This window comes from Chelonoidis abingdonii, chromosome 10 (genome assembly GCF_003597395.2).
Source record: "Chelonoidis abingdonii isolate Lonesome George chromosome 10, CheloAbing_2.0, whole genome shotgun sequence".
Taxonomy (NCBI): Eukaryota; Metazoa; Chordata; order Testudines; family Testudinidae; genus Chelonoidis; species Chelonoidis abingdonii.
The window spans coordinates 17,200,174-17,488,531 of NC_133778.1; the positions used below are offsets into that span (position 1 = coordinate 17,200,174).

The 288,358-nt window shown below is 41.8% G+C and overlaps 6 protein-coding genes, 1 long non-coding RNA gene and 2 other non-coding genes across 23 annotated transcripts in view; 4 read left to right on the forward strand and 5 right to left on the reverse strand.

Annotated features, from left to right (window-relative positions):
- Positions 1-41,950, reverse strand: part of ADAM23 (ADAM metallopeptidase domain 23) — a 215,704-nt gene extending 173,754 nt beyond the window's left edge. For 6 of the 7 annotated variants that reach the window (XR_012656623.1, XM_075069983.1, XM_075069981.1 and 3 more), the window contains exons 1-3: positions 41,642-41,950; positions 40,282-40,508; positions 8,142-8,218 (exon numbers count right to left, since the gene is read on the reverse strand). Coding sequence is in view for 6 of the 7 variants with exons in the window: in XM_075069983.1 (XP_074926084.1) it covers positions 8,142-8,218; positions 40,282-40,508; positions 41,642-41,813 (476 nt within the window). In the remaining variant the exon portion in view is untranslated. The remainder of the gene's footprint in view (positions 1-8,141; positions 8,219-40,281; positions 40,509-41,641) is intronic. The other variant, XM_075069978.1, reaches the window with a different exon arrangement.
- A 32,735-nt stretch (positions 41,951-74,685) lies between these two features.
- On the reverse strand, positions 74,686-112,884 carry ZDBF2 (zinc finger DBF-type containing 2). 5 transcript variants are annotated; one of them, XM_032779230.2, is made up of 8 exons: positions 112,801-112,864; positions 106,605-106,688; positions 104,140-104,261; positions 102,402-102,453; positions 101,783-101,834; positions 97,586-97,691; positions 96,092-96,219; positions 74,686-87,336 (listed from the first exon to the last, which is right to left on the reverse strand). In XM_032779230.2, exons 4-8 carry the CDS (start codon positions 102,451-102,453, stop codon positions 84,573-84,575), a joined length of 3,102 nt encoding a protein of 1,033 aa, XP_032635121.1. In that variant the 5' UTR covers positions 104,140-104,261; positions 106,605-106,688; positions 112,801-112,864; the 3' UTR covers positions 74,686-84,572. The 5 variants fall into 5 exon arrangements, with proteins under 5 accessions (XP_032635121.1, XP_032635120.1, XP_074926076.1 ...); XM_032779229.2 differs by lacking the exon at positions 106,605-106,688 and having other exon boundaries at positions 112,801-112,884; XM_075069975.1 differs by lacking the exon at positions 106,605-106,688 and having other exon boundaries at positions 74,686-87,350; positions 112,801-112,884.
- Positions 112,885-113,102: 218 nt separating this feature from the next.
- On the forward strand, positions 113,103-153,807 carry CMKLR2 (chemerin chemokine-like receptor 2). Of its 3 annotated transcripts, XM_032779242.2 has the most exons (5): positions 113,103-113,322; positions 117,829-117,911; positions 128,079-128,217; positions 144,519-144,560; positions 150,360-153,807. In XM_032779242.2, exon 5 carries the CDS (start codon positions 150,376-150,378, stop codon positions 151,438-151,440), a length of 1,065 nt encoding a protein of 354 aa, XP_032635133.1. In that variant the 5' UTR covers positions 113,103-113,322; positions 117,829-117,911; positions 128,079-128,217; positions 144,519-144,560; positions 150,360-150,375; the 3' UTR covers positions 151,441-153,807. The 3 variants fall into 3 exon arrangements, with proteins under 3 accessions (XP_032635133.1, XP_032635130.1, XP_032635134.1); XM_032779239.2 differs by lacking the exon at positions 144,519-144,560 and having other exon boundaries at positions 113,104-113,322; XM_032779243.2 differs by lacking the exons at positions 117,829-117,911; positions 144,519-144,560 and having other exon boundaries at positions 113,104-113,322.
- Positions 153,808-156,754: 2,947 nt separating this feature from the next.
- Positions 156,755-163,192, reverse strand: EEF1B2 (eukaryotic translation elongation factor 1 beta 2). The gene is made up of 6 exons (XM_032779244.2): positions 163,057-163,192; positions 162,186-162,308; positions 159,862-159,985; positions 158,799-158,865; positions 157,724-157,849; positions 156,755-156,946 (listed from the first exon to the last, which is right to left on the reverse strand). The coding sequence occupies exons 1-6, from the start codon at positions 163,134-163,136 to the stop codon at positions 156,792-156,794; spliced, it is 675 nt and encodes a 224-aa protein (XP_032635135.1). The 5' UTR covers positions 163,137-163,192; the 3' UTR covers positions 156,755-156,791.
- Positions 158,236-158,369, reverse strand: LOC116824150 (small nucleolar RNA SNORA41). Its single transcript, XR_004373572.1, has one exon. It is a non-coding gene; the product is annotated as a small nucleolar RNA SNORA41 (small nucleolar RNA).
- Positions 158,937-159,017, reverse strand: LOC116824149 (small nucleolar RNA SNORD51). Its single transcript, XR_004373571.1, has one exon. It is a non-coding gene; the product is annotated as a small nucleolar RNA SNORD51 (small nucleolar RNA).
- Positions 163,193-163,618: 426 nt separating the features above from the next.
- NDUFS1 (NADH:ubiquinone oxidoreductase core subunit S1) lies at positions 163,619-193,998 on the forward strand. Its single transcript, XM_032779238.2, has 19 exons — positions 163,619-163,736; positions 171,543-171,610; positions 173,224-173,315; positions 176,084-176,191; positions 177,846-177,922; positions 178,510-178,591; positions 178,715-178,845; positions 179,764-179,949; positions 180,905-181,039; positions 181,546-181,660; positions 182,617-182,762; positions 183,469-183,597; positions 186,195-186,324; positions 188,580-188,740; positions 190,867-191,021; positions 191,761-191,936; positions 192,728-192,862; positions 193,041-193,113; positions 193,587-193,998. Exons 2-19 carry the CDS (start codon positions 171,547-171,549, stop codon positions 193,676-193,678), a joined length of 2,187 nt encoding a protein of 728 aa, XP_032635129.1. The 5' UTR covers positions 163,619-163,736; positions 171,543-171,546; the 3' UTR covers positions 193,679-193,998.
- Positions 188,753-190,723, forward strand: LOC116824148 (uncharacterized). Its single transcript, XR_004373570.1, has 2 exons — positions 188,753-189,154; positions 190,431-190,723. It is a non-coding gene; the product is annotated as an uncharacterized LOC116824148 (long non-coding RNA).
- Positions 193,999-209,365: 15,367 nt separating the features above from the next.
- On the forward strand, positions 209,366-269,179 carry INO80D (INO80 complex subunit D). 3 transcript variants are annotated; one of them, XM_075069976.1, is made up of 12 exons: positions 209,366-209,986; positions 219,870-220,060; positions 221,805-221,899; positions 222,001-222,247; positions 229,190-229,944; positions 233,567-233,675; positions 245,827-246,051; positions 247,952-248,061; positions 250,688-250,821; positions 252,256-252,473; positions 253,047-253,204; positions 255,006-269,179. In XM_075069976.1, the coding sequence occupies exons 4-12, from the start codon at positions 222,030-222,032 to the stop codon at positions 256,172-256,174; spliced, it is 3,096 nt and encodes a 1,031-aa protein (XP_074926077.1). In that variant the 5' UTR covers positions 209,366-209,986; positions 219,870-220,060; positions 221,805-221,899; positions 222,001-222,029; the 3' UTR covers positions 256,175-269,179. The 3 variants fall into 3 exon arrangements, with proteins under 3 accessions (XP_074926077.1, XP_074926078.1, XP_032635126.1); XM_075069977.1 differs by lacking the exon at positions 219,870-220,060 and having other exon boundaries at positions 255,006-256,118; positions 256,870-269,179; XM_032779235.2 differs by lacking the exon at positions 219,870-220,060.
- The last annotated feature ends 19,179 nt before the right edge of the window (positions 269,180-288,358 follow it).

Sequence of the window (288,358 nt, forward strand, 5' to 3'; positions counted from 1 at the left end):
GGGGAAGCTAACAAAATTAAGTGGGTTTTTTTGGGAAGGGGGGGTTAGTGGGTAAATAAGGATGGAAACAAAAGGGATCAATAGAAGTGTGAATATAAGCAATTTACAAAACAGACAGGGGCACTGCTGTTGCTCTGACTCAAGCCAAAGGTGATAGAGAAGGAACCGAGGTACTGTTGGCTGTGCATGCTAAGTAGCCGCCCGGAGCGGCGCGAAACAGCTGCCACACGTGCACGGCCAATCAGGGCATTGCTACTATAAATCTTCAATTACAAGCGCAGGGTGCCAAGACACCTGAAGTGGAGCACCCACAAGGACACTCCTTGAAGCACCAGCAAATGTTCCCTTCACAAGTAAAATACACATGGACAAAATATTCTCCAAGAAAAGGAAGACTTCTTGAAAAGTTTTTATATTTCATTATGAGCATAATATTGAACCCATTTTGCAAATGTATCATTCAAAAATGGACCTATTCCAAGAAACAGCCATTTCCAAGGGGGAAATTATGGATCCATTTTAAGAAAAAGTGAAATTTTCATGTTTTACGTTTTAAACTAGTCATTTTGTCTAATTTCACAAAAAAAGCAAATTTTGAGGGGCATAGGTTAAGCAAAATAAAGTCACCACCGTTTTCAGGTGAAATTTTGTGGGGGGAAAAGTTACCATTTTAGCACAATTTTAGCCTAAATCTTTCACCAATCCTATAATAATAAGGAACACTATCTCTTTTTCTTTATTTTCTTATCAACCTTCCACAAACATTTAGGACCCTCCTCTTAAATGCTGCATATGAAAACAAAGTCCGGTCCAACTTATGTGCCTTGTAAAGATGTGAAGACTAGATGATGCTGTGGAAAGCATATACATCAACAGGAGCTGCCCCACCACAGTGAACTGATTTTTAATTTCTTTAGAAAGGGGCTTGCCACTGTTCTTGTGCAATTCACAGAAGCAATTATGCTCTGGTCAAGTCTGTAACTTTAATTGTCTCTACACCTTGGATGGAAAAGATTACCAATTGTCTGATGTGCTTGGTTTCCTTCAAATTGATTTAACAGACCTTCCGTCATCCATCATCAGTCTCCTCATGCACTAGAGTGGGATGGAAAAATGACTCTCTCTTCTTGGACTCATGGAAAGCTGAGTTTACTGTAAGTGTGAATTCCAAGGATGTTCAGACTATGACTTGTTCATGTGGAATTTACATCACTTATAAAGCACAGTTCAATCTATAGACCCAATGATTAAGCTCCCTATTTTGATATGTTTTTGGACGATTTTGCTACTATGAAACAGATAATTTAAATAAAAGGGAAAGTAGGCATGTTCAAACAGTGGTACACTGAAGGCTTATAAACTAGAATGAGTTTCTGTACATGGAATATCTTTACAACTTTCAGGAACTTTCTGATAGGAAGATGAGATAAAGTCATCTGACAGACTCTAGTACACTTCTAATAATACTTCAGGTGCTCGGGCTTAGTTCTAAGGATATCCCCAGTGAGAAAAGACAAGATCTAACAGACTCCATCACAAGGCTTATTGCTATTAATTGAACCTTTATGGTTTATCCCCAAGAATATACCTATCTGAAGAAAATCTAATATTTCTGGAATTCCTTTCCTTGGTGGGATTAAAGTATTTCTCTCTGCCTTACTGTAAGAATTTTTCCATATCCTGGAATCAATTTTTTTCTTGATAATAAAAAGAATGAGGAGTACTTATGGCACCTTAGAGACTAACAAATTTATTTGAGCATAAGCTTTCGTGGGCTAAAACCCACTTCATCGGATGCATGCAGTGGAAAATACATGCATGCATCTAATGAAGTGGATTTTAGCCCACAAAAGCTTATGCTCAAATAAATTTGTTAGTCTCTAAAGTGCCAAAAGTACTCCTCGTTCTTTTTGCTAATAAAGACTAACACAGCTACCACTCTGAAACCTTTCTTGATAATAAAATAGTATCTACTACTTGCTGTGATTGTGGCAACAACTCTTGGATCTTAGGTCTGCCACACTCTCATCCATCAATATCCAGGTTGTCAGCTTGAAGAGAGATTAGTCCATATGGTTTACTAATCTTTGCATTAATATTAACACTTCTTACCACTATTCTCATTTGGTTTGTGATAGAGTTCTACGCACTTTAGAGAAGCAGCAGTTTCTTGGCCAACACTTTCCCTATATTAATTTTCACCCTAGTTAAGATTTATACAAACAACATTCAGTGTTCTTTTTACACGTGTTCTAAATTATTTATTAAATTATAATTAAATTGAGATTAAATTCTACTATATTACCCAGTGCTGATAGACACCTATTTTAACAAAGACTCTTTCCTCCCAACTGAGAATTTGCTTTTTCTATTCTCACTTAACAATACAAAAATGAATTCACTGTAAATCGTAACAAAAAAGCAATTACCTCCTCCTTAGCCTGCCCCTGTCAATTTAAAACAAACGTGCAGCATGCAGCAGTGTCTGTGTATAGTCAGATGCTTAGATATAATTGCTAATGTAGCAATACAGATAGCGTTATTTATATACCCATGATACTCCAGTTACCAGTTTATTTGGTTTTAGTTGCTAGTTAGTCTAAATTTTGTGGTTACCTAGTTTATTTTATCTCAGCTGCTAGTTACTTTCTATTAGAGTACAAAGCCTTAGCTGATATAAATCAATATTGCTCCAGTGTAGTTGGGACACCAATATATTACTAATTTCTAGTGCCCAGTCAAAAGAAAGGGAGCTTGCTACTAATATCGTTGATTTACACCAGCTGATGATCTAGTCCCAGAGCATTTACTTGTATTCTGGATATGGCAAAATGGTACATGGAGCTAATCTAAAACTGGAATTTCTGGCCTGCAGGGAATACGGATATTTTGACATTAGCTTTTGTCCTAATTCAGGACAAAAAGTCAAACTATCAAAACTTTTTGTTTTGACAGCCCTAAATCAAAACATTTTATTTTAGGTCAACATGAATCTCTCTAGTCACCTAAGCCACTGTGGTGCCTCATGTGAGTTGTAGTTCACTGTCCTTCCTCCAACTATCCTCCTGTATAAGCTCCTACTCCCCTGCCCAGACTCTCTACATTCCATAATGCACTGGGATCTCTTCCTGTGGCTGAAACACTGCAGTACTTAATTAGCTCCCATAAGGCTCTAGATGTCTCCAGGCTTTCTTTCCTCTCTTCTGGTCCTTCATCCTGCCTGCCCCTCACAGCCCTTGGCCCCACCTCCTGGCATCCTCATATGCTATTCAGCCACTGTTTCACATTTTAAAGGTGAAGGTGTAAAGGTTGAAAAATATGTTAACAAAATGTAATTCCATGTAATGCTTTAGTTGCGGGGAAAACACTTAACTCTTAATTCAGCTGTGGGCAGATAAAAAGCCTTCCAGTTCACCTTTGAAAACAAAACAGCTCATGCAGAAGACCTGAGTAGCAATAAGAAATAGATATGGGAATATAGTAACCTAGCAAATTTTAAAAAGCCACAGTTTGTTGCTCTGTAAACCCAATATTTGATACACTTGCATCTTTACCCCTCAAGAAACTGTCAATATTGCTGACAAAGTGACCAAAGTAAGACCTCAACTGGACATCAAGAAGAGAGCAATACTTTAATATTGAAAAATACTAATTGCTGCTGATTTATTTTTGTTTTAAAATGTGCTGAAATGCTCAAGGACAGCACAAGCTGCGTATGCATTTTTTATGCAGTGCTTACAGAACTTGGCATATCACAGATTTAATAGTTTTTTTTATATCACCATTCTTTTTCCTCAGATATCACCTTCTGTATCAGTACACACAGTGGCAAACACTGACACTATGGGAGTCTCACAGTGGCAAGTTTATGTCAACATATTGACACATTCGAGGAGGTATGTTAGAGGCAGTGCTAGTAGCGAACAGAATGAGACAAAAACTGTATCTCTAATGAAAGCTGCTTTACATCTCTAGTCTTACCTACCAATGAAATAAAACACCAATTGTAAATAGGCTCCTATATTGCCATTTTCACATATAACTCAAACAATATGATCCCTTGTACGCTAGGAAAGTGATCTGCTACTGCCATGGCCCCCAACCCAGCAGGGTTTAAAAGGCTTGGTTGCTAATACAGATGAGACAAGACTGTTTACAACACTATCACAGAAAGTCTAAATAAATAAATAAAAATAATACACATTTATACAGTACATTTCACCTAGATATTTAAAAAGAACAAAAAGCCACCTTCACAATGGTGGTGACTATTATTATCCCCATTTTATGATAGGAAAACTAAGGCACAGAGAGACCTGGACATATGGAGATTGGAGCTAAAATGCATCTAATATGCTGTCCCCTCTGGATACAAGAACAACTTGGGACCTACTTCTGGATGAAGAACTATATAAGCGTCTCAGTTTAATGCAAATATACAATCAGTCAATGGCAAAGCTAGGATAGAACCAGATCTTTCTACAATTACTCTAGCGCCTCTCTACATTGAACCACATATCCTCCCTTAAATGGACATGAGGTAGAACACTGTCTCTCTCTCTTTCTGTAACAGTATTTAAAACAATCTTCTGTTAACTAAAATAGCAGCTAATGCATTCAGCATGTGGAAGGCAAGCTGAAGACAACTATTGCTGATAACAGGTCATTGTCCTACTATACGTGGCACCCGTGTGGAATTTTTAAATCATATTTAAAGTGCAGTAAGCAGATTTAAAATTCCTGTTCCGAATCTAAGTTCACAAAATATCTCTACGATCTTTTGCCAAAATACAATACTTTTCTGATACAAATTTGGGGCCCAATGAAATAGCAAAGTACAGTGAAGAGACAGAAACAGTAGTAGTCATTCATACCATTTGATTGCATGTTCTCTATGGTGAGACAAATGAAAATTGCATTAAAATTGGTAGCACTTTAAAGAAACTGTCAATAATTGATACTTCATTAAACTTTAATTAGACAGATCATTTACTACATTTATTATACATTCATAATTTATTTAGTTACTATTCAATTAATGTGTACTAAAAATATTTAGGCCCTTTGGAAAGTCTACATATTTTTCAAATGTTCATATGAAAACAATTTGACATTTGTGTTATTAATGATACAAAAATTAGTAAATATTAGCTAATGTATACAAAACACCTTGAGAAAGTATGAACATTATTGTGAGAATTGCCCTGAGTTGTAGGGGAATGCAGAGAAATAGCAGCATTTGGGCTAGAATTACATTCCAATTCCATCCCCTTTTGATCACCCGAGCCTTGCAAAAAACAGATAATATCCAGCCACAGCTGGCCAACAGAGAATTCCCTCAGAAAAGGGGAATTCACAGTTGGAGTAAAGCCCACTATCCCCCCAGCCTCAGTATAGATATTTAGGGAAGGAACATGACTGAGCAGAGAACATACAGGAGAGCTCTGCTTCACTTTCTCCTCCATAGCAATACTCTTACCCTTACAGTACTTCTACACTGTAGATGGGAGCATGCCTCCCAGCCAGTGTAAACAGACACACACTGACTCTGCTCCTTCTAGCACATTAAAAATATCAGTGCAGAACACTGCAGTAGAGGGGACAGCATGGTCTAGCCACCAGCTTGGGACCCTGGGGGTTGGCAGGCTTGTACTCAGGCAGCTAGCCCGGGCCACAACATCCACAATGTTATTTGTTAATCGCACAAACTCCAGCATAGCTAGCATGCATCTGTCTAACTAGGCTGGCAGGCACACTCCCAGCTGCAGTGTAGACATATCCTTAGGGACCTTCAAGCAGCCTTATTGCACAGATAGGGACAAAGCAGCTTGAGAATCATGGAGTCAATTACAACTTCCCCCTCCTCATTTCTCTCCTGCACACAGTGTATCGGTGCATGAAATAAATCTGGTTCTTTTTATATATGTCATAATTTTTCAGCCACCTATGTACTAAGATGAAAGGCACCTTCATTAAGATTAAGAATAATCTTTAAACAACTTAATTCAGTAACTTACAAATATCCTGATAAACCATATAATTTAATATTAGTTAGTACTACTTATATTTTAAATCCTGTATCATCCCTTACTTTAAGTACATTTGTCTCAAATTGGCCCTTTATGAAGATATATGGAACACTATTAACCTGGTTAAGGCTCAGAATATACATTTCTTAATTGAAAACTGCAACGTTTATCAATTACTGCTATTTATATCTGGTCTATTCAGGATTCCAGACAGACCAGAAGGAAATGTCCCTTTTCACAATCTAAGCCAAACCTAACCTTTAGCTAGTGTTGTAGATGAACAGAGTTAAAGTACAGTGATATGAATCAGGCATCTGTGTAATAATCAGGAACTGCCATCTTAATGGTAATTCCTAAAGAAAATGTAGCCTGACAACATGCATCTAGGACAGGAAGATCAAAGTGGGAACCAAAGATACAGGAAATTTCTTCCACTACTGTTATGGAGCACATGGCTTGCCAGTTTTCTTCCTGATTGTCACCTTCCGCAAAACAGATGACTTTTTTTGAGTGGTGGACTGAATCTTGTACTATATAAAAAGCACTTAAGAATGAAAAGGATAACAACCATAATGTATATGTACTGAGACACTTTTCATAATTCATATCTAAGATGTTTTGGGGTCCTCAGCAAATATTATGTTTTGGTTCCTGAGCATAGATGCCAACTCTGTGGGTGCTGCAGCCCTGGAGTACCCATGAAATAAAATAGTGGCTGCTCAGCATCCACCGGCAGCCCCGTGGATCAGCATCTCCCCTTTCCCCCACCTCCCGACCATCAGTGGACCCACCAATTAGCTTCTCCTCCTCCCTCACAACCCTCCCACCTGCCACGGATCAGCTATTCAGCAGCATGCAGGAGGTGCTGGGGGAGGGGAAGAGGGCGAGAAGCCAGTAGCAGGAAGAGGTGGGGGAAGGAAGCGGGAAGAGGCAGGGCAGGGGCATAGCAGAGGTGAGAAGAGGCAGGGTGATGGTGGAAGCTTGGGAGAAGGAGTGGAGTGGGGGCAGGGCCTGGGGCACAGCGAGGGCAGGAAGAGGCAGGGTAAAGGTGGGGGCTTGGGCACAAGGGGTGGAGTGGGGGAAGGGCCTGGGGCAGGGCGGTGGCAGGAAGAGGCAGGGTTTGGATTTTGTGGAAGGGGTGGAGTGGGGGCGGATTCTGGGGCGGAGTAGGGGTCAAGCACCCAGGGCCAGCGCTTCCATTTAGGCGTCAGGATTTGGGAGGGCAGCAGACTGCTCCGGTGGACCTCCTGCAGGCATGCCTGCGGATGGTCCGCTGGTCTTGCGGCTCTGGTAGAGCATCAGCAGGCACGCCTGTGGTAGGTCCACCAGAGCTGCCAGGAGGTCCACCGGAGCCACGGAACCAGCGGACCATCTGCAGGAATGCCTGGGGGAGGTCCCTGCGCCTAGGGCGCCAAAATCCCTCATGACGCTCCTGCAAGCACCCCCAGGGAACAGAGGAAGTCAGCGCCTATGTTCCTGAGGAACCAAACTAAATTTATATTTATATTTTTTCTCTTTACATGCAAATATATTCCAGCACTGATGAATAGAAACATATTCTTTCTTTCTTAGAGAAAGCTATATTTATAATACCTAGCTTAGGCAAACTTTGCAACTTTCATGAATGTTTTAGTACAGGGGTTGGCAACCTATGGCATGGGTGCCAAAGGCGGCACGCGAGCTGATTTTCAGTGGCACTCACACTGCCCGGGTCCTAACCACCGGTCCAGTGGGGCTCTGCATTTTAATTTAATTTTAAATGAAGCTTCTTAAACATTTTAAAAACCTTATTTACTTTACATACAACAATAGTTTAGTTATATATTATAGACTTACAGAAAGAGACCTTCTAAAAACGTTAAAATGTATTACTGGCGCGTGAAACCTTAAATGAGAGTGAATAAATGAAGACTCGGCACATTACTTCTGAAAGATTGCCGACCCCTGTTTTAGTATATCAATGCATTTGGCTGGTGTGGTAGTTTCCCAAAGCTCACAGGATTCCACCTGCCCTACCCTACTGCCCTCTTCTTCAGAAAAATCGTTTTATTTGTTTCCAAAGAGACAGCCACAAAGAGCAGGAAACAAAGAAACCCACAATCGTACACTTACTTATTCAATGTGAGGTCAAGGATGAATTTGGACCCAAAGGCCTCAATCTGGAAACTTGCCTGGGCCAGATGCACAGCCTGTAGAGATGAAAAAAGAACTTTACTTTTCCTATATGTTTAAAACAAGTCAAATCAGTCATCAAGGTTTGTACTTTTTATTATAATAAATTGTACAGTACAAAACAACTTATTTAGAATTCCCATAGAAATATCTGCATATTTTTGTATGCCATTATTTGGATCAGTATAGTGAAGGCATAACAAGTACCTACTAAAGTATATACAGTGTTTTAATTGTAATCACCTCATAGCGCTCACTTATTCTAAAAAAGTATGAATAATTATAATTAAGGCCATTGTGAAGCAAACATGTACATAAAAATCATGGAAAAGCTCACATTATACAGTATGCAGGACTCCTTCAAAATAATTCCCTTTAAGATCCAAGGCTTTACATCTGTAGATGTATCCATGCTAGAGGTTACTAGATCAACAATTCTCAACACATTCATTCAATAGCTAGTCCCATATCTGGAGTTTTAAATTTCAGCTTTAACTTTAAATTAGATCTAGCTGCCAAAAACAGAATGGTCTCAATTCTCTAACCTGAATTATCAAGTCAATTCTCAATATTGTTCTAAGTGGGACTAACAATATCTGCAGCATATTCATACATTAGCTGGAAAAACAGGGTCACGACAGACTATCCAAAATTTTGTTTAATAAAAGATTATCAGAGATACTTGTCCAGGGTTCCCTCTAATTTTTTACGTCCATATGCGAAATTAATTCTGTTATGTGCACCAAATGGAGGTGATGTGTGACATATCACCTTCATATTGGTACACATAACAAAATTCATGTGGTGAGGGTAGGGCCAGGGCTAAGGGGTTTGGAGTGTGGGAGAGGGCTCAGGGCTGGGGCAGAGAGTTGAAATGTTGGGGGATGAGGGCTCTAGCTGAGTGTGCGGGCTCTGGGGTGGGGCTGGGGAAGTGGCTCCTCTGCCCCCGGCCAAGGCAGGTCCGCTCTATATACAGCTATTCACAGCTTCAGCACCAGAGAGATTTTATGGTCCTGTTAAAAGCAAAAATTCTAGCTCAATCATAACGATGGAGCCACCATAATGAACAACCATGGGATGAAATAAACATTACTTTTATGTGTTACTCTAATCTCATCATTCCCGTGTGTCTGCAATGAGTCAGCGAATAGGTCACCCTAATTAGTGAAGACTAAAATAGTATTTCACCCTGGCAACTGATTTATATTATTTACAACAAGTTAGCATAAAGTGTTTTATTACTTTGTGTTTCAGCCATTACGATTTTACGCAATGTGCTTCATTCATGGGAGGGGAAATATTTCTGAAGAATGTTACACACTATTAATAGTGTTCTCTTTTAAAGAAATGCATTAATCTCTATATTGTGGGACGCTGACATTCCAGTGATTTATAGTGCTAAAGTGTGATTCGAAATTAGTTTCCTCTTATACAAACAAGTCATGGACAGCATACGCTTTGTTTATATGCACACCCTTTAGATGTTTCCTTTTCTATGCATAAGAAAAATTACACACATTGCCTGTGCAGTCTGTATACATGCACACACTTGATACACATATGGGATATATGTGACTTCATGGGTACGTATGTATGTGAAACCTATATTCTTGTTGTTCCCATCTAGTTATATATAGTTTAAAAGATATAAAAGGAAACTGTTTGCTTGTTATGATGACAAAGGCTACTCTCTAGCTGAAAAACTACATTAAGCTATCCTGCCACATAGTGCTACCAATCAAATGCAGTGGAGCTAGCTCAAGAAGGGTCAGACTCTTTTTTCCATTTTTGCTGCCACCAAAATAAAATTATATGAAGAGAAGAGTCCTCCCTCCTTGCTCTGGTAAGACAGAATACTGTTAATCATCATGATAGAGATTCACTGCACCAGGAGTGGTTCTGGGAATAATGTTGCAGTCTCTTGTATGCAGCAGAATCTCCAAGTTTCTCTCTCCTCCCTCTACATGCCCTAAATTCACACACTAAAATAAGTAAATAAATTATTATAAATCTCGGATTTATTGAAGTCTAAGCCCGAGCCCCAGCTGTCCGGGGCTGAATCCGAAGCCCGAGCCCCCACCACCCTGGCTGAATTATTGGAATTTACAAAAAATCACAGAGGTCTTGTAAAAATCACAGATTTTTAGCCATAATTATTATATAAAAACAATATTATGGTTTCACAGAAATTCAGTTCACTCATTGAAAAAAAGCGCTATGAGTTTTTTCAGTGTTCTGAGAAAAAACAGTATGAGTTAAGGACACTCTGTGAGTGGAAACTCTTGATAACCCGACTTTTGCTGGGTTCTGCCACACCTCAGCAGTATACGTTCATTTACTTATTTTACCGTGCTCTCTCTCCATCATAGTATTTTAGGATTATTTAACTGTAATTCAGTTGTATGAATTTCACAGAACTGTTGTAATTTTAATTTTTAAAAAGCCAGTGAGTCCTCGCAATACTACATGGACAAACTGGATTTTTCAGTTGGTATGGGAAATAGTTCTTACATGCTGACAATTTGACTGCTCACTTTGAATTGGAGAATATTTTCCTGCCTATACTGGAGAAATATCTTACAGTGTGACTCTACAAAGAAAACTGACTAAAATTTGTCCCATAGATTTACTCCCTGAATGTATTCAGTTTCATTTCTGCTGACTTTAGTAACTAAGGTCCTAGATGCTTCAAAGACTTATGAACATGTTCAACTTTATGCACTGTGAGTAGCTGCTCTGACTTCAGTTTAACTCTCATTGATTTTAACTAAAGCCAGTGGAAATTTGTGTAACCAAGGAAATAATTCAGCTCTAAAATATGCTACTGTTCTCTTCTAGTGTTCACTTGCTGCAGTTTAAGCCCATTGTTTCTTGTCCTATCCTCTGACGTTAAGCAGAACAATTTTTTTCCCTCCTCCTTGTAACAACCTTTTATGTATTTAAAATGTTATGTCCCCTCTCAGTCTTCTCTTCTCCAGACCAAACAAACCCATTTTTTTCAATCTTCCCTCATAGGTCATGTTTTCTAGATCTTTAATCATTTTTGTTGCTCTTCTCTGGAATTTCTCCAATTTGTTCACATCATTCCTGAAATGTGGCATCCAGAACTGAAAAATACTCCATTTGAGGCCTAATCAGCATGGAGTAGAGTGGAAGAATTAGTTCTCATGTCTTGCTTACAACACTCCTGCTAATACACCCCACAATGATGTAATAGTGTTACACTGTTGACTCATATTTCGCCTGTGATCCACTATGAGTCTGTCATAAGTAGATAGGTAAGGTAAGGGTTAAGTTTCTTTTACCTGGAAAGGGTAACCAAACACCTGACCAGAGGACCAATCAGAGAACTGGATTGTTTAAGTCCCAGGGGCTGAATTTGTATACTCGGGGTCTTTTTGTTTTCATCGCTGTGAGTAACAACGTTCTCTAACACTCTTCTTATTTCACTATGTTATACCAAAAGTCATGTAGTACAAAGGAAACCCCAAGCAAGTCGGTATGAGAGCTTGTTGTACGAATAGATGTGGATGGCTGTGTCTTTTGTTTTTCTCGGCTGTGAGTTCACCGTTCCTCCTAACTGCATCTTATCTCCAAGGTCTCCTACACATTTGTGAGTACAAAGGAACCCCAAGCAATTCGGCTATGAGGGGCTTGTTGTATACATGTATGTGATTGGTTGACTGTTAATCAGCTATCTTTTAATCGACTGTTTCTTCATATTTTCTTATAAGCAGAGCCTGTATTGAGTTTCTTAAGCAAGTTATTGTTTTCTATTTTTTTTTTTATATAAACTTTCTTTTAAACGTTGTGCACGTTCTTTTCCTAGGGAGCAAAAGGAGAACAGCCAGGCTGTGGCTATTTCTATTGCTTTCAGGGAAGAGCAGGCTAGGGAAGAGAAAAAGAATCCCTCGTAGTCAGTATCTGTCTCCCTACGGAAGGCAGGCGGGGAAGGCAAGCCAAGCTGTTGTATTTGCATCTCAATTGTCCTGAGGAGTAGACGCTTATCTCTGTGAAGCAGAAAACCGGTTTCTTGGCAAGCCTGGAAGGAGGGGGAAGGGATTTTTTCCCTGCTTTAGCATCCAAGGGATTTGGATCTGGGTGTCCCCCAAGGAAGGTTGGGACACCCGAGAGAGGAAAGGGGATCGGCCCCATCAATTCCTGATCTGGTTGGCAGCGGAAATATCCAGCTGGTAGTTGAGCTGGGAGTTTCAAGGTAAGCCCCCAGATTTTGGACGCTAAAGTCCAGGTTTGGACAGGACCAGATTGTTGGACGCTAAGTTAGTCTGGGACGGAGGCTAATTACCACTGAGTGCAGCGTGGGATGTCAAAATCCAAAAACCAGTAGCTCCTATATTATTTTTTTCCTGCTAGCTTTAGCAGCAGAAGGAATGGTTTTAAGCAGACAGAGAAATTTTGGGGTTTTAAAGGCAGACAGAGGAAATTTTTTTTTTCCCCTGCCTGTTTCAGCAGTTCGCATTTTTAGTAGCTCATTCACACAGCCCTTAAGGCTAGTGGGGTAACAAAGCATTCCCTTTGAGAGTGCTTGCTGCATCACACACAGTAGCAGTGAGGAAAATTGGTTAAAGTCAGAAGAGATTTTTTTTCTGTGCTTGCTTTTAGGCAGCTTGAATTTTTTTTTTTGCTTGCTGCAGCTTGAATTTTTTCTGAGTATAGAAACCCCATTAACAGTCGTTGTGAACAATAGACTCCCCTTTGCGAGTCAACAATCCAGCCAGCAACACACCAGGTAGAACAGTTGACCTTGTTTAGGCAATGGACCAATCAAACAGAGCTACAGCAAGTCAAAGCAGTTTACTGGCAAATCTCAAGGCAGAAAGCCAGCACTTCAGAACCACAGCACCAGAGGACTCCACACACAGAAAACAGAAACCATATTCCAAAAAAGCAGAAAAAGGAAAGAAGCCCGCACAAGCCCTAGACGACGAAATGAACATAGAAGACAGGCTGGAACTAATTAAGGCTAAACAAGAGCCCAAGGCAGCACATAAAGAGAACAAGAAGCCAAAACGCAATCACAAGAACGACTTCGAGACCATGAGGCAGCCTTCCCGACAGCTGCAACTACAGAGAGACCACAAGCAGGCCTTAGAATAGGGCTGGCTAGGCAAAGGCTCTAACCACTCTAACGCCTCGACACCACTTGTGGTTCACCACACGGAATTTTCCAACTACAAGCAGTGCGACCAGCAACCTGTCTGTGCTACCGACACCCTGACTGAGGTGTGGACCCGATCCCATGTCAACGCTAAACCAGCCACACACTCCAGTGCTCCAGCCCGAACTGGACACAGCAATTCACACCAGCACAAGCAAGTGCGCCACCTCTTCAACCCAACGCCAGAAGGACCAACGAGCTAAAACTGCAGAGCACAAACACCCATACAAGCGCTCAGCAGAGCCTGAAATACACCAGTGCACCAAGCGGACAGCGGTACACCCGCTACAGAAACCCCAACGCCAGAGACCAACACCTAGACTGGCAACGCAACAAAACCATACCACAGAGGCTCAGCAGGCCTGAAACACCAGGTGCACCAGCAGAGCGGTCCACCCGACGGAAACCACCCCATCTCCACATCATTCCAGAGGACCAAGCCCAATCCCCAGTCTGATACCAAAGAGGCTCAGCAGAGCTGAAAATACCACCAGGTGCACCAGCAGAAAGCGGTGCACAGCGACAGAAACAACCCCATCATCTATATCACTTCCAGAGACCAAGCCAGTCCCAGTCTGAGGAAGAACTGGTTCCCCAGCTTCAAGGGAACAGTTCGAGCTGAGAGGAAGCAGATGACAGCCTTCAAAAGCTTGGGTGGCGCACGGAAGCAACCCACCGCCTCTCACTCGTCTGACCGATCCGTTTTATGACCAAAGACTTTTATACAGAAATTCTTTCTGGTGATGCCAGGAAGAGTGGCAGCCGTACACGGTTGGAAAAATCCCTCTACTGGGAGGGATGGCAAGAAAGTTGCCCAGTATGTCCAGTCTTGTGAGGTGGCCAAACAGTGGCAAAGCCTCAAATCTGTCGGCCCTCTCCAGCCATCCCACTTAATGAGGTCCCATTTCAGCAATACTGTGGAATTCTGGTCCTTTTCCGACAAAGACACCAGGAAAAGCAGTACGTACTGATTTTCGTGACTTGCTAACCGATGCAGAATGCAATGCTCTAGGTAACACCAAGCAAAGCAGTGTGCCAGGCCCTAACAAATTTTCGCCAGGGTCGGGTGGGCCCTCAGATACTGGTCAGTCAGTGAAAACAAATGCTATGCCATTGTGTACGCCTGGAAAAGCTACGTCCATATTTATGGGACGACGCTTCCACTACAAACTGACCATGCCTGCGCTAAGTGCTTTGCCTGAAGATGTGGAAGTCTTTACTTTGCATGTTTTATTCTATGTGCATGTGTTGTATCTCTGTTTAGTTTTAAGTTCTAGGTAGAAATCACCTCCAGTAACTTTCTACTGTCGGTGATTTGGGGCGGTCATACAGTAGATAGTACGTAAGGTTAATTTCTTTTACCTGGAAAGGGTAACCAAACACCACTACAGAGGACCATCAGAGACTGGATTGTTTAACGTCATAGGGGCGGGAATTTGTTATCGGGTCTTTTTGTTTTCTCGCGTGTGAGTAAACAAGGTTTCCTCCTAACTCCTTTCTTATTTCAACATATATCAAAAGTCTGTGATACAAAGAACCCCCAAGCAAGTCGCTATGAGAGCTTGGTTTACGAATAGATGTGGATGGCTGTCTGTCTTTGTGTTTTTCTCGGCTGAGTTAACAAGCTTTCCTCCTAACTGCATCTTATCTCAATTTCTCCATACCATTTGTGAGTTACAAAGAACCCCCAAGCAATGTCGCTATGTGGAGCTTGGTTGTCTTTACTGTATGTGGATTGTTGACTGTTTAATCGGGCTATCTTTTAAATCAGACTGTTTCTTCATATTCTCTTATAAGCAAGAGCCTGTATTGGTTTTCTTAATGCATATATTGTTTTATATTTTCTTTCTTTTTATATAACTTTTCTTTAAAAGTGTGCAATTTCTTTTCCTAGGGAGCAAAGGGAAGGACAGCCAGGCTGTGGCTATTTCCTATTGCTCTTCAGGGAAGAGCAGGCTACGGGAAAGAGAAAAAGAATCACCTCTTGTATCACGTATCTGTCTCCCTCCGGCAGGCAGGCACGGGAAGGCAGAAGGCCCAACTGTTGGTATTTGCACTCTCATTCATGAGGTAGAGAACGCTTATCCTTGGGGGAAGCAGAGAAACGTTTCTGTGCAAAGCCTGGAAGGAGGGGGGAGGATTGTTTCCCCTGCCTTTTAAGCATCCAGGATTGGAAGTCATGGCGTGTCCCCCCAAGAAGGTTCGGGACACCAGAGAGAGGAAAGGGGGGATCAGGCCCCATCAATTCCTGATCTGGTGGCAGCGAGAATATCCAAGCTGGTAGTGAGCTTGGGGGAGTTTCAGGTAAGCCCCCAGATTTTGGACGCTAAAGTCCAGGTTTGGGACAGGACCAGATTGTGGACGCTAAAGTTCAGGTCTGGGACTGGGAGGCTATTACCACAGAGTCCCTAGATAGTTATTTCCCATTTTGTATGTGTGCAACTGATTGTTCCTTCCTAAGTGGAGTACTTCACATTTGTCCTTATTGAATTTCATCCCATTTACTTCAAACGATTTCTCCAGTTTGTCCAGATCTTTTTCAATTTTAACCCTATCCTCCAAAGCACTTGCAACCCTTCCCAGCTTGGTATCATCTGCAAACTTTATAAGTGTACGCTCTATGTCATTATCTAAACCACTGATGAATATATTGAACAGAACTGGATCCAGAACTGATTCCTGTAGGACCCCACTTGACATGCCCTTCCAGCTTGACTGTGAACCACTCACCTACTCTCTGGGAACAGCTTTTCAACCAGTTATGCACCCATCTTCTAGTAGCTCCATCTAGATTGTATTTCCCTTGTTTGTTTATGTTGCCTTTAGTGGATTTGCACAGATGTAAACTGATTACAGCTTAGCAAACAGCTCTGATGTTGAAGAAGAAGAAACAGAATCTAACTCTTTTGCCCTCAGCTGTGTTGGCTTCACCAGGCTAACAGGAGTAAAAACTTATTTTTGACACTAGAGTCAATAGATAGGACTCTGAACACACCCTGATGGCAGACTGTATAAAAATCTGTGATTACAGCAACAGGTCAAACAGTAATCAAAATTTGGCTTGCAGAATCTTCAGGACAGTGGTGAAATACGTATCAGAAAGAACTCAGCCTTTTTCACAGATGCCAGGCTTGCAGACTCCACCTGGCATCGCAGTGAGATATAATAAATGGAACCCCATGATTACATGAAGAACAGCTGCTTGAAACTGAAGCCAAGGAAGAGCTGATGCTAGGGGGTAGTGGAAAGTATTTTCAATCATTTGCAGCCATGGTACAATCTCCTTGGTTGAAGGTAAGCATGCACAATTGATCAATGAAGTCCATAGTTTAGGAGAACTCTTGGATTCCTTGAGGACACTAAGCTCTCACATAGCAGCATCCACAAGTATCACATTCTATCATCTCCAGTTGGTGGACAATGACCTCGCCTCAGTTATTCACACCTGTGTCACCTCTTGGTCAGACTGCAACAATATGATGGAAATAGCTGGGCTTGAAGCTTTCAGTACTTAGGAAACTCCAACTAGCACAGAAAATTGCAGTACTTCTCCTCCGCAACACAGGCTACTGTGAGCACATTAAACCTGTCTTCTGCTCTCTACACTGCCTTCCCATAGGATTTTGAATCAAGGTCAATGTCTTGGTCTTTATCTTTAAAACATTCCATGGCGTGGATCCAAGATATCTAAAGGACTACCTAAAATTATGTGTTGAAGGTGCCAGACGAAGGACCATGGGGGCGGTCAAGCATCCGCCGAAATGCTGCTGAATTTCAGCCAGGACGTGGGCACATTTAGATGCCCCCGCAGGCACCATGGCGCCCACAGGCACCACGCTGGGGACCCCTGAGGGAGGCCAGTTATAGTGACATAACAAACAGCAGCATCTATACTGGAGCTTGTTGCCTTCACTTTGCCGCAAAAAGCTTTATGCCTCTTGTCACCGTGACTTCATTTTGTCAGCAAAACAGGACAGTTTTGCCAGCAAGAGTAGCTTTGTGGTGTGCACCCATCCACCGTTTTGTCAGCAAAAGCTGCCTTTTGCCAATAAAACTCTGTTACGTAGATAAGGCTACATAGTGTGGTAACTCAAGCAGAGCTAGCAAGTATCTATCTACACAAGCTGCGAAGCCACTTCCAGATGTGCTGTAAATCTCTGCTCATAGCTTATTTACTCAGGCTTTGCATGGAGATGAAGGCGGGAGTATGTGGTCTTCAGACAGTAGAATGTGTTATATATTCCTAATTCACAACTCTGCACAGAATCTTTTGCTCTTCTACTCATTAACAGGATGTGAAACTGCCATTAAAATATCAAAGGCGTAGTGGTACTAAAAAGCCCTTCACAAGAGTCACTAAACTAGGTGATATCAAACATGGTGTCCAGTTTGTCACAGGAAAAACTGAAAAATTTGGTTCAAACAAATATCACCTCAGTAAGAAACAAGAGTTCAAAAGTTGTAGATTTTAAACAATTTAGCAGTGCTCTCCAATTGTTCAAATCAATTTTGGCTAATTATTTCTACAATGTGCTTTATAATAATAAACAATGCATAGTATACTACAAAATAAAACTTAAAACTTAATTAAATTAAACTTCAACAAAATAAACTAATTTGTTGGACATCTTGCCAAAATGTGCTTTTATGAAGGACATATGGGAATTAAACCTTGTCCTTAGAAGTGTTATTTATCCAAAACAACTACAATAAGTATGTTTTCTAATCTGACAATATAGAAGCAAATGGCATTTCAGAAACAAATCCTCCATTACTTTAAAAGTATCTTGATTATAATCTGAAAATATCTGGACTATTAAACGGCAGTTAAAATAAGTTATAATTAACACACACATACTTGTTTATTGAGAAACAGTGTAAGTGGTAAAAGACCTCGGAGCAATGTTAGTGCACCAGTGAAATCTACTGAAACCTTCTAATTAAATTATCTATGGTCGAACTGGAATTTGTAGACCCTAGCAGGGGAATCATCTCAAATGAGTGGGATTAAGCCACCAGCACAAGCAGAATACACTTCTCAACTGAGTGCGAATGAATCAGCATCTCTCTACCAAGCAATCAGGCCAAGGTATCAATGCATTTCTCTGCTGATTCACACAACACTCAAAAGATTTATACTGTAACATATGAAGAGATCCTTCCTAGATACACATGTCCATAGAAAGTAGAGAAAAACCAAAAGAACACAGAGCAGATTTGTTTTATAAATTAGCACTAAAACCATATGCTAATAAAAGCATAAACCGCTAAGTACACCTCTACCCCAATATAATGCAGTCCTCGGGAGCCAAAAAATCTCACAGCATTATAGGTGAAAAGGTGTTACATTGTACTTGCTTTGATCCGCCAGAGCACGCAGCCCTCTCCCCCCCCACACACACACCCTGGAGCGCTGCTTTACCGCATTATATCTGAATTCATTTTATATCGGGTCATGTTATATCTGGGTAGAGATGTATTAACTTACATGAATAGCTGTTTTCTTGTTCTTGTAGCCATATTGATCTCAGGATATGAGAGACAAGGTGGGTAAGATAATATCTTTTATTGGACCAACTTCTGTCAACCAGGACTTGTTGGCCACTACCGAAGGAGTAAAGTTTTCTTAGTTTCCTTTATAGTGCTGGTGTACATTTTTATCAACTCCATGTGCTGCAGGAAATCTATGTCATTTGCTGCACCACTTCCACTCTTGTCTCTGACTTTGTATGTATGTTCATCAACTGTTATTCTAAATGTACTATATACTAATTGGTATCTCCAGATGGAGTTAATATTCGCAAGGGTCCTATAAGTATTGAGTTGACATATAATCTTTCCCCATTCTTAACAATTAATGCATTTCATAACTAAACAGTGTACACAATATTGCTGTCACAACTGGCTCAAGCATGCATGCTTACAACATACAGGCCGTTAATGAAGGAACAACCCCAATTATCTGCTTCAGTCACAAGTTGGAAAATCACTTATTAGCAGATCACATTGTCATGTTGATGAATGTTAGGTCCACAGAGCAAAGAAAGCAGACACTATTATCTTACACAGGCACATGTCCTGCTTACTCTTTATATTGCTCCACAGTACTTTAAAAGAAATGCAGACAACTAGACAAGAGTCATTATTTCCATGTACACCTCTACCCCACTATAATGCGACCCGATATAACACGAATTCAGATATAACACAGTAAAGCAGTGCCCCAGGGGGGCAGGGCTGCGCACTCCGGCGGATCAAAGTAAGTTCAATATAACGCAGTTTCACCTATAATGTGGTAAGATATTTTGGCTCCTGAGGACAGCGTTATATCGGGGTAGGAGGTGTAGTATAACTTGATTCAGGAGCATTTTCAAAACCCCAATTCACAGAGAAGGAAAGGGTACCTGATATACTATAGTGAAAACACCCCTTAGTTTTTTCAAGTAGATCACAGAAGTGGTTCAGAGTCTCAATAAGAAAGTAAAGACTGCAGTGATAACAGAGAAACATACAAAGCTTAAAAAAATAGTCCACTTGTGAGGCATGTAGGAAATTCTCACACAAATGTCAGTGTTTGTAGAATCAAAGCCTTTCATATAAAAAATATTAAATTTCTAGCTCTTATGTTTGAAAAAAAACCTTACAAGTGTGAATTAAGGACAGTTGCTTTCTTCCTTGTTCTACACACAGCTGCAATGCCTCTTCTGCTGCTGAGTCTTGTCAGTTTTCACTAAAAACATACAACACCCTGTGTGTGGGCAGTAGCGACAATGAAAAGAATCAGGCCCGTTTTACTCTGCTGTAGCACAGGAAGGCTCCAAGCAGCAGAAGCAGGCACTAAACTGTTCACTGGAGAGGAGGACCCAAGAATAAAAACTGGGAGGAGGAAATGAGGAACAGAAACACACCATCACCTCTGCTTCAGCCAGAACAATGAGATGTACATTGCACTAAGGGGCAGGAAAAATGTTTCTTCTCCCTTCCAGAAAAAAGAGAGGGGGTTAGGAAAAAAATCAAATATCTATTATCTACAAAAAATGGAGCCTTTTCAACTGGTCATTTCTCCTGAACTTTGTCTTATTTTAGTCTTCAATAAAATATAATTTAATATATATTTATATATATTAAAAAAAACAAAAGGTGCCCGTCTCGGGTTTTTAAGTGCAATCCACCACCCACGTCAATGAAAAAATAGACTGTGGAGTGAATACCATTGCTACAAAGGTTGTGCCCAACTGAAGATGCCACTGTGTCCTTCTGTACTGAATATGTTGATCAGTCTCAACCACATAGGAACTGAAGCTAAAGATGCATCCCATGACAACAGCTAATGTCCCATAGTTTTCCTCAGGACCGTTTTATCAAGACTGTGTCTCCTGGTTTAAGCTTGGGTAAACTTTAGGCTGCATTCAGCGTAGGTCTACACTGGCAGAGTTACAGTGCCAGTCAGAGAGCACTGAAGGGAAACTGCTGTTGTGTGTTCACACTGTTAGCTGCCTGCACAATAACATGTTCACACTTGCAGCACTTGCAGAGGTATTCGGAGCGGTGCACTCTGGGCAGCTATCCCACAGAGCACCTCTTCCTCTTCTGCCGCTAAGAGTTGAGGGAAGGCAGAGGGGGTCGTGGGGCAATCTGGATCCTGTCCCAATGCCCCATGATGCATTGCTTTGCACCCCAGCAATCCCTGTCCTCATTTGGTGCCATCTTTCAACTGTTTGTGTACTGCACACTCTGCCTCTTCGGGCTGTAGGAATGGATCCCGCACTGTTGACCAATATTCCACTCACTCTCACTAACACTTCACAAGTAGAAGTAGAGTTATTCCTTAAACTACAAAGGCAAGAGGAGTTTGACATTGATCTCACCACAGGTAGCTTGTGGCATTCACGGAGGTGCTGACGACAGTGGAACGCCACTTTTGACTCAGGAAACAAGTACTGAATGGTGGGATCACATCATCTATGCATGTCGAGGATGATGAGCAGTGGCTGTAGAACTTTCAGGTGAGGAAAGCCACATTCATGAGACTGTGTGATGAGCTTGCCCCAGCCCTGTGGCACAAGGAAATGAGAATGAGAGCTACTCTGCTGTTGGAAAAGCATGTGGCGACTGCACTGTGGAAGCTGGCTACTCCAGACTGCTACCGATCGGTTGCTAACCAGTTCGGAGTGGGAAAGTGGACTGTTGGACTCGTGTTGATGGAAGTGTGTAGGGCCATTAATCATATCCTGCTCTGAAAAACCATGACTCTAGACAATGTGTGTGACATTGTGGATGGCTTTGCACAAATGGGCTTCCCAAACTGGGCAAGGAGTGATAGATGGCATGCATAACCCAACTCTGGCACCAGACCACCTAGCCACTGAGTACATTAATCAGAAGAGGTATTTCTCTATGGTTCTCCAGGCACTTGTGGATCACCGTGGACATTTCACAGACATTAACGCAGGCTGGTCCAGAAAGGTGCATGATGCACGCACCTTTCAGAACACTGGCCTATTCAGGAAGCTGCAAGCATAGACTTTCTTCCCGGACCAGAAGATCACTGTAGGGTAAGTCAAAATGCCAACTGTGATCCTGGGAGACCTTGCCTACCCCTTAATGCCATGGCTTACGAAGCTTCACAGCAGCAAGGAGTGGTTCAACAACAGGCTGAAGAATTGTAGAATGACTGTTAAGTGTGCTTTTGGCCGTTTAAAGGCCCGCTGGCACTGCCTATATGAGAGGCTTGCCCTGGCCGATAACAATATTCCTATGCTTATAGCCACGTGCTGTACGTTCCATAACGTGTGTGAAGGGAAGGATGAAAGCTTCACTCAGGGCTAGACCACTGAGGCTCAGCGCCTGGAGGCTGAATTTGAACAGCCAGAGACCAGGGCTAATAGAGAGGTGCAGCGCGGGGCAATAAGGATCAGGGATGCAGTGAGGCAGCAATTTGAAGCTGAAAGCTACTAATATTTGGTGCTATGCTCAGGAGTGCAGTGCTTGTAATGCTAGGAGGTGATTGTGATTGGTGCAGACGAGGCACTGTGAAGGTTTAAGAAAACTGCCTGTTGCTTTGCAGGGCTCTGTTTGCTTTCAATTAATGGAATAAAGATTGTTTTAAAACCAAAACAAGTCTTTTATTAAAAAACAACAACTGGAGGAGAGAGACAAAAAAAAAAAAACCACCTCAGCACTGTGGGGGATGGAGGAAGGGAGGGTCCCAAGGCAGTTAAAGATTTGTGCATGTCCAGGTATCATATGCAACCTTGTCCTCTGGAGTACAGTGCAGTGGGTACTGTACTTCCGCATAGCTAAACTACAGAGGGATGGGTGTTGAGTGCAGTGAGTCCTGGGAGTCCGCAGAGCTGGACTGTGACGGGACAGGAGTGAAATGCAGTGGGTACAGACTGAAGCCAGGAGGTTGGTAAGAGCGTGCTGGCAGTGTCTGGGAGGTGCATGGGAAAGTGTTTTGCGACAGCAGGCGCAGAGCTGCTGGGTTTGCAGAGCTAGTGCTAGTGCTAGTGGTGCAGTGCTAGTAGAGCCTGGAGGGTGGCGCTCCATAACCTTTAAGAGCTGCTCTATGGCTTTGTTCCAGCGCGATGCAGTCTCCTTTCAGGTCCTCTTCTTGCTGTTCCACCACTCCTTCAATTCTTGTTTTTCGGCCAGGGGGTGCATCATGACATCACGCAGAAAGTCCTCTCTAGTTCTTTGTGGCCGCTTTCTAATTCTGCGCAGCTGTTCAACTGGTGATAAAGAGGGAGGGGGGCTCCCAAGGTCGTATCTGTGAAGCCAAAATGCAACATTTTACAGAAGCAGTGTTGGTTGGAACACACAAGCCACTGATTCAGTGATTTAGAACACAGCCACTATTCACATACCTGTTGTTAACTGGCTGACCCCAAGCAAGCACACATGAGCCACAAGACCCCCAAAATGATGAGTAACCTCAGGGGCAGGGGAAATCAGTGTTCCAGAACCATACTGTACACTGGGCACGTGGCCCTTCGGGGACAGCCAGCTCTGAGGGGGGGCCTTATAATCATTTCTGTCCCCATATTTTCCACATGCTGCGTTCATTATGGAAGATATCTCGCTGCTAAGGATGAGCAGGGAATCAAGGGAGGGTCTTTTCCAAGCTCTGGCCCTTATGCGGCTCGCCTGTGTGCAGCAATGGTCCTCCACCCCACCCCCCAGTGATGGCAGAGTGGCGCAGGAAAGTTACCCTTAATGGGGCAAGAAACAAAGCAGCTCTGCCAAAGAACTTGTAACAGCAGATTGCCTAGTATCTCCATGAGAATTTTGTAGAGATCTCTGAGGAAGATTCACATGAAGTGAGGGAGTCAATCAACACCCTGTTCTGCCACTTAGACTAGGCATGTGGTGGTATTTGAACCATACAGACATAAGCCTGCTTTCTGTAACCCTCCTGCCCCCAAAACTTGCTTCAGCGATTCCCAAAATCAAAGCCACTTACGAGGGGCCTCCTCTCCTGTTTGTGCTTCACCAAGCTCCTACTGGCAAGCCTCCTCCGGGTTAGAGAACAGTCCTGGCTGCATGCATCTCTGACCTCCAAGTTGTCCTCTGCCTCTGGGTCCCCCTCCACATCCTCGTGCAAGATTTCTTCCACCTGGCTCGGTCCACTCTCGACTGGCACATGAGCCACCGAAGTGTCCACAATGACCTTTGCAGTGGAGGTGGGGTCGCTACCGAGTAGCACATCCAGCTCTTTGTAGAGCCGGCAGCTCATGGGTGCAGCACCAGAGTGGCAGTTTTCCTCCCACGCCTTCTGGTAGGCATTCCGCAGCTCCTTCACTTTGACCCTACATTGACCGCCAATTCAGGAATCAATTCCTATGGCTGGAGCGCAGCTGGAACTGGACAGCCTCCTTTCCACAAATGTTGATGAGGTTCAACAGCTTGGCATTGCTCCAAGCCAGGGATCGCCTGGTGCGTGGAGCAGGCATAGTCACCTAGAAAGATGCAATGAGACCACTGCACGCATCACTGAGCAAACAGGAAGGAGACTTTCAAAATTCCCAAGGAATTTAACGGGTGGGGCTCATGGTTGGTCACCTGAGGGCAGGGCAATAGAGTTCAAACCGATGACCAAAAAGACGAGAACATGCATTTTGAGACACCTCCCAAAGGCCAATCGCAGCGCTGTAATCTATCAGGGTGTTTACACTGGCACTGGGGGCTGTAGCCCTGGCACAGAAAGCTGTACACCTCTCACCAGGGTGGTTTTCTTATAGCACCCTAACTGTGCGGTTTCTGTACACTAAGTGGCTTGGCAGTGCGTACACCTCAGGAGTTACTCCACAGAAAGCTGCTTTACTGTGCAGAAACTTGCCAGTGTAGACAAGGCCTCAGTTAGTTAAAAATGAAAGCCGGAGACCTCTTAGGTTGGATGTGTGTCAGCCTCACATCTTTTAAGCAGGGACACTTAGGACAAAAATATCACTCCAAAGCTGGCTGGGATGAGCTCTTCAATTAAACACAAGCAGCTGAGCAGACAATCGCTCAGAAGACCTAATATACAAGATTGTTTGCTGTAGAATTCTCTTAACAATCTGAACTACTCTATTAATCCATTCTCTTGCAGTTGCTAGGTGCTGAAGAATACTGTAGTCCAAAGTCATACTTTATCCCACCAGCTTGGAATTCATGGCAAACTGTTTCAATCAGCAACTATTTCTTCTGGAATTCAAGAATGAGAGCCTTTAAATTTCTCTATGAGCTACTGACTTATGGGTCTAATAATAAGAAGAAGGTTTATAAATCCAGAATAAAGTCAACGGCTATCCAATAGGTATGTCCCTTTTCTTCACATAAGTTTAGTGCTAATTCTTTTCCAAGGACTACCAATTAACACTGAGGGTACGTCTACACTACGGGATTATTCCGATTTTACATAAACCGGTTTTGTAAAACAGATTGTATAAAGTCGAGTGCACGCGGCCACACTAAGCACATTAATTCGGTCGATGGTCGATGGTGTGCGTCCATGGTCCAAGGCTAGCGTCGATTTCTGGAGCGTTGCTCTCTGGGTAGCTATCCCGTAGCATCCATAGCTCTGCAGTCTCCCCGCCCTTGGAATTCTGGGTTGAGAGCCCAGTGCCCGATGGGGCAAAAAATCCTTGTCGCGAGTGGTTCTGGGTACAGCCTCACCCTCCTTCGTGAGAGCAGCAGACAACCATTCGCGTCTTTTTTCCTGGGTGAACTGTGTGCAAATGCCATAGCACAGCAGACATGGACCCTGCTCAGATCATACGCAATCGTGGCGTTGAAACCTCGCGCATTCTCGGTGCTGTCTATGCTGAACCGGGACTGCAAAGCCAGGCAAGAGGAGGCGGTGGCTACGGCAGAGCCGGCGACAAGAGTGATGAGGACATAGGACACAGAATTCTCAAACCGCAGTCCTGCGCTTTGGAGATCCTGCTGGTAATGGGCGCAGTTCAGCAACATTGAACGCCGATTTTGGGCCAGGAACAGCACACTGGTGGACGCATAGTTTTGCAGTGTTGGGACTATTCCAGTGGCTGCGAAACTTTCACATGCGTAAGGGCACTTTCATGGAACTTTGTGACTTGCTTGCCCTGCCCGAAACGTCATAATCCAGATGAGAGCAGCCCTCACAGTGGAGAAGCGAGTGGCAATAGCCTTCTGGAAGCTTACAACGCCAGACAGCTATGGTCAGTCGGACATCATTTGAGTGGGAAATCTACTGTGGGGGCTGCTGTGATGCAATAGCCAAAGCAATCATTAAGGCTGCTGCACGAAAGTTGTGACTCGGGAAATGGCAGGTCATAGTGGATGCCTTTGCTGCAATGGGATTCCCTAACTGTGTGGGGGATAGATGGAACCATATCCTATCTTGGCCCCAGAGCACCAGGGCACCAATGACATAAACCGCAAGGGGTACTTTTCAATGGTGCTGCAAGCATAGTGGATCACAAGGGACGTTCACCAACATCCATGTGGGATGGCCAGAAGGTTCATGACGCTCGTGTCTTCAGAAGCACTGCTCTGTTTAACACGCGCACAAGGGAATAACTTTCCGAACCAGAAAACAGTTGGGATGTTGAAAGCCTAGTATTATCTCATGAAGCCATACACAGGCAGCCTGGTCAGGAGTTGTTCAATACAGCTGAGCAAGTGCAGGATGGTGGTTGATGTGCATTTGGCTATTAAAGGCCACTGGTGCACATTACTTATCACTCAGCTAACCAAACCAATGTCCCTTTGTTATTGCTGCTTGCTGTGTGCTTCACAACTCTGTGAAGAGTGAAGGGAGACCTTTATGGCGGGGTGGGAGGCTGAGGCAAATACCTGGCCGTTGATTACACGCAGCCAGACACCAGGGCGATTAGAAGCACACCAGGAAGTTGTGCGCATCAGAGAAGCTTTGAAAACGGATTTCATCACGGCAGGGTACGGTGTGACTGCTGTGTTTGTTTCCCCTTCATGAACCCTCCCCCCCGCCTTTATTGACTCCTTCCTGTAAGCACCCACCCTCCCCTTCGATTTACATGTTCTTAGGTAATAAAGTCACTATCGTTTAAAAATCATGTATTTCATTATAAGAAGTAATTATAAAAGAGCAAAGAAATGACAAGGTATCCCGGGTGTGGTTGAGAGGATAGGAAGGAAGCAAAGGCATTAAACACATTCATGTAATGACAGCCTTTTGTTGGACTGTCCACGCTCGGGGTGGAGTGGGCGGTGTGCACGAAGCTTCCTCCAAGCGTTTCTTACACGAAATGGTAGCAAAGATATGGAACATGGTGAGTGGTGAGGGTGGTTACACAGGGCTGCAGCGGCACTCTGTGACCCGCGTCTTTCCTGAAGATCACCAGACGTCGGAGGATATTCCAGTTTGATGCACGCGCAGCTCAGCGTTGCATCCCGCCACCGGCTGATCTTCCTGCCTACATCTCTGATCTTCTGCCGCCCTCTCTCATCTCAAGCGTCCCTCCTATCCTCCGTATGGTCCCTCCTATCCTCACCTTTGGTCCCTCCTACCCTCATGTTCACTGCATCTTTCCTGTACTTTGCTACACCACTCTCCACTCATCTCAGAGACTCTCATCTGGGGTTACTGTCATGGATTCCGAGGAAACATTTATCTCGCATCTTCTTTTTCCTTTGCCTTATCTGAATAGCCTTCGGGATGAGAAGGAGACTTGAAAAAGTGCAGCTGCAGGAGGGAGGGAAAAAGGGAGAGATATTTTAAAAAGATACTTTATCAGAACAATGTTGGAACTCTTTGCACAGGAACAACACTATTCACCTTACACAGCACATGTGATTTCACTACAAGGTCGCATTTTGCATCTTAATATTGAGTGCTGCGGCTCTGTGTTACAGATCTCACAGACGCAGGTCCGGGCATCAGAAATTCCAGCTTGTAGCGGCCCTGGTAAGCCTAGTCTTTGGCTTCTCCAGCCTTCACATACACAGTGCCCTCTGATGCCTTCCTTTAACATGCAGCAAGCAGAAGCAACCTCCCCTCAATCCAATTCTCAGGATGATTGCTTACCCCTCCCCCACCTGCATGGGCTGTAAACGCAAAAAGCCTCAGCACTATCCTTCCTCCCCTCCCGTGCTACATGCCCAGGAGATTTCTTTTAAAGCAACAGCCCAGTAGGTAAATGGCCATCTCTTTCCCCTTATTAAATCCCGCGGGGCTTTTCCTGTATACCTGGCCAGTGCATCCGAGTTCAGATTGCTGTCCAGAGCGGTCACAGTGGTGCACTGTGGGATACCACCCGGAGGCCAATACCATTGATTTGCGGTCACACTAACCCTAATCCGATATGGTAATACCGATTTTAGCGCTACTCCTCTCGTCAGGGAGGAGTACAGAAACCAATTTAAAGAGCCCTTTATATCGATATAAAGGGCCTCGTAGTGTGGACGGGTACAGCGTTAAATCGATTTAACGCTCTTTAAATCGATTTAAACGCGTAGTGTAGACCAGGCCTGAGTATTAGAGGCTCTTTGGATTGTGTTTTTCTGGCCACTCTAAGTCTAGGATAGTTAAGATCTGTCCTATGCTGGGACATCACAACTGATATTTTGACTTGCTCCTGGCATTTTGTGAGACTCTGATGTCTCATGTATTCTTCACCATGAATCATCTTTCAAGGACTACAGGATAACAAAATTGCCATAAGCTGTCAACTTTGGTGAATTCTTCTATCGTTGCATGGAAGGCTAGATGTGGGACCCTGATATTAAAAAAAAAAAAGTGTGAACTATATCTTACTATCCTGGATACAGTGGGTAGTTATGAATCAGCAGGACTGTCTATTTTAATCAGTTCTAATTTTTATTGGGAAGCTATCAGGACACTCAAAATGGTATCAATAAGTGATTCTATATAATCACAAGCTTCTGCAGAATCTGGGTAACCAACAAGACTCCCTAATAAGATTTAGCCACCACCACAAACTTTCCTGGAGCATATTTTACAATAGATGTAAAGGCACAAGCAATCTCTAGCATGTAAGAGGCCCCCTATCTGTGTCTTTACTATTTGTTACTGGAGACAGTGGACTGCGGTTGTCTGAAGCTTAAAAATATCCAGTCCCTGCAAATATTTTGTGAGCCTATAATCAAATGTTCTCTCCCTATTTTTGTATATTGGTTCAAGAGTCTAAAAGCCATCTAGAACAATATGCTAGACGTTTCTAATCATTTGCACATAAATGAACTATCAGCACATCCAGATCATAGCTGCCAACATCTTCCACAATGGCTCTAGATTTAGAAACAGCACAAAATGTACAGGGATATGGTCAATAAGTTATTTAGATCCTTAAAAGCATGTTCCTATGCTTTAAACCAGATTCACAGAGCAGTTCATAAGAAGTTTGGCCTTTTGATGGTAAAGCTAGATATGAATTTCCTCAATAGCTATAATATTCCAAGAAACTGCATAGGTTCTGAATTCTTTTAAGTGGTAGCATTTCAACTATACTTTGATAAAGGGGGATCGGAGGGCAGATCCAGATAAAATAAATCACATGCTCCAAGAACTGTAGCTGAATTTTCTGTTTAGTACATTTTCCTCTATTTAATTTTAATCCAGTAAGTAACCTCAATTGCCTTCAGAACTTATTCCAACCTTACAGTATGATTTTCCTCTAACTTAGACTAAACTAAAATGTCACCCACATACACTTCCACTCCCTTCAGCCCTTGCAGAATTTTTTTTATTTTCCTTTGGAAGATTTCTTGGGCACCTGTGACACCAAAAAGAAGCCACAAAAGCCTTATTTTGTGAATGATATCATCACGGTTGCAAGTTCAGCACAAAGAAGAACTTGTAAGAATTCACAAGCTGCACTTAGGTCCCAATTCAGTAATGTACTTACACACTTGCTTAACTTTAAACACATGCTTAAGTCCCACCGAAGTCAACATACACATAAAATAATGTTACAAATTGTGTTTAGATACAAAGTATATAGGAGATCTGTGACGGGTTAGACCCCCTTTGGGATGCCACCTGATGTACTGAGGTTTCACTGAGTCCCTCCTCCTGCTCCACCAGCCTGAATTCCCTCTCCCTGTGTCATAAACAGATAGTTAAGGGTTAATGTCTCTTTTACCTGTAAAGGGTTAAGAAGCTCAGTAAACCTGGCTGATACCTGACCAGAGGACCAATAGGGGGACAAGATACTTTCAAATCTTGGTGCAGGGAAGTCTTTGTTTGTGCTCTTTGTTTTGGGGGTTGTTCGCTGTTGGGACTAAGAGGGGGACCAGAGACTCAATCCAGGCTTCCAAAACTCTTCTATAACCAGTCTCTCATGTTTCAAAATTGTAAGTAACAGCCAGCAAAGCGGATTAGTTTATTTTTGTTTTTCTCAACTTGTAAATGTCCTTTTTGCTGAGAGATTTTACCTCTGTTGCTGTAACTTGAACGCTAAGCTAGAGGGGTTCCTCTGGCTATACGAATTTGATTACCCTGTAAAGTATTTCCATCCTGATTTTACAGAGGTGATTTTTACCTTTCTTCTTTAATTAAAAGCTTTCTTAAGAACCTGATTGATTTCCTGTTTTAAGATCCCAGGGATTGGATCTGGACTCACGAGGACGATGGGGGAAAAGAGGGGGGATGGTTAATTTCTCCTTGTTTTAAAATCCAAGGGGTTTGGATCTGTGTTCACCAGGGACTGGTGGGGGAAAAGAGGGGGGATGGTTAATTTCTCCTTGTTTTAAGATCCAAGGGGTTTGCATCTGTGTTGACCAGGGAGTTGGTGAAGTCCCTCAAGGCCATCCAGGGAGGGTAGAATTTTGGGGGGACAGGAAGTGCTCCAGACATTGACTTCTGGATGGTGGCAGAGTACCAGATCTAAGCTAGTAATTAAGCTTAGAAGTGTCCATGCAGGTTCCCACATTTGTACCTTAAAGTTCAGAGTGGAGAAGGAACCTTGACACCCTGTTTTGCTGAATTAGGCTCTCCAGCCCCTTGCAGCACGCACAGTGAGGTCAGGGGCCCACACCCAACTGCAGACACAGACTGAAGTCAGCTCTGTGTGAGAGGATTCACCCAGCACTCACATGCACACCCCTTTTGGGGAATAAACTCAAAATAATACTGTCTTGTGCTGTACAGAAAGATCTGCACAGCACAAACTCATAAAAATTTGCCCTCTCCTTCAATGTGAAGAGAGATATGCACAACTTCTCCTCCCCATCTCCCTTAGAAATTGCATAAACTGGGTTTAATAATAAACAAAACAAATTTATTAACTATAAAAGGCAGATTTCAAATGACTATAAGGGATAGAAAATAGAACAAAGCAGATTACTAAGCAAATAAAACAAAACACTCAAACTAAACTTGATTCACTAAAGAAACAGGTTACAAAATGTAATTTCTCATGCTAAATGTTGAATTAGGCAGAAAGCAGAGTTTCTGTAGCTCAGAGTTCCAGTTATTTCCTCTTACAGTCTGGACCCTTGTCTCAGTCTGGACTCACCCCTACCTTTCCCTTCAGGTTAGTTCCTTTTTTCCCCCTCAGGTATTTTCAGCAGTCCTTCTTCTTGGGTAGGCAATGTAGGAGAGTCTAGATCAGGGGTCAGCAACCTTTGCCACAAAGTCCATCAGGGTAATCTGCTGGCGGGCTGCGAGACATTTTGTTTACGTTGATCGTTTGCAGGCACGACCCCTCACACCTCCCAGTGGCTGTGGTTCGCTGTTCTCAGCCAATGGGAGCTGCGGGCAGCGGTGGGGGCTGCCAGGACTTGCTGGCCGCCGCTTCTTGCGGCTCCCGTTGACTGGGAACAGCAAACCACGGCCACTGGGAGGTGCGGGTGTTGTACCTGCAGATGGTCAAAGTAACAAATTGTCTCGCAGCCTGCTAGCGAATTACCCTGATGGGCCATGTGCCAAAAGTTGCCGACCCTTGGTATAGATTAAACCTCCCCTTTCTCCCCCCAGGCTTAAAAATTATTTTCCTAAGGTGGGAAACCTTTGTTTGATCCGCAACCATCTACAGAGGAAAAGTACAAGCAGTGTTCAAGGTGGTATTTTGTATCAGGTGATCTTATCATCTGACCTGGTAGTGTCACATCTACATCCCAGGATGCCTCTCAGGAAGGACAGAGATTAGTATCTTCAGTCTTACTGTTTCTTCCTAACAGCCCATCAAAGCTGTGATGACCAGTTGTCTGGTGGGTGTCTCGCAAATACACACACAGTTGTTGTTGTTGTTACATAGTCAATATTCCTAACTTTAGACACAGAAATGATACATGCATACAAACTGGATAATCACGTTCAGTAAATCATAACCTTTCCAATGATACCTTACATGAGCCATCTTGCACAAAATATATCTTGGTAATGCCATATGCATATCATAACTATATTTCTATGAAGAATATGGGGTGTAACATCACAGGATCATTAAGGTCCCAATCATGCAAAGCACTGAGAGTGCTCAGTACTTTGCAGGTGGTTCTCAGTATTTCTCATAATCAGCCTTACCACATGCCAGCCAATTCTCCAAGGGCTTTTCTACACTTAGTGCTGCAACAGTACAGCTGTGCTGCTGTAGCGCTTAGTGAAGGTGCTACCTATGCCAACAAGAGAGCTCTTCCCGTCAGCATTAAGTACTCCACCTTCCTGAGGGATGGTAGCTGTGTCGACAGGAGAAGCTCTCTCATCAATATAGCACAGTGTACACTAGGAGTTCGGCCAGTATAGCTGCATCACTCAGGGGTGCGGATTTTCCACAACCCTGAACAACATAGTTATAAGGACACAAGCTTTGTAATGTAAACCAAGCCAAGTGCCATACATGTAAAGATTACAAATTTACATATGCACAAACAAACTTTACATGATAGATCATGAAATTAATTAGAGCACTTATATTAAAAAAATAATCTAAAGTGCCTTCATTAGTGCAGTAATGTACGTATGAAACGAGTTATAAAACTCTGTTTTAAAACTCAGGATAGGTGCTGTGTTTGAGAAGGGCAATCTTAACTCTAATATTTGAGGATATTGGTTTGTTTGGGAAATATTTTTTTAAAAACATATACTTCATATTCTTGAAAGCCACTGCTTTGAATAGTGTTTATAATGTACGAGACCATTTTCAATCCAACGGCAAGTAAATTAGGGAAAGATTTAATTGATATATCAGGAGTGAAGAGCAGCAGGCCTGACTATATAAGTAGAAAACAGAGACATAGTATCATCTCACCATAAGATATTACACAGTCTCTTCTGAGGAGCACAGTCTTCCAAAGGATTTTTAAGGAGTTATTTCAACTGGAACTCATTTTATTTGCATGAAGACTTGCTTCCTTAGGGTTTCATCTGCTCCTGCTTACTTTTCACATAAAAGTGTATCTTCTGTACCCAGCATCTTCTTACTAACTGTAATTTTTAAATAGTGATGCCTGGGAAATTACAGTTCATCTGTATTGACAAAGTGCCCAAAGACTTAATTAGAGTTAGGGCCCCAGGATGCCACATTCTATACAAACATAGAATCCCTGCCCAATGATTTATAAATTTAAGACCCAGATGGTAAATGCCTCCTTATACAGAAGTAGTCCTACTGACTTCAACTGAACTACTCATGTGAGTGACTTCTCACTATAATGAGTGATGGGTTCTCTGGATTGCCCTAACTTAAGATGATGCAACAAATAAATTAATAAATAATAGTGGGGGGGGGAGATAAGGGCAAAAATAACAACTTATATGCTGCCTTTCACCCTATAATCTCAAAGCACTCCACATTAATAAACTTCATAATACCCCTGTAATGAAGGAATTATGCTCATCTTATATATAAAGAAATTGAAGGATGTAGCGTCCCAAGGTCAGTCAGTGGCATGGGAGGAATAGAAGCCAAAGTACTGACTCTTAAACTCCTATTCTAAATACTCTCTCTCCAGGAAAATTTGATTTTCTTACAAATAAAATGGGAATATTTCAATGTCTATAAAATATTACACTTGCATGCATCTTTCTGGGATAATACCAAAAGGTGAAGGTAAATCTAAATACATTATAATGCAGTACAGGTGTGCTATTATCCCAACCAAGAACATCTTCTATAATATATTTGGCAATTTTTCAGCAATAAAATAGGTTGCTAGCCTGGTGAGCTTCTCAGCCGTGGAGCCAAAAAAGCATTCACGTACCAAAATGTTTCAAAATATTCTACTTGATGCTGAAGGAGAAATACATTCAACATTCAGCGCTGTACTGTCTCTAACTTAGAAATTCAAGCTTTCACCTTGCCAAAAGGATAATGACAGTGGGTTTCTGTCTAGGATCAGAGAAAAATGTGGAAAATAAAAAAAATTGGGAGGCCTTACTGATAATTTACACTATTTAGACCTAATTATGGTGGCCTTTCAATGAAGAGATGATAAACAGAAAAATCACTGGGAGGTACAAAGTCTAAGTCAGGGGTCCGCAACCTAGTGCTTCCAGGTGCCATGTCTCCCGCTAGGGCATCTATGTGCGCCCGCGAACTGGCTGGCAGACAAGTATCCACCAAAAAGCGGCGTCATCAAGAGGCGTCACCACCAAAATAGCTGCCAAAAAGCGGCATCACAAAGAGACATCTCCACCGAAATGCCACTGATTTTCAGCAGCTTTTCGGTGGCGACGCCTCTTGACGTTACCACTTCTCAGCGGCATTTTGGCAGATGCTTGTCCGCCAGCCACGGTCCTCAGTGGCTCGTCGTCTGGCACCCGCCAACCAGAAAAGCTTGGGGACCACTGGCCTAAGTAGTGTAAGATGCTTGTGCAAGCATATACAGTAGATTGCAAATAGATTTAAAAGATACACAGTTTGTTTACCTGAGAAGACAATCAGCTCTGCTAAAGACTACTTTTAAAAAAAATTAAGTGTGGCAAGTTTTCAATTTTTAAAAATATTTTTAAATGGCTATAGCACTTCTATACACAACCAGGCTTACTCAGTGGAGACTAAAGTCCTCTAGCCACAGAATATGTACAGCATACACAGTAGGAGTCCACAATTCTCCACCCTGCACTGTGGCTGTGCCTCAGTCATGACCTGAGGTATCAGGTTGTTTCTTCTGTTTGTCTGTTTAATTACCGGTACTTGTGTTACAGTAGCAAGTAGGGCCCCAGGCAGGATCAGGTCTTGATTATTCAATTACTGTAAAAACATTTAAAATAGAGTATAAACTCTCTGAGTCATGGACTAAGTTACAATGATAACAGATGACATGATAACAGTGGTCATGCATCCACCACACAAAAATACAAGAATTAAAAGAAACCACCAGCGCATTACACATAAACCAACTGCACAAGTGTCATTACCTTCTGCCAGTCACCGATGTCCTAGGCCTTATTTGCACTGATGACATACAGATTAAAAGCTCTGTACTATATCCCGTTACTAATCTTCATGATCCACTCAGTCCCTCACTATGGTTTATGTAATCATTCATCATCAGTGTTTAGTATACAGTAATATATTTTGTTGTTCATAAGACATTTGTATTTATGAAATACAGTTTTTCATATAAATGGATGTTGACAAATGATTTAGACCCCAAAGATAATTTAAGTCCTCACAATTTAATATCTATAGGAAATGTTTTAATGAAATACTTTGAATTTCAGTTATATAGCTTTCTTGTTTGTTAGACATCCCCCCGCAGCATTCGCAACCCAAGCACTACAGAAAAGAACCAGAAAATGAAAATTGACTAGACAAATAAGTTAGAACAGCAGAAGGAGTTTTTAAATAATCAGTACTGTCACAAGTGTTACCAGTAAGGACTTTAAAAAAATATATAAGATCAAATTCTCCTCTTAGTGACACCAGCGTGATCCTAATTATTGCAACTGGGTTATACCAGTACAATTGGGAAGAGAACACAGCCCATTATTTTTATCCTGACAGTATCTCTTTAATTCATATATATCTTCCAAAATAGTCACCTTGTAAACACTTTACTATCAGGAAGAGATTTTTAAAAGAAAAAAATGCTATTTTAAAAACCTTTCTGCATTGCTCTACTTCTCCTCCGACATACACCTCTCTCATTTTACACACTAATACATCCATAAGCTTTGCATAGTGATTCAGCATTTAGAAGGCATTCAGGCCCAATCCCACAGCCAACCATATGGGGAGCTCTCATTCCCATTAACCTCAATGGCAGTTACACAGAGGCTTACAGAATCAGGCCATTCATTTCTAGGCACTTCAGTATCAATTACATATAAAAGATGCAATAAAACAATGCTCATAAAACAAGATTTGGGGTCATTCATCTCATTAAAATGCATAAAAAATCAAACATTTCTTTCCTTAACTAATTAGCACATTTTAAAAAGGCTGCCATGTTTGCCCCCTCGTTATTTACACCTAAATTTTCAATCCTAAAAATAGACCTCTTGTTTCTGATTTTGAAAATTATTAATTTATCACTTACAATGTGATCACGTCTTTACAATAATTAATGAAAGGCAATTCCTGACCAGAAGGCCTTCCAAAACAAAACAGACATATAAAAAACAGAATGCAGTGGGAAATCCAAAGGTGCATATAACTTGCTTATTTGTCATTATAATATTTGGGAAAGGATTTTAAAAACCCACTCATTTCATGTGGTAAGGGCAGCATTTTGGCAAACTGTGATTGGGAAATTATGCATTTTTAGTGCATTTTTGTGCTGTCCTCCATGATACAAATACACAGGAGGAGGAAATAAACAAAATGTTGAGGGAGGAATTGTTGGTGGAGTGGGCGGAGTAAATGAAAAGAAGAGGATAGGTATGGAACAAGGTACAAAATATAAGCTCAACTGGAACTGCCAGCACCTTGGAAGTACAGCTGAGCAATTTAAACATAATGCAATGCACAAGGGAGAATCCAGTAAAAGCACAGTCAATCCCTTTGCTATGTGAAAGGGTCAAAGCAGTGGAAGTTCAGCTCCAAAAGGGCAAAAACCCATCAAGGAAGAGAGCCAACAAGACATGTTCTGCTTGACCGCCAAGCTTACAGAAACTCCCCTGTAAGAATATTGCATAATGGGGCCAGTCATGTCAAAGTGGCACAGCTGAGTGGAAACGAGAGCCACTCTACACAGTACTCAGCCCTGAGCATACCCATTGAAATTAATGCTACCAAGATCAGCACTAACACCCCGTCTAGACTACGCGCCGTATCGGCGCGTTAAAATCGATTGCTCGGGGATCAATATATCGCGTCTGATCTGGACGGGATATATCGATCCCAGAGCACGCTTAGATCGATTCCGGAACTCCACCAAAACAAACGGAGTTCCGGAATCGACATGGCGAGCCTCGCACATCTATCCCGCGCGGTGAAGACGGGTAAGTAAATCGATTTTAGATATTCGATTTCAGCTACGCTATTCTCGTAGCTGAAATTGCGTATCTAAAATCGATTTTCGCGCGTAGTGTAGACGTGGCCTAACTCCTGCAGAGCTCTGCCCCATCAACAGTTTCTTCACTGGGGATTCTCAAACTTCATTGCATCGCAAGCCTCTTCTGATAACAAAACTTACTACATGACCCCAGGAGAGGGGACTGAAGCCTGAGCCTACCCAAGCCCCACCACCGGAGGTGGATGGGCAAAGCCCAAGGGCTTTAGCGCTAGGTGAGGGGCCTGTAACCTGAGCCCCACCACTCAGAGCTGAAGCCAAAGCCTGAGCCCAGCTGCCCAGGGCTGAAGCCCTCAGACTTTGGCTTCGACCCAGGACAGTGAGGCTTGGGCTTCAGCTTCTGCCCCAGCAAGTCTAATGCCAGCCCTGGAAACCCCATTAAAATGGGGTCACAACCCACTTTGGGGTCCCGACCCACAGTTTGAGAACCACTGTTCTATACAAACCTGAGGTGGAGACTAGGGCACAGGGAGGTAAGGAATGACATCAAAACTCCTTAAAAAATAATATACATGGATAAGTAACATAGGAGAGACTGGTAAAGTGACTGGATGTGTGGGCACCCCAAGACCTGCAAAATTTCCCCACAAATCTCAGATCAACTACATTATTCCCAGACCTACATCCTCAAATCTTTCTGGAGGCCTGCAAATACTTTATTCCCCACACTCCACCACCCTGAATTTCCACCTTAGGTTTTCCCTTTCTGCAAGAAGTCAGAAGAGAAAAGAGCAAGACCACTCTTATCAGTAAATTTGGAAGATACTAAGGAAAGAAAATAAAGAATTTCTAATGAGCAACTACATAAAGGAAATATATTTCCATAGAAATCTAGAAAAGCAATACATGAAGTCAAAGATAGGCAACGATTACAATACAAAGAACTTTACCAAATTTTGTTTATATAATAATTTTCTTAAAGAGGAGCTGGACAAATGGATAAATGTAGATACCTCTGGAAATTGTTCAGAATCCAGCATCAAAGAAATGTGTAGATGAAATATTTTTTCTATGTGCTAGTGCCAGATACCTCTGGAAATTGTTCAGAATCCAGCATCAAAGAAATGTGTAGATGAAATATTTTTTCTATGTGCTAGTGCTACCACTCCTTTTGGGAAACATGCCATATTATTCCCTACCATTTATCATTTTGTGAAATACTTCAAATTTCCTCTCCCTCTACTTCCACCCTCCCTAACCTCCCACACACACACCCATACACCACAACCCCATGAGTCCACACTTTGGAAAATGACATTTCAGTCCTGTGAGATACTGTGATGTCATTTCTGCAAGTAGCCTAGTAGGAAAATGAGGCTAACTGAACAGAATTCCAGCAATGGACTCACTTTTCTATAGTACTCTAGAATATTGCTAGAAATGGCATGAGTATCCATCAGCACCTGCCAGAATCTTGTATTTCTGTGCTGAACTACCTAGTAAGCACGTCCCTCCTCATTAAACCATAATTAGAGACTCAGAATAATTTTAAATGAGGCCCAAATGATATTATTTATAATTAGCTCAAAATTACCACAAGCTATAAAATGTTATACAATGCAAGTCAAAATATTAACAAATTCACAGTCATTTATTTAAATAACATCAAGCATAGGGAATTTGTTTGATCTTAATAGAAATCTAATCTAATTCAATAGGAACACCAATGCACCAGAGTCTCATAGCAGTATTCTATACACGGATCCAACTTTTCATGATAAGAACAGAGACATTGATCTCTTCTTTCACAGATTCATAGACTTAAGGTCAGAAGGGACCATTATGGTCATCTAGTCTGAACTTTTGCACAATGCAGGCCACAGAATGTCAGCCACCCACTCCTGGAACAAACTCCTAACCTATGTCTGAGTTACTGAAGTCCTCAAATCGTGGTTTAAAGACCTCAAGGTGCAGAGAATCCTCCAGCAGGTGACCCGTGCCCCATGGTGCGGAGGAACGGGAAAACCTCCAGGGCCTCTGCCAATCTGCCCTGGAGGAAAATTCCTTCCCGACCCCAAATATGGCGATCAGTTAAACCCCGACCATGTGGGCAAGACTCACCAGCCAGCACCCAGGAAAGAATTCTCAGATCCCTCCCCATCTAATATGCCATCACAGACCATTGGGCACAAATCCTCTTCAGCTTCCAAAATGTTATCTTTTTATGCAGAATCCATGGGCAGGAGTAAAATTCCTTCACCCTTTTTCAATGGAAAAGCATTTTTCAAGTACTATAAAATGGCTTGAGAGAGCTATTTTGAGGTATATTTACTTCTAGACCTGATCATTACACAAAACCAATACCATATTCCTAAATCACACACCAGTTCAGCCACACTTCTACTGACCAGCTCAGGTTTATAAATCTGTATCAGCATAAGGTAAATATTAAAGTAACAATTTTTTTCAATTTGTAATTATAAAAGTGTTCAGTTTCTGACTAAAGTCTAAAGACTAAAGACTAAAGAAAACTGGCAACTTTTATAATTATTGTTAATATGCATGCATTAGCAGGAAACCAGAATTTAGTTCATTTAGCAACACTTTGAGTTAAATGGTCTCATGTTTAAAAACAAGGCAAAGGCCACAAATATTTGAGTAGTCTAGCATAATTTTAAAGAGTATTTTGCTGTGTACAGTATTACAATTCAGATTAAGTCAAACCAATGTGATCTATATTGGGATTATAGACCAAAAAATTGCTGAATTGTGATCCAATTCCATAACTTCCCTGAAATACCAGGATTAGGGATATAAATCTAGAATTTCAAATCAGGCCTATCTTACATTTCCAGAATTATTTTTTTTTTTAGTGGAAAAGTATTCTAGATTAATTGGGGGTGGGTTCTTTCACTTCTAAAAGTGGTGCAATGACCTCGAAGTCTTGGGGTCCTGCTAAATAAATATTCTAAAGTAATACAATTCCACAACAGATACTATTACTTTAAAGCTACTGTACATCGTCTCTTTTGTCTCTACCTTGTTGTGTTTCTGCTGGTGTCTTGCCCTAGTGTCCAGGATATGGTAAGGGCTTTCAGAGTCTCTGTTGATATAATAGACCAGTCTTGAAGGCAGTGTGATTTCTTTCTGGCTTTCATTGCTCTGGCTGTTATTCTTACTGCTACTGCTGTTACTTTGTAGAAATGTATTCTCTTTAACTGACAGTGCTCCTGCTATTCCTCCTGCAGTTTCGTTCCAATGCAGAGCTGAGGAAAAAAAATAGTCTGCCATAAACTAAAGTGCAGAATGTGTCTCTTTCCATAAAATGAAGGTAGAGATATGTTTTGCTGTATTCCAGTGTATTATTCGCTTAAACAGAAATAATAGGCTGCTCATTAATGCAGTATGTTTGATTTATTTGTACACTTTAAACATTTTTCTGCTATCATGTATTATTTAAATTCATGTATATTTTCCACATGCAATCTCGGATGTTGAGTATTTTAAAGCCTTTCATCTTGGGGGAAGGGATGGGGAAATCTCCTAATAGACATGCAGTCCTCCCTTACTTCTCTGTGCTGACTGTACACGGGCACACTGTGCTGTAGTGAACCATGTATACATCTGTGAAACTGGTGGGAACATTCCCCACATTCCTAAGACAACCTGAGTCCTGAGTTTATGTGCACTGAATGTTAATCAATTCCCTTTACATAATGGCCACTTTTCCCTATTCTTGTAACTTTGAGAATGCCAAGAGCACTTTTAGCAGGCAGCATTCCAGGGTTTTCCTGCTCAAATCCCCGTTTCCTTTCTGTTCATTTTCAAGGTATCTGGCATCAATCAATCTGGCAAGCAATATAATAGCAGTAATAATAATAATGGCCTATTGGAAACAATTGCGTCCAGCATTCTGCATTTCATTTAAATGCAGCTCAAAGGAAACCAAACCTTCAAAAACATATTGTATTTTCAGATATGTTCTTCCCACAAACATCACAAAATACCCTCCCAAACATTTTTTGTTTCAGCTTCATCAAAGCATTTTATACATACCCTCCCCCCCACCCATTGAATACAGGCTTTAAAGAGGATTTTAACCCATTACTGCTTGGTATTTTTAAAATGCACAAATATGGATACACACCCCATATTTGGAAATATGACAATGTCATATGGGGAGATACGACAATTACTATTAAATGCAGAAAATAAGTGACAGAAGATTATTGGGGTGGGTGAAATGGATGGATGGACAGATCTCTCTTGCACACCCACACACCTGTCTCTCACACACACAGAGGGACAGATCTCTCACACACACACAACTCTTACACACACACACACACCCTGTGTCCCCTGTGCCGGCTGCCAGCGCCAAGGGCAGCTTTCTACCCACCGGTGGCTGCAGCAGCCCCCCAGGGCTGGGGCCAGGCGGGGCCGGAGAGGAGCAGCAGCCCCAGCAGCAGTTGGAGGCGGCACGGCGGCCGGAGCCTCAGGCAGGAGGCGGCTTCGCTGAGGCTGCGGCAGGAGAGGGGCTGCCGCAGGGCGCTGCTGCCAGGAGGCTTCATGGCTCATAGCTCCCGGGGCACCGCTCTGACGGGGACTGGGGGCGGCCGCAGCCAAGGAGCCGGGGACGGGGCTGCCCCTCTGCGGCGCGGATCACAGCCGCACCGCCGCCCTCATGCTGCCCCGCGGGGAGTGTCTCTGGCGCTGTCCGCAGGGGGCGCGGCACCACCTCCCCTCACCACAGGTTCCAGCAGCAGCTTCCACCGCGGCACCAGCTCGTCTGGCTCCCTCCTCGCCGCTCGGCCGCTAAGGGCTCTCGCTGCTGACTGGGCGCGCGCGGCTCCGTCCCCCTCTACCCACCCATCCATCGCTAGCGCGCGCACGGCACCTGCTCCTCCCCGCTCTTCCCCATCCCCGGCGCGCGCCCGCACCTCCTCCTCCATCGCTCGTTCGCCTCTGACTGTGTTGCGGCCCGCGCGCCCCAGCCCCGCTCCCCTCCCCACAGGCGCACGCGCCGGGAAGAGGCGAGAGGGTCTCCGGCGCAGAGATGAGGAAGAGCGCGCGCGAGAGACAGTGGCCCCTGGCGCTGGCTGACGAGGCGGGCGGGGGCGCGTGCTTCTTCCGTGCAAATGCAGCAGCAGCGGCGGAGTCATGCAGCAGCCCGGCCGCACAGAGCGCCGAGCCCCTGCCCCTCAAACCTCCCCGACCCCGGTCCCTGCTGCACGAGCGGGCAGAGGGGCGTCCCCCCCCCCCACACACACACACACCGGAACGGGCACCTCTGCCTCGGCTCCGCAGAGCTCTGCCTGCCTGTCTCTTGCCAGTGGCTCACAACACGGATTTACTGGTTGCTTTGCGAAAGCCTGAACGCTGGACTAAGAATCAAATTGGACTCCAAGTTCTACTTATTAAAATAAATGCAATGGGCCATCTTCTTATCCTGCGGTGTAAACAGAAATGCTCATTCTAACCGCTTAAGGAATTGTTAGGCAGAAGTTGTATGGCCTGTGCTATGTAGGTGGTCAGGCTGGAGGATCACAATGGTCCCTTCTAGAGCCAAGCCAACTCATGTTTCAGAATTTCAGATTTGCATGACCTGGGTTCTTTCTTCGTTGCAATGAAACCAAATTTGCTAAATATTCTTGGCGAATTCAACATTTGCAGAAACAATGGATCATGGCATTTCCAAAAACAAAATATGAAATTGACATTCTTGTCTGTTTCACTGAGCCACTGCTGGAGTTCCCAGGATCTGCAGTTTCAGGGTATGACCACTATGGGGCTTACCCTGGGACCAGGGAGGCTACGGCTTCCCAGCTCTCTGGGCTCCCTAAGTCCTGATGCAGAGCTGTGGGTGTTGACTTGACTAGAGGTAGCAAAACATATCACTTCTGTGAATTGGCATCTCAGACCAGCTCTAGTCTTCAGTCACAAAAAATATACCAGGAAAGGCCTCAAATCAAATTGTTTACTGCACCCGTGTATCCAGCTAATTGACTTCAATGGATTTCTGGGCCATTGCAAAGGTACATGCAGTACAACTTGAAAATTCAGAGCCAAAGAAAGATACTTCTATGGAAGTACAGTCTGAGCAATGACTGCAGTGCTTTGTGCAATGTACTTTAAAAAAGCTGGATAATTTAATGAAGAATATTAATAAATATATAGCACTTTTTCTCCAAGGATCTGAAAGCACTTTCCAAAAGTGAGCAAGCATAATTATCTCCATTTTATAGAAGGGGAAACCAAGGCACAGGACAGTTAAGTAATTTGCATAAGACTACATAGCTAGTCAGTGAGAGAACCAGAATGTTTAATATTTCCTTTAAAAATACTCAGACACTGGAAGGATGGAAGAAGAAGAAAAGCATAAAATATCTTCAGCTGGCAGTGGATGAACATGGCAGAAATATATTAGTCTTTTTTTGAAAATTATATACTGACTGAAGACAAGAAAGCCACTTATGCAGCAACTGGTTTGGGATGAAAAGCATCCAGTGTCCTGGAATACAGATAAAGGCCCCAGTACTGCAGTCCTTACCCAGGCAAAATACTCATGAACGTTAATGGGGATTATGTCTGAGAAAGGACTGCAGGACTAGACCCAAAGTATAGCAAATAGTCTGTATATATATGTGCCAATGATTAGTTAAATTAAATCACTGAAGGTGGAACATTATTTGATCAATAGTCAAGTGTTCATCATTATACAGTACACTGAAATTAATGGACATAACATGACACTCAGAGAGGGGGGACAAAATATCTTTGGAGGGGAGCTTAACATGATCTAGTTACTTTTTTTTAAAAGCGTGCTTTAAGAATTTTTTATAAATCCCTTTATATTTCACAACTTCCACCTTATCAAGCAGAAATGGGTAGAGGTTGGTTATTTGGTTTGTTTTTAAAAAGACAGATCATATTCCCAAAGTTGAGATCAACAGAGAAGACATAGATTAATCCTGATACTGACTAATGAAAATTTTAGTTGCATTAGGAGGAAAAAATGAAGCTTGTCACGACTGATTAATTGGGAATATTTTTTTTAATTCAGCTAACTAAAATAGTTTATTATAGTGGAGAAATCAGTATGGGACAGTGGTTTTTCTCCAAAATATAACAGCTTCAAAAATTTAAGGAAGGCACTTTTGTTCAGTGGATAACGCACTGGACTGAGATCAGGAGATGTAGGCTCTATTCCTGGTTCTGCCACTGACCTGCTAGGTGACCTTGAGCAAGTAACTTTACCTCTCTGCCTCAGTTTCCCCATCTATATAAAGGGGCTAATGACACTTGCCTTCCTTTGTAAAGCACTTTGAGAGGTATTTTGTGAAAACATTATATAACAACTATTATTGGTATGGTTATAATTCTTACAAGTTCTTTTTCTAAATGTGCAAGTAAGTTTTCAGTTTTTGAAGAAATGTTTTCTTTTTTGTTTTGTTTTGTGGTGGTCCTTAGAAGCTGTGGCAAATAGCAGAGAGTTTGGTCTATGCTTTATATTTTAAGGTAATTATTGGGACAGAAGGGTTTATTGAGAAATGGTTTCTTGTGTGTGGGCTGAAATTTCTGAACTGCCTGTGTAGTATTTATGAATGATTCTGTTTCCTCTGAGCATCAGGAAATGCATCCATGATAGGCCTATTTTAAGAAATGGCATAAGGTGGAATAAAGTAGTTCCAGGATATTGTCACCAGTCAAAACAGTAATTTATGTTTATCATGAAAAATAAACATTGAAAACCAATTTCAACTTTTTACAATAATTCATCCAATCTACATAAACTAAGAGTTCACACCAATCCAAGTTCACCCCACAAAGTATTGTAGTTTCTTGGAAAACAGGGTCTGAACGATTCATCGGACGCTCAAAAATCAAGTGACTGCTGTTGCCCCTTTGGCTCAACCAGTTGGCCAAAACTTATGGCCTTGTTTCTCTTAAGAGGAGATATTAATAATACAAGTCAGGTATACTTTTTGGTGCAATCCTGTTTATTTACAAAGAATATACACAAAGTCCTGTTTCCCTGAACACAGCAGGAACAATCAACAGCAGGCAGCTTTGTTCACTGTTCCCAAGCCTCATGCAAGTTCCATGCCCCCAAAGAGCTCTGTCGCACTGCTTTCTCTCAAGGCCACACTCAATAACTGCCTCTCTCACTCACTGCTTGCTCTTTTGGCTTTCTGCCTCTTCCACACTCAGAGACAAGTGGAATGTGGAGTTTAGGGCTTCCCTCCGTTCCCCCTTCCTGCCTCCAAATGGTAGAATGTGTTCCTCACAGCACATGGATTATCACCTTCCTTCCCCTCCTTATGGTCCCTCCAGCCCTACAGGGAATATGGAGGGGCCAGGAAGAGGGCAGAGCTGGTGACAATGAGGTGTCCTAAAGAAGATTTCTTGTGCTTCCTGTGAGGTCCCCAGCTCTCTTGCCATCTCCAGGGAGCAGAGTTAATGTTGCAGGGAAGGACTAGTGAGTACCTTCACTGTACTTCCATTTTTTCAGAGGTTTAAATATAGGTGCATTCAACTTTCTGGAAGCAGACATGGCACTACTGGTCAACCTTAAGTAAGTTTTTGGGAACTGAATTAATGTATTTAGATCATATCAAGTTTCTATTGAGATGACATATTATTGACAATATCATATTTGTAACTTATTCGTTTTTTGGCATATGCGAGATCCTTGATGCTAGGTGTTTATTCATTATGTAGAAGGTATTTGACCATGTAGAGTGGAGATCATTTATAATTATTGAGCAAGGCCCCAAGATGCACCAGAGCAACACGTGGTGCAACTGAGAATGATAGGAGTTTTTCCCACCACTTTTCTGTCTTTCAACCTTGGAGACTGCCAGATTCTGAGCTAGTTTTAGTGCAAGATAGAACAGCTCTGAGGCTGCTCTAACTTGCACCAGTCGGTAATAGCTCCCCAACAAGTATTCTGCTGGCCTGGATTTCTGGAGTAAATTGTGCTCTGTCCTTTGTGCCTTCTGCTCTGACACCTCCCCAGCCTGCCCGAGAATCCTTTCTACACCAAAGACGCCAGGTGTATAAAGGAAATATTCAGATGCTGCCTTAGTATCTGTAGTCTATAGGGCATAACAGTGTTCTTGGCAGGTCTGATGTCACAGAAATCCTAGAGGACTGGAAGGGACCGTGATAGGTCATCTAGTCCAATCCTCTGCACTGAGACAGGACTAAGTATTATCTAGATCATCTCAGATAGATGTTTATATAACCTGTTCTTTAAAACCTCCAGTGATAGAGATTCCACAGCCTCCCTAGGTAATTTGTTCTAGTACTTAACTTCCTAACTATGGTACAGTAATTCTTCACTGAACGTTGTAGTTATGTTAAGCGAATCCAATTTTCCCATAAGAATTGATGTAAATGAGGGGGTGAGGTCCCAGGGAAAATTTTTTCACCAGACAAAAAACTTTATTTTTTATATATATATATATATATACACACACACACACACACACACACTAGAAGTTTTAAACAAACAATTTAATATTGTACACAGCAATGATGATTGTGAAGCTTGAGGTGGTGAAGTTAGAGGGTGGAAGAGGGTGGGATATTTCCCAGGGAATGTTTCCCAGGGAATGCCTTTCTGCTAAATGTTGAACTAGCATTTGGCTGAGCCCTAAAGGGTTAACACGTTGTTAATGTAGCCTCACACTCTACAAGGCAGCACGAATGGAGGGAGGGGAGACAGCCTGGCAGACAGAGACATCCACCTTGTGTGGGGGGGAGAGAGAGAGATGCACTTTGCCCGTTTAAGTACACTGACACCACTCTAAGTACATTGTCTTTTTAAGTAGATCGGGAAGTTGAGACAGGAGATGCGGCCAGCAAGCTCCCTCAGTCCTGAGCCCTGTCATGTGTCTCCCCCCACCTTGCATGGAGAAGAGAAGCAGGAGCAGGGGGGACACCCTGACATTAACTCCACCCCCGCACAGCAAGCAGAAGGCTCCCAGGAGCAGCTCCAAGGCAGAGGGCAGAAGGAACACATGGCAGTGGGGGGAGGGACGGCTGAACTGCCGGAAATTGATGGCCTGCTGGGCGGCTGCTGCACAGGGAATTTAGGGGAGCGGGCAGCTGATAGGGGGGCTGTCAGTCCACCCTGGTTCCAAGCCCCCACCAGCTAGCTGCAACAGGCTGCTCTTCCTGCAAGCAGTGGACAAAGCAGGTGGTGCCAAACAACATTATGGGGGGGGCATTGAGCAACTTTAAATGAGCATGTTCCCTAACTGATCAGCAACGAAACAGTGTTACCTGGGATGACTTTAAGTGAATATCATACTATATAGTATGTTTCATTTAGCATACTGCTATTGGACCTGCCAGTATACTTTGTGGGTTCAACTTTTTCTTAGATTTCCTGGACTCTTCACAGCTCTCTTCCCCTGTTCTCTTCCCTCGGTGCCCAGCTGCCCCAGCAGTAGTTGTGGCCCACTGGTAACATTCAATTCATCTCTCACTTTCTGTTCTAAAAATTAAATGGAGAGTAAAAGAGGACCACACACTGCTGCTGAAAGGGCAAACAGTCACTTTGGGTTGGTAGTTTTAAAGTCACCTCCCATTTTACACTAAACTAACTGCAAGCACCTAGCATTGTACAACCTAGGGAAAGACAATGGTGGACCATTACATTAATAGAAAGACATTACAACTGAAAAGAAAAGCCCAGTGGAAAACTAAGGAAGCAGGGAGTTTGCTCTAGTGCAGGGGTCGGCAACCTTTCAGAAGTGGTGTGCCGAGTCTTCATTTATTCACTTTCATTTAAGGTTTCGCATGCCAGTAATACATTTTAACATTTTTAGAAGTCTGTAATATATAACTAAATTGTTGCTATATTTAAAGTAAATAAGGTTTTTTACATGTTTAAGAAGCTTCATTTAAAATTAAATTAAAATGCAGAGCCCCCCAGACTAGTGGCCAGAACCCGGGCAGTGTGAGTGCCACTGAAAATCAGCTCATGTGCCGCCTTCAGCACGCATGCCATAGGTTGCCTACACCTGCTCTAGTGTAACCATGAATTACCATAGTTTAAGGGGCAGGGGAGAGACTTGTAAACATTGTTTAAAAAGGAAGAGGGTTTGACGTGAAGGCTATCCAGAAACTGAGGGCCAACATCACAGGATAGGTTTACACTGCAATTAAAAACATGCAGCTGGCCCATGCTAGCTGACATGGGCTGCAGGACTGTTTAATTGTTGTGTTGACATACCCTATGATGCTGGTCCTCATTTTCCAGATAGCTTTCACTTCAAATCCTTTCCTTTTTTTAAGGGGTGACAAACCAGAGGGGGACAGTCCAAGTGTGTGGTAGTTAAGAACTTGGGGAGATGGATTTGGGGGAACTTGGGATCAGAGGAGGTTGTTGAGGTCACCCTGAAAGGAGTAACTAGGCTGGTGGAAGTTGGGGTTGAGACCTTTATGTTTGTAGGCTGACTACTGGTGTCAGAGCTCTGAGCCATAGCATCATAGAATTAAGACACCCAGCATTACAAGGCACGTGGTGACAGAATCTTACTGGTTTAGGTGATTCCCAAAATGTCACAAGTGCCATTTCCCTCCTTCCAACCAGATAGCTGGATTGTGTTGCATTTTCCAGAAAAGCCAAATTGAGAGCAAACAGTTCATTAAAAAAAAGTCACATAAACTTATTTCTTGAATGGATTGACATTTAAATAACTCTCATGATGCAGTAGACTGTGTCATACACAATAGCAGATGGTGCCATTTATCCAAATCCCACAGTGTTTGACTACACTGAAAGTAAGAGGTATGTCTATCTCCACCCTTCTATAAATCATAATTTCATTCCCTTTACAGATTGTTTGTTTGGGGCGGGAGAGGGAGCAACAAAGGATATAAAAACAGTATGTATAAAAGGAAGAAAAGGATAATATATTGCGCAATAAATCTATAGGATACATTTAATATATTAAGAAGACACAGAGCCAGATTTCAACGGCTGTAAATTAGCATAGCTTCACTGAAGACAGCAGCTGAGTATTTGGACCATAAACTGTAGGTTCCATACGGTTCCTTTTAAGTGCCTCTCACCTTTCCTACTGCTATCCAGCATTCCCAGAATAAACTACCAATATGATGAACATTTGCTGCCAATATACCTGCCAAGCAATGGTGAATGCTGGAAATACCTCACCCTATACAACTGTCATTTCTTATGTATCCCATCAGGGCCACCCAGAGGGTGGGGGCAAGTGGGGCAATTTGCCCCAGGCCCCACAAGAGTCCCATGATCCCTGGCCCGGCAGTGGTCCAGGTCTTCGGTGGCAGGGGGCCCAAAGACATGGAGCGACTAAAGGGACCCCCGTTGCCGAAATGCCACCGAAGACCCGGACCACCGCCAGGTGAGTACAAGCGCCGCAGCTCCCCTACTTTGTGCCTCAGGCCCCATGAATCCTCTGGACGGCCCTACATCCCATCGTCCAAAAAAGCCAGGAGGATAAAGATAGGTATTTTCAATAACAAGCCCAGAATCTCCTCACACAGATTACAGCTTCCTGTCAAAGCAAGTGGTTTCAGATTTACCAACTGCAAACTTTAACATCAAGCAATAATTCTTAGCCAAGCTGCACAGTGGCTCATTTTCTTGTGCTATAGAGCCCTGGACTGGCTCCAGATGGAAGCAGAGTGAGTTGCTCCTTTATCCCTTCCCAGTGTGCTGCACCCGGACTACTACCAATTCCCTGAAGAGCAATTACCAATTAGTATGGCAGCCAGAAATACTTGGCATACTATGTCTAGTAAATTTAAAAATCACCCCCTTCTACATACCAAGGCCTTTATCTGCAGTAACTCATATGCTGTATAGCAGGCAACACCATCATTTGGCTGGACTGGATTAAGAAAGAGATTTTGACCATCAGCCAATTTACTGAAAATGGTATCTTCTTCCTTTTTACAGTATTAAAAGAAAGGTTCAGTCTGGAAACTAAGAAAGAATGGCAATATATCCAATTTAGACATGCCATCTCTCATGAGTTTAGGCCTGATACATCCGACCCAATCCATATTTCATTTATTCAAATATTACCCAGATTACCAAGACCTACGGAAACATTATATGCACCCAGGGCCAGCAAATTTGAAGTAAACACGGATTTCTTAATAAAGAAATGGAGGAGGAACTGAGCCAATTATTCTCTGCTAACCAAAGGAAACAAATTTTGGCCAGTGTTCTGAACTGCTTCTTGGACCACCATTAAGGTTAATCCAGCCGAAAATCATATGGAGGATGCATTAGACTCCCCTGCTGATTTTTCAAAACAGGTACCATTAAATCAGACAAATGTTGGTGCTGTGATTTTGTAGGCACTAATTTAAAAATGCTCCTACATGCATATGTGTTGGGCAGAACTTGATTACAGAGTTACAATTTTATTTTATAGGAAAAAATTGTTAAGATAAATATGTAATTTTAAACCCAATGGATGTTAATTGGAACCTGGATAAATATGAAAAACTGGCTCAGCAGAGCACTAATAATTGCTGAAAAACTAGTGCTATAAATATGGAAATCCAAAAGCAACCAATAATTAGAGATTGGAGAATAGACATCATAAGCTTGGCTACCATGGAAAGATTTATATCCCATATCAGAAATACCCAAGAAAAATTCTCAGAGATATGGTATTGTGATAAACTCAGGACCGACAGCTGCAAGGGAGGGGTAGAAATCAGTCTCAGAGGGTTAAAAGGCCCTCCTCTCTATCAACTGGGGGGTAACTATGGGTCAATCAAGTTCAGCTGAGAAGGGGTTACCAAGGTATCAATTAGAATCAGCTGAGAGGGAGCTACCTGAGGTTAATTAGGATCAGCTGATTCCAACTAAGGGCTGCCTGAGACCTTTTTAACCCCCCGGGAGGAAGGAAGAGGAGACAGAGAACGAGCCTTACTGCCAGGAGGTTAGGAGCAGAAAGACAGCGAGCCTCACCAGGAGGAGAGGCAGTATTCTCTCCACAAGGGAGAAAAATACTCTAAAAAGGACTGGTGGAGATACTGGGAACAGACTTCCCCTGTGTCCCAAGGGGGACCGCATTACCCAAGCCTGTCTCACCAGGGCTAAAAGCAGCGGAGGCTGGGAAGACTGAGAAGGTGCCTTGCCAGAGTATGCTTTCCAGGAAGCATCTGAATGATCCGATTAAATGTAGAGGCCTGCCCTTGCCTCTGCCTCTTCTCTGCCCACTTCTTTCCCTCCTCTTCTGTTTCCCCCTCCTCTGAAGTTTGCTTCTGTTCTTTATCATATTCTAATTTCTTTCCTGCCCACTCCAATGTCTCTGTACATAAAATAAGGATCAGGCAGAGTAAGATTTTAAACTAATTGGATTTTTATAAACAAATTTTGTTTGTAAACTGTGTAATACAAATAATTGATTACATATAATATAAATGGTTAAAATATAAATCAAATGTTACAAGTAGGTTAGGTAGCAAATGTTATGTATAACGTGTTATGGGTTTTTGTCTTTATATAAACATAGTTATTAAAGAATAAATAGGAAAACAATAGGCTTTGCAGCATGCCCTAAAGGTCAATAGACTCAGGCTATTTAAGACCAATGGGAAAAGCGAACATCTCAAAGGTCTTTTGAGCTCCCGATGTGTGCCACAAAAGTGCTCCCACTGATCTCAGCTGTAGTTGTATCATGCAGAGAGAAGCAGTTTCTCAAGCAGGCAGGTCCTAAGCCACTTATCACTGTACAGCTCAAAACCTACACTTCAAAAAGCGGTTTTTGATGGGAACACCCAGTCAAAAAGGGACCCTGGTAGCTCTGGTCACCATCTCTGACTGAGCCATTAAAAGTCCGGTCAATGGCCCAGCAAGGCTAAGGCAGGCTCTTTGCCTGCCCTGGCTCTGTGCAGCTCTCATAAGCAGCATCATGTTCCCCCCTCCAGCTCTTAGGCACAGGGGCATCCAAGGGACTCCACACACTGCCCCCACTCAAAGTGCCAGCTCTGCAGCTCCCATTGGCTAGGAACCTCAGCCAATGGGAGCTGCAGGGGCAGTGTTGGTGAACAAGTAGGAGGCAAAGTGGACATGTCGCTGCTTCCGGGAGCTGCCCGAGGTAAACGCCACCCAGCACCTGCACCCCTGACCCCCTCCCATACCCCAATCCCCTGCCCCAGCCTTGATCCCCCTCCTGCCCTCCAAACCCCTCGGTTCCAGCCAGGATTCCCCTCCTGCACCCCTAACCCCTCATCCCCAGCCCCACCACAGAGCCCACAACCCCAGCTGGAGCCCTCACCCCCTCCCACATCCCAACCCCCTGAGCCAGCCTGGTGAAAATGAGCGAGGGTGGGGAGAGTGAGTGACAGAAGGAGGGGGAATTGAGAGAAGAGACAGGGCCACAGAGGAGGGCAGGAGTGTTCGGTTTCATGTGAGTAGATAGTTGGCAATCCTCTATAATGAGCGTGTGGTGAGATGCCCCAATTAAAAAGATGGCAGCTGCATTCTGTACTAACTTCAGTCTCTGAACAGTTTTAAGGTGTAGCTCCATCTAGAACCCATTGAAATAGTCTAATCTTGGGCTAACAAAGGCATGGATCATGGAAGCAACATCTGCATCCAACAGAAGTATTGGCAGCCTCCCAAGCAGTTGCAAATGAACAGAAGCAGCCCCCCCTACAAATATCTGATTCTCTAGCACTAGCTAGGAACATTCTTGGACCTCAGAAAGCAAACTCAATTTACAAAAGGCAGACACTCATCTTCAATGAGGGTGATATATATAATCCTCACCTTTTCTTCCAGTTGTTTCCTCCAACCTATCACCATTGCTTGTCTTATCTAGATTGAGGATCAGACAAAGTCTCCATAGTGAGAGAGAGCTCTAGACATGGCTTCATTCTATGGTTGAAATCAAAGCATATAGATTCAAAACTATTGATAAGAATCTTGGCTATGGGTGCCAACCTTACCCAGTCAGGAAATGCTAGATCTATTCTATAAATTTAATGGTAGAGAAAAGATTCAATCATTCAACACAATCACATTCTTTTTCAACATCTGATGAAGAAAATGTTGTAAATGTATTACCTGACTTGACCTGGAAGATTCTAGACTACATAAGAACAACCATACTGGATCAAACCAAAGGTCCATCTATCCCAGTATCCTGTCTTCCAATACTCACCAATTATAGGTGCCCCAGAGGGAATGAACAGAACAGATAATCATCAAGTGATCCATCATCCCCTGTTGCCCATTCCCAGCTTCTGGCAAACAGAGGCTAGGGACACCATCCCTGCCCATCCTGGCTAATAGGCATTGATGGACCTATCCTCCTTGAATTTATCTAGTTCTTTTTTGAACCCTGTTGTAGTCTTGGCCTTCACAACATCCTCTGGCAAAGAGTTCCACAGGTTGACTATGTGTTGTGTAAAAAAATACTTCCTTTTGTTTGTTTTAAACCTGCTGCCTATTAATTTCATTTGGTGACCCCTAGTTCTTGTGTTATGAGAAGGAGTAAACAACACTTCCTTATTTACTTTCTCCACACCAATCATGATTTTATAAACCTCAACCACATCCCCCATTTAGTTGTCTCTTTTCCAACCTGAAAAGTCCCAGTCTTATTAATCTGTCCTCATAAGGAAGCCATTCCATACCCCTAACCCTTTTCTGAATCTTTTCCAATTCCAATATATCTTTTTTGAGATGGAGTCATCACATCTGCACTAGTATTCAAGATGTGGGCATACGATAGATTTATATAGAGACAATATGATATTTTCTGTCTTATTATCTATCCCTTTCTTAATGATTTCCAACATTCTGTTCACTTTTTTGACTGTCACTGCATGTTGAGTGGATGTTTTCAGAGAACTATCCTCATTGACTCCAAGATCTCTTTGAGTGGTAACAGCCAATTTAGACCCCATCATTTTATATGTATAGTTGGGATTATGTTTTCCAATGTGCATTACTTTGCATTTGTCAACATAGAATTGCATCTGCCATTTTGTTGCCCAGTCACCCAGTTTTGTGAGATCCTTCTGTAGTAATTCCTGAAAGAATGTCAAACTACAGTAGAACCTCACTAGTTGACACTTACCTAACCCACACAAACCATAATTTGTATCCAAAAACTGTAGCCTTTCCCTGTTCTCCGCAAAGATTTAACAGCAGATATAGGGCAGTACTGAGATTTCACATTACTGAAGTTTAATTACTTTCATAAAATCTATTGTGGAACATTTATAGTATTCTATGAAGTATTAGCATGAATAATTTAAACTTTAACAAATCTTTGCAAAATACACCAGAACCATGATGCCTACTCCTAGCCTTTTTTATTGTATATGGTATACATTACTCATTACTGTATATACAAAGAGAAAGCCTCCCCAAACTCCAGATTTTGGACATCTACATAAACCTCAAAAATTGCTAAAAATAAGCTCCAGAAAATGGAATTAAATAAACCCAGAAAAACAGAAGTTCTAACCACACACCAAGGGCATGACATTATTGCTAGCTGCCAGTGGAAATGGTAGCCTTATACAAATTAACCCATTCATGAGTGTCATATACTCTGAAGTTATGGCTCAGAATATGTGGACTAATTAGGAGTCATATAAATTTTCTTGACTCAGTGAAATCTTGGTGGGGGAGAATGGGTGAATTAAGCAGGCTGAGAAAAATAGCGGAGCTCACCAATATTCAGCAGGGAGAGAAATCATCTCTGCTACCAACAGAAAACAGGTCAGAGGTTTTTTTTAATTGCACTGAAACTACTATCCAGGTGAAATAGCATTACTACGACATCTCTGATAACAAGAAAGTGATATTTTAAATAAATCACGGTAGGCTGTAATTTCAGAATAAACTCACTGCCTACTCGTGTGTAATGAATAAAGCATTCTATTAGGCATGGTCGAGTAATGGAGCATTCACATCCAGAGGATTTTATAAATTGGCTTTTAAAATTCCTTAGCAATATTTTAAATTACTGAATATTGCTCATTGTGTAAAACAAAAAATATAGCCAGGCAGTGAAGTATTTATGCCTTGAAGAACAGAAATACCATATTACTGACTCAAAATACTCCAATTATTCGCCAGATTGTCATTTGCTAACAAGATGTACAACAGAAGCAGGAACAGGCTGCTCAGCTGGGCTATCTGGAACACTTTTGTCACTTTGTCTATCATGGCTATACATAGCAAGTAAACACAGGCTGGCTGCAGAAAATGTGCTGTCCTTCTAGTAAGCAAATCCTTCTAACTGTAGCTGGGGAATCAAGCCTGCTATTTGACAGTTTATGTCTTGCATCTATGTAAGTTAAAATGTAAAAAGACAGAGAGAGAAAAAACTTCTTTAAATAAATGTATCAATTGATATTCCTTTGGCTTGAATCCCTCAAAACTAGACACACCGAGATCTGAATACGAAGCAGGATATTTTTCAGTCAGAACAAACTAGAAGTATTAAAATAGAAGCACAGTTGCTCATCCATGTGTGACAGAGCTTCCTCTCCACCTCTGTGGGTCCCGCACTTCCATTTAGTGATGGGCTCGGATATTCTTCTACTCCTTCAGGATTTCCCCCACACCCTTGGGTTTACTGTCCACACCCTGTTGGAGCAGGATTCCTCCCAGCCTCCCTGATGGGGGGAGGGATAGGAGAGCTTCTCAGTCTCTGGTAGCCCATCCAGGTGTGGTGGTAACAGACCAGCCACCAGGTTCAGTCTCTGCCCTCTGGTGGGGTCTCTTCCCTCAGACCTCTGGGACCCGGAAGGGCCCTCCTCCCTCATGGGCAGGGATTCTTCAGATAGAAGGCCTTCATACACCAATTAAATGTCAGCTAGGTAGTGAGCACACTGCTGCTGTTGCTGATATCACAGACTCGCTGATGCCATTGGCTTCCGCCAATCGAGACCGCCTAGCAGCAATACAACATTGCAGACCTGGGAAATCAGAGGAGCAGGTTACACTTTGGGAAGTTAGCTTTGAGCCATCCCTTTGACCTGACTGGTGTTTGAATAGAGGTGAAAGGCCTAATGCTAAAGTAACTGAAGTCAGAAAGATTTCCATTGACTCCAATGGGTTTTAGGTTAGAACATAAGAGAGGAAGAGGTGAAGGGTATTTATTACTCAGATGCAAGCCATGTATTTCTATTAGAGCCGGTCAGAATATAGGGTGTTCTGCAGAAAAATTTACAAAAATAAAAATAAAAAATCCTCAGCCACAGCCTCTGCCCTGACAGCAGGGAGGAAGGGGGCCAGCCACATGAGCTTGGTGCTACCCAAGGATCTCCCTTACCTTTTTTTGGGTGGGTAAAGCAGATGTAGGGCAGCTTTGCACAAGTGGAGTATTGCAAAGCTGAGCTAACACAAGGGGTGATTCTGTTTGGATGCACAAGTAAAATATCAGCCAAATGGAAAGGCAACCGTAACTGTATTGTTTGTGAGGTTTGCTATGGTGTTTATCACCATCCTGATGATGTAACAGTTCTGCTGATATCATTGGCTTTTGCTATTCGCTGCTATCTAGCAGCAGCAAAACATCCCAGATTCTGTGAACCACAGGAACAGGGGATGTCTTGAGAACCTCTCTGTTAGTTTCCCATTAGGTGAGTTTGGATGATGTGTGGGAGAAGCATAAGTGAAGGAGATTTAACACATGGGAACATAATATCACAGATGTGATGGATCACAGGTGACAAAGTAATTTCAACAGTTCAGAAGTTTGGATGAATGTTTCTCTTCTCTTCTTGATAGATTTTTTTCTAACTGGTATGTCATTTTGCTGGTTTTACAATTCCTATGAATTTCAATGACTAGTGGAAATAATAGTACATACAGTTAGTGATAAGCACAGAAGGCTCCTTCTGTTCATTCTCTGAATAGTTTGTTAGGCAGACAGAGGAGACTCATCATATACTGCGTACTGAGTGGGGTAACTCTCATCTGATAAGATGAAAGGTGAGGGGGCCACCCGACAGATCAGTCAGCTTAGCACTGGTGACACAAGCGGTGATGTGTCACAGCCAGATCTCCCACACATTTTAAAATTCATTTTCACATCATTCTGAAATATAAGACTGAATTTTTGTAGTTCAATTCTGAGATGTAGAAATTTGTGTTTATACAGGTATTTGAAGTCTTAATTATTTCTTAATTGGGACCATATAACAAAATGACCATGTCCACAGAGAGTTTGGGTTTGTTTGAACATTAGAAAAATGTGATCAGAGTCAATAACCTAACATTAATCTAATGGATAATACTCTTGTTTCAGGGAAAGTCTATAGTTGTAGTAGGGGAGCAGATCCATAACAGTACCACAAGAACCATATGTCTCTGTCAGGGAGTTTCATCCTGTATTATTTAGCCTGGAGCTGTATAATTGATACACATGGAAAGGTTACAAGGACATCATTAAGCCAGCCAGATCAGCCAGTATAGTCCTGGAAGGCAACAGTCCTTGCAACTCGATCACACACTGAAATAACGTATAAAAATCATACGATAAGTTAGGTGCATTACTGGACTTGGGGTTTTCAAAAGCACTCCATTTCCTGATCCAATACCCTTCTCCATGAAGAGTGCCTTGTCAGAAGAACATCTCCAAAGAATGGTCAGTATGTGATAGAGACATATGAAGTATTGCGATTGTATGTATATATGCAGTTCAATTGATCTCATTTAGACTGTGTAAAGAAGTGACCATATTCATGGGAAGTGAGATGTAGATTAAATCATTGCTCTCCCATAAATGAAACTACTAGTTTCACGGATGATACTCCTACTTCTGGGAAGGTCCATGGTTCTGGCAGGGGAATGCAACCAGAAGAATATGCTAAGTACAGTACTCCTCTTTTGGGAAATGTTGTTCTCCAAGATCCAGTTCACAGCTTTCAGTGTGATGCACGTGTATAGGGAACAATCTAAACTTCTGGATCAGTTAATAGAACTCCAGTAACTGAAATATTGATTTGTGTCACAACAAAATCACCCTCACATATTTACATTCATTTTAGTATAAAAAATGATGTGGCCATCTTTCTATAGCAGTGGTTCTCAACCTCTGGCCTGCAGGCTGCTTGCAGCCCGATCAGCACAGAGTTGACACCCATGTGACATCCTTAGGGCCATACAAGTAATATTGGACGTGACCCACAATGGTAAATAGGTTGAGAGCCACAGTTCTATACTATAATCATGGGATATGGAACATTATCTTTTATAGAGGTATTTGAGGTTCAATTAATTCCTAAATTAGACTATGTAATGATATGACCGTGCCCACAGAGAGTTTATGTCTGTTTGAAGATGACAAACATGAGCTCACAGTCAATATCTTAACAATAGTCTCGTGAACGATACTCCTCCCTTCGGGAAAGTCAATGGTTTTTGCAGAGGCACACATCCATAACAATACCCAAGAACTGTATTCCTCTATTAGGGAATACTGCACAGCTTTCAGGATATTCCTCCAAGATTCAGATTAGATTTTTCAGTGAGCTACAGAGCGACAGATCATAGGGACATCACCTAAGCATCCAGATCATTATATATAATCCGGATAAGCCAAGTAACAATATTTATTGTAGCCAGATTACCCTAAATGTTGGGATGGTTTGTCACTTTATTCCGGAGAGTGTCTCGTCTCTCCATTGGAGTGTCTTAAATTACATAGTTCCCTTTTTCTCTTTCAAATTATGTTTCCGCAACATTGAAGGCAGTTCTGGGTAAGGTGGTTTAAATACCGTATTTCCAGAGTGAGGTGATTCTTCTTAACTGTAGTTCCCCTCCTCTTTGTAACAGCTCTGGAAGGACTTGAATTCTCTTGATTACTTTCACCTGACTCAGTCATATAGCGTGGTCACATTTATCAGGCAAGAAGCAGTTCTGTAGGTGCCGTGCCAACTATTTCATTCCATTCCATTTTGATTTCAGTGGAATACCAATAGAATGTGGCAACACTAATGTTAGAATGCTGATTCATTTAACCTCTTGCCATTCTCCTTCGCAGCATAAAAACAGGACGAGACAAATCATCGTTCACATTCCAAAAATGCTGTCTACATTTGTATTCCTGACCTTGATGGAAGAAGCTTCCTGATAACCTCTTGGACTCCAGCTCCACCTTCCGCCATTGAAATGTCTAGTTCCTGGACCATCTCAGCTCCTGAATGAACAGAGCTTCAAGACCACTATATTAAACTGCTGTTTAGGCTTTAAAACATTTCCACTGTTGAACCAGCGGAACTCCCAGATTGCTTTGCCTTTTGGACCACAACCATGGATGAATCACCTGAGCTCTGCCTCCTGTCTCTGGACAAGTTATGCGTTTGGACAACCTCAAATCACTAGAGCTACTTAGGTTCCTGAGCCTTTTAGGAGCTCTCAGAAAAACTGTTTGGAGAGAGGTGGATACATTTCTAGAGTTCTACTGTCAGTTTTATTACAAATACTCTTTAGTATTATAGAGCGCCAAGCCTCTGGGCCATTATATAAGCTAGTGCGCTCTGTCTTCCAATATCAGTAAACAACCAATTTAATCCCATCCGTTTTATAATCCCTCACACATACCATCCATTACCTTGCATTCTAGAAACATATATAATGAAGGCTGGCTGTGAGGGTATATAACTATGTTCTATGGCAGGGGTAGTCAGTAGGTGGACTGCAAGCAAAATCCGGACCGCCAGATGCTTTGGAATGGATCCCAAAATCTTTTCATTTATTTATTTTTTATTACCATTTTCTCTGGGATCTGGACCTTGACTATACCTTGACTAAGAAATTTATACCTTGACAAAAAATAATTGACTACCCCAGTCTGTGATAAAATATTTTTCTATGGCTTGTAAGCTGCAGAAATTAAGTTTTATCGCTTGTATAAAACTACAATCTCTTGTGTTTTTACCCCCAACCTTGGGAATAACCTCACTACAGTGGCTGGGCTTTACTGCTGTTTAATTTCAGAACCAGCAGGTCCAAAAACTGATAGAACATGTTCTATGGACAACGTGCCTATGTAGAATGTACACACCTCTGTGGTGTGCATTAGCATAAAACTGAAAACTGAATGTAAAGGATGTCCTTTTCCCTGAACAGCCAAGCAGAAATATAATAGGGCTTGCCATTGGCCAAAATTCAAAGTTATATGAACTGGCTTGCTTCAGCCAAGTCCAATCAGTAATGTGTGGGTCATTTCAGCCATGTACCAGAGAAGAGGGAAAAGTCACATTAACTCCACTCCAGCCCTCCATCCTCCAAAGACATCTCCCCAGAGATCTTTCTTCTCTGACTCTGCCTGCCTTTAGGGCCTGATCCAGCTCCCACTGAAGTTAATGGGAGTCTTTCCAGTGACTTCAATAGCAGTTGTGTCAGATCCATTGCATGGTGGGGCATAGTTCTCCAAGACGGCTCTGCCCTACAAATCCCTGCACTCAAGGCAGGCAGCTGTAATTCTTCCTCTAGCTAGGGCAAGAAGTTAATCCCTCCTCTGCCATCCTCTGGACACACTATATATACCTGCAAAACTTGAAAAAGTTAGAAGAGTGGTTGAAGTCACTCTACCGTATCAACTACAAAATGGGCATTTTCAACATTAAATTGTTAATTTAATCCAGAGATACATTCCGGTGAATCTTAGTTTTCCATAGGAAAAAAAATGTTAGTTCTGATTAGCACCAAATGGAGAAGTTGAAATATACCACAGCAGAAAGATACAGAGAGAAAGGGATTTTTTCACTACATCATAATTTTTAATTTCAGCCATATCGAGCCTAGAAGGGGAACAAAAATTATACTGTTATTTAAGTTATGAAAGATCCCATATGTCACCTTAATGACAGCCCTGTATGCTGATTGAATAGTTACGTACTTAATCATCCAGTCCCTGCCTGGTTTGACAAGAGGAACTGGATTGTACAATACATTCAGATGGCTATTTCAGAATGGGATAGAGAAAAGAGCTGGGCACTGAGAGAGAGAGAAGTGCTCATGTCCTCTCAACTCACTTCCTTTTGTTATCAAAGCCTTCCCCACACTATTTGTCTGTTTTGTCTCTTTGTTGTGTCCTATCTGTCACGAAGATTGTGATTAGAGTTGCACAGAGAAACTTCAGTTTCATGGAAGATTGATGTTTCAAAATTTAGTTTCATTCCGATTTGCAACAAAAACCAAAAATTTCAAAATTCTCCATAAAAGAGGATGGAGCTCTGACTTTTGGGCAGCCCCTGAGCTGCCCTAAACCTGCACACCATGGAAGCCTTGGGGTCCCCGGGAATTCCGGACAGTCACATTGGCTGGCTGCCCCCAAGCCATAGATTTGGAGGCAGTCAGCCTGCTAGTTGCCTGTGATGAGGCATCCACCCCACACGAGGCAGAGCAGGTTAAGTGAGATCAATTAACCTGATAGGCTGCTACTGGGGAAGAGACTGGGATGGAAAGGCTGACTGAAGATGGAACCCAGCTGATAAGGAATAGGTGGGACTGGTATAAAGACAGGAAGGTGGCAGCAGAAAGGGGCTACAGAGTTAGGTAGTCTGCAGGCACTCCCTGGGAGGATGGAATTTGGGCTGATAAACCCAGAGAGGAAGGAAGCCAGGAGATAAGAGCAGAGAAGCAGGAAGAAGTCTAGGGAAACAGCAACAGAGTCTGGAAGCAATCAGACCACTGATGGACACAAGGAACCCTTATGAACCCGGAGAAGTGGATGGGCCCAGCTTCCCATATCAGCCACTGGGGAAGTGGCACACACTGGGAAGAAGAGAAGACTGCCTGAAACACCTGATCCAGTGGGACTCTGATACCCTGGAAGGGGAGGACTGTACAGTGACCTGGCCAGAGGGCTACGTCACAAAGAGAGAACACCTTGAGTGAGAGAGAGAGAGAGAGAGAGAGAGAGGCAGCAGGGAGTGCGAATGAGTGGAAGAAGAGGGTGTCAGACCTGGAAAGAGCTAATTCCTAGAGCGGCCAAAGGGAGATGCCCCAACAGTGAGTGAACCTTGTGACATTGCCCCAGAGCTGTGAACGCTGGAAGACCTGAAGTACCCAACTCTGAGGCAGTGCATCTGGCTGGCTCCCTCAGGACCCTGGAAGCCTGGGGTGCCAAGGAACTGTGAGGCTGGCAGCTTGACCTTCCCATGGTTTACAGGCTCCTGCCTCTCCCTCACCCCACCAGGTGGGCTGCTAAGGAGTTAGGCAGGTGAGCTGGCAGGAAATCAGATAGGTTTCCAGCAGAAACCTGCTAGGCAGGCAGGCTTCCATCATTACCCTGCCTGCTTTCTATCAGATTTTCATCAAAATCAAAACATCTTCACGGAACTTCTTGATTTAGACAAATTGGCATGCTCAACACAAAAATGTTCCATTGGAGGAATTCTAACCATCTCTGATTATGAGCTCTCCAGGCTAAGAACAGTCATACTTATTCTTCGTCTGCACATAGTGCCTAACTAATTGGGGCCCTGATCCTGGACTGGGGCTCCTAATACACATAATAAGACATGTTGACTATTTGCCAGTTCATGTCTTACTTCAAAGCAAAAAATACATGAGGCTAAATTAAAACTTCCTAAATATCAGCTTTCCCCTTGTTTAAAGTTCACAAACTAAGGACTGGATCTAGCAATATGATTAGGACCTATCAAGAGGTGCTGAGTGCCCTCATCTTTCACTGACTTCAGTAGTAACGTGCAAAAATACACTGCAGGGACCAAGATGAGGTGGAGCTAGAGGCTTCACAGAACTTTTTTCCTCATTTCCAATTTCTGTGATTCTATTAAAATCCACAGTGCAACAGCTTTGCAAGGCTTCACGAGCCTCATCATAGGGATAAGACTTTACGCTGGCACCTGTTAAAAATAACCAGGAGTAAGATCCTGTTCCCATTTCTATAAAAATTCTCTGACTGATGATAAAAAGGGGTAAATAATTTAACAAAATAATCTGATAGTACTAAATGTGGTACAGAGTCATTTATATTTAAAGAGATTGCTTAAAGAGAATTCATGGGAGATACAGGACTCTTACTTATTAAAAAAAAAATTTCAAAATCATTAGCACAGTGCATACATAAGCCCCATGCCACCCCTTGCTCATGCTGAGTAGTTCCTTACTTGCAGAATAGTCCCATTGATTTCAATGGGGCTACTCGCAGAATTTTTACTCACTGTGAGCAAGGGGGGTGGAATCTGGACCTACGTAACTAGGGCCCAAACTGCATTTAGTTACACAGGTGCAAGTCTGGCTGGAGGCAGGAGAGAAGTCAGGGGTCATTGCCATTAGCTAGTGGTCTGAACACAGGCACGAGTCATGATGCCTGAGCTCTATCACTGATGCTCCCTGACACTCTAACACTGACTCCCTCTGTGGCCATTGGCAAGTCACTATTGACCAAATTTTCAAACACGCCCACTAATAATGCTTTTGGGTACTGAGATTGGGGCCCCGACAGCCTGATATTCAGAGATGCTGACCACTTGGAGCGCCCATTGACTTTTAGTGGAGTCCTGGATGCTCAGCCAATCTAAAAACAAGGGCCTACCTGTCTTGAGTTGGAAAGTCAAACATTGGGGCGCACACAATTACAGGGCACTTTTGAAAATGTTGGCCTTAACCTCCCTGCCTCAGTTTCCCCACCTTAACTACAATGCAGAAATGTTCTGAGGATTAATTAAAAATGTTTGGAAACATTTAAAAAATGTAAAGTATTATTTCAGTGCCAATTAGTAGTAACATGTATATTCTTTCATCTGGTTAGTATATACCCATATTCCTCATTCTTAACCCTGGGGGGGGAAATATGTAAATAAAACCAAAATTGTGTTTTATGTCTGCTGTAATCCATCCCGTATAATTTTAAGATGTTTCAATCTTTAATGCATTAATAGGCTTTCATATCCTTATTTCATTAGACAAACTACTTCTATAATTAAATCTATAAATATGGAATTTTGGGGTTCCAGGTAGCTTGTAGAAATGTTTGATAAAGAACATTTCCTACTACTATAATTTTTCTAATAGGGTTTACAAAGAAATAGTCTTTAAATATGCATCGCAAAAACAAGGCTATCGTTAGCTTGCCTGAAGCAGCACTGCAGTTGGAATGAGTAGGCACTCTGATAGCACGTCTGATGTGGTCATCTGTGTTGTGACAAAGACTGTCAAAACAGCAGTTAAGAATATAGAAAGAATTAGCAAGCCAGCTCGGAGCAAAGAGAGAGGAAGTGACCTTTGATTTTATGCTACCAGTTATGCAAGCCCATAACAAAATGCACTCAAGTTACAGAAAATACAGAATGTCTACATTGGAGGCAATGGCCATGGAGCTCTTTAGTGCAACTGGCTTTTGGGGATGTTTTAGTAGGAAATAGATAGATAGGTCTATGTATATATAAATGGGCATATTTTATGTTGATGTGCAGCATTTCCACACCCATAACAACTGCCTATTAAAATAATTAATATATTAAAGAAACAGACAAACATGCAAAAATAGTACCTCTGTAGCATACCATACCATATCCTATTTTAGGATCTGAGCCAGACCCCATTGAAATCAATGGGAGTCTTTCCAGTGACTTCAGCCGACTTTGGATCAAACCAACTAGACAGAAATAAAAGAGAGCTCTCCTGCGCTCTGCCCACAAAAATCTGAGATGCTACAAGATGGGATTGTACAGCTCTTTGTAAGAGCTATCCCTTTGTGTCCTGAGTGCTTTGATCAGTGCTGAAAGAGTTAATATTGTCGATATTTACAGTATGATTACTGTTACAGAATTAAAGAAGCAGCACACACCGCTTAGGTATTGTTTCAGGCCCTCTGCAGACTCAGGGATCATTATACCAGTTTACACTCAGTTCACAATGTTAACTCTTTGCATTCATAAAAGCTTAGAGACAACTTGGATTCTGGGGCACAAGATGGCAGTTTCAAATAAGGTACTGGCTCAATAAGCTGTTGCAAACCAGCTTATCTTCACCCCTACCAAAGACCATGGTGTCTGGATGTATGGGTTTGCAAAATCATTGAGTCTGATGCAAAGTCCATTGAAATCATCTTTCCATTGATTCCAATGAGCTTTGGATTAGGTCCAATGCATGTTGCTGTAAGATTACTAGAAGCCCTCCTTTCACCATTTTTCAGCCTTTCATGTCCCATCTAAAATTTTTCCTCTTCTCTATTTTTACATATGTTACTCACTTTTCAAGAGAATGCAAAGAACAAATAAAACCAATGTAGAAAGCAAGATCTTTAAATTAATGTAACCAACATATTACTGATCTGAGGATGAAGGACTGCAAGAATACAAGTCCTTTGCTTTATCACTTTTGTTTCTGGGATTTCCCTTCTGTCCCCTCTACACACACCCTCTTTTTCTTTAATCTGGACACAGGAAAGTCTTGTGCATGGCCATTAATTCTGAGTGTACTAGTTACAAATGCAGACTCTAATCCTGCAATGCATTCCATGTGAACAGACTGCTGAGTCCTTGGACAGCCCCATTGACTTTAGCGCCAGGGCCAGCTGCAGGCACCAGCCCAGGAAGCAGTTGCTTGGGGCAGCCAATGGTGAGGGGTGGCATGTCCGGGTTTTTGGCGGCAATTCGGCAGCGGGTCCCTCACTCCCTCTTGGAGCAAAGGACCAGCTGCCGAATTGCCACCGAAGACTAAAGCAGCAGCGGTAGAGCTGCAGATTGCGATCACGGTTTTTTTTTTTTTTTTCCTTTTTCCTGCTTGGGGCGGCAAAAACTCTGGAGCTGGCCCTGTTCAGTGGGTCTCCATGCAAAAACAACAGTCCACCTGCACACAATGAATTGCAGGATTGGGGCCATAATTTAAAAAAGGTGTTGCTTTACTGTCACAATAGCATCAATGCATCCATGGGACACCACATTTGAATGTAATTTTTTGCCATTCTGGAGGTGACACAGAGTTATTTTGTCCATCAGCACTGTGTATTACCACTTAATCACCCATCCTGAATACACTGGAGGTATGATAGATTTTCACATAGATGCATCCATACCCATTTCTTGGTGTTTGCTGCAAGATGTAATTTCTGCACTAATTTCAGGATACAGACTTTTGGAGAAGGGCAGATAGTTACAATCAGAAATATGGACTGATCTTTGTATGTATTGTTCCAGTATTTTGTAACTTGGGGGAGTGGGGAGGGAATTGATGTCAGACTGGTGAGCTGATAGTTGGTGGCACCTGCAGTATTTGGTAAATTTAGCTAACCCTGCAGTAGGTATTCTAATGTCCAGCTAAACCTGTTTTAGATTTTGTTCCAGAAAATTTAGAGGGTTCCTTATGTCGAGGGCGGCATACCAGTCTCCAGGATCTAGGGAAGGAATAATGGTCCCTAGTGAGACCATGCGGAACTTCAACTTTACCATGAATTTGTTGAGTCCGCATAGATCCAGGATGAGCCGAAGCCCGCCCTTGGCCTTGGGGATTAGGAAGTAGTGGGAGTAAAAACTCCTGCCCCTTGATTTTCCTGGAATCTCCTCTATCACTCCCAAAGCTAGGAGTGATTGGACCTCCTGTAGGAGGTGCTCGTGAGAGGGGTCCCTGAAGAGGGATGGGGAAGGAGAGTGAGTAAATTGGAGGAAGCATCCCCTTTCCACTGTGCGTAGGACCCGATGGTCTGATGTTATGTAGGACCTCGCATGGAGGAGATGGGAGAGATGATTTTGGAAAGATGGGGAAGGATCCTGAATGGAGACTGGTGCTCTGTCCTCGGGTGCACGTTCAAAAGTTCCACTTAGGCCCTGGCGATGGCTTGGGAGGGCCCTGACCTTGGCTGGCTTAGTGCCCAGTTTGTTTCTTTTACCATCTCGGCCGCGTCTTCTAAAGAAGTCCTGTCTTGGCCAAGGGAGAGGGCAGGATCTCTGAGGCTGCAGTCTGAAGGGCCTTCTCTGCATTACTGGGGTATGCATTCCCAGAGAGTGCATGGCAATTCTCGAGTCCTTCAGACTCTGCAGCCTTGAGTCTGTCTTTTCGGAGAATAGGCCCTGGCCATCAAAGGGCAGTTCCTGGAGGGTCTGCTGTAACTCTGGTGGTAAGCCAGGAGCCTGCAGCAACAAAATGCAGTGCATGGCTATGCCCGAGGCCAGGGTCCTAGCTGCCAAGTCCACCACATCCAGAGAAGCTTGTAGGGAGGTTCTGCCCACCTTCTTGCCTTCCTCTACTAGAGCCCCAAATTCCTCTCTGGACTCCTGTGGAACCAACTCTTGGAATTTTTCCATATAGTGCCACGAATTATAGTCAGATCAGCTCAGGAGTGCCTGCTGGTTGGCCACCCTGAGCTGCAAGCCTCCGGCCAAGTACACCTTCTGCCCAAACAAGTCTAGGCATCTAGCATCCTTTGATTTAGGCGCCGGGGCCTGCTGACCGTGCCGCTCCTTCTCATTGACCAAAGCCATGACAAGGGAGCACAGTTGGGGGTGCGTATAGAGGTATTCATATTCCTTTGAAGGGACAAAGTACTTCCTTTCTACCCCCTTGGCCATAGGTGGAATAGAGGCTGGCAATTGCCAGATTGTCTTGGCATTGGCCTCTATAGTTCGTAGGACGAGGAGGGCCACTCTGGACAGTGCCTCCATGGACAGAATATCCACCACAGGATCCTCTACCTCCACCACTTCCTCTACCTGGAGATTCATATTGCGCACCATCCTGTGGAGCAGTTCCTGGTGGGCGCAGAGATCCATAGGAGGAGGGCGCAAAACCATAGTCCCCGCCACTGCCTCAGCAGGGGAGGACAAGGATGATACCTCTGGGACTAAGGGATCCTGCATGAGGTCCTCTTGTGGAAGATCTTGTTGCTTAAGGTCCACCACGCTAGGAGCGTGGGCCTGTATTGGTGCTGGAGCCATTGCCTCAGAACCCCCCCCGGGGCAGGGGGCAGAGACACATTGGCCTCTGGTACTCGGGGCTCTGATGGGATGGAACAGGAAGCCCCTGAAGGAACTCCTTGGGCCTGATGGTAAGCCCAGGGGGTCCAAAAGGACCACCATGGGGGTTCCTGGCCTGGGTCCTGGCCTTCTTCCAGCCACTGGCCTGCACTGCCCTCGCCCTGGTCCTGGGCATGGTAGCCACCTTGTGAGCAAGACGGGCAGGGCAGTGCTGTACATGTCAGCGCTGAGTACCCTGGTGCTGTATGGTGTCAGGGACTGGGGGCGTGAGGCAGAACAGTACAGAAACATTGAGCGGGGCCTGTGGTCGTATCGGTACTGGAAGTCTGATCTGGATCTCAATGGTGACCTGTGGTGAGACTGGCACTGGGATTGGCTCCAGGTCAAGTGCCGTTCTGACCGGTACTGGGAGCAGTGCCGGGAGTCCAATCGGTACTGGCCGTAGCGCGATTCAAATCACCCAGTCCTTTCTGGCCCTTGGCTTGAAAGCTCTGCAAATGCAGCACTTGTCCGGTTGGTGGGATTCCCCCAGACACCTTAGGCAAGAGTTGTGGGGGTCTCCCGTTGCCATCGACTTCAGGCAAACCAAGCAGGGATTGAAGCCTGGAGTCCCAGGCATGGGCCTGGGTACCGGAACAGGGGAGAAGACCCCATTCCCCCCACTAAGTAAACTAAATCTAACTATACTAAATTTAACTAACTATACATAAAGAACTATTAACAACTAATCAGAAACTATTAACAGGTACTAAAGCGAATGCTAGGGAGAGTGGAGATCAGCTATGCTGTGCTCCACAGTTCCAACAACAGTCACAGGCGGTAAGAAGGAACCAAGGGGGCGCTGGGTCGGCTGGGGCGTATATTCGGTGCCATTAAGGCGCCACTCCAGGGGGCACCTCAGCCGACCCACTGTGTGTTGCTAGGGTAAAAATCTTCCAACGATCATACACGCGGTGTCCACACACCTAATTGGAATTTGGATTCACAAAAGAAAAGAAAAAAACCAAATTTTTCCATGGAAAATTGACAAAATTTGTGTTTTGTTTTTCCATCAAAATTTTCCATGGATTAAAAAAAAAAACAACCTATTTCCCAACCAGCTCTAAATTTAAACAAATGGATAAACAATTTGACAAAGGAAAACAATGGCTTTGAGCCACTGCCCACATTGTGGAGTTGCAAAGGGTCTGGGCAGCTATCAAGAAGACATCCTGGGATTACAGAAACACACATGATGGTAGGGAAGCTTGGCCATCCTCTGAAACCTTTATGAGAGAGCAAAGTGTGATGCATGGCCAGAAATGGTTAAGCATCCTGCAGGATAAATGACCCAGAGTCAACCATTAAGAATATGTGATGGGGCAAGGCCAGATGGCTACAGTAAAGTACTGAGAAACAGGTATGTTAGCCCCAGGCTAAACAAATTCCTAGTACCCTGGTAACTAAATGGCAGTTGCTCCAGGTTAATCAAGGCACCTGGTGCCAGTTAAGATCTTTCTAGAAGGCAGTAAGTAGAGATAGCTACTTTAATTAGAACACCTGCAGCCAATCAAGGCAGGCTAATCAGGGCACCTGGGTTTAAAAAGGAGCTCACTCCAGTCAGGCAGGGAGGAGCCAGAGGAGAGGAGTTGTGTGAGAGGAGCTGGGAGCAGAAGGCAAGGAGCTGAGAGTGAGAGAGTGTACTACTGGAGGTTGAGGAGGACAGCTTTCAGACACGGAGGAAGGTCCTGTGGTGAGAATAAAGAAGGTGTTTGGAGGAGCATGGGGAAGTAGCTGAGGAGTTGTAACTGTCATGCAGCTGTTACAGGAGGCACTATAGACAGCTGCGATCCACAGGGCCCTGGGCTGGAACCAGAGTAGAGGGCGGGCCTGGGTTCCCCCCAAACCTCCCAACTCCTGATCAGACACACGAGGAGCTGACCCAGACTGTGGGTTCCACAAGAGGGGAAGATCACTGAGGTGAACAAATCTGCCAATAAGTGCAGGACCCAGCAAGGTAGAGGAGGAACTTTGTCACAAGACATATTAGAAAAGTATGTGAATGGTAATTAGGACCACTCCATGCTAGATAGGCAAGAACTTTGAAATGCAAACCTGTAGAGAATTGGAGGTGATACTAATTGTATCACGTTCTATGTTAGCCATGTAAATGGATGGTTCCTGTCTGTCAATAGCTATTGATTTGGAGATCAAAAGGAAATACTAACATTAAAATGAACTGTAAACAAAGTAATATCACTGTAGTCATCTCTCTTTGAAATGTATAGCAAATCACCTGAGAATGGCAGAAAATGGGCAATTGACTTATGTTAATCCATATAGCTAATTACTGGTGATGCTTGGGAAATAAGTCTATTTCGAAGTCCCTATAATTGCCTGTTGTTCACTGAGGACTCCAAGCTGTCAAAGAAGACCTGAAACTGTATAAGAATGTCTGGGGTCCTGCTCCTTTTCATCTAAGACCTGCTTGATGCTTCATGCAGGGGAAGCATAAATCATAAGGCTGAGATCTCCAATTCTAACCTGAAATCATCCTGAATATAAACATTGGACTATAACCTATGAACTAATTCTGAAATAACTCTTTACAACTACAAAGCTCACCATCTCTAGTACAAATCTGAATCTCAAGAACTGTATTCATGTCTGTATGTATACTGATCTTTTAACCAATGCTCTCTTTTCCTTTTTTAATAAATTTTAGTTTAGTTAAGAATTGGCTGTAAGCAGGTATTTGGGTAAGATCTGGAATATTCATTAATCTGGGAGGTAATGTTCCAATCCTTTGGGATTGGTAGAACTTTCTTATACGATGAATAAGATTTTCAGTAATCCTCATCATATTTAACTTGGGTCTCTGGGTGGAGGCCTAAGGCTGGGTTGCTTTAAGGTAACTGTGTTGCTGGCTTCTCGGTGACCAGTAAGGTATTATAGAAGGTGTTTTGTGCTGGCTTGGTAAATCTAAGCATTGGAATATCCACTAGCTTTGGGGATTGTCTGCCCCATTCTGTGCAGTTCACCCAGAGTAACTCCAGTGTGGTCCCCTGGAGCCCTGGTCACAGTAACCTTCACAAGAGAGTAGAGCATGCATGCTCTCTCTGTAACACAGCAGTTATCTTAGAATGACAGGGAGTGCCCCTTGCAAACATGATAGTGGGGCACTTATTCTTAATGGTCACATCGATAGAGAACAGTCTTATAGTTATAAAAAATTACATACCTCCTGAGGCTGAATCAAAATTATAAAGCCAAATGACACCCCTTCATCCTGAACTTTGGGAAATCTTGGATCTGACCTTTGCATCAGGAGCTAATGTCTATTTAAAAATGGAGAGGTACTAGGGGGAAATCAGAAGATAGAATATGTTAAATAGAAAAAGAATGGAAATCCTTTTTCAAGCTTTTAAGAAGACTTTAAAAATGGAGAGTACAAAAATAAATATATTCAACTTTGAGCTTCATGATACTGTCCTTTTGGAATCTCCAAGATAAATAATGTGCTACACGTGTAAAGATGTGCAGTACATGAGAGTAGGATTTTTGCTATGGCATTTCATAAGTGATGCACATTGAATAATGAAGTCTAAACTGAGTGTTAAACAGATGAAATGTTAAAATAATTCTTGATGATCATACTTATCACTTACAGAATTATTTACATCCACAAAGCATGTATGAACACTTACCCATATGGAAGGTATATGAATATAAATGAAAATACGCTGACTTTGGCTGCAACATTATCCTGACCTCACACTCAATAAAACAGGTACAATATGTTGCAACAACTCAAAAATGAGTTTTCTAGAACAAACTGAAAAATACGATGGTGTTAAAGAGACACACTTGCGAATCTAAAAGCCATATTAGATTCTAATCTCTTAAGCAAGGGCTTCTACCACCAGTGGACCATGCGACTACTTAGTCTTGATTAGTCAGGGCAAAATTTTAACTATAGCGCTTTAAATGTTCAGCATAGCAAGGGCTGAGAGGATGACATGGACAGTAAAATTTAATATTTACATTTAGTTATGTAAAATAACACACTGGCAGCACAAAAGAGCTGAATTTGAAATAACTAGAGCAGGAAGGTTACCATGGAGATTTATTTGGATGTTGGACATTTCTTAGTAAAAGTTCAGCCAAAACAGAGACTCAACAGATTTTCTAACCATCCTGTGGGCTAACTCCTGCCTTCTGTTGCACTGGTACCAAGGTTACAGAGTGAAGAAAATAAGCAGAGCCTCTCCTCATCACAACACAAGAGTGTGTTAAAAAGTGGGTCCTGCTTTCATATCACATCCACAAGGCTGTAGTTCATGTGCTCAGGAGCAAGTATGGCTCTCACTACCTGCTAGTGTGTATGGCCTAGAGGATAAAGCAGCATCTCTGCTCTCCTTGATAAACTGGCCAGGACATGATTTGGTCCTGTCATATATTTGTACAATATTATTGCCCCATGCTAGTCAAACAGATTAAACGCAACATCTTAAATTGCAACCAGTGCTAATTCTTAAATGGAAATGAAACAGCAAGTATGAAAACTAACCAGCTGTAACACATGATACTATCAACTACACCTTTTATTATTTCTGGGGGAAATGAGGGGAGACCTGACTACATTTTTCTACACCTTAGGAAGGGAATGCAATGACAAAGATTGCAGCAGCTTTAAAATCACCTGACCTCTATAATAGTGGTCCCTGTCCTCCCCCCCACCAGTGGACCCCTCGACACTTTAATATATATAAAATAAGTTTGACATCTGGGAGTGGAGGAGAGAAACAGCTGTTTAGCAGCATACAGAAGCTCTCTGTAACAGTTTGCGACAGATATTGAAAAATTCTACTGTATCCAGCTGAAACTAAAAGGCTATGATTATTTGTACTATTTGTGACAACCAAAGGCCCCAACCAGGATCAGGACCCACTGAGTTACATACAAAGTACAAGCACACAGTAAGAGGTAGTCCCCACCTTGAATATCTTACAAATATCATATGCACATATCATTACTCAAGTCAGAATTAGGATACAGGGTTTGCACCTCTATATTTACAAAAGTATCATGGAACCTTTGATGACCACATGGTCAATACTTTGTTTTCTATTTCATCGACAGCACCTCCAATTGTGCCTCCTATCATGATACTGGGCCATTGGTTCACTAACAATTTAGGCCCTGATTCATCAAAACCCTTAAGCCAGGGCTCTGAGGTGGCACTGAGCATTCTCTAAGGTGCTTGGGTAGTTGGTTTTTGCTCACATGCTTGGGATCTGATAGTCATATGTTGGGTCAGGAAGGAATTTTTCACTGTGCCAGATTGGTAGAGAATTTTGGGTGTTTTTCACCTTCCTCTGTAGTATGTGGAAGCAGGTCACTTGCCAGAATTATCTGGGTATGTCTCATTGAACCAATTACCTGCCATTGCAGGGGCCTTGAGCACTAGTGCACCTCACTCAGTCCTATTCTCTTCTTGGGGTACTTAATAGTCGAGTATCCTATGGGCTGTAACACTTGGGTCTCATTTTGATTGTTGGGTTTAGTGTGTGGGTGCTGGACACTGTTGGTGGCCTGTAATATACAAGTCAGACGAAATGATCTAGTGTTTCCTTCTAGCCTTAAACTCTCTAACTATGACACATGCCTAAACTTCAGCACATGCTTAAGTGCAGTGATGAATTTGGGGCCATAAGAAGAAAGAGTACCACCTACTGAACCAACACCACTGTTTTTCTGCAATGTTCTTTAAAAGCTTGCTGTTTATTGATCCAACCTGATATGGGTTAGTTTGTAAGATCCTGTAAGAGCTCATCTTCTTAGTGAGGTATGGCAGCAGGGAGTATAAATATATTTAATCAGTATAACCAGATTAAAGATATAGAATTCTGTGGTTTACCAGAAAAACAAAGCATTTATGCACAAGGTGCTTTTGGTTCATCTATTCCCATGGTCAGTTCTAGTTTGATCTACAGGATTGCAGAGTAAAGCCAAGTGGTCCTACCCAAGATGGAAGACTACATGAAATTGTAACACATCAAAAACATTGCTCTAGCTCATTAAATTAAGGTTCTTAAGCTGTGGGCTACGGGCCACTGGTGGTCTGTGGAGAACTGGCTGGTGGTCTGCAGGGAGCTGGCAGGTCATACGGGGCTGACCCTCATCTCTAAATGCATTTTAGCATCTGAAGACACCTAGAATATATATTAAATGCTATCCTAAAATATTATCTTTCAATGGAAGCAATTGCTGTCATAAACCCAGGAGCATGGGGTAAAATCCTGTCTCTACTGAAGTCAATGGTAAAACTCCCTTTAACTTCAATGGGGCCAGGATGTCACTAATTATGAGACTATAGATGTCCACATCAATTATGACTGGACCATCCTTGAGACAAGAGAGGTTGTCTATGAAAAAGCATAAATTGTGTTGATCTCTCCAGAACAAATAGTTCCAGCTGAAGATATATTAAATTATATTTCATGAATAAAGAAACTAACAAAAATGCAAAATTCAGTCTTTATTTTATTAAAACAGGACTTGTGATGTTTCATGGTTGGAGGAATGAATGAACACATATCTGTAACACATTATAAACAAACAAGGAAGAAAACTTTTGCTTTCTGGTATCAGAGGGGTAGCCGTGTTAGTCTGGATCTGTGAAAGCAGCAGAGAATCCTGTGGCACCTTATAGACTAACAGAGGTTTTGGAGCGTGAGCTTTCGTGGGTGAATACCCACTTCGTCAGACGCAGACACTTTCACATTCACCCACGAAAGCTCACGCTCCAAAACCTCTGTTAGTCTATAAGGTGCCACAGGATTCTCTGCTGCTTTTGCTTTCTGGGCATGCTCAGACCTATGCCACTGGAAAGTTTCCAGGAAAAGGTGATCTAAAATACTGTAATTCATAAGAAGTCAACTGATAGCACAAAACAAATTTCTGCATACATTACAAAATGATATATTTTTTACTTTACTTTCCCAGTCCAATCCATAATTATAAACAGGCATTCAAGTGTTAGGATGTTCTCTCCTCTTCTGGAACAACTCTTAGTTCATTTGGTCCCATACTAGAGACTCCTATTATTTGTTTCCAGATGGAAAGTAAATTTTTTTAATGGCAGAAAACGCAAAAAGGAGTTAACGCAAACAAAGATGCCTTAAGGGGAAATGGGCAAAACAGGAAATCTGAAAAAACAGTAGTATTAAGAACTATATTAATTAAATGGGAAAGCCATCTAACTGCAGCATTGCACAAGGCCAACAAACATGTGAGACAAAGTGAGTTTGTAATAACAGTAAGTGACTGAAGAGTCAGAGACAGAAAAGAGGGAAAGAACTACAACATCAACGGAGAAAATTCAAAATAAAGATAAGACAAATGTGAAAATATTGAGCGCAAAATGATAATACCTAGCTGGGCACCAGTACAGCAGTGTACTTAAATACATGTTTAACTCTGAGTAGCTCTGTTCACTTAGTTATGCACATACTTAAATACCTTTCCGAATCAGGACCTCGAAAAAGAACATTTTGATATTATGATCATGAGAACATCATATACAAATTAATACAGGCAAATTAGCTAGAAAGAATTGCAGAGAAAAAAATCAAAACAGAAAGAGAGGGAAATTACTAAATTTATATTAGATTGTAAGTTCTTTGGGGCACAAACTATCCTTTTGTTCTATGTTTAGACATAGCACAATGGGATCCCCGTCCATAACTGGGGCTCCGAGATGCTACAATAATGCAAACAAACAAGAATAATAAAATAATTTCAGTGGGGAAGAAATGCCAGGTTTTAAATGGTGGAGAGAGCATGGTAGTGAAGTCAGACAAGTCACAAATTTGTTTTAATCAATGAAACGTAAAAAAAATGTGTAAAAGTCAGTAATATATAATATGGACCAAGAAAAAGGGCTGGGAACTATTCTCTTTCAGCTGTTACAAAATATTCTTTGTCTAAGCTTTCACTAAATTTATTTTAGAAGTGTTTTTTTTTGCTACTACTCATATAATATAAAATAACGCCCCCTCTAGTCCATTCCCTCTTTTTTGCTTCCCTGCGTGAATCTGGGTTGAGGCTTTCAGTGTGTGCAAATGATTTAGATACACTGGGTGAAATCCTGGCCCCACTTAAGTCAAAACTAATATTTCCATTACCTTCAATATGATCAGAAGTTCATTCACATCCCTTCCCACATTTTCACTGGACCAGATTCTACCATCTTTATTTGTGTTTTTTGTTTTTAGTGGGACTACTCATGAAATAAGGTACTAAACATGTATAATGGTAGCAGAATCTGTTCCATTCATTTTAATGGGAGATGTGTATCCAGGGAATTAGACACACATCTCACAACCACTTTAAAAAGAGCAGGGTTGACATTTTCAAACAAATGACTCTCACCGACCCCATAAACAAACACACATTGGCTTCCTATGAGCATCTCTTTGCCACTACCTCCCCTCTGTTTTCTTTCCGAGTTTCTATATTTACCTCTCATGTCGTTGTTTTCTCTGTTTCATATTCATTGAGCATGCACAGAAAAGGTCTTTAACAGTCATAAGTCAGGTATATAAAGGAGTTTTAACATACAATAGATATTATTTTGCCACTATTACAGCAATAATTTTCCAAAACTTATATTCCAAGTACTTTTCTTTTCTTTAAAAAAATAAGCTGTTACTCTTCCTACTGGTTTTAAAGGAAAATATATAATTATTTAAACTCTTATTTAAATATAGTAAATTATTTAATTTTTACAAAAATCACTCTGACTTAGGGCCCTATTTACAAAAGAATTTTCATGCAAAAGTGCATAACATTTTTTACATTCTAAAGTCTTCAACATGTGGATATTACGAGGTTCCAAGGGAAAGTTGTGTATGTGGGAGAAGCACAAGTTTATAATTGATGAACATGAAGGACAGTCCATTTATTGAACGTAAATATATATATTACACGCAATTATTCTCAAGTAGAATGTGCACAAAACCCTATTTACAAACAGAACTATGCATATCCAAAAATGAGTCAGAACAAGTTAGGTACAGAGGACATTCTTATACCATAAAAATATATGTCAGCATGAGATTTACCTATGGTACTAACTTAGTTTAAAACTTTGATTTAAAACATAAGTTTACCTCTAAAGAAAATCCTTTTGTTTTAAAACTTTTATTTAAAAATTAACTTTGCTATAAAAACCTTTCCTTTACAACTTTGCTTTTTAAAAAATCAGTTATATTATTAGACAAAATATCAAATTATAGAGGCACAATTAGTTAATGGGGCTACCTGTGGTGGGTTTTTTCTTTCTTTTTTTAAAAAAGAAACCCTTATTTCCAGTTATTTATAACATAGTTCTCGGATTCTGTCTTGGTCTGACAACTATATAAGAAGGTCTCTGGGAAAATAAAAGATATTTCCCAAGTTAAAAAAAAAGTTGGACCAAGAGTTACAAAAGAATCTAATCTCTGGTGATGTAAATACATGCAACTTTTATTTCTCATGGGAATTATGCAGATGCATCAAAAGAAGAGATGCCAAGAGTATTATTTAATATATATATATTAGTTGTTTATGGTGCTTCTCTTTATTTAATAAAACTCAGAAATGGTGTTTTTTAAAACCAACATTTTGAAGTCCACTAAGTCCTTAACTCAAACTAGTGACCATGGACACTTTAAATAACTGGTTTATTTGCATTTTTCCAAACTTTTTCTTCTTGCATATGCACAATCATCCTGTGCATGGGCAAGAAGATGTATAATAAGGCTAGATGGGTCTTTTCCATTCCAAATTACTGCTATTTTTTAATTTTCAAATGGATTTCAGAAGATTCCAAACAATTTTGTATGGTTTATTAAGTTGTACATCTCCAAATTAAGATGCTGATCTTGCAGATATTGTAAGCACATGCTACACCTGACCCAGGTGAACAGTCTCATGCAGGGCCGGCTCCAGGTTTTCTGTCACCCCAAGCGGCGAAAAAAACCCAAACAACAACAACAAAAAAAACAAATTGGTGGCAGCTCAATCATGCCGCTCCATTCTTCAGTGGCAGTTCAGCGGCGGGTCCTTCACTCCCTCTTCGGCGGCAGTTCAAAGAGGAAGAGAGGGACTGAAGAGGAAGAGAGGGACCGAATTCCCGCCAAAGACCCGGACTGGTCGCCCCAATAGCGGACAGAATGCCGCCCCTTTGTATCGGCCACCTCAAGCACCTGCTTCCTTCGCTGGTGCCTGGAGCTGGCCCTCGTCTCATGGAGTTCAAAGAGCAGAAGTGTTTGCAGGATCAAGGTCTGTGCCTTCTAAACATGCCTTGACAAAAGAGGCTGTCACTATAATAGTTCTAAAAAGAAAAAAGGCTATGGGCTTTTGCACTGTTGCCTTCAGAGCTGGGTGGTCGTAGTGTGGCAGCTGCTGGCCGGAAGCCCAGTTCTGAAGGCGGCAGCAGCACAGAAGTAAAGGTGGCATGACATAATATTGCCACTCTCTTTTCTATGTTGCTGCTGGCGGCGGCGCTGCCTTCAGAGCTGGGCTCCCAGCCAGCAGCCACAGAACTTCCTACAGCCCGGGGAGGTTCCCAGAAGCGGGTGTGACCTGTGCAGAGGAAGAGGAAGTCCCATCCCTTTCCACCCAGGCCAGAACTAGAAGCTGGAGCCCAGCACCTGGTAGAAGCCCCTGACCAGGGCTCCCACAGCCCAGTCCCTCCCCAGCTCCGGGACCAGTGCTTGGGGGTTAAAGAGGCCTTAGTTGGGAAGGGGAGGGATGAGACCACAGTGCCCTCCTGACCACGACACCCTGGGAGGTTAACCCACATCGCCCACTGTAAGGCCAGGTCTGCTTCCCTCAAAAGTCATGACCCCATCCATACTATGCCACTTCTACTTCTGCACTGGTGGTGGCGGACGCCTGGTCAGCAGATGCCACTCTCTGACTGCCCAGTTCTGAAGGCAGCACAAATGTAAGGGTGGCAATACTGTGACTACCCTACAATAGCCAGATTTCACAGGGAAGACCAGATTTCACGGTCCATGACGTGTTTTTCATGGCTGTGAATTTAGCAGGTACCCACCCAGAGGTATGTGGAATTGTTAAGACTGTCAATAACCAACCATAAGTCAGTATAGAATATGATTATTTAAAAACTGCAGTTAAGTATTGACAAAATAGTCCTTAGCTGACTAAACTCTGATGGCCTTAGACTGTTTTTTAAAATATTTTACTAAGTTTTAAAAAGAAGTAAACTCTCAACTACAGTAAACTAAGTTGAAGTAAAAACAAGTCTGCTTTAAATATACAAAAAAACCCAAAAGGACTTAACAGTTAAGGCTGAAATTTAGGATAACCCACTGTCATTCACACTCACCAGTATAACCTTTTTCTCTGCTCTATTCAACGATTCAAAGGTGAATTATGAATCAAACCATTAAGCTAAATTTTCAGATTTAACTCTAACTTTCTTTTAGTTTTTGAGGTTTCATTAGGACCTCAACCATGTTGCTTGTATAGTACTGGAAAGATTATTATTTCCTTCCCAACATCATCCGTTATTGCTACAGTGAAAGTTCACAGTGCTCTTGTTTTGTCCAATAAAGCTGGACATGGTTTTAGAAAAACACTAATAGCACAACTTGCTACAATACTGTAATTGTATATTTTGTTGAAGACACCATTGCACTGATCTGCTTTGTATCATACTGTATTAATTTAAACTGCCTTTGAAACAGTCTTGAAAATGTATTGTATGTATAAATTAGGTGTGAATATACACATACAAACACAAAATATATATTCCTTACTAATTAATATTACTCTGTTTAATTTCTAGTGCAATTGTTTAATCATATTTTTACACTTTACAATTGTGAGGAAAGGTAGGCACAATAAGTAATGTTGATTCTACGTGATACTTTTATTATAGTCTAGTGCGCCATAATGCACTGAATTTACTATCACACAATACAATATGATACAATTCAAGCTCACAGTGTGTCTCCTGTAAAGGGTGACAGTCCGCTGAAGTGTAGTAAATAGGGTCCTAAGTGCTTAATTTAAACAAATACAGAATTTCTGTAACTTTACACAATAGAAGAGGAGGTTACTTACCCTCGAGATCGGTGGTCCCTATCTGTATTCTACAGAGGGTTTATGCATGCATGTCATGTGTCGGGAGCCAGAAAATTTGAAAGCAGTAGCGTCCTTTGGTCCACATACATCCTTCCCTTGTCTCATGGATTTGTCCAAGGCAATAAAGGGTGGAGCAGACCAACCCTGTCTCCAGTTCCTTCTCCACCACAAATCAAATAGATCACAGCAGAGGGGCAGCAGAGAGGAAAGTGGAATACAGATAGGGACCCTCATCTCAAAAGAACCTCCAGTTACAGGTAAGTAACATGTTCTTCTTCAAGTGATAGTCCTTATTGTATTCCACTGAGCGTGCGGGTGTGAGGAAGAGGAAAAATAAGGTCCCCAGTGTGCCTGAGGTGGGTTGTTATGACAGAGAAAACCTTGGTGAAGACCCAGGGAGCAGTGGTGAGTCCAAATGGTAGAACCCCGCATTGCAAATGCTGAGGACCCAAAAGTGAACCTCAGGAATCTCCTGTAGGTTGGATGGATGTCTATATGAAAATAGAGCCGTAAACCCACATGCCTTTTTCTAGAGAAGGTATGATGGCCGCTAAGGTAACCATAACAAACTTGGGCTTGCAGATGAAGTGGCTGAAGTGCCGTAGGTCCAGGATTGGTCTCCAGACACCCTTTTCCTTGGGTACCAGGAAGTAAGTGGAATAACCCTGTGCCCTGATAGTTTGAAAGAATGTGCTCTATTGCTCCCCTTTGCAGCAGAGTGTCTATTTTTAGGGCAAGGATGCTGTCATGAGAGTGGTCCCTGAAAAGGAATCAAGGCAGGGGATGTGGATGAGGTAGTGTAGTGAACTCGACTGTATAACCATAGTGGATGGCATCCAGGACCCACTTATCAGTTGTTATTGCACTCCAAGCTGGTAAGAAGAGTGCTAGATGATCCCAAAGGGGATGGGTTGGGTCCATGGCAAAGGGCCTGGTGGTTGACGGTTCTCTAGTGGTACACAGAAATATCACTTCTGAGAGGATTGCATGTAAGATGATGAAGCCTGAGAAGCCGGGCCTGGAGAGTGGGATTCATTGGGTCTTCTGGCACTTACCATAAGGTTTATATGGCCTCTGATAGAAGAACTAGGGAGACATGAATCACTGTAGGGGGTAGGCAGTAGAATTTTTCTTGTGTTCAAGTGTATAGATACCCAGCAATCTAAGTGTGGCTCTGGAATCCTTGAGGGGATGGAGGGATTTGTCGGTTTTCTGATTAAACAGTGACTCATCAAAAGGAAGGTCCTCAATAGTATTCTGCCATTATCTGGGAAAACTGCATGAGTGAAGCCATGATTCCCTTCGCATGACAATGCCTGTGGCCATCGAGCATGAGGTGGTATCTGCAGCATTCACAGCCGACTGAAGCACCATTCTAGCCACCAGCTTACCCTCCTCCAGGCTAGACTGGAAACGTGCTTGTAGGGGACCGCAGAAGACTGTGTTACGGCCTAGCTAGGGTGTTTATGCTTTCTCGGCGATAGGTTATTGTAAGACACAGCAGCCAGTATAAAGGTTATTGTAGGTCACAGCATACTAGCATAACCTGCGCAAACCAGTAAGAACCGCTTGTATGGCCCTAGGCCAAGAGTCTGTGGAAAGTCCCTGGCCTTAAGCCAATGGGTGGGCAGACCCGTAGAAAGCCCCTATTTGCTTATGTATGAGCTGTTTTTGTACCCTGTATATATAGCTGCATGGCTTCGATCCCACCTTTGGATTCCATACCAGGCCGAGCTTCGGTGCGCTGGGTTCCCCGCCTCCGTGACAGCAACGCCCGGAGTCCCTGTTGCGGGTGTGTCACTTTACCTTCATTCAAGCCAAATAACTCACGGTGTGTGTGGGCCTCGTCCTTGCAGAGCACTCTGGGTAGGCCTGTAGCCTCCCAAGAACCTAACAGTGCTCAGTCTTGCTGAGGCAGCTTTTCAATAAAGTCCTTCACTTTGCCATCATTAATTGGCCAACAAGGCCTGGTAGTTTGAAATTTGGAATTGGAGGCTTGCTGAAGAGAAGACCTTGCATCCCAGAAGCTCAAAATGTTTGCCCTGCTTATCTGTCAGGGTGGAGCACAGATGTTTTTGTCTGGTGCGTTCTGTTGCTGCTTGTACCATGAGAGAATTGGGGTAGGGAAAGAAAACTCCGACTCCTGGGTCGGTATGTAGTATCTCTTCTCTGTGTTCAAGTGGTCGGGATATGCCAAACCGTTCAAGCTGGCTGAAAAATAGCATTGTTGATTGGTAGGGCAACCCTGCTCAATACTAAGGAATGAAAGCTGTCCAGGCGCTGATGCAGTTTGTCTTGTACTTCCTCCAGTGGACTACGCAGCTCATCCGCCATCATTTGCAGAAGTTATTGGAACTGGCAAAAGTCACCAGGAGACAAAGGGGAGGCTGAAGTGACTGCAGTGTTTGAAGAGGATGAAGGGAAGCATTCCTGCTCTGGCAGTACCGTTGGAACAGGACTGAGCAGTTCATCGTCCATAACTTGTTCAGAGCGTCTCTCAGAGGTGCCCTAACCGAGAACAGAGGCAAAGCCTCTCTCGTGGAATAGGCAGGTTCTGAGAATAGGTACTGAGATCAGGACCCTCAATAGGGCCAGAAAGACTGATTGAGTGGATGTTGCGATGGGCCCCAGGGTGAAGGCAACCAGTGGCTTCTCTGTTGTTGGGGAAGGGAAGGTATTGCCCACGCCACTGACCGTCCTTTTGGGTACTCATACTGGCAATAGGGAACGAGCGGCTCTTGTGCTCCATTGGAAACCAAGGACAATGAGAACTCAGATCCTGGTTCCAATGGCAGTACCATCAGAAGCATGCAATCCACAGAAGGAGGTGGCATCCAAGTGGGGCCTGACTGTGGCAAATGCCAGATAGAAGATCAGCCTTTTTTAGGCAGGTGGCAGAGGAAGATGCGAACATCTTGGTTCCCCCAGGGCAAACTGCTCATGTGACTCCAATGCTTTCTCCAAGCATCCCAGCATCAACGGTACCTATTCTGTAGCCAGCACTAGAGCAGAGGACTGTCCAGGAACTGGTGGCTCCCTTGTCTTAAGGGCAGCTGACACTGAAGGCATGTGCAGCTTGGTTCTCTTTACCGGCAGTTCTGTTGGTCTGCACAGATTTTGTGTCATGCATGAGCGCCTTGGAACAGGCTGCTTCTCTGTGGCTGGAACTCATGGAAAGTGCATCATTCTTTTTTGGTTTGGAGGAAGACTTACTGCCATGCTTATGTCCACGCTTCCTTGCTTCCTGACTAAGCCCTGGCATGGGGTCCATAGCAGCGGTACCACCAGAGCCAGGTTCAAGCTCCGAGGCCAGAGGCACACTACTAGGTTTCCTCAGGCAGATGTACAGGGGTTGGTCATTGGACTGGGTCTAACTGCGGCGTCATGGTAACCTCCATGAGGTGCTTCTTGAGGAGGAAAGCCTGGCCTTCTCAGGTATGATTTGAGAAGGACTGGCATATACTGCTGATAAAATATGGGCTTCTCCCAAGCAGTAGAAGCAGTGTTGGTGCTCATCGCTGATGGAGAACAAAACGGGGGCAGGAAGCGCAAATCTTGAATCCCGGCATCTTTGGCATAATCCAGCACGGGCATGTGACTGCTGGGGACAAGAAAAACAGATTCCCCCAAAGTCCAAATCCTACAAAAACTATTACTAAAAACATAACTACCTAAGAAACAGTAATAACAGCAGAATAAAAAACTAACTATAGACAATTTCTAAAACATTTTTCTTTTAAAAGTGCATCAGAGATGAGAGGACACAATTAGCTTGGACTTGGACCATGCAGCTGTGACAAGGAACTGGATATGCAGTCTGTCCACCCCGCTCTTTATCACCTAGTACGAATCCACGAGGCAAGGCAAGGGGTGCATGCGCAGACCAATGGACACTACTACTTTCAAATGCTCCAGCTCCAGACGAATGGCACACATGCAAATTCTCAGTGGAATTCAATAGGGACCATCACTCGAAGAAAAACAGTGCAATATATAGTGTGCCCATATTCCAGCAACATGAAATTAGTTTGTTGCTACAGTAGTTTATTATTGGACTTTCAATTCATTGTATCTGCAGTTCTGGCACATTACCTGGATTTTGTATAAACACCTTCCATTCACTCTTTCCCTCAGCCTATTCCCAGTTGTTGGGTAAGTAAAAGTTTATTGTTGTTTTATTGGCTAGCTATCTCCTGGTAAAACAAGACAGCCTCCCAATACACGTATACTAGAAGTTCCTCCAGACAGCCGTTTCACAGTGCTGGGGAGATCCTCATCTCCCAGCTCCTAACTTTGGAAGACGCTAGTTCTGGCTTCTTCGGAAAAGACCCTGCTGTGATTTTCTGCCTCTTTTCAGTAATCCCTGAAGTGACTGTAGAGTTCAAAAATGTCGTCCTGGGTTTCCTCCTAACTTTTAGCTTTTTAGCATCAAGTTTTTCCTTTTTGAGGTGCTTTCTCAAAGTAGGTTTCCTTGTCTGATGCCTATGGATGGAGAAGACAGAAGAAGATTTTTGGGCACAAGAGGAGAGCTCCCTTCTTATCTGCTCTTTTTTTTGCTTTTTAGTTCTGGATGCTTGTTTGCCTGAGGCTACTCTACTTCCTCTTCTCACAAGGCCACAATTGACAGACATGGGTCCTGAAGCCTTTTTGGAAAAACCTGGTTCTCTACTAGTGCCTTCTTTCCTCTTCCACACTGTCTTTGAATTCTCCCTCTCCAACCGTTCGCTCCTGATTGACTTCAAAGGTGTTTTGGCAACCCTGCTATTAACTGGGGTTAATCTAACATCTTCTATCTGAGACTGATGAGAGTTCAAAGGTGAAAGGACGACGTGTTTATAGGACTTCTCTGAGTGAACAAATACCGGAAAATCAGACCTTTCTGTGGAAATGGAAGCTCCATCTGTCCTCAGACTTGAATTCATATCATTCCCTTTAACTGGATCTGACAGGAAAGTCGCTGAAGAACTATAGGAGCCTGGCCAATTGAAGAATTTAGATGGTGTACATTCTTTCTGTGTATCAGATAATTTCTTTGTGTTTGCATCAAGGCTTAGACTCCTAAACAGTTGTCGAACATGGGAGGGCTTTTTGGCTTTTTCTCTAACTGTGCTCTTGGGAGGTGTTTTCAGAATTCGATTTGTCAGCGGGTCATAATACTTCAAAGAACACTGTTTGTATCTGTACCTCACAGAATCCTTGCTGTCTGTGGAGCTGTGATTTCTCCTCATTTTGGGAACATCTATGGGTTTGCCTTTATATTGTTTAATCTCTGGACATGAAAGGACATAAACCACTGTCTTGGGCTGCAGAGGGCTCATAATTTTGGTATATGCTTCAGGAAGCTTGAGGGCACACAGTCTGGTTTTCATGTTTGAAATTCTTTCATTCTCTGACCAAATAATGCTTGCTTTCTGATCCGGTGGATCAGGCTCCTTTCTAATGATTTTTCTTTTTACTATTGGATAGTTCACTAAACTGGTTTGGGTTCCATGGCTGACTTTGACCACTTGGCATCTTGAAGCAAGGCGCCACGTCCTCTTTCTAGGCATTTGAAGTATTTGTGGGTTGCATAGTGTATCAGAGGCCAAAAGATTATCAAAATCAGAACCATCACTTATAGCATCATTCAATTTTGGCAATGCTTTAATCGATGAAGTTTCTGTTCTGTTACCTGTAACAATGTCACTCTTCCTTTCATCTTTCTGCTTCTTCTTCCTCATCCCCTTCCCTGTACAGTTGGCAGAGGGTTCACTGTTGAAATGACAATGGAAACGACCTTCCTTGAAATCACGCACAAGTGCTTCAATTTTTATATCATCTTCATACATTATCTGGGACCACGTCTTTCCCACAAAGGAAGGAGGCACATGAGGCAGAGCTGGAAGAACTGGTTCCTCATTATGAATTATTATATCCTGTTTTGCTGCTTTTGTTTGCTCCACTGAACCACCTTTTAGAACTGAACTAAGTTGAGTTCCATAGTTCCTATCTTCCAGGTTTACTTGGACCTCTTTTAGGAATTCTATATCCTTTGTAGCTGCCTTGGGTAGGCCTGCTCCTGAGCAAAAAGGTGCCTCACAATCAAAACTAATTTCAGAGCCCTCTAGACTACTGTGATCCAGAAGTGATGAAATATTTAAAGAGGAATTACTCTCTTCATCTTTGCAAGACAACTCATTAGGTGGAGCTGCATGGCAGTACTTCAGAATGACTTCTTCAATTATCCCATCTACTGAAGTTTCATCAACCCTGCTCACCTTCATGTCTTTGTATCTTGTTAAATGTGGGGATGCCCCAAAACTTAGTGAGTTGCTAGTACCCTCAAGATCCCTGAGATAGAAGTCAGACACCAAAGTTTCATCCTGAGATTGTAAACCATCTAGTTTAAAAAAAGGTTGACCTGAGATAATATATGAAGTGTTGCCTTGGCTGCAGGTAGGTCTCTGACATGAAAATGAAGGGTTCTTTGGGTGGACTGATGCCAGAACAGGATTAGGATTTGTGTTTAATGATCCATCCTTGTGGCATACATCCTTCTGAATGTGATCATATCTGCTATTTGGAATCAAATTTGATGTTGCTGCGTACCTAATATTTTTTGCAATTACAGGGTTAACAGGAGAACTGTGACATAAAGGGGTGCTACGCAAATGGTGAGATACTGGGCTCACATCTGTAAACTGGCCATCATGGCTACTATTTGCAATCTGAGTGCCATCCATTAGTGTATGTTTTTTCTCACTGCTACAGATGTCCAAAGTTTGCCGAGATATTTCTAAGACGTGTTCCTGTCCCATCTTTAGTTTTTGGATAAATGTCTGTGGCACAGAAATTGACTTTATGCCCTCCTGAGATCTGCAAGGAGAAGGGGTGCATGATTTAACAATGGATTCACTGTCTGTGCCAGGCATCTCCCGTATGCTTCTTACCACCTCTTTCTCCTCCTCTTCTGGAAGCAGGAAAACATCCTGGGGAGCCATTGGGGAGATGGGAAATGGCATTTCATCATATGTTGGTCTGGAAAAAACAAACTGTATAAATGTTGTAAATACATATAAAGTTTTTCAAACAAAAGAATTAAGAGTTCCATAACCATTATTAAAGTATAATGCATTAAGACTAAGAACAAACTGAAATCACTACCTACAGTACTTTACAAAGTAAAGCTTCAAGAAAAGAAAGGAAACAAAGACAATGTTCCATAAAGCACCCCAAAGAAGGAAGACAAACTGGGCATTTGTCTGATTCCATAAAGCAGGGGTGGGCAAAGTTTTTGGCCTGAGGGCCACATTTGGGTATGGAAATTGTACGGTGGGCCATGAATGCTCACAAAATAGGGGGTATGGGTGCACGAGGGGGTGAGGGCTCCATATGGGAGTGCAGGCTCTAGGATGGAGCAGAAATGAGGAGCTCAGGGTGTTGGAGGGTCTCCGGGGGGGCAGTGGGTTGTGATGCAGGGGGGTGGGGTGAGGGCTCCGGCTGGGGCCATGGATGAGGGATTTGGGGTACAGGAGGGGGCTTCATACTGGGATTGAGGGGTTTGAAGGGCAGGAGGTGGATCAGGGCTGGGGCAGGTGGTTGCGGGGAACAGAGGAGCTCAGGGGTGTAGGCTCCTGACAGTGCTTACCTCAAGCATCTCCTGGAAGCAGTGGCATGTCCCCAGCTCCAGCTTCTACGCGGAAGCACAGCCAGGCAGCTTTGAGTGCTGCCCTGTCCACAGGCGCCGCCCCCGCAGCTCCCACTGGCCAGGAACCATGGCCAATTGGAGGGGCACGGCTTGGAGCAGGGGCAGTGTGCGGAGCCCCCTGGCTGCTCCTATGCATAGGAGCCAGAGGGGGGACATGCCACCTGTTAACTGGGAGCCATGTGGAGTGGGGCAAGCCCCTGACCCCACTCCCCGGTGTGAGCTCAAGGGCCAGATTTAAAAGGTCTGACAGGCCGGATATGGCCCGCAAGCCGTAGTTTGCTCACCCCTGCCATAAAGGATCAGGCAGATATTATTTTCACTCTCTCCTAGTAAGGAGCTTTTCAGAATGGCTAAAAAACACGTTAGTATCATTATTCTACAAGTGATAGCAGAAAAAAAGAAAAAAATCTTTTTCTTTTAATCCCATTGATTTTTAAAGAACAATAAAGTTATTTTAATGTATAGTTGATCTACTAATCATTCTGCTATACAGAGCTTTATAAGCATCTTTGTACATTAATTCTCCTCTTTTAAAGAGTGGTTCCCTGAAATATGACTCTGCAAATATCATCATAGGGTTCCACAGAGGGAGCAAATCTGCGCAGTAAGGAGCAAGCATTTCTACCTAGCCACTTTTCATTGTACAGTCTCACCATAAGGATTTACTCAAATACAGACATTAAAATGTTTGCTGATTGAAAGTTGGCAGACAAATTCTCAACATGGGAGAACTATTGCCTCCAACAGTAAAACATTGGGTTTGGCTATTTTTTCAAAATTATATTTTTATGTAACAATCAAAATGTTTATATAGTTCAAAAGTGTTTCAGTTTTGAAACTAAAAAAGTACATGCCATTAATCCATTAAAAAACAAAGTCTAATTATCCTGTTTAGAAACATGCAATTTATTTAATCTGAGTATTTATAAAGATTTTAACATGTACAGTAGTAGATATACCTCACCAGTGAATCATTTTATCTTTTTCTTTTCAATCTACTTTTAAAATGCGAAATATGGATCCATGGATCAATCCTTCACTCCTTATAACAGCAAACTCTAGAGTTTTGCCCAAGTAACGAGGGTATTTGGTCATTACATGGTCAGCAAGGCCTACTACTAAGAAAGATTCATGTCCAAAAGCAACAAACTTTCAGTACTGAAATGCATATCTACCTGGGACACAGTAGAAAATCTAAAGGAACTGGTAATACTGGCTAGTTAAGTAATATACATTAATTTGTAATATGCAAAGAGCCTATTTGGAAGGGAGGTAGGCTGGTATGTCTTTGTCCATGCAGGTCTGTCCAGGTTGAAGGCAGAGTACACTCTGACAGGCCTTGAGAGGCAGGCCTGTCCTCGCTTACAGACAGCCCCCCAACCTGAAGCAAATACTCACCAGCAACTATACACCACACCACAGAAACACTAACCCAGGAACCAATCCCTGTAACAAACCCTGTTGCCTACTCTGTCCCTATCTCTAACGATACCATCAGAGGACCCAACCCCATCAGCCACACCATCAGGGGCTCATTCACCTGCACATCTACCAATGTGATATATGCCATCATGTGCCAGCAATGCCCCTCTGCCATGTATGTTGGCCAAACCGGACAAACTCTACGTAAAAGAATAAATGGACACAAATCAGACATCAGGAATGGTAACATACAAAAGCCACAAGGAGAACACTTCAATTCCCTGGACGTTCAAAAATAGATTTAGATTTATCCTTCAATAAAAAAAACTTCAAAAACAGACTTCAAAGAGAAACTGCTGAGCTACAATTCCTTTTCAAACTGAACACCATTAATTTGGGCTTGAATAGGGACTGGGAGTGGCTGGCTCACCCCAAAAGCACTTTTCTCTCTCTTGGTATTGACACCTCTTCATCAATTATTAAGCGTAGACCACATCCACCCTTACTGAATTGGCCTTGTCAACACTGGTTCTCCACTTGTAAGGTATCTCCCTTCTCTTCATGTGCCAGTACACATATTTATGATTGTATCTGTAATTTTCATTCCATGCATCTGAAGAGCTGGGGGGCGGCGGTTACCCACAAAAGCTTATGCATAAATAAATCTGTTGGTCTTTAAGGTGCCACCAGACACTTTGTTGTTTTTGTGGATACAGACTAACAGTTACCCTTCTGATACTTTACACTATTTATGATCTTGTAACCTGTACTGCTCCCCAAGAAATAAATGGATATTTCCATTCCTGGAGCAAATACCTTTCACCATATCAGCTCAGAAATTCGAATACTTGCTATCCAGTGGAAGTGTGCCAAGTTATATGGACTGCTGCCTTATTTGTCAAGTCAGCCATAAAAATATGAAAATAGAATGTGAAAGTGAGGCTACTTTTGACTAAAAGGAAATCGTGTTCTAATATATTTCTCTTGGTTTTGTATATAATTTTAGTGACGGTGATGTTAGGGAAGGGTTAATCTTACATATTAATTTGTATTTCTAAAATTTGTATCTGTTTTTTTGAATTGTCAATTTGAAATTTGTATATACTGTATTATGTGCAGTGGCCTATGACTAAAACACTACATTAATAAAAACTAAACTAACACAATCTGTAAACTGTGATATCGGGCAAATATTTACCCTTTTAAAAAAGTCTAGTACTATCAGGATAGTAAATTTGTTTACTTAATATACTGGCTTATAAAGGAAGTAACAGATTTTACCATTTTATTAGCTTTTTTATAATTAAAATTACACAACTTTGACAAAGTTAATACACATGTACTACAATTAAATAATGCTAATGAGCACAGTAAAAGTAAGTAAATGGACAGATAGTACTGAGGTTGTAACACAAACCAGCCAAAGTCAGACTCTCAAAGTTCACACTCACAAAATGTCCTTAACTTACACTATTTTTTCCTCAGAATACAGTGAATTGAACAACTGAATGTCATGGAAACCTTAATTTTGGTGTTTAGGTTTTTTGTTTTTTATCTCTGAATTTAAATAAAATGTAGAGTGGATAATAGTTCAACCTCACATTCTGTCCTAAACTCACACAATTCTTTCCCCAGGACATCATGAATTAAAGGTCTGAATTTTTAATTTCATGAAAACCTAAAGATTCTTTAAATATATATTTTTAGTTTTCAGTCTGTGAATGTAAATACAGTGTATGATGGGGAGGAAAGACCTGAGAATCTTCTGCATACAAGAGACTGCAGCACTATTCCCAGAAGCACTCCTGGTGCCAAGAATCCCTATCACAGTAATTAACAGTACTCTGACCTACCAGAGCAACGGGGGAGAACTGTTTATAAAATTTTATTTTGGGGACAGCAAAATCAGAAGAGACAATCTGCCTGCTCCTTGAGCTAGCTTCAAGTTGCATTTGATTGGTAGCACTATGCTGCAGGAAAGCTTAATGTAATGTTGCAGTGTTGCAGCTAGAGTAGCCTGTGGTTATCAAGCACTTGTGCAAAGCAAGCAAATAATTTCACTCGTGTCTTTGTATTATAAATAGCTGGACAGGAATAACAGGAATGTAAGTGTGTGACCACACACGAACAGAATACACATATGCACACAGGAATTATATGCATATACACGTGTGCACACAAGGACTGCACAATGACTAAATGCAATTTTTCAGATAAACATTCAAGGGTTGTAAATATAAACAAAGTGTTATATGCATTATGTCAACATCATTTCTTTATTCTGAGCTATTCCCTTTATATCCGAGGAAACCAATTTCAAACCACCAATTAGTGCTCTACAGCACTGGAACATCAACTGGTTAGAGCAGTCGTCCCCAACCTTTTCATCTGGCAGGCGCTAGATAAAGGACCATGGCGGTGGTGGAGCATCTGCCCAAATGCTGCCAAATTTCTGCGGCATTTTGACGGCGATGCCTCTCGATGACGTTGCTTGTCGGCAGCAAGTGGCGTCATCAAGAGGTGTCACCGCGGAATTTCTGCAGCGTTTCAGTGGCAACGCCTTTTGATGACGTCACTTGTCGGCAGCATCGAGAGGCGTAGCCACCGAAATGCCGCAGAAATTCGGCAGCATTTCGGCGGATGCTCCTCCGCCGGCCAGGACGCGGGCGCATTTAGAGGCATCGTTTTGGGGACCCCTGGGTTAGAGAGTACTGTGGAACGTTACAGATTTGTGACAGCATCCCACGGTATAGGGATTAATGCATTGTGCCTTTGAAAGAAAACACTGTCAATAGTGTGGAACATTCTTCAGAAATATTCCTCCTTCCATCAATACAGCACATAAGAACATCATAATGGCTAAAACACAAAGTAATAAAACACTTTCACTATCTTCTTACTCACTGATTCTTGGTTGTTACATGTGAATGATGTGATTACACTAAAACATAAAAGATGTTTGTTTCACCCCAGGAGTTGATTATTATGGAAGTACTGGTAGTGGCTTCATAGTTAAGGCTCAGTCAGGATACTGACTGAGCTTTCAGTCAGGATACTGGCTGAGTGTGGCCATTAAAATTGCAAAATTACAACTTACAGGTCTTATCTTTAGAACCCTGCGTGTATACAAAATTTGTATCCGCATCTGATCCACAAACATCGTCCGTGGATATAAAGCAGATATCCGAATCAGTTGCTCAAGGGGAACATGACACATCTAGTTAATGTGTTATGCGGTGTGAGCGTGTGTTCATTCATGCATGTCTCTATATTATACACATACACATGTACAAAGCATTTGTGTAACACATTATCTAAATGTGCCATGTTCCTCTTTAGGGGAACAGACCATACACATTATATACAAAATGTGCACTGTCTGAGTTAGTGTGTGTATGTGCATACACATTTGTACACTATTCACATATATTACATAAAAAAAAATATTACAAGGAAGGAAGGAGAGCAAACCAATATGGCTAAACAAGGTTCAAGAGGGTATTTGAGCCAAAAAGAAATCCTTCAAAATTTGTAAATCTAACCCTACTGAAGCCAATAAACAGGAACAGTAGGCAATATATAAGAAAGAAATTAAAAGGGACAAAAAGGATTTTGAAGAGCAAATAGCTGAAGATGTAAAAATAAACAAGAGAGCCTTGAAGTATATTGGAAGCTGGAAGCCTGCAGAAGAATAGGTGGCATGAAAGGCCAAGCCTGAGAGGAAGGAAGTCGGATTAAGTTTATGTTTTTAGTTTGGGATTTTGTCGGAGGATTCCAGGGGTGAGTGAATACCGTGAGGCTGTGGGGAGGCGGCCTGCTAAAAGGTTATTGTAGGAAGAAGCCCAGGGATAGATATGAATAGACAGATCTTGCCTGCTCACTACAGGATCCCTGGTCTGGAACCCAGAAATGGGAGGGCTTGTGTTTCCTTACTAGCCACCGAGGGAAGGTGGTGTGAAGCACCCCCAATATGAGGGGATAAGGACCCTCAAAACCCTGAGCCTAGAGAGCACAAGCCATACAGGGCTCAGAGTCAAAGCCGAAGACCTTTTGTAAGAGCACTGGACTGTTTATTTGTGGGACACTTATCTCAGAAGGGGTGGATTTGAACGTGACCTGGTTGAATTACATGGAAAGAGACTACCATCAACAGGAGGCACCAGATGGGGAACAAGTCTGCTGTGCTACATGCAGCTGTGGGGAGCATGCCAAATGTTGAGTACACTCTTTCACAATTCACAAGTCTACAGAGGTCTGAGAGGAGTTTCAGAGAGACTTAAACAAACTAAGTGAATGGGCACCACAATGGCAAATGAAGTTCAATTTTGATAAATGCAAAGTCATGCAAATTGGAAGGGAAAAAATTAAACTACTCATACACCATGTAAAATTCTAAATGAACTGTATCAGTTCAGAAAAGGGACCACAGATTCACCATAGACAGCTCAATGAAGACCTCTACTCAACACACAGCTGCAGTCAAACAAAGCTAAGCATCCTAACAGCTGGATGGAGTATAATATAGAAAATATTATTAATGTTGTTACATAAATCAATGATACAGCCTCATCTGGATCACTGATACTGGTCCCCCGAATCACAAAAAGGATGTTGTAGAATTCAATAGGGTTCTGAGGATGACTGAGGACATGAAAACCTCATATGAAGAGAAACTGAAAGAGTTGGGATCATTTACCTTGAAACGGAGATGAATAAGGAGATACATAATAAAAGTATATAAAATAATAAATGGTCTAGAGAAGGTACATTGGAAGTTTCTATTCTCCCTGCCATGTAGCTCAAGAACAAGGGGATAGAAAATGAAAATAAAGGGCGGGAAATTAAAAATGATAAAACAATACATATTTATGACAGTGGAATTCCCTGCCACAAAAACACTTAGGCCAAGATGATAGAAAGATTCAAAAGAAAACTGCATATTTGTATGACTATTGAGAAATCCTAGAATTATAATTAATGACAAAATTTCAGGCCTTAAGTAAAAAGATGGTTTGTATAGCTATCATCCTTGGAAACTCATCCTAGGATCCAAAAGTCATGTTGGGCTCTTCCTTCTCACACATCATCATCAGTAGTACAAGTTCTGTAAGTCAAATCAGGCCCCAGACATATCCATGCAAACACATTATTTTCACACTGTGCTTTCAATGTTGCCTATACAAGTTCAGTGTCTTTATTGGGTTTCTACAGGTGTAACTGACTGGAACTTTGCAAACAATTTGGTTGATTTGAAAGAATGTATCCACCACACTCTCTGATCTGAAAGTTGTTGATCTGCCATTTTTACATAGTCTCTTTGAAGAGCACAATTGTACTTAAAGCAATGTACTTCTTTCTTTTTCTTCTTTGGGTCACTGCACCCACACCATCTATATTTGGGGCTGTGTTTTTCCACAGCCGCTCAACTAATTTTTTCATTACTTCTCCCATCCCACTCTTGTTTCTGCAACTTAATGGGACCTGCTTCTTTCTACCAAGTACATTTTCTTCCCCAAATGTACTAATCTTGCATTTTCAACAGTTCATCAAACACATGTCCATTCGGGTGTTGTCTTAAAGTTCTTTGTGCATTTTCTTCATGAGAAAATGGAAAGCATTTTCAAACTAGAACAAGAACTAGTACTCTTTATTTATGCTGATGTGTGCATGTCCCAATTAATTTGACAATGACACGACTGAAATATTGTTCTGCCATAACCTCTTCTAATATCAACTTGACCGATTCCTGACAATACAGATTGATTCCCTACCAGCTCTGTTCTAGCACTTCATCTGAATGTATTATTTGGGGACATACAACTTTCTCTACAAAAGAAAGTTGTCCTAAGCAAGAGCAGAGAGGTTGGCATTAAGGTGCCGGCTCTCTGGAATGTATAAAGGTGGGGGTTAAGGTACAATATTATTGATGTTCTTATACTGTGCCCAACACTGCGGTATCTGAGCACCTACTGGAGACTAAATCAGGAGTGAAGCCTGCTTGGTTTCCTTTCAGCTGGCTAGTCTGATAATCTTACACAAAATACTTTATAGCTAATTAGTTCTAGCAATTTCCACCCACCCACACAGAACAATACTATACAAAACCTAAGCATTAAGAAGTACTGAAGAAGCTAGTTAGGATTGCTTATGTAAATATCCCGTTACCCTTACAGTTCTTACATTCAGGTAATAACACTGACATGTAAAAATTCAGTTTACATAATCCACAAATTATCTTAATCATAATTATAAAGGCATATGTCTGAACTCTTTCAACAAATGCATCAAAAATTTACTGTCAGTCCAGTATGTATACAATTGATGTCACGAGGTAAGGTTTGTAAGTGTGTGGTCTGTTAGTTTAATGTGGTGCTTGTTTTCATTTAATGTCACATGCCCAGATGCTACCATGATGATTATATTAAAATAATTAAATAAAGCGATAAAACAGAAAGATCTGAAATAAATGCAAAGGGAATACATAAATTACTAGCCATGCCTATTCCTTCTTTGTAAATAGTCTTTTCTTTTAAAGTTGCTTCAGTGTGGAAGTTCCTACCTTAAAATGGGTGGAATGTAGTTGAAGCTTTGTATTTCTACAGCTAAGCTGAACCATATATGCATTATACCAACACACAGATAAAAACAAACTGTATGTTATACCTGTTGTCATGGTATCTGTGGGGATGATGTTGCAGAACATCTTGCAGGAAACGCTCCATCAGGGTGGTGGTACCTGTACGATTCCTGCAGTACATGGTGAAATGTCTGTGCTGGGAACTGAAAACATGCTGAAAAGACAGAAAACAGATCACTAGCTTGGTATCCTGACTGACTCAGGGATCTATCTAGGAAGGTGGCTTTCATTTTCTAAATTTCAAATTCTCCATGTTGCAATGAAAAATGTTGAAAAACAACAGGAAGGTACTTCTGCACGTGCCTAACTTTAAAGCCAGGAGGGAGTCATTAGGACTACCCATGCACTCAAAATTAGGCATGTGTTAAGCATCTTGATGAACTGAAGTGTAATTAACAGCTTCCAAAAGCGTGCAGACATCTTACAGCATCTGTCGTGCTTGGTACACAGTCTCTACAAATGATGATGGGAAAAATAACTTCTTGAACTGCAGATGTTCAGGAAATATAAACCCATAACCCAACAGGAACACACCTTTAAATTATCTGTAGCCCAATACAGAGGCAGATGAAGACAAAACAGATTCCTACTATTTGATTATCATTGGTCCACAAGACAACAAACACTTTCAGACCATGGCAGAGTTAAAGAACAGGGAAAAGGATATCAAATACTCAGGTCCTTAGGATATGCAGTGCAGTTTATATATTGAACATATTCACACTGCTATCTCATATTACATAGTGATCCTAGGAATGAAGACATTGCCCTTGAAAAAGCTTAGCAACACAGGCTGCAGAGAACAATCACCTCTCTGCTCCACTCTTTGCACTGGGCTCCCCATTAAACACAGAGCTTATTTCAAGGTCTCTGTCCTTGTCTGGAACGAGTTACCTGACCGATGACCTTTCACTCTACAACTGAGACAGCTATGCTCCATATAATGAAACTGTCTACCAACAGTACATGAGCTATCACAGGAGCTGGACCAAGAGTATGGAACCCTGTGGGACACAAAAGAATGGTCACAGGTTTCGCCGCTTTCAGAAGTAAATTCACAACTTATTTCTGTCACTTAGCTTTTCTTCAGTCAGTTTCTCTCTCACACACACATATATTTTTTAAAAAATCCCAAACTAATCAAGCAACTTCTCCTACAGCCTAAAAAGGAAGGAACAAAAAAAAGAAATGGATATTTCTATTTTTAAAAATCTGGGAGGTGCTCAGATACTAAGGTAATTGGAGCCTAATACGCACATGATAGATTCCTATGATGTAACCATCCATGACAGAAAAAGCTATCAAAATGATTATGTTCCATTCAGTATTGACTTAAAAAAAAATTGCTCAATATTAGTGATGGACACAGTTGAACAAGCTGGTCAGGCAATATTACTGAATGCCTGTTATTTCAACCATCTCTTAATATAGGACATGATGATGTGAGAATTAGAGAGGGGAAAAACAGATGAAATCAAGCTCCCCATTTCCAATTTCCTACTCTGCTGCAAATGTCTTACCTGTTCAAGATTGCTGTAGTGCACGTGGCAGCAGTTGCAATAGCCTTGTCTATTTTGCACACTGGATAACCCAGGTCCAGCCTGCTCTGGCCCTCGTATGCTTACACTGACAGAAGAAAAGTTTTCTGATATTACTAGTAGTTTTCAGTGAGAAAAATCAGACTTATAAATCTATTATATTTCAGGTGTTTAATAAAACATTAAGACTTATACTATCAAAAATGTATTCTTTTTCATATTCAAGCATAATCATTTAGATGGATTCATGGTGCTGAGCTTAAAATCCACTCATGCTGCTGAAGTGTTGAAGTTTTCCCTGAATATCATATGCAAACCTAAAAAGAAAGTCAGTCATGTATAGCAAGAATTCACCATGCTCTCTCAAGCACTCATGATATTATGCGTGCAATTAAAAAAAAAAGAGAGACTTCCTTCAGAATACTGCATGGAAGTTTTGCACAAAGAATCCAGGGGCTACAGAAATTACCATCAGAAAGCACTCTTTCTGTCTTGAAGAACCTATATAACCACGCAGATTTCAGAGGGACCCACAGGCATTTACAAGAAGTTTGTAGTCATAACCCCACTTTTTAGATACAGTATTGGCCAGAGATTATAATTATCAAAATTAAAGAAATAAAGATAATGAGAGAGATGAAATCATCACCCCAAAATAAGTATGAAATGTAACGAACTGTAACTTGAAATGTAAGTGCTGACTGCTGTCAGGTCACAAAAGATGTTTTTAATAAAGACATTTCTAATGAAGCAGATTAAACCAACTTCTGAATATTTTCCATCATATAAATGTCAAGAAAGTTGATATGATTTAGATTTATATGTCAAAATGACTGCCATGCTGTGGGAAGTGAAAACCATACTTCTCCTGAAGAGTAGGAACACTATTGAGGAGAGAAAAAAACAAACGAATGCACAGGATGTAGCTGTGTGGGGGTGTGAAAAAATGAAAAAAAAACTGTTTAAAATTAATTCGGTGTTGAATACCCGTCTTGCCACTGCAATTTGTGAATATTTGCAGTTCACTTTTAATCTGCAGAAGTGCCATCAAGCACTTTCTAAAGACTTAAACAAGAGAGGACAAAGAAGAGAAGTGGAGAAAATGTGGTGAGAAGGAAAGAATGAAGAGCAAGAGTGAAGAAGAGGAAAAGACAGAGTCCGCCAGACAAAATCTCGAATTATATGCGGTCCATGCTATAAAAAAGTTTGAGAAGCCTGGGTTTAGGGAGTTAAATAATAGGAGAGAGAGAAATCAAGAGATAACAGAAATAAGGAAAGATACATTTTCCGAAGAGCTTGAAATGAGATGGAGAATTGATGAAGAGAAGCAATATCAGAACACTGGTGCAGCCAGCAGTTGTAGAGGAGGGGTTCTGACAATGACAGTGGCAAAAATGTGCAGCAAGACATGGAGGCAGCCGGTTCAGAGGGGAATAAAAAGACCTGGTCCCATAAGATAGGCTGCAGTGAGCCCTTCAAGGATTTTAATTAAAAAGGAAGACAATTTTGAACTGAACTGTACAATGAATGTGAAGCCAATGGAGTTGTTTAAGGAGTGTAAGAAAATAACATAAGAACAACCATACTAGGTCAGACCAATGGCCCACCTAGCCTAGTATGCTGTCTTCTGACAGTGGCCAGTGCCAGAGAGAAGGAACAGTATAGGGCAATTTTCAGTGATCCATCCCCTGTAATCTAGTCCCAACTTCTGGCAGATGGAGTTCTTAGGGATCCCTGGGGCATGGAGTTGCATCCTTGACCACCTTGGCTAATAGCCATTGATGGACTATCCTCCATGAACCTAATTCTTTTTTGAACCCAGTGACACTTTTGGCCTTCACAAAAACCCCTGCCAACAAGTTCCACAAGTTGACAGAGTTGTATGAGGAAGTATTTTCTTTTGTTTTAAACCTGCTACCTGTTAACTTCACTGGGTTGACCCCATGGTTCTTGTGTTATAAGAAGGGGTAAATAACACTTCATTATTCAGTCTCTCCATACCATTCATGATTTTATAGACCAGTATCGTATCTCCATTTAGCTGTCTCTTTTCTAAGATGAAAAATCTCATTCTTTTTAATCTCCCTTAATATGGAAGCTGTTCCATCCCCCTAATCATTTTTGTTGCCCTTCTCTGCACCTTGGCCAATTCTAATGCATCTTTTTTAAGACTGAGTGACCCGAAGTGCACGCAGTATTCAAGATGTGGGCGTACCATGAATTTATATAGTTGCATTATGATATTTTCTGTCTTATTATCTATCACTTTCCTAATGGCTCCTAACTTTTCACTGCTTTTGTAAACTGAGCAGATGTCTACAGAAAACTATCCATTATGACTTCAAGATCTTTCTCTTGAGTGGTAACAGGTAATTAAGAAAACATCATTTTATATGTATAATTGGGATTATGTTTTCCAATGTGCATTACTTTCACTTATCATCATTGAATTTTATTTGCCTTTTTGTTACACAATCGCCAGTTTTGTGTGATCCCTTTGTAACTCTTTGCACTCAGCTTTGGACTTAGCTATCTTGAGTAATTCTGTATCATCTGCAAATTTTGCCGCCTCACTTTTCACCTCCTTTTCCAGATAATTTATGAATATGTTGAACAGCGCAAGTCCCAGTACAGATCCTTGGGGGACACCGCTACTTACTTCTCTCCATTATGAAGATTGACCATTTATTTCTACCTTTTGTCTCCTATCTTTTAACCTGTTATTGATCCATGAGAGGATGCTCCCTCTTATCCCATGACTGCTTAGTTTGCTTAAGAGCTTTCGGTGACGGACTTTCTCAAAGGGTTTCTGAAAGTCCAAGTACACTATATTCAGTGGTGTCGAGTATCAGAGGGGTAGCCATGTTAGTTTGGATCTGTAAAAAGTGATGTACCTCTCAGCTTTCCCCCAGTCCTTAGTTTAAAAAATCCTCTTCAACCTTTTTAATTTTACACACCAGCAAACTGTTTCCATTTTGGTTTAGGTGGAGCTCATCCTGCCTGCACAGGCTTCTCCTTTACCAAAAGGTTCCCCAGTTCCTAATAATCTAAAACCTGCCTCCCTACACCATCATCTCATCCACACATTGAGTACCTAAAGTCCTGCCTGTCTTTCTGGCCCTGTGCATGGAACTGAAAGCATTTGAGAGCATACTATCGAAGAGATCCTGGACTTTACTTTCTTACCTAGCAGCTTGAATTTGGACTACAAGAGCTCTCTCCAACCTTTCTCTATGTAACTAGGACCTACATTTACCATGACCATGTGCTGGACCAAAGAAACTGGGGTTTGGGGATGCCACAGAGAAGGAAACAACAATAATCCAAGCAAAAGAAAATGAAGGCCTGGATAAGCACTGAAGCCGAGGTAATGATATGCACAGGCAGCCCTGCAGAAAAAGTGACAGGCAGATCTACAGACCTGAGAGATACGGGAACAGAGAGCACAGAATCAGCAATGACACAACAGTTTTGAACAGAGGAGACAGATGGGAGGTCTGAGCTGAAAATGGAGACAGAAGAGACGTAGCTGTACTTGAGAATTAAACTGAAAAGGAGAATAGAGAGGAGGAGAGAGACTGAGAGCAGAAAAAGCTGACAAAAGCTAGGGATGGAGGGGGTAGGGGGTAGAGCACGGGAGACAAGAGAGATAGATATTTTTTAACTTCAGAAATGAAACAACAACTACATACCAGCAATATCAACATTTTTATATAAAATTCTTATTAGGAAGTACTTTTTTAAAAAATCAACACTCTTTTTAATGTAGCCACAGGTAAATGCCATCAAAACCCATGGCCAGTCTACATGATAATTTTTTAATAAAAAGAGAGGGTAACAGGAATTAAAGTCACATTTAAACCTTCTGCTAATCTTGAAAAACAACTTTGGGCTAGTTGGCTGCTGAGTTTTTTTTTCAGGTTCTCTGGAATTCTGAAGCCAAAAATGAAATTTTTGACCTTCAATCTCACTGCTGATATTAATGAGGGGTCAAAGGACATGCAATGCACATGTTTAATTATACCTATACACAGGATAAAGAGACCATTAACCTGACAGTTGAAAATATTGCATTGTTATCAGTTTTATGGGGTCAAATTTAATGTTAAAAGCTAGATTCTCCCTAGTTTATTCAGCATAAGCAATAAAGTTTAACGCTAATTATATCATCTAACCCACCTGCTACTGCTCTCCTGTCGTAGGGATCCTTCGATAGCTCGTCTTTCTATACCTATTTAAAAAAAAAAAGAAGCAAAGATAGAAAAACAGGCAGGAGAAATCAAAACTGGTCATTGTTACCTATGCACTAAATTGTCAGTGTCAAAAAGAATGTGTTTTATAGGATGACAAAAGTAAAATTGATTAAATTTAGGAAAACTTCCATTTATACAGAATCAGTCACCCCCCAAGAGCTGCATAAACTACAAGCATTATCTTTTTACAGTTGACATCATTGGAAATTTTTCTGTTGACTTAATCGGACCAAGGTTAGGCCCTATATGTTGAAATCACTTCACCTGTCACCATAATGCAGTCACCTCTGGGGTAAAACGCAGCAGCTGTCTAACAGTTCACTATAAAACAATTCATTGCATCCATAAGGAAGTTGAATTAATAATTTAAACGGTCTTTCTTCTATCCTTGACGTCTACAATTTTATGAATTCAGAACAGGAACTGGCAAAACTACTAACCCAACTGAAACAACAACGAGAATTGACATATATTTTTAGTTAAAATACATGCTTTTTTGGTGTTTTGAATGTTCATATTTTTGTTTTAATAATTAAGTTGCTTACCTTGTGCTGAAGAAGCAGAAACTTCATCAGTTGGCTTGTTCCTGTCAAACATCTATAAACCAAATACAAAAAACATTGAAAACAAATATGAAAAGCACAGTCTTGGCTCTTACCCGATTCTCAACGTCAGCATGGCTGAGCCCCAAGAAAATGACAACACTGTGAAAACACAATACTGTTTCAGATAAGGATTATAATTTAATCTCAACTGAATCTTCATGATCAAAACAAATTCCTGATTTATTAGATTATTCTATAATGCCACATACTATCCACTAGCCAAGGGCCCAGTAATTGTATGAAGACTTGTTAATCAACCCAAACCTAGAGAGCTGCAGATGCAGTCTTTGAATACAGCAGGCCAGATTAGTCAGAAGAAAATTATCTGCCAGGGAAGCAAAACATCATCCCCATAAATCTAGTGCTTTGGTCATTGTGACAGTGCACACTCAGCTCTTGTGAGTGCCTCCTGGTGGGTGAGCACGAATCTGCACTCCCTCTCTTTTTCTGGAGCCCTGTTGGCTGTTGCCCTTGTCAGGCGGGTCTTCAGTGACTCCAGCTAAGTCACACAGTCAAACGCATGAACGAACACTCCTTTTGGAGTAAAAGGTCCAACAGGGCCTGTCCCTGTGCCCTTGGTAATGTCTCCAGCCCTGTGTCTGGGCTCAGTCCTCAGCCCCTTCTGGGCTACCTTTAAGTCCATCCCTGCCCTGTTAGAGTAGTGCCCCCAGGATATCTTCCCTGGAGACTCGAAGTCCTGCCCTTCACTTGGGCTTTTAAATGAAACTTGTTCCCTTCTTGGGGCTTTGGCCACTCTGCCAGTGGGTGGAGGGGGGATCTGTGCCCACTCACTACTCTGGGTCCTGACCCAGGGTCCCTATAAATAACAGCCACATGGTATTTCCTGTAATAGTTGCTGCTGTTATTCCCTGGGTCACTTCCCACGTAGCTGTTTCTACTTTACAATTACCTCAGGGCTAAAATTCTCTGTCTGTTCCCTGCTTGAGTAGGGTCACTTTCAGGCCTCCTCATTTGGAGAGTTTCACAACTTTCCAAGTCTGCCTTATCCTTTTGGTCCCAGCCAGGAACAGAGCTGCTCACACTCTGCAGCTCCTTTTAGCTTAGCCTCCTCCATTCTGATTGGCTGCTTCCCTGTAGCCACTCCAGGCAGGCCTGGAGGACCCACCTTCACTGCTCCTTTCTGGGACAGGGTGTGGTAGGGCTGTTGAGGCCTCCAGCACACCCCGTCACAGTCACAGACTGTACAGTTTTAAATTGTATAAATCTTTCTCCTTTTACTAAAGATTTCTATGGAGAGGAACATTTGCACTTTGGTTTTGTACATTAGATCAGGAAATGTCTCTTCCTCCCATAAAAGATAAACATTATCATATTCTATCCAGATCTTAAACTACATTAGTAGGTCTATGCAATGTCCCTGCCAAATTCATTTAATGACTTAATGGCTTCAGCTACACTTAAAACACTGAGCAAAAACCTATATAACAGAAGCCATGAATGAAATGGAACAAATATGATAACCATCCAGGCTGGAAAAGCCATCTTTATAGCTCAGCATTATCTCCTGATGCACAAGCTGATCTAGACAGAAGCATGGCACTGCAAAAACATCCAACTTCATGTTTTGATGTCAGGGAATAAAAAAGAGCTCCAGAGTGTCCCACATTAGCTTTACAATGCTGCAAATGAAACTTTAAATAAACTTTCAGGTACTAACCTTGGTGTTGCTAACCTTTGGCCCCCACCAAAAGCTGATTTCAAGGCTGTTGAACACTAGATCTCAGACAGGAGGCCATTTTCTGCACAGGACACTCACCCATTCTCATCTCCACTGTCAACCTGGTAATAATGAAATTAACGGTCTTTTTAGCTAGTTATTGATATATTTGTTCTATATTCTAAAGGAGAAAAGGTTTCAGTCTACATAGAATCGATCTGTCAGCAAGTTGGTCCATAAGATGGACAATGCTCTTTATAAAGCAGCCAATTAACATTTTTGTTTAAGAAATTAATTTTGACAGAGATTCCTTACTAAACTTTGACAGCTTTTTATATATTTCTCAGCATTCCCAGCACTTTCCCACATGATGATCTCACTCCTCTTCTTATAGTCCCTATTCAACATACACTATTAGGACGTTAATGTTCATGCATTTAAATGTATATCAGTAAATAAAATTCAATTCCTAAATATAAAGCAAATTATGCCTTGAGATGATTGTTATGGTTAAAGCCACCAACATGCTTTGAAGAATCATTTCTTCTGCTCATATTGCGTAAACCAGCTAGATTAGTAAATTAACTGGCCCTCTCACTGCACTTTATATGTTCAAAGCACTTTGTAACTGTTATTAAATTAACCATTTTAACACCAGAGTGAGGTATTTAGCCCCGTGTTACAAATAGGCAAACTGTGGCAAAGAGAGTTATTTGCCTATGGCCACAGAAAAAGCATCAAAGCCAAGTTCAAGCTCAGGACTTGCTGATTCCCAAAACCGTGCTCAGCTCACTAGGCCAGTTATATATTTGACTGCAGCATGTCAAACTCTTGATCTCAAACCTACTTTATATTTTTTTGCTCTCATGAAAACTGTATAAGGATCACTTTACATTTGTGCATTTCTTCTCTCTTGCTCCTTCCCCCAGTCTCTGTTCTTACAACTGGAGGAAATGCATTTACACTCCAATAAGAAACCTGTACCATTACACATTTTATATAGAGGCTCTTTAGTCTACATGGAATTTTTTTTTTTTGTATTTTTCCTCTCACTGTTCTGTATATATTGAGTATCTTCCCTCTGTTTGGGCATTGTCCATGCAACTTTTTCTGCACATTTATTAATGTGCTTGTGATTTTTTTAATTGCACTCAACAGTGAGCTGATAATAGCCTTGTCTAAAGCCAGTACAGAGTGGGCAGGCACAGCAAGAAAAAAGTGCCTTAATTCGGACTTCAGTTAGTCTTGTTAATGAGCATGATCCTGCACTAATAAAACCAATAGGAGCTTTGCCACTGGCTTCAGTAGGTATAGGATCAAGCTCAAATATTGTCTTTGGACATTCCTGAGAAAACAAATAATGTGACTATCATGAGTGAGTGAAATGATAGTTTTGTATCCAGGGTCATTCATCCCTACATATAATTATGCACTTTACACATGTAGACCCTAATCTTGCAAAGAATTCAACAAATGCTTAATAGGACTGGCTTGAAAACAAGAATTCCAGTTTGCAAAAAGTGTCAACGTTTCAAAGTCTAATTTCATTCTATATTGGAACAAAAACTAGACCCTTCAAAATTTGTTGCAAAGAAAGACCTACCCCAGAATAGCCATTAGCCCAGTGATTAGTGCACACACCTGGATAATAATAATAAAATAATAACTGGAGATATATCTATCTCCTAAAACTGGAAGGGACCTTGAAAGGTCATTGAGTCCAGCCCCCTGCCTTCACTAGCAGGACCAAGTACTGATTTTTGCCCCAGATCTCTAAGTGGCCCCCTCAAGGGTTGAACTCACAACCCTGGGTTTAGCAGGCCAATGTTCAAACCACTGAGCTATCCCTCCCCCAATGGAATATGGAAGACTCAAATTAAAGTTCTCGCTCTGAATCACCTAGAGCAGAGACTTAAGCCTGGGTTTCCCACAGGTGAGTGCCCTGGGCTTTTGGCTATTCTGGGAGAGTCAATCTCTCTCTCTCTCTGACCAGAAATTCCATTGTGGACCTGAGAAACCTTCCCAATGAAATTTTCATCTAAACAGATACAATTATGCAAAGTTTCAATGAATTGGCATTTTCTACCAAAAAAAATTCATCAAGAAATTCCAGACCAGCTCTAATGCTTAACTTTAATTAAAATCATTGAAGTCAACATACATAAGTGCAGAATCGGGCCTTAGGTATACTGAGTTAAGTCCAGTGTGGCTCTTATCTCTCACTTTTCATGCTGCAAGGGAGTGTCATGGACCAGATATTCTCACTTACAAAGGGTAGAGTGTAAATATGTAAGGCCTCAAGCACCCCTAATAGCTGTCAGAGAAATATCATTTTCAGAGGAGATTGTTTGCCAAGATTCTGCTGTATATAGTTGACGCATGAGAGACAAATATATCCCTAAGACAAGAAAAACGTTTAAGGATATTGATAGGCAAAGTAAAACACTTAAACTCTAATTGCTTACCACTGTCCTAAAGGCTGAAAGTATGCTCAGGTCTCAGTTCAGCAGAGGAAGGGAAAGCTTGTGCTTGGATACCTTGTGTGGCCCCTACCAAAATATAGACATGGGGAAAGGAGCACAAATCCTCATGCGTTTGGTAATGCAGTCTCATTTAATTTCTAATTTAGAAAAGTCAAAAGGTATTTCTTCATTTGATCTATATTTTTATAATGGGTTCTTTTATCCACAGGCTTTGTAAGAACAACCCTTGTTCAGTTAAGGAATCTCTAAACTTGAAATAGCTCAATGTAATTGTAGTACAATAATACCAATTACGGCTTAAAAATAAATTACATATGTATATTTTTCCTTTAAAATAATATTTCAACATTGAAAAAGATCTGTATTATGTTACAAACATAGTAATGACTGGCATCAACTGGGAATGGTTGATTTGGCAGATTTATAACCCATAGGTCTACTGTAGCTGTCTCTTGCAGTTAGAGAGAGAGAGATTTCTTGTTTAGTTTTATTGAATTACATGGCACACAGCAATCATGGAGCATGAAGAACTGCAAGGAGTCCTGAACAAGTTGAGCTAATGAGACCTGACAGAAGACCAAAAGAAAGATGACCATAAGGCAAGAAAAAATATGTATTTTTTTAAATCAGCACTTTCATTTCGATAGCACATGAAAATGTCATAGGCATCAAAGAAACTCTGGAGACTCCTTTCAGCCTTCCCCTGCAACAGATAAATTAGAAGCAGAAAGGGGAGATGATGATCAAAATGACTGAGGAGGGAGGAGGTGTTGTATACATCAAGAATACATACACTTGTTCTGAAGTCCAGAAGGTGGGTGAGAGGCAGGTCAGATGAAAGTCTCTGGGTGAAGATAAAAAGGTGACAAAACAGGGGTGATGTCATGGTAGGGGGGTCTACGATAGACCATCAAATCAGGAGGAGAAAACAGATAAGGCACTTTTAGCACACACAACAGAAATATCCAAAATGCAAGACCTGGTAGTAATGGGGGACTTCAACTATCCAGACATGTTTTGGAAAAGTAATATGCCAAAACACAAAATGTCCAGTAAGTTCTTATTATGTGTTGGGGACCACTTTGTGTTTCAAAAGATAGAGGAAATTACTTGGGGACAGCAATTTTAGACTTGATTCTAACTAACAGGGAGGAATTGGTTGCGAGTCTGAAGGCTGAAAACAATTTGGGTGGAAGTCATAATAAAATGATAGAGTTCATAACTCTAAGAAAAGAAAAAAGTGAGAGCAGCAGAATAATAAAATGGACTTCAACAAAGCAGATTTTAAGAAACTCAGAGAACACGTTCCATAGGAAGAAAATCTAAGGGGAAAAAGGGAATTCAGGAGAGCGAGCAGTTTCTCAGAGAGACAATATTAAAGGTGCAACAGCAAACTACCCCAATTCAAAGGAAAAACATGAAGAATAATGAGGCTAATATAGCTCCATCAGGAACTCTTTAATAACTTGAAAATCAAAAAGGAATCTTACAGAAAGTGGAAACGTGGACAAACTGCTAAGGACAAGTAGAGCAAAATAGCACAGACGTGGAGGGACAAAAATCAGAAAAGCTAAGACACAAAATGAGTTACACATAGCAAAGGGGCATTAAAGGGGGAAAGAACAGGTTCTATAAATACTTTAGGAGCAAAAAAAAAAAAAGAAAAAAGATATGAAGGAAAGTGTAGGTCCTCCACTCAGAGGGAAAGAGAGCTAACAACGGATAACACCAAGAAGGCTGAGGTGTCAGAATGTCTATTTTGCTTTGGCCTTCACTAAATTGGCAAATTGTGACCAGATTTTTAACACAATTAATATTAACAAGAGAGAAGGAACACAAGCCAAAATAGGGAAAGAAAAGGTGGTAGACTATTTACATAGATAAGTTAGATGTATTCAAGTTGGCAGGACCTCACAAAATTCAATCTAGGATACTGAAGGAACTAGCTGAAGTAATCTTGAAACCATTACCAATTATCTTTGAGAATACACGGAGTACAGGTGAAGTCCCGGAGAACTAGAGAAGGGCAAACATAGTACCTTATCTTTAAAAAGGAGAACAAAGAGGACTAGAGAAGTTATAGATCAGTCAGCTGAAATTTGATATCTCAAAAGATATCGGAACAAATGATTAAACCAGTGGTTCTTAACCTGCGGTGCACGCATTCCCTGGGAGTGCGAGTTGCCCTTTCTGGAGGTGCAAGACATGCCAGATTTTTTTAGAAGGTAAATCATCGAAAACACAAATTAAGGAAAGGCACGTAAGTACAACTACTTTGTTTCGTCAAACCTATGTATTTATTAACATTATACTTTTTTAAATGATTACTGCAATGTACAAATAAAATATCTAGGTTTAAAGAACTGCCCTACTTCAACCATTTTTGATCAGGGGCGTGAGAACATATTTTGATTTTTTGATAAGAGGTGCGCGAACATATTCTGAGAACCACAGGGGTGCAGGCTGCAGTAAAAGTTAAAAACCACTGGATTAATCAATCAATTTGGAAGTGCCTCAAGGATAATAGGGTTATAAGTAATAGCCACCATGGAATTGTCAAAATCATGTCAAATCAATCTAATTTCCTTCTTTTGGCCTAGTGAATAGGGGAAGATGTAGTATGATATATCTTGATTTTAGTAAAGCTTCAGACAGTCTTATAAGCAAACTAGGAAAAGGTAGCCTGGAAGAAATTACTATAAAGTGCAAAACTAGTAGTTAACAAATGGTTCGCTGTCAAGTGGGAAAATGTATCTAGTGAGGTCCTGCAGGGTTCCATCCTAGATCTTGTACTACTTAATATTTTCATTAATGACTTAGATAATGGAATAGAGAGTATGCTTATAAAACCTGAGGATGACATCAAACCGGGAGGGGTTGCTAGCGTTTTGAAGGACAGGATTAGAATAGAACTGGTCTGAAATAAACAAGGTGAAATTCAATAAAAACAAGTGTAATGGGCAAAGGAAAAACCAAATGCAAAACTACAAAATGGAAACTACCTGGGTAGGCAATAGTACTGCTGAAAAGGATATGGGGATTATAGTAGATCACAAACTGAATATGAGTCAACAATGTGATGCAGTTGCAAGGAAGCTAATATTCTGGGGTGTATTAACAGAAGGATCCTATGTAAGACAGAGACAGCAAATATCCTGATACACTCAGCACCAGTCAGGCCTCCATTGGAGTACTGTGTCCAGTTTTGGGCACCACACTTTAATAACATGTGGACAAACTGGAAAGTCCAGAGCAGAGCAACAAAAATTTTAAAAGATTTAGAAAACCCGACCTACAAAGAAAGATTAAAAAATCTGGGCATCTTTAGTCTCGCGAAAAGAAGGCTGAGGAAAGACCTGATAACAGACTTAAACTTTACGTGAAGGTCTGTTATAAAAAAAAAAAGACAGCGATCAATTGTTCTCTAGGTCCACCAAAAGGTAGGACAAGAAATAATCAGCAAGGGAGATTTAGGCTGGACATTAGGAAAAACTTTTCAACTATAAAAACAGTTTAGCACTGGGACGGGCATCCAAAGGAGGTTCTGGAAACCCCATAATTGGAGTTTTTCAAGAACTGGTTTGACAACTGCTATCAAGGAAGGTCTAAGTCAGTGATACTCAAACCTCAGTGGTTCAGGAGCCAAATTAGCAATCAATATTATCCAAAAGAGCCAGAGTAGTGTGAAAGCAGCAGAGAATCCTGTGGCACCTTATAGACTAACAGACGTTTTGGAGCGTGAGCTTTCGTGGGTGAATATGAATACTTCGTCGGATGCATGTATTGAATTGTTTCACACTCTGAAGATCCCTTCCATTTTTATGGTTTCTATGAACACTGAAATCTGGTATTCCAGCTACGACACCTCAGAACTACCTCTCTTGATCCTCCAGTTGAGAAAGCCAGTGTCAGGTAGGAAACCAAGGAGAAATGGAAGAAAAATCTCTCTTAAAAGGGAACCATCATCCTCCAACAGTTTTACTACTACTACTGTTATTATTGGTATTACTGTAGTTCCTAGGAGCCCGAATCATGGACCAGACCCCTCTGCACTAGGTGCTGTAAAACCAGAATAAGGAGTCCCTCTGCCAAAGTTTACAGATTAAGCAATAATTTTTTTTACCATCAGGTGGTTTCCAAGAGAGGAGATTCAGTTGTGCTTAACAATTTTGGCAGAAGTCTACTGTTACTGAAGTCTGTCTTCCTCACCTCTTGCTCACAATATGTCTTGGTCACACATCATGTTTTAGATCCCTCTACTAGCTACCCATTTTACTATTCACTCTTATTCTTAATTTGTGGACTTATACTATTCATTTCCAGCCTACATCTCTGATCTTATCTCCTCTTATTTTCCCATCTCACCCCTCTGTTCCCCAAGGGTGCCTCTTCCCCCCTTTGCTTCCATCTCCCTCCCAATTCCAGGCCATTCCCTATGCATGAAACAACCTCCCAACTCCCCAAGCCAGGGAACTGTCTTTTATTAGTTCAGTAAAACACTTATCTTGGCTTTAGGTACTAGAATACTTGGTTTTGTGCACCCATTGTGATAACTACAATATAATCTGGCTATCGGCTGCGTGAGTGCTGGTTGGCTCCCAGAACTATCTTTCACAGAAACCTGGACAATGGTCTGTATTTGTGGTACTTCAGAACCAGTCATTTGTAAGAGAAAAATCCTACAAACTAAACACAAAATGACTTTCCCAGAAATATGTACGCTTCAGAGGCAGCTAGATAACTAAAGCCTTAATGCACATAAAGATGGTGGTGTAGGAAGAAGAGGGTTAATTTTAGGTTAGGCACTGGGGAACCACAGGGAAGAAAAACCCAAAAAAGGGATGGCCTACACCTTACATGGAAGGGAACAAAAGCAAGGTGGAAAAGAAAAAGCTAAGGTTTTGGTGATGGTGATAGAATGAACTGGATGTGGAGAGCAGTCAAGCTGGAGAATCACATCTACTGTGATCAAATATTCAACACACATTTTGCATTTGTATAGCAAGTTCGATTGGAGTACCATGCTCTGTTTAACCACATTAAGCCTCACAATACATCTCTGAAATAAGGAAACATTGTTTAGGAGCAGGAAACACACACACAGGTGGGTAAATGGCTTGTCCAAGGTCATACAGCAATGGGTGTTGGAGAGGTAAAAGAGAGCCCAGGAGTCCGGACTCCCAGTTCAGCACTGCACTTGCAAGTGTAACTCAGGCCATGGCTACACTGGCGTTTTACAGCGCTGCAACTTTCGCGCTCAGGGGTGTGAGAAAGACACCTCCCTGAGCGCTCCAAGATACAGCGCTGTAAAGCCTCAGTGTAAACAGTGCCGCAGCCCCATAGAGGATGTGGAATACGTGCAGCGCCTGGTGCTGTGACCACACTCACACCATACCCTAAGTGCCCCCTAGCTCCAGACAGGCGCCCACTGACAGTGACCTTTGAGGGAAGCCAAGTGAAGTTCAGCAACTCAGATAACAGAAATTCTTCACGGGTAACGGCCTCCAGTGCCACCCTGGCCACTGCCAGTCCCGATTTCAGAGCCCACACGTCTCTTCCACACATCCATGAGGCTCCCGGGTACGTTACCAGTGATATTTGCCACTCGGGCCGTGGGCTGCCCACATGCACAGTCACGGGAGCAGCCCCACGCTGGAGATTAGATCCCTAGTGATGCCCTTTCCCTTCCCGCCACTTCCAATTCCCTCTGCGTCGCGCCTCAAATCGCAGCCTCAGAAGATGTCCTGCCCCGCGCGGGGCGGCCCCACGAGGATGTCGGGGTGGGGTTTAGACAGTGACCCACGTCCCCTGCCCTACGCCAGCAGCACCAGCACGAAATGGCCAGCCCCGCCCCCCAGCCCCTGACCACAAGCCCGCGGGGGAGGGTAACGGCAAGCCGTGGCACACGCTGGCACCGTTACTTTTCGGCCCGCACGAGCCGAGGGGGGGCGCGCACCTCCACACGCGGGAGAGCGCACAAGCGGTAGTTTTGTAAACAGCGATGAAGCCCCACCCACCAGCGTGCGCGCGACTGCAGCGGCGGCTTAGGCGGCAGCGGCGGCAACTCCCGCCCAAGCCCTCCTGGCAGTGGCTTTTCTGGTCCCTCTCACGGACTACTGCATCGGCGGCCAGCGAACCGGCCTACCAGCCGTCACCCTCCCCAACAGCCCGTTCTCACCTCAGTCGCTTCCCCTTTTTCCCTTCCGTGCCACCTGGGGAGGGTCAGAGGACGGGTACCACCTCCATTTCCGTTTCCGGGTTATTACCCCGAGGACCGCTCTTGTTTCCATGGGCCGTCTATTGGGCGGCTTAGGCGGCGCGTGGTGGGCGAGTCAGGTCCGTTGCCGCCCCAAGGGCCATGTCTAGGTAAACAGAGCCGGGATGAGCTCTCCCCTGACAGCTAGTGGTGAGCTGTGGGAAAAGACTGCAGAACCCAATCTCATGTGTATGGTCACACCCACCCTGCTGAGGCGCACAGCATGATGGGATTGCTTTCCCAACTGATCCCTTGGGGCTGGTGGTGGGGTCACAGTCTCCTTGTTATTGGGGTAGGAGTAATAAAGGGTTGTTCTTGTTGTGTGAACTGAGTGCAGGAGAACTGTACCTGGCATAGGCCAATGGTGGGACTTACCCTCAACTGAACAGCATTTGCTTGGCAGGGGATGTGGGTTCCAACATCCAATAAGTTGAGAGAAGGGAGGTAGATGATTGTATGCAGTGATGTGGGTGCTAGTGACTAGTTGACAAGTTCTATTTCTACAATTAATTTAGACTTGAGAGTTTTGTCACATATTATGAACTGAAATCAGTGATATGTGGGTCTAAGTATTAGATTTACTTTAGAATAGTGTCTCTATTGATGTGAGTGGGGTATAGCGAAGGGGGTCATGTTAAAGGGCCTTTTGGGTTGCTGCACTCTGGGGAAAAGAACACTTCCCAACTTGTGTGGGGGTGGGTCTTTTGCACATGGTTTGTGTTTATGGGCCCCAGTTGCCGTGTTTTCCCAAATTAATGCTGAATTAATTTGCTCCTTTTAGTAAAACTTTTTGCTACACTAAGAGTCTGCTTCCAAGAGGGGAAGTATTGTCTCTTAGAAGTACCCAGGGGGTGGTAAGTAATTGTCCTAGGTCACTGGGTGGAGGCTTGAGCCAGTTTTGTGTTGTATTGTTGAAAAGGAACTCTTAGATACTGAACCCAGCCCTTGTTGCTGCTAGCTTCACCTAGCAGAAGGATTAGCTCTACATGGACCCTCTCTCACTAGAGAGGTGAAGAGGCACCTAGTGAGATTTCCAAAGCTCTTGGGCACCTAACTCCTATCAACTTCAGTAGGAGTCAGGGGCCTAGACCCAATAAAATTCCCACTAGGTTCCTATTTGCATTCTTAGGTGCTTAAATACCTTTAAAAACCTGTCTGTTTCTCAGAAAAAAGTTACATTCCTGCATAGCATGCACGTCCGACATCACTTATTGTGTATCTTGTGTTATGCCTGGATTTATGACTATACTAACATGGGAGATACAGTACTAGCATTGGCAATGTTTAGCCATATATTGTTTCCAACCCATGATTTTATTGCAAGTCTCATGATATTTTCTGTTCTTCTTAACCAGCCTCTAGAGACAAGTGATTACATGAGAATTTCAGCTTTCTTTTAAAAAACAATTAGTTTCTAGTCCTTGTGGTTGTGGAAGAAAACTTGAAAGTGTGATCTGACTGTAAACTTAAAGGCACAACAAATAGAAGGCACCCCCCACCCAAATAAATATACTTTTGATAAAAAAAAATTGAATCTCACTCAGGATGTTTGGATGCTTGAAGTTGGCAATAATAAAATTTCTACTTTTTAAGAAATATGCTGGGTACTTACCCCCTAAAACACATAACTTCTTTACATCATATGAAGAAAGACTAGGACATAAAGACATTTCTGTCATTGTCTTTTTAGCAATCAATAAAGAGCTTGTTTTTCATTAAGTATCATAATGAAACCTTATCAGAGATGAAAACCTTATCAGAGATGAAGGTCCCATTTTGACTTAATGGCTGAATTATAGCTAAGAGTGTTCATGTTATATGGAAGAGCATGAATGTATCTTGGCAGTGTGGTTAAAAATAGTAAACTCACTGCTTAGCTGATGTTCTATTTATTTTAACCTCTAAGGTTTTTAAATTCATCTTACACTCCTTTGAGTGACCAGCTATTGCATCTTTCCCCCTTGCAATCTCTTCCTGGCATTGGGTCAATATTTTTAGGTGTCCTCATATTTTATGGTAGTAAGGCCAAATGCAAACAAAGTCAAAGCCCAAGCCTTTACCTATGAAGACATCTGTCAAGGCTGATTCCCCACACTGGCACTTCAAGTGAAGAAGGTGGGGGCCCGGAAGGATTCTAAAAATTAATACTGGTCACTCCAGGCTGGTATTAAACTTCCAAGGTTACAGCTTCTCTCTGACCTTGGATGGATAGATGCTGCCACCACCCAAATGCAAAACCCCTGGAAACCCAGGAAGGCGCACTTGAGAATTCCTTTCTGTGGGGTACCCTCAAGCCCTTTCACCTCCCCTCTGGGGAAAAACTGAGAAGGAAAACAAAGGAAATTAGCTGTTGCCCCCAGCTAATTAAACAACATATGCACAAACCCCTTAGGACACCAAAAATCCAATCTTGCTCTTAAAAAAGGTAAATTTTTATTGAAAACAAAAAGAAAGAAAATACATCTGGAACTTAAGGCTTTTGCTAGATTTAAAAAACCCACTTACAAAAATTAAACATAAAGAATAACCTTCTTGAGGTCCAGCTTAAAGGTTGCAAGCAAAAAAAAAGCATTTGGAGTTAGCACAGAGGAGTCCACAAGCCAATAAGAAATAAACCTAATTGTGTCTTTCTAGACATTTTCTGATTTGTGAGTAGGTTTTAGGAATGATCTGATGATTTCCATACCATCACAAAAAGCTTTTTACAGCATAGTCCCAGCCCTGCCTCTGCTCTGTTCCCACTCTGGAGAACAACAACAGAACAGACAAAGGGAAGTTTCCCCGATTTTAAAAAGTTCTAGCCTTCCCATTGGCTCTTTTGGTCACATGCCCACTCCTATCCTTTTACCTGTGGACTTTTTAACCCTTTACAGGTAAAGCAAGTATAGAACAGCTACTAAGAGGGATTTTATAGCGAACTGGCTGGCTGGGTGTCCATAAAAAGGAGCTACCCCTCTCCCCCCTACATTTATCACAACATCTGTAAATACAGGTTTGGATTCTGCAGTGTGATCCATCTAACTGCACTCCTGTGCACATGTGAAACCACATTGAAAGTGTCATACTATGGGAAATCTTGCAGAGTAAATTTAAGATAAGAATGTACACTCAGGACTGAAGTAATACAGAAAATTATACAGAAAAATAGCATAGGACTTTTTTAAAAAGGGGGCTGCTTCATTGTTTTTACTTTTATACTAGTAGCTGAAGGCCCAGGCTATCATAAAGTCATCTGTAAAAAAAGTCAAAAATGGGTAAGAACTCAAAAAGTGGATGGTAACAGACCATGAGTCCCAGTGATGACAGAACCTGATGATATTCTAAACAGAAAGAGCTCCCAACCATGCTTATAGCTGTTCCCATCACTTCATACTGGCTCAAAAGACATTCTCAGGTTTCAGAGTGACACACGGAGTGACAGTCCTAGAATCATATTACATAGATATACATGCACATGCGTGGGTACATATACATATGAACAGCAAAAGTGAAAAAAAATGCTAGGATGTATGAAGATTCGGATGGAAAATAATACTGAAAAATATTGTAACACCATTATATACATCATTAGTATAGTCTCACCTTGAGTACTGAGTTCAGATTTGGCCACCCCATCTGAAAAAATATTTAACAGGAATAGGGATGGAAAGAAGGATGGTGAAAATCGGAGATGTGGAAAAGATTCAAATAATGGGAACTGATTGGTCAGAGAGGGAATATGATAGAGAAATATAAAATAATGAATGGTAAAAAGAAGGTAAAGCAAGCATTCCTATATACCAGGGGTAGGCAACCTATGACACACATGCCAAAGGCGGCATGCAAGCTGATTTTCAGTGGCACTCACACTGCCCGAGTTCTGGCCACCAGTCCAGGAGGCTCTGCATTTTAATTTAAGTTTAAATTAAGCTTCTTAAACATTTTAAAAACTGTTTACTTTACATACAACAATAGTTTAGTTATATTTTATAGGCTTATAGAAAGAGACCTTCTAAAAATGTTAAAATGTATTACTGGCACACGAAACCTTAAATTAGAGTGAATGAATGAAGACTCGGCACACCACTTCTGAAAGGTTGCTGGCCCCTGGTATATACCCTTACTTACAATACAAGAATAAAGTAACATTCAGGGAAATATTGAAAAGCATTAAAGCAACAAATTTAAATCTATTTTTATGCCACATATAGTTAACCTGTGGAGCTTACTGCCACAAGATACTATAGAGTCTAAGAATCAGCAGGATTCAAAAAAGTCTCAGGACAGCAGACAGTGGTTAAAAGAAGGAAAAGAGATACAAACTTGATACAACCTTGTTTCCATTTTAGTTTTAACTCTGCTGTGTTTTACTGTGTTCCACTATAGGGCTATCTGATCACCTGTATTCTTATGTACAATGTTAGTACCCTGTAAGAAGTGGGGCAATTTCTTTCTTTGTTTTCATAGGTAGAATATTGCTAATCTTGGCCCAAGTCAAAAGAAAGAATTAATTATTAAATATATTCTTAATTTGAAATTGCTACTAAATGTGTTCAAGTTGTCTCATATACTGCCACAACACAAAGCCTTTTAAAGCAAAGCTGATCTAGCCCAAACCTGTGGCCACGTCTAGACTACGCGCCGTATCGGCGCGTTAAAATCAATTGCTCGGGGATCAATATATCGCGTCTGATCTAGACGGGATATATCGATCCCTGAGCGCGCTTATATCGATTCCGGAACTCCACCAAAACCAATGGAGTTCCGGAATCGACATGGCGAGCCGCGGACATCGATCCCGCTCGGTGAAGATGGGTGAGTAAATCGATTTTAGATATTCGATTTCAGCTACGCTATTCTCGTAGGTGAAATTGCGTATCTAAAATCGATTTTCGCGCGTAGTGTAGACCTGGCCTGTGATCACAGACACAATTATAATTGTTACGTTTTTATTTTACTTTTTTTTTTCAGTCATACTACAGCATCAGCTGGAGAGCCAGCCCTAACTTTGAATCTCCTTTGGTGAACGAACCCTTTCACAGAACTCCAAAGATGTAATTATGTGGGGTCAATGCAACTTTTGCAGTTGATTTAAGGGGGTATTGGAACTGGGCCCCAAGAGAGCTAAGCATCCTTCCCTTCTCTCACATCCGTTTTGGTTGTTCTAAATCATACAGTAAAAGCTGTTTTATCTGACACTTTACCAGCTGAAAAGCTCTAGAAACCAGCATTTCTGATACCCATTAAAAGTCCAGTTGGTGTGGGTCCGGCAGGCTCCCTAACCTGGCTCCATGTGGCTTCCCAGAAGTGGCAACATGTCCCTGCTGCTCCCAGACAGAGGAATGGCCACGGGGGCTCCGTGTGCTGCCCTGCCCCACCCCCTGGCTCTGCAGCTCCCATTGGCCTGGAACTGCAGCCAATGGGAGTTGCAAGGGTGGCGCCTGTGGGTGGAGACAGTGTGCAGAGCCACCTGGCCACACTCCCACCTAGGAGCAGCAGGGACATGTCGCCTCTTTCAGAGAATCGCCTGAGGTGAGCACATCCCATATCCGGCACCCTGAAACCCTCCTGTGCCCCAACACCCTGACCTGAGACCCACCCGCATCCAAACTCCCTCCCAAAGCCTGTGCCCTGCACCTCCTCCCGCACCGCAACCCCCAGTCCTGAGCCCACCTCCTACACCCAAACTCCCTCCATTCGTAAGTATAAGTCTTAGTTAACTGGAATTTTTGACTTACCGGCACCCCCTATCCCCCCAACATGCTGAATAACAAAGCTTTTACTGTATTATGTTTCATATTGTTTCTACAGTAAATGTCATGAAATACTTCCTCACATCTGAAGCCAAGCCAGCTCTTTTACTCTCTGTTATCTTGTGAGTAATTCTGAAGCAAAAAACAAAATTTCCCCCTGAAGAAAAAAGCAGGAATAGAGAAGTTCTGTTTTTTCTCCAACAACAAACCTTAATTATAGGATATTATAAGCTGATAAGCCAAACTACCAGCCTTTGTAAGAGAAAAGACATTTCTTTCATTTAGAAAATGTAGGGACTTTTGCACCTGGGCAAACCAGAAGGTGGTGAAAAGAACTTTTGAACAAAAATCTATTTATTTGACTGGTAGTTTTCAGCATTCCCCTTGCTGTTCAAAGAAACTACTGTATGAACTTGACCTCTTCATTTTTGATTCTGCAATACAGTCATAAACCTCTGTTATGTCATAGGTTGGTATTGTATTTAAGATCCTGGACTGGGACTCAGAAGATCTAGGTTCATTTTCTGGCTCCGACGTAGGCTGTGTGACTTTGGTCAAGTTCACTTAATCTGTGCGTCAGTTGCCCCTTCTCTGTAAAAGGGTGATAATTGCACTTTCTTACCTCACAAGGGTGTATTGAGTGAAGCACTCAAGTACTGCATTAGTGGGGGCCATGTAACTAGAGAGAAGTATCCAATAACTTAGTCATGTAACAGTCAATTGTCTTGGGAACATTTGAGATGTCAAAATGATCCAATCCTGTGTGCAGAATTCTCATTTACTTCACAATTGGGCCCAAAATCAGCATTATAAATTCCCTGCAGAATAAAATACAGATATAGAAGACTGACTAAGAAGTTTTTTAAAAATTGATATATTCCTCACCATCATCCAATTTCAGGCCAGTCCACATTATTTTTCAGACTTAAGTTTTCTTCAGTCCTCTTTGCAGCCTCGCAAATGTCATGAAAGCTCACCAGGTTAAACTCAAGATCTATTCATCTGTATTTTGCCATGATGATTTGGAGGGAGAGTGGAATTCTATTAAAAAATTGAGATACACAAATGCTGAATAAAATTTTTCAAGATTAACCATCCTGGTATTTCAGGAACAAACATTTTCTACCCTGTATTGATAACTCTTAAGCAAAGATTTTAAATATATTTATTGAATTCACTGAATCCATTGGTCGTCTCATGTGACTAATTCTGGAACATGAGGTCTTCCTCCAGTAGGTTCCTATTTTAAACAGGACTGTGTCAATAGAGAGCTGAGCTTAATTTCTGATGGCTGTCCAGCAGCCTGAGTGAAATGTATTGGCAGTCTCAGCCCACTTTCTCGATAGTATGCAATTTGTACACAGCTGCCCCAAGACGGAAGGTATTCAAAATCTTTCATGTAGCACTCACATAATATAGCTATTGGCTACTTACTTGATGTCGTCATCCATGTTATTGGACAGTCAGATCACAAGAATGGATAGTCAACATTCAAAAGCTTTAGCCTCTATTTAAGCTTTGTACTGGGAACATGAGAGAGAAGGAGTGGAACACAGCATGGGAGTCTCTTCCTCCAGCAAAAGTGGAGTTCAGAGTGGAGTCTCATGACAACTCAATATTAAGCTCTTTTGCATGTAGAGGACAGATGTCCAAACCCCCAAAAAATCTTCGTAGGACTCCATCCTTTGTCATTTTCTACTCAAATCATTTCAGCAATATCATCTTTAAAAAGATGAGAGTAAATTTCTTGTTGTAGAATGTAAGCAAAAGCCTAATGGGAAGAAATTGTCTCAAGTCAAATTTTACTCCATTTTTGCTTTATACTCCATTTTGCTAGCTTTGAATTAGTAAGAAGAAATTATAGCCTTGAATTAGTAAGAAGAAATTGTTCTGAGTTTATTCTTTACTGATTGCATTAAATGATTGTTTTTAGAAGGATATAAGTTTTATGACAGAGCCTAGCTCCCGATCCTTGGTGTGCAGTTTCAGCTGGCCACTGGAACTGACCAAGCAACACTAAGGACTGGTAACATAAGATCCAGCTGCAGAACCTTTTGGGGGGGGCGGGGGTGTGTGTGTGAATGGAAGCATATGCTGATTTTTAATGCTAAAACACTGTATTCTCAATAAATGTGGCATATTGCCTTATCCCTTTTAAAAGATTACTTGTGTTTCTTATAAGCATATCAAGGAGACTGGTAGTATACTCCCAGCCTACATCTGAAGTTGATGAGTTTAGAGATAAATAGATAATTAAATAGTGTATACAGGAAATGTTCCCATCCTGATCTCTTTATCCATGTGAAATGTTCCTACTGGGAGCTGAATTTAAGGCATGTAGTCAGTTTATTGATATGTGCTTAAAAAATAGTATGGGGTTGATTGGAATCTTTGTTCCTTTTGATATGTCTTGAGTGGAACAAGAATTGACAAAATACTGGAGTGACCTGTATTGGACAGTGAATTTCAAGGGTTTTCCCTGAATTGGAGGAATGTCTGTCAGGATGCACCTTACTTCCTGCATGACATTAAGCTGAACAACAACAAATCATATCGATTTCTTCCATCCTTAGTGCATTACATATGCTTCCCCATTTAGCTGTTTGGTATGAAAGATAAAAACTTCCGCAAAGATTTTTTGGCATACAAAGGGGGCCAAATCCTGGAGTCCTTATTCAGACAAAACTTTTCAGACTCAACGGAAAGAAGTAAGAACTGAATAAAATTTAAGAAAGAACTTCAGCCATCATTTACCATGATCTCTTGATAAGAAGCATGGATTGCAATTCTGCTCTCAGTCTAGTCATTCTAAATCTAATACTTGTCCATAGAAGTCAATGCATTTACTCCTGATTCACAGCAGCATAGCTGAGGAACAGAATCCTAATTTACTTACACCCCTCTCATCTATGTGCCTGCTGAGGTCCATGGTGGGCTAGATTCTCTGCTGTTGAAGTTGGCATGCCCATTTGCAATTCTTGATATCTCCACGGTTCTTTCTGAAAATACTTTTCTGTACATCAGTATCCCACTGCATAGGTGGAGGTAGAACCCCCATTGTGTGAAAAGCATTCTTACTAGACCATGATCTTGTCAGCTTCGTTATTTGTATTCATTAGATAACAATAGTTAGTCTCTGATATTTAACAAAATACCAGAGAAGTGGTTTATTACATGCATAAATTCAAGAATCTTGGGCTGAACAGAGACTGGATTGCCAGTCACAGAGTCACTCTGGCATCTTGTTCCTATTTTGCTATTCTAGTACTAAAGAGTGGAAATATCTGTGAGCTGTATCAAAACCGTTTCTAAATATTTGTGAACACTGAAAAAAATCATAAACATCAATGAAAAATTAATGGGAAACTGGACATTTCTCACAAGTAACTTTTCCATGTAATATCTGTCATTGCCTGACGCACCCTTTCCTTTTCCTCTCATCTAAGTTGTGTGCTAGAATTGATGATTTAACTGAATTGAGCAGGCCATGAATTCATTCCCTGAGGTGGCAGAGATTTAACTGAGAGCAGAGCCAGTCATGAACTATGCCACCTATTATATTTTAGATTAGTTGTTCTTTTATAGTAATGTCTCTGAAAAATCTTAATATTTTATTTAAATCGTCTGAAGGATTTAGCCACATAATCTTCCATTCATTTTAATAAAAAATATTTTTTATTGTCTGTATTATTGTAGTGCCTAGGAGCTGTTGTGCTAACTTCAAAGGAATAAGTAGCCCCAGAGAGTCAAAGGTGTTAATGTGACCCCATCCCTATACAATACTAAACAGTTAAATATGGTTTCGAGTACCGAGACCTCTACTTATTTAGTTCCTTGGCAAACATACCGTTAAAAAGCCTTTTAATCTAGCACTTGAAATGAAAAGTATTAAGGCTTTCATTTTAACCATATCCTTTAGTTCCTTTTGCTGTCTGACAGCCTCTGAGAGGGTAATAACTCTCCTTTTAGGGGTGAAAAAAGTTAAGTGAAGTGGGTGAAGCTGTTGTTAAAGTTCTATCCCATTCCCTTGAACTAAAGAAGCATGCACACAGGGGGAGAGAAAAGAAGAGCAAAGATTGAAAACATAGATTCCGTCTCTGTTTCTTACTTGCAACCTCACTCCAGGAGAAACAGAGGCCCAGCGCACAGTCTGATCAGGCACTCAGAGACCTGGCAAACTCGCACCAGCAGTGGGCTGCGTAGGGCATTGTTTTAATTGGCCTTTGTGGTCACAGGACTACAATAGTATTGCAAAATATATAGTCATGGCTGGCTGAGCCAGGTGCTTTTTAGACAGAAGGCAAAAGGGAAGAGTAAGAATAATGTGTGGAAGGAAAAGGACACGCCTGGGAAGGGTGTGTGTGACAAGGTCTATATCCTAATTGGTGATTGGATTTAGCTGGATATAGTGGAGGTGGTGATGTCATCTGGGTTCCTCCTTCTGGCCTGGTCTGGTCAGGACATGTTTTAGGATCAGAATAACAAAGGTCCAATGGTGTCATAGTTGATCGTGGGGTCCCAGGAGTTTGTGGGGCTGGCAGCTGTGATGGTGAAGCTTACTCCTTCTTAGTCCACTGGTCTTCCAGCCAGCCAGCATTTGATCTTCTCCTGAACATAGGTGCCAACTTTTCCTTTATGCCAGGAGTGCTCGATCCCCCGCACCTCCACACCAGGCCCCAACCCCCAGCCCTTGCCCCGTCTTTTCCCAACCCTGGCCCCCATTCCACCCCTTCCTCCAAGGTCTCACCTCTGCCCTACCTCGTCCCGCCCCTGCTCTATCCCCACCCTGCCTTTCCCCACCTCTTTCCGCCTCATCCCTTGAGTGTGCCCCATCCCCGCTCCTCTCTCTCCCTCCAGGAGCTGACCTGCACACCGCAAAAGAGCTGTTCGCGGCAGATGGGAGGTACTGGGAGGGAGGGGGAGGAGTGATCGTTAGGGCCACCGTTGGGGGAGAGGTGCTGTGGGGCAGAGAGAGATGGAGGAGCTTGGCTGCCGGTGGGTGCTAAGAACCCACTAATTTTTCTCCATGGGTGCTCCAGCTCTCTGCCCCCAAAGCCTTTTTTTAAGGACCCTAAAAGGGAGTGATGGGTGGAATAGTCCATCTTTTCATTACTGTGTTCACCAATTAGGCCTAATTTCTGACACACCAATTTCGATCGATTGATTTCTGGTCTCACACTTCTCTTGTTTACAGGCATAATTTCAAACAAGAAGGCCTACTACTATAACTCAAGGACTGTGTTGGACTAATTCAGTCTGTTTGTCTCCCTTTTGTACTTTTCCCCCATCAACATTTATTGTTATAGCTGACTGGAAAATTTTATAAACTTTTATTTACTTTCCCACTGTTGAGCTTACAGTTGGGGTAGGCTTGTTAGACCCCCATTATTACAACAAAGCGCTAATCATGGACCCCATGATGTTAGGTTCTGTACAAACATGAGGCTAAATACCTAGACTGTTTGAAAAATCCCACCAAACTATCAGAGGGCATGTTTGTAAGTGTGTGTGTTTGATCTGAAACGTCAACTTTTATCATCTACAGAGTTAATTGTAGCTTCTCCAATGTATTAGATTTTAAAAGACCCATAATTCTAATACTGAAGTGGGTGGAAGGGAGTGGAACTGCCCAAATGACCCTTAACATTCCATTAAGCAGATGTTTTAGATTAAATGTATCATTGGACTATGCCAAAGATGGTGTCACTTGTATAGTTGCTGAGTAGGACATAAAGGACAGTTAAGCCAGGGATGGGCAAACTTTTTGTCCCGAGGGCCACATCAAGGTTGCACAACTGTATGGAGGGTCGGGTAGGGAAGTCTGTGCCTCCTCAAACAGCCTGGCCCCCACCCCCATCCACCTCCTCCCACTTCCCGCCTCCTGACTGCCCCCCTCAGAACCTGCAACCCATCCAACCCCCCACCAGCTCCTTGTCCCCTGACTACCCCTTCCCAGGACCTCTACCCCCATCCACACCCCTGCCCCCAGACAGCCCTCCTGGGACTCCCACCCCCTATTCAACTGCCCTCTGTTTCTCATCCCCTGACCACCTCCTCCCAGGACCCCCCACCCATAACTGCCGCCNCCTGTCCCCTGACTGCCCTCCGACCCACATCCCTGCCCCCTGACAGACCCCCTGGGACCCCCACTCCCAACCCTCCCTGTTCCCCATCCCCTGACCTCCCCGCCAGAACCTCCGCACCATCCAACTGTCCCCTCCTCCCTGACTGCCCCCCAGGACCTCCCGCTCCCTTACACAACCCTCCCCACTCCCCGCCCCCCTACCAGCAGCAGGAGCTCGTAGCTGCGACACCAGGCCAGAGCCAGCTGTGCTCCCCACTCTGCCCAGCGGGAGGGCGGGCCAGAGCGCGGCCTGCACGGCGGCATGTCTGCGGGGAAGGGGGGATAGCGGGGGAGGGGCCTGGGACTAGGCTTCCCGGCCAGGAGCTCAGGGGCCGGGCAGGACAGTCCCACGGGCTGGATGTGGCCCACGGGCCATAGTTTGCCCACGTCTGAATTAGGCACTATTAAATCTGACTGCTTTTTTCAGAGAGCTGACCTGAAGTAGTAATTTGCTTCATTTCTCAGAAAGAGGATATTATCCTTTTCCAGGTTATCAGATAGTTAAAGTCTACTTTCCAGAGTGGATATTAGTCAATGAACCAGCATCCAAATTCTTAGGACAGCAGAACAGGCATTGCAGGAGTCATAAAGCAATATAGAGATTTTTAAAATTGTTCTATTGTCTTGCATGGCTAAAATTAGCCCTGCAAAAATGAAGAATCTTTTTAAAAGGTTCGGTTCCTAAAGATAAGAGTTTAGATTTAAATTAATTGGACCAAATCCATTCCTGGTACAACTGAATTGAATTCATCTCCATCGAATTTGGCAGTTGGTATGCTTTAATTTCGAAAATATTATTTGAGTTTTTGCAAATAAGAATAAACATTTCCCTAAAATCAGTAACCCCCACAATGGGAAAAAATTGTTAGGACTACCTGAGAATAGTTAGTAATCCTGATGAGGAACCATTTTACCCGACTTCTCAACTATAATCTGTACTTTGGCTAACATTATTAAGTATCTCCTTCAGAAGGGTTGTTCTTCCATGCATCTTAGCTCCCATATGTCTTCTGTTTTGCATTTTATTTTGAAATGTGTAATAAATAAAATGATTTTTTTTTTAAACCAAAGCATTGATGGTGCCATTATGACTCATTTGCCTTTCAGTATAACCATCTTATTCACTATGGAACAGCCCAGGATCTGTAATTTGCATGAAAAATATCCCGTTTGTCTTTTCCTCATCACGTACAACCCAAAGTATTTCTCTCCCTTCCAAAAAATTTCCATGAGTTGTGTTGCTCATGAATGCATTTAATTGATCAAAATAGCCCTGGCATAATGCCACCCTTACTATTATGTATACTAAAAGCCCCAAAGCCTCATTAACTGACCCTGCTTCACCAAAGAAACACAAATGACATGGCAAAGTAAAGGAATTTCCCAGCAGTAAGAGAAGAGGACAAGAAAGCAAATGAAGAATGAGGCTTTTCATTAACTGTGTTTTAAACTGTTATAACAGTATCCAATAGTCACACAGTAAAAATGCTAGGAGCAGTTAATAAATTGCATGAAGCCATAATGAAATGCCCAAATAGTACAGATTCACCATGCCTTTCTCGCTAGGTCTGGGTGCAGAAAGGAAATAAAACACAGGTAAAGCCTTGGGGCCCAGTCCTATATTCACTGGGCTCTTGAGATTTCAGTTGAAGTCAATGGAAGTTACAGAAGGCTGAAAACAAGTACCATTTCACATTTTTAAATTTTAGTTTAAATTATGTTAATAGATTATTAATTTAGGCCTTAGTATAGGTTATCTGTTCCAAAATTAATTTTAAATAGATCTATTTTTTTAAAACTCCAGTTTAAATATATTTTTTTAAAATCAGTTTTTATCCACCTTGACTAGAGCAGTCACAGGGCTGCTCTGATTTATGCTGACTGAAACAGTATTGCACTCTGACATACTCCAGAATGTGTCCCACACTGACAACATTGGCTTTGCACCAACCAAGGTTTCCCTTATAAAGGGAGACTCTTCAGTTGTCTCATTAAGGCAACTTTAAGTCCCCATTTGCACTGCTGAAGCAGCACAGAGGGAACTGGAGCAGGACCAAGAATCTGGGCCTTGAACTATCTGCCTTACAATACCCAAATCTGGCATTGTACCCTGCAGACATGCTATGTGCCACTCCAGGCAGAATACTGAAGAAATCTGCTACACAACTAGACCTATATTTTCCCATTCAAACACTTCCAGAATAAAAGAATGCCTATTAAAGGAGGTACATCTACAAGGTACATCTATCGTTGACTTCACAGAGAAAGGAAGAAATGTTTCAATGACACAGAGGGTGCAACTAACGGAGCCAAATCCTGAAGTCCTTATTTCTTATTCATTAATTCTCAAGTAGAATTCCCATGACCCCATGGGAGTTTTCCCTGAGTAAAGAGTGATTAAGAAATAAATAAGGTTTTCAAGATGTGTCCCAGTATTAATTCTAATATTAACAGGAAGCGTCTGGGGGTGAGTTGTGTTTGGGTGTTTTTGTGTAACAGTAGGGGGCTTGGTCCTCAGCTGGTGTCAATTGAGATTGCACACTGACTTTTAATAATGCCACCTTGCTCTTATAAAACCCAGTACTTTTCATCAGTAGATCTTAAAGTGCTTTACAAAGAAGCTCAGTATAATTTTGCCTATTTTACTGATGGGGAAACTAAGGCACAGAGAGGTGAAGTGATTTGCCCAAAGCCTCCCAGCAGGTCAGTGACAGAGCCAGGAAAAGAACCTAGCTTACCCGAGTCCCTTCCTGGTGGTCTATCCACTAGAACATGCTGTCTACCAGTTGAGGATTTGACCCATGGTATCTGTTGGCTTCATGCATCTCAGACACAAGGAAAAAAAATCTATTTTCAGTAAATAACTAGAATCTATGATTTAACCTCACTGTAGTGCTGGAAAACATTTCCTTTGAGTTCTTAAATGCTTTTCTGCTCATTTAATATTACTTTCTGTGAACCAAAATGCATGCCAGAGACATACTGTGCAATCCGTCCATTGCATATCAGAAAGCAGCATGTGTTACTTATCATTCCCTTATGAATGCTACACATGCAACTATTTCTATTCAACAGCAACTCCCTCTGCTTCCCTGCAGACAGTGACCTAAAGTGATTCATTCATATGGCTAGAATTTATTTTTGGTGGGATGCTGGGTTTATGAAGACAGCCAGTGTTTCTAAACAAGTCCAGAAATCTGGAAATGTTTTCCAATTTCCTCTTGCTGAACACGAAAGCTTAGCTCATGAAAGCTTATGCCCAAATTAATTTGTTAGTCCCTAAGGTGCCACTAGTACTCCTCGTTGTTTTTGTTTTTGCTAAACACTGTTATTCCATTCCACAGTGTCGTTAGAAGGAGGTGATAACTAAGGGAAGCAGCTGGAAACATAAGGAAGTCACTCTGAACACTACACTTCAGTCTTCCTTCAGCTGTGGAGGTTACATTCACTACAGAGCTCTTTTCTTCCAACAGAAGCAAATTGGTATGTGGAGTTTTCTGTTTGTTTATTTTAACTGTCTTGAGCTAGTGAGTTTTCCAGCAATATAATTCCTGAAGACAAACAAGCAATATGAGAGAACATCTGCTGACTAAAAGGGTTTCTCTGAAGAAAGGGCTTGATTCTCAAACTTTCCACTACTCTGGCAGCATCAAGGAATCTGAAAGTGGGAGTGAGTTATATTTTTAATAGCTTTCTACTAAAGTGCTTTTACACCCTCTTTAAGTCCCATTTATGGTCCCAGAGTGGTGCAATGTAACCTTCATGTAAAGAATCAGGATCAGTCTCTCTGTCTCTCTCTCTCTCTCTGGGTGCTTTGTGTTTTGACTTTAATGAGTTAGAATTGTTTAGGGATTTCACAGATTTGCTATATCTCTAAACCAATTCCAGTCTCACTGGAAATAAGCATATGGGGTCTGACCCAAAGCTCCCTGAAGTGAACAGAATCTTTCCACTGACAGTATGAGCCTGATCCCAAGCCTTATTGAAGAGGTAATTCTAGAAAAGAAATCAAGAATCCTCATGAGCTCAGATAATCGATTAATACGATCATGCCATAAATCAGAATTGAGAAGTAATTCGTAATGAGCAAAGTCTTGTCCTGCACTGGTGAAGTGACCAAGAAAGTGCGTGTATCAGGGTAGTGGACAGTGGAGGACAAAGTAGACTTGTGCCTATTAGTGTCACTATACAGTAGTACAGGATAGGATTCAATTCTATATTTGCAATAACCACAGAATTGTCAGGTAGAGCTTTTCTAAATGAAATCTAATAAAAACAAAAATTTCACAAAATCAGTTATATTTAACTTAAACTCCTTCCAGAATCCTATTAACTGAATCTCTGAACTAACCATGTAAACAAAGGAAACAGTAAGTTTTATAAACTCTGTACAGAAGAATTTATTTTTTAAACAAAAAGAAGTTATATTGTTGAATTTTTTTTTAAATTATTACGATAGTTTACATCTTTTAGGGGAGAAGAGAGAGAGATCATCAGGCTAAAGAAGAAAATGGACACACCAAATTTGGAAAACTGTAGAACATTGTCTAAACCCCATAGGTCAGATCCTGAAAGCTGGACTCGGCCCTTTTAGGTTTGGTGAGGTTGCTCATGCTTTAATTTATGCATATGCTTACATGCCTTGCTAAATCAAGGCTTGAGAATTCACACAAGTGTAGGAATAGAACGCACCTTGAGAAGTCATCTAGTCCATCTCCCCTGCACTGAGGTAGGATTGAGTATACCTGGACCATTGTAAATATTTAATCATTTGCTCAGGATTTAAACTACTTTGATTAGCAAATTTCATTATTGTTTCACCTGCCTTGGAATAGGAAGTACAAGCCTCTCATAACCTGCTCTAAATCTATCTACACAACTGTAAAACTCTACCTAATTCCCCCTCCTCCACATAAGCCAGGGAAGGGCAGACAGGGCATAGCTCCTATCAAAGTTACTGTCAGCATGTGAGAGAGAACACGGAGTGAGGGAGCTGCCTGCCGGAGATTTGAAGCCTGGACCAAGCTTACTAAATGAGCCAACCGGAGACACCTGGTGCAGGGAAGAAACCTTTAGGACTGTGGTCCCCAAACTGTGGGGCATGCCCCCCTACAGGGTGCTGAGAAACATTTTTGGGTGAAGCAGCAGTGCCTAGGCCAGCCCCACTCTCCCCCCATCTCTGCTCCAGTCCCACTCCCAGCTCTGCACCCAGGCACTACCCTGGCTGCTGGCCCCCACCACAGCCCAGCCATGGTTCTTCTTCCAGTCCCACCCTGAGCCTCGACCCCCACCCAGGGCTCCACTCCTGGGCCCATTCCCAGCCCAGCCCTAGCCCCAGCCCCACTCCCAGCCTTGGGACCCTTACCCTGTCCGTTCCAGCTTCGTAATGGGGCCTAACTGGCTGAACAGGAACAGAATTGGCATTTCCAGGCCAAGGTGGCCAGGCTGCTTGTGATAGGTTTGCTGGGTGTGCCTACAAGGGTGTTCCCTGCTGAGGCTTTCCCAGGACCCACCCTAACCAAGCTAACTCTACTGACCCGGCAGCTTTCCTGACAGCTGAGCAGGTGACAGCCACCACTGGCTGGGAGAGGAGCCCCTGCCCCCACTCACCCTTTAGCTACAGGGGGAGGCTAGGGTTGCTAATTGCACAAAACCAAACACCCTAGCCCCTCCCTGCCCCTTCCCAGAGTTCCTACCCCTGCTCACTATAGTTCCCCCTCCTTCGGTGGCTTGCTTGATGCTCTCCCCGACCCTCACTCACTTTCATTGGGCTGGGGAAGGGGGTTGAGATGTAGGAGGGGATGAGGGCTCTAGGGTGGGGGAGCCAGAAATGAAGGATTCAGGGTGTGGGAGAAGGCTGCGGGTTGAGGCAGGGGGTTGGGGTGAGGGAGGGTGAGGGTTCTGTCTGGGGGTGCGGGTTCTTGGTTGGGGCCAGGGATGAGGGGCTTGGGTGCAGGAGAGGGCTCCAAGCTGGTGGTTGGGGCACGGGCTTACCTATGGCCAGGACTGTCCCTAGGGGGGTGCCGGGCCCAGGACATAGGGGCCAAGCTTCTAATCTGCCAGGGGGGTGCTCCCCGCTCTGGCCCTGCCCAGGCCCCACCCCCACTCCACCCCTTCCCTCAAGGCCCCACCCCTCCATACTTCTTCCTGCTCCCAACCTGCCTCTTCCCACCCCTTCCCCACCCAGTTCTGCATCCTTCCCCGAGCACACTGCACCCTCACTCCTCTGCCCTCTCCCCCAGTGCCTCCTGACATCGCAAAACATCTGATCCGGGGTTGGCGCTGAGAGGGAATGGAAGGTGCTGATCAGCGGGGCCTGCCGGTGGGTAGGAGGTGTTGGGGGGGAGGCAGAGGTTCTGTTGGGGGGAACTCCTCCTCGCCGCACCTGCCTGCCACTCACCTTCCCATTCACCTCCTCAACCCACTCGCCCACCCACCTCACCTCCCCATCCCCCCACCAAAGTGCAGGGCCCAGGGCAGTTGCCCTAATTCACTGTACCCAAGGGACAGCTCTGCCTCTGGTGGCTCCTGGTCAGCAGTGCAGCTGGGGGGGCTAAAGGAGGCTTCCTGCCTGTCCTGAGTCCATGCTGCATCCTGGAAATAGCCAGGAGGTCCAGCTCCTAGGCAGAGGCATGGCAGCCAGCTCTGCACGCTGCGCTCACACTCAGGCACCGCTCCCGCAGCTCCTATTGGCTGCGATTCCTGGCCAATGGGAATGCAGAGCCAGTGCTCAGGGTGGGGGCAGCGTGCGGAGTCCCATAGCCTCCCCTGTTCCTGCCTCGGAGCAAGACCTGCTGGCCGCCTCTGGGGTGCAGGGCAGAGCCAGGACAGGTAGGGACTAGCCTGCCTTAGCTCTGAAGCACCACTGACCGGACTTTTAATGGCCCAGTTGACGGTGCTGACCGAAGTCGCCAATGTCCTTTTTCGACCAGGTGTTCCGGTCGAAAAACAGATACCTGGTCACCCTAGGGGAGGCCTAAGCTACTTCCAGGGCCCTGAGTACTTTACTCTGAAGGCGGCCATATTGGATTAGCTTGGACTCATTCCAGAAATCTATTATAGGAAGTTTCATGAGGAACCATTTCTAAAAGGGACCTGTCACCCAACGGCTCTGCAACTTGGCCACTCGCTGGCTGACCCCTGAAACCAAGACCATGGGTGACCTGATGGATAGCATTGTTTTGGAACAACATTTAAAAATTCTCTCCATAGCAGTACAAGCCTAGGTTTGTCAATTCTACCCACTAACCATCCCAGAGGCTGTAGAAACAACAGAGAGGTTTCTAGAGGCAGAGGCTTCAGACATTAGGATAATTCCTCCTAACCTTCCCCCTGGCCCACAGTAACTCAAGGGTTGTTGGCACTGCTCCAGGTTTCGGCACCCCAGGAATGAGGAGGTATCCTTGGTATTGGGCCCCCTCAAGGAAGAGAGCCTCTACCTTCCTGGAGATCTCCCGTCAGAGGTGCTTTGAGACCCCAGGATCCAAGCAGGCCTTTGTTGACCATTCAAGAGGGGACGAAAATATGTTATTGCTTTAGGCAGCTGGGACATAGGCAATGAGGGTGTCCCTATGATGGAGTGTGACTATCTAGGGTGTTACTTTGGCAGGTAGGGTAAGACCTTAGACTTGCCAGCGAGGAATGCCATAAGACCCTTCCTGGTTCCCATCCAGATAGAATAACCCTGGGTCCTGGGAGCAGTATTGTCCTAGAAGTTCCACAATCAGGAACATCCTATCCTGTAGAAGTAGGAAACTCCTGGACTGTGAAAAGTGTTATTGGTCATCCAGAAGGAATGCTGGGCAGTGAAGCCAGGCATTACTATGTGCATTGGACTCGCTTTTTCCTTGTCACTGACCAAGCGGTGCTCTGATGGCTCCAGATGATGAGAGATTCAAATGCCTGGTTACCCATTGGTGCCCTGCCCTTTTGTTTTCCTGGACAACATTGTCCTGGCAAGAACCACCAGACTGCAGACCTTCTATCCAGGACAGACAAAGATGTGAGCCATGCAGTGAGTGCTCTGTCAGGCCACTCAGAGTGGTGAGGAGTATGTGAGAGCAAAGGGAGTGAGAGAACCTGCCTGACTTGAAGAACTAGAGCTGGCTTGCTAAACCAGAGACACATGGTGCAGCAAAGGATCCTCAGGCAGCTGATTCCATACAAGAAATGAAGCAGTTGGGGTGAGAGGGGGACTGCAGATTCCTGGGGACTCTGGGAGTGATTAGAGAAATGCCTTTTTTGTTTGCATTTTTTTTGAGTAAATAAAGAAAACCAGACCCCCAAAAGGGTTGTGATTGAAGGAGAAAAACAAACCCCATATAGTCTCAGGAGTCCTAAAGAATCAGGTGCAGGGCACTGCAGAGGCACCCTGGCCTCATGGGGATGCTCTGGTGGTGGCCACACTATTACACAGTGCTTAAAGTGGGGGAAGGGAAGTGCTTGCAATGGGTTAAAGACCCTAATGAAGGGTGTACTTTAAGCATTGTCTTACTAAAGCTGCTGCTCTGAGGTTGAGAGAGTCCGTGTCTGTCACCCCACACACACCTTTTTCAGACCACTTTAAGCACCGGTTACTGTAGCTTTGAAGCTTCTATAACCAGCATGGAGTGGGCTCTAGTGTCACTCTTTGGCCTGAGACATAGGATAGGATTCCTTCCTTCCTCCTCTTCAAGTTTGGCACAGCAGCAGAGAGAATTTGGTCCTGAGAGGCTGAATGCATATAGCTGGGTGCATATAGCTGGGTTACTGAGGTTAGTCAGGTTCTTGCCATATATTTCCTCCCAATTCTAGAACTGCTGGGGGCTTTTAATCACTAACGATAATCTTCATGACTAAGATGCTGACTAGTATAGATTCTCCTTTTTACTCTGCACTGTTGCTTCTGATCTGACAAGCTAATGAATAATTTCTGGGATGCTATTAACTACTATTTTAGGAAGCTCATATTTCAGCTAGCTAGCTTGATTCAAAGAGTTGAAGTTATAATTGTCCTTGCTAATAATAAAATCTTGTGTCTTTATGCATTCCCTTCTGACTATGCCAACAAATTTTCCACCTGGATTTCTAGATCTATTGTTACTCTTGTTTTCACCTAAAAAATGGGGCTGTTCTACACCTCCAGACAATGCTAACATATTCTGTGTACTGCTCTTGGTAGAGGCCTATTTATTCATTACCCAGTACGGAATCTGTGCCAACAGCTTAGCTGTGTGTTTCTCGTTCTAATGAACAGATACCTGCCTGACTTTCACTCACTGGCTCCAAGAGCATTTTGTTTTAAATCCAGTCACTCAGAAGCTAACAAATTCACAAGAGTGCAGGGCTACATTATAGCTGCCCCTGTACTCTGTACTAAAGGGAGAAGAGGGTGGAAGTCAAGGCCTTCTCCTCCGGCACCCTGCAACACAGCAAATGCAATATGAAAGAACCACACTGGAGCAGTGTTTACTGACTACATAACAGGCCTAACTTCATATATACACTACTGCTACAGTTGCCACATCTGAGGTACAAAAAACAGGACATGTGGGATGATTCTGAGTCCATAAAACTGGACAGCTGGCAGTGCATATTTGAACATCCTTGCAGATATTCCAGGACAGTTACCTCATAAAAAGGGGCAGTTGTTGGAAAACCTGGACAGCTGACAACCCTATGCTCTGACACAGCTTTGGTGACTTCTGCAACAGAAGACAGTGAGGGTCACTAGAGGGCTCAAACTACTTTAAAGAGCTATTCCTCCATTCCTGTAACTATATACCCTCAGCCCTGACCCTAGCATGCCCCCTTTGCTGCGGCACATGCAAGGTGGCAGGAAGCATAAGATCCCACATCAGCCCTAGGATGCTCCTGTAACTGGGAGAATTCTCTCCTGTCTAGTTACAGCTCCAATACAGCCCCTTACCACCACTAGACTGGCATATGGAGGCTTTACCGCACTAAGATCCTTTCAAAATGACCAGCTCTAACTCAAATGTAACTTTTCTCCAGCGATGGGGTTCAAAAGGATACCGATGACACCAGTTGTTGCAGCTTAGGCTTGCAAAGTTGACTCAGTTGCAGGTAAATCCAGAGAGGTCAGGCATTGTAGCTCTCTGCCATCTCTGTCAGCAGCAATGGGTCCAAAAGGGTTGCAACTCCCTCATAGCTCATTCCCCACAGAGTCACCAATCTTTCCTTCTTTGTCTGCCTTTGGCTTCTCTCTGAACCTGTTTCTCCCTCCCTCTCTTCTGCAGCACTCATCTGCCAACCCAGTCAGCTCCTGCCAAACACGTTATTCCTAACCACCAATTTTTAGTCTCTCTGGCTGTTTGTCCTGCACTGGTAGATGTGGCTAGATCCTTCCCCTTCTGGTGCAAGACTCTCAGGCTTCACCCACAGGCTTCTGCAGAGGTGAAAGAGAAGCACACAGAAAATATTCTGCATCTCTTTTTCTACCTTGGCTCCTCTCATCTGCTCGAGGTTCCTTGGCCACAGGAGCATTTTGCCTTTCACTAGAACAGAAAGATAACGTCATTAATTCTTATATTTTTGCTTGACTGAAGCCATTGAGTGCTGCTGTAGTAACAGGCAGAATGTTCATGGATTCATTATTGCAGGCCCTTTAATACCGAGGTCCTTGCTCAGGTTTTACGTATAAACTGCCCCTGACAGTAGTGAGGTTTTGCCTGCATAAGGATGGAGTGGGTCGGTTGTCCCAGAGACTATAGTAGTTGTTCCTCTTATTTATTTATTTATTTATTTACTTATTTATTTGCTTGGACTCCTATTCTGTTCCCTTGGGCAGGTTAACTCTGCCAAGTGACGTTCAAGGCATCTGAAAAACACCCCTGGACAGCACACGCAGAGAGAGCAGGGAGTAGTGGTGTGTGAGTTGGAGCACTGGGTTATTGCCCACTTCTCAATTACTTTGCTCATTCATATGTATGTACTTTGTGATGAGAGGAAAAGAGCTTTCACTGTTTAATTTACATGATCTGTAGCCTGCTACTAGGACCACAGGAAGATTAAGGGGGACACAGAGGAAGCAGATACTTGGAGCCCTCCTTTGACATTTTGCCCTGTCCCTCTTCGCTATTTCCTCATTTCTCTCTTGTCTTTTCCTCTCCTTCCTTCAAAATACTCTTTCCTCACCATCCTCCCAAACCCCACTCCTGTTCTTCTCCCCTTTACTTCCCAGTAAATAGATATTAAATAGTCACCAGTATTGAGGGCCACCAGCCTTCTTAACAGGGGTGTCATTTGCCATGGGACAAGCGGGGCAGTTCCTCCCCCAGCCTTGGTTTCCCGCCCCCAGACTTTTCATAGGTCTTTGTGCTCCACCTTCCTCCCCCAACTTTTGCAAGATACAATATAATCACATAATATTTTATATGCTGACACAGATTTGCCTCTCCCAGAATTTTTCAGAAAAGTTGCCCCTGCTTCTTGAATATACTTAAGACATTTCACCCTGAGTTCAAACAGTGTGGTCTAGTAGGCGCTAGACTGGCATTCAGGGGGCACAGATTCTATCTGCATCTCTGCCATTGACCTCCTGTATGACCTTGGGCATCACTTCTGTCTCCACTGCCATCCTTCATCAGTCTGGTCTCTTTAGAATATAAGCAGGGCAGGAACTGTTTCTCACTGTGTGTATGTACAGAACCTTACACAATGAAGCCCTGATCTCAGCTGGTGCCTCTATGTACTTTTCTATAAACATTAATCTCCTAAAACAATTGTGATCATGGCACTGTATGCCATCTGAAGTCTGCCAGATGAAAAAGCAGGGGGAGCAGTGGTTATTAGTGAACAGCAAGCAAATGTAGCTATTTGCAATGTAATACTTTAGCCACCTGTCTCTTCTTCCTTCTAAGGATCCCAGGTGAATGAACTCAGCCTCCTACAATCTCTGGGAGATGGTGAAGAATTATTAGCCCGCAGGGTGCCCAGCACCCTGAACTCCCATCTTTAGAATTGTTCAGTACCCTGCAGAGTTGAGCCCTAAGTGAGAAAGAAAGTGAAATACCCAAGGAAGCCTGTGGCAGAACCAGGAACATGGCCTAGATTTTCTGGTGCCTAGTTCTCTACTTTAGCCACAAGTCCATCTTTTCTCTTCAGTGGCTCGGAAAGCTGCCAGTGCCATGCTAGGCTGGGGGGCTGAGTAAATATCGAGCCCTCCTGGAACATGATGATTGATAAAGAAAGTATGAAAGAAACTTCTGTTCTTGATGGATGTCCTGGGGCCTTGTACAATACATGGGCCCCAGATATGAGCCCCTTCTGCTCCCCACTATAGCAAAAGGATCTATATAATGTGAAAGCACCTGTTCATTGAACAGATATAATCATGAGAAAAGACACTTTGCTCAAAGCAATGTCATGCTTATATAAGTACTAAACAAAATCCTATTTCATGGCTGGACACCAACCAATTGTAAAGCAAGAGGACTATATGCCTCCCACCCATCACTTAGAGAGTCATGGGAAAACATTTCCTGCACTGTACATCACACTTGATCAGAATATTGACATCACAGCAGTTACCTGATTTTGTAGCTCAGGTGCTAAAAAATTAAACAGCAGGTAGCTCCATCAGGAGGGAGTGTAGGTCTTGTGGCTGTGATCCAAGGAAGGGATTGCTGGCGCTCTAGGATAAATGGAAGACATGCCCAACCTGTTTGAAATAATCATTCATGTGCATGCCACTGTGTAGTAATCTAAGTAGGTTAATTACCACTCCACAGCTGGGCTTTGTCAGATGGTGAGCGGATTAGTTGAATCTGTGGCACACCCTGGATCTATGGCACATCTTGCACCTGGAGCGTGGGATTTATTGTTGAGATGGCAAGGATGTGAATTCACATGCTTTGTGTCTCTATCATACACTTACTGGCTCTGAGCTGGCAAACCATCTAGAAACTGCAGCTGCTTTCCAGGTGGGTTCAGTTTCCCCATAAAGGACAGTAAGAGTGGGAAGGGCAGGGCTTGCTACAATATAGTATAACCTCCTCTCAGGGCAGGAGAGGTCGTGATTCTCTCCTTCCATTGCAAATGAGAGGTTAGTGTTTAAATTTATAAAAGAGAGGAGGGTCTTACATTTGGGCACTGGACTGGCATTCTGGGTTTAATTCCTGGTTCTACCATAGGGCTTCTTGTATGACCTAGTATCAGAGGGGTAGCCGTGTTAGTCTGGATCTGTAAAAGCAGCAGAGAATCCTGTGGTACCTTACAGACTAACAGACATTTTGGAGCGTGAGCTTTCCTGGGTGAATACCCACTTCGTCAGACGCAGGTAGTGGAAATTTTGAGGGGCAGATATATATATGCTAGCAAGCAAGCTACAGATAACGAGGTTAGTTCAATCAGGGAGGATGAGGCCCTGTTCTAGCAGTAGAGGTGTGAAAACCAAGGGAGGAGAAACTGGTTCTGTAATTGGCAAGCCATTCACAGTCTTTGTTTAGTCCAGAGTGATGTGTCAAATTGCAGATGAACTGAAGCTCAGCAGTTTCTCTTTGAAGTCGTGGTCCTGGAAGTTTTTTGCTTGCAGGATGGCCACCTTAGGTCGGCTATAGTGTTGGGCCAGGGAGGTTGAAGTGCTCTTCCTACAGGTTTTTGTATATTGGCCAGGTCCTGATAATCTGATTTGTGTCATGATCCTTTTCCGTGTGGACTGGTCCAGGTTTTGGGCCGAGTGTACATAGCAGAGGGCCACTGCTGCATTATGATGGCGTATTATTACATTGCGGTGCGACTGCAGTGTGAATGACCAGTGATGGTATGGCTGATCTGGTTAGGGTCCTAGTGATGGTTGTGTTGCTGGTGTAGATATTGTGGGCAGAGTTGGCATGCGAGGTTGTTGCATGGAATTGGTTCCTGAGTAGATTACTATGTCGTAGATGTCAGTTGCTGGTGAAGGAATATGTTTCAGGTGGCAGTGTTGGTCTGTGGGCAAGGATTGGCCTGCCACCAAGACCTCGTAAAGTGTGGGATCATTGTCCAGGATGGGGTTGTAGATCCTGATTGAGGCGTTGGAGGGGTTTTAGCTGGGGGCTGTTATGTGATGGCCAGTGGAGTCCTGTTGGTTTCTTTCTGGCTGTTTGTCTTGCAGTAGGAGGCTTCTGGGTACACGTCTGGCTCTGTTGATCTGTTTCCTAATTCCTTGTGCGGGTATTGTAGTTGATGAATGCTGGTGGATGATTTGTAGGTGTTGGTCTCTGCCTGAGGGGTTAGAGCAGATGCGGTTGTACCCTCAGTGCGGCTGTTAGACAATGGATCGTGTAATGTGCCTGGGAATGGAGCTGGAGGCATGAAGGTAGGACAGCGGTCGCGGTAGGTTTTCGATATATAGGGTAGGTGTTAATGTGACCATCACGTTATTAATTCTGCACCGTTGGTGTTCTAGAGTGGACCTCTGTGTTAGATTGTCCAGGCTAGGTTGATGTGAGGGTGGAAGTTGTTGAAATCGTTGGTGATAGAATAAACCCTTGCCGTCCGGCGGCTCTAAAAGGGGTATGCTGATTTGTTCGCGTGTTAGTGTAGGATGTCCTGAGTAGATGGTTGCAGTTCCTTAGTGTAGTTCCTCAAGTGGGATCTGAGGGGAAGTGGCCTTGAGAATTTGGTATTGGAGAGTTGTCTGCAGCCTCCTTTGCGTAGTCAGACTGTTCATGATGACAAACAGCAACCTCCTTTATCAGCCTCTTTGATGATTAATGGTCAGGGGTGGTTCTGAGCTGTGGATGGCATGCGTTCTGCCAAACTTAGGTTATGAGGCAAGCGGTGTTATTTTTCCCGATTTCTGCCTGTGCCACTCCCTACACTAACACACCGGAACAAATTCAGAGCAATACCCTTAGAGTCCCCCAACCAGGGTTATTCTATCTACTTACCCAAGATCCACAAACCGGAAATCCTGGGACGCCTCCCATCATCTCGGGCATGGCACTCTCACCGAAAGGACTGTCTGGATATGTGCGACTCTCTACTCAGACCCTATGCCACCAAGCACTCCCAGCTAATCTTCCGTGACACACTGAATTTCCTGAGGAAATACAATGCATTGGTGTCACCTCCCAGAAAACACCATCCTAGCCACCATGGATGTAGAGGCTCTCTACACTCAAACATCCCACACACAGATGGAAGTACCAACTGTCAGAACAGACCTGATGATGCCACAGGCACAACTGGCTGCGGAGCTCTGTGCCTTTTCATACTACACACAACGTATTTCAAGTTTTGATGACAATATAATATCTCCAGATCAGTGGCCTGCTATGAGGCACCCGGATGGCCCCAACAATACGCCAATATTTTATGGCTGATTGGAACAACGCTTCCTCAACTCTCGTCACTCACGCCACTTCTCACCTACGCGTACATTGATGACATCTTCATCATCTGGACCCATGGAAGGAGACTCTAGAAAAAATTCCACACGATTTCAACAACTTCCACCCCGCCATCAACCTCAGCCTGGACCAATCTACAGGAGGTCCACTTTCTAGACACCACGTGCAAATAAGTGATGGTCACTAAACACCACCCTATATCGAAAACCTACCGACCGCTGTGCCTACCTTCATGCCTCCAGCTTCCATCCCGGGCACATTACACGATCCATTGTCTACAGCCAAGCACTGTTCAAAGAAAGCTCCTTTTGACATAACAGCATTTAGGAGATGTGGAAATAACAGGCTGCACATGAGCGTGGAATGCTCCTTCACTCAGAAAGATGTAATGAAGAGACTGCTAGGGGCCTTCAGACCTGTGCTTGCCAGAATGATTGATTGCAACTTACCCATATCTGTAAGGGACTCTATTTAGCCATTTTGTCCATTGCATAGCCCATTCTTGTTCTCCAACTACAGGCTATGCAATCACATCATTGCCAGTCATTTAGCATAGGCTAGAACAGTAATCTTGATTACTAGTCACATGACAAATGTAGTGGGCCTGATTCTGTTCTGCACATACCAGTGTTACACCTGTTGTTATTCTTGCTTTACACTGGAGCAAGTGAAATCAGAATGAGGCCCCACATCACTAGATGAAAATGCAAATTCCAAATAGCTTTATCAGGATAACTCTGAGTCTGCTCCGTTTCTCATATCTTCTTTTTACTCTGAGATGCTCTATGTACCTCTCTGTATGTATGGCAACATTTCTGCCAAACTGAGATTTCTAGCTATTTATAGTGTCTGCAGTGACGACCTGGCTCACGATGCAGAAACCAAGGAAGCTAAATCACTGTCCCAACCCAGCTATTTAAAACCCAGGGACACTCCTTCTAAGAAATATTTTTTTCTTAGTTAAGTACCTGAAACCAAATGCAAAATGTTTGTTTTGCGCTTGTTTGCGGATAACATGCACAGCTGTCCATGCGTGGGAGTTTGTAATCTCAGCAGTAATCCTGGCGGGGTTTACAATCTCCATAGGTGCCTTTGTGAACCTTTGTCAAAGTTCCCCTACCTTTAAGTAGCCTGGGGGAGCTAAATATCTCTGATGAACTGTACACAGCCCATCTGCTCTTTGGAGAACTTTGTGGGGGACTTGGTATGTTCCCTTTTTTGAGGAAGAGAATTACTCCCTAAATAAGCACTTCAAATTCTCAGAGAGTCCGAAATAGTTTGCATTGACATCTCTTGAGTGAAACAGATTTCTAGGCCAAAATCTGTCTGAGATCTGTCATAGCCAACAAGCATCAGACAATCTTTTGAAAATTTTAGTTGCTTTGAAGATCTGATTCACCTCTGTAGCCGAGGGCTCCCAAGTCCAAGAACTTCTGCAAATTCTCCTCTAACCACAGATCACACATGTGGAATTTGAAATGTCCAGGACCACCGCTTAAATTCAGGTGGAGCTGTCGGGAGTGGAGCTCTGGTAAATATTTTCAGACTCTCTGGGCTGAAGCCCCAAGCCCCTGGCTTGCCTCCTGTGGGGCTGAAGTCCCGAGCCCCAGGTCTACAGGAAATGCTCTGTAAGAATTTAAGCCCTGTCCAGGACCTTTCATGAGTATTTAGAAGTAATATAATTCTTGTCACAAAATTAACAGCAGAGAGACAGCCAGCTCTGCTAATTTCAACTTTCTTGTGACAGGATCTACCATTGTGACCTCTACAATCAACTTTACTGGCCAAATCTTCCCCAAGCAAATGCAGCGACCTTGGTTTACAAAACTGAACAAATGGACTTGCCACCCATATAGTCATGTTCATCTTTAAGCAACACAGACTGCAAACACACCTTCACTTGACCACATCTATTGATTTTAAGTGATGAGAACCAAATCTGGGAGATGGTTGCAGCCCAAATTCTTAGTATAAGATACCTGGATAATTCACTAAGGGCCAAATGTTGTTGGTCTCAGAGAACTTTGATCCTTTAAGAAGACTTCACACAGTACAAAATGAACTGAAATTGTGACTGTCTGTTTGTCATCTGCTATTTTAGACTGAAAACCTGAGTCTGATTTCAACACTGAGGCACAGAGAGGTCAAGCAACTACCCCAGATCCAACAGGAAATCTGTGGCATAGCCAGGAATAGAACCCACAGGGCCAGATTCCAGGTCCCATTTTATAACTACAAAACCCATATTTCATGTGACAGAGGAAAACTTTTAAATAAAAACAAAAGATGACCTGGTGGATAATGCTGAACACGAGCTCTCAGTGTGATGCTGAGGCCAAAAGGGCTAATGTGATCCTGGGATGGATAAACAGAGGACTTTTGAATAGGAGTAGAGCAGTTATTTTACCTCTGTATTTGGCACTGGTAGGACTGCTGCTGGAATACTGTGTCCAGTTCTGATATCAACAGTTCAAGATGGATGAGAATAAATTGGAGAGGGTTCAGAGAAGAGCCATGAGAATGATTAAAGGGTGAGAAAACCTGCCTTATAGTCTATTTAGTTTAACAAAGAGAAGCTTAAGGGGTGACTTGATTACAGTCTATAAGTGCCAACATGGTGAATACATTTTTAATAATGAGATCTTCTGTCTAGCAGAGAATGGTATAACATAATCCAATGGCTGGAAGTTCAAGCTAGACAAATTCAGACTGGAAATTTTGAATGAGAGTGATTAACCACTGGAGCAATTTACCGAGGGTCATGGTGCATTCTCCATCACTGACAATTTTAAAATGAAGACTGGATGTTTTTCTAAAAGATCCACTTTAATGTTTTGGGGGAGTTCTATGGCCTGTGCTACACCGGAGGTCAGATTGGATGATCACAGATTGGAGGTCTGTCCTTGGAATCTATGAGTAAATGTAAAAATGGATTATCTACATAATTGATGCTCAATGGGGGTAACGCTATGAAAGTAACAGAGTAATGCAACTCCAGACACTGAGTCAATGGAGCTATGCCATTGCTGATTTACACAACAGTTGGGAATCTGGCCTTGGAATCAGCTGTAGGAAAAGCACTGTCTGTGGCACATGGTAAAATCTCTTGGGTACTAGAAACATTTATTAATACTTTGCATTTCTTTAGATCTTTCTGTCCAAGGATCTCAAGGCACAAGCATTAATGACTCCAAGCTTACAATGCTCCTGAGGCAGTTTAATTATTATTCTCTCTTTTACAGACAGGGAAACTTAGACACACAGGCTAAACATTTTCACACTTGGTGGCTTAAAGTTAGGCACCTCTATCTACAGTTAGTTAGGCAACCAAATTAAAGAGAATCAGTTTGTGGAGGGGCTTGTGACCTCAAAGTATGAATGGACAACAAAGGGAGCAAGTGTTCTGCCTGCCCTTTCCAGAAAGGATTTGTTTACTGTTTAAAACACCTTTCGACAGACATAATCATCTTTTAAACTTGGTCGGTTTCAATGCATTAAAAGCAATTTTGTAACTTGTACCCGTCCCTGAGTCCTATCGGCCAAACTTCTAACCACATTTTCCTGTTTATTGAGAAAGATTTTCCTCTCTCTTGCTGCTGTGTGAAACCCAAAGCCCAGCAGGGAGTGAGCCTGCATGTCTGAATGTCTCCAAACCCCACCCCTACCCCACTCTGGCAACTGGACATGCACAGACTAGAAAGCCCTAACAACAATCGCTGTCCAGCGGCCTGCAATCTTTATTGCACCTCTTTTTGTAGATAGGTTCTCTCATACACCTATCAGTTTTCACTGCCTCTGTCTAGCTCTTGATGCTTCCCTTGGCTCTGTTTGGGGGCCCCCGCAGGGAGACAGCATACTGTGTATCATGTTAGAGGAGCACTCTAGATCTGTGTATGTAACTAGTTAAGGTGCTAGTAGATGGTCCTAGGTTTTGTATGACCAGTAGTCTTGTCACACACTGTAAATGGCTTCCTTTGTGCAGCTCTTTACATCAATTCTTGATGATCGAATCAAGGACTGTCCACAGGTGGCAATGGCAACTCACAATCCTGCTTCCCTCCTTCTCCCCCACCCAGTTTGTCTATCAGTCTATTAGCAGATGCACGTTACGTATTTGTCTCACAACTCTCCTTAAAAAACAACAACTAGGTTCTAACTCTGCAAACTCTTAGTGCACATGGCCTTTATGAGACAGTTCACGTGCGTTTGCTGGGTAGGGACCCCAAGCTTGTAAAACCTTTTTGCTTCTGGGAGACTGGGGTAAGCAAAGGAGTTTGAGGTGAGGTACTTGGACAAAGCATAACCTTGGAATTATAGTTCGTCAAACCACATTTACAATACTGCACATCACAAAAATAGGCCCTCTTTCTAGAGGGGTCTTTTATTTGGTGTGTTTTGGTTCACACTAGAAATACATAGATATTTGATAAATGTCTTTTCTCCTGTTAGGCAGCATCTCTGAAGATCTAAACATAGCAGGGACATTGCCAGGTAATTTAGTTTCCAAATTAAGATTTGGGAGTTTTAAGAGGCTTTACAAAACCTCATATTAAAATGCTCTTTCAGTATTATTTTTAGCTTCAATTTTAAATAAGTTGTTTGGATACAAACATTTCCATGGGGCATTTGCAACTCAAATATTGCTCCTTTGTGCTGGTACTTGAGAACCAGAAATTGAACTGCATGGCGACTGAAATGCAGAATGTAACCAGCAATAGATGGTCAAATTTCACTTTTAACTTTTTAAAAATTATTTCAGTTTAATCTAAGGTATTATTTGTTATGTGGGTAAAGGCATTTAAAATAAACATAAAGGGTCATCTCAGGATTTTAAAAAAATGTTCTCTTGTTGGCTCAAACTCACTCTTATTCCAGCTGTTAAGGGTACTGCTCATGTTTATAATGTTCTTCTTGCAATGATATAATTTTTTTTGACAAATGACTCAGCTGGGTGGTACTGGTATTTGTACAGATTCCACACCCCAAGGGGATGTAGAATTTAATTACATAAATGTGGCTCCCTTACAACCTGAACAAATATTTTTTTAAAAAACGTATATTGACCAGAATAACACACACAATAAAATTCCTTCAAGATGAGTAAACTAGAAAGGACAGAAGTTATCACTCTTGCTAGATGAAATGGGGTAGCTCTTCTTTATACACTTTATAACATGAATATATCAATATATAACATCCTTCTGCTTATTTTTTACTTTTTCATCCATGTACACATTAAAGGCCTGATCCTGTAAACACTTATGTATGTGCATAACTTTACTCAAGTGAGTAGTCCCTTTGAAGTCAAAGAGCCATGCAAGATGTGGTTCAATGAGCAAAATATCTCAAGAGCCTTTTCCTGCTCTCCTTTAATTAATGGAATTAAAAAAATATGGAACTGGGCTCCAAATCTGCATGCTGAGTCTTAACTCCTTCCCAGAACTAGTCCTCAGGAAATTAATACAAATAGACTCACACTTCTTGCATCCAGTCGGCCATACATAGGCTGCTCTCAGTTACACCCATGCAGTACAGAGGTGTAACAGAGCAGAACTTGGTCTCTTTTGATCGGAGCTTCACTAATGCAACAAATCGCTCTTGATCACAAATCTGCCAAAACAAGCCTGCTTTATGCTATTAAACTTTTCTCCCTCTAAAATTCCTTTTACTATCCATTTTCCTTTGTTTTATTTTCCTAGGCTCTTTTTATTGTTTTTCCTGCCCTTCCTGTTTAGATTCTTTCCCAGAAAATCATGGTCCAGAAGCTGTCTCAATAGCGGGAAGTTGAGAAACTGTGTGTGTTTTTTTTAACCTGCCAAGCATTTGCTGCTGAGGAATCATTTTTAGTTCTACTGCTTTCTTTTATTCTTTGGGGACGTTTTATCCGCCCTTCCTCTCCTCCATCTGCACCCAGTTAATTTCTCGGGTCCCTCTTTGATGAGTGCACATGCCATATTTTTCTTATCTTTCCTGTTGGACATTACTTTCTGCTGGGGAATATCCTTTTTTTACTGCATAGCAATTATCTGGTAGCTATCACTATAACTAAAACGATGAAATATTTCCTGGGTTTTTTTTCCACATTCTTCTAATTTGTGGCCTGAAACTTTCCATGCTTAGTCTTTGCCCAAAATCGAGTGATCACCAGGGACCAACATATTTCTATTTTATCAAATGAAACTTGTGGGCCTGATTCAGCTGTGTTAGTCCATTTTTACTCCTAATGTAAGTCCATTAATTTCTACAACTTGTCCCTTGGGTCTCAGTTCAGCAAAGGAGTGAAGCATCTGCTTAAAGTTAAGCATGTGCATAAATCCATCCCTATTCGGTAAAGTACTTGAAGCCAATGGGATTTAAGCACAAGTTTAAAAATAAGCACTTGTTTGTGATTTGCTGAATAGAATTAGACTTATGCACATGCTTCAGTGCTTAGAGAGAGAGTGCAGAGCTGGTCTCATTTTCTTCATTAGTTGAGAAATGGCAGAAAAACTTTAAAATGACAAAAAAAGGGGCAGGGAAAGAGTTACAATTCCTGTAGAGGCTATCCTGTCACCTAGGCAGGGCCAGATTTAGTGGCATGCTATCTAGGTAATTATAGGTCCCTAATATCATAGTACCTGCATTCTACCCAAACTGTAACACATTTGTCCTCACAACACCTTGTGAGGTAGGGAAGTGAAGGTTCAGGGGTACTGAAGTGCAGAGAAATTAAATGACTTGCTTAACATCATCCACTTGATCTCTGGCAGAAGCGAAAACTGAACTCTTGCTCTCTTGAACTCCTGTCAGTACCTTAAGCCATGAGACCTTCTGTGTTCCACTTCTAAAGAGTCTGCAAAGAAATGCAGTGTATCAAACTTGCTTCATACCACTAGTCAATTTAAAGGGGTCTAACTAGGGCATTTGCAAGCCAAGCAGCTCAAGGGCTTTTTGTACATAGCTCTATAATAAACTCTCTTTAGGATGAGCTGCATCGACTGCTTTGGTCCTTTGTGACAGAAAATAAATAATTTCTGTTGTCGGATTATTAAAGCTACTGCTGCTAGCCAGCCAAAGATGTTTGGTCCACGATGCCTTTTGTTGTGACTTTTTTTTCTTAATAACTGGTTTCATTACTATTGGTCTCACAAATTGTTTTCATTCTGGGAATGGATCTATGCCCATCTGGGATCTATATGGTAATTTCATGTTAAACGCTGGCAACGTTCTCCAGGATGTACAAGACACAAATAAGAACTCAAGGCCAGATGCAGATCTCATTTACACCACTGTAAATCTGGAGTCCACCACTTAAATCAAGAAATGCTTTACTAGCACTTTTCTTAAAGTAGTTGAATTGGAACACTTCACTGGTTGCCAAGGAAAATTCAGCAACATATATGGCTTTAGTTTAGTGACGCAGTAAAAAACAACTCCCCTTTGCCCATTATAAGATATCTGAGACTCCACTTTTGATTAAGTTTGAATATAACTAATTTCCTGTTTCAACAAACCAAGAGAAAAGTGCCCCTTCTTGGAAAGAAAACAAAATTCGGCCAGACCCCCGGCAGGTGTCACCTGGCTTACAGCTGCAGAGGCTTTACTGGAACGAAGTTGATTTACACCAACTGAGGACCTAGCCCACTGTTAATTTTTTTTTTAATCTTTGTACGATAAACTCTTTAATAAGGACCAGATTCTGATAGCCTTCTGCATGTTACCTCACTCCATGAGCAGAACTTTTGAAGTCAGTGGGACTCCTCATGGAGCAAAACGTTACTCAAGAAGAGCAAGGGTGTTCAAATCTGGCCCTAAGAAGTCTGGACTGTTTAGCTTTTCTGCGTCTCAGCATTCCTCATTGTAAACTTGTGTGTATCAGAGTGGAATAAACCCCTGAACTTTAAATTGCGACTATGACCTTGATGTTCCAGATCGTATTTTTAGCAATTTAAAGCAAAACAAAACAAAAAAACCCCAAGAAACTTGGCTCCCTAGCATTTTAATTGCACCCTTTCGCCTACACAGACGCCTGGCTCTTCTCTGATTTCTGCCACAGACGTCCAATAAATCCTACTTCAAACAGGACTGGGAGACAGAAGCTGTAAAACCCCAAACTCAAAAAGAAAGAATAATATTTTGCACTTCTATAATGTCTTCCGTCCGAGTATCTCCCAGAACTTTACCAACATTATTGAGTTCACCTACTTAACACCCCATTTTGCAGGTAGGAAAACAGATGCAAAGAGATTAAGCAATTTGGCCAATATAAAAAATGATAAAAGGTTCAGAAAACCTGACCTAGGAGGAAAGGTTAAATAAACTGGGCATGTTTCTTTTTGAGAAGGGCAGACCTGATCAGTCTTCAGATATGTTAAGGGCTGTGATAAAGAGGACTCTGATAAATTGTTCTATCTTAGGTAGTCAGGGAGAAGTAATCAGTTTAATCTGTAACAAGGGAGATGTAGTTCGTATATTAGGAAAATATTTCTAACTGTAAAGGTACTTTAACACTGGAATAGGCTTCTAAGAGAGGTTGTGGAATCCCCATCACTGGAGGTTTTTAATAACAGGCTGGACAAACCTCTGATGTGGATGATCTAGGTTTACTTAGTCCTGCCTCAGTGCAGGGGGCTCTGTCACACCCCAATGTCCCCCTCTCTCACGCGGTCTCCTGGGGAAGGCAGATCAGCATGGTATCTTGCTAACGCTGTTGCAAGCATTGCAGGGCTTTTTGGGAAGGGTCAAAGAGATGAGTGTGGAATGGAAGATTCCTTTGCAGGGAGTGAGAGGCCAAGAGAGGGAATGAGGAAAAGAGCAGAGAACAGGTTAACTTGACACTTCAGCTAGCTCCGTGAGAAGATAAGATGCTGGCCCCAGTCCAAGGTCATGGGTGCCACGAGAAATCTCCAGCTGTCCAGCCGTGAGAAGGTAACAAAGTTGAGCAGGCCTGCAGAGATAGGAGTGAGAGTGAATGAGACAGCGAAAGCCAACAGGGGGGAAACAAAGCTTCTGGAGCTGGTGTGTTCTGGGAGGCCAAGGAGGCCACAGCGAGCTGGTTTGAACTGGTACAAAGAGCACCGGGAACAGAGGGCCTTGGCCGAAAACACCCCCATAGGACACCAGGACTTAAAAACCTCCCGAGAGCCAAAGCAAGGCGGAGATCGCAGCGGACACTGGACACGGGTCATGCATGTGGCAAGAACTCCCGACCACCCCTCTCCCTCTTCTTACATTACACCCAGGCTTGGCCAGTCTCAGGTCCTGTGTGTGTATGAAAGTGGGTTAGGGCTGGGGCACTAACACTTTCTTGCTTACTTTGAGTGATGTGGGAGCAGTCTTAACACTTACTGCTGTTATTTTATTATTTTATTAATAAAGCTTTAAACTTAGACACTTAGTGTGTTTTGTCATCTTCTCCCCAAACGATCCTCCGGCTTTAGCCTGATCACCTGAGGCCTCAGGCAGCTTGGTAACAGAAATCAGTCACAGACGGAATTGATGACATCTCAAGGTCCCTTCCAGCCCCACGTTTCCATGATCATACAGGAAGTCAGTGGCAAAGTCAGGAACTGACTCCCAGTCCTGTGCTCTAGCCACAAGACAGTCCTGCCCCTGTATATTAAATAGTAATTTAAATTTTAATATAATCAGCTTTGGGGTTTACTTTCATTTCTATTTAAAAAGTACAAAGCAACACTTCACAATGAATGACTCCAAATGGTGATCTTGGAAAGGACCAGATCCTCAGCCAGCGTAAATCAGTATAACCATTGAAATAGGTGGGTTTGCACTGGTTGATGGAGTTCAACCCATTTCCCATACAGGTCAAGATTCCCAGTGACTTCAACAGGAACAGGGGCAGGTCCAAACTTACAGGGACATACAAAATGCACTCATTTTAGTCGTCGGTTGTTGTTTTTTAAGGGACTGTGTCGGATAACTTAGGTTCTAAATATAGGGTTGTTTTGTTTATGGGTTTTTACAAGACTAGGACTATTAGAAAAATGACACATAAATTTATCAGAAAGACATCTTCAAGAGACTTTTGTAAGTGCCATTATAAATAGTTTCTTTGTCCAGATGTGAATGCTCCCCTGCAGTTTCTGCAACTCAAAGGGTAAAGCATTGTGCTAGCACTAGACAGCCAAAAAGTGATACACTTGAAGCAGTGAAACTCATTTATTTCTGATGTCCAAGCCCTTGAATGAAATTATGGTGGTATTAGTAATACGGTTTAAAAAAAAAAAAGTTTAAGATATGATTTGACCTGAACGTTTCCCTTTTAAGTTTTCCATTTCCTTTTCTTCACAGAACGTAGCCATACACTATGGGGTTTCCTGAAATGATGCTGAGTGAAGATTTTGACAACTACTCCTATTTCTATGACTATGAGGAAGATGAACCACCCCAGTCCTACCTCAGTGTTGCACACATCATCTCTCTTTCCTTATGCAGTGTGGCTTTTCTCCTGGGGGTGCCAGGAAATGCCATAGTCATCTGGTTTATGGGGTTTAAATGGGATAAATCAGTCAGTACCCTCTGGTTCCTCAACCTGGCCATTGCAGACTTCATCTTTGTTCTTTTCCTGCCTCTCTACATTACGTATGTGGCCATGGGCTTCCATTGGCCCTTTGGGAAATGGCTCTGCAAGACCAACTCCTTCATTGCTTTACTAAATATGTTTGCCAGTGTCTTCTTCCTGACCATCATCAGCCTTGACCGCTATATCCGCCTGGTACACCCAGTCTTTTCCAACACATATCGGACCCTAAGGAACACCCTCATTCTGAGTGTGATTATTTGGATCTCAGCTGCTGCTATTGGTGCCCCTGCCTTACACTTCAGAGACACAATTACCATTCACAACACCACTATTTGCTATAACAACTTCCATCCGCATGACAAAGAACTCATTGTGATGAGGCATAATATTTTCATTTGGGTGAGGCTTGTTTGTGGCTACCTCTTTCCCCTGGTGACCATGGTCCTTTGTTACTCATTTCTCGTTCTGAAGGTGAAGAAGAGAACCATGCTGACTTCCAGCAGGCTTTTCTGGACCATCCTTGCGGTAGTTGTAGCTTTTTTTGTTTGCTGGACCCCCTATCACATATTTACTGTTCTGGAACTATCTGCTCACCATAATGAACGCTTCCATGACTGGCTTCTCAGCGGTATTCCCCTCTCTACTGGCCTGGCTTTCATCAACAGCTGCCTCAATCCAATCCTCTATGTTCTGATTAGCAAGAAGTTCCAAACCCGTGTCAGGGCGACAGTTTCCGAGGCACTAAAACTTGCAGTCTGGGAGGTCAGCCGGTCTGCAACAATCAGTGAACAACTGCGGAACTCTGACAACAGCTATCCGGCTGTGCGGTATTGTGAAACCACTCAGTGACCAGCTCATACAAAATCTCTTCCTCACTGCATATAACCAGCAGTAGATTCACAGTCAAACAGATGTGTATCTTAGCTACAAAAAAGAACAGTGGGTTGATTGCAATCAATTTAATGCTGCACCCCATGTTAGCTGGATTTTCCTTTCTTTTTTTTAAGGCTGCAGAATTTGGATAAGATGCTAGTTTGATGTATAAAGGGCATGCATCAAAGCCCACTGCAATCAGTGGGATTTGGATCAGATCCACTATAAATCCTGTTGTGTAAATTCTAGAAGAGGTATTGAAAATGACACCTTCTCAACATAATCATATATAACAAAAATATTTCTCTGTTGAATTATGTAACAGCTTAGATCCAGGAGTTATCAGCCTAGAACTCTCACGCTTCCAATAGTGCTAAATAAGGAGAACTCCTGGTTAGATCCCAGCTAGAGGGAGGGGCCCCGGTCTGAGTAGGAAAGGGGTCCCAATATAGAAAAGGGTCCCAAATATGGAAAAGGTTGATCAAGTGCTGTAGATTATTACAACAAAAATCAATTAACGTCCCCTGTTTAGTGGTTGATGTTTCCTTACACACTGCTTGGACAACCCCATACCCTGGGGTCTGATACAGTGTGGCTTTCTAGTCAGTTTCATTTCCTGGTTGTCCATGTTTTTGATGTCTTATGGTGAGGAGGGGATGTTTTAAATTTTTTCCCCTCTCCTGGAAGCATAAAGAAATAACATTTTTTTCCTAATCATAGTATAGATTGCATGACCCCTGCCTCCCTCTACTGCTACACTAGGGTTGCCAACTTTCTACTTGCATAAAACCGAACAACCTTGCCCTGCCCCTTGCGCCATCCCTTCTGTGAGGCCCTGAGTTTCCTGTTAGCTCATGTATACCCAGTAAAGGTATATTTTCAGCCAGCTTGAATATATGTATGTTCAAAACTATACACACATTCTTGCCTCAGTGTGTAAGATTGGGGCTGTAACATGGTTATAACACCATATGGCCTTGTCTACACAAATAAAGTTTACAGTGTAGATGGGGCTCTATATATAGATTCATGCATAATGTTCTTTTACACAAAATATTCTATTACTTTGAACTGTATTTGCACAAATTATGAATAGATCAATATTGCCTGCAGCCACATTTTGGTCTGAGTTCATTAGGCCTCATGAGCTGAGCGGTGTTAGGCTGGATCAGTACCATCTCAGAAATACACCTAAATGCTACAAAATATGACGTTGCTAATTGGTTAGGTACCACTCTTTCCTGAGTCATTACAGAACTACTGCCTCAGCAAGATGTTATGAGCTTTGTGCTGTGATATATGCCTTAACCAGAAGTTCTACCCTCTCTTCTTTAGATTCCCTGGCATTTTTTCCTAAGAGCAGGGTGTTAACCTTCTGCTGTTTTTGAATACAGTATTCTTCACTTCCTCTCCTCAGCTGAAATGCACGGTTGCTGTCTGCTCTTAAAAAAGCTCCATGTTCAACCCAAAGGGTTCTGGAAAAATAATCCAAGTATAGTGGATTTCTCAATCTCAGTGGTAAGGCACATTGCAGCAATTCTCTTTGACAGAGTAGTTCAAGCCCTTATTCTGCATAGTCAAAAGGGTTAGCAAAGGAGTCAGTAAATATTTTTTTTCAAAGCTGTGGAATATTCAAGAGATCCATGCTTAGTATTGTTGGACTATCACCATAGTTTGTTAGGAACAGCAGTTCAGTGACCCATGGGACAGGAGGACATAAACCAATGTGTAGCAAGCTTCTTGAGCTAATAACAACCCTGAAATAGTTCTAGGAGAGGTACAGATTTGAAGACACAGCACAAGAATGCCAGTTACTGTCACTGGATAGGGAGAAAAGGACTGGCAACCTGCCCAAGTAATTCACACCAAGGAACAGGCATCATAAGTACTGCATAAGCCACCTCTACGGAAGGAACAGAAGACATCTAAACAAAACCAAGGAAGACACAGGCTTTGTTTCCTGAGGACAGTGAGATAGATGCTAATGGAGTCTGTATGCTGATTGAAATGACAGATGCTTATTCAAGTCACTGACTATGGAAAAATGGCAGGAGCAGCAAATGCCAGGTGCAGATGGTGGAGCCATCTCAGCAGCTGTACAGGCCAGTGCAGGATAAACTTTCCTGAGAAGGGAAGGTGGCTGTTTGGTTGGAAAGCCAGCCTGAGATTTAAGGATAACAACTATTGACAGATGTCTGGATAAGAACAGTCCTCTCATCTGATCAGCTGCTCTGACATTCCTAAGCAGTCTGTGAGGTTTAGTACTTGGATTAGTTTGTGGCTGTTTCTTTTGCTATTATACTTGATTTTTCAATAAAGGGAAGCTGTACAGTAACCACTGGATTATGACCTCATGACAGTTTTTACCTTTTAAACTTTTGTAAGCCTGACCCCATATCTCTTTCTACTATTCCTGGTTCTGTTACATCCAGAATTTATCGTGCCTTTCACTGATCCTTCTGGAGTGCTGTGTTAGGGGCAGATATTCTTCTCTTCCTTAGGTTGGAAGAGGGATCTTCATTCTCCAAGACAAGGCCTGAACAATACAGCAAGAGCCTGTCTCCTGATTAGACCTGTGCAAATAACTAATTTTTTGTTTACTAGCAGGTTTCTCCTCCCCCCACCCCAATGTACTTTGTTTGAGGGATTTTTTTTTTTTTTTTTGACTGGAGCAAATTAGTGCATTTGACACATGCATAATAGTTTGATTAACATAGGAATTCCTTCCCCCCCCCCCACATTTCAAATAAAAGTTCAGAAAACTAATCAAACTGGTTAACTGGCTTTTCCTAGCTCTGTATGATGTTGTTATGGCAGGATTGTAGAATATTACTTTCCTGATTATTCCTCAGTGCTTCAACAGGCTCTGTTTACTTGTCTAATACCAACTGAAACATGCCCAGAACCCATTCTTTTACATCAGTCTCAATTCTGCAACATTTTCAGTATTCTCCAGTACTTCTGCAGGAGTAGGGTCAGTATTAAAACAGCACGAATCCACCAACAGTGCAGCCTGACACTGCAGGTGGCTGGCTGGTGTAATTATCTCCTGAAGTGTTACAATCTGCAAGTCACTGTTAACTACATGGATCTATACTTTCAAGAAAACTGTTCAAAGGTTTAAGTAAAAGCAATTTTTGAACAGCTGAAGTATTTTTGATAAAAACAAGAGTATTGCAGATAGATGACCAGGGACAGTAGATCTTATAACACTGCTCTTGTCAGGCATTGTAATTATTTTTGCCCAGTCTTCCTCATTTTTCACAGCACCTGTAAGGATCTTTAAAAAATGAGTTATGACAGAAACTACTAGGTGCAACATTAAGAAAACAAGGGAAGAGTCAGTATTAGATGTTTTTATACTAGCTCTTCCTTATTGGAATTAAAAGATTGTTAAAGTGGGGGTGGGAAGGCCTGTGATATGGTTTTATTTAATCATCTGTTGGACACAGGGCATCTTTTATGGAGGATAAAATAAATCAAAGCATTTGCAACCTTTTTGCTGTACAACAAACTTTTGAACAAACAGAGCAACAAGTCTTGCCATCCCAGGTAAGCACCATGTTTCCAATAGAACTAGCAGAAGTGAAATGGTGATGATTTTAAAGTAAAATGTCATGTTTCCACATTAAACCTATCCCAGTTGCAACTATAGTGTTACTGTTTCAGCCTCCAGGCAACTCAGTGCTTCACATTACCTAGCTCAACAAAAGGGACTAGAAATTTCATTAACTGAAAGCTTATGAAGAAAACCCTAAACAGGCAATTGCAGATTTACATAGTCCTGGCGGGGAAAGCATTCAGCTAGCATATTCCATCATTAGATTAAGTTCTGTGGAAAACACACACACCCCAGGACCTCACATCTATAATGGCCAAATTCAGCCCTGATACAAGCAAGCTGAACTCTGCTAAAGGGGTATATGCTTATACAAGTATTATACAGAAAACAAAAGTATGCAGGATCATTATGATCATGAGTGCAGCTTAGCCATCTTTGGATTTTTCAGTGTAATACTCATGGGATATGATCATATTTTTCTCTTCTGAAAGACTGACTTTGACTTCAATTAAAGCACAGTATGTCCAAACATTATAAATGAAACAAAATGAGGTAATCTAAAGTGATTGAACTCCCTATTAACCCTTAATTATACACAAGAATTGGTTCATAAAGCCAGTATATCAGTCTACTTAAGCATTTAATTGAAAGGGATATGCTGCCCCTAGTGTTCTCTCTTTGCCTCCCAACTCCATGACATGATTTTACATACGCAGTTCAAAACTGCACTGGCTTTTCATATAGTCATATCACATCGCAACTTATTTGGTATTCATTATCAAACCAAGTCTGGACAGCATTCCTGCAGCTTGGATTTTATGTACCTAGACCAGGGGCAGGCAAACTTTTTGGCCTCAGAGCCACATTGGGTTTTGGAAATTGTATGGAGGGCTGGTTAGGGGAGGGGTTCATGGCACAACCCCAACCCCCTATCTGCCCCCCACTTCCAGGATTCCTGCCTCATCCATCTTCCCCCTCCCCACAAGAACCTCCACACCATCCTCTCATTCCTGACAGCCCCTCAGGACCTCTGCCCCCATTCAAGACCCCCTGTTTCCCACCCTCTGACCCCCTGCCCTCTACACAACCCCCCACCCCCTGGAGAACTGGTGGTGCTACAGCTGCACTGCCCAGCTGGAGCCAGCCAGGCCATCACGTGCCACAGAGGACCAGGTCAGGCCAGGCCCTGCAGCTGTGCTGCCCCAGGAGTTCACAACCCACACCCAGAGCATTGTGCTGGCAGCACAGTGGGCTGAGACCAAGGGGAAGGGAGAAGGGGGGGGGGGGAGGGACTACCCTCCCAGGCCAGGCAGGAGAGTCCCATGGGCTGGATGTGGCCCACCCCTCTGCCTTAGACCCTGCCCTAAAGAAATCACAATATTAAAAAATTTAGCCAAACACACCCCTGGTGAAGTAGTATTCCCATTTCACAGTGGGGAAACTGAGGTACAGAGCACCAGTAACTTACCACCAGACCACTCTTCCTCACTGGTATCTGCATTAGAATCATCTTAATTGCCTGGGTGTATTATTTACTCCTTTCAAAAGTATCAAGAACCAACCCAGATTTCTGTACTGATATCCACTACTGTCAATCCTGGGGTAGAGGATCTGTTTAGTTTTCATTTTCACTCTGCAGTTTGCTTCAACAGGCAAACAAAAGCTTTTTGAACCATAACTGAGCTAGATTATTTAGTGATTTGGAATAAGCTACAATAGAGCAACCAGAAGCTTTCAAGTACTTTTATTCCAGATGTAGGAGGGTTTAGATCTTGTTGAAAGCAGCTACATCCATTGATTGTACATAATCTTCAAAGGCTGTTATTCTCTCTTCCAACATATCTGTACCAACTTTATCGTCTTCAACTACACACTGAATTTGAAGCTTCTTGATACCATAGCCAACTGGAACCAGCTTGGCTGTCAAGGAAAGAAATATGGTGATTAAGAGTCAATTAACCAAATACCCTAATTCACCAGAGCATCACTTTAAGCACCAATTACACAACGTGAATTAGACCAGTTCAAAATACTGAATTGCATAAAACACCTGGAAACAAACAGCATACTCCATATGCACACCACCTATCAACCCCTTGGCCATTAAAAGCACAGACTCAAATGCAGGTTACTTTTGCTTATGCTACTTATGGACAGTATTTTCCCATTTCAAATCTACTTTTACAAGGGAGATGTGTTTGCTGTTGACAGAGGACCTTCAGTCCACAAGGAGGCAGAACTGGGTGAAAACAGGAAGCTGACCAGGAAATATACCCACTCCTCTCCACCATTCAGAAGGTCCATCCCACAACTCAGCATGAACAATTTTGAGGTCTCTACAAGGCAGGCCAGAGATTTATTTTACAATTAAAGTTAAAGTCTCCAGCAATTACTGCTGTATTATGTTTACCAAGGCAGACAATACAGAGTAGCACTGCAATCCACAACTTATTAACTTCTCAAATCAAATCTACATTTTGGAAAAGTGATCAGATGTTTATTTTTAAGACAACAGCGATCTATATAAAGGCTACCATGGATCCATACGATACTATATAATATCTATTATTTCTACATACCATGAAGTTATGTCTTGAAGTACATCTCTGCATGCAGCATGGTTTTTTTTCCCCCAAACACACATACTGTTGTACTACTATCCCCTTGCTCTCACATTCTTGTTTCTCTCCTACTTACAAGATCCCCAGACTAAGCCATCTGCCTGAATGCTTCGGACACACTCCTCCAATTTGGCCATGTCTGTCTCATCATCCCAGGGTTTCACATCCAGTAAAATGGATGATTTGGCAATAAGGGTTGGTTCTAAAAAAAGCAAGAAAATTGTGAGGGAGAAAAGAGAAAGCAACATGATGAAAGAATAAATTAAAATTAAGATATCCTGGATATTTCCCAGGCTATAAGGCATTTCATAAAAGCCGTTTGCAAACCTATACAAAATGCAGCAGGAAAAGAACAGTCAAAACAGATGAATAATACTTTAATGTATGAATCTGTCAATGTAGAAGGCTTTAGTTTTTACAGTCTTATGTGGAAAATTTCTTGTATAAAGATTTGTTTGTCATAACTTTTATAAGATGTCCAGTAAATTCATATAATGTTAAAAGACATGTACTTCCAACCTGTTATACGAAGTCATCTAGTCATCAAGCCAAGCTTACTCAGAAATTTGCATAAAATCTAAAGTTGCATCTTGTCTGTTACATAGAAAGTCCTTTTCAGCTGACCTGAAAAGGAGCATGATACAATGTAACTGTTTATTTCCCACAGATGGAATACTGCAACTGCTACATGTCAGAACAGTTCCAGACCAGTAACTGTGGAATCCTATATTTAAATGATTAGGTTGCAATATTAAAATAAAAGGTTGATTTTTAATCTTCCTTCCTACAATTATGTTATCTTGATAGTATCTAAAGTAGATGAGTGTCCAGCCATTAATAGAAAGCCTAAACTTTACATTTGTATCTTTAGAAGCAAATCCCAAACTCAAGTCAACTCATTATTGACACAGCAGTTTCAATGTATGACTAAAGTGTGCTTGTGATAAAAGTGCTCTACCACAACACAGTGAGAAACTGTATTATTTCAAATGTACTTGATCGAAGTAAATCATAACTACTCCAGCTAATAATTGGGGGGAGTGGTAGAGAAAGTGAGGGGGGAGGAAGAAAAGGGATTTTCCTGTCCTCCTTTCCACTGCAAATCAATCAAGTGCATAGAACAGGCTATTAAAAAAAGCTTCCAGACATACTTTTGGACTTCTTAGATTCATATTGAGCAAGACGCTCTTCTCTCAGTCTCTTTGACTCTTCACTTTCCTGAAAGAGAAACAACAGACTCACAACAAGGCAAAGACGGACATTCTTTACCCACTATTAATAAAAGTGGGCTGGCTTTTAGTCAGGTAAAAACAAATCATCACAAGATCAGCCGAAAGATGGTGATTTGATTTTATTCATCATGTAACCAGTCGGTTAAAAATAGGCACTTCATGCAAACTTGCTAGAAGTTTACAAAGCTCCTACCATCTTTATGTGACAAAAGTTGAGCATAGCTTGCAATACACAATAGTGGAGTCTGTTCATGTCATTTAAGCATTTTTTCTAATACTCAAACAGAATAGGAAAAAAATTTAACTTAAATGTGATCTTTAAGTTGTTGCTTTAATAAGCCAGTTAAAAGTTTACTAGAATTTTGTAGGAAGGTTCTTTTGTTGTTTGTCACCTAAAAATGTTTCTGCATCCTTAGAACAAAAACATTACTAGCATGAGAATGGAATGAAAAGAACTGCTCAAATGCATGAATGATATTAAGAACTTGGCAGACTATAGGTAAAATTTTCATGAGCATCTATGAGACAGATTTCCAAGTGCCTAAGTCATTTAGGTGACTGAAAATTTTACTCTATATTCTGCCTTGCACATGGACATTCCTGTTGATCCAATAGACATATATAAAGTAGAAAGCATTTTTCAAGTTTAAACCATGTAAAAATAAGTTACTCTGAAGTTCCTCACAGATCAGGTCAGGTCAACAGCTTAGAAGACTTTCCCCCTCATTCCTATGCAAATTTCCATAAGTAAAATGCTTTCTCGTAGATTAATTTTTATTACTGCTCTGGTAAAGTTCATGCTTATTACAGAAACATGTTCTTCACTACCCCATTAGTTATTTATCTCCTCACAGGTTCTTTCCTGTTTATCACGCAAAGTCAGATGTGTTTCAAGGCTGTGATAATAAATTTCTGGTGTATTTCAAATTATGATCGTTTAAAAACAAATAAAAATTCACAAATCTATTTAAAAACTCAGTACCTCCTCCTCATCAGATCCAAAGAGATCAATGTCATCATCATCTTTGCTATCTGTGGTTGCACCTGTGGAATCTTCAACATCAGCAGGACCATATTTCCCCAAAGCCTTCTTTACTCCTGGCAAACTAAAGAAATGGCAAAATATTGATTTAAAACAAATATACTCCTAATTTCAGATACTAATATTTTTAAGATCAGTGAACCTACAGTACCAACTACTTGTGGTAGCAATGAAGTACACTAGTTTCAAAAGTGAAACACCAGAACAATCCCAAAAGTGCACTCACAGCTCAGCATGATAGTTAAACTGACAATTATTATGGTGAATCCCATGTGCCTAGGCAGCTAAATGGCCTATTTTTGTTCTTGCTAGCAGCATTTCCTACAATATGCCACTTAACAGCGGCCAACCAAAATGAAGCACTTCTCTGAAATTTTGTCAGTGGGTGCTTTGGTAAGTTTCGCTTTTCTTTTCAATATGTAGAGATGTTACACAACAGATCAGAGAAAGATTAGTGATTTAAAATTATGATAATTAACAATATACTGTGTTTCATTAAGTAAATTTTCCTACTTTCCACCTAAATGTTTCCCTGAAAACCTTTGCTTTTGGTGGAGGATTAACAGCCACTCAGTACGCACGGTGATGAATAAAGCTAGCTTTGTCAGAGGGTAATTAATACTGTGATTTTGCTGTTTTAGTGAGTGCTTAAGCTATGGAGCGGTTTGAGAATTGTTTTTTCTAATATCTAACATATAACATAAACTTCCTTATGGTTATTTCAGAAGAACCAAAAGAACTTCTTGGGGACTAAGTACTGTACTTCGAATCCCAGACACATCAAATAGCTCCATCTAGTGCTTGAAAATATATAAACTTCAAACTACAGTTTTCCACAGACTCCTCATTAAGGTACAGTACCTTATTTTCTTTACCTTTAATTATTTCTCTCTTTGTGTTTTCATTTTTCTATGGTGGCTACCAAAGCCATAATAGCATGGTCTGTTATTTTAAGCTTTTATTTCTATTTGTGACTATTTTCATTTTTATTAGAGTGCTATTTCTTATGAACTGCAGTGACAGAATATTAGCCTTAGTGATTACACTCTTCTATATTCACTTTTGCTTTGATTTTGGTTAGACTGGCACTAGTTAGATTTAGTTACCATATCAGAATTTTTAGTGAGCTTTGTGAAGTAAGTTTACAACTTCAGCCTAGTTCCAAGTAGAGAAACCATCACAAGTGGTATAAATCCATGGTAGCATCAAAAAAGCCAAAGGTCAGGAGACTGAACCACTCAACTCTACAGGAGGCTCCCCCCAGAACAGGGTTGAGGCATAATGGTGAGGCAGTGTGAAGGTGCATACACTGACACTGCCTATATGCTGTACCTTTTCTAGAGAGGACTTCAGTCTCCATGGCTGTCAATACGGCAACTTTCATGAGCACTAAATCCACTAAAAGAGAAAAGAATACATTTGCTTTCACATTTTCCTCTCATTTTCAGGTCTCTTTGTGGGTCACTATTTAATTTGGTTTATGCTTTCAGGATGATCGTCTGAATGAAAGGTCTCCCAATATACAGGTGATCATTTTGTTTATTAGTATTCCTACCTCAAACTACACTTTGGGCAAAAAAAGAAGCTGGTGTACACGTACAAGTTTCAAATTTAAATCTACAGGAGCTTGATTGTATAGGGAATTTGTATTGGGGTATGGTTCAAATCTATCCCTGGTGGTATTAACTTTAAATTACTATTCTGATAATCTACATGAGGTCAGTGTCATTCTAACTCCTAGAACTCAGGGTCTACATCGACAGTTCTCAACCTATTTACCATTGTGGGATACATATGTAGCTCTCACCATATTATGTGGGCCACAGCTGTGTGCTGATGGGGCCACAAGCAGCCAGTGGAACCACGGTCTACATAAAAGCATCACCACAAATGGTGCCTTGTTAAAGTTTAAGCAGCCTCCCAACGACTGAGAGGGCATGAAGACAGAATTAGCTTCCTGACATTTAGATCAGAACAGAGGTGCATTATTAGCAAGACAGTGTGGAAGGTTCACACTCCTGCCTGCACTGTACCAGTTCTATGGATAAATAAAGAGCTCCCTTGTTCAGAGCTATCAGGCATACACTTTTCAAAAGCAAAGAGGCTCAAACAAACTTTAAGACAAAAAGCTAGATAAACTGCTGGCTACAATCCCAATGAAAACACAATAGACTTTGTTCAAAAAAACTGAATGGAAACTGCAAAGCTTATGATGCTTAACCACTCGCCTATAAATTGGCGTCTGGTGCATTAGGTTCGCATACCTTGCTTTTTGCTTTTCATATGACTTAATGTGGTTGTACCAGCGGAGAGCGTGGAACAAGTCAGCAGGAGGCGGCGTAGACACTGCTTCAAAAACTGCAATGTCAGCCTGAGAGGGCCCATACCTACAGAAAAGAACACATTCAAATAGGAAAACGAATTGCTTTTTGTAACGTACCAGTTATAACAGAAGTCGTGTGAGAAATCACTTACACTTAACAAGTCACCTGGATACGTCTTCTCTACAGAAGACACTCATGGCTGCTCACAGGTTAGCCGTGCTCAAATGAGAATGGCCACACTGCGTAACACTCAAGCTCCTAGAGCCACAGTACCCCTGTACCGGTGCCTGGCCCCCAGCAGGCCGGGTCGGCTACAGTTAACAACAACACCACACTAGAGTTAGGGCTTGTGGCTGGGGTTGGAGACAATACTCGAGTCAATGTCACAGCGAAGACCAGCTTTCCCTGCAGCAAGATCCTAAGGAAATACACCCACTGCAGCGGTTCCCACTCATCTCGCAACCCCCCAGCCCCTGCAGCTGCGCAGGCGGGAAACCGAGAGAGCAGCACCGCAGCCCGGTACCGGCCAGGCGACTCTGGGGTTATTACCCTGGTACTTCCCTCTCTGGGGAGGCAACGGACTCAACGGCCGTTTGGGGGTGGGGCAGGCCCGCAGCTGAGCCGCGGCACCAGGCACGTGCGGGCCAGCGGCCAGTAACGCCCCACACGCAGGCAGGCTCGAGACACCCTGAGCCGCAGCAGTGCCCAGGGCTTAGCGGGGGAGGGGCCGTTCGTTCGCCTGCCCGGCAACGGTCGAGCGCGCGGCACCCGCACCGCCGAGGGTCGCGCTCCGCTGCCCCCCGCCGCTCACCCCTCGATGTAGCTCTTGTCGGCCAGGAAGTCGTTGAGGAGCCGGAGACCGGCAGCGGATCTGAGGTCCCCGAAGCCCATGATGGTAACGGTAGTGCAGCACACACACAAACCTAGCCGCTCTAGCACCCACCGCAGAAAGGGCGAACTGGTCTTCGCGCCGGGTTTATATAGAGTGCGTGTATCCCTCCGCCACACCGCCATTGCTGTCCTGAGATTATCCCTCCGCAGGGAAGGAAATAACCCCCCGCCCCCTCCCACACCATCTGGTACAGGGCTCGGCGCGGGTTGGAAATGAAAACAGAAGGACGGAATGTAGTGAACGGCTAATAATGAGGATGTTCCGGGAGGTTCCGCCACGGCTAATTTGCCGAGGCCGCTAGTGACGGAAATTGCCGAAGATGTCCCCGAAAAGTGACGGACGTTTCCGAGGCCCCTAGAGACGGAAATTGCCGAAGGTGCCCCCGGAGAGTGACGGAAGTTGACAAGGTCACTAGTGACGGAATTGGCCGAAGGTGTCTCCGGGGAGTGACGGAAGTTGCCGACTCCGAGGCCGCTAGTGGCGGAAATTGCCGAGACGGCCGCCATATTAGCTGGGTGAGAGATCGCAGGAGCGTTGTTCTGGTTCAGAAGAACAAATCGGTGCAGCGGGTGCTGCTGCTGGTCCCCCAGTACAAGAAGGTAACGGGGGGTTGTCCCTGCCTGGGGCGAGGCCTGCGCTGAGGAGGGGTTAGTCGTTCCCTGAGGGGGGGATGATTTCACCCTGTCCCGTGGATGCCCTTCACGGGCTCCGGCTCCCTCAGTACCGGTGCCGGCTGAGGTTTGGGGGCCTGACCTTGTCTGTGCTGGCGCTGAACAGGTGAGCCGGCCTGTTAGGCCTCGCCCTGGGGTTCATGGTGTTACATAAGCCAGCCCCAGACTCTTCCCCGCCTGCTGCATGGGGTCGGGCAGCGCTGGTGTGAGCAGGTCCCCCAGGGGGAGCCTGGGGCTGGGGGGCAGCGCCGCTGTGACGGCTCTGAGAGCCTCGGGATCCCAGAGAGGTGCTCGAGTGACACATAAGGCCAGGGTCTCTAGCGGGGTCCTGGCCGGCCGGAGCAGAGCCCAGGTCTCTTCCTGAGAGCAGCGTCTGATCCCTAGAACTTGTGCATTCGCAGAGCTGGTCCGTGTCACTCGTTGTCATTGCTGTGGGGCTGTGTTTATTCCCCAGCCGCACCCGGGGTCCTTACTGCGGTATCGTGCTGTTGTATGTAGTTGGGCGTGAGACCGCGAAAGTGGCACTGGCTGGACAAGAGTTTTGGACAATAACTGTGTGTGTGTCCCTTTAAAAAACCCACGAATGACAGGGTTCTGCCCCAGGTAGTTTACAGTCTAAAGCTGCAATCCTGCAAAGATTTACACTCATTCTTAACTTTACACTTATGAATAATCTTGTTGAGGTTACATAGATGAGCATTTACAGGATCAGAGTGTATAGTAGACATAACTCAGCAAGGAATGTCAGTAAACAAAAGAAGAGGTGGAGGAGATTTTGTATGGTAAGGCGAAGGTTACAATCGTGAAAGATCAAGAGATGCCTTTTTTGTGAGGTCTTATTACAAAGTATTGATTTAATTTTAAGAAAGGTTTCTCAATGACCAAACTGAGTGAAAAGCCAAAAGTAAATAGCATAAATGAAGAAAAGTAGATCTTGTTTTACAGTTACAATTAAACAAAGATTTAACAATTGCCAGTTGTCATGGTTAATAGCACAAGAAAAAATATTAGAATGTTATTTTAGATTATAGTTAATAGTGCTCCTTTAACCTTGTGGCTCAAGAATATGGGGATTCAGGATGAAAGATTCTCATTCTCAGGCCACATCTACACTACAAAGTTAAGTCAATTTTATTTAAGTTGACGTCAAGCCTCTGATTTAAGCAAGTCCATCTTCTGTGTCCTCACTATGCTCATTGTGTTGGTGGAGTGCATCCTGACTAGCAGGGCTTGAATCAACACACGAAGTGCTGCACTGTTAATAGCTATCCCACAGTGTAAGTAGCTGAGTGGAATTTCGTGTTGGGCTTTCAATGCCTTATGGGATCAAAACATTTGTGCCGGTGGTTATGGGAACATGATGTTAGTCTCCCTTACCTCACTCCTTCCCTGAAATGAACGGCAAACAAACCAAGCCTTTTCATGCCTTTTTTTCATAAACCTGGGTTACCTGTGCAGATGCCATAGCATGGACCCTGTTCAGCTATACACTGTTGTTTGTGAGCATTACAAACACCTCATGGCTTATCCTGCAGTGTTTACACAGCTGATACAGGAGCCGCTGCACAGAATACTGTGATGCCATGCAAGCAACAGTCATGGATCACCTTGACACGGTTGAGTGTCTCTTTTGGGCCAGGGAAACGAGCACTGCCTGGTGGAACCACAGCGTTATGCAGCTATGGGATGATGAGCAGTGGCTGCAGAACTTTTGAATGTGTAAGGCGACTCTCCAGGAACTGTGTGAAGAGCTTTCCTTAGCCCTGAAGTCAGCAATACTAAAATGAGAGCTGCTCTGACAGTGAAGAAGCAGGTGGTGATTGCTCTGTGGAAGCTTGCAGCGCCAGACTGCTACTGGTCAGTGGTGAATCAATTTGGAGTAGGTAAATCTACCGTGGGATCTGTTGTGATCCAAGTTTGCAGGGCAATCAACAGACTTCCGCTAAGAAGGGTAATGACTGTGGGCAACATGCAGGACACTTGTGGCGATGGGGTTCCCTAACTGCGGTGAGCCTATAGATGAAACACACATCCCTAACTTGGCACCACACCGCCTTGCCAAAGAGTAGATAACCTGAAAGGGGTACTTCTCAATGGTGTTGCCAGCACTGGTGGATCACGGGCCATTTCACCAACATCAACATGGGATGGTCAGGAAAGGTGCATGATGCATGCATCTTTAGGAACACAGGTCTGTTCATAAAGCTGCAAGCAGAGACTTTCTGTCCAGACTCCAGAATAACCTCTGGTGACGTTGAAATGCCAGTCGTGATCCTGGGATACCAAGCCTACCTCTTGCTCCCATGGTTCATGAAGCCATACACAGGCAGCCTGGACAGCAGTAAGGACATGCTCAACCATAGGCTGAGCAAGTGCAGAATGGTGGTAAAATGTGCCTTTGGATGTTTAAAAGGCCGCTGGTATTGTTTGCTTACTATATTAGACCTCAGTGAAAGCAGTATCCCCACTGTTATTGCTGCCTGCTCTGTGCTTCATAATGTCTATGAAACAAAAGAAGAAAAGTTTCCTGTAGGGTGGAAGAAGATTGCTCGGCAGCCAATTTTGAGCAGCCAGACACCAGGGCAATAAAAAGAGCACATTGAGGGGCTTTGTGTCTCTGTGAGTCTTTGAAAGCCAGTTTCAGAAATGATTCACAGTAATGTGACACTTTTCTGTGTTGTTCCTTACCAAGCTGTCCCCTTCATTGCATTTTCTCCCCTGTAAACTCCACCCCCACTAACTACAGTGTGCTGAATGAATTAAAGAGCCTTTTCTCCTCAATCCCTTAAATTTTATTGTGCACAAAAACACACATAGCAAAGAAAAGTAAGATAACCTGGGGCAAAAGAGCTGATAACACTGGTGTGTGGGGGGGGGGGGGAGGAACAAGGACAGATTACTTACATTTGCACTGCAGTAACAATCCAAGGAGTGGGAATGGGCACCTTCTGATCCTTCTACCCTCCCCTGGTGTTGAGCACAAGGGATACTGAAACCTCCCCCCCAGCGCCTCATAGGACGTTTGGGGGAGAAGGATGTGGAACTTGGCCAGGATGGCAGCAGGTTCAACATAGGCTGCAGAGGGACTCTAGCATCCAGCTGCCTTTCTTGAACCTCAACCAGATGCCTCAACATGTCTGATTGCTCCCTCATAATCCACACCATCTCGTCCTGCATCTCACGCTCATGTTCCTCGCATGCTCTCCTGTCCTCCTTGTCCACTTGCAGATTGTTGGACAGTGTAATCCTCCATGTTCTTTGAGCTCCATCTTGTCACTCTTGGAGGCACATATTAACTCACTGATCATGTCCTCCTGAGTCGTCTTTTTCCGCCTTCTAATCCGGGAAAGTCTTTATCCCAGTGTGGAGGATGCACTGATGGACAACGTTTCCTCTGCAAAGAATGTAAAGCAAGAGGGTAGCATTGACAGTGCATACATTGTTTGTGGTGCAAGGTTAATTCTTTTTATTAAAAAACACCCCTCAGTGCATTTCTCTGCAAGCCACAACATAATCACAACCACTGGCTATTACAAGAGTCAGTTTGCTGCTCCAGCGATGGGTGAGTAAGGCCATGAAACATGGGTGAGAGGTCTTGTGCTGCAGCTTTTGTGAAGACATCCTTGGGATCACAATTTGGAACTTGAGAAAAGCTCCCTTTCCCCTAGCAACCTGATGGTGCTTGAGGACAGGCACCAGTGTAAAGTCTCCCAAATAGTTTGGTTTGTGTTTTTTTACAAAAGCAGCACTGGGTTGGGGAGGAAGGGAGACAAACAAGAACACCCCCCTGCCCCCAAAATGCTAGTTGCAATACATGGTGATCCCTTCCAACCACAACCATGGCATACTTGGGAAAGCATGGTTGTGTGACCCAGATTTCACTGAACGGGTGGATTACTTTTTGAATTGTTTAAGGGCTTGCATTTAAAACTTACCCCATTTCTTCTACATGACCACATGCGATATCACTCTCCTGAGGATAACAGAGGCAGAAAGGGAGTAGATGATGCATCTGGGTACAGACCTGGTCCTTATGCTACAATGCTGTGTGCCATAATGATGCCAGAAGAGTTAATACTGAAGTGGGGCAGGAAAGTGCCCTACCATGGTAAACAAAACAAGGCGAACCTTCCCAGAAACTTTCTACAAAAAATTGCAGAGTACCTCCATGAAAGCTTCCTAGAGATCTCCATGGAGGATTCTAGGGCCATCCCCGTGCACGTAAACAGTCTCTTTCAGAGAGCACCACCTGTGTAGCTGGAGTGGCCACTGATACCTGTGCGCTTCCTTTTTGGTCAGATTAAACATTCAAAATAATAGCATGTAACCCCTATGGTTTGACTGGAAATGTGTACTCACCAAAGGTGCCTTCCTTGGCATCACACACTGCCAGCAATTGCTCCTGTTAAAGGATGGGCTCCAGGGTTAAACCATTCTTGGCTGTCAGGGAGAATGGATCCTCCGCTTGCCTGCCTTGTATTCTCCTCCTCTGCCTCATCAACAATGTTCTCTTCCTTGTTGCTCGAGGTTGCCTGGGGCTCCTGTGAGGTATCCACGGAGAGCGTTTTGGGGTAGTTGTGGTTGCTGCTGAGAATTGCATGCAGCGCCTCATAAAAGCAGCATTTCTCTGGGGCAGAACCAGATCGACTGTTTGCCTCCCTTGTCTTCTGATACGCTTGCTGAAGCTCTTTTATTTTCACTCGGCACTGCCTGTGTGATTTTTTTGGCATAGAAGTCAATGATTCTTCTGGTGTGAACTCCTCCTGTGTACTCCATGCAGGTATTTACACTGAAGAGGAACCTTCTAGCACCTGAAATACTGAATTTCTAGAGTATTAAATAGATTTAAATAATTAGTTCTTAGACTGGTTTCTCTGAGTCCAGTCCAGTCAGTCTAGAACAGCAGGTCCGTTGCCTAATCTCTTGCCCACACTCCTCAAACCAGCAGAGACTGACAGTTTTGTGGCAGCCCAGTAAAACCATGTGGGGAGAGTGAGAGTGTCTTTCTGTGTTTTTGAGTGATCTCCAGCAGATGCTTAGGGCAAAATTTGACAAGCTTCAGAGAGATTTGCACGCAGCCCACCCAGTGGCGTAGCCAGGTGGAAGGAATAGAGGGAACAATAAAAAAAAAAAAAAAGCACCCCCGCTGCAGCACTTTTACTCACCTGGCAGCACTCTGGGTCTGTGGTGGCGGGCCCTTCACTCGTTCCGGGTGTCTTCGGTGGCATTGAAGGTCCTGCTGTCCTTAGGAGCCAAGAAATCTTACCACGTTATAGGTGAAACCATGTTATATCAAACTTGCTTTGATCTGCCGGAGTGCGCAGCCCCCCCCCCGCCCATGCTGCTTTACCCCGTTGTATCCAAATTCGTGTTATATCGGGGTAGAGGTGTGTGTATATATAATATCACACAGATTGCTCATAACTTTTTTTCTATTGTTTATAGTAATTCTGAAGATCACACACTTCCTAATTGTAGGGTTGCTCATCATAAGCAAGGTGCTCTTAGAAAACAACTTTGAAGTGTTTTGTTGTAGGGCAGGAAAACAAAGAATACTATGGACTTGCAAATATATGGAAAAAAGAGGAAGTTAAATATAGAACCTGCCATCAGGACAATGTCCATTTAGTACTGCAACAACGTTTCGTCCCCTTGGAAAAATAAAATGGGTTACATGCGAACTCTGAAATACTCTCCACTCTTGTGATCAAGTTACTGTGGTCACTTGAAACTTGTCTCATAGCTTAGCTTCTGAGGGCTTGTCTACATGGTACCGCAGACTGCGATGCCACGTAGTCAAGCCCTAATTTTCTTAATTCTCGTTCTTCATAAAAGAACGGACCCCATTCAACTTTCAGATTCCTTGGCTTTGGAGGATAGCTTTGTTAAGAGGGTAGTGAGTCACTCCAAACTACAGACCAACTATTTTGCAGTTAGGTGATACAATGAGATGTTTATGTATTTAGGAAGTTGGGAGAGCCCAATTCAGACTGACACTAAGGAGAAACAAACATTCAGTTTAAAAACAACACATCAGAAACAGTTAATTACAAATAATGCTTTTCCAAGAACGGTCCTTTCTTTCAACTCCCTTTCTTTTTTTTCCTCTGTTCTTTTGTCATTTCTTGCTTTGTTAAAGTTACTTGTTTTAGACTGAGGGGTTTATGGAAGAGATCTTGTCATCCTGCTATTTTTCTGTAAAGTGACATGCACACTAATGGAAACACTCTTATTTTGATCGCTGCCTGTTAGTTTGGAATAGGGAGCCAGCATTGACCAGTTGGTGGGGGGGTACAAGACTGGAAGTCAGGAGACATTGGATTTGTATCCATCCTTCCTATTGATTCACAGTGTGACCTGTATTCAGTCTCTTTGGCTCACATGTTCAAAAATGTCCACTCACTTTGAATGCCTCAGTTTTGGGGACACAATTTTCAGAAGAGTAGTGCACACTTTTTACTCTTGTTGACTTAAGCTTGAGTTATGGACGATGCCCAGCACCTCTGAAAATCAAGCCTTAGGCTGTGTTGAGTTAGGCACTCAGAATTAATAGGCACCTGAAAATTTGAGCTTGAGTGACTTTTTTTTTGCCCAAGACTACTATTGAGGTAATCGTTGTCAGAGCCTGGATTAGAACTCAAGAATTCTTGGTACTGTCATCTACTCATCACTTTGGACATATGATACAAAATTTTTTGTAATTTGTATGGAACAGTCTTGCATACAAATTAAGAACTTAAGATCTGGAGAAATCAGGGCAGATTGATTTAAATCACCCTTTTTAATCACGATTTAAATCGGCAAGCAGATTTAGATTTAAATTCATCGATTTTAATCGTGTTTTGTATTTGCGTTTTTTAGTTGCTTTCTTTTTTTTTTTTTTTTAATTGATTCTTATTGGTTGGTAACTGTTAAAACATGCTGATTTGCAACTCAATAGAGCCTTTACACTAAATTTGTTGCTTTTTTTTGCTATCCAGCAGGATACACTATATCTATACACATTTATTTAAGCAGTTATATCATTTAACTTCTTACTATATGGTGTTTTTGTCAAGATCTATTTGGATGGAAATTCAAAATCAGTGCACAAAAACATTTTAATTTTGTTTTAAGAGGAAAAAGTTTATCAAAACCTGTTTTGCATTTAATACTAACTTCATTAAACAAAGGAAGTATTATCTGTAGTTAGTGAATCGAACTGTTTCTGGTCACTATGTCCTTCAGGATTTTAGAACTAGTAGCTTTCATTCTCACATCTAGTATTTATTCATAGATTGGAAGCGGAAAACAAGCTTGCCTGCTCTTACAACTTCCAGTTGCATTCTCAACAGTATTCATTGAACTGAGCTAGTGGAACAAACTGAAATGAAAAAATGTATTCTTTCTGTGCCTGCAGAAGGAGGCACTGTTGTCAAAAGATGGGGTAGCACTTCAACAAACTCTGGTTCCTGATGCTTAGTCAGCAGCTTCCACCACTTCAGTTGTTTTACTGTCTTTAAAACTTGGCACAAAGATACTGCTTAATATTTTTTGTATTTAATTTAAATTAAAATAATGTACATGTAATAAATTTAGGCCAACATAGATGTTAAATTCATATTAGATTTATTTTTTTAAATGTCTGTATTTAAATATTAATATTTATTGATTTTTATGTACCGTCATAGAAATATCAGGCAGATCTTAATTGCTAAAATTTAGCCCACTAACTTCTCTTGTATTAATTTTCAGCACCATGCTGCGATTACCTGCTGTCCGCAGGGCCTTAGCTGGTGTCACTCAGTCCACCAAAGGATGTGGTGAGTCTGCCTGCATTTTGTACACAAGTGCATGAAAAGCCTTTCCCTACTTATACATGGTGATACAATGCACATAAGGAAGGCATTGTTTATTGGAATTATTACACAAATTTCCTACAGTTCTCTGGGTTTCATGTAGTGCTCCTGTTGCTGGTGGAGTTTGGATTGTACTAGCTATTAGTTATTTGTATTTATAAAAACAACTAGAAGCACCCGTCTTAGGCTATGGAAGCTTTTACATATTCTGAAGTTAACAATGTTAAATAATGTGAAACATCCTTCAATAAGTTGCTCATACTACTCTACCCTTTATTATTAACATTAACATGCCTACAAGCTTAACAATTAAAATCCTTCTACCCCTTAGCCTGCATGCTTTCCAAATGCATTGAGGAGAAAAAATGGACTTATGGTATGGCTGGAAGTTAACAAGAAGTCTGGCTTTGTAAGAGCCCAGAAGGAAGTGAATTCCACAGCCAAGGGGCCTTCATGGAGAATGCCCTGTCTGCAGCTCTCTCTCATTTAGAGCTACCCTGAATCATGTGAAAGAAGAATGTCCTGACTGTGATTGGTCCTTTAAAATTTCCCTGGTTCTCCAGTGCTACTAACAATGCACTGGAGTAGTCAGAGATTGACATTCTACAAGAGATATAGAAATGCTAAGCCACTTAAGCAGTCTGAATGGCTGAATGTTTACAGGTGTGTTATGTTAGCCACACTGACATTTAAAAAAAAACAAAAGACCATAATTTTCCATATGAAAAACAATGCAATTGTCAAAGCAAAAAGAGAGCACACTTTAATATTTTATGTGGCAAGCATTTAAAAAGCCATTTTATGGGGGATAAAGCTATATTATACCTTGAATCTGCATTTATTAGTGAATTTATGTGAAAGCTCTGAAGAAAACACATGAATTATGATTAATTTGCTTTTAAAAATTGGCCATCAGCTATTCTGCATTCCTTTCTTCTCTCATGTTAGAAGTAACATCTCACTGAGCTTCACAAGTGATACCTGCCCTAGGGAATATCCACTTTGTTTTTTGGTGATGGTTTTGAAATAGTCAATTTAGATTAATTATTGCAATATGTATTTTTACATAATGATCATATGCCTAGAGTTTTGATAGACATACTGCATCAATTGAAGAAACATATTTTAAGTTTTTGGTCGCATCCTAGTTCCTAATGGTTGAAGACATAGCAATGCCAAATGTGCTAGATGAGATGCAATGAGGAATAAGAATTTTAGATAAGCTAATGGAAATCAGGGTTATATTTTTTTGTTTGCTTTCTCCTTGATATAGCTAGTATAATAGGCACCATAACTGTCAAAACATTAGTAAGCATCATCTAAGAAATTTGCCTGCAGTAATCCTGTCTATGGATTTTTATGGTGCTTATCACCAGGATATCTAGAGGCCAACTTCTTAATTAAAGTAGCCTCCGGTATGTGGACAACTGACTAATAAAATGCTTATTAGTCTTTTGGAGCACAGGTTTGGATGTTCACCTTCTGGTCAACCAGTTAGAGTAAAGAGTAAATGTTTGTCACATTCAACAGTGACTTAAATTCTCAGGTTTTTTTTTTTTTTTTTTTGTATCTTTTAGTGCGTACAACCACTGCAGCAGCCAACAACCTGATAGAGGTGTTCGTTGATGGGCAGCCTGTCTTTGTAGAACCAGGAACCACAGTGCTTCAGGTAGAAAAATTTCTGGACCAGAATCGGACTACCTTGTGCCCCCCGCCATTTGTAACAGTATATTTTGTCATTGTGTTACACTTCATGTAACTGAACACTTTGCGTGTCTCATGGCAGTTCTATATAGGTGTTTTGCTATCCACCAGAGAACTTAATATGGGATGATCACTTGTAGTGGCTTTACATTTGAGAAAGCAAAATCTGACCTGATTAGATGAAAGAAAGGTGCCATAGGAGGAATTCAAACTGATAAGTACTGCAGTGCTGTAAATAGATTCAGACAGGCTTTAATTAAATTCTAGATGGTGCAGGTAGAGCAGTTATTATGGCTCTCTTGTGTCCTTGTCAGAACTGTATGGGTCACACCCACTGTCTTTCCACACTTTTTATATGGCTACTGCTCTTCTTAGCACCCTCTGTGCTATACTTAATTAAATGGTATGCAAGACACAGCTTCCCTTCCTGCCCCAGCTCTTATGGCTCCGAACTCTATGCATGCCTTTGCCGCACTTTCACTCTTCTTGGCCTGAGGGGGAAAAACACCTGAAGTCGAAATGGGATCCAAACTTTTCAAGGCTATGCTTAGCATTGCAGCTGGGCCACTAGGCCAGCTTTTCAAGTAAACTTCTAAACTAACTTTTTAGGTGCAATAAGCTATAGAGAAATGGCACATAAAGTACGCAGCCAAGGCTCATTTCAGAGGACAGAATTGTGCCTTTGGATGCAAGTTACATTAAAATAGTTGTGGCTTTACAGTTCCTAGCTAATAGCCCAATGCAGTATTTCTTAGACTCGATTGCTGCTTAATCAGCTGGCTCTCTCTGCTCTACTGACGTGAGACTCTTCTTGTAGAACTTGACAATGAACCAAGAGTTTATATTAATTAATAAATCGACGTCTACCTCCCTTTTGAAACCTCTGCACCATCTTGTGGCATTGTAATCTATTTACAGTGTAAATACAGGATTTTTCATGTGGGCTGGGATGGGGAGGAGAGGGAGCCTCATGCCTCCAGGCCCAGCTCTGCTTCTAGCCCCAGCTTTTCCCTCCTCCCCAGCTCTGCCTTCAGCCCAAGCTCCGCTGCTGAGGAAGCCTAGGCTGTGCAGTAATGGGGTGGGAGAGTGGCACAGATAGATTCTGTTAATGGTAAGGGGGAGTGTGACTGAAATAATTTGCACACCACTGTGCTTGGGGTTATGCTGGGGAACTGTTCAAAGGCAACAGGTAACTTATATAAAATCCTTTTTCTAATACAATATAGAAGTGTGAAACAAGAGGTTGCATCTTTGGTTTTTTTTCTGTGTAACTTTTATGTGTTTGCTTTCCTTTACTATTTAATCTTTGAATATGTGGCATTTTGATTAAATAAACTTTTTGTTAATTTTTAACTATATCAAGTCTCTGATACAAACTGTATGGAGTGTGTATCCCAAAGTGAGCTGGTATAATAGAGGGAGCTGGTTCTGGGGTGATGAACCAAAGGGAACTGTCTGATTGTCTGGCTGTTAAGAACTTGGAGAGGATGGATTTGGGGAGACTCTGGACTGGAAAGCTGTTTGGTGTTACCATCCAAGGAATAATGCTGATGTAAGCCAGGGTGAGACCTTGTACTTGTGGGCAGACTACCGGTGTCAGGGATCTGAGCACACCATTAAGGCATACCAGTGTTACAGAGCAGGCAATGACGGAACCTCTTACTGGTCTGGATGGTCCCCAAAACATCACAACTCCCAGATCCTTTTCTGCAGTGCTGCTACCCAGCCATCTAATCCCTATTTGTGCAGTTGATTTTTTAACTTCCTGAAAGGTGTAGTACTTTGCATTTGTCTTTATCTAATTTAATCTTGTTGACAAATTGGAGAATTAGTCAAGGTTGTTTTTAATTCTAATGTGGTCCTCCAAAGTCGCTTGTTGTCATCCACAAGTTCTATAAGCATACTCTCCACTCCATTATCCAGGTCATTTAATAAAAATGTTGACTAGTTCTGGACGTAGGTTAGATCCCTGTGAAACCCCATCAGAAATGTCCTCTCAGTTTGATAGTGAACCATTGATAATTGCTCTTTGAATACAGTTTTTCAAACAGTTGTACCCACCTTGTAGTAATTTTATGTAATTTACATTTTCCTAGTTTTCTTATGAGAATGTCATGTTGGGACTGCGTCAAAAGCATTACTAAATTTTCTCAGGGTTTGGGCTTCTTCTGTGAATGTGTGAGGTGACTCTTTGAACTGCTATAATCTTCAGGGCACTCAGTGAGATTATAGTGGACATCCATGTCATTGTACTGTATTGGGGTTTCTTATGCCTGCCATTTTTTTTTTTTTTTACTACTTATCTTCTACCTCTTTCCAAATTCATTCTTACTTTCCTCCTTCCTGTAAGTCTTATTGGAGCTCTCCTCCCGTGTACCTTTCTTGATATAGTGCTTACTTTCTTGTGAGTTTGTTACTGCAGAGCAACAAAATACAAATACTCTTTTTATTACTACAGTTCTTAACACCCTTTCTCTTTGGGCCCAATTTTTTAAACCTGCTTTTTCCTATTACTCCCCAGCTCCTTATTTATCATTATTAACTTGCCACTCTCCCCTTTAGGCAAACCTCTGAAGCTAACCCTGCACAAGCCGAAGAGATACACTGAGCACGTACTCCGTGAAAACCAAAACAAATTTTTCATTCTTTGAGAAATTTCAAAATTGAAAATTCAGTTGAACCAAGGTCCTAAGAGGTAATTATGTAACTTAATTTTGTTTCTTCCTTTTCTAGGCCTGTGAAAAGGTTGGAATGCAGATACCTCGCTTTTGTTACCATGATCGATTGTCTGTTGCGGGAAACTGTAGGATGTGCCTTGTAGAGATAGAGAAAGCACCCAAGGTAGTATCTTTTCAGTACTGAAATTGTATTATTTTATACGTGTTTGCAGGACTCTACTGAAAATTTGGAGAGTGAATAATTGCAAAACAGTTGCATATAATCTGGAGTTATAATGCGGGTGTTGCAAGCAGATTATTTTTCTGCATGTATCTCCACCCCAAAACGTCATGTCCATTTGTAAAAGAATGGAGATGCTTTATTGCAGTGGTTTTCAACCTTTTTTTTTTTAATTTGTGGACCACTAAAAAAACTTTGAAGTGTGGTGCAGACCCCTTTGGAAATTCAACATGTGGTCTGTGGACCCGTCATACAAGTCTTAAAGTGAAAACTGACTGAACAGAATAAAGCTATAAAATGTTGTACATGCTCAGCACGGCATTTGACATGGGGCGATGCCAACCTCTTCCAGTGGGGGCACTGACGTGGGCCTTAGCCCCTCCTTACTATGAGACTCTGTCCCTCTCCATGCCTTCAGAGCAGGGCGGCCAGAGAGTGGCAGCTGCTACAGGGGGGCATGGGGGGCCTGAAGCAAATTTTGGTGTGGTTATAACTTCGCAAGTCTCCCCTCCCCCCCCCCCCAGCACCACTCCTGCATTTGAAAGGGCATCAAACTGTGGGCTTCTGTGGTAACATCATCACTTCTGGGTTTTGACCTGTAGGTGAGAGTATTTGCATTGTTTTGACTGATTAGAGAAACAAGAGTACCTTGTCTGGCATCTGACACTTTATTTTCATAGGGCAAGTCTACGCTACCAAGCTACGTCAATGCAGCTGCTCTGATACAGCTGCACTGCTGTAGCACATCTGGTAAAGACGTGCTATGCTGACTTGAGAGCATCTCCCATCGACATAGCGCCGGTGTGGACAGTGCTTAGATCGATGTAACTTAAGTTGCTCAGGGAGGTGTCTTTTTCATGCCCATGAGTGACATAATTTACATCGATGTAGCATAGACCAGCTCATAGTCACCTTTCTCAAACTCCTTAGACATAGTCTGTGCCCCCTAGGGATCTGCATACCACAGGCTGAAAACCACTACTTTCTTGTATATCTTTCATAAATACGTTTATACTTGGTTACCTTACAAAACTCACACTGTAACTGCAGGTGGTCATTTGGTATACAAACTAGGGCCCTGAACTTGCCCTCGACCCTGCATGGATCTAATTGAAGGATTGGGACCTACAACTTTGTCCCTGACTGAAATGGCAGTTTATTTACTAGCCCCATGTATTACTGCATTATGTGTTCATTGAAGTCAATTGCAAAACCCCCATTGACTTCAGTGGTGCAGGATTGAGCCCTGTGTCAAGAGCAGAACCTTTTTCAGAGTTGCATTCTCTCCATTTGGTGCAGTGTAGTTTTTTTTTTTTTTTTTTCTTTTAAAAATGAACAAAATAGGTTAAACCCCATTATCAAAACTAATGATAATGGCAAAAGTTAACCACTTACGTCACAGATTCTCAAAAAGAATGGGAGAGAACTTCAAAACCAAAGTCAATTGTGTTTTTAATTGGGTAGGTTTTTCTGAGTTTTGTGGCACATATGTTTGTATTTTCTATAAGATGTTAGATTAATAACCAGTATATGTATGAATAATTCACTCTTTGCTGTAAGAGGAGATCTCCTGATGCTTTTCCTATTATGTTTGTAGCCAGTAGCTGCTTGTGCAATGCCAGTAATGAAGGGTTGGAACATACTGACAAATTCTGAGAAGTCCAGGAAAGCAAGGTATCCACATCTGACTTCATGTAGCTGCTTATTTTATTATTGGAAGAGAAGGCTGTGTGGTTTATAATTACATTGTCTAATTTAACAAATGTGCAGTATTCAGCTTTGATTTTTTTTTTCATTTTTAAATAAAGGCACTTAAAGTACTGCTTTTAACTTCATTTGCAATATACTATAAAACTGTATGTAGAGAGTGTTTACTTTCTAGTTAAAATTTTAAAATAAATCTATGTCCATGCAATTCTTCCCAGTCTCTTGGCTGAGAATGCTAACGAGTGGTAGTGATGATCCTGGTGCTGTGATGTGGCTAGGCTATTACATAGCCATTTAATTGTAACAATTTGTAATCCCCTCCAATCTGTGGCAAACACAAAACAGTAACCTGGAGATGAAGGCCCATTACTATTACCTAGGTCATTCAGTTAGCCCAATTTTATTGTTTTTTAAACACAAATTGGCATTTTAGTGATAATGACACTAGTGTCTGTCTTTAATGCTGTGGAGGCCTTGTCTACCATTCATAGCCTAGACTGCAGGGTAAAACTGTATAATTGTGACACTAACTCTGTAACTACTGACACCAACAGAGAGGGTGTAATGGAGTTCTTGCTGGCAAACCACCCATTGGACTGTCCAATCTGTGATCAGGGAGGAGAGTGTGACCTACAGGTACAAAGCCGGGTTCAATTATTTTACACATTTTATTTACTAACATTTGTCTCTTTAATTGTCTTCAGTGAAACTACATTTTTCGGTAACATGGGTTCAACTATTTTCTGTTACCTATTCTAGGACCAGTCAATGATGTTTGGCAATGATAGGAGTAGATTTTTAGAGGGAAAACGTGCAGTTGAAGACAAGAACATTGGCCCACTAGTCAAAACAATTATGACTCGATGTATACAGTGCACTCGGTGTATCAGGTAATGTCTTTCAGCTTAGTATTATCTCCAATGGAAAATATAATGGGGGAGAATCTATCTTTAAAATACTGATTGTTGCTAATGCATCGTGAAAGATGCTAAACCAGTTGCATTCAATCCTTTGTCTCTTGTGTGATTGCAACCAAGGTGCAAGGAGACATGTTGGTGTCTGATGGAGACAACCAACTGATTTCTCACACACCACCAAATAACTATCAGACAATAACAACTAGAGATGTCCAAAGCAAGAAAATGGAATCAAACTCCAAATTCAGAGCTAGCCCTGTGGTTTATATTCCAGAACAGGTCCCAAAATATGAAGAGGCCTTTTCTTCAGATCTGGTTTGTATGAAACTGTAATCTCAAACAGCCAGTGTCCCAAGATTGTGACTCAAGGTGACAGCAGTCTGAGACTAAAATCTCAGGAAGATAGCTTTTTAGATTTCACCATCATTCAATTTGAACCTGAACTTTATCCAGGTATGGATCAGATACAGTTTTCTCTGCCTATCTTGTGCGAGAAATTCTGGTTACTGCTTAATTTGGCCGTATTCATACAGATAATCAAACTCCCTTAAACCAGTTGCCAGTTCCTTGAATCGGCTTTCTCCTCCCATCCCAATGAAATTCAGCAAGCTAGTATTCCTGTATGTGAACTGTTGCTGGATATGTCTTCATGTTTATACAAATACAGTATAATTGCTTTTTACTATTTATTAGAATCATTGTACTACATACATAGGGACTTTCCAATCTATTTAGATGCCTGTCTTTTTTTTTTTCTTCTTTCTTTCTTTCTCCTGTAGGAAAGTCTTCTCTTCCAGAGACTGATACTGAAAGATAAAAAGATTAAGAATTAAAAATGTGTAATATTGATACACATTTCATTTTTTATACTTTTTTATTTGCATCCAACAGGTTTGCTAGTGAGATTGCAGGGGTAGATGACTTGGGAACAACAGGCAGAGGAAACGAGATGCAAGTTGGCACTTACGTTGAAAAAATGTTTATGTCTGAGTTATCAGGCAATATTATTGACATCTGCCCAGTAGGAGCCCTTACCTCCAAGCCATATGCCTTTACTGCCCGTCCTTGGGAGACACGGTACGTATTTTAAGTGGTACGTTGAATACAAGTTAATGTCTGTTTATCTTTCATATGCTCTTTAATATTCACCCACCATAAATATTTATGCTACTATTGTAAGAGAAATTGAAAGTGCTGTAACAGACTTAATTTTTTTAGTTTTGTATGTGTGTCTGATATATACCCCTACCTCGATATAACGCTGTCCTCGGGAGCCAAAAATATCTTACCGCGTTACAGGTGAAACTGCATTATATCTAATTTGCTTTGATCCACCGGAGTGCGCAGCCCTGTCCCCGCAGAGCACTGCTTTACTGCATTATTTCTGAATTCGTGTTGTATTGGGTCGCGTTATATCGGGATAGAAGTGTAGATTGAATTCATTAAGCAATTGAGAGTCCTGTGGCATCTTTAAGACTAACAGATGTATTGGAGCATAAGCTTTCGTGGGTGAATACCCACTTCATCAGACGCATGTGTCTGATGAAGTGTGTCTGACACATCTGTTAGTCTTAAAGGTGCCACAGGACTCTGTTGCTTTTTACAGATCCAGACTAACACGGCTACCCCTCTGATATTTAAGCAATTGAGTTACTTTGACTGATACCAAGTCAATTAAACTGATGAGTACATTCATCCTATAGATATTGGTCATTCTAAATTAGTATGTTTTTATCTCTAGCAATCTGGGAGGCAGGAGGATCAGAATAGTCTACGATTTGCAGGTCTCTCTAAATTGTGCCAGCAGTTCAATATACAGTGCTTATGAAAGATCAAATTCTATAGTCCAGTGACTAGTGAAAGGCTGATTTACAATGTGTCTTAACTAACATTCAAGTTTTGTTTCCTATCTGATAATGCTGGAAACCTGCATACAGCATTTGTGACCTTTGACTAAAGACTTCTATTGCTTTTTGAACAATCGCTTAACAATGCACGAGTTGTAGGTTTCTGTTCCTTTTCCTCCCCACAGAAAGACTGAGTCCATTGATGTTCTTGATGCCGTTGGAAGTAACATTGTGGTGAGCACACGGACTGGAGAAGTGATGAGGATTTTGCCAAGATTGCATGAAGACATCAATGAGGAGTGGATCTCTGACAAAACAAGGTACCAATATATATGTATTGTGTTTTTAAATGGGCATTTTCACAGTGTACCAGAAATACTGACTATAGCACTGACCTCTGAAATCTACACTTGGTATTTTAAAGGCATTGTTGGCAAACTGAGAATTCTTATGATGCTGTAAATATCCATATTAACCAACCCATGCACTAGAATTTTATATTTTGTAGTCCTTGACTGTAGTAATATTTAAATTTTTTTTTTTGTGACTGACAAATTTATTTTTATCTGTTGAAAGGGGAGAGTTGAAACCACTCATTTTATTTCCATTAAAAGGTTCAACTTCTGGATAATTTACTAGTCTGTGTCATGATAGGTTATTCTTTCCAGCTGTTTAGGATATCCGAACCAAAGGCTGCTGTGGTTTTGTTCATATTTCACTCGCTCCGTAGACCTCTGCCTCACAATTAATGATATTGCCTGTACTATAAAAGCACATCTTCCTCGTAGTGTTTTTTAATAGTACTGGTTTGGCTTTCTTCATCCAGGTTTGCTTATGATGGTTTGAAACGCCAGCGGCTTATTGAACCAATGGTCAAAAATGAAGAAGGGCTTTTTGTTTACACCTACTGGGAAGATGCCCTGACTCGTGTTGCTGGAGTGGTAAGAAATATTTGCATGTCTCTCCTCTTTTTTTTTTAAGGGTATTTATAATACTTCTGTGCAGCTGGGCAAATTACTGTACCAGTCGATCTGAAGCCTAGGAAATCAACTAATGACAACTGGAGACATCCATCTACTGTTAGTCTTACTTTATAAGAATAATTTTGAAGAATTATACCCTATTAGACGATTTGTTTCCACTTCCAAAATTCATAGGTAATGAAGAAATTCAGAAAAAATTACTCTTTGAGTTAAAGTGGGGATGGGGGGGACGGGTTTGGTGGGTGGTTGTTCCCCCCCCCCCCCTTCTGGATTGTGTTTTAGGGAAGGTACTAGATTAGATTACACACTAATGATTATATAAGGCTAATTTTTCTCCTCCCAATTATGCTAATGTAGTTTTAATTTAAACAAGATATTGTACTACTCCTATAGAAATTCAGGAGGAAGTGACTATTCCCCAATCTATTTACCGACACAGTGTTTATCTGAAGATTTTTTTTTTCATAGAATTAAACTATGCTATTTTCCCCCATCTCCCAAAACAGTTACATTGTGGATTGGGTAGATCTGGTCTAAAGCTTTCTCTGTGCCCCTAATTCTGCTGTTAAGATGTTGTACTGCATGAATGTTTCATTGCTCTTTAATAATTGTATCTATTCTTACACCTTTTGTTGATCTGTTCTTGTTTTTGAGTACTTTGCATGGTGGTGATGGAGAAATTGTCTACTACTAAACTGGAGTTTTTTATTTAATTTAAAAAAAAATGAAAAGATAAGTCAATTCTTACTTACATCATAGCATTTTTACGGGAGAACAGTGATGCTATCTACTTTCTCAGATGCTGTCTCTGCTTCATAACTTATCATTTGAGTGTGTGTGGGTGAGAGCGAGAGTGCTTGTTTTCAGCTGTTACTTATAGATATGTCAGACAGATCTTGTTCCTCTCTGTACAGCTGCAGGGTGTCCACGGTAAGGATGTGGCTGCGATTGCAGGAGGACTGGTGGATGCAGAAGCACTAGTAGCTCTAAAAGACTTACTGAATAGAGTTAACTCTGACACTCTGTGCACTGAAGAGGTTTTCCCTAATGCTGGAGCTGGGTGAGATAACACAGGCAAAGTTTATACTCTTCTTAATTATGTTTTCCAGTTAAAGAGTATTAATACATTCTTAGAGATCTTGCATATGAATTGTCCAGTAGCCCATGGCATATTGATAAACTATGAATCATTTCGTTCTGAAATCTGCCAAGGTAGAGACATGAAGTAGAATACTGTCTAGAATATTACTGTTCTGAGTCTGCACGTTAGGGTAGCTTCTACAATAATAGAAATGCAAATCTGATAAATATGGGACAACTGCAGTTCAGTAGTAGAGTACAATAGCTTTTTGCTGTCCCATTAGACTACTCTGCTATAAACTGATCTCTTTAGCCAGCTTTACTTTTGTGTACTATTGTGAGAACTATACCTGTAGGGCAGCCATAATACTCTGTGTTGGTATCAACATAAATCTAGCAATGAAGTTGCATTTTCCAGTCTACAAAGGCTGAGAGCATCTTATACTGGTAGACAGCAGAAAATGTCTACATTGTAGTAACCTATGGCTACCCATCTGTAGGTGAGAGTGTGGTTTTTGTTTTGGATTTGGTTTAATATCCTTAGCATTGAGCATGCTCTTTCTTTTTCCTGTCTGAAAAAGTAATTTGGAGATTAAGTTTACTTCACTCCATAGTCCTCTCTGCTACTGCCTTTACAGCTTCTCCGGTTTTTCTGACAAAGATAATTTCTTTGTGTTATATTATAGCACAGACCTACGCTCTAACTACTTGCTTAATACCAAGATTGCTGGAGTGGAGGAAGCCGATGTCCTGCTTCTGGTTGGCACCAATCCACGCTTTGAGGCACCTCTGTTTAATGCTAGAATTAGAAAGAGGTTTGTATCTTTATGGAGATGAGGTAGTCCATCCATACTTACAAAGTAGGGGCTAGAGCCACCCATGAACACTGCTGCAGTGAAGCTCTGTGTGGGTGCAAGCATTCACTCAGGCAGATCCATTTGCAGGATGTAGTCTTTTCCCTCCCTTCCCCTTTGTTGCATAGATTATATGCCAATAACTCCCTCTTATCATTAATGGGAGTTCACATGCATCAAGGGAAGAACAGACTAACAAAAAATTCTCAAATTTAATTTTTATAGAAGGTTATTGAAGTAAATTCCTAAAAGGACACTGCTTAGCACTAACAGTGCACAGAATGAAGTTTGAAAATTATTGTTGCCCTAATAAATGTGACTTGATGACTTGTAAGCAGTGATGATATAGTTGACTTCATTGCTTGGAAAATAGGAGTAAGATAAGTGATTGATCTGTCTTTGAAAATGTTTTTCAATCAGATGAAGTTTAGAATTTCATCCATTTTGATTTGGAAAAACGTATATTGGATCTTAAATATAACTCAGTTGTTTAGTTCATCCAATTGACCATATTAAATTATAGAATTTAAGAGGATTCAAGAAAAATTACATAACCTAAATCCTATATTTTATTAGTTATTAATAGAATATGCCCTGGTAGTTTTCTATAACTGGTCAACAATTGATTGGGGTAAAGTAAGCCACAAATGGCAACATCTCTTATCTTGAGTTACACTTGCTTTTGCTCGCACTTTTTTTTTTTTTTTTTTAAATGTAAAACAATAGGTTCCACTCTCCTAATCATAGTGCCAGATTCAAAACTGTTTTATCAGTTGCCTTTGACTAGGTGTGTGTTGGGGGGAACACCTTAAGTTCTTTAGAGAGAGGCAAACATACCCATTTTTGCAAATTTATGAAATATGGACAATTAAATTTTTGTAAACCTTGGTTTCCTGGTAGGTTTTGTTGCTATGCTAATCCTCCTCACTGTTTTGGGATGACCCAGTGCACTTCACTGATCTACATTTTTTTTTTTTTTTTTTTTTTTTAATTTTATATAATTGATGATTTATAAAATTTTGATAGAAAAGGGGAAATCTCTATAACTGCATTTGGTGGAATTTTTGTATGCCTTTTTATAATTTTAGTGTAATGAGAGGCTGCAAGAAACTAAAGAAATCTCTAGAGGATTGTATCTTCTTTCTAGTCTGAATTCCTCACCACCTGCTGCCCCCAACACCTGTACGTTCACCAACCAACCCTGAGAACTACGACCCTTACCCTCTGCACTCCCCCCCCAAAGCAGGTAATCCCTAAAAAGTGCGAGGGTGAGTGCTGCCTCACAGAAAGGTATAGGTTACTTTAGTTTTCCAGGAACTTGTTCCCTACTGCATATCCTCTTCACTCTCTGTGCAGTTAAAAGCTGAGCAGTAGGTCAAGCAGGAGAATGTTTAGTAGCATTCTGAGACTACAGCATATCACGGTACCAAAGAAAAATCATAGGGCCTAATGCTGCATGTACATGTGTGCAGCTGGTCCACCAAAGGCAGTAAGAGTGCTGAACCCAGAATATGTATTTTTACAGAAGTGAAACAATTCTAGTAAAAAGCTTATCTACATGGTAGTCACAAAAATGCACTAAATTGTACTTATGCAGGAAAAGGTGAGAATTAAAAACAGAACTTCTGTAGAATTCCATCAGCATGCTTTGTCATTACAATCATCGCTTTCCTGGATTTGGCTAACAAGCTTTCCTGTATCTTAACAGTACAGCCCAATCCCATTGGCCTGGGGATGTCTGAAACTTTTGAATAACCAGGCATTCAGGTTAAACAGAAGTGCTATTTTGAATTGCATTTTCACTGATCTAGTCCTGCCAAGCTGCTATTTCTGCTGAAACAGAATTAGGTCTTGGGGCTGGGCTATATGAACAATTAGTTAGCTGGCATGCGATCCTACCCAGGACTAGCCTACTGCAGACTAGCTATCCGTGTGGACCGTTCTGATGCGCATTAACAGTTTTTTTTTTTTTTGTGCTTTCATCTGCTTCTGAGATCAAAGTGCATTACAGGATCCACGTGGTCAGTTAGTCCATGACAGGCTAGTGTGGGGTAGACTTTCAGTGCAGTTTGCTGTGAACTAATTGTGTAGACAAGCCTTCGGGGTTCGTCTACACTTAAAATGCTGCAGCAGCACAGCTGCACTGTTTCAGCGAAGATGCTTCCTATGTCGACCAGAGGGGTTCTCCCATTAGCATAGGTAATCCAGCTTTCTGAGATACGGTAGCTAGGTTGACAGGAGAATTTTCTGTCAATTTAGCATTGTCTACATTGGGGTTAGGTTGGTTTAACTGTGTTGCTCAGGGGTGTGGATTTTCACACCCCTGAACAACATAGTTATACTGACCTACCCTCCTAGTGTAAACCAGGCCTCAGTAATTGTAGGTAGTGGTTTGGAACTGCTATGCAGACACAGTCATTGATTAGCACTAAGAGGTTAAATGAAGTTATTAACAAGGTGATGAACAGGGCTACAGAGAGGAGACACTATGGATTTGGATATATTTTTGTATAAATGGAATTCAGATAACTGTATTTTTGTTCTTGCTATATTTCCAGCTGGCTTCACAATGATCTGCAGGTGGCCCTTGTGGGTAGTGCAGTGGATCTGACTTACACATATGATCATCTGGGAGATTCGCCACAGATACTTCGGGACATTGCTTCAGGAAAACACTCCTTCATCAAGGTATATGCTTATTAATAATGTTCTTATTCAGATATGTCAGAATATAATTTTATCTTTCACAGGTGCAGCGTTTAAAACGGGTTGGCAACCTTTCAGAAGCAGTGTGCCGAGTCTTCATTTATTCACTCTAATTTAAGGTTTCGCGTGCTGGTAATACATTTTAATGTTTTTTTTAGAAGGTCTCTCTCTATAAGTCTATATATTATATAACTAAACTAGTGTTTGTATTGTAAAATAAACAAGGTTTTCAAAATGTTTAAGAAGCTTCATTTAAAATGTTGATCTTACTCTGCTGGCCCGCTCAGCCCACTGCTGGTCTGGGGTTCTGTTCACCTAGGCTGGCAGCGGGCTGAGTGAGGCCTGTGGCCAGGACCCCGGCTGGCAAGGGTCCGTCAGCCAGAACCCCAGACCAGTAGCGGACTGTGCGGGGCCGGCAGCCAGGACCCAGAGAGCTGGGGGCAGGCTGGAGTCAGGGCTGGGGGCTGGAGGTGTCAGGGCAGAGGGGGGGGCTAGGTATGGGTGGGGGTGCTAGAGTCAGGGCTAGGGTAGTGGGGGAAGGGGGGGATGAAGGAGTCGAGCAGAGGGCTGGGTGTGTATGAGGGAGGTACAGGGCTCAGGGCAGGGGCCTGGGGTGTGTGCGGGGCTCAGGGCAGAAGGCATGGGGTGTGGGGGGGCGGGGGTCAGGGCTCAGGGAAGAGAGTTGGGTGACTGCCCCCTAAGAACTCCCAACCCTGCTGCTCCTTGTCCCCTGACTACCCCTTCCTGGGACCCCTGCCCCCCAGTACCTCACCTTTTATCTAAGCCTCCCTGTTCCTTGTCCCCAGACTGGACCCTTCCCCCTACCTGTCCATGACTGCCCGGGACTTATCCACACCCCATCCCCAAATAGACCCCCAGGGCGACTCCAGGACCATCCAACGTCCCGCCCCTGACAGGACCCCAGATCGACCATGCTCAACCCCCCCACTCCCTCCCTGCCTCCCCCAACCCCTCTCCACACCCCCTGCCTCCTGACAGGACCCCCAGAACTCCCACCTCATACAACCACCCCCGGGACCCTCCTTGCTCCTGGTCCCCTGACTGCCCTGTCCCCTATCCACCCGCTGCACCCTCAAACTCAGGACTCCCATGCCCCATCCAACCCCCCCCCGGAATCCCTGCTCCCCCCCCATCCAACCCACCATGTCCCCTGACTGCCCCCACCCCTTATCCAGCACCTCCAGCCCTGGGCCCTTTACCTTGAGGCTCCACGGGGGGAGCACAGCCCCGGCCCTCAGAGTGCTGCACGCGGCAGCAGCATGGCTCCAGTTGAGCAGGGAGCGTGTCTGCCTCCCTGCGGAGCCAAATGCTGCCCTGCTGGAGCGCGCAGCCCCAATTCCCAGAGCGCTGCGCGCAGCAGCAGGACTCCAGGGGAGGGGAGAAGGTGGGGGAGGGGTCGGCAGCTTGCTGTGCTCGACCCGGCGCTTCAGCCCAAGAGCGCAGACCCTGCGGCTTGCTGTGCCCGGAGAGTGGGGCCACTTTCCCACCCCGTGTGAACGGCTGTGCTTCTGCTCCCTGCCCCTGCGGGGGGAGCAGAGGGCAAAGGAGAGTGGGCCGGGCTGGGCAGGATTTTTAATGGCATGCTGGAGTCCCAGCAGGCTCCAGCGTGCCATTAAAAATTGGCTCGCATGCTGTCTTTAGCACATGAGCCATAGGTTGCCAACCCTTGATTTAGAAGCTGTTTTGGAGAGCGGTTTCATAACAGTCACGGATGTAGTAATGATTAACAAGCAGGGATTCTCTATAAATTGTTTAATATGCTCACCATAAAGTTGATGTTTGAAAATTCTTTCCAGTGTGTGAAACTGAAATGTTCATGATTGTAAATCTCTGGCACATATCCTCTTCTGGGTGAGCTGAGTTGTCCCTTCTAGCCACTGCCGTTTCCAGTTAAACAATTTCTAGCTGGAAAAGGCCCAGGACAACATTGCTTTGGCTGAGATAACAAAAGGTTTTGCTATAGCAACATCTGTAGGTTTTTGCTAGAGATAAAATAGATTGATCATTTCAAAGCTGCAGCTCTGCTTCCTTGAAAGGATAGTGTTTAAAAACACTGGATTAGTTTTCTTTAGTGTTCCATACTACTGTAACACAATTCATAAATCATTTCTTGGAAATCCTGTTCTGTACCAAAATTCAATGTCATTGCCTTAGAATGAGACGTCATTCTTTTTCAAAATTTGTGTTTTTTTTTTGTTTGTTTTTCCCCCCCTCAGGTCCTTAACCAGGCCAAAAAACCAATGGTGGTGGTAGGCAGCACAGCACTTCAGCGCAGTGATGGAGCAGCTATCCATGCTGCAGTTTCTACCATTGCACAAAATGCTAGGACAAAAAGTGGAGTTGGTAGTGACTGGAAAGTTATGAACATCCTTCATAGGTTCGCTCTACAGCCTTTCTGCTTTATGTAACCTGTGGTATATATTAAACTCTTTATGCCAAGTGTGAAGACTTCTCAGTACAAACACATGGGTTCTAGCCTGCCAAGGCTCACATGTGGAATAAAGCAGCACTTAAAACTAAGAGACACAATATAACCTAGCAGAAAAGCTTCCATAACCTCTGTTTCATGATTTAGCAAGCTAGCCACTGGGACTGTTAGCACAGAGGCAAATTTTGGGTTTAGAATATGAGAGGGGTTAACTATGTAACACCCTGTTGTGCTTAGGAGAACATACAGACAACTAGTGCTACTTGGTAAGCAAGTACTCTTTACATAGAGGAAAGGCAGAATATCAATAGTGCTTAAGAAGACCGTTAATTAATACTTCTCCTGCATTGTATAGTTCTCCAGGTAAGATTTTTGTCTCTTTTTTTTTTTAATCAAGTGGTCTAACTAGATTAATGTCCCCTGTTAACCAGATGTATTCTTTTGCACTATTAAAAGATCTGGAATTTATCCAGATAGTCTTTTAAACTACTTATCAAGATGATTCCTGCTAATGAGCTTGGTTTTGCTATCAGGAACAAACTGCCGCTTAGGATGACAAGAACCCTAGTTCCATCTCTTCCTTTCTCTGCTTAAGACTGTAACTGAGATACTTTAAATCTGAAACACCTGCGTGTGAATGTCTATAAAGGAGATTATCTTGAGTGAAGTTATTCTTTACACGAGTGTAAATCTTGGGAGAGTAACTCCATTGAAGTCAATAGACTTACACCGGTATAATGAGGCAAGAATTTGGTCTGCTGAATATAAATTCAATATAAAACACTGCTATCGAAGAGAGAAAATTCACATTAAAATATTTGATGAAACAAAAATAAGTCAGTCTTACCAAACACTGCATTTAAAAACTCATGTAGTATGAGGTATCTTTGGGTACTCTCTTCTGTATTAAGACTTCCATACACGTACTGTAGAAATCATAAGAAAGTTCAATCATAAGAAAGTTTAGGTGCCCCAACAGAAGTTGGATTTGTAATTGTAGCAGATAATAATAATAGTTACGTAAGTTTATTATTATTTATTATTTGTAATGGGGTGGAGGGCACTCAAAAGGGCTCAAGGGTCTAAAGGTCAGTTTCCTTGTTTTTTAAACCCAGAGTATTTGGAAATTCCATATAGGGATCACTGGATGGAGGACAAGCTGTGCATTTTTCCAAAAGGGGTAGCAATGTTAACACAACCTCCAAAACTGTCCAAAAAAATTACTGATCCAAGCTTAAATCTATTTTCCCCACCGTTACCCTGTTAACAAAAAAAGCAAACCTAATCTCCTCCTCCTCATGGGTGATAGATTAATGCAAGGCTGCATTAATGGGACAGAGTCAACTTAACTTAAAAAAGAGTGTTTTTCTTTGTGAAATGTTTGCCTATTATTACAGGTAACACCTAATATTACTATAAGTGTATAAGTAGACTTTTTTTTTTCCTTTCTCCAATTTAATATATTTGACAACACTGTATATGGAGAACATGACATTTTGCAGGTGTACTGCAGAACCTCTTTAACTAGGGCTGGCTAGAAAACGAGAATTCAGTTGTGAAATGTTGGTTTTGACCCTTTTTTTTTTTTTTGTCCCACAGCGGGACAAGACCAATCTTTTGCTATATTTTTTGTACACAGTTTTGAGCCACACTCCAGAATAGCTAAAAGCCCAGTGGTCAGGATACTCGCCTGGGATGTGTGGGAGACCCAGGTTTAAGTTCCTGCGCTGCCTGATCCAGGAGAGAGACTTGAACCTATGTCTCCTACATCCCAGGTGAGTGCTCTAACCAGTGGGGTGTATCTCTCTGGTTATGACCTAGACGTGAGAGACTTTCCTAACAAAAGTCATCAAAACTGACTTACTGATTAGTTAAAACACGCAAATTATTTTCCAATAAATGTTTAATCAAATTTCAGATCAGCATTATTTTTAGTCCTTTAAAAAAAACCAGTTAAATGTCAAATTGAGATGTATGCCCCTTTTTAAATATTTCAGAGTTGAAAAGGAAATGCGGGGGGTGGGGGAGAGAACCTGACACTTTATTATCTGTAATAAGTCTGTCTATCCTTGCAGGGTTGCAAGCCAAGTAGCTGCTTTGGATCTGGGTTTCAAACCAGGAGTGGATGCAATCCGGAAGAACCCTCCCAAAGTACTATATCTTTTGGGGGCAGATGCAGGTTGCATAACACGTCAAGATTTGCCAAATGATTGCATTATCATCTATCAGGGTAACTAGAACAAATAATTCAAGAAATACTGCCTCAAACAATCTAAACAGTAGGACATAATTATGAATATTACTTTTTGACAAATTCTTCCCTCCCAAGTTTAATTTTTATCATCAGCTTTAGTGCAAAATATTTTTAAACTTAATGTGCTCACACGGCACTGACATTCCTCCTTCTTACCCCTGTTGGGGAAATGGAAAAAATGTTTGAACTTAGCTGCTGCAGGGAGTAGTGACTATTTCATATTTTAGGAAAACAAACCTTCCGGTGGACTGGATACCTGGGGTTATTGACAAAAAAATACAAATTGGTTTACCCTCTTGATCATGGTATCAAATCTACTAGTGGAAGGCTGTTCTCATTCCAGTCCGTGTCACAAAAGCAGTAATTACCAGTGATCTCTAGAAACCCATGTTTTCCTACAGCAGTCTCAGCTAAGGCCAAGAATCTAATGGATATGATAGTTCAATCTCCATTTTTGACACTGGTTGTGGTCCAACTAGGCTGCTTATATTATAGACAACTAGGACTTTAATCTCTAAGGCTGTCAGTCTTTCCAGAACACTAAATTTACTCAAGCACAAGTTCAGAAGAAAAATTCCTTTTCAAGAGGAATACGGTAGTTCTAATGTGTTCATACATAATTCCTCTTGAATTTATGCTTACTGATGCCTTATAGTTATTCCTGTGTAGCTTCCTATCAGAACTTGACTTTCCTCTTCTCATTTTTTTTCCTCAGGACATCATGGTGATGTGGGTGCTTCCATGGCTGATATTATTCTCCCAGGAGCAGCTTACACAGAGAAATCTGCAACGTATGTGAACACTGAGGGCAGGGCCCAGCAGACAAAAGTAGCAGTAACACCTCCTGGCATGGCAAGAGAGGACTGGAGAATTATTAGAGCCATCTCTGAGGTGCTGAAACTGTATTAGAAATTGAAACCTCTAGTAAGAATCTACATGGAGCTTGGAAACTGTTTACAGAATCTTTTTAGAATGCAGATTTGTGTTCAGGATTGTGGGTATAAAGTCTCATGGAAGTATGCGTGGGACTGAATTAATATGAAGCAAGACTGCCTTTAATGATATCTGTGGGGTAAATGGGATTGTGTTTTCCGCTTAGAGATTTTGACATTATTGTAGCTTCTAGATATGCTATGAGAATGTACGATGGATGATTCTTAACTGCAGCAAATTCTGTTAGCCAAGCCAGGATTCCCTAGAGCAACCTGGAAGACAGACTGGGGGCATGCTTTACTGCTTCCCAGAAAAGGAACTGTGTAGGTCCCCTGAGAGTATGTGTGCTGATAAATTTCTGGTAGGGCTGAACACATCCTAACTGGTTCTAGGAGATAGTTTATCAACCACAGTCTCATAGTGCTGTCCTGAATGCTGTAGAAAGATCTGACGCTACTGTTTCCATGGGAGAGGAGAAGCCATGCTTCTGTCCTTGTGCTTCCTGTCTTCCTTGGGTAACAAACAGACTCTAACTCTTAATATTCAGAGACCTTAATTACTGGCATCAAGAGATCAACATAATATGTTGCAAATTAAGCATAGCACCACCACTTAAGTCATTCACTCCTCAAATTAGTGTAGCTTTTCTTCCTGCTTCCTTGTAGATGTTTGAGTTAATGTTTAAATACTTAATATGTATTGGCCAGAGGACTAAATTTTGATGGAGTCTTGTGTCTTTTTTATTAAAGCTAACTGGTGTGGCCCTCCCTTACGATAACCTCAATCAAGTAAGGAACAGATTGGAAGAAGTTTCTCCTAACCTGGTCCGATATGATGATGTAGAGCAAGCTAACTACTTCAGCCAGGCGAATGAGCTCTCCAAGGTATTGAATGTTTAAACTATGAGCATCAATCTGTGTGAGAGGCTTTCTTATGTCCTACTAAACACACACTGCACTGTACAGCAGGAGAGCGTAGTCAAACAAGTACTGTGGTAACACAGTCCTGCCTCACAGGTGACTACTTAATCTCCTAATATACCTTCTGTCTTTTCCATTGCAGTTGGCGAATCAGCAGTTGCTTGCTGACCCTCTTGTTCCACCTCAGCTCACAATTAGAGATTTCTATATGACAGGTATGTGGTCACAGCCTTACTGGATGAAAGTAGAATTTTATTAACTCATCTCACTCCTTTAGCTTTATTGTGTTGTTTCATTAGAGCTACACTGTAACACACAGATGCATAATTAATTAATTCTAAAGGTGCTTCCAGAATATTAAGACTCCCTTAAAGGGACACCATGCTTTTGTCTGGAAAACTTTGTATCTACTGTTCTTTCCTGAAACATCTAAGATCAGAGGGCTGAATACCACAGACCTGTAATCCTTATTCAGCCAAAATTCCCAGTGAAATCAATGGAAACTTGTACGAGTAAGGTCTGTAGAATTTGGTCCCATATCTTCAACTAAGTGTGTGTGGGTTTTTTATATTCCCCAGATGAAGACTTAGTAAACCATGGGGTTTTATGACTTTAGGTTTCTCTGTGGGTCTATTGGTTGGTTGTGTTCTGAAATGAACACTCAACACCAAAATAAATATCTTTGCAGATCCAATCAGTAGAGCATCCCAGACAATGGCCAAGTGTGTGAAAGCAGTCATTGAAGGTGCTCAGGCAGTAGAAGAGCCATCCATCTGCTGAAGAATGTAATCACACAGCTACCAAAATCCATCAGATATTCTCGTAATATATTGGTATGACAAACTTTCAAAAAACAATTATTTGGTGGTGGTACACATTATGTTCACATCTTCATGAAAACAGTTCAGATCGCCTAATCTTGGGCTATCAGTGTGCTTGGAAATTAAACACAACACTCAATTTACTGGACCTAAAAAAATATGCGTACAGTGATTAATTGTGTACAAACATGGTAATTATTAAAATCAGTTTATTTCCTATGTAAATGGTTTGTATGGCTTGTGATTCTCTTACATAAAAAATAAAGATTTAAACAGAAATCTTAAACAAGTTTTTAATGTGACAAAAATTCTGGAAACTAATCTTTCACTTCCAGTGCACCTGGAAATCTCAATTTGATTGAGTTGCAAAGATTCTGCCATTATGTACAGAAGGTAGAACCCATGTACTACCACCCTGAGTGACACATCTCCTGTCTCTTCATTCAAATACACCCATTTACAACTCTCAGTGCCAAGAACTAATAGGTATGCTGATGCTTGTATTCTTTCATTTGGTCAAGATAGGAAAATACTTTACTTGCAAGAAATAGACTGCATGCCATACAGATTTTTATCAGTGATGCCTTTCTTAAGTAAATTGCTCTCTATTTAGAAAAAGTGGAAAATTACCAAAACAAAAAACAAGCCCTCAAAACAAAACCTAAATCATTTACCATGCAGTAGTTAGACAAGAGGCTCATTACTAGAGTACTTTTAAATCTGGACTTGATCTCTTTTCTCCCTGCATTATTCCATTCTGTTATAGAAGCAATAAAAGATGTAGCTTCAGAGTGACTTCAAGTGTTAAGTCACATCAACTTAAAAGAAGCCCCCAAAACTGCCAGTTTCCAAGGTAAAGAAAGGAGAGTTTGCACTATCTGAAAATCATAGAATCATAGAATCAAAAGGTTGGAAGGGACCTCACGAGGTCATCTAGTCCAACCCCCTGCTAAAGGCAGGACCATTTTCCCTAAATAATCCCAGCCAGGGTGCGGTCTAGCCGGACTTTAAATAGCTCTAAAGATGGAGATTCTATCACCTCCCTAGGTAACCCATTCCAATACTTCACCACTCTCCTAGTCAGAAAGTTTTTTCTAATATCCAGCCTCGACTTCCGCATAAATGTTCATTAAATGTGTCAAAAATCAATAGCATGCTAACTTTTATTTTGAAATCACTTAAAAAAAAAAAAAAAGATTGCAGTTAGTGATTTTCTGCATACTTCAAATTCAGTCTTGGACTGAGTACCACCAGTACCTTGGCTGACAAAATATTGTTACAGGCAAACTTCTTGAAACTCTGAAAGGCATTTGCAGCAGTTTGGGCAAAAAGTTCAGTAGCCTATCCTGCAGTTTGCTGTGTGCAGACTGAATTGGTTTCAAAGAGTATGGCTACAGTGGGATAAAACCCCCTAAACATTGCTGGGTAGACATTCAGACTCAGGCTGGAGCCTGAGCTGTGAGACCCTCTACCCTTCCAGAGTCCCACAGCTCAGGCTTGACCCTGAGTCTGAATGTCTACATTGCAATTTTTAGCCCAGCAGCTTGAGCGCTGAGATCCTGAGTCAGCTGACCTGGGCCAGCTGCAGCCATACCATGGGGCTTTTATCCTCATGTAAACACATCCTTATAGGCATAGCTTTATATTCTTTGAGCCAAAGGTAGAACCATGTTAGGTAGGTAGTAAGTCTCAAACTATTGCATCATGAGACACTTGCTATATTCATCTGGAGTGGGATTTTTCAAAGTCACATAAGCGACTTTTGAAAATCTCATCCCTTGCTCCTGTAGTATGTAAGCTCGTAAAGGTTCTAAGCCTTTAAATTCGAAGATAATCTTCTGAACATGAACATATGTAGTGTTAGCTTAGAATAAAACAGCTCTAGGAAAGGCCCCATCCTGATGCTCAAAGCCTGATTTTAAAAAGGAGGTAACTTTACATTGAGTTGCATGCTTATATTGCATGTGTAAATGGACAACCAAGGGGCAGTTATAAGTGATCATGAGTGTCCTATGTCTTTCCCTGCCAAGTGAATGGCTTTACAACATAAAGCTGTGTTCTGCCCATAATCTTTGAAACAGTCACCAATAAGAGCTCTACTGCCTGTGTTCAAATGTTTTTTTTTTTGATCATTTCTCTTCCTCCCCTTGTTTTTTCTTTCTTGCCTCCTGCTTTTTACCTCTTAGAATGATTTTTTTGGGGTGGATTTCAGTGAGACATGTAGAAATGCATTGAAATGCCTATTTCCACTGTCACAAATGGTGGCAGCTCCTGAGCTATGTAATGTGCATCAGCTGCTACAGCAAGAAAATTCTCTATTTTACAGGTGTGAAATGTGGCTTTTTTGTGAAGGAGGGAGGGAGAGAAAGCACACACCAACCTGGTAAATCCTACAGTTGTTTCTAACTCAAACATATCAGAAGATACAGTGTAGAAGGATACAGCCAAGGTCTAGTAAAACTGGAGTACCTAGTGCTCCTCAGTTGCTAAGGAAGCATATAGCTCTTAGCATTAAAGGGTCAGGCTTGGATTTAAAATACTTCAAAATGTATCCCTTGTTTTCCTAATATTGATGTGATGCTTTGGACTTCCAGGGGCGTTACCTGATGTGCTGAGATACCACTGAGTGTACCCATTCTACCAGCATGGGCCCCCTTTAACCTGTCTTGCCAAGCCAGGCTCTTAAAACCTCCTCTAACACATGCACAGGCATGGCCACAGCCAGGTGCAGATCAGTTTTGGAAAGACTCAGCTTAAGGGACCTGCTCCAGCACTCAGATGTCCACCTCCCCTGGAGTATAGACTCAAAGATATATTATGAAATCCACCTCCTCCCTCAGAGTGGAAGAGGGATGTGCACACTTCTCGCCCCCCCGCCAGTTAGAAATTGTATAAACTGGGTTATATTATAAACCAGAAAACAAACTTATTGACTATAACAGGTGTATTTTAAGTAGCTAAGGAGGTAGCAGACAGAACCAGGCTGATTGTTAAGAAAATAAAACAGAGCATGCAAACTAAGCTTAATACACAAAAGAAACTGGTTACATCTGAGTTCCCACCCTAAATGTCATTCAAATAATCTTTGCAAGCCAGACACCCTTCCAGCCTAAGCCCAGTTCTTCCCTCCTGTTCAGTTAGTTGTTTCCAGCAGTCATCTTGGGTGTGGTAGCAGGGGAGAACTGATGACCAGAATTACCTCACTCCTCACCCTTAAATAGGATTTGCATAAGGTGGGAGTCCTTTGTTTCCCTATTTTGATCCCCCTTCCCTTATAGGGAAAAGTTACAAGAAGTCCCAGGTAACCTTTTAGTATCAGGTGATAAGACCACCTGACTGTAGGGTTACAGTGTCCATGAGTCAGGGGCAGTATGGAGTGTCCACAGGAAGGCCAAGCTTTTCACAGTCCATTGTCCTTGCTGATGGGCCATCCGCCCTGTCTGGCTTTTTCATTGTTGTACCTGAAATGTCAGCAGTAGGTGTCATCCAAAGCAGCATAGTTGAAATACAGATATATAGTCAATATTTCTAATTTCAGATACATAAATGATACATGCATACAAATAGGATAATCATATTCAGTAAATCATTTCACATGAGCCATCTTGCCTAAAGCATCTGTCATTCATATCATAAGCATATTTTCATAAAGAATATGGAATGACATGTAACAACTGATTTAAATTATTTCCCTTAAATATATATATCAATCTAACTTCACCATTTGTTCTATTTTGCATTTCATAGATGATAGCTTCAGTAATTAAATTGGTTAGGTCACTTTAATACACAATACCAATACTACCATGTGTGGGAAACAAACTGCAATAATCTTAAACTGATTTCTCTAAATATATGTGTGAATATGAAACAAGAATTTAACCAATAGAAGTACAACTTTTACTACCATGCTGCAATTTAGAGATTGCAAGGTTATTTTATTTAAATTCTCCATCAGAATTTAAAAAATGAAAATATTTCTCAATAGTTTGTAAAGATTAGTTTAGGTACAAACTGAAGATTTGTTTAAAAATAGTCTCTTTAAACACTGCAAAAATTTAACTCAATGTTGCAAACTCTTAAGATAGTTGAAGCTTTCCTTTAAAGTGCCAGCTCATGGAGTTGTGATTATAAGACTATCATCTTTCATTAGAAAAAAGTTTCCAGTGTTATGGATAGAGAAAAGCATGAAAATATGAACTCTGAAATTCAAAACTAAAACTTTTTTTTTTAAATCTCTCAATTTTATTATTTTGAAGTTGGCAGTCCTAGTTTGGTTCTCAAACTAGCTCTGTTCCTGATTTCCTCTCAGCTTCAGAATAAAACATTGAAAAAGAAGCAATGGGGTACTGGTGTGGAGAGAACTGGATGTCTCAAAGTAGTCTGCAGCTCTAGCAGATCCTGGCAATTACAGGCTAGTAAGCCTAGCTTCAATAGTAGGCAAATTGGTTGAAACTATAGTAAAGAAGAGCATTCTCAGACACATAGATGAAAGTTATATGATGGGGAAGAGTCAAAAGGGCTTTTGTAAAGGGAAATCATGCCTCATCAATCTATTACAGTTCTTTATAGCCATGTGGACAAAGGTGATCCAGTGGATATAATGCAGTAATTAGGGGTATGGAACAGCTTCCCTAAGAGAAGAGACTTAAAGACTAGGCCTGTTCAGTTTAGAAAAGAGATGACTAAGGGGGATATGACAGGTCTATAAAATCATGAATCTTAAGTTTCTCTTTAAGGAAGTTTTACTTACCTCCTCATAAACACAAGAATCAGAGACTCACCCACTCAAATTAATAGGAAGCAGATTTAAAACAAAAACCTAAGTAAGTACTAACACAACACACTTTGCCTGGTGATATTGCAAGGGCCAAAAGTATAACTGGGTTAAAAAAATTAGATAAGTTCATAGAGGATAGGTCCATCAATGACTGTCAGTCAAGATGGTCAGGGACAAAACCTCACATTTTGGGTGTCCCTTAACCTCTGACTTCCAGAAGCTAGGACTGGACAACAGAGGACAGATTACTTCATAAATTGCCCTGAAGCATCTGACATTAGCCCAGTATGCTGTCTTCTGATAGTGGCCAGATGGACCATTGGTCTTACCCAGTATAGTTATTATGTTCTAGTTAAAAAAATCATAGAAGCAAAATAAATAGGGGTTTCTTAGTTATGCAACCCACTCTGTAACAGCCAGAAACATGTTAATACTGTGCAGCAGTTTGAGGCACTAAGTGTTGGGATATGTCTCATTTAATCTTTTCTTCAAAAAAGCTTTCGCTGGCCAACAGAGCTGGAAAACACTACATTTCCCAGAATGCAGCATCTGCATTTCCTGTCTGCTGATCTTGCAGGAGCAGCTTTACCTATCACATGACCAGCTGTGCTCTAGTAGCTGAGCTTTGCGTTTCTTTTTATGCTTATGCTCCTCTGTCCCATAGTCAAACACCTCTTCCCCCACCAAATCATAAGGTAAATGCAGTTGTCAGTGATTTTAAAACAACATATTTGGGGGGTTAGAGGAGAACCTGCCGCATTTCAAATTTCTCCCTCATAGCCTTTTCTGTGCTAGGAATAGAATAGGTGTATTGCTAACAGTTTTTTGTTTTCACGTGAGTTTGCAGGCTGAGCTAACTAGGCTCCCTCAGTCTTTAACTGGCCCGCTAACTTCCAAAAATTACAAACTGCTGTGGTTTCACTAGCATTTTATCTTGAGTTAAGAACACACCTTTTTTCCTAGTACAGACAGAGCCTGTAAGGCTGAAGGAAAGATGTACTGAGAAAAAGGTTGAGAAGGGTTTGAAGGTAGGTAGGTAGGATTCTAGTACTCTCTGAGGAAAACGAGGTTTTTCACCCTCACACAGTTACTTCTGCAGTAGGCTGTGTCAGTGTCAAACTGAGTAAGTTGAATGAAAAGTATTCTAAACAGGAAAAATATAGATGAGTAAACTCACTCACCAAAGCCTTCCCAAGAGAGACAACACAAACTCCCCCTAGGTCAATGGTGAGAGGCAGCAAAATGCCACCTCAAACTCCACACACATGCCCCACACAGTATGTGCAAGAGGGCCTAGCTAACCCACAGCAAAAACATACTCTCCTGAGAGAGAGAGAACATTTTCTTAACGTTAGTTTCTACTGTTGGCTTCTGAATCTATGTAAGCAGATGAAGTCACATAGGATGAAAAGTAGGGGGCTGAAGACTGAGCCCTGAGGGCCACGGTCACAAAGCGGGCAGGAGGAAGAACCATTAAATGATATGCTGAAATAGTGGACAGATTGCTAGGAGAGGAACCAAGAGAGGCCAGGGGCATAAAAGTCAAAGAAAGACAGCATCAAGGACCGAGTAAGGAGTATCAACAGTACATGAGACTCAAGGCCTTCACTTATTAATAGCCTTAAGGTATTAATACACCAGGACACATTTTTAATCCAAGTGGCCGTTGAATGATAATTTCTGAACACAAGTTGTTATGTCATTCAGAGTAGTTACTATTGGCATAAAACAGTCTTTTACATGCAGGGCTTTGGAGTGGAGCCTGGAGCTGGAGCTGCAGGTTTTTGTCTGGAGCTGGAGCAGAGCCAGAGCACAGCTCCAAAGCCCTGTTTACATATGTAGATTACTTTCACCTCCAACTACCTGCATACAACACCAATGAAATGCAGGGGTGGAGGGATGTAGGTTGCTATTGCACAGCACTACAGTGGGAAGGAAGGCAATATTTTGCTGAAGGACAAGCCGCCTGCTCTTCCAAAATGTGTCTTTTTAAGAGCTATGCAGCGCAGAGTGGATGTTCAAGATTTTGTCCAAAGACACATGGTATATTACATGGTGCAACAATCTGTGTCCTTTGAAATTATGGAATTCAGTCAAACTTGTGGTTCCAAGGAATCTAGATGTTTAAAAGTAGATGCTTTTACTTCCTGAAAATTAAGTCTTAAATATTTTCATGCCTGGGTAGTAGCTTAGGAGTCTGTGTGGAAAGCTTGATATTTATGTACATACTTTATGCATGCATCCATAACCAATAATGCTAAATAAATCTGCTACTAAATAATATATTTTCTTCTGGCTCCACACTCATCGATTCTGCTACAGTGCAACAGTGTCTAAAGCTGAGAAAGCCCTGAAGACTGAGGCCTTTCCCTGCTCAAACCTGCTTCCATTAAAATGGTCATTATGAGGCAGACAGTAATTACTTAAAACTGAAAACAGTTCTCATGTAATTCCTTGAAAACACCCTTGTTTTAGAGGGGCTTGGGGAAGTGGAATACACATCTAAGATCAAGAGAGATTCCAAAATTTATTTTAGTATTCTAACCCAGTTTTGAGCTACAACTTCAAAGGAAATTAATATTTTCTTCAAATTACTTTCTTCTTGTCACCCTTCCCTACACCTGTTGGAATTAGCATATAAATGAAAAACAAGTGCATCCAGGGGACAAATCCAGCTAAGAACAGAAAACTTTGACCCAGATCCTCAAAGGTATTTAAACTCCTAGCTTCCATTAATTTCATTCCAAGTTAGGAGCCTAAATATCTTTGAGGATCTGGGCCTTTACATCTAACAAATAACCCACAAAAGGGACCATTAAGGTCTGGCCTCCTAGAACCTGGCTACTCCTCGTGCTTTCAGACATACACCAATCTCTTAACAGCTTATGAAGAAATTTCCCTTATAGGCAGTTTGCTATATAATGGTCTATTATGGAGCATCCCCTGAAGCACCTGGTACTGGCCTTTGTTAGTGACAGAATATTGGACTAAATGGGCCAGGGACTTTATCCAATATGGAATTCTGATGTTCCTAAGTTGCAGTAATGACAGAACCATCCACTGTGAATGACTGAAATTTATGATTTAATGAATAGTTGAACTAATTGAATAAAAAAACCAAAACAGGATAATAAGGAAAAGAATATCATTTATTAATTTCAGTGATTGTAATTTATGAAATATCAATACATTTATACAAATGTACTAGTAAATACATTAGTATATTTTGAATTACAAAATGGAAGTTTTACTAACAGGAGACCTCATTACAGTGTTCTCTTATGATTTTATTACCTTGTTTATTTTCAATTCACAAAAGTCTCAATAGATGCCCACCCCATGATCTGGAAGACATTAAAACACAGTAGTATACACACTATTACATCTTTGCTGAGATTTAGGGGAACATTGCTAATATTTTTTTTAATGTGCATTGATTAATGAAGTGCAGATTAGCGAGGCTCTACTTAATGCTTTGATAACTATTCAATTAATTATCAATTAATTCAATTATGTGGAAATTAGAATGTAGGCCTACTCCCAGGTGGTTACACAGTTAAGTTCTAAGAGCTTGATCCTCCCATTAAAATCAATATCAATGGAATAGGATCAAGACTTAATAGCTGATGGACGTGCAGTGCACTAATTCTTTTCTCTGCTTCAGTTTGCCACTTCATATGGGTCGTAATACAAAGCCCAACGAAGTTAGTGGAAATAATCCCTTTGTAAGAGTCTTGGATTCCATTCACACACTTGAACGAGTCATCAGTCAGAACAGTTATCTAGCATGAAGAATTCTAAGAATATATTTGCAATAAAGATAACTATAAGGCTCTATATATTTGGTAGCACATAACTACTTGTTCATTTAGGTATTGCAGCTTTTCAAACTGGTTTAACTCAGGTGAGCCAGGGCTCCTCTCTTCCTTGACAGTGTCACAATTACTAGCAAGTTAGATGGACCAGACTTAGTGACAGCTATAAACTACTTTGCTGGTCTGCCACGGCTCTTGTCAAGTTCTCATAAGAGAAAATTACCTTTCACATGTTGTGTTTGATATCCTTAATAGTCACAAATTTGTCCAGACCTTTGACAGCCAAGTCTGTTAGATAAGCATGTGTTTTGGACAATGCAAGTATAGAAATATATCTTAGAAAAACAGATAGGCCAAAGATACTTATTTGTATATATGTTTGATACAAAGTTAGAAGGCTTTGCTTAAAAATAAAAGGCAATTCCCCCATGCTACTTCCATGGTATGCTGAGACACTGAATCCATCCATGCGAGTACCATTGCTTTTCTCTTGGCTATCCCATGCCTGCCCTGTTCGGGGCCAGTGTAGAATGCCCTTCTGCAAGCTGCAGAAGTTACTCACTCACTGATTCCTGCTGCACAGTCCCAAACGAGCTTACATGGTATGCTGGCCTTCCATCCCCGACAAACTTTATACACTTATTGCAGAGTTTGTCAGCAAAGAGGATACTACAATGTTAATGGCATTCCGTAGCTAAACATACTCAAAATCAACTATATCATCTGTTTAAACCATTAAGGGCTGTATCCCAGTGCATAAGAACTTAAAAAGTCTGCTATAAGGTACAAATGAGCAATCTCTTCTGAAATCTTTGCAACATCTTCCTACTTGCTGGGCTTAATTTTCATAACTAGTGAGATCACTGTGTCTGTTTAAACAAAGCAAAAGGAAAACTCTTTGCTGTTTAGTCTGTGCACTGCAATGAAACAATTTCAGTTAAAAGAACAGTTAGCATTTTCTGGGAGAATGCCCTTGACCCCAGAGAGTATTTACTCTTTGTAATATATGAACTGTAGTTGTAAAAGTATTTTATTTCAGAAATGATTATAAAAAAAGTGGAAGAAGAATATGGTTTAGTGTGTCCAAGAGGCCTCTGGATAATCACCTCCCAGGCAAGCTTCCATCACAAAGCGGATATGTTTAGTTCTAAAGATATTAAGCAACATTATGCTTGGTGGTCTTTGCTCAGTGTCAGTTCTTGGAATAGCATTGTCTAGCTTTGTGGAGGCCTCTTTCCTCCATCACGGGTCAAATACTACTGCAGTGGCAGTCACAGCTAGCTGTGAAGTAGCCCAACATGACAGACACACTCAAGGCCTTGCCTACCTCTGAGATTGCCAGTGCCCAGTTTTCGACCAGACTCCCCTCCTGCATCTCAAACCCCGCATCCCCATCCCAGAATCCACACCATCTCCCACACCCCAACTCCCTGACCCAGCCTGGAGCCCCCTCCTGCACTCCAGATCCCTTGGCCGCACCCCCCAGCCTGGAGCCCCCTCCTGGACCCTGAACCCCTCGTTCCTGGTCCAACCTAGAGCTCACACACCCAGTTAGAGTCTTCACCCCCTCTCACACCCCAACCCCCTGCTCCAGCCCAGTGAAAGTGAGTGAGGGTGGAGAAGAGCGAGCCACTGAGGGAGGGGAAACGTAGTGACGGGGGGGTGGGGCTCAGGGTAGGGGCAGGGCTAGGGTGTTCAGTTTAGTGTGATTAGAACAGTGGTGGGCAACCTGCAGGCTGCACACAGCCTGTCAGGATAATCCACTGGCAGGCTGTGAGACAATGTTTACATTGACCATCCACAGGCAGGACCGCCTGCAGCTCCCAGTGGTTGTGATTTGCCATTCCTGGCCAATAGAAGCCGCAGGAAGCAGTGGCCAGCATGTCCCTGTGGCCCGCGCAACTTCCCGTAGGTTGCCCATCACTGGATTAGAAAGTTGGCAACCCTTTATATCCCTAACTGTGCCAGCTGCCTCATCGGATTCCACCAGCAACACATGATTATGGGGGTTTAGTGTCTGAATAAAAAGAGTTAATGTGAACGCTTGTGCTAGTGAGTTTGCTAGTGAAGACAAGCCCTTAGATTGTAAACTCTTCAGGGCAGGGGTTTTTCAGGTAGATGTTTTTACAGTGGCTAGCACAATGGCGCTCTAATCCCTAATTGGGGCCTCAAGATACTAATACAATATGTAAAATAAATAATATACAGAAGCCTCGGGAGCAACCTTTGCGAAACAAATAAAGTCTATACATTAATTGAGGAAATATTTTAATTAATGTTTTTAATCAATAATATATAAAAGTTTGAATTTCATGTTAAAGTTTTTTTTCAAAAAAAGGTGTACTGCCTTTGAAAACACAAACCACGTTATGGAACTCAAAAGCTGAAAGCAGCACCATAAGAGAGTGCAATATCTGACCAGAATTTAGATCTAGAAAAGACCTAAACATTCACCTAGGTCACCTCACTGGGGGCCAGTTCATGGAGTCATAGAATTTAAGGCTAGAAGGGACCACCAGATCATCTAGTCAGATTTCCTTTATATTCCAGGCCACAAACGTCACCCGCACCTACACACAGAACCACTTTTTCAAAATTGTTCCCTACAATATATTCTCTGTTGCTCTATCCAGTCTCGTTTAGGAAATCCTTTTACAGTTTACTAAAACTCACCATAAGGAAGTATGTTCTGATATTTGGCCTAAACTTTTTTCTGTCTATTTTTGCCCTGTTATTCTTAGTTGCCCTCTAGAGCACCCTAAACAATTCTTCTTTCTCCTCCATGTTTAATCCTTTCAAAAACAAGACCTTTAGTTCAAGTTTGGCTTTGTGCAAGAAGATTTCTGAATTAGAGCTACTGTCTACTTAGGGCTTTCCCCCAATATTCACCTGGATTTCTACAGAAGAGAGGCTCTCACTAAGGTTAAAAAGTATTTGAAGACTTTGTAACTGACGATGGTCATTCAGGTTGAGTGTGTATGTAATTTTATGGAACTATATTGGGATACCCACATTTTGCCCAATTGAGGTCACACTTGATAAGCAGCATGTACAGACCCCACTTCCATGACTACAGAGAGAGAAGTGGGCTTGGGATGCACAAGGTGGGGGCACATGCATTCCATGCCATAAAGCCCAGTTCTACAGTCCAAATAGGGCACAGTCAAAGTACACCTCTCTCTGCAGCCTCTAGTCCTCTTCACTGCTTGTGCCCACCAGGTCTGCAGAGGCTATTTCCATAGCTGCAACCTAAAGATTATTTTCTCTTGCCGTCCCAGAGAGAAGCCCAGGTATACAGCACACTTCTTTGGGTGGGCAATGGGTTTATGGATTTGGATCTATTCTCATCTTTAATGAGGAGGTAGGCAAAAACTACAAATTCCAGAATTAAATCTTCATTTTGCATCTTAAACTGAGACATCACAGTATGTTTTCCTTTGGATTTACAGTTCTGTTCTTTATCTTCTAGAAGGTCAAGAAACCTGGGACTTATTCTTCAGCAGGAAAAAATGACAGCGCTGCAAATCAAACCACCAAAATAACTCTAAAACTGGAAGATAAAGTGAAATCCTGCTTATCTTGCCCCTTTGAATATTCCAATATTCCAATTTACTTTGGTCCCTACAATTTAATATTCTGTTGTGATAAAAAGTGATTTAATTATAGTAATCACTTTTCATATTATATAAAATATTATTGATGAATGGACATTTGTCTTAATCTTCCTGAATAGTTAAAGCAACAGGGGGAGGGGGGCAAGGATAGCTCAGTGGTTTGCCCATTGGCCTGCTAAACCCAGGGTTATGAGCTCAATCCTTGAGGGGGCCACCTAGGGATCTGGGGCAAAATCAGTATTTGGTCTTGCTAGTGAAGGCAGGGGGCTGGAATCAATGGCCTTTCAGCATCCCTTCCAGCTCTCTGAGATAGGTATATCTCCATATATTATATTTTTTCCCTGCTATTAGTTTACTCCACTGATTTACATTTGTCAGCAACAGACTGAAAGATAACTATCTATATTATGAACATCTAGTGAACTTTTCATCATCATTTTATTCCTATTCAAAGAAAAGTCAAACTTTTGGCACAAACTACCCAAACAGCATCCCTTTTAGTTTTAAGCTTTTCAAAGTGGATTCTGACATTTGTTTTATTGTTTTGGATTTTGGAGTGGGGGGGAGCAGGAGAGAGGAAGGGATATTAAAACCTTCACAGGTTGTGGCCCCTTTAATTTCCATATTGCAAACAGTTTGATATTGCAGGGATAGTTACTGGAGCTTTGTACATTTAAGCTCCATCCTGCAAACATACATATTTAAGTTTAAGCATGTAAATAGTGGATGTTAAAAGTTAAAGTCTGCAAAGTTAATTACACTGGGCCAAACAACAAAGAAAGAAGTAATCTTGAACATAGGATTTCTGTATCTCCAAATGTTTTAAAAGGCATTTCTTTTATGGAGTGCATCATGTGCATCTCATTTTAATAAGACTAAGGAAACCCACATCCATGGGTACAGACAGTTAACACTGCTGTATTCTCTGGAATCTGAGCTTTTTCTAGTGGTGCAGGTTACCCTTTCCAGTGTAAAATACTGCCTTTTATTAGAACCCCTCTGTTCATAGCATAACAATAGCAACAAACAGGATGTGAAGTTTGCAAAAACTAGAATTAGCCTGGGGAAGAAAAGAGTTAGAGGGCACTGACTGAGATATTCCACAGTATAAAAGTATAGTGAAAACTAATCATTCCCTTGTTTTTATCCTTTAACATAATACACCTCTACCTCGATATAACGTGACCCAATATAACACAAATTCAGATATAACGTGGTAAAGCAGTGCTCCGGAGGGGCAGGGCTGTACACTCCGGTGGATCAAAGCAAGTTCAATACAACGCGGTTTCACCTATAATGCAGTAAGATTTTTTGGTTCCCGAGGACAGCGTTATATCAAGGTAGAGGTGTACTACAATTCAGGTCCTGCATTCTGTACTTAGGCAAACTCCCATTGACTTAAAGGGAGTTTTATGTAAGTAAGTACTGAGCTAAGGCCCTGATCTTTCAACATTTATGCATGTGCTTAACTTTACTCCTGTGAGTAGTCCCATTGATTTTATAGGACCAATTCATGTGAATAAAGTTAAACATCTGTATGTTCGTAGGACTGGTGACTAAGAATTGAAGAATTTGGTCTTTCAGTAATTAATCTTCATTAATTTAGAATAAAATGAAAGGAAAATACTAGTTCATAAAGCACAGTTAACTGTGAATTCACTACCACAGAAAGTCATTGAGTCAAACACTGTCACTGAATTTTTTTAAAAGGTTGTAGAACATAATGATCAATCACATTTGTAACCGTTGTACATCTGTAGGTATAATAAACAAAAATATCTGTTATAAACATATTATGATAAAGATAATCAGATTTCATACTTCAGGGCATAAGATGATCATTGACACACTGGAAGGGTCAGAAGGAAGCTGTTGACTATCCACTCATTATCATATATGCAATTTTGCAAAAAGAGTTAGGTGCATTATGTTTTTTTGTTGATGTTGTTTTTTAAACTTCCACTGCCACAGCAAGATACTGGATTTAATGGACCAATATTTTGAACCAGTAAAGCACTTCCTTTGCAACTACTCCATGCATTCTACCATGGTGCAACCTTCTAGTCTACCATAATGAGCTAACAGTACTTTTTAAATAGCCAAAACAAAATATTCTTCTTAATGCAAGGGCCAGGAGGCTCTTTATTATATTTTAACTCTAAAACTCATACCTCCAAATGGAAGACCCACTATACATTCACTAAATGAGACTCATTGCTTATCTTAGCTCAGAAAATCCATATCCAAGTAAGTTTTCAAAAAACAACTTCTTTGTAAATTCAGGGATCAGAATGCTACAAAAATTGGAGATGTTGCCACATCTGATTTGAGACATTCTAAACTATGAAACCAATATAAACGTGGAGGACTCAGAACTCTTGATTTATTTCAGATTTCATTGAAGAGACAGATAGTGGGCTATGCCAATTTAATTTCAGCATTGATGTTACTTCAGTCAAACTGCAGTTTAACCAACCTACATCATATAAATAACTTTTACAAAGTTGCAAAATTTGCAGTTCTCTACTATACATCTCCTTAGTTTTCTAATTACTTCCTCCTCCATGCAGACAAAACAGAACAATGTATTTGCAGTTGTTCCTCCCTACATAGGACTCTGCTGAATCTCACTGCATGCAATGTTATCACTCATCTGCTGAACTGAGTGAGAATGTTTTCACTTACAACATACCTGGTGGCATCTCCCATTACTTTAACAGCATTTCATACATTTTGTTCAGTCTAAACAAAGCACCTAAAAAAACCCCTTTCAAGATCAGGGGTATTTTAGAAAGATCTTATAGAATAAATGAACATTGTCTCTTGACTTTGCAAGATTACGTCAGGGATAACATTACTCATAAATATCAGAAACAAAGCACCTCAAATCAAAACAATCTCAGAAAAAGAATCGAAAAAGATTTTAAAAGGCTGCAAAATGCTTTCAATTTTTTTTTTAAAAAACCTCAACTACGGTCTTAAAATTTGTTGCTATGAGTTTTATTTTTCACTTCCCATCTTTTATGGACAGACAATGCCAAAATTATGATGGACCAACATCATTTTCTAGATAGATGACAGGTTCCACTAACTGTACTTGTATTAAAACTCTCTCTACAAATCTCTTTGCACTCTGAAATACTAAACAGCTGTATCTACCTACCTATACATTCAATCTGCTTTATTTACAGTGCCTTGAGAGAGACAGAAAGGACACCATGATACATAACTGCCAGACTATCCCACATCAGTTTCAGCTTTTACTCTGAATATAAGAGTACCATAATAAAATAAGTTATATCAATGAGTTTCTTTCCAGACATCAATTTAAAAAAAAACCTGCTACCCAGAGACAGAAAAAAAAAAGAGTTAACTTTGTACTTTATGGAATACAAAATAACAATTAAAAAAAACCCTCTCACTCTTAATTGAAATAAATCATAACAAATAAACTTACTAATAAGAGATTTCTTTTTGACCATTCTTCTTTTAAATTTGTTTTTTCAGACAAATGATCTTTACTAATTATGAAGGAAAATATTTCCTAAGCCACATGCATTTTTTAAGTCACACAAATAGATAAAGTCTTTTTTTATTATTATTTTTAAACTGATACTTTCTATCAAAACCTTCTGTACTTTTCCCCCCTCTCTACTACCTCCAAGATGGTAGGAAAGTTGTTGTTTTGGAGGGCAGAGGAGCTGCTCTCTGATGTTATGTCCTCTCAGTGCCTGTAGTGGTGCTGTAGGAGGCTGCTGGCTCTCTTCTTGAGCAGCCCCAGCAGCCCTGCCTTCTTTGCTGGAGAATATATTCAGGGATTCCCCTTAATAATCACCTACCCTCTGAGCACTTTGTACTTTTAAAATAATAAAAAGCCCCCCAAAGCTTTCTCCCCCACAAAAGCAGGATCTCCTCAGAGCCAGGGGGGCAGCAGCAGCTCAGCACAGAGCCCGAGCCCATTCCTGGTCCCTCTGCTGGGGAGGAAACTCTGATCTGTCAGCCCAGCAGAGGGAAAGGGGGGAGAGGCGAGAGAGGAGAAAAAAAAAGCAGCTGGAAAGGTAAGCCAGGCCCGGCCTGCATCCTCGGGCTCGCGTAGCGCGGCAGGCGGCGCGCAGGGGGCAGGGCGGGCGGCCACGCGGACTACGCGACCCCGGGGATTCGACGGAGTGCTGTAGGCCGCAGTGGGGGTGAGGGCTGTCGGAGGGATTTTTAAGACTTTCGGGTACTAGGAAGGCAGGAAAGCGGGGGTGAAGCGGCCGCTGGACCCCGGGGGACGGGAAGCGGCGCCTCAGTGTGTTTGAATGTAAGGTTAAGGGCGGAGAAGGGGGCGGGTAGGCCTCAGCCCGGCGGGGCCTAGCCGCTCCCCGCCCCCGCCGGTCCCCGCGCTGCGGCCCCCCACTCACGAAGACGGACGGGCTCCTCCTGCCCTGCATGCTGCTGCACTGGGCTCCACGGGTTTGGGGGGGTCGCCGAGGCCGCAGCAGGGGCTGGAGCCTCCCCGCGCCCGCCGGACGGGGATGGTGGGGGGAGCGGAGCCCCCGGGGGGGGGGTGGAATTTCATGGGATCATATAATTACTTAAGTTTTATTTTAATTGTAATTAGGGATTGAGAATGACAACCCCCCCCCCATCGCAGCCTGGGAGGCGGGTCCCGCGGGGGTGTGCGTGTATGTGTGTGGGGGGGGGAGATTTAACAGCAGCCGTCGGCCTTTAAAGTTTAATGTAAGGTTTTCTTTCTGCCCCCTCCCAATAACCTGCCTGTTTTATACCTGCTGCTGCTATTTATAAGTAAAATCATGGGGAGAGTATTTTCTTCTTTACTAAATGGAGGAGTGGGGGTTAAATCCTTCCCTTCCCCGCCCCCCCAACCAACCCGTGTCTCCCTCCTTTCTGTTTCATTATAGCCTCCTCGAACATGTGCATGTCAATTTTGCTTTGAGTTATTTTGTTTGAATTATAACTTTTTATGGGGTCCCGCCTTGGTTTGTGGAGGGGGCTAAAGGTTTGGGGACCTGGCGAATTGTTAGATGGACATAGGTTGGTCTCATTAGAAGCAGCCTTGCATCACTTGACTCCAACTCATTCTGTAATTTTGAGTGTGAATAAATCTTTCCCCCTCTTTTAGTGCCCCTCTTGCAAGGTCATTATATCTTTCCAGCTAACTTCTGTGTCTTTTTTGAGAGTTTTGCAGGCACTGTCATTGATAGTCCAAGCACATTGACACGTGCAGTGTTCTTGGACTGACTCTAGATTTGTGAATGGGGTGTGTAAACTCCTCCTTATCTGAGGTCCGATCCTGCAGACAATTATCTTGTATAGTGTTTACTACCAGGAGTACGTTATGTAAGCCATATGCTTAGTACTAAGTGTTTGCAGGTTAGGGCCGTTGGTCAGTTTTGTATAAAAAGGCTATGGAAAGATGTTTCCGCAGACCACTCTTTGATAACAAGAAAGTAAAAACGTTTGCATCCAAAGGTGTTTTAAAACTTGGATATTGATCCTATAGTCTGACTCTGATAATCTGTGTGCAGGTCATTATCTCTGTATGGAATCTCACTCCCTAATTGCAGTATCAAGGCCTGATTTATCAGTCATTTATAGTGGCAAATAATGAATTTGATGGGAATATAATTCTTACCCAGGAACCCTCTTTACAATCCTAGTACATAAAACTGAAAACAAAAGCAGTTTTCCTGGGGAAAGTCAAGTGCGTTAGCTATACTTGAGGGTCCACTGTGGGAGACAGGTAAGTAAAATAGCTCTGATTTTTAATAGCTATAGATACCAGTGATTTGTTCCAGTGCATTTTAATATTTTTTATTAATTGCTTTGTACATATAACCTTGAAGCATTTTTAAAAGCATAAAAAAGCTTGACTTGACACCTGATATTCCACTTTCAGATTTCAGAATAGCCAAGTTATAGTTAGCCCTAATTTTGTTACGTAGCAACCTGCAATAAATGTGTGTGTTCCCCGTTATGGGCACTTCTTGAGAGTTGATTTGCCATTCTTTGTTTGTAAATTTAGCAATATGTCCTGTTCATATATTACCGTCCCATGTATCAACAGTAGCTCATGCTTGGACTTTGCTGGCAAAGTATTACACTGGCTGACAACCCATCCTCCAGAGCACTATTCTGTTGTAAGAAAGTGGCACTTGGAAACCAATGGGACAGCTTTAAATTTGTCAGAGCTGACTTATGGACTTCTAAGTGAAAGATCCCAATGCTGTTTTTATTTGTACAAAGTTTCTACTTTTTATTTTTATTCTCGTTTTTGGAAACATTATAGAAACTAACAACATTAAGAAAACATCCCAAATTATCTATATTTTCTTTTCATGTGTGCGATTCATGTTTTCATGAAAATGTAGGCTCTGATCCTGCAAATATTTATGCATGTGCTTGCTTTTATACATTGTTTGGTGTAAATTACCAAAGCGCCATTGTGAAGCTATGACAGTTTACAGCAGCTGAGGATCTGCTCTGTGAGTACCCCCAGTGACTTATTTCACACACTGTGAGTGGTATGGAAATCAGTGGTGCTGTTCAGTGTGTAAAGATAAGCTTATGTGCAAGTCTTTGCAGCATTGGGAATAAAAGTGCATATTTGAGTTTTGTTAAACCTTATACACAAGTGCATCATTGGAATTATTTCAAATAAGTACTTCATAATGTCATGGCCCTCTCCCAGCAGATGTGGAATAGCTGCTAGATGTATTGCAGAATTTTTCTGAAGACAATTAGTTCATTTTCAAACCATGCAAGTTAAAGTTACAAAGGAGGCCTTTTCAGGAGACATTTCTGGGTTATCGAGGTTTTCACTGTCCTTTGCCTTGACATTTTCTCACAGGATTCTAGTTTGTTTTGGCATTTATATTGTACCAGTACAATAATTTTGTTTTATTTTTTTAATGTTATGATGGCTAAAAGATTCCATTTATTCCTTTTTCCAAAGACCTGTATCCTGCAAAGAGAGCCTGCTCTGGCAGAGCAACATATGTGCAGAGAGCCTGTAGAAGTTGGTGTGGGTCTGGGTGGGCACATGGCTCTGCCTTTGTGAGTCTGACTGCAGGATTGTGGCTTTAGCATTTATCTTTAAATGCTGCAGTCTGTGTTAATGATAATTTAGAAGACAGATCCTGATCTTGCAACCCTCACTGACAAGAATAATCCCATTGAAGTCAATGGGAATATTTCCTTGAGTAAAGTTTGCAGTATCAGGGTATTTTGCTGTATATATCTCTCCTCTGAGGTTTCCCCTTTGCAGTTTAATCTCGGCTTCCCCATCTTAAATGGTTACTGGTATTTAATGTTTGTGTATCTTCGTACTACTTATTCCATGTGCTGATTATTGGGTAAAATGGATCAACTAGAATTAAAATCCTTCTGTGCACTTTCCAAAGGAGAATAAATAGAAGAATCAGTTCAGTTTTGTATCAATAAAAGTTAGTTTCTAAGTAGGTTCATTTGCTGCTGCCAGTTGTAATCCAAGCATTGTCTGACCATTATTAATCAGAGTAACACAATTATTTTATTACATTTTAGTATATATTAAAATGTAATTCTGTTGATCTTTTGGTTCCATGCAACCGCTTTGTGCAGACTTGGAGCCCAAACAGTTCTGAGAAGACAGAATGAGGACAATATTTTCACTTCTAGGTTCCTAGGTAGATTTTAATATATGAACAAATAGTCAAATATAGAATTACAGATAATTAGAGAAAAATGCTATTATGATTAAATTAACATGTTTCTAAAATCTGAGAGCCAACATGGAAAGCAATACTAGTAAGCTGCGATGTAGGCCTGAATCACTTTGTTTCCTAAAATAACATTCAGTATCAAGTGTTAAATATTTTTTGCTTAAATCATGGCAACATTTTTTTTAGCCAATGCATTTTATGTCAGCAGTGATAATTCAGTAATACAAGGTAGAGAGTGTGTGTTTGTGTGTATGTGTACATGTTTGTTCAGTCACTGTTGTATTCCAATGAGCCTTGATCCTGCAAATGGACCTTGAGTGAACACTGGCACTCATGTGGAGCACTGTTACTCTTGGAAGGGCTCTTCAGAGGTCTCACAGATGAGGGCCAGGGACATTCTAATTATGTTTTGTTAACTCTTGTCGCTATCATTCCCTCCATGCTGCTATAAGTCTCTTCTGTCAGAAGATGGAAAATAGTTCTATCTGGCTAATGGAGTCTTTTAATTTTGTTCTGTTGTTGTTTCCAGAATTATAGCAGATTTGGTTTTGTCACTGAATGTAGTAATGACCCGAGCTGTTAAATGGAATTAAACTAAAGTAATGATTAGATCATAGTATGGGAATAAGGGTTGTAGCTTTATGGTACTGATGATGATCAAAATGAGGAGTGATGTGACTTTCCTTAAAGAGTTTTCTATTCTACAGAGTAAAGACTAGATGGTGCAAGATTGGTAATATGAAATGGAACATGTCAGCTCTATCACTGATTCTAATCCAGCCCCTATCAGTAACAACTGGAAGTTTTATTCCTGTATGGTGTCTTTCAAATGGCTGGGCTGTGGGATGAGTTGGGTGATCTCAGTCAAGTTCTGAATAGATCAGACGCATGTCTCACAAGCCACCAAAATTGCTATGCTTATTGGCAGTCTCAGCAGAGAAGCTAAAGATTTAACAAGTGTGAAAGCCAAACATCTGATACCTAGAGGTGGGCTTTCCAGGTCAGGGTTGAGGAGCAGTGTTAGAACTAGCACAACTTCTATGGATGCTGTATCTGTGAGTAAATAGAGGATTTCGGTCTCCCTGGCCATCAGATTGGCACATTTTAGAAACTCATACGTGGAAAATGTATTTGTCTGTCATATGTCATGCGTACACATGAACCAATATCATAACACTAAATCCACACTACACATTTAAAAATACAAAACAACCAAACTGAAGTGACATCTTTAATTATGACAAGTGTTTGGAAACTACAGTGTGAAACTTTAAACTTAGTCCTCATAATTACACATCTTTTAGCCCCAGACAGATAATTGTAATCCAATTTACAATGCACTTGGGGATTCCATTCCCTAAATGTGCCTCATACAGATAGAAATGTATATCTACAAGCATGCATTTTAAAATGTAATTAATCTGTGCATTAAAATATTATCATATTTGCAGTACACGTGTCTTCTGAAAATTATGAAGAGTGTATCCTTGGTGTGCTAGATTCTCCCTCTGTGACTGGGCCACCAATTTCCATCCTAGAGTAGAGCACATGTCACATCGCAAGTTTCTGCATAAGATAATACTGACGTTCAGTATATGATTATACAAGGGGAAATCTCTGCCAGTTTGCTGGGGGATCATACCACAGAGTGGCTTTGCCTTGTTCAGCCCAGCCTCACAACATATTCCCTCATGATGCTGAGTTAGTTCTCATATACACAGACAGAATTACCAAAGGAACAGGTTTTTCCTCTTATTTATCCTCTCAGTAGCAAAACATGGAGAGAATGATGTGGTCCTAGATTTGAAAAGTTACAGTATTTTGCTGAGACAAAATGGGTGAGGTAGTACCATTTATTGGACCAACTTCTGTTGTTGGAGAAAGAGACAAGCTTTTGAGCTACACAGCGCTGCTCTTCAGGTCACACTGCAAACACCTGTATTTTGCTGATACCTGTTTTGTGGGTCCTCTGGTGTATTTCTCCCTGTTGCTGCTGACTAATATTAAACCTCACTACTTTAAAATTATCTATTAATATATAGCCCATGCTTCTAAAAATGTACTTCTGGTTTTTGTACACAGATCTGGTTTTTAAATAGCAGCTTGTGTGCATTCATGGGATAACTGCAGGCACAAATCTGGAGAGTGAGTTGAAGCTGTCTGAAGCAGTCTCTAGCATAGGCACAAAAGATACAAATCAAGTTTCAGAAGGTTTTATGCCCGATATTTTGGGTGCAAAGCTTTCCAGAGGAAGTCCACATTTCACAGTCTTCATCTGTTACTGAATATTGTGGGACAAAAATAATTTCTCTTCCACCCACTATTTAACAAACATGGTTTCAGTTCTTTTCAGATACGCTTACTTGTGCTTATTGCAAATGTATTGCTCTACTTGCTTATTTAGTGGCAAGAAATATTCTGTAAAAAAGAACTGTATTTCATTCACTGTAAAATACAAGTTCAGATCAAAATGAAAAAATATAAAGTTCTTGCAATATGTATATGGTATGGTAGTTAAAAGAAAAAGCTTCTTTAGATCCAGGGTTACATTTTGTTTACATAGGCTCTGATCCTGCAGTCAGACCCACAGATCCTGCACAGCTCCTCTGACTTCATTGTGTGGGCACTGGGGTCTGCCCCTGAAGATCGAATTGCAAGATTAAGACATAGGCAGCTGCTCCAGTTTTATGTAATGGCTAGATTTGTTTTTGTTACTGTTGTATATTATTAAATACAGTGATGCAAGTGATCACTTCCTATCAGACAGAATATTTCACAAGGTACTGTTCACATGAGTTTGTCTTGGTGCATATGCACAGAATCCAGTAATTCTAACCCAGTGATTGATATGGACTGGAATATGTGGGGTCTGGCCTAGTAGTCAGAGTAGGAATCGGGTCTAGTGGGAGCCAAGTGTCAGCACCAGACTCAGCTGCCAATTACCAGAGCCAGGGATCAAGTCAGAGTCAGAACCAGGAATTGAAGTTGAGGGTCAGAGCTGAGGTTAGATGCCAAATGCCAGAGCGAAGGGTCAAGTGGGGTCAGAGGCGAGGGTCAGAACCAGGAATGGTAACTGATGATTGGAAGCAAGTTGTAAGGGCAGGCAACTGGAGGAGAGGCCAGGGTCAAGCACAGAGCAGAAGCACAGTGGGAGGAGGAACAAAGGCAGGAGCCAGGAACAGAGTGGGTATCAGGAACATGGGGGTTAGGTGCAGGAGGTAGGCACAAGCAGAGTCCAGTGCAGTCACAACAGGAAGTCATCTTGTTGCTTGGGTGAACTTCCTGTGCCTCCTTCTGACTTAGTGTGGTTGGACCAGTTGATGGAGTCAAGCAGTCCTCCAATCAGAGCTCTTGTAGGTGGCGCCTTTGCTAACACTGTAGTGCAATGGTTCTCAAACTTTTGTACTGGTGTCCCCTTTCGCATAGCAAGCCTCTGAGTGCAACCCCCCTTTTAAATTAAAAAACATTTTTTAATATATTTAATATCATTATAAATGCTGGAGGCAAAGCGGGGTTTGGGGTAGAGCCTGACAGCTCGCAACCCCCTCCATGTAATAACCTCGTGACCTCCTGAAGGGTCCTGACCCTCAGTTTGAAAACCCCTGCTGCAGTGCTACTAGCTTGTCCGTCCACCAGATTTCAGCAGACATTGGGTGCAGGGCCAGGATCCAGCAGCTGTTTGGGGGCACCCAGTCTTGGGTTCATGACCTGATACTTCACAGTGATTCCCATCCCCCCCAAAGATCCATTGCTTTCTGTTATTATTCATTGTTTATACTTTATATGACATCATAGTTCTGCGTGGTGCCTTACACATAAATAAAAAGGAGAACACTGGGCCTGTCTCGAGGAGCTTACATTTTAAGTTAATTCCAGAAACACAGCTAGCATGATAACAGACCTCAGTGGAAAAGTGATAGGGAAGTCTCTTAATGGAGAAGGGAATTCAGTTCCTGGAAATTGGCTATGGGCAAACTACAGCAATGAAACTGGTTGGTATGGGTATTTCTTGTTAGTTATGTTGGAACAGTTTTAAATAACTTTTTGATTTTCTTTGGTGTTTCAGCTTTGAAAATCTTCACAAAATAAATTTGTGAGGAAAGATTTGAATGAGAAGTTGATTGACCAGTGAAAGATTAGTCAAGGCCTATAAGGAAAGAAGGCATGAAGAAATGAATGGGAGAAGAAAACAGTGGGTTTGATTAGGTGGATGACTTTTGTGGCTGAGAGAGAAGGGGATGAGATGGGGAATAGGTAGTAAAGAGGCCAGCAGTGAAATTTCTGTTGCAGTCGTATGTATGTATTTTTCCCTCTCTGGAGGGAAGAAAAAGTTGACCTGTCGGGCTGAATTCATCTCTCTGTTACACACTTCAAACCTTATTGACTCCATTGGTTTTGTGTGATGTAACTGAGGGCAGAACTTGGCATACAGTGTTCTACTAATGGTTATAGAGGAAATAATTAAAGAACAGAAATCTGGCTTGTTGTAGACACAAACCTTATTCTGAGCTCACTTACACTCGGGACATGATCAACTTGAAATCTTGTCAGTAAAATGAGTTAAACTTAGTTGGGAGGGTCCTATGCTAATTTTTGTGGTTTTACAGTCACATTTTCCTATTTTAAAAAAAAAATCCTTTTCATTGTGCGTATGAAAACTACCACAATTTCCCCCCTCCCCTTGCAGCTCCCAGCTGCTTTCTGTTCTAGTAACCTTGGCTTTTCCTTGTAACAATAGTAAAAATAAGCTTTTTGGACAAAAGTCTGAATTTTTTTTATTTTTTAAGTTGTGTGTCTATTTTGACATCAATACGAGTTATCCTGGGGGTAAAGCAGGTGTTTGAACAACACTTCCTAATCTGTATCAAAAACACTTTTGTTCCTACCAAGATGTCTGAGATCTCCAGAAAGCTTTACTTCCTTTGCAATGTATTTTTTTAATAAATTAAATCACTTTTATCACCTGTATTTCTGTTCCACAAATGCTCATCAGAGAGCGAGAACACATCAGAGAGAGAGAACACAGCCAGTCAATGAATAAAATACTTTATTTAACAGAATGCATTATCTGGATTGCTGATTTTATGATGAAAGATTACTTTTATTTTATAAAAATTTGTCGTAAATTAGTTCCTCAAAATGAAGTCTTGAGAATGGCTAACAGATTTTTGGATGATGCAGGGAATGATTCTCTTGTTGGTACCATGTCAGTGATATGTATATGAACACTGTATAGTTAGTGTGATTTTGATTTCAGGGCAAAGCTTTTGAAACAGTTTGAAAATGTGATAACTTTCCAAACCATAGTTTCAAAAGGGAATCCTTTTGTCTAATAGTTGGCAAGGTCTTCCTAATAAGGCTACGTAAGTGTGTTTTATAGAAACATCTTTCCCTTGATTAATCCATTTTTGTGAGATCATTGTGCTGAAATACTGTTTCTCCCTACAGTAGACTTGATTCTTCACTGTCTTGCTACTTGATCGGTCACATATGCCAATGAAAAGCAGGCATAAAATGCTGCTGATTTCATAGCATTTTACACTGATTGTACACAGGTAAATGACTGCACAAGATGCAGGGCAGTGGAGAGTAAGTCCCAGTGTCTGCAGTCTTTGCATTTTAGCATCTGCAATGGAACTGTTTCTTTAATAGAACTATTTTGGGGGGGGGGAGGGGAGGAGGAAGAGGTGTAAGTTAAAAACTGTTAAAATTAAGAATAGAAATAAATACTTTTCTGTATGTTTTTTGTTACAGGAAATGGAATAAAAATATAGTTTAAATAATTTCTTTGTGAGTCACCCAGTTTTCAGAGGTGGCTGTGGTTGCTACAGGTGCTCTATACCTCTGAAACTCAGGCTACTTATTTAGGTGCCTAAATGTGCCTAACGGTAGACATCCCAAGTTTTCAAGGATTTGCCCAAATGGATTACCAAACTTGTGTTAAATAATCTCAATTAACCCACATCCTCCTCTGCAAAAGCCCAGGAGAACAGTTGGAATGTGTAGCTTCTCCTGGATGTCACCAAATCCAAGCTCTGACTAACCAAGGAGGAAAGCAAATTTACCAGGCAGTTAACTAGAGCACCTCAGATTATCTCAACTGCCACAGTAATAGATGAAGCAATCTTTCAGATAGCTGGGATTGAAACCATTTATGGCTTTAAAGAGCAAATCCAGTGCCTTAACAGTCTTTGTTTTATTATTATTATCATTGTTGTTATTTGTGCTACTGTAGCACCTAGGAGCCTTGTTCATGGACCAGGACCCCACTGTGCTAGGTGCTGCACAAACACAGAACAGAAAGATGGTCCCTGTCCCAAAAAGCTTCCAGTCTAACTATGACAAGAGACAACAGATGGATACAGACAGACTGGGAAGTACAAGGAAACAATAGATCTCCAGTCCATTCTGATGGGATATATTCTGGTGACTGGTTTTGAATTTCTATAGTACTCGCTCCTTGGTGCATTCGGAGAAATTGGTTAAAGTGATTGATGTTGGCTTGAATAGTATAATTTGGGGTATGATAAGATGTTGATTTATATTTGTGCTTCATTGTTCTGGTGCAAATGAAGTACTAAAGTTGCATGTGTGTATGCGCGCGCAGAGAGTGATCTGGTATAAAGGTTTTATTGCATGTGTTTGGAATGGCCCTTGTTATTCACAAACGAGTTATGTAGCTCCCTCCAAACTTATCAGTAAACACTTTACAACATATTACCCCATCATGTATTCAGTGGCATATGTAACATAGTTAGATGTAAATCTGTCAGGAATGTTTTATAGAATTTGTTTAATTTATTGAAATTGTTTCTTATATCCCTTTCCTTGTAAATCCAGGTGCTTTTGTTACCCAAAGTACCACTGTGCAATGCTTGGTGTGAGAGACATTTTAACTAACACTCACAAAAATGACTTAAAACAGCTTTTCTAGACCTAAACATGTCACAACACTAAAGTAGTTTTCTCAGGGAGCTATCAGGCGGGAAGTGATCACTGACCATAGTGGGAAGCTCCCATTTCCAATATATAAAGCTCCCTTTCTAGCCCCATGAGGCCACTGGATAATTAACTTTTAAGGTAAGACATTTTCATTTACAGAAAAGCTGTTGTGGCCCAGGACTGACCTGCGCTTCAGACAGGAGTGCAATTTTTTGGATGGGGAGGAGGAAACCTTTCTCTGGCAGACTTTGAAGCACCACAGTGATTTGCAATATTAAAATATTTCCCTGGAAGAAGGATTAGTGGGAGAGAGGGTAGGTCAGCTGGTCCTGGGTATGTGTTAAATTACACAAGCATATGACAAATCAACTTATCACATGAATAGCACTTCTACGTACATGGTGTACAAATCTTAATAATTGAAAAAATGGAGCACAGCAAGTTCAGGACTGCGTTTCAATTCTTCAGGGTTGCTTGTTTAGTTAATAGTTGAACTCAATCATTACAAACAGTTTTGCACAATGTAAGCTGGGCATTAGCAAAGTAGCTGTATCATGTATATAGAGCTGAACCTAATTGAAAGCTGCTCTGGAAAAGAAGGAAGTAATTGCTAAAAACTCCAGAGTGGTGGGGAATTAGAAACGAAAGGGCTGGCATGTGAGATCACAGATTTCTTTCTATATACCTTAGTAACCTCTGCATTTAAAAAATGACTCCGTGCTACAGCTAATGGGTGAAATCCTGGCTTTCCTGAAATCAGTGGGGGTTCTGCTGTTGACTTCAGTAGAGCCAGGATTTCACCCAATAAGTATGACAAAGTAAGTAAAATCTGGCTGGCCTTGGAAAAGGCTGACTACAGATTTATGCAGAGTCTGTGGGGATTACAAATTCCAAAAACCATACACCAGATGTGGGCCATGCAACTATAACAAAAACTTAACTGTGCTGCAGGAGTACTAAAATTAAATTTTAACATATCAGGGCTGCTATCTTCAGAAGGTTATTCTGAGCAAGGTATTCCACTGAATACTAGTGTGCAAAAATTTGGGTTAGTGATATGTCTACATTCCATTTAATAATTGACTGTGGATTATCTAATTCATCCAGTTTGTTGGGTGTTGGCTGAGCCATGTGCTGAGAAACAACATCCAACACCTTGCCTACTATGCAAAATGGTCCCGTCTGCTTTAATCTTGACCGATTTGGACCTTTTTGATATTTTTCTTAGACAATCTGCTTCATCTGACTCGTCATCATTCCAGGATAGTGGTCTGCTTGGGGCTCTCTCCTAACATTGATATGGTACAGAAGATTTAAAATCAGGTACTGTCGTGTGTCCTTCCCCTCAGCAAAAACAAAATGCAGAACTTAATGCATCTTTTTTTTTCCATGTGATTTTATCTTAATATTTTTGGTTCTTTCAGCTGATGTTCACAAGGAATAGAGTCACGTGATGTATGAAGGCAAACACATACACTTCTCTGAGGTTGACAATAAGCCCTTGTGCTCATATAGCCCCAAACTGTGCAAGCAGAGGCGACTTAACGGCTACGCCTTCTGTATCAGACACGTTCTGGAGGACAAGACTGCCCCCTTCAAGCAATGTGAATATGTGGCCAAGTATAACAGCCAACGCTGCACCAACCCTATCCCCAAATCTGAGGACCGTAGGTGAGTGATGGTGGCCCTCCGTGAACTGGAAATAGCTTCAGTCAGCTTGGCTACAAATTTGGTCTTACTGATTGGGAACTATCTTCATGGTTAGGGAGAAAGGGGTCAAATAGATTGAATATCGGTATGTTTCTGTAAGTCTTTTTTTCTTTTCTTTTTTTTTTTAAAGACCAATATGGGTTGTTTTTTTGTTTGTTTGTGGGGAATCAGATAGGGCAAAAGAAAGAAGCAAAGTATATATTCAAGCAAGATTATTGCTTTTCCTCAAACTTCACTTCAAACTCTACTGATCAAACCTTTACATAATACTTACTTTTCCACTTCATTTGTTTCTCTACTGAGTATACCTGGGAATTGATGCTCTGAAAAGGTGCTTGAATTGCTTGAGGAAGATGGTGGTTGGACATCTGGGTTTGGTGGGGTTGGAAAAACATATAGCTGGGGAGTTGCAAGAGTGCATAGGCTCCTGGTGAGAGTTTGGGGAGCTCAAGGGAGAATCAAAGTTCAGGGCTCCCTCAGTTTAGGTACTCACATGTCCCCTATAACCATATTATTTGAACACTTCACACGTTAATAAATATATCTTCAGAGTATCCCTGTGCGGGAGGGAAGTATTCATATTTCACAGTAGGAGGATTGAGGCACAGAAATTAAATGACTTGCCCAAGGTTACATAGGAAGTCTGTGGCAGAGCCAGGAGTTGGAACCAGACTTCCAGAATCCCAATCCTGTGCCTTAGCCACAAGACCAGTCTTCCTTGCCCTTCAAGACTGGTTTAAATATTGACATCATTGGAGTTGCATGGGGTATAAGTAAGGACAGAATTTGGTTTTAATATCCTTATGTTGTGTCTGACTTGCCTACAAGTTGTGGTCAGAAATGTGGCTGACTTCTAAGTTTGGCTGCATGGTGCCCATGATGATATATTTCTGAAGAGACACTATCACACTATTAGTATAGTATTTCAAACGATGAAATAAAGTGTTTATTAACTATCTGAGATTGGAATTTGTACCATGGAAATAATTATTTTTAACCCCAGAAGTAAACAGAATATGACAAAAAAGAAATGGACAACTCTTCACTGACCTTTCATTTTATTAGCTGCCATTTCCTAACCTTTCACATTATTATTAGTGTTCCCACTGTGCCCTACATATAACTTCCTTTTCGGTTCCCAGCTCCATCTGTTGTCTGAAACAACAGTTGGATTGTACTCTAAATTAACTTGCACTTCACCTGCCATTTCAGTTGAGGAGACTGATGAAGTGAGAAGAACGTTTACCAAAAGCTCTAAGGCAAATGCTTAGATGGCACAGAATGAATAATTTCAAGGCATGATTTGATAATCATTGACCATTCCTCTGCTAATATCCGGTAAAGACTGGAGATAAGTTTAAAAAAAAAAATAATGGAAATTGTCAGATCAAATGATACATTGTCATTTCAGATGCAAGAACTAAGTGGGCCAAAATCCCAGTTTACCTTCTAATCATACTTTTTATAAAACCTCCAAAACATAAGTGAAAGTTCCTAGGTCCCATGTGTCCCCATGTAGTTTGATATTAATCTTTCAAGCGTGAAACCAATTCATTGTGTAAAATAAAATGTATCAAAATGTGTACAGTACACTGTGCTAACTTCTGGAGCGTGTTGTATCAGAATAATTAAACTGCACGACAAGCATTGCATTACAGCATTTGAAAGTTGAGGATAGCTGGTGTGTGGAGAAGGGAGTAAAACTTGAATTTCAAATGAGAGATGTTGGAATGAATATTTTCAAAGACGGCATCTCAGAATAGAGTTTGCAGTTTAGCAATAGGGTTTCATGAGTTTCCAATAATAATTTTAAAGCAGGCACAAAATGACAGTTCTTGGCTGATGAGGATATATCTATATCATAGGAGACTGACTTTTCACAGTCAGTTCAGTATGGAGATATTTGCCATTTCTTCATCCTTTGCTTGCCACCGTTAATTTTCTATGCCAAGACTTTTGTATTTCATCTGACAGACAGCCCACTTTCATTATACAGTTTGTTACATAATGGGATAGGATCAGAAGTGAGCCATAGAACGCTTTGATAACTTTCATCTCCATCCTATATAATTTGGAAGCTTATAAAAAAAAAAAAAAAGACTTACAACACTTTGCACTCACATGCAAAAAGCCTCAGATCTGATCAGAAGATGATAAAATTATTTCCTGACCCCCAAGCAGAAAAATAGTTAATATTCCTTTAACTTATTAAATTAATTATTAACCATTCAAGTTCTTCAAATTAAATCTATTAGTACACGACTTCATCATCTCAATTAGAAGTCTATTCTGCCTATTCAAGCCTCTCTGCAAAATTACATGTTCCCTCTTAACTTTGAATTTGTCCCCTAATTCTGATCTGTCCAAGTACTGCAAATGGATAATGAAGCTCAATTGTATTATTTTAATTATGTTGCATTACACTTTATATAGATTAAACACTTATCATTTCATCTCTTAATTGTCTTCTTTCAAAGTGAAATAAATCCACATTTGTCAGTCTCTTGTGATTTGTAAGTCCCTCCTTTCCATTTTTTCATCTTTCTTAACATATGTGATACTCTTCAACTTAACTAGATCTTTCTTTCAGTAAGATAATTGGCACTCATCACTACTCCAAGGTCTTGTATACACTAGAAAGCAAAGTGTGTTAGACATCAGGTATAAACATGGCTCCCCTAATCCCTTCACCCTTGAAGTGATTGTTCTGCTGGAAGTCAGTGGAGCTTAATACCCTTTGTATATTCCACGTTTGACTGTTAGTTCTAATAGGTATCAACCACATTCCCTTACAGTGTGTGTTGATCACAGTTCACCCTGTCCACACCAGAGTGACAGGTGTTTTTATCACTGATTTTGGGGTGGGGAGGGAGAAATGATCATATTTGACATTCAGCATAAAGTACTTATGGCTTCCGATTTTCAGTTTTAACTGATAAACGTCAATAAAACACTACCCGTCAATAGAAATTGGTGTTTATCCAATAAACATCAGAAATGGTTACTTGTGTATATAAGGGCTAATCTACAAGGAGCAGTAATTTGGACTATAGGGGTATGATTTTAACTGCACTAATGTGTTGCACATTAATTGGTCCATGTCAACCCTGTTGGTGTGCTCTAAAGATTCTCTAGCGTGCTTTAATGTACTGCTATGTTTGAAACAGAACTATGTTAAAGTGCACAAGGGAACATTACAGAGATTACTCATTACAGTATATTCAAAGAGAGCCCTGAACTACCTCTTCTTCCCCTCCAATTTAGGACATATATATAAAACTCAAAAATTGCTAAAAATAACCCCCCAAAAATGAAATTAATAAACTCAGAAAAACAGAAGCCCTAACAATACACATAGCTTCAGAACAGACTCGCCCTTTGTTTGTAGCATAGGAATGGCCTGCACGTGGTTATCTAACCAGTGTTTCATGAAATGATAGCCTAATATCTTTGGATTTGTATCTAGAGAGATTACCTGTATAAGTAAATGTTCTATTAACCTTAAATCCTGCAGTACTATCCGTTAAGGATTTAAAAGATCCAGAGCTTTTCCCTCTACCATATTAAAGAGAAAATGTCAGATTAAAAATTATTTATATAAAAACATATAGTTTGAAACTGGCAATTTTTTGCAATCTAACTCCCTGTCCTTTCTTACTTATTTTTTTGTGTTTCCTTTGATTTGTGCAATGAAAATAGATTAGTCAGTTTCACCTTCTGGCTCGTGCCCACGTACAGGGCTGCTGCATTTGGGATACAAACACTGCAGGGAAACATTTAAACCAAACAAAACTATTTTCATTGGATTAACCAAAAAAACAAAACAAAAAAACCCACCGTGGAAACATTTCCACTGTGCTTGTTTTGTACTTTTTTTCCCATTAAATCATTCTGACAATGTCTCTTGCTAGACTGACACCTATATTAGTTAAAAATACTTAATTTCTTAACATTAAGCATGTGAGTACTCCCATTGACTTCAACGGAAGCGGTGTTATGTCCGGAATGACTTTTACCTATTACAGCTATCAATTAAAAAAAAAAAAAAAAAAAAGGTACTTCAGTATTCCTTCTACAGGAATCTCCTTCTCACACTTTTCCACAAAGATTGCACACATTTAGTATCAGCCCTCTGCTTTCTACCTATTAATTCATTACGTTTTGTAATCTATTAACTACCTTACATTTAGACAATAATCTATAGCAGGGATTATCAAACTTCATTGCACTATGACCCGCTTCTGACAACAAAAATTACTACATGACCCTAGAGGGGGACGGGGACCGAAGCCTGAGTCCACCTGATTCCCACTGTGCCACGTGGGGGAGTCAAAGCTTGAGCCCCACTGCCCTGGGTGGGATAGTGGTCAAAGCTGAAGCCCAAGGGTTTCAGCCCCAGCCAGGGAGCCTGTAACCTGAGCCTCGCTGCCCAGGGCTGGATCCCTCAGGCTTCGACTTCAGCCCTGAGCCTCAGCAAGTCTAAGCCGCCCTGGCAACCCCATTAAAATGGAGTTGTGACCCACTTTGGGGTTCTGATCCACAGTTTGAGAACCACTGATCAATAGTGTTAAATTTTGTCATGAGGTTTTGAAAATATTAACTCAATTGTTCCTCTCCACATAGACGAAAAATAATTTCATTTTAAAAATGCATACTGACTCATAGCTATTAAATAGTACCTCCCCAAACATGTCTGTAATCTATCAATAAATATCTCCAGTTTTTAATTTAGATGTTAAACTTTCAAGCCTGTAATTTTCAGCCTCCTTCCTTGAGTCTGTCTCTTTAAATATAAGAATTGTGATCCCCAATCCTGCAACTTGAAATAGGCAGATCTCCATTGGCAACAGAGACTCTACGCAGGTGCAGAGAAATCATAGTTGCTATTTCCCAATCATCTGATGGTTCTAGAGTATCTAGACAGCCTAGAATTAATTGTTTATCTGTTAGATTCCCTAATTTAGTATGTCATCTGTCGCTGTAGATCATCATTACTCATAGTCCTTTAGTGTTAATACATCTGAGACAGACTGTCAGTGGTTTTAAAGTAAAATTAACTAGAAAAGAGTTAATTTTATAGCAGCTTGAAATCCATATTTGTGCTATAATGTGTGTGTACATTTTCATTGCATTATATAAGCAATGCACAGTGATGCCAGGATACAACTTTTTTGCCTATATTAATATAGTTTTTGATCTGATTTACTCAGTTGCTCTTTATGATACGTACTTAACCATGGAAAGTAACACAGTTAAAGCCATTTATTTAGTTGCTTAATCATCAAACAGAAATAGTGGCCCTTCTCAGCAAAGATCTCCAGTTCAAGACTGTCCCTGGAAAAAGCCTCTTGTAATTTGTCTCTCAGTCACAGAAGTGTATTAACTCTATCTTTTCAACGTACACCATACTAAAACCATGCAAATTTACTCTCCGTGAAAGAACAGCCTGATAGCAGAGGTTGTAGTCTCTATTATAATTTTAAATGTGGGATTTTAAAATGGTTCCATTTGACTGGCCCTTAATAGCTTTCTTCTTGTCAGGACCCTTCAGTTTATATTCTAATGCAGTGGTTCTCAAATATTTTTTTTTTTCTCGGACCACTTCAAAATTGCTGAGGATCTTGGCAGACCACTTAATGATCTTTCCAAATGTTGCTTGTACCGTTCGCTAACTATTGTAAAGCACTTTGGATAAAACCGCTATATAAATAAAACAATAATAATGAATGTTTTTTGTTCTACAAATAAAAAGCACACAACTCATATTTTAATACACCTCTACCCCGATATAACGGTGTCCTCAGGAGCCAAAAAATCTTAGCGTGTTATAGGTGAAATCACGTTATACTGAACTTGCTTTGATCCGCCAGAGTATGCAGCCCTGCCTTCCCCGGAGCACTGCTTTATCGCATTGTATCCAAATTCATATTATATCAGGTCACGTTATATTGGGGTAGAGGTGTATCAGTATTCTTACCTTTCTAATGCAATGGATGTGCCCTCTCTTCTGCCACGGCATTTCCCCAGCTGGGGCTGGGAAGTAGAGGGGCATCTCTCCCTCTCTTCCCCACCACAGCAGCCACCGAGTTGGGGCTGGGAAGGAGCCGGGTCTCTCCCCCCACTGCAGCAGCCACCGAGCTGGGGCTGGGAAGGAGTGGGTCTCTCCCCGGCAGCCAGAGCCCTGTAGTTGGGGAAAGTTGTCTCTTTCTCTGGCCACCGCAGCCCTGCACGTCCCAAATTCCCCCTACCCCCTCTTCTTACCCCACTGTCCCCTCCCACATACCCCCTATTCCTCCCAAGGCCACCACCTCACCTTACATATGTGTCTTCTGCAGGATCCAGGCACCTAATTGGTGGAGCCACGTCTGTGGGGCTCCACCAATTAGTTGAGTGGCTCTTCATTCTCTTGTGTGAGGTCGCCAAGGCACGCACCTTAGCAGGAGCTATCCACAGATCACCTGACTGGAGCTCGCAGACCACTGGTGGTCCACGGATCACAGTTTGAGAACCTCTGTTCTAATGTATCATACAGTCCATTTGTCTTGTTCACCTTGCCCTGTATGTGTCCATTAAGGATATGAGAGATAGATAAATATATATATTTTTTAAAAGATAGGTATTTGGTTCTCATATGAATAACATACTAAGACTTTTTAAAAATCCAAAAATGATAAATTCTCTCGTGGAAGTTTTTATTTTATATTATGGATCTGAAACATGGGAGGTTATTGTAGAAACTCATTAGTACACAAACATGAGTTAATAATCTAATTTTTTCAGTGGCAGGTCAAATGGTTTTTGTTGTTGTTGGGGTTTCCTGTTTGTGGTTTCATCTTTTTTGCTTTCTTAAGCGTGTTTGTTTTAAAGAGGAGAAAAAGGAACTTACTGTTTTCACTTTTGAAGGTACTGCAACAGCCACCTACAGGTACTTGGCTTTATACCTAAAAAGGAGAGGAAGAAAAAGAATGATCCAATAGAGGAGGTGAAGGTCAGGCACCAGATGGATGCTATGGCCTTCAGTCTGACAGTGCCCACGCTGGCCTTGAAGATGTCCAATGGACTGGATGGGATGTCCCTCTCTCCACCCGGGGCTAGGCTTCCTCTCCACTACCTGGAAGCAGAGTTAGAAGATCCCTTTGCTTTCAATGAGGAGGATGATGACTTAAAGAAAGGGGCAACGGTGAGGAAAAAGTTGCAGAGCAAGTTGGCCCAAAACCGGCAGCGCCAGAGAGAAACAGAGATTTTAAAAGTTCACCAAGAGCACTTTAGCCCCCTTCCTGCACCTTTGCAGCAGCAGCCACTGCAGCAGCAGCAGCAGCACTCCCATCTGCCACCTTTATCAACTTCTTTAAAGCCTTCAGGGCTATCGCAGGGCTTAGTCTGCAAGTCACCTCAACCTCAGAACACCAGCCTACCAATGCAGGGAGTGGCACCCACCACACACACTATAGCACAAGCAAGGCAGATGTCTAACAAGAGACCCCTGCCTCTCCTGCCACCCACCAGGGCTCCTGTCATGGACCTACCAAGGACTGATCGGGTCCTCATGAAAGCCACAGCCTTTTCTCCACACTCATCCTGCGTGAGCCGGCTACAGAGACTGGTGAAACTGTGCACTCGAAAACAGCAGCTGGAAACTGATCTGTTTCCACATTTAGGTAGGTAGATAATTACGTACATCACTGCACTGTTTTTTCAGGTTGCTATGAGGGTATATGCCTTTAAATTCATCAGGACATGCACTTATACCTTTCTGAAAGGGGGAAATATGTCGAGATGTATAGGCAGGTCACATCTGTTTTACCACCTTTTAAAATTTTTTTATCACTTATTAAAAAAAATGCTAGTTAATGATTTTGAGAGGCTACACTGAGGTATAACTCACTCTCAGGTGTGTGTGTTTTGTTTTTGTTCTTCATTTTTCAAGTGAAGCGGTAAAGATGGTCCTGAGTGTTCCTAGGCTGAGTGTATAGACCAGATTAGACCTAGAGCCTATGGCCACGTCTATACGACGCGCCGTATCGGCGCGTTACAATCGATTGCTCGGGGATCGATATATCGCATCTCATCTAGACGCGATATATCGATCCCTGAGCGTGCTTACATCGATTCCGGAACTCCACCAAAACCAACGGAGTTCCGGAATCGACATGGCGAGCCGCGCACATCGATCCCGCGCTGTGAAGACGGGTGAGTATATCTATTTTAGATAATCGATTTCAGCTACGCTATTCTTGTAGCTGAAATTGCGTATCTAAAATCGATTTTCGCGCTTCGTGTAGACCTGGCCTATGTTGTAAAACCCGAATATTAAACTAATGAAAAAAGGAGATTGTAGAATAAAAGTGCAAATACAACTTTGAGGCTTTGAATGTGCATTCTGTGCACACCCAAAACACCAGTTGACTTCATTGGGAATTTTGCGTGCAAACTGCGAAGATATGGGATCTGATTCAGTAAAATAGAGACTAGTGGTATATTCCACTAGAGAATGAGCATTCAGAAGCTGATTGTGAAGGTGCAGTTCTTCATGATTATGTGCAGAAGTTGTCCATTTTACCCATTAATAATATATACTATTATTAATTTATTATTATGCAGACACCACAGTAATAAGTTTTAATCATTGTGTTAACTGCCTGTATGGTAGGTTTGTTTTTAATTTGTTTTACTGACTTCTGTTTGTGGAAATACGACTTTTTGAAATTTGAAGAGGTATTTGAATATGAATAAGGTGGTGGCTTGTTGTCTCCATTGTAAATAGAGGTTGAGATACATACACCGCTAATGTTACCTTGCTTTTTAATTTAGCTTTAGATTATAGTGTAGTTTTACAGGGGTAAAAAAGTGGGCAGTAAATAGGAGAAACAAGAACCAGAAATGTAATACAATAGAAATAGAAACAGCAAACCATTTGTATCTTAAAAAAAATTTACTTCTAGTATGTCTGGGCAATTATTTAACTAGTGGCACACATCACAAACATCTCTAATTTTTGCTATTTCAATTAATCATTTTTAATTTGCTATTAAGATCTGCCTTTTGGCACCTGTGGGACAATTTGGCTGTTTGTTGGGAAGCTAATGAGTATCCTACAGCATGTCTCTTAAGGATGTTGTTCTGAAAGAACTGTTTCATGATTCTCTGGATAATGCAGTTAATTTGAGGAATGAGGATTCCAGGACTATCTCAAGTGTCAAGATTCCCAAATAGGTTAGAAAGTTGTCTGGCCTCATGAGCCTGCATAAGAGTAATATTTTATGTGTAATGCATTCTGTCACACATGTCACATTCTACAGTAACACTTTCTACAAAAATAAGTTTTCCTATTGTACCTAGTTTTAGGAAAATGTTTGATCAGATATAAAATTGTGGAAATGTTATGCTATAATAAATGTGATAATGAAAATAAGATTATAGTATTTTATAACTGCTAATTAACATAATACATTTAATTATACATTAGCTATGTGGGAGTAGATAAATACTTACTTGCAAGCTCACAGTATGGACTATTCTTAGAGACTTTTTTATCCTGGTGGAAAAACTTCTGGGATTTCTATTTAAGAAAATACCTAGTACTAGAGTTGACAGGCACAAGATATGAATCTTACCTTCAGCATCTTTAAAAAGATACCCTTAATTTTTATTAAAACTATGCAAACTGATATTTGTATAAACAAAATGGAAAAAAGGTCCAGTGCTCCCCATTCCCCTTTCAGGAGTTAAAAGATTTAACAGCCCTACTTATGATATTAGTTTTTAATTTGTGCCAAAAAATTGATTACACTGCATCCATTGTGCATGTGCCTTTATGGAATGTCAATTTAGCTAGTTTATTTTTCAGGTAAAATAAATTTAAGTGTAAGTCTGTTTTTATTTTTCAAGTATCTTAGCGTTTATACCTGGGCCAAACTTCAAAGTCTAAAAATAGGCACAAAGGTAACATTTTCAAAAGTACCTACGTGACTTAAGAACCAGAATTTAGTTTCCAGTTCCCGGCTCTTAAATCAAAGTCCTGTGTCCTAAATCAGTAGGTGCTTTTGAAATTTTTACCCCAAATCTGTATTTAGGTTCCTAAATTAACACAGGGAAGCTAGCCTCTAGACACCTGCTTTGGAAACTTGGCCCCAAATCTTCTTGGATAAAGTACAATAATAAGCTTTTTTTTTTTTTTCTTAAAAAAAAAAAAAAAAAAAAAAAAAAAAAAAAAAATGAAATGGCCCCTTAACACTCTGTCCCCAACTCCTGCTCTATATTTAGGGCCATATGTAAAAACACATGAGAGAAGAACAAAAAAATCAGCTGGTTTGGAAGGGAAACTGCGTTTTCCTGTCCTTCTCTAAGGGATCAGCAAGGATAGGGTGGGGCCATGAAAAGATGCAGAAGATGAGAATCCATAGGAACCCTGGCTTGATCCTGCCCAGACATCTGGAGGGACTTCCCTCCATGGTCCTTCCTGGTCGCCCTTTTCAGCAAAGTCCTGGGCTGTTTGGTAATGAGGGACACAAAAATCACAGAATGAATTGATCCTGCTCCAAAAATTGTTAATTAATCTGGTATTCTTATGTGTACTTAAGCTGTGTAGGAAGGTGAACACGCTGCTTAAGAGTGACTGACCCCAGCTCTTGTCTCTTCCCCCTGGAGCGGAAGCCCCTTTCTCACTGATATCTGGTGGAGATGGCAGGTGATTTACACAGAAAAGAACAGAGGAACATATTGTGTAGCTGTGTATCCCCCTCTGTCCCTGTAGCTTTCTCCCATGGTTTTGCTATTCTCCACGCTTTTCTGTAGGGGGAGCAGAGGGTCTATAATATGTACAGAAATAAGAAACAGGGTTATGTACTTTATTTAGACCATTTACTATTAATTAATGGACTGTCAACTCTTCATGGTAGGGACTTCCTCTTTATCTTCGTAAAAAATCTAACATTGAGCACAGCAGAGATATTTGTCTTTACATAAGACTGGTGGTAGTTTTGGCTTTTATTTAATATATTTATGGACAAAGAAGGCCAATAAAGATATAAAAGGGATAAAACTGGTCATTGAAAAATGCAGTTACATGTTGTTTATACACTATAATGAAGCTGCTATCTTAACTGTTGTTAAGAAAATTATGTAATGAATCAAATATAATGCATCCTCACTACTATGCTATGTATGACATAGAATAGGCAGAGGCCGTTGATAGTGGTTATTGCCACAGGTCATTCACAGATATTTGAGGATTACAGTCTCTTTATCCAGCCTTCATGTTTCTAATTCTCCTCTACTCAGGACTGGACTGGTCTGAAGACAGTGGAGAAGAGTTGGAGGATTCAGAGCAAACTTCACCATACCAGGTTGCATGGTCTATTCGGGAAACTCTCAGATATGAAAGACATGAGTAAGTATCCTTTCTTGTATTGTTCGTATTGGGCCCAATTCAGCAAAGCAGTTAAACATGGGCTTCACTTTAAGCAAAGCTAGTGGGGCTTAAGTGCTTTGCTGAGTCAAGACCTTTTGTTATAAAGCAGTACATGTTGTTAAACTCTATTCAGAAGCTGTGCCCCAGATATCAGAAATGAGATCAGGAATCACAGTAACAGACTGAGAGTAGACTTCTAAATTCCATTTTACATTTGATGAGAACATAAATCTGATCTCTTCTCTGGACAAGGAGAATAATTTAAAAAAACGAATGTACAAAGAGAATAGAGTATTTCTTAGTAGATAAAATGGGAGAATGAATTTTAAACCTTATTGTAGCAGCCCATAGTATTTTTCAAAATCTTTTGTTGTTTCTATCTTTTGAAAATTGTACTAATCAATAATTTTGTCACTGAATTGTTCTTTTGCTTCTGGAGACATTGGGTTCACTTTTGGTTTTAAGTTTGGTCTTGTCTTATAATCCTGCTAAAAGATCAAATGTCATTTTCAGGCGATGCCCAGGATTAGAATGCAAGTTATTTTAACGAGGGCTAAGATTCTGCAAAGGTGTTTTTCCCCCCTCCCCCCTTCCCCATGAGGATTGTTTCAGTTCATTTATTTGTAAGAGGTACGTTTCTAACTCAGTCCCACAGAACCAGCAGTCTGCTGCTGAAGTAGGGCAGGGATAAAGGCCTAGATTCAGGAAAGGACCTAAGCATGTACTTAAATCCCACTTAATGGGGTTTAAGCAGACACTGAAATGCTTTTTGAATCAGGATGACTTTCTGTATTGGGGCCAAAATCAGGACTTATCTTTTCTGTTTTTACTACCTTTTAGTAATATTTTTGTTTGTTTGTGATACAGTAGGAAGGAATACGGGATTGATAGTTTGCATAACTGTTCTTTTCATTGATAATTGAGAAGTGGTATTAAGCCTTCATCGACTAACCAGTAATATCAGGTTCCAGGTTTTAATTATAAACTGGCAGTACGTTTGTACTGCTGGTGCAGAACAGCTTAAAATGTTGTTGTGCAAATATTTTTAATCCATGACTGTGCCATCTCACAACAGGATATGATCCTGTGTGTCTCTATGTTAATATCATTCTAGCATGCAGGGAGTAAAGTATACCATTCAGAGTATTGTAATTAAATTGAGATAATCTAGAAGAAAGGAGTTTGAGGCGTATTAATCACAAAATGAAATTACAGCCTTGTTAAGTTTTGTTATAACTTGTATAATATGGTTCAGTTTCAGTACAGAACTAGATATTTTCCTTGCGTCTAAAAGCATTGCACCTTCTTCCAGAAGACATGGATGGGTATGGTGGTAATGCTTCAGTGCCCTTGCAAATGTGATATTTAAAACTGCAAAACTGAACTGCTAGGACACCAGCTTGCAGAAAAACATACCAATTTGTAAAGGCATCTTCATGGTGAACTGCAAAGGGGAGATGAAAATTGAGAGAAGGCCAGAAATATATGGTGAATGCCCTCACCAAGCCAAACTTTGGTGACAATCAGCAGACCAAAACCATCCCTTTTAATATTCCTTTTCCCCAATTAAAAAAAAATTTTTTTTAAGCTGACATGAAAGTCAGTTGCTCTTTTGGGATCACTAGGCAGAAAAACAGCAAGCTTTCATAGAAGTTACAAATATTTTTAAAATAAAGCTAAATTAAAGCTTTTTTCCCCCGGTATTCCTCACGGCCTGACTATTAGGGAACATAACATTAGGGAGCAAATGAAAAACTACAGTCAGCATGGAAGTATGTCTAGTTCATCTGTTAACCAAATATAACTTTCAAAAAAGGTCATGTGTCCAATCAAAGAACTCTTCCTATGACTATAGTCTTCCCCCTCCTTGACATTTGAATGGAATGTTACATCCCAATTTCTTTTTCAGCTTATAAGGGGGTTTGCATTAGTTTTCTAGTCTGTGGTTTGTTTTTTGTTTGGTGGTGGTGGTTTTTTTACTTTTGCTGTATCCTCCATGTTCTTTTCACATGTTGATTTTTCTATTTCATTTAACATTGTGCACTTCGCTTAAAACACCTTCTTCATTGACCATAACTGATAAATTATTGTACATCACTTGCAACTCTTACACTTCTATTAATCTGCCTAGTTCTACTCTTAAGCACCTTTTCTAATTTTGTTTATGGATAAACGTTGACACATTTGCTTGTTTCTAGTCGTTCAAAATTGTATTTCTGTATGTCAAGCTTCAGTAAAGATTATTAACTAAATATCTATTCCTTGTTCTACTTTGACATTCTGCACCATGTTCTCTGTTTCTGAAGATATATTAATTTAAACTGTTCCATGGATGAGTTTGGTTTGTTAAAGTGGCTCTGCCTTACTAATTTAATAGCTACTCAAATTGATAGCAAGCTAACCAAAGGCAGCCAGCACCTTGTTTTTTACTTTCTTATGAATTTTGCATTGATTTTAATGGAAAACCTGGATCTTTTCCTAAAACTTAAATTCTAAAATCAGATATCAAAATCTGAGGATTGGCTTTTTTAAATTAACGCTGTATTTAACAATAAACATAGTAAAACTTAACTCATTCCATCTTTGACCAGATCAACTGTGATGGGTAGACTCTCCTATTGATTCCTATGGGATGGCATTCTGCTTTAAACGGTGTTCTTAGGAAAGTTTCAACTCTTATCTGAATATTTTATTTGTAGTGAATGTATTCCTGTTTTAAATTAACTTGTGTTGGTTTCGTAGACAGACACTGTGCACTATCCTTCACCTCCCCTTTGGCTTGTGTCCCAATTGCTGTAGGGCAGGAAGATAGTGGAGCTGGATGCCAGGGAAATCTTATTTTTATTCCTACTCAGGCCTCACTGAAAATAACAATGGAAATACTCCTCAAGTAGGAAGGAGTAATAGGGTACACTATGCTGCCAAAAAAACAAAACAAAACAAAATAGACATTCAACAACATGGCAATGAGTCTCTCAGCCTGGGTTAACTGACTTAGGGTCATAGGGGTTGCCTTAAAAAGAGGGGAAAAACAGCAGTGCAGACACTCACAGCAGGGCTCTGAGACCCTCTCCCTGGCTGGGTTTCATAGCCTGGGTTCCAGTCTGAGGAAGAGCATTGACGCTGCTATTGTTAGCCCCATAGCACAAGCCCCATGAGCCTGAGATAGTTGACATGGGCTCTGAGACTCGCTGCCCAGGTCTCTCTCTCTTTTTTTTTTTTTTTAATCCCCATCTCCTGTGTAGACGTACCCATAAAACAGGGGTGAAAGTAATTTACAGGACTTACTGGTACTGCCTGAGTCCTGAGGGTGGGGCGTGGCCTCATCCGGAAGAGGCAGTGCCTCTCAAGATTTATAAAGGCAGCAAAGAGTCCTGTGGCATCTTATCGACTAACAGACGAATTGGAGCATGAGCTTTCGTGGGTGAATACCCACTTTGTCGGATGCATGCCCTTTAAATCCGGCCCCAGCCCGGCCGCTGGAGCCATGGGCGGGATTCAAAGGGCTCTGGGCTGCCTGCAGCTGCGGGAGCTCTGAGCCCTTTAAATCCCAGCCCCAGCCCAGCCGCTGGAGCTGCTGCTGCGGGGAGCCCAGAGCCCTTTAAATCCCTGTCGCGGAAGCTGGTGCGGTTTGGCATGGTGTACTGGCTTACTTTCACCTCTACCACAGAAGCAAGTGATTGACATTGAGTGCAATTCAGCATTCACCAGGGCTGGGGGAGAGAATAATAGTGGTCAGAGCACACATTTTAAACCCAGCTCTGGGAGAAAGCTGTAAAAGGTTGACATACAGGACTGTCAGGATGCCTGGGTTCTGTTCCTAGAACTGCTACTGGCTGATTATGTGAACCCAGCAGGGTGTAGGTTACAGCCTCTGCCTTAATTTCATCCTCTGAGATGGATGTAAGTATGCTCACCTTGCTCTGGAAAGCACCTTGGGATCTGTGGATAATTGATTCTGTATAAGTGGAAAGAATTGATAATCCATTAGTGTTTGCAGAGTCCTTGGTATTCCGAAGATCAGGGATCTCAAACACAATTTACCTTAGAGCCAGTGCCAGTCCTCAAATCCTCCCAGCAGGCCAATAGTGTCACTGAAGCTGGTGTTCAGAAAAGAAAACATTTTATATTAGTTTTATTATTTCTAAAAAATTCAAAATAAAAAATATATCATACAACTTTATACAGTTTTTCACCTCCCAGAGAGTTTTTAGTGTGACCAGCCACCTGGCAACGCTTCAGTTCTGTCAATTTGTGGTTGACTGGCATCAGTGACTGAGCAGTTGAAACCTTCAGAATTGCACGAAGGTGTGCATCAGATAGCTGTGTTCAGTATTTTGACTTGTATTCACTGTGGAAAAAAGTGGTGCCGCCTCCATGGCTGACTCTGCCCGGCAACTAATGAAGGTATCTCTGTCCCTCTCCCCCAGCCAATGGGAGCTGTGGGGGGCGGTGCCTGTAGTTGAGATTGCTGGCAGTGTGTCTGCCTGCATTTTCCTCCCCTGGCTGCAGTGGGGAGGTTCTCCGGCCGCAGATGGCCCATGGGCCAGGACTTTGAGACCCCTGCCTTAGAGGGAGGAGGTTGTGCTCTTTAATGTTGACACCTAGTGGAGACTCTCAGCACTGAAACAGAATGGTGATGCCTGAGGCCATGCAGACATTTGCTACATTACACTAGTAACTGACCATCAAGAAAAGCTATGTGGAGAGGCAATAATGGGGAATAACAACGCTCCAGCATGGCTGGTGGGCTGTGTTGGCCGGCTGTAGGCCCTGGGAGTGGAGCTAGGGTTGCAGGTGCCTTCCAGAGCTCCAGCTGTCCTACAGACAAGTCCTTGCTGCCAGTGTAACTGTTGGCTCGGTATTTCCCATGAGCTCATCCTACAGACTAAACAATGGAGTTAGCAGGAAAGGAGTGAAAAGGAGAGTACGGGCTGCAGAGGAGGGTGGCAGCAGCAGCAGAATTCTGAATTTTAGAGTCTCCATTTAGCTACTTCAGTGTAAAAAGGGCACATGTTAAATAGTGTCCTTCAACAGATCTCCATAGGTGGGATCTGAGTTACTGCAGAGAATTCTTTCCTGGGTGCTGCCTGGTGAGTCTTGCCCACATGCTCAGGGTTTAACTGATCGCCATATTTGGGGTCGGGAAGGAATTTTCCTCCAGGGCAGATTGGCAGAGGCCCTTGAGGTTTTTCACCTTCCTCTGCAGCATGGGGCACGGGTCACTTGCTGGAGGATTCTCTGCACCTTGAGGTCTTTAAACCACAATTTGAGAACTTCAGTAACTCAGACATAGGTTAGGGGTTTGTTCCAGGAGTGGGTGGGTGAGTGACATTCTGTGGCCTGCATTGTGCAGGAGGTCAGACTAGATGACCATAATGGTCCCTTCTGATCTTAAGTCTGAGGTTGGCTTGTTTTCAATACTTCTCCTTGAGGGAAATATTTCCTCTGTAGTATTCAATTAGACTTTTCAGTGATGGTATGGCTCAGCATTCAGAGTTCATGATATTGGCTTAAAATTAATGAGATTTTAAAAATAATACAGTTGGAGTTGTTTGCCTTCTGTTTTTTTTAATCTGTAGGGTCACATTCTGAAGCATAAAGAACGAGGGGTACTTGTAGTACCTTAGAGACTAACACATTTATTTGGGCATAAGCTTGTGTGTAAAACATGGGGGGCCATACACTTACTTTATTATTATTAAAATGAAAGTTGAGATTCTGGTGTATTCACAGGACTTCAGGTCTAGTGCCTTGAAGAAAAACAACAAATATTGCAAGACTATGATAAAATCCTGAGAGTTAGCAACACTAGAGTTAAAATCAAGAGTAACTGTCTTGCTGGGAAACCTCTTTCTTCATCAGAACACTGGTTCCTGGGGGAGGTGTGACATGAACAGTCCTTATCTTCATCTATAACTACTAATACCAAAGTGGTCTCTGCTTGCAACTCCATTGCTCTCCCTGAAGCTACACCATGGATGATTTGACCTTAGCTCTCATCTGCTTGTAAAGAAGAACAAGTTTATTTAAAACAGAGTACAGATTTGAACAACTTTGTTGGCAATATATATATATTGAAGTTTGTCTAAAATGTTCAGAATAGACTGTTTTTGCCACTAAAAGCAATGGGAAGTAATTTTTCTCCATCATAGCTATCAGTTCACAAGGAAGATGATAGTCTTCAAAAATGAGCCTACAGCGTTCAGCGCCGCAGAAATGTTGAAACTACCAAAGCGTGTATAGCTGCAACCAATGCCATAGTCGCCACGGGTGTCAGGATGTGGTCCTGCAAGGGACTTTGCCTCTAGAACCTCTATTGGCCGCTTCCTTGGCCCTGCGATTGTCAGTCTCTCTCGCTGGAACTTCCCTGGTTGGTATTCCAGTCAGGACACTTCTTAGGAGGAGCCTTCTTCTTCTGGGGTAACAAAAATCCAGCTGTGAATCCAAATAAATCCAAACTAATCATTCTCCTGCCCCTCTTTGCTACATGGAAGTTCTCTGCTCTTTACCAGTATGTGTGGGCCTTGCAGAGTTTCTCCTATGCTGCTGCTTTCCAGCAAGTTTCCCCTACTGCTTCTCATTCCCAGGGACTCTGGCAGCTTACCTTAGGGATCTTCCTGCTCCATTTTAGGTCCTGACTCAGCCTCCCAGGGCCTGTCTTGTTCACCAGTGGGTCTCCTCCAGCCTGACTTTATCAGACCCTTCCCAGAGTGAGGGAACTTCTCTTGCTTCTCCCTCCCGGGTCTCCTGACTGAGTTCACAGCTCTGTTTCAGTAGTCCTGTCTCTCATCCCACCACAGCAGGGATCAGGAATTATAATTAAGTCTCCATCTTACTCATCAGGGGGTAACTTTCTGGTCACAGGCAAGGTGAGCCTACCTTACCATAAAGGGCCAGCCAGCCTCTGACACCGGGGTACTTCTTTGGAATTTAAAAAAAAGAACAAACAAATGAGATTATTAGTGTTCGTTCTCACACCAGTCCTTCTGGCATACTGCATAGCAATAACATATGATAAAACCCACCAAATAAATACAGCCTCTACCACTTTAAAAAAAGAGGTATTAGAAATGGCAGAAGGAAGAGTTCAAAAGAACTACATGGGAGTGATTTTATTTATATATATATATATATATATTTAAAAACAGTGTTTTGCTAGCCTGTACCATAGTCCAAATCTCCTCCTGAGGGAAGAGCAGGGTTCTTGGTTACTCTGTAGTAAAGAATAACAGTACAAAGAGTGGTTCCTTTGTTTGTTACTTCCAATAGCAAGATGACTTTTTCCAATTAAAAAATACTTTCACCTTCCATTGTAGTGTGGTGGCTTTGCAAATGATTCACAAGAGGTCACTACACTGAGCTAGTCAATGGCAAATCCTGTAGAGAAAGTCACCTTTGTCCTGTCTGTTTCTTCATGCTGTTGCAGACCCCGGAGGTGCCCAAGGCAAACAACAGTGATTCGTGCCCGGAGTGCTTTAGCGCCAATAAACACACCAGGGGGAGAAGCAAGCAAGCAGAGTATTTGAGACTCAAAGCTGGGCTGGGAAGACTTAGTATCCTCAGGATCCAGCCAGCTAAAACAAGCATGTCTTTTCCTTTATATCCATGAGAACTTTTCTCGCTGCTAGCAAGCCCCGTTTCCCTCCCTCTTCTCGTCCAGCTGCCAGCATTCTTTTCTCACACATTTCTTTCTCCCCCTGTAGCAGTTACGTAAGCGCAGGTGCATTAAGTAAACTTGGCCGCGGCAGCTCGTTAGTAAGTTTTCCTTCTGCAAGTTATCTTGTCCTGCTAAAGGTGCACAGGCCTCATTATTTCTGCTTTAGACCAATTAGAACTGTTGCAACTGATAACGGCTGTTACTCCTGGCCTTTCCCATCAGCCGGCCTTTTAGGTCGATTAGAGTTCAAACATGGAAGGACTTTTGCTCATCTGAGGCCTAAACAGGGAGACCTTATATCCTTATTGCCTTCCACTTTTCCACGTTACTTAGGGTTATGCTTAGTGACACCAACAATGCTACTTGGCATGCTCTGTTCTCTCCTGCCAAATTTTACCTCCACATAAGAGTCTCATTAAAACCTTCCTCAGAAACTGCAATAGCAACCAGCAGAGAGCTTCAGTTGGCAAAGTATGGCTGCATATGGAGAGAATGCAGTTAGGCCTAGGTCATCTTTTGCAGATTTGACAGTGGTAATGCTGGGATTATTAGTTTTTCCAGCTCATTTTATTCTGAATGCTGCCTCATGAAAGAGAGAACAGTCTTAAGGACTCCTCCCAATTCCACGTTTCTTGTTTCTCACCAATAAGACGTCCACCGTTTGAGAACCACATGCCATATGCATCAATTTCATTTCTGATCTCAAATCAGGAACTTTTCATTGGCTTGAAGAGAAGCTGTTTATCGCAGCACTTTAAAAACAGAGCACATTCTCTGTGTTGGATTACTGAGTATTGGCTCTCCTAAAATCAGAGAGCTCCCTCTAAACTAGTTTGGATACCTTTTCCAGGAATCTGACATTTTTTACACTATGGACTCTGTGAGGCCCCTTTGTTGACGTTAGCAGTACTGGGTTGGTGGACACCACCTGTTTGTTCTTCCTTTCTATAAGGTAGTGCTTTTTTCATTTTTTATGGTAAACAGTCAACATTTATTCCTTCAGTGTTAAACACATCTGAATTGTACACGCTGCTGAACATGCCTGTAATGGCATGGCACCCATCTCTTGTGAGCAACCCCTTCTGGTCAGGTGTGACCCTGGTTTTTAAACCACTCTCGGCTCTGGTATCGGGCTATACCCTCAGGGCTTCCTCCCTGGAGACAGTGGTTCCAGCTGGGCCTCCTGACAGTTCAGTCCTCTTCTGGGGGTTTACTACTGTCCAATTGTAGGCCCTTCCCCAGTAGCCTATGGGGGGGTCCTCGGCCCACCCACTACTCCAAGTCCCAGACCAGGGACTCTAAGAATAGCAGCGACGCACCATTGTGTCTCTTTAGCAAAACTGCCTTCAGTTCCTTGGGCCACTTCCCCGCGTCCCCAGCCTTCACCAACACCTTACCCTTCGCTCAGGGTTCAGGTCCAGGGGCGCTTCCTTGCTCCCCCAGTCCCTACTAGCACCGAGCTGTCCTTTGTGCTACAGTTCCCTCTGGCCAGCCAGGAACTCTATCATCATTCCTCTTAATTTAGCAATGAACTGCTTGTCTCTGGTGCTGTGGCTCCATTTTATAGGGCCCTCCTAGGCCCTGATTGGCTGCTTCCCTTGCAGCCACTCTAGCCTGCTTGGAGGACCTCTCCACAGCTCCTTTCCTGGGATGAGTATGGCAGGGGCCTTCGCGCCTAGTCCATCCCATCACAGTTTCACTTATTAAGAAAGATGGCATATTAGGTTGTTCATTGAAAGACTTCCATGCAGTTACATTAATACTTTAAAAATGAAATGCCAGACTTGAAATCCTGGTTCATAGTACTCTGTTACACATGCTTAATGAGAATAAATCAAATGTAATTTGCTTAAACAGCTCAGCATAGAAGGGTGAAAATAAAATGTGTTTTTGAAATTTTGACACCAAAAAACAGTGGATGTGACTGCTGTTTTAAGTCTCTTGGGATGTACAAATATGTTTTGGCTAGTCTTGCTTGGAAGTGAAAGTCCTAAGTATTATTTTAAAACTTGGTTGTCTCCCAGAAAATATAAGAGCCACTTCTGCAGTGCTTTCTGGACCTCTGTGTGCCTCTTAATTTGTGATTTTCAGAATTATCTCATAACTCATCAGTCAAAAGGAGTTATACATGTTTTGACCTTTCTATGTTCAGCTCAATGGGACGTGAGTCAGAAGTTTATTATAATTGTTAAGACGTTCTCTGAAAGAAGGCCGCTCAAATCAGAAGGCAAAACCTTTTCAAAACCACTTTCACTTTCTAACGCAAACTGTTTCCTTTCTCTAGTGCTATGCTCAGTTGCGAGTACTGTAATATTATTTTAAGTAATATAACTATTAGGCGCTTATAAGTATATGTGTGTATTACATATTTTTGTGTTGGCTGCCTCACATAAGGAGAGGCTACTCACTCCCACCCACCTTCCTCCCCCATGGTTGTTATTTAAAATAGAAAGAAAGAGAAAATAATTAAAAAGCCATGCAATTCTGTATATTGATCAAATTGACATTTTAATTGAGTAATTGCATTCTTATTTTTGTTATCATTATCTAAATATGTTAAGGGATACTCTTAATTATATTAACTGATAATATTTTCCATTTATTAATTAGCAGTGGATATATTTGGTTAAGTTCTTAAATAGGTAGCTTTATATTTCTGTTATGATCATGCTTCCTCACTGGAGTTTTTATGGGCTTTTCTGATGGGTATTAAGTAGGCTTTCCCAAACAGAGAGGAACTCTCGCATCTAAACTGAGAATATTTGGCACAAGTTTTTCCATGAAAGAAATTAAATTTGAATCCCCTTCTCTTAGAGGAGCAGCTACCACTCTGACATTTCTGGATTTTATTTTATTTAATAAATATTGCAGTTGATGGTCAGCATTCAGGCTGTCATTAACTAGTTTTGCAATATGCTTTGTTGTTCAGCGACTTGGATTTCAATGTATTTGATTGTGCTGATCAAGCTCTGCTTTAGGGTTGCTAAGTTTAGCAAAAATTGCCAAGTTTTATTTTCTCCAGAGAAGACTGAACGGAGAATGTCTTATTTGAAATAAATTCACTCCAGTGCTGCTTGGTCATAAACATTGTTTTGCTGAGTGTTATCAGGGTGAAACTGACTGCTTGGCACTATGAAAGATCCTAGATTTAAAAAAGTCCCAGTGATGATTTTTATTATTTCTACCGAGCATGTTTGGCAGGTTTGGGTATTTTTATGGTGTGTGTGCTTTGCCATTTAGAAACAGAAAATAAAAGGAGAAAAACCTTCCTGAGTAAATGGGGATTGACTGATTGGGTGCTCCCAGTTCATGCTTCTACTCAGTTTCTTGCATAGGCTTACCCAGATCCCTCTCTCACTACCCTGTGTATTAACTCTGTAGTAAACTCTGCTTTCTAACTAAATACCTAATGAATAACTTTGTGTTTTGTGTGTGATTTTTACTGTATCTCATCATAACAGCAAATAACTGGGAAGTCAACCATGGGCTTTAATATTAGTGTCTTAGTTTTACTACTTAAAAAATTGCCCAGTGTACTAAAGACAAAGGGAAAAAATTCATCTGATACAGGTGGGTGCATCTACATGGACTTTGGAGTTATTCTGATTTGCCAGGGGTAAAATACTGGCCCAACGGAAGTCAATGGGAATTTTGCCCCTGCAGTCAGTGAGGCCAGGATTTCACTCCAGAGCTACATAAGACCATAAGTTTAAAAGATTGTCTCTTTCAGCAACAGAAGTTGGTCCAATAAAAGATAATGCCTCATCCCCTTGTCTCTCTAATATTCTGGGACCAACACAACAACAGTAACACTGCGAACAAAAGTGCCTGTCAGTTTGGGTAGTAAATATCAGAGGCCAGATTCTAATCGTATTTGTAGCAATGTAAAGCTGAAGTAGCTTCATTAAAGTCACTGGGGTTTCATTGGTGTAAACCCAGGGCAGGATAGAGCAGAACTTGGAGCCAGCTTTCTGGGGAAATAGGAGAAAAAAGTTCACCCAGTAAAATCGTCCATGAAGAAAGGTCAACTGTCTGATACAGTGTTCTTAGAATTCAACCATTCTTCTCTGGCATGACCTTTTTTCCATCATTTTCCACTGAGTGTTTTCTCCTTTCCATAATTGCAGCTTAAATCAAGCTGTAACTTCATCTTCAGAGACATTTACAGTAAATAAAGGTTAACAGTATTCTTTTGAACAGCAAGTTCCAGACATTTAGATGTGTCAGACTCAAAGATAAATTGATGTAATCTCAAATATTGACATACTAAGAAGATTAAATACCTTTAAAATTTAAAAGGATTCCCACAGTTTGAACTAGTTGAGTTTCTCTTAGGGAACATATCCCTGGCTATTTTTAGCCTTTAGCTAAGTGTGAAATTAGAAGAAAGATGCTTGTTGAATAATTCGGAGAGAGTTATAAATTTAGTTCTCTTTGAAAAAGACCATCTATTTTGTGTTTTCTTCACAGGTCAGATGATGATGATTCGGATAGCAGGAGTTCCAGGGTGACCCAACTTTGCACTTACTTTCAGCAGAAATATAAGCACCTCTGCCGCCTGGAGCGGGCAGAATCTCGTCAGAAGAAATGCCGGCATACGCTCCGGAAAGCTTTGCTGCACGCAGCCAGCAGAGAGCCGGAATGTGCTGGGCAACTGATACAGGATCTCCAAAGAGCTACATGCACTTGGACCAGGTTAGAGCTCATACACTCCCACCTGCCTGCAGTTTTAGGCAAGGCCGGGTGAGAATCAGTAGTGAAACAAGCAGGCTGAGTTGAAATGTTGAACTTTCAACCTAATATCCACACGGATCCTGTACATGGAAGGCAAAATAATACTGATATTATTATCCTATTATTACTAATCCTATCTGTAGAGTACAGTAAATTAAAGCACAATTTATTTCTTAAAAGATTAGGCATTTTTTAGCTGTGCAGTGTAGAAGATGGATCATTTTTTCTGCAACACACACCCATGATTTTAATTCCTTAGGATAAAATCGTGGTCCCACTGAAGTCAACGGCAAAATTCTAATTGACTTCATTAGGGTCAGGATTTCACCTGGAGTATTTTAGCTTATGACTTTTGTTACTGATTCTCTCATTGTAACTGATCACCCACCCACATGTCTTGGGTTTTTAGTTAAATGCTTTACAGAAACATTCGCTCTGCTCTGCAGATTTCCTCAGCAATGCAAACTTTAGGGGGGGGGAAAAGTTTGTGTTCCCTTTACCTCTTTCTAGCATATCATCAGAAGCTCTCATAATTTATTAGATTTGACTCAATCTAACATTGAATGAGATTCAACAGTGAAACAAATATCGTCTAACAACTTTGAAGGTTACTTTCTGTGGGATTTCCTTTTAGATAATGTCAACATCCCTCCAGTATTTGTCATGCATGGAGTTGCTTTGTATAGAATATTTGCGCAAATCCTGGTCTTACGTCTTTGATATCAGCAGCTTCCCTCTGCTGGTTCTATCCTCACTCACCAAGGCGCATGTGGCTCTGGGGGACTCTGAAGACAGTTGGGGGGTGGGGGGGCAGGTGGCAGGAGTAGGCTTAAAGCAGCTTCTACTCTCCTCACACAGAGCATTCTGCGTGGGCGTGCTCTTAGCTCCTCTAGGGGGATAGAGAAGGTCTCAGGGCTCTGCTTTATGGTGAGAGATATATTGAGGCTGGGAGAAAAGGCTCCCATTTTATAAGGATAGCTCAGAACCTCAGTTGTATTAAATGGTTTCTAATTGAACTTTTAAAAATAAATACATAAATAAATGTCTTCAAACTTTGCCAGAATGATTTGGCTAATTCAATGCAACTTGGTCAGGTTATCTGGTAACCTAAGAAAAGTCTACTCTGTAGCACACACATTAGTTGTGTAATTAGAAGTGAGTGAAAAATTAAATCGGGGGTAGTCTGGCAAAATAATAGAGCTCTATAGTCACGTTCCAGTTTCATAAAGTGTAGGAACTGAATTGATTTTGTGACTCCAAAATATTTCATATTAGCCATAGGGGATGATGATAGTTACTAAAATTTATTTTGCTCAGCCTTGTGATCTAGCTTAAAACAGTTGATGACACCCTAAGGGTAATAGCCGGAATGTCTGCAAAGAACCTTCAATCAGCGTCGAGAAGAATATGCATACCAGGTGAAATTCACCCCATGCAAAGGGCCAGTCCTATTTTGAGGTCTTACATAGGACTTCTGCATTGCCTAGGCCTTGTGCAAGCCTTCTGCATGTGAGCTGAATTTCAGTGAGAATCCAACTCTGGGTTCTATCATTTAATATTTACATTGCATGCCTGGAGTCTCTGATCAGGTTCAGAGCCTTGTTGTGTCAGATGCTGTAAACAAACAACAGTTGTGATGAAGTCTTGCTCGCCTCATTCTGTAATGCTGTTACACCGATGTCACCCTTGCCTCTTGTTTAAATCTGTCTTATATCCAGCTCTAGAGAGTAAATAACCACATATCCAGAGTGTCATGCATCACTTCGCTATGTTTAGTGTTATTGTTATGCCAGGATATCTGCTGGCAGTGGATTTTTTTTTTTTTTTTTAAACTCCATGTTGTAATGTACTTTTGTTTCAGCACAAGCCAAGCCAAGCAGAGAGATGCAGAACCAACAACATGTAGTGGAACTATGAAGGGTGAACAGTGCACTAACAAGGCCCTTCCATTCACCAGGCATTGTTTTCAACGTATCCTCTTACCTCCCCTCTATGCTCATTGAGGAAGGAAACACCATTGATAAAGTTTCATTCTTTAGAGTGACAGATAATTTTGTATCAGAAATACTTATTTGCAAATGTCTCCTGAACCGTTTTGGCTTTGTGTCTGTCTGCTCACAGGTATTTAGAGTAGTGGGAGGTGATCTGTTCACCCATAGGCAGAGAAAACCCATAGTTCAAGTGACTGGTATCTGTCATTGTTACACTCCTCCTACCAGCAGCTTTACAGATCTCATTCTTTGATGGGAGGGTGTTCTCTGCACTGCTCTTGTGTAGTTGATGGTAGCTTTCCACAGGATGTCTGGATGGTCTTACAGGATTCAGTTGTGTATACAGAAACTAGGAATACTGTGGAATAAAGTGGTAGCCTAGAGTGAATGAATGGTGAAGGTTCTAATAGCCTGCATTGCTAAATGAGGCGGTGCAGGGGAAGAATGAGAAGTCCCTAGGACATAGCTCTGGGTGAGGAAAAACCTGTATGTGAATGCATGGGATTTCAGGAAAACCTTACAGAAAAGTGATCTGTGGAGGTGTAGCATTCTCCTCAGAAAGTGTGTGTATGGGGGAACCTTGTAAGAGTCAAAACCAGCTTCCATATCCTAACCTGGAGGCTAAAGAGGCTGATTATGATCATGAATTTGTTATGATTATTTTAAGTACTCTTTCTTACCTGACAAGACCCACTTGCATCTTCTCGCACCTTTCTTCCCTCCTCCTCCTCCCCACAAAACTATAGCTGTGAATTCACAGCCACCTTAGGAACTGAGGGAGTGCTGCAAAATGATGAGGGAGGGGGAATGAACGCAAAGGGTAGAAAGGATCTAAATGGATGAGACAAAAGCAAAGTCTCTTAAAATGGTGGGTGTAAAACTGAGTTACCATAAAAAGCTTTTAAAACCAGTTCCTCTGAGAGGGGGAAATCACAGACTATTCTTGGCCCATTTAGGCTCTTATTAATATACATTTTTAAGATACACTAATGTCAGTTGAAATCAAAAGCTATCCGTGGCCACTGACAGTCTTATCCAGCCTGGGCACCATGGTCCAGTGGAAGGCACACTGGACAGATCTGGCCTGCTGTTTGACTTTGAGCAAGTCACTTCGCTTCTCTATACCTTCTCTTCCCTGGCTGTAAAATGAGGGTGGCAATACATTGTAAAGGGCTTTGAGGCTTGTGCATGATGAGCTAATTGGCTTTGTAACTTACTCTCTGCGGGCAGCGGGAAGTTACGTCCCATGCTGCGTCTTTGTCTGTATCTGAAAGGAGCTGACGGTTTTGTGTGGCCTTGCAAAGTTCAGCTAATAAGGCAGGTATGGGTGGGTACTAGATGGTGCACTTTGGCCCCGACCAACGTAGTGCATCTCTGCGGGACGTGTTGCTTGTCCCTGCAATGGCTGCAAAATACAATGCTGATTTCTAATTTTATATCTTAAAAATACAGATTTCTGCGAACAAGACCCTAAATGTGGGGCAGTTACAAGGCTTAGATACATGGGGTCAGATTTTCAAAAGAGCTCTGCACCCAAAGGGTGTGTGGATGTGTGTACACAAATACAACCCCCTCCTCAGTTCCCACAAAAATATTATTCTGCAATGTCTCAAGTCCAGTTCAGAGGAAACAGAGAATGTTTTGATCTTGCTTTTCTCTCCCCTTCACTCCTCTCCCCCAGAATGAGAATAGTCTCTTTCCACCATTTTCAGATACTTGTTTCCTGCCTTATCCATCCTTAGCTTTTCCCTTTTTCCTTTGTTATTCTGTATTATATTTTTTCATTCTATCAGGGTAGTTAAGTTATGGAATAAGCTTCCAAGGGAAGTTGTGGAATCTCCATCGTTGGAGGTTTTTAAGAAGAAGTTGAACAAACACCTGTCAGGGTTTATTCGGTCCTGTTTCAGCTCAGGGGGCTGGACTTGATGCCCTCTCAAGGTCCCTTCCAGCCCTGTGATTCTATTAGCAGTTTGACTATGACCTACTCTGGGCAGAAGGAAAGCTGATAACATTACTTGAAAAAGGAAAAAAAAAACCCACTGTGAAATACGTATTTGACTTACATTAACGTCTGAAAACACAAGTTTCAGTTTAGATTTATTTGACCTTTTCAGTCTGATTAAATATCTGCTTTCAGAGGAACAGGAAGGATCTCAAAATTTTTTGTGTTCTCGAGAAAGAAAGGTAAATACCAAAAATTTAGCTTAAAGGATGAAATTAAGAAATTCTCTTTTTAATGTTTTAACAGAGACAGTCAGTAGGAAATAGTCCTGCTGACTACAGTGCTCCAAACTGAAAGTATTGATTGAGTCTCCAGGAAAAATACTCCCCCCCCCCCCCCCCCAAGAACGCATTAGCAAAATAGCTGCATCAGTGAACCCTTCATAACAAATGATAAAATCCTTAGCAATGCTGCATTAATGCAATTTGTTACTTGAAAAGTTGGGTTTGAGCTGTACCTAGCTTTCAGCTTAAACAACAACAGTTAAGATACTCATTAAAAATAACATCTCGATGGACTGTTAGAATTCAAGGCTTTGTTTTTTATCATATTGGCATTTCTCTATCACCGTCTGGTGTGTTGTTCCTGACCCAGAAACGCATAGATATCCTATTGAACCGTTCTCAGCAGCTCTTCTCAAGTTGCACAGCCAAGTTTGCAGATGGGCAGCAGTGCTCCGTGCCAGTTTTTGACATTACACATCAGACACCTCTGTGTGAAGAACATGCCAAAAAAATGGTAAGTATACACCGCAGCTGTAACTATTCCCACAAATTGGGGTCATCAGGAGTTCTATTTATCTGGTCTGGGTTTAGCAACTGTTATGCTATTTTACCAAAATATATATATATATATCCCAAAGGGTATAAAATAGCTTTATATATACTTTTTTTTTCCCCCCCCAGGGGAAGAAAATATACTAAAAAATGGAAATTGACCTGACCTTTCCATAAAATAGTATAGTAAAACCTAGTGAGAGAGTTTCAGGCTCAGTCTCTAAGGTTGCCTATGACTGTGGTATCGCAGTAGCTGTGACCCTGCAGCATGATGTATTCTGGAGCATTGTAACAGACTGGGAACCTGTGGAACGTGAGACAACAGCCTCGATTTTTGTGATCTCCACCGACCTTCCCCAAAAGCAGCATTTTTAGGTTAATTTATGTGCCAACTGCCATTTAGCCCCTGTCATTTAATTTTTTTTCAAAAATATTTTTGGGTCACCTTTAACTCTGAGGTTCCCTTTGTGTTTTATTGGTGTAACGCAGACCCTTAAAGTTTTAATCCATTTTTTTTTTTTCTCTCTCTCCAGGTAAATCCTCAGTGTCCCTATCAGAGGCCTGAAGATTGTCCCCCATTTTTTCCTTTGCTTGGCACATCAAAGCCCTGTGTCACAACCATCATAATCAAAATCGAAGACTGAATCCAACTTGCTTCAGGGCCTATAAAATGGCGCTCATTTTGTAATTGGCCAGTGGGTGCTCTTCAGGAGTACAAGGCCCTGCAGCTGTGCACCTGCCAATTCTCAGTCCTACAGCACTTACTATGTCTCTTCAGTGCTCTCAGTCCTTTACACCAATGGGAACGTGACTAGAACTCTGGTTTACACCTAAAACTGCACAAATCCTTGCCACCAGGTCACCCCAATATTGTTCATTCTTTTGATACTTGCTTGGGGTGTTCCAGATCTTTTATTTTGGAGTTTATGTGCATTAAACTGTAGTTCTGCTCTTGACACAGTCATTGAAAATGACACTGTGGGCTTCCATATTTGCTGTATCTCGGTGATGCAAATAGTGTGGGATTTTTTTCTGACTGCCAGCTCTGCAAACCCGATCGGAGAATTAAGCTGGGTTCATTCTTTCTCACTCACTGTTACCAGTAATAAACATCCCAGATTATGCCCTCAGTTAAACCTATGCAACCTCATTTGCCTACAGAGAGGTTGCATCGATGTAACTAAGGATGTAACATATGTGCTCGTTGTTCTCAGTGATGATGCAGGAGGAGAAAAGGAAGTAACTTGGCTTTCATATCCATGCTTGGATTTGCAGGCTGGCAGTTAGAAAGATCCTCTCTTCATTCACCTTATGTCTCAGTGTTTGAGAATGGCAAGAAAAGAAAATTGCATTGGATCCTAATGTGTCCCTTCTTCCTTCATTCTTTCTCCAAAAGGATAATTTCTTGAGAGGGGACAACTCCCGTAAAGTTCAGCACCAGCAGCAGAGGAAACCCAGGAAGAAAACGAAACCACCTGCACTTACCAAAAAACACAAGAAGAAGAGAAGGAGGGGACCACGCAGGCCCCAGAAACCTATTCCTCCTGCAGTGCCCCAAGGGAACCTCAGTATGCCCACCAGCATCTCACTGCCAGTGGAGATCTCTCACATACGGTGAGTGCCAATGGCAGCTCATTTTATTTATTTTAGCTTTTGAATTAAAAAATTAAATATAGGAAAAGGCGGCGGAGTCAGTACACTGTACAGAGTGTGACTAAATGAAAGCTGGACACACCTCAGCTCCAATGTTATGGGCTTAATTAGGTCTGCTAAATATAGACGAAGAAGGGCGAACTTTCCTTTTTCTTTTCCCCACCGCTTAATATTTTGGCCTTCCAAATTCGTTTTGTGTTTGAACTGAAATGAACATCTTCAGGTGTCTTGTATCTCTGTCATTGCAGAAAAGAAGAATTGGAAAATGTTTAATTTCAGATCTCAACAAAGGTTCGATTTTAATGGATAAAATGTTTTGTTGCCAATGCACAACTTATAAGTGTCATTAGTAGAACAAATGGAAGAGTTTTTTAATGAAACTTGTCTAAAAGGCATTCTTTCCACTCGTTTGATTTTAAAATATAAAAAGGGCAGAGGGGCCAGAGCAAAGACTGAAACAGACCTTCTGTAAAGTATGCTGCAGTAGTGAGAAATCAGGATTTAAGAGTGTGACTGACATCACTGTCTCTCCAGGAGCCCCTCCACGCCGGAGTTGAGTACAGATGAGCTGCCCGATGACATCGCCAATGAAATCACAGACATTCCACATGACTTGGAATTGAATCAGGAGGACTTTTCTGATGTCCTACCACGGCTGCCTGATGACTTGCAAGATTTTGATTTCTTTGAAGGTATATTTTTGTTTTAATTTATGTGAAAGTTAATACAAATTGTGAGGTGAGGAAGTGAACAGTCTAAAATGTAGGTTTGACGGTACACCTGCTTTCTTGCAGGGAAGAGAACTATTAGACAAGGAGCACACATTCATCTACTGCTTATACATGACCTCTAAGAAGAGCATGTTTTTGAAGACGTGCATGTGTGATTATTTGCTTGTTTGTATACTTAGTGCTACAGAAGTCCTGATTGATTTTTGTGCTCTTCTGCATGTCAGTGACAATTGCAATTTAATCAATCAAATTCTCAGTAAGATTTCATTCTGTGACTGGGATTACAGCCCTGTTTTATCAATGTCTGTCTTTTTATCAAAGGAAAACAGAAATTAAAAAAAAACCTGTGAAACTTGCTTGTGAGCTGAAATACACCTGAATTTCTCTGTGTGTGGACTTCAGCGCCCACTAATGGTGGGAAAAGGCTCAGAAAAGAACCCCCAGGAGTTTTGGAAACCTATTGCTGTGCTTTTTGTCACTTTTCTGAGCTGACATGATATCAGAATTTGGCATTTTAATCCTGTTAATAAAATTTAGGTTATTCATGGAATCCAAGGCCAGAAGGGACTGTGATGTTCATATAGTCTGGCCTCCTGTATGACACAGGCCATAGAACTTCCCAGAATTAATTCGTAGAACATGTTTTTTAGAAAACCATCCACATTTTTAACTAGTTGTTATAACATAATAAGCAATATGGACTTTGTAGACTGATCTTAGTACTATGTGGCATCACACTTTGAAAAGATATTTAAGCTTTTATATCAGGGGTGGCCAAACTTACTGATCCTCTGAGCCACATACAGTGAAACCCCACAGGTGCGGGGCTGTGGCTTCTCTCCGGCTTCAAGAGGAGCCGTGACCCCAAGCCTGCCAACAGAGAGCACTGGCGCCCGCAGCCTCAGAGTTCTCTGTCCCTGGCAGGCGAAGGACCGTGGCTCCTCTTGAAGCCGGAGAGAAGCTGCAGCCCCGCGTCTGCTGGGGACAGAGAGCACTGGCGCCCACAGCCTTGGAGTTCTCTGTCCCCGGCAGGTGCGGGGCTGCAGCTTCTCTCCCCTGCCATAGTATTGGGAACCACTGGTACAGTACTGTATTATGCCTTAAAGGTGAGCCAACCTATGATCACATTATATGCGATTTTGCATTATGGCGGGGCGCATTATTGCGAGGTTTGACTGTACTATAATCTTCAGAAGTTTGGGAGCTTAGTGCGCTTGCTTGAGGCTTCTGCCCTGCAGCAGGGTAGTGGGACTAAGCCCTACGAGAGGCACCTGCCAGTCCTCAGGGCTTCAGCAAGAGCGGAGCTAAAAGCCCCGAGCCCTGGCAGGGACCTCCTACAGGGCTGAAGCCCCTGGATTCCCTCTCCACTGGGCAGAAGCCCATAGCCCCACCAACCCACTGCAGGGCAGAAGCCCTGAGCTCCCCCTACTCCAGTCTGGTAGGTGAAGAATGCCACACTTGAACTGTAAAAGAGCCGCATGTGGCTTGCAAGCTGCAGTTTGGCCACCCCTGTTTTATAGGCTAATGTAAATCCAGCAAATGTTTAAGGCTTATTATTTTGCATTTACATTGGAAAAAAATTCATTCCAACTAAGACAGCGCAAATTTCTTGTTTTTTCAGTCCTATCACAAGCCATTCTGGAAGTTTGTTATAATTTTCCGATAGAAATCTATTGAACTTTTTGGATAACTATTCCTAGGGCCACAGTGTGAGGCATATCTCTGAAAAGCAAACTATCTTCCGTTGTTCCTGTTTCTGTAGGTAAAAATGGAGACCTCCTTCCTACTACAGAAGAGGCGGAGGAACTGGAACGGGCTCTGCAGGCTGTAACTTCTCTTGAGTGCCTGAGTACCATTGGAGTACTTACACAGACAGATGGTGTGCCAGTTCAGGAGCTATCAGATAGAGGGATAGGGGTGTTCACCACAGGTGCTGGAGCTCCAGGAATGCCGTCCTTGAGCAGAGAGGTTAACGCGGACCTGGGGGAGCTGTTGAATGGGCGTATAGTACATGATAATTTCTCCAGTCTGGAGCTGGATGAGAACTTGCTCCGTTCTGCTACCTTGTCTAACCCATCTACGCCCCTGGCAGGGCAGATCCAGGGGCAGTTCTCTGCCCCAGCCAACGTTGGCCTTACTTCTGCCACTCTGATAAGCCAGAGTGGACTTGGGGAGAGAGCCTTCCCAGGACAGTTTCATGGACTTCATGATGGCAGCCATGCCTCCCAGAGGCCACACTCTGCCCAGCTGCTGAGCAAGGCAGATGACCTAATCACCTCACGACAGCAATACAGCAGTGACCATTCGCACTCCTCACCCCACGGAAGCCATTACGATAGCGAGCATGTGCCGTCTCCCTACAGCGACCATATCACATCCCCCCATGCCACATCCTATTCTGGTGATAACTTGGCAGCTACCTTCTCAGCAGAGATGCCCATTATGGCACAGCACTTGCTCCCACCGCAGCTGGAGGTGCCACTTAGCGGGGTGGTGAACCCCAGAACTCACTGGGGAAATCTCCCTGTCAATCTTGGTGACCCCTCTCCGTTTAGCAACCTTCTTGGTGCCGATGGACACCTTCTTTCCACCTCCCTGTCCACACCACCTACCACCTCGCACTCAGAGACCACACAGCCTGCCTTCGCCACTGTGACCCCCAACAGCTCCAGTGTGCTTCCGGGGTTACCGCAGACCAGTTTTAGTGGCATGGGTCCTGCCTCTGCTGAACTAATGGCCTCCACTTCCCCCAAACAGCAACTCCCTCAGTTCAGCGCAGCCTTTGGCCATCAGCTGAGCTCACACAGTGGCATTCCTAAGGACCTGCAGCCCAGCCACAGCTCCATAGCTCCTCCCACAGGCTTCACAGTAACAGGTGCCACAGCTACTAGTACCAATAATGCATCTGCTCCCTTCACCACCTCTAACTGAGCTGATCTGTCTGTATTTGCAGGCAGATGGGGACCCTATGTTTTCTATCTTCTTTTTCCTCTGTATTGTCCTCCCCTTCCTTTGAAGAGGATTTTGTTTTGTTTTGTTTTTTAAAAGAGGGGGTTAAATAAACCTCCTGCTTCCGTACAGACCAGGTGGCCCCTCAGTGAACCTTGCTCTGGTGTTCACATGTGCTGTTCATGCACTGGTGCTCATTTATTACTGGCAGGTTCACCAAACCCCAAAAATGTCCTTAAGGATACAGCACAGTTACTGGATGTAATTGACCTTAGCAGTAAGACCTAGAAATGGGACGATACCTCAAATTACCAATGCACGTTACTGTTTCCTAGGGTTAAGATCAGTGCTTTCCATCCCATTAGCATGTCATGTAGGAAGTTTTTTATAGTGGGGAAAAGTCTCTTGGTTTTAAAAAAATAAAAAAGGTAGCATCTGGGCATGGAAAGTTGGCTCCACACTCGGGTTTGGTAATGGTTCACCGAAGCACTGAAGACCATGGTTCAATTATTCATTTGACAACTCCTTAAAAATGGTCTTTTGACCTCCTCTGTGGGCGTGTGTGTTTGAGGAAGCAGCAGTTCCTTGTAATCTGCTGCTGAGACAACAGTAGTTGTGTCCTCTTCTGAAATTGGTCACTGTTCCTACTGAATGTTGATTTATTTTTTTTATTTTAGATTCATTGAGCAGAGAGGGGATTGACTGACTAGGGCAAATAGGTTTTACCTGTTTGCCCAGGGCACTGAGGGTTGTTGCTGTTTCAAAGGTTAGCCCAGGGAGAAAAGATAAGAAAATGGGAAGATTGAAATAATGGTCTAGTCAAGACTCATGCAGAAGTTCCCACCAGTGCTGAATTACTGTGATGTTGTAGTGTTGATGATTTGCCTTCTCAAATGTGGCTTTGTCCAGAACTCTGCACAGCCGGTGTTTCCTAGCTGAAACTGGAAGAATTCTATTGGTATGTATCCGAATGGTACCCATTCAGACAAATCTACGTCAGGCCCCTTTGGTAAATTTAAAATTACTAAACTTCTCAAACTATCTGTTGCTGTTGAGACTCTTTCTATAATGTGATTTTGTAACAGGAGCCATATGGTTTTTGAGACACTTGTGAGACTGATGCTCTATATGTGAAGTTGAATGTATGTGGGAACCAGCGGGTACATAATTTTGTGGTTACCAAAACTAAGCTTACTTAAGCAAAATAGGGAAATTCCTTCTATCAACAATACCTTGTTGCTTTTATTCCCTGTTTGCTGAAAATGCTTTTAAGTCTCCATGGTCATAATGTCAGCTTCTTATAAAGGCAGTGGATTCTTCTTATATCTGTTTCTTCCCTAAAGAAAAATAAAAAATCACAAAGAGTTTGCTTGAATCATGTAATCTCCCTCTTCTCCCTTCCCTCTCTGTCCCCAAAAAAGGAATGTGCTTGAGGAAAATTGTGACTTTATAACTAGCCACTGTGTGAAAGTAATTCCTACCTGATGGCTATCAAAAGTCTCCATTGTTTGGTTTGCTTCTGAGATGCATGTGAGAGAAGATGAGAAAGCAAAGCAAATCTGTCTCTCCTCATGTTGAAGGTAGTTTCATTATGAGGGTTAATAATTTCTTTGAGCAAGGGATTATTCAACTGAGTTCAGTTATTCCCTAGTATGTGGACAGTAATATATTTTCCCTCAATATATGTATTCTGTTCATGCGAGTGATGGGGCCCAAACCCTCTGCTCCCAGACTTCCTGAGGGTAGGGGTTGAGATCTGGATCCAAACTTCCTGGGTGCAGCCCATCTCGTGTTTATATCCCACTAGTTATAGCCATTCCTGTCTTTATAAAAGCTTTGTCCCTTTTTAATTGTAAAGAAATAAGCCCTTTGGGTACATCCCTTGCTGAAATTGCAAGCATATGTGGGTGGAGGGGGAAACATTTATTTTCAGGTTTTTGATATTGGGAAATCCTTATTCCCATACCTGGTCAAATGGGGCTTAATATTCTAATAAATCCCAGTGTTCTTAAGTGTGGTCTAAGTTTGTCTGTAACTGATTTAAATGTTTTCAAATCATGTCATAAGTTGAAATGAGGCTTAACAAAACCCCACTATATTGTCCCACTGATTGAGGAATGCCCATTGATATTGTGAAGTGAGGAAAAGCTGATAGGAATTTTTTTTTTTTTTTAATTCTGTTCTCTCCCTTCCCTGCGTGCTTGTGAGGAGACAAATGTTTGATTTGCATTATTTTCCGTTGTGTTAATATACGTTCTTTAGTGTATTGAGATGATTGATTGAAAAAGAAGGGTGAACTAGTTTGCCAAATGGGTAAATAATCAATTGTTAAATCTACCAGTATTAAATGTCATGTGACAGTATGTTCTACAGATTAGTTTGAGGATTTTGATTTATGAAATATTTCTGACGCTTGTCAAAATTTGTAAAGGAACAGCAGCCTGTTCTCTTCTTCCCACACATTCATCACTTTCGTTTACCTACCAGTAGAGAAAACGCTTGGGCCCAATTTCTGATCTCAGTTCCATCCGTGTAAATCATGGAGTAATTCTCTTAGCCAGATGAGTTACTATGGATTTACACCAGTGTAACTCAGAACAGAATCTGGCTCTTAATCTGATCATTTATTTAGGCTGGGATTTTCCAAGATGCCCAAGAGAATGTAGGTGCGTAATTCCTGTTTTGAAATCAGATTCCCATAAGGCAACTTTGGAAGTCTCACCCTGTAGATCTCAGCTTTATGGATCTGTGGGTGATTTTTCCTAAACATTGGCTGCATAACATTTTTCATGAGCAGATTGAGTTTGCAAAAAAGCTGCACTTCTTTAAACAAGTTTTCTATTTGCCATGCATTAGAAAAGGAATCCCTGTCTACTTTCCAGTATAGAGCTTTGAAGTGGTCAAGATTGTTGCCAGTTGCAGGTTCACCTCATCTAATTGAAGTATAACTAATTTAATGAAGGTGCATCCTAGTAAGCAGTTCTCATTTTAGGTCCTAAATCTGCAGTGAGCACCACGCAGATGGATCCCTATACCCGCACAAAGCCCACTAACTTCACCCACATAGAGTTCAGTGCAGGATCAGCACCATAGTGTTGTGGGAAGAGTAGTGGACCCAAGGACAAGGGGTTATACAGCCAGACATGTCACTTCTCTCCCGCCAGAAAATACATTTGTTTCATATGGGATTTGTCTTGGTTCTTACGGCTGCCATTGGTATGGTTTTCATTCATGCTCTCTTGAAAAGGGTGACTCTCCTATAATGCAGCAATTAGCACTAATTACCCTTTTACCAAAGAGTCAGTGTAGCAATTCCAATCCATTTGTTGAAATGATCAGTATCTGCTGTGCCACTTATACATGAAATGAACAGAATAAAGCTAGTTTAGTAACTAAAAATTATGTTCTTTCTATAAATTTGGGGTTTTAAAGAATTAGAATGCATTTGACAGAGAAGTGTAGAAGCAGTAATGTCTTTTTGGGTAGTAATGTCAGGTGATTTTAGCACAGAGGCATAAGAATTGGCAGAGATTACACTCTTGACAAAGGTTAACTTTGCTTGGACAATTTATGGAGGCCAGTGAGGGCCAGCATGATGCTGGCCTGGTTTATAAAGCAGTTACGTCTAATATATATTCCATACAGTGAGAATTTCCTTTGATCATTCAGTTTATTTGTCAAATTTAGCACTGGCATAAGCGGACTCAGATTCTATTGGCTGTTTAATGGGAAAAAAGGAGTGAAATGAAAGGCTGGTCCATTGGCTCTACTACTTGCTATATTATGAGAAGTACCTTTGAATATCATCCACCTTCCCTTTGGTCAAGACATTTGTTTGTTTCCTTGCCTCTGATTGCCTTTATGTATTTGCACATCTTAACAATGAACATTTGTTCAAAAATAACTTACTGCGGTTCTGCTTAACCCACTGAGTGCCAGACTATGCAATAGAAGGACTTTCCAGTTTCATGTCATAGGTTCATGAAACAAAGGACTGTTCTTTCTTAAGCAATTTAAGGTTCTCATTTGGTAAGCATTTCTAGGGTCCCTCCTTGAGAAGCTTGTAATCTTCCAGCAAACATTGGAGATGAGATTGCAAGCACAAATGCAAGAGAAATATTTTTGCTGTCAGGAATGTGTGTTTGTTCTTCACTGGGAGGGGGCAGAAGAAGCTAACTTTTAAAAAATAATAGCTTCATTGAAAGCTTTATTACTGACTTCATGAATTGCTTTCTTTGGAGATCATGATCCTAATATTTAGACTTTGAGAGGTCAGATTCTCAGCTGGTGTAAATTAGTATGGCTGTATCAGCTTCATTGAAGCTGTGCTGATTTACCAGAGCTAAGGCTCTGGCTGCAAGAGTCTCACCAGGAACACAGAACAGAATTGAGTTTGGTAAAGCTTTCTCTGACCATTGAATTACACTGTTGGAAAACTAATTTCACCAAGGAAGAGGAAAATAGTCCTTTGAGAGTATGCCTTCACTTCAAAATTAGCCCAGGCATCCTAGTCTGGGCACCTGTGTTAGTGTAGACTGGGTGTGAGGAGCCACGCTGCTCTCCCCCCCCGTGTGTCGCTAGAACGGCTGGGGGCATGGCAGGTGGTGCTGCAGTAAGCTGAGTTGGTCTGATTCTTTCCCAGGGAATTGTGGAAGAGCTTGTCCGTCATTGTGAGCACACAGCAGGTGGGGTGAGGGGAACATGGGAAGGTTCTGGAGAATTGACAGGCTCTAACCCACATCCCTAGCTGTGCACATAGGTTTTTGTGTGTGAACAGGAGGGGAGTTGGAGCAACACTTGAAAAAGAACGTTGGCTAACTCTGTAGTGAAGACATACACCCACCCATCTCAGTGTGTCTTTAGCCTAATTTTCCTTTTTAGCAGTTGCTTTTATCAAAGGGCTTGTTTCTCTTCTTGCCAGTCCAGTGAAGGAGCTTTTAACACAGCACCAAACTGAAATAGCCCAGATCAGATGTGGACCCAGAATTCCAAGCCCCATGTTGGTGGAAGCATATTTAACTGAAATAATAGATTCACGCTGCTGGGCCCTCAGAGCCTTTTCATAAGGCTTTTTAACTTAGGCTGGGAGCGGACAAGTGTTCTGGGCTGCTCCTCTTGCTTCCTTAAATTTCATCCCCTCTTTCCCACTCTCTTTGCCATCTTTTTTCATGCTCCTCCACCACCACCCCAACACAAAAAATTGCCAGTTATTTAAAATCCTTTATGATTGATAATGAGCAAATATTCTGATTGTTTAAAAAAGGGTTTAGGAGAGGTTCCTGCGAGTCATAATATCAGTTTGGAAGTCAGAGCTACAGTGCAATAGAATATTGAGTAAGAATTCACAGAATATGGCGTAAAATGAAAATACCATGTGATATAACATGGCATTACCAGTAAATTGTGAGCTAGCTGCTGAGAATATTACTGTGGTCGCAACAGAGAGAGCTCTGTGTGCTCAGGAACATTACATGTAATCTTTTTCTTCCCATAAGTTCCTTTTATTTTAAAGGAAGTTGCCAGTAGAAAATGACCTGGAAAAACTTTATGGACTTGGCCTTATTTAAAACACAAAGTTGATAAAATACTCTCAAGAAGAACCCCACTAAAGTACGATGATTATGATAATGGGAAAACAAAATTCAGATTCATTAGGATTTAACCCAGGTCTTTCAGAATTGGTTCATGAAGGACTTTGGCTCTATCAGAAGGTAAAAAACACTAGTAAAATATACTGTTTGTGTGAACTAACAGAGGTTGGGGTAGGAAAAAGCTACTCGTTAGCAGAAGAAAGCAAACTGCAACCATATATCAAAAGGCAATTCTGTGATCACTGGTGGCTGGGTCTATATGGGGAAAATGACTGGATTCTCAGGAGTTTTTCCTTAGCAAATCTATAAAATCTGTAACTCTGGCTATGTCATGATTCAGTTACCTCTCTTGTTTTTCCCTCACCGTATTGTGGTTTTTCGTGCCCTAGTTTTCCAATTATCATGGAACAAGGATATGTAGTGGAAGCATGAAAGAAGGAAACAGACTTTGAATTGCAGTTTGGAGGTGGCATTTGGAAGTTTTCCTTTTTTCTAGGTAGCCTGAAGTCTTGAGCGGCACATTTTTTTTTTTTTTTTTTTTTGTCTTCCCTAGCTCATAGAATTCAACGTTGTGTAGAACAGTGCATTCCCCCTCTCCTTCCCGGTCTCCCCCCCCACACACACACTCTCTCTCTCTCTCTGTGTGTGTGTGTGAATTGGATACATATGTTGAACTTGGTCTAGTAAAACAAACGTGTGTAAACTGTGGATAGGTAATGCTCCCAGATCTCTCCTGGAAAACTTTAACTGTGATGCAGATGGCTCTAATGCAGCTGACTGCTACACCATTGCTTATATTTTGGTGTAAACTGATTTACCCTGAAATGACTCTCTAACCTGCGTCTTAAAAAATACAATTGGTTCCAGTGGAAATAGATCCGTTCTGAAGTGATGGACAGTTTGGTTCTCATACAAAGTACATCTATTTCAAAGGGGTTGAACCAGTTTCTCTGAACAGTGATAATTTTCACTGTACAGTTTTGGGTATGTCTCAGGGATTCCTTGTGGAAATAAGGGCAGTTAACATAAAAAGTAAATAGTTTTAAAAGTAAATAATAATTTAAGGTAGAGCTTCATCTAAATGAGAGCGCAAGAAAGAGAAATCTTGTTGAGTTTTATAGTCCATGGTGTCTGGCTTAGGGACTTTTTCTCTTCTCGGGGTGCTCATCTCAAATTCAACATACAGAATCTTTTTTCATCACGGTCAGCTTTAAAACTTTTATTTAAAGATACCCTTCCCCAATGAGCTTTCAGAATACTTATTGTAGATTTTAAGAGAAAAGGTATATTAATTTATGCTATTAACATCACCTCATAAATTATAAGTTTTATACTAAAGCTGTATTGAGTGTAATGAATTATGTTGCATATGTGTTTTTAATAGCTATAAAATTATATACAAGCTTTTTTGGAAAAACAAAAACTAGTAAAGCACCTTTTTACACTGGATCTTTGCCGTGTCAAGGTGTACAGCTATTCTTTGCTACCTTGCAGATATATAAAAATAAAATGGTATCCTGTATCAACAAAACATAGATCTCTTGTTAACCTGTCCGTATATTACTGCTCCTATAATTTTTTTTTTTTTTTTTTTTTTTTTTTTACTACATCCTGCAATAATTTATCTGTGGTTTGTACCAGTAATGGTTAGATGTTTAGTTACAGGGTAAATAGATCAAATTAAAAATCCAACTACTGAAGCTGGAAGTTGTGAACCAAGTTTTTAAGAACTTTTTTTTTTTTTTAATGTATTTGTTTCCAGTTATGCGAGTTGGAATTTGACAAGACGGAACATTAAATCTCGGAATCCACAGTGTCTTATTCAGGAACTTCCCCCCCTCCTTTCCTTACAAAAGAATTCCCACTGTGACTTATAAATAGAATTAGACTGCTTGTGTGCATGTATGTATTATATACACACACAAAAATATGCATTTTGGGGGGGCTGTATGTGTGATATGAATGTGTATACTGTACGTAGGTCATAGTTTTTGTAAAGAGAAAAGTAGTTGAGAGGTGATGGAATATACTTGTAGAAATGTGATTTATTTAGTAGGGGGTTACTCTGTCCTGACTATTGTAAACCAAACTCTCTCTGCTACATAGTCTTCTGTTATAAGGCTAACTCTGATATCATGTTGATTTTATTCTTTTTAATTGAATTGCATTGAGCCCTGTTAAAATGTCATGAAAATCCCAGATTCCCAAGACAGCCTTAAAAAAAGGAGGGTGAGTTGTATTCTTAAAGAAAATTTTAAAATGAGATTATTTATATTTAGGGTGGTGAGATATAGGAATTAATGTCCATTTTCAAGTTAATACCAGAATCTCTCATACTCTGACTTTAGAATATGTTGTCAGTCAGTCATCCTTGTGTTTTCAGGTTAAAAAATATTGAGATGGGTGATTTTTTTTTTTTTTATTTTATTTATTTTAAGGTTTTTTTTGAACCGGTCTCCATTCTCTTTAAAGGGTTTCATTTTTAAAGTTATCTGATTTGTTTTCCTAAAGGGGTCTGTTGTTTTACTTTTAACCAAAATATTGCTTCTGGGGACTTACAAATGTATACAAAACAAAATTTACTTCCAGTCCTGAGAGTTTCATTTGTGCGGTGAATTCTAAACTGAAATATGGGGATTTAAATTTATTCTTAATTTGAGAGGGAAATTATATATCTGTATGGGAGTTCTTACCTGAGAGACATAGGAAACCCAAAACATTCCTATTTATTCTCCTTGTCATCCTGATATTTATCATTACACCATCCAGGCTGGAGAGAGTAAAATCCTAAATGATGCACGTTCTGTAGCTGTTAGTTTGAATCATGAAAATTCTGAAACTTTAAAAATCTGTTTATTAGAAAACAAAGCTTCCAGTGTTACAGATATTTCTAATTTGTTTTGGGCGACTTTTTTCCTTAAAAAAATAGTTGCAAATCCAGACCTTTTTTTATGTTGTTGAACTAGGGTTTTTTTGCATCCCCAGCCTTTCAAATATGTTTATATATTTTTTTTAATGATAATTCTTGTACAGATGCCTACAAAAGAAGGGCAGGGAGGTTGAAGTTGTCTGAGGCCTTTTCCTCCCATTAGTTGATCATAATGGGAGTTACCAGCATAAACAATTTTATGCATTTATGGGGAAGAATAGAGCCCTCTTGTGTATATCTATATAGAGAGATGTATATGAAATCTGGGTAGCACTTTGCTGAACGTGGATTTGCCCTCATGATGTGCAGTACATACATATGAGTTCAGCAGATCTAAATCTGTATATACATACATGAAATGTACATACATATCTCAGACACATAATACATATTATGTGTGTGTGAGCGAGATCCAGATATGTATAATATCCACAAAGTGCGTGTTTAACCATGAAGCAACTGTCACAAATGAAGTTATCGTTCCAGTGAGGAATTTGGATGGCGTAAATTGCTGACTTCAGTGTTGTAACTATTGATCTTGTTACCTGAACCCTCAAGATGGAATTTCCTAGTACATTTTTGCTTATGTTTATACTATATTAATGTTTTTTGAGGCCTCTTCCAACACCCACCTCTTATGCTGCTCTACACCATTACCTTCATCCCAATTAATCTCCTACCCCAGCATTTCAAAATCAAACTTCCATCAGCAGTCAGCTTTAGAGCCTGATCCAGTTCTCATTGTAATCAATAGAAAGATTCTGACTGACTGCAATGACAGCTGAATCAGGCCCTGCACACGCACACACTGCTTTCCCGATTGTTCATGTAAATTCAGAATTTCAATGTGACTGTGGTGATTTTGTTTTGTGATGTGAACTGAAATACTTTTTGAAAATGAGATACAAAGCTGTTCAGTGTCCCAGAATGTTACGTCAAATGCATGTTGAGTTAAAAATTCAGAATTCTAAAACAAAATAGTGAAAATTCAAGCTTTCCTTTTACTTTCCTGACAAAAGGAGAGTTCCGCCTTCTGAATCCACAGATGCTTAAAGCAATGCTGAGAATGCAGCTTTGTTCTAGGTATTGGTGATTTCATCAAATGTCTTGAGAAATGCGGATCTCTAAATTCAACCTTAGAGACTTTAAAAAATAAATCATGGTTATCCTTTAGGATATTTGAGTTAATATCTTCAGTCTACTCATGTATTAAATTATTTGACTTTTTCAAAGAGTTTTTTGTATTTCTTGTTTTAAAACAGTATTTTAGTTCACCTTTTTAAGCTAAATCTGGATTCAATAACCTTTTAACAGAAAGTGACAGTTAAAAGTCTGCTCCTGGCTAACCAGTATTTTAGTTTTTCCAATTCTGTTTTCAAGTCTTACTGCTTTCAATATTTTTAATATTTATTTTGTCATAATTCAGCTACGGAATTTTGTCTTACAGACAATTCTGTAGGAAAATGTAACCTTATGGTAATGTTTCTTCTGCTCTTTCACATGAAGACTTCTGTAATACATATGTTGGGGCGTGTGTATGCGTATATCTGTGTGCTGAGTGTGTGTATGTGTATATATATATATATTTATATACACACATATATATTACACACAGTATTTCAATTTACATAAACGTGGAGAACACATTCGTAGGTTCCTGATATATACTCATGCATATGTGTATTAAACATGTATATAGAGTGTAGATATATTGCATATACACATGTATATGTGTGAATTTTGGTTGGCAATTTTTTACATATAGCAAAATGCTGTCCCTTATGGAATACTTTCACTGAAACTGCATTTATATATAATGAACGGAAAATAATCATCAAAATTTTATTTAAAAAGGAGACTCTTAATTATCCAAAGTTATTCAAATAGTCTTTTTAACTAGAAGGAGGTTGTTATAAAAAAAACTACCATTCATCATAAAGGCATCGGAAAGAAATTAAGACACTAGTTTCTATGTTTTTGTTCTTTTTGGTTTTTCTGAGGCCAAGGCATATGGTAATCAGGGTTTTTCCTTTCTGTTCAACTAAATTGCAAAAGACTCACATTTTCCTTAAAATGTTCCTCCTCTAGATTTTCTCTACATAAATATTTTTGCATTGTTTGCCTCATACATTCAATAATATTGATTTTTACTAACGAGGCTTTAATATTCTCCCACCTTTGCAGGAAAAATGTCAATTCATTATTATATCCAGTGTCGTAGCCATATTGGTCCCAGGATATTAGAGAGACAAGATGGGTGAGGCAATATCCTTTATTGGAGCAACTTCTATTGGTGAGAGAAACGCCTTTGGAGTTTACGCAGAACTCTTCTTCTAGGAAACTTACTTGGAGTGTCACAGCTGAATACAAGGTGGAACAGACTGTGTAGCATAAATAGTTTCATATTTCAAGGGACCATTCAAGGTGAAGTGGCCTATTAAAACCCCTCCAGTCATTGGGTGGGGGGAGGAGGCGGAAGTTAGTGGGTTATATATTGTTGTAATAAGCCACAAATCTAGTGCTCTATTCAGTCCGTGATTTTTGTCTAGCAAAGTTATGTATTTAAGCTCCCAGGCTCATCATTTGAAGGTGTGGTACAGGTTTCACTGGAGGATGAAGACTGAGAGATCAGATGTAGAGTGAGCACTTTGTGAAAAGTTTCTGCACACAAGTGATAGGGTGTTTTTGTCTTTTATCAGTTTTGTGTATGAGTTCATTCAAGAGCGTAGTGATTGTCTCGTTTTGTTTAATGCCCTGGTAACATCTATGTAGGTGAAATGAGACAATCACTATGCTCTTGAATGAACTCACACAGAAAAATAAAGACAAAAACATCATGATAGCTGTGATCACTGCACATCTAACCTCTCAGGACTCCGCCTCAAAGGAAACTTGCACAAGATGAGTCTAGGAGTTTAAATTCATAACTGTGCTAGACACTAAAAATCATGGACTGAATAGAGACATTGGAGTAATCGCATTTATAGATTTATAATAACCTATAATCAACTAACACCGTCCTGCAGCTTTCATGGAAAGGTGTTAACAGGCCACCTCACCTTGAATGGTCCCTTAGAATATACGTTAACTACTTATGCTAAACAACCTGTGCCACCTTTTAGTTAGCTGTGATACTCTGAGTACGTTTCCCAGACCTGAAGAAGAACTGTATGCTCAAAAGCCTGTCCTTTCTCACCAACAGAAGTTGGTCCAATAAAAGATATTACCTCACCCACCTTGTCAGCTCATTATTATTCTGTTACTCTTTTCATTCCATGTAGAGAATGAATTTCTCATGAAGATGCCTGGAATCCAGCTTTTAATTTATTTAATATGAAAGGCCTTCAGCAGGAAGAAACTGTTTTTTTCAAAGAATTTCTGTAGTTGTTTGTTTCTTCACCATCATTTACTTTTTTTCCCCCCCATCTCCAAACAGTATGTCTGTGGACTGGTAGGGGAGAAATGAAGGACACAAGTAAAATATTGTTTGTTTGAACAATTAGCAGTAAATATCTTTATCTAAATTTACTGGAAAAGAAGAAGGCAAATGGATAATGTGAAATGTTGAAATGCTTCTGGCTGTCCTAAAGAAGTTGGTGTTTGTGTCATTTTAAAAGGTCGCTTGATTGCAGCTTGATATCAGAAACAGCCTTGTGACAAAGAGTCTCATAGCAATTGTTTGGTCACTAAAGTTTAAAATGTAAACGAGTTGCAGTGGGAAGGCAAAGGTGAGGCAGTGCATTTTGAAGCCCGTGAATCACAGCTTGTAAACATAACTGATTTTGAAATAACTGCATGGTAGCAAGGACTAGCAGTCTCTACACCCCTCTGATTGTTCACGCCCCCAACACACAAATGTGTTTAACATGCCATATGCTGGGGGGGAATACATAACTGCTTAAAGGGAACATACAAACTTGCACTGCTGTATCCTCTGTCGTGGTATTAGCTAGAAGACTAGCTAATATGCAAAAAAAAAAAAGCCCAGTCCAGTTTGCTTCTGCAGATACATTGCTTTTAAAGAATGTGGTGGATGGGGATGCTTGAGAAGAATAGTCATTTCACATACAGTCCCCACCATCAATAGAAACTTACACTAATGCTTTTAAGTGCTGGAGCACTTGAGGACAGCATTCCAGGGGTGGGTAGCCAGGTTGGTGTTTGTACTTTCCCTTTAAATAGGAAGAGTTAGCTCACATGTTCCTCATTCTTCTCAATGAATGTACTGTATTACCATTTTTAAAAAAATCAATGAAATGATAATAGATTGGTCTCCTTTTGTTATCTGGTCCTTGTTTAATTTGTTTAAGGGTTTTTGTATACAAAAGTTTACATTTTTATGTATATTTTTCTTGTGTAAAAACTGATGTAATATGTGTATAAAACACTGTATGTATTATCTGTATATAGTGTGACAAAATGATTTTCTTTCTTTCTTTTGGATGTATTAATAAATCTTGCTGTGAAGTAGCCTTGTTTACTATAGCAAAATCCCCTCCCAAGGCATTACTGGTGAATTCATGGAGACTATTAGTACTATTTTAGTTTGCAGAATACAAGGTGTATGAATATTGCCTGGGCCATAAAAATCTTAAGTATAGATCATTTTCCTATAGATGAGTGACTGTACTTCTATGTATCCTGTGTAGGTACAGATCTAGGATCTGATTCTGCTCTCCCTAGTTTTATGCTGATTTGTAATTCCATTGACTTCAATGGAGTTATTCTTAACTCTAAGATGAGAATTGGGACCTTAGGACATACTCCAGATTCCAATTTTAGGATTGTCCAACTCCTGAGCAATGATTCCAGAAAATTGATTTATTTCTTTTTAAGATTCTTTTAACTGAGGCATAATTTGAAGTACAATCTGGGGTTGTATGGAATATAACTAGATTTTTACATACTAGAGTGTCTTCCATTATGTATAATTTTTTAAGCTGTGTGACAGTAGGCTTAACCACACAGGCTGGTTACTCCTGATTTGGGGTAATTCTTCAGAAGTGCCACTCATGATAGGGTTACTTTAGATTTCTACGGATAGGCGCCAAAGGAGGCCATGCAAAGGGGTTTGTATTGTAATTACATGAATCACTAATATACACTAATGGACATTTTCTTCCACTCTTGATATAGAGAGCTCTGCAGTAGGATGTGGGCTACTGGGTCCCAGATTGTTTCAGAGAGAGGTCATTGAGTAGGCATCAGATGGTGTGAAATACAGTGGTGGACAACGAACAGAAGCTACACCCTCCTTTGGGACTGCCTGGCCCCCACTAACTCCCTAGAGCAGAATTAGCCCTCTTGTGAGAGCTTTCGTCCCAGCATGCATTTCTGTTGATTCTATAAATTTGGCAGAGTAGAGCTGCTGCAGCTGTACTGTGACTACTTCACTGCTAGTGGCTGTATCTCCCTCTCTGCTATCTGGTAAGTCTTTTTATTCCTGTAATGTCTTCCTAGTCTTCCTTTTCTTATTCCTGAGCATATAACACATTCTTCCAGATGATACCAGTTATTGCTGACTGACTGGACTTGAATTTGTGACTTGCAGGTGAAAAGCACTAATGCCCTAAACACTCTCATCTCCTATCTTCATAGCAATATAGCACTGATGGTCAGAATAATAATTGAGTAGAGATTACTGTCAGTGCTTTGCCTTTTTTAATAAACTGCCTGAAGCATTCTACAAAGCATAATTACAGCTGCTTTTCTTGGTGTCTGATTGTAATGCAATCCAAGAGTTAGCCTGATCAGTGATGTGTGTTACCACATATGCACTGTACTGTCATACTGCACAGTTGAGGAGGATACTGGTTCACACTTAACATCTTGGCTCCCTGGAAGGAGGAGTAAACTACATGTTAGTGCAGTGTGCAAACATCAGTCAAGATAGTGGTACAAAAGGATCTGGAAAGATCAGGCATGAAGGTAAATAAAAGCAGATCGAATTTGGAAAAAAATGCTAACTAATACAGCTGGGGAAAATCAGAAACAACTGCCATGCTCAGGAACCTGCTCATTTGGAAATGGTGAGAGGCCTAATGAGGGTGAAGGTGATAGTGGGGAGATTGGCTGTGTGCCAAGGCCAATGGAGTTCTGGGCTACATGACCTTCTGGAGCTAAGAGGAGTGGTTCTAGAATATCATGTGCCAGTGTGGATACCACACTGCTAGAAAGATGAGACTGGCGAGTCCCTTTAGAGAAGAACAACAGAACTTGCTTTATAAGGAACGAAATATGGCTAGCTCTGCCGTAAACTGCCAGCACCTGAAGGGCGTAAAAGACCAAGAAAACCACGGAGATGTTCAGTATGGAGTTTGATTAGGAGTGATAAGGTGGGAAATCAACAAAAGAGAGACTCCGGCTGCATATCAGGTACATCCTGCTGGTAAGATTAGCTGGGAAATGGGGGAAGCTTTGGATTTCTAAAATGACTGGACAATATACTAGAAACCAGAGGGAACTCTGTTGACCCAGGGGGATGGCATGAATGATCTAGGACAGTGATTCTCAACCAGGGGTACGTGTATCCCTGGGGTACACAGAGGTCTTCCAGGGGACACATCAGCTCATCTAGATATTTGCCTAGTTTTACAACAGGCTACATGAACTAATGAAGTCAGTACAACCTAAAATTTTATACAACTTGTTTATACTGCTCTACTATACACTGAAATGTAAGTACAATATATTCCAATTGATTTATTTTATAATTATATGGTACAAAGTAGAGAGCCATTTTTCAGTACTAGTGGGCTGTGGCACTTCTGTATTTTTATGTCTGATTTTGTAAGCAAAGAGCTTTTAAATGAGGTGAAACTTGGGTTAGACAAGACAAATCAGATCCCTGAAAGGGGGAACGGTTGAGAGCCACTGATCTAGTAGGTTTCTTCCAGCTTTAACTTCTGTGACCATCAAAGATGTTACACTGCTTTTTAAAATCAGTGACACATTTTGAGTCTTCAAAACAACTTGCTATGAACCTAGCATCTCTCTAGCTCTGTGTTTCAAAAACCAGAGGGATCTTGTTTAACTTACTAGCAAGGCATCAGTCCCAGGAGACTCTGTTGCCTACTTGTATGTATTGCGATGCTCCTCAAGGAACGTCAATCTTTTTTAATAACTGGCAATAGTTTTTATAGAAAAGCTCATTTAATTCTTTACCTGAAAAGCAGATGACTCTAATACAGCAGGGATACAATGGCTGATGTTTATATGCCAGGAAGCAATGGAATGGATGGAGTTTAGCTGTCTTTATAAACCATTGAGTTACCCAGTTGTGCAGCCTGGAGTCAGCTGTCCATTCAGCTAGATTACCACTTTCCATTAGGAATCCTATACCCTGGCAATAACTGGAAAAATATGGCCTTGCAGTGAGGAATTTAGAATGAAATCATCTTCACAATACAGCAGCCACTGCCACACATGGGGAGACAGCACTTTGCAAATATCCCATTTGAATTAAATGTGTGATTGATGTTCCTTTTGGAAAAATATTAACCTGTAACCATCCCATTTCCTGGCATGAGGTCCACCCTGGAGATGTCTGGCTTGTTTTTAATTATTGAGCTTGTGGAAGGTGCCAGCCTGAAAGCCTTGGACTGTGGAGGGTGTGGTCTGAATCCCTCTGTTCTGTTTATCTACAGAGGGGAGGGTAGCAATGCAAGCTTCCCACCACTATGCCTGACAGCTCTCTGAGTAGTCAGAGGGCAGTGTGGACTCTGCGCCCATTCGTTCTTTGCTTCTTGTTTGAGACTGCCAATGTGCTGGTTGACATGGCAATGGTTTTCATTATGCAGATTGTGCTATTATGCTCATCACTACTGGAGCCCTCTCAATTAATGTATTATTTTCAGGGCTATTGAGCGATTAAACAAATTAATCATAATTAATTGTGCTATTAATAAAATACCATTTATTTAAATATTTTGGATGTTTTCTACATTTTCAAATATATTGATTTCAATTACAACACAGAATACAAAATGTACAGTGCTCACTTTAAATTTATTTTTATTACAAATACCCGCACTGTAAAAAAACAAAATAAATAGTAGAGTAGAAGGATGGGATTCTGCTGAAGACTCCTTGGATGACCTTGGGTTTGACGTTCATAGTATTCCTTCATTTTTGGACTTTTAATACGCTGGAAGGGGTGGGACTCAAATGGGACTCAGACGGAGGGTTAAAGCAATGTGGCACGGGTTCCTGTGAGAGGCAACTGTCAGAGACCCCACGGCTGGGTGAGTAGTGCCTGATTGGGTCACAAGGGGGCACCACCAACCTGGACCCTGCCACCATAGCTCACTGGCGGAGCTGGGTGTAGAACTCACCTCTCCTGGCTCCTAGTCCAGTGCCTTATCTGCTGGACCTCACATTTCACATGGTTTTAGCTATTCCTGCTAAATATTTTTTTCTCTCGCATGCTGGAAGTACTACTCTGTGTTTTTGACTTTAAAAACTTGCCAGTGATGTACATTCTTCTATTGGCACTCCCCTCGGATCCTTGTTTGGCCTGCTGGAGCCATCTCAGTTGCTGTCTTAACTAAATGTGGAAAGTTATGTTCCCATGAAATGACCAATGCTGCTACGATGTATCTGACTTGTGTTTCCCTGTTCACTGTCATTACTTGGTGTTTTTCCTTCTTTATAGTTGGACTGCATTGGAGCATTTTCAGGCTGCATATTTCTTCCATTTGTGGCTTTGTCAGCATGGCTGTACATCAGGAAAGTGGTGGTATGCATTAATGTATGCTTGGAGCCAAATCCCAGGTAATGCAGGGGAAATGATGTAATCCTCCCACAGATCTGTAACTGGTATAAATATGTCGATTCCCGCAAGCTGAGGATCTGGCCCACACTCTGCAGAAGTTTAGTCTTAGGTCAGTGAGTCGGATTTGTCTCTCCTTTAGACTGGTGTCACTTCAGTAGACTTAATCCTGATTTACACCAGTTTAAAGGGAACCAGAATCAGGCCCAGTATGTGCCTGATTTTCGCCTGAAATCAGCCCTGTGTGTCTGCTCATATGTGCCTTCTTACTAAATATTTGAATAATTTGTACAAATATACCGTTGGTTGGTCCACACAACTACGTATGGACACACAGACCATGACAACCTCCCAGCCTCTGTCACGCTGGTCAGCTGGATATGCTAGAATCCAGGTAGCCAGTTTCTCCTGTAGGCTACTAGGCTGTTCTAAGCAATTTTGAGAAGACCTAATAATAACAGTACCAAGTTCTTATATAGCACTTCTCGTCAGCAGGTTCTTTACAGAGGTCAGGATCTTTAGCCCCATGTGGGGAAACTGAGTCATAGAGAGGTTAAAATGACTTTCCCGAGGTCACCCAGAAAGCCAGTAGCGGAGCTGGGACTAGGCCATTTAGGTTTCTCCCCAACCAATCTCTTCCTGCAGAAGTTCAGATCAGCTGTTTGAGTCAATGGAATAGCACACATTTAACATTAGCTGAGTGTCTCTTCCCAAATGCTTAGTCTCCTATAATTTTTCTACTGGCAATTTGCATACATTTGATACGGGTGCTTTAGTAAAGAGCATTTTCTGTCTGGCTGAGTGCTTGGAGCCAGGAAAGCCACTTGATTTAAAGCTGTGAGAGCGCTTGTTTCTTCCAAACCAGCCACTTTGACGCAATTAAACTGCTTAGGTGCAATAGATTTTCCTGTAGAAACCACTGAAGACTAAGGCTTTGTCTACACTAGCGCTTTGACAAAAATTTTGCTGACAAGGGGTGTGAAAAAAACCCACACCTCTGCCTGACATAAGTTTCGCCGACCAAAGCGCTGGTGTGGACAGAGCTAGAGACGCTTTCCTGCCGACTTAGCTCCCACCGCTCATTGGGCATGGTTTAATTAGGCCAGTAGGAGAGCTCTCTCCCACGGGCATAGAGCGACTACACGGGACAGCTTGCAGCATCGCAGCTGCAGTGGTATAGCTGTGCCACTGTAAGGTCCGTAGTGTAGACGTAGCCTGACGTTCTCTTAATGGAGTCAACCATTTAGCTTCCTTATTGCTCTTGTGTTCTCATCTCCTGCCACCCCCCTTTTTCAAATCCCCTCCCTCACCCCATCATAGCATTTTCCTTTTCCTTTAATGGTTGTCATTAGCATCACAGGGGGGCTGACAGGCAGAATTAGAAGTGAAGCGACAAAATAGTTTTCCTTCTCATCTCCTTGAATTTCTTGTGTTTTTAACTCCATCAATCCTGAGTCTTCTCTTGCTCACCCCAGTATTTACATGGGCGTGCCATTTACTTCAGTGGAGTGACTTCTGAATTACACGAGTGTGCAAACACACATAGGCCAGGGCTACACTACACACTTCAGTATAACTTCACTCGGGGGGAGGGTGTGTGAAAAATCCATGCCCCTCAGCGACAGTTCTACCAACCGTAACACCCTGTAGACTGCCTCTCCTGCCAACATAGCTACCGCCTCTCCCTGGAGGTGAGAGTTATTAAGCCAGTGGGCAAGCTCTCTCCCGTCAGCTTAGAATGTCTTCATCAGAAGCGGTGCAGCTGGACCAGTGCAAGTTTGCTGTGTAGATCTGCCCTGAGTCTCTCATTCCAAGTTACATTTTGCCCAGGGGTTCTGACAGATTCCTTAGAAAACAAGGGAAATGTTTGTGCATTACAAGTCATGAGCCAAATTCTGCTCTGTTACATTGATATAAATCCAGCCTTCCTTGGTGGTCAATGGAATTCCTCCTGATTTTACACTGGTATAACTGAGAGAAGAATTTGTCTTTAGAGCTGCAGAATTATTCCATGAAGCAGCTGTTTTATATGTCAACACCTGAGAGCCAGAATGTATATTAAAGCAGATCACTTTAGATCAGTTAGAGGGGAAAAAATTGTTGCCAAAATTATTTTCAATCTCTTTCTGACCTCCAGAGCGAAACCTAAGCAAATCTTCTACAGCATTATGCATGCCTTGCAAATCTGGCTACCGATAGCAATTACCTATCATATAGCTGTAATCTTTTGAGCACTCTATCAGCTAGTGCTTCCCATAAGAAATTTTAAAAAGACAGCAGTCGTGTTAGTCCTAATTGTTCTGTTGTCCTCTATTATGTGGGTAATTGTCCCTTAGGCCTTGGACTGAGATGAGCAACTTATCTCATGTGGCCCAAGATTTCACTTTGCTGCCATCAGTGATTCAAATGACTATCTGATTCATCCTCCAGCCATTCAGCCAAGCCTATCAGCCTTCCATTTGCCCTGCATGTGCAGTGAAGCTGCTGACTCTCCAGTTGTATCTATCCCTCCAGGTCTAGATTTTATATTCTAAAGGAAGACTGTTTCAATGCCATTTCACATTAATATTACTTTAGGGTCCCAGAGTTGGAATATGTGTGTGTTGCATACTTCTTAAATCAAGCAAAACCCATAAAAAAAAGAAAAGTCCTCTGTATTTTTTTTTGCATACGCTTTCCTCTGTTATAAATCCTTCAATGCCATAAAAATACATTTATTCTTTCACATCATTCATAATTCAGTCTAGTTTCTCCTCTGCCTCTTGCTTTTCCCATCAGGTATTCATGGCTTGATTTGCAGTGGAATATGTTGTTTGATGTAAGGACTATACACACCAAAACAAGCTACATCAATCTTCTGTACTTGGAATATTATGTTCTATGTCTCTTCCAGGCCTAGAAAATCAACACATCTGATTTTATTTTTAGTTTTGGACATTTTTCTTGGATAATTTTTCTTGTCATCTTCATACAGAGGAAAATGTTTTCACGGGCTTCAGTTTACTATGGGAAAATTACTTAAAAGAGATTATTGTGTGATGCTTGCATTGTAAATTTATGCTTTTATATCTGCAATTTCTTGTGAAAGGTGTCAGTTTGCCAACAGCAGAGAATGAGGTTTTCTCTCTTATCCCCAGAACACGTAATTCACCAGTAATCCCCTAAGGATCATATGGTCCTTATGCCCATAGTCTCCGAGCACTTCATACTCATTAATGGATCTGATCCTCACAACTGCTATGTGAGGTAGGGAAGTATTATTCCCATTTTACAGATGGAGAACTAAGGTAGATTAAATGACTTGTCCGAGGTGATACAGCCAAGCTGTTGTAGAGCTGGGAAATGAATCTGTGTTCCCTGGGGCTCGAGCCAATGTCCTTTCCACTAGATCAGTTGTTCTCAACCAAGGGTACATGTACCCCTGGCGGTATATAGTGGTATTCCAGGGGGTACATCAACTCATCTGGATATTTGCCTACTTTGACAACAGGCTACATAAAAAGCACTACCAAAGTCAGTACAAACTAAGATTTCATACAGACAATGACTTATTTATACTGTTCTATATGCTATCCATTGAAATGTAAGTGCAATAATTACATGATAAAAATGAGAAAGTAAGCAATTTTTCAGTAATACACCTCTACCCCGATATAACATGACCCGATATAACACGAATTTGGATTCAGCGCAGTAAAGCAGTGCTCGGGGGGGGTGGGGAGGCTGCACACTCCGGCAGATCAAAGCAAGTTCGATATAACGCGGTTTCACCTACAGCGCGGTAAGATTTTTTTTGGCTCCCGAGGACAGCATTATATCGGGGTAGAGGTGTAGTTTGCTGTGACACCTTTATATTTCTATGTCTGATTTTGTAAGCAAGTAGTTTTAAATGAGGTGAAACTTGGGGGTACGCAAGACGAATCAGACCCCTGAAAGGGGCACAGTAGTCTGGAAAGGTTGAGAGCCACTGCACTAGACCAAGCTTCTCCCTAATTGATGTGTAAGCTATACACACACTTGAGGGACCACTGTTGGGCATTCTCCTTCAACTGTTGGCTTTTCTGGTGAGTCTGCCAGTGGTGCATTAGGAACTGGACTGCCAACTCATTTTGCAGACACTACCAAGTGGAAATTATTTTCACCACAGACCTCATCTGGATTTGAACCAATAATCAAGAGGTGAAAAATTCTGTATCCCATCACCAGTCCCCTGAGCCAGCAAGTCCTTCCTGAACATATTTTCATCTTTTAATTGCTTTGTTTGGACTTAGGTTTCTCATTCATTAATTTCCCAATCAACTTCCTTCTTAAAGATGATAAAGGAAATGTCAGTAATAATAGTCATTAATAATCCCACATTCTACAAGAGAGAAACGCCACCTACTCCACACAAGAAATCTGGTGTAAATTGATGTAGTGCTGTTGACTTTGATGGAGCTGTGGTGATTTGCATTAGCTGAGGATCTGGCCTCAGCCAATTCATGAAGAATACTTTCAGGGTCGCAACCTAAAACTAAAAAGCTATGTGCATAATGTGTGTGATCTTCGTGGCGGGAGACAGCCCTAGACGTAGATTCAAAAGCAGCAAGAGTCTAGCAGTGTCATACGTTCTTGCCTTAAGTGTAGGCCATTTGCTGCAAACCTGAACCAGGATCTAAGCAATGTTTGAATCATGTTAACTTTCCAACTCTTACTTGGCTCGAGGATTTCAAAGAGCACCTTGGTGTGATGGCAGCCTATCAAACTCCCTGTCAGTCAGAGCTGTCTGTCAGGATCTGAAAGCTTCAAATTAAATGAGGTAGGCCTTTTTTGACTCCACTGAAACTTTCTGAAAGAGTAACAAGCCTCTTGTATGCTGGCTTGATTGTTCCCGCTTCTTTGAACTAAAAATGAGCTCAAGCTCTGAAACTGAGACCCACATCTGAATTTCCCCCCACGTCTATGTGCTGTGGCCCAGGACATATGAAAGAACCTCCTTCAGCAGGAAACAGTCATCAGCAAGCCTGTGTAAAGTGCTGAATGTGGCGTCAGTCCATATATGAAGAACTGACCTTTGGATGGAAAAAACAAAGGGCACAGGGTCAGGTTCTCATGCAGCTTTCATGGCTATAATGGAGCTGCACCAGCTTCTACCTGTAGGATATATAGACAGAGCTGTGTACATCTATCCATTTTGATTTTACACCTCTCCTTGACTTGCCACGCTCATCCTATTGCAAAAATGAGCAGGTGTGTTTTAGAATACAGAGTGATAAAACTTTATCAGTAATATTTGCTGTGGGTCTGAAATCTCCTCTCACTTGCACCAGCTTTACCCTGATGTAATTCCACTGCTCCAGGGGAGTTACTCCTGGTTTACACGTGCAGTAACTGGGTCCAGGTCCTCAGCTGGTGATTTAAACAGAGCTATGCTGCTTTGCACCAGCGGAAGAGCTGGCCCATACATTTAGTTCTCATGATCCTTTGGCCTTTTCAGAAATAAAAATGACTTTGTGTAATATTCACTCCAGTGTGTGTATATACTAATTCATACAGAACTGGTGGTGGCCAGACAGAATGAGATAAGGGAAGTGGGATATCTTTATTACTTTTTAAAGGGAAGATTCTTGTTCAGTTCTCATTTCCTTTTGTGTTTCCTTTTATGTTGGGTTTGATTCTTGCTCGATACTGCTCAAGTGAAGGCTAATATATTTCATCAGAGTTGTCTGTTACGTTTTCTGGTGTAGCGAAGCGGTGTGGCTCCCCTCCTCCAGAGGGAGGGTTGAGCCCTGTCAATCACCCCCAGGGCGGAACTTCCGGGTGGAAGCCCCGCCCCCCAAAGGGTCAGGCGGCTACCCGGAAGCATAAAAGCTGGGTGCCGGCCTTCAGTTGCAGCTCAGCTGCTGGCCAGAGCAGACGTGCCGGCCGACCCTCGTCGCTGGGAGGCTGCGGAGCTCAGAGACAGGTATCAGGCCTTGCCGGAGCCAACCCGCAGCAACTACGACGCTGAGCTGCCAGAGCTACCCTGCAGCAGGTACAATGTGGAGCCACCAGAACTAACTCCCCGCCACCACGACGCGGAGCTACCAAAGCTGCCCAGTCCTTACTACGGCCTGGAAGAACCCTCGGACCAGACCTGGCCCAGCTGCCCGGAGGTGCTCCCGGACCTACCACCTAGCACGGACTGGGAGGAGCCCATGAGGGTGGACGACCCTGCGGACCAGGTAGGAAGTGAAGGGGGGATTGGAAGTAGCCCGGGGGCGGCTGACTATAGTCAGGCCGCAGAAGGTCCCGAGCCTATGGCAGTGTGTGTCGGTCAAGATCCCCACTGATCACTCCGTCAGTGTGTTGCGGTCCGGATCCCCACTGACTGCCACTAGCAGCGACAGCCGCTACTAGGGCCCCGGGCTGGAACGCAGAGGAGTGGGTGGGCCTGCGTTCCCCCTGCCACCCGTAACCGGGTGGCAGAAACCCCCTGTCACCCCCCGTGACTCTGTCACTGCTCTGCCCTGCCCCAAAAGAGCCAGAGCTCATCGTACTGTGTTTGGTGCCCTGCCCAAACCAAGGGCTGGGCCCCTATTGACTCTGTTACTGCTCTGCCCTGCCCCAAAAGGGCCAGGGCTCATTGTACTGTGTTTGGTGCCCTGCCCGAACCAAGGGCTGGGCCCCTATTGACTCTGTCACTGCTCTGCCCTGCCCCAAAGGGCCAGAGCCTATTGCACTGTGTTTGGTGCCCCACCCGAACCAAGGGCTGGGCCCCTATTGACTCTGTCACTGCTCTGCCCTGCCCCAGAAGGGCCAGAGCTTGTTGTACTGTGTTTGGCGCCCGCCTGCATCAAGGCTGGACCCCTACTGACTTTGCTATGCCTCAGTCCGCTCCACAGGGACCGAACGCCTGGACGGTGGACCGCGGACCCAAAGGACAGGACCCAGAGGGGACAGTACGAGGCCGGCGTGGCTCCCCTCCTCCACAGGGAGGGTTGAGCCCCGGCCCCCCTCGTCACATCTGGGCTACAAGTCCCAAATAATACTGAGCATTCACAATGCGCACACACCTTTCTTCCTCCCATTTCATCATTTCCCTTTATTCTTATTCACTATCATCACTTAATATCATAAGGAGGATGCAATTCTTTAATGTCTGAGTGACGTATGTCAAAATGTCTCAGTGGGACCCCTCGCTATGTGATAATTCCGTATATCCTGTTTCCAGAGCTGAGGAAATACATATTCATCTCTTTGGCTCATTACTCTTTAGGAAATTGCTTTTCTTCAATTATCCTGACAATTCAGATTTTTGACAGCTCCAGACTTGCTGCGTAAAGCTTCTAGCAGCCCTGCAAACGTTTTTCTCAAGACTTCTGCCATCCATCTTCCATATGTTTGGATCCATTTCCAAGCCTCACGGTTTTGTTTTTACTTATGTCAATGGAGTTTTGATATCAGTGGGGCATAATGTGGCACTTGAACTCCAGTTAATCAAAAATGCCATTTGACTGGCCAATCTCAGAACAACATACCAATTATTTTTGAGGCTCACGAAGATCATTGTGATTATTTTGTCTTAAGGTCTGCTTTTGAGTATCATTTTTATGGACAACTTTTGTAGAAGCTGTCACTGGAGTTGTTTAAGACAGGCAACGCGACAAAGCCTTAGAAAGATATACTATAGGGCAGTGTTTCTCAACCTTTCTGATACCAGGGACCGGCTTGCTACTTTGCTAAACCGTGCCAGGGAAATCTCAAGGATTGGCACTGGTCCATGGACCAGTCGTTGAGAAGCATTGCTATAGGGAACAAGCCTGCATCGGAAGGGAATGAACTATATGATTGATGGGTATATTTTCAGTCAGGTTCTCCACCATATTGACTTGATGGTACTCTGCTGATTTACACCCATGCTGGAATTGGCCCTAATTCTGTAATTTATATGATGCTCTGGAGTTGTCTTCAGAAGCTTCAAGTTCTGAGGCAGGATGGTCTAGTGGTTACGGAGCAAGCCTTGAGCTTGGGATCAATTTGCTGCTCTGCCAAAGACTCCCTTATGCCAAGTCACCCAATATCTTCATGCCTCGATTCCCCAATAGCACTTCCCTACCTCACAGAGTGAGGAGGAAGATTGTGAGGTGAGGTGCTCAGATTTCATGGTAATGTGTGATAGAAATACTACAAATCTGTAGTAAACCCTTATTTTATTCTGTAAGTGACTTTCAGCACCAGAAGTCTGAGGTCACCTCCGCACATGTATGTGTTAGCCTTGCCTGTCTGAAAGGCTGTCTTGCCATTCAAGGCGTCTGAGATTTCTAGAAATCTCATGTTTCGAGCATCATGAGCCTTTCTCTGCTCTGCTCACCTCATTTTTGGTTTTGAGCAACCTTTAAATGGCAGCATGAAACTAAGCCCCGTGCTCGCTTTAATAATGTGAAGCCTCAGCCCCATTTGGTTTTTCTTTCATCGCGACTCTCTAAAAGTTCTTCCATGCTTTGTGGCAAAGTTAAAAAGCCCCTTATTAGACACCAGCCCCAATCAGGGGAGACTTGGCAGGGCCCATTTGTATGCCTGAGCCCTCCAAACATCTGTTGATGATACTACCGTGCTATCTTGTGTTCTGATCGTATATCTCATTTTCAGGTGTAATGAACCTCTCTGAGCTTCCTCTCATCTCATTTTCAGCTTTGAACATTTTTTGGCATTTCAAATGACAGTCTGATGGAAAAGGAAGCATTGTTAGATGACTGTACTGTTTTCAGGGTTTTTTTTTTCCTTTTGTCATCAGAAACTCCTATTCTGTATTCAACACCAGAGCTTACATTTGGTGGAGTGTGGGGGAAAGAAATTTGTGGAGGAAAGTGGTAGGATTTTCAGCATACAAGATTCTTGCACGAGAATGTGTCTGATTCTCGTTTTGCACCATTTTTATACCTGCAGCTCTACAATTTCAGTGGAATGGAACCTGGTTTAAACAAGCATTTGTGAGATCAGAATCAAGCCCATTGTGTTTGTCCCTTGGAACTTTAGTATATTTCATTAGTTACCTTTATTTTGATCCTGATTTTTAGGAGGGTCTCAACCAGCCTCTGGAACTGCAGGTGCTCTTTTATGTCAGCAAATGTTTTGCCTGCAACTAAATGCAGGCACCAAATTGTGCGTACAATTAATTGCACCTGTGAATTATGCACATTTAAGTATCTAGCTACTTCATTTGCAAGTTGAGTCAGGTAGCTTAGAATCTAAGGGATTCCAATCCTGCAAACCTTTATGCATTTACATAACTTTCAATGTGTAAACAGTCCCAGTGAGTTCAATGGGGTTGCTCATGTGCTTAGGCACATGCGTAAGTATGCCAACATAAGGGCCAAAGAGGGTCCACTTGTGGGCACAAAATTGTACCTCCATTGTTGGAGGCTATTTTTGAAATTTTTGATCTTTGTATGTTCCTCACCTGTGAATATGATAGAGATTTTTTATTATCACAGGTGGGGGAAGTAGGGGGGCAGAGTTGCTGCAGAACCCCCAACTTTTATATGGGACCACTGGCCCCACTCCCCAGCAGCTGAGTCTGAGCAAAAACCTGGGGGTGCTTCCTGCATCTATGCCTTGGGCCAGCCCTTCGCCCACACTCTGCTCCCCAACCCATCAGCTCACCTGGGGCTCAGGTCCTGGCTGCCAGCCCCACTCCCTGACTGCTGACCCCATACCTGGGGCCCCACACCCAGCCCCTGCTCCCAGGCCTCCACTCCCCTATGCCCAGGGCTCTGCTCCTGGGGCCTCGGCGGCTGGCCTGGCTACTGGCCCCGGGACCCCACTCCTGGACTCCGCTCCTGGACTCCACTCCTGGGGTCCAGCACCCAGCCCCACGGCTGGAACTCTTGGCCCTGCACATGGGGTCCTGGCTGCCATCCCCTGCCCATGGCTCTGCTTCTGGCCCCACCCACGCCTGCCCCCAGCTGTGGCCTCAGCCCCCTTACTCCTGTCTGGTTTCTCCTCTCCCGGAGACACAGCCCTGCTCCCAGTCTCAGCAGGCGGGGTGGACAGGTGTAAGGGGGCTGGCTTTCAGTACCTCTACTATTAAAAATGTTCCCGTTTATGATATACTCCTTGGACATGCTTTATTGTAAATAAATAAGCAGCATGTTTCCTGGTTGGGGCATGATTCTGATTTCACTCCAGGTTTATGCTAATACAACTCAGTTGACTTCAGTGGAGTTACACCTGGTGTGAATAAGGTCAGAATCTGATCCTTTAATTTACTGTGGTGCATAACTGAGCCTAGCAGAGCCTCAGCTAGCCTCAGTAGGAGCTGCACCCACTTACACCAGGGGTTCTAGAGAGAAAAGTTCTTCAATACAAATAAGAATAATAATCTCATAAAATGCAGATGTCCTCCATCTGGGGATAGTGAAGATTGTCCTTGAGGCACTAATAGAATTGGAGCAGTCATAATTTAAACCAGCACAGAACATACAACACCACAGATTTTCATATCAAGGACCAACATTCCAAGTGTACATATGAAATCAGCCACCAGTATTTATAGGGTAGGAGATTAGGAGATTAGGCAGATTACTGCTAATCCAAAACTCTCAACAGAAATTTGACAGACTGGATCTGACCAACACCCAGCCTCAAAAGAAAGAAGCACCAGCTGCTTCAGAGGAAGGCAGAAGAAAATAGAGGTAAGCAGGTTTGGGGTAATTTTCCCATTGGGAAGTTTTTCTTCACCCCACCTGTTAGTAGCTGATTTATGCCTTGATGCAGGAGGATTTGTATCGCTTCTTAAAAAAAAAAACAAAAAAAACCAACCTTACTATTGTAACTCCAAATATTGTGGTTCTCCATATAAATGTGTGCTCCTTTCTGGAATTCTGCTCAACTCTTGGCTTCAGACTCATGTGGAAATGAGTTCCACAGGCTCATTGTGCTTTTTGTGAAAAAGAATTTCCTTTGTTCAATCTTAAATTTGCTTAGTTTAAAAAAAATTTAAAAAGGGCCAAGACAAGAAAAACTTGCTACTGGCCCAGTCTTTCCCCAGCTGGATTCCATACAGAGACCCAAGAGCTAACTGCTGAGGACTTTTGACAGAGGCTATTTACATCTTAGTCACCACTCAGATTTTTTCCAAAATACTTTATGGAATAGGAAATAAATCAATTTGCACAATCATCAGAAAATTGATTGTCAGCATAAGGCATGGTGAAAAGTGCTGTTGGGAGTAAGAGGGTCATTGCACAGCTAGAAAGCTACTGACTCCAGAAATGCAGGAGCGAGCTCTTGGAGCTGGCTAAACTGTGGGGAAGGATGTAAAGCTGATCTTTCTCTATAGTGCATCTCTGAGAGTGTGTTGGGCCTCCTAGAGTGACTTTGAGAGACACTTTCCCTATTGGTTAGTCCAAGACGGAGGCTCTTGAGAAAGATTCTGTTTTCGCTCTGATGTCAGGATTTTCTGTTTTGTTCTTTGGAGACAAAGAAAGGCCTGGTGGTTAAGGAACTGGGATAGGATTTAAGAGGTTCTGGGTTCTAATTACAGCGGAGGAGGGGGAGGGTACTTACTGGTACAGGGAGGGCTAAGGCTGGCTCTCACCCCCTGCATTCCTGCCCCTTCTGCTGAGGCCCCGCCACTTCCAGGGGCCAAAGCCAGCCCCAACCGAGCCCCATACCGGTAAGTCCCTATTTCTACTTTCACCCTGCTGCTGGGTATCCACCACTCCAATTGACTTCAGTGGGCACCCGGCACAGGGGTGTGGTGGGGATTGAGTCACTGTTGTTTGCTTAGTATTTTGAACACGTAAAGCAATACGTGCCTGAGTGCTGCATATCACTAACAATAGTAACGATTACTTTCTTAACAAGTATCTGATGGGGCAGTAGGAAGCGCCAGTAGCCTTTCACCCCTGGAGACTTGAATTAAAATCGTGCTTGTGATTTGTAGTGAAGCAGGTTGGTGGTCTTATCCTAGCCCCTTTAGAGAGGCAGTATGGCCTAGGAGTTCATGGATGGGACTCAGAAGACCTGGTTACTATGCCTGGCTTTGCTACTGCTTTGCTGGCTGACAATGTGCAAGTCACTTTCCCAGTTTGGGCCTCAGTTTCCCCATCTGTTTAATGGTGATGATAATGACCTCCTTTGTAAAGGGCTTTGAGAGCTACGGAGGAAAATGCTATCCAAGAGCTAGGCATTCTTTTTAATGTATGTGCACATCACCAAATTATTGCATGGGCAGGCCCACTTGGTAACCATTAGTTATGAAAGCTCAAGACAGAACAAGCCAAGATATTTGTGTTCACAAAGCTGTGGAAGGAAACTTGCATGTTGTCTGCAGGCTCCAGCCAGTGCTACTACTCAGATCCTCAGAAATACAAAGTGCCCATGCCAGCTTCCCTAGAAATCAATGGGATGGAGCCCTTTAATTGCTTTCACTGGGGACTGGAGGGGGCCCTCCAGAGTGGATTCTGATCTGACTTTTAGCCCAATGTAACTTCAATGGATTTGATTCAATGGGATGATGTGGGACATAGACTGATGTGTCTGTGTTCAGAATCTGTCCCACTGCACTGTTCAGGAGGCTGATACAGCTGAAGATTAGGGTTGGTGAAAGTTGACAGTTATGGAAACACTCTTAGAAATGACTAGACAGAGAGATACTTGGGATGCACAATTAATTAAGCCTTTCCCAGCTTTCGAATTCATTCTTTTTTCCATTCTCCCCAGTGGCAGAAAGTGTCTCTGGCTAAATTGCTGACAGAGGCTAGACCAGGCATCTGGGAGTCCTTGGCAGAACTGGTGTGGTGAAATCTGGTTGGCTCGCTGAATAAATAGATAATTTGAAATTATTAGACACCTGAGTGAGCCCTGATCAAACAAAGAGAAATTACCTTCAACGGAGAAAAATCAAAGAGTCTTGGGGAAAGCAGGAACGCAGAGGAGATAAAAAGCTCAACATTAGCCTTCTCTGGAGAAGACGTGCGAGGATATTAATAACTGGCTTGATCTTTTGATTTTTTTGTGACTGTCTGTGAAATGAATGATTTGTTCACTGCTGGAGGAATATTTTGTTGGTGGTGTGCAGGAGGGGATGAAGGCACCAGTTCGAGTTCATCAGCTCACTGTTTGATATTGTGCCATCTCTGCCCCTAGAACAGGGGATCTATTGACAGGAATATTCTGCAGGTATATTTTAGTTGATTTAGCTGTGTACAGTTTTTATTTGAGAGGAAAGAGCTACCTCAGACTCTCCAGAGAGACCAGAACCCTAATTCCTGCTGAGTGTCACAGAATTTCACACAGTGACCAAGCTGGTAAATAGGCACATTTACTCTCTGCCCTTTGGATCGCAGGCATCTGAAATGTAGAAACTTTAAAGTACGAAGCAGAAAAAACGAAAGTGAAGATTCCATGCAGTGACAATCTGCATTGAACTAACAGGCCACAGGAAATTGCTAATCACAAAAACACTTGAGAGCGCATTTGAGACATAGGCAGAATAGCTATGCTTTCCATGCCTGTCATCCATGCACAGCTTTGGAAGCACACGGTATGATATCAAAGCGGGTGGCAGGTGTAATTCTGAAATAGCAATCACTTCTAATAACTACATGTAATTCCATGCCCCTGGGCGGATCATCTACCAACACGAGCCTCTATTAGCTAAGCTAAAAGACCCAGTTCTGTTAGCAAGTTCATCACCCTCTGTATCCCAGCTGCCACTAGAGGGTGACAGAGCACCACACTGAAGTTGGCGTGGGTTACCTAGACAAGACATACACACACACTCAAATGCTCAGTTACATGGCAGTGCCCATGTCAACTTCAGGGGGACTGCTCAAATGTAACTGAGCAAATTGTAGTCTGGTGGGCATAGGTAATGTTTAAATTTTATGATATAGAATGTGAAAGCCAATGATGTTACACCAGGGATGACTTTGGTTAGGTGTGTGCACAGGCGTGTCAATGTAAATCTGCAGCATCTGGGAGAGTAGTACAACAATACTAGTAATAAACAGCTGCCATTTCTCAAAAAATAGCCCGTCACAGAAATGTTTCTTCCTCCCCCTCTCCAATATGGACTTTCTCTTCTAGATTACACCTACCCAGGGCCCAGAATGGGCACAATTCAGTCCGAGGACAATGTTAGGTTTTTTCTTCACGTAACAATGGTGTGACTTTAAAGTTCAAAATCTTGTGACCCCACAGGAGTAGAAAGGGCAGTTTTATGCTCTTGGAAAGGGGCCTTTCAGATTCCTGAAAGAACCCACTGCTTGCCTCTAACATTCAAAGGTATGAGATGAAGGCATGACCGGCCCTAGACCAAATGGTGCCTAGGCAAGGAGCATCTTTGGTGCCCTACCTCCATTTGTTAAGCTTTTGAATACCTTATATTTTGTTGCATTTGTAGCCCATTTCACAACTTTGATGCATGATTTGCATGCATGATTTATCCCAGTCATATAAGATAATAAATGCGCATGCTAGGATCTGTAAATCTGTATTTATTCATGCCATATATAAGCAAATAAAATACATTTATTTCCTCTAAGCTTATGCCCTTGCAAACTGAAGCATAGTGTCAGAGAGATCCAAAGGCCGGCCAATAGCATTTTCAAGTGATAAAATAGCGATGTCAGTCTCTCATTGGCCATCGTTGATTGAAGATATGTTTTAATGAGCCTGAGCTTCGAAAAGCTGCACTCACCACTCGAGACTGTGACCAGCAGTGTGAGCAGAATCCTCAAAACTATCCACACATTAGGAAAAGTGTCCTTCAGCTCTGCATCATGAATGAACTGGAGAAGTTGAAGTGGAGACTGCTTCCCGTGTTGCAAAATGTGATGGATATTGTCCAGTTCAACATAAAGGTTACAGTCGACAGTTAATAGTCCTGCAATTTCACTTTTGAATTC

Bases quoted from the DNA above. Each gene is read 5' to 3' on its own strand.
- EEF1B2 (XM_032779244.2), bottom strand. From the start codon at position 163,136: ATGGGCTTCGGGGACCTCAGATCCGCTGCCGGTCTCCGGCTCCTCAAC. The intron at 159,986-162,185 runs GTATGCGAACCT...CCATTTCTTTAG, and splicing joins TATGAAAAGCAAAAAGCAAG to TTTGCCAGGAGTAAAGAAGG. The intron at 157,850-158,798 runs GTATGTCTGGAA...TGCTTTTTTTAG, and splicing joins TGAATCTAAGAAGTCCAAAA to AACCAACCCTTATTGCCAAA.
- CMKLR2 (XM_032779242.2), top strand. From the start codon at position 150,376: ATGGGGTTTCCTGAAATGATGCTGAGTGAAGATTTTGACAACTACTCC.
- NDUFS1 (XM_032779238.2), top strand. From the start codon at position 171,547: ATGCTGCGATTACCTGCTGTCCGCAGGGCCTTAGCTGGTGTCACTCAG. The intron at 177,923-178,509 runs GTATCCACATCT...TGACACCAACAG, and splicing joins GAGAAGTCCAGGAAAGCAAG to AGAGGGTGTAATGGAGTTCT. The intron at 179,950-180,904 runs GTACGTATTTTA...TCCTCCCCACAG, and splicing joins GCCCGTCCTTGGGAGACACG to AAAGACTGAGTCCATTGATG.
- ZDBF2 (XM_032779229.2), bottom strand. From the start codon at position 102,453: ATGTTTGACAGGAACAAGCCAACTGATGAAGTTTCTGCTTCTTCAGCA. The intron at 101,835-102,401 runs GTAAGCAACTTA...TTTTTTAAATAG, and splicing joins TTCTGCTTCTTCAGCACAAG to GTATAGAAAGACGAGCTATC. The intron at 97,692-101,782 runs GTGGGTTAGATG...TTCTTCTGTCAG, and splicing joins CGACAGGAGAGCAGTAGCAG to TGTAAGCATACGAGGGCCAG.
- INO80D (XM_075069976.1), top strand. From the start codon at position 222,030: ATGTATGAAGGCAAACACATACACTTCTCTGAGGTTGACAATAAGCCC. The intron at 229,945-233,566 runs GTAGGTAGATAA...TCCTCTACTCAG, and splicing joins TGATCTGTTTCCACATTTAG to GACTGGACTGGTCTGAAGAC. The intron at 248,062-250,687 runs GTATCCTCTTAC...AGAAACGCATAG, and splicing joins CACCAGGCATTGTTTTCAAC to ATATCCTATTGAACCGTTCT.